A 273,733-nucleotide genomic window follows, 5' to 3' on the forward strand; every position below is an offset into this window, starting at 1 on the left:
TACGGTAAGACCCCACTCCTAGGACCAATTTCTGTCCTAAAGTAACACATTCATATAAGAGATAACCCCCCCCAATTTCATTTGCTAAACATACTATAAGTTTATTTTTCACTCGTGTAAAAGGCAAGCTAGGGAGCAAATGACCAGGGACCTCTGTTCCTTGCAGTCATTCAGTGACATAGACAGATTAAAGGTGTGCCATTCTCAACACACGGCTTCTGAGGGAGACCCGGACACCAGAACCCAGGCAGCAAATTAGAAGAGAGCAGAGCAGAGGTTGGCCTGTTTCTGTAGACGCAGTTTTATTGGAACACAGTCAGAACCATCGTCTACATAGTGCCACGACTGTTTTCATGCTACAAGGACAGAGGAGGCCCTTCTGAACCATCGCAGACGAGGCTGTGTGGCTCACAAGGCCTAAAATAGTTACTGTCTGGCCCTTTACAGAAAAAGGCTGCTGACCCCTATGGTAGGGGACCGGTGACCAGAACGGATGGGATGGGCCAGGCCTGCAAGTGGCATCATCCTTCACTCCATTGGCCAGAACCCAGCCACATGGACATGGCCACACAACTGTAAGGGAGGCTGAAAGTGTGTTCTCAGTGTGGCCCCAGAAAGCAAGGGAAAGAGACGGAGTTATCATCTGGCCTTCCTCTGCTACAAACACCCTCCAGGCCCTGGTAACCTCAGACTCAGCATTTCTACTTCTCAGTCCACCTTCTTTCCTAAACTTCAGATCCATAGTTCTAGCAATGTGCCAGACTTCTCAAATAGAACTTGATCCTTTTTTTTCCCCCCAAATCTGTTTCTCCTTCTGTGGTTCATAATTCAGTAAATAGTTCATCATTCATTCAAGTGCTTAAACTAGAAACCTCAGGATAGGCCATGACCTTCCCAGTCCCTCAGCCCCATACCCACACTCTCCACGTGCATTTGAACTTATGTCTCCCAAATCGTACCCCCCTCTTCTCTGCACCCTGCCACGGCTCTTGTATTCGCCTCCTAACTCGTTGCAAGGACCCCAACCACCCCTGAACCTTGTGTACAATTGTCTGAGTCCACTTCTTCAAAATCTAGTCGGCCTAAATTGCTCCCCTGTGTGAAATTCTTGCTGTCCCCAAAGGACACAGACAGGTCACCTGAGGTCCCCCTTCTCCGCAATGGCAGGGCTGAGAGGGCAACTGTGGTTTATGAGCCTTCAGAGACTCCATCCTCCACTCCCCATACTTTGCAGGATAAAGCTCCAGGAAGCACAAAGAAAATTCTTTGCATAGCAGAAACTCTCAAACCAGTACAGAGGGTGCAGCCCCCTTTCCAAACTCTCAGAGAAGAATCTTGCTGTGGGCTGAGCAGTTTTGCTCTGCAGGGACATAGTCATGCACCTCTCACGGGCTCTCTGTCCCTGTGCCTCTCCATTTCGACCTGTCTGTCCGTCAGAGCTTCCTAATACCCGGAGCTTGGGAATGAGGACATTTGCACAGGACAAAGCCCCTCCCGAAGACCCCCGAAGATCACTCCTCTTCTCTCCCCTCTCCACGACATGGCAGCCTCTTTGGGGGACAAAGAGAAGCCAAGTGGGGCTGCGGTCCTCCTCAGGAGTGTGAGTTCGGTGCTGGGTTGCTGCCTGGGTGACCACCCTGCCCAGGCGTGACTGCCCCAGTCCCCCTCCACCACTGTGCTGTGTTTCCTTGTAACACGCATCCTTCTCTGAAACAATCTTATCTTTTACACGTGTTTGCTTATTCATGGCCTGTCTCCCCCACTAGAAAGCAAGGTACCAAATCAGAGTGATGACATTGTCTCTCTTCTCTGTTGTTTCCCCAGCATCCAGAAAAGTGTCTGGCTTATCCTTGGTGCTCAGTAAGTTTTTGCCGAATGAACGAAGTGGCTAGTGACCCTCTAATGGCCTCTTGCTTCCCCCACACAGTAGAAGGTGGGGGACCCCTAGACCCCACACCTCCCTCGGTCGCTCTGTCCAAGTTCCAAAGACCGTCTCATCCCAGAGGACATTTGACATCTAAAGCTGAGTTCCCACCTGGAACTTCCCATCTGAGCAAACAGCAGCTCCATCTACCACTTGTTCAGACCAAAGCATCAGCCTTCCTTGACTCCGCCTCCCTTTCCTCCAGTGCATCGGCAGATCCTGCTGGGACCACCTTCAAGGCGTATCTGACCCTGACCCCCGCCATGGCCCCATCGCTATCACCAGCTCTCTCCTTGGTGACTGCTACAGCCTCCCCCACCCCACCCTCCCGGGGATCCCCACCTCCCTTGCAGGGCAGCCTTTTGGAAACGTAGTTCAGCCATCTGCTTGCCACGCTCTTACAGCTCCCTTCACACCTGGAGCAGAATCCAGGTGCTCATCAGACCACAGGGCCCCATGCACCCCGGTCATCGCCACAAGCTCAGCTCCTTCCTCCCGGTTCCAGGGTCCGGGGCCTCTCGCTGCTCTACAGGCTCACCCGGCACCTCCTGCCCCAGAGCCTCTGTGCCTGCAGCTGCCCTGCCCCGACCCTGTTTCCCCACACACCCCGTGGCTCGCTCTCTCCCCCATTAGGGCTCCGCTCAGACGTCTCATCGGCAAGCCGTCCCCTGGCTGCCTCACCTCAGGCCGGGCCCCTGCCTCTTGTTTCCTCACCTCCCAGGCCTCACGGTGCACTTCATAGCGCTTGTGTCTATTGACGGTATGTCATCGCCTACATTGTAAGCTCCCAAAGGACAGGGACCTGTCACTTTACGTGCTGCTGTGCCCCCAGTGTCCAGAACAGGGCTTACCACATCTCAAATGCTCAAGAAATATTTGTTGAATGAAAACAGAATGGTGACTGAAGGAGGTGGGTCCCTGTGTGGGGGATGGGAGTGGGGTTCCGGAGCTCAGGTCCCTGGTCTAGGTCAAGTGCACAAGGGCCCTGGTCCTCGGCCCTCCTGGCCTCCTCACGTGTCCCGTCTGCGGTCCTAGTGCCCTTCCCTCTGACTGTAGACTCAGTCCTGTGACTAGTCAGTAGGCTGTGAGCAGAAGAGACACAAGGGCAGAGCTGTGCATTTCTGCCTTTGCCCTCCAGTTCACCGTGAGAACACGCCGGGCCAGGCCTGCAGATGATGAGGGACCCACAGATATATGTGCGGAGAACATTCTGGGCTGGGCCGAAGGAACAGCCAGTGCAAAGGCCCGAAGGCAGCAGCTTGCCCGGTGTGCTCGAGAAACAGCAGGCTGGCGCTGCAGTCCAGGGAGGGAGGGACAGCATCAGGGAGGCCACAGGGGCCAGAGCACAGAGGACTTTGCAGACCCTTGTGAGACTTGGGCTTTTTCCTCTGTGAAATGAGAAGCTGAGGCAGGTGTGATGGTTTTAGTGCTGGTGAGAACAGATACAGGAATGTGGCAGAAGCACGGAGACAGGGGGCCAGAGGGTGTTGCAGTAATGAGCCCAGGCTGGCCACCGTGGAGGTGGGGAGAAGAGGTGGGATTCTGACCACTGGGAGGTTAGAACTGGAGCATTTGCATAAGGACTGCAGGTGGGGGTGAGCCCATGGGAGGAAGGGAGGAGTTCTGAGCTGAAGACAGCAGGGAGACCCTGCCGGAACGCCTTGGCATCCCTCCCAGAGGCCCCCTCTCCCCCTTCCAGCTGTACTGGCCCTTTTTGCATTCCTCAAACACGTTCAATTCTCTCCTGCCTCAGGCCTTTGGCACTTGCTCTTGCCACTTTTCCCTTGCTTTGCCTGGCGAATCCTTGTCATTGGGTCACAGCTTAAAAGCACTCCACAGAGACCTTCCCAGGACCCCCACCTATCCCTATAGATGATCAGTTCTGTTATTTTTTCTCCTCCCATCCTGCTCTTTCCCTTTCCAGTGCTCATTGTAATCATGTACATAATCCTGTGTTTACTGGTTTAATGTCTGTCTCTGCTGGATTACAGAAAGTAGAGCCCCTTCCTAGCCAAGCTCCAGAGACAGGCTGCCTGCATTCAAGTTTTCGTTCCTCCCGTTTAAACCCATGTGAATGTGGGAAAGCTACTAAACCATCCATCCTCAGTTTCCTCCTTGGAAGGATGGTGGTAACTAAGACCCAATGAGATCGTTGATGTAAAGCACTTAGCTCAGTGCCTGGGACATATTTCAATAAATGTTAGCCACTACACTAGCCATGGTAAGAAGACTGGTTTAAGAACTATCTAGAAGCACTTAGTCTGTTTACATGACTTAACCAGATTTGGCAAGCTCTCTGAGTGGTGTAAACAGCAGCACTCCAGGTATCAGACTGCCTAGATGAGGCAGGTTTGAAACTGCCCCTTGGCAAACGCACAATTGGGGAAATAAAAGAGATGTATGGCGTTTGTTGTTTTTGGTTGCTTAGCATCCAAACCTGGGGTGGGTGGGCGGATCCCTAGACAGGCAGGAGGCAGGGTTCCCCTAAGGAAGCCCGGTGGAACCAAACTCCCTCTCCCAGATCCCTGCACAGAGAGCTTGGCCACTCAACCTGAGCACATCTTCCTGTCTAGGACCTGAACACCGATTGAGGGTCACAGAGAAGCTGGGACCGTTGAGATGTTTCTCCTTTGATGTTGGGGGCCCAGCAGCCAGCACCAAGGGGTGACCGTGATGTCAGCAGGCCCATCCTCACTAGTTCTGCCTGTGGCTCTACCTCCCAGCCTTCTGGGTTCCTGCCCAATTGATATGCCTGGTTCTCCAGCCTATCTTGTGATTCTATGGGCCACCCATCATCCTTCCAGAAAATTCCTTTTAGGCTGTAGTTAACTAGAGTTGTTTTCTGTTGTTTGCAACCAGGAATTCTGGCTTGTCTGCCCTCCAAACGGGCTGAGTACCAACCCTCAGAAAACCCCGGTCAGCCCTCACCCTGGCTCCACCCTACACATCACCAAGAGCACAAAACTTCCCTGGAGTGCTGCAGCCATGTGTCAGCCTGTACTCAGAGAACCCAGAAAAGAGGGTAAAGGTGTAGCTGGCTGCTATTTGGAAATATCAACCAGGCTTCTTTCCTAGTATGTCATACCACCTTGCCCCAACGCAGATGGCAGTGAGGGTGTCCCCAGGGCAAGGCTGTTCCAGAAGAAACGGAGAGAAGCAAAAGGAGCTAAGCCTTGAATACTGAGGTCCTTGCCTCAGTAAAAAAACTAACCATGAAGGAGCATTCTCTTCCCACCCAGAGAATGGGCTGGAATGGGGAAGCACAGAGCTCAGGGAGGAAGCAGCTTGCTTCCTGGGTAAGGGTGTGAGGACACCACCCTCTCAGAATACCCAACACATATGTACATGTAAAGAGATCTGGAGGTGGGGCTTCTCTAGGCAGAGAGGGCCGGAGATAGCCCCCGCTCCAGAGTTTCCCACAGAAGTGGATGAGAGAGGGTTCTGGGGCCAGAAGAGGCTGAGGGTCAGGATGATATGATGACAAAGGAGGTTGGATGAACCACGGGCCCGCTCAGTGAATGCTGGCAGTTGTGGGAAGCAGCAGGGATGGAGACCAGCAAATGATGGTCAGTGGGGCCAGAGCCCATCTTCACTGATGCCAGCAGAGGAAATGAGAGTGACCAAGATCAGAAGCTCTCTCCCTGCTGACAGCACTAGCTGGAACCCCAGGGAGAAAGGAAGGCAGAAACAAAATTGACCTGAGGGAATCCTGAATTCTTTAAGAAAATGCTTCCACACCATGCAACGTGGAAAACTGAGATGGAAATTAAAGTCGGTTATGGAAAATAAAAATGTTCACACATCTGACTTTGTGGCCTGCGAAGTTTGTACCTACCGCAAAGGCATCCCACCCCAAGGAACCCCACCATGGCCATTGTCCAAGAGAGCAAAGGATGGCCAGCCTGGAGAGCTTTCAGGAGATCTGTGGAGAGAGACACTAGTAGGACTTTGAAGCCTTGGTAAAGTGACTTGTTTTTATTAGCGCCTGCTGTGTGTCAGGCTCCATGCTAAACACTATATGTATTACTTCTGAGAGAGGTGGGAAATTATTCCCAGGTAAGGAGAGTTCAGCACAGAGGTATTGAAATGCATTGGGCTGATTTCCCACAAGACAGCTTAAATCACGGTGGCTGCAAAGATGGGCTCTTTGGGTAACTGGGAATGCTGCTCTGGGGCTTTAAACCCGAAGGTGGTGTTGGGAGAGATGGGAGGACTGGGAGAGACGAGGTTAATTAAAATGCCAAGTTCTTGGAGGGAACTCAGGCAGGAGTGGGGCGGCCCCTGGTGGACATGAGGGGAATGGCAGCTAGGTGGCTCCGACCTGCCCCGCCAATGGCCCTGGATGGGAGGAGGGGGAGGGGGAAAGGGAAAGGGCCCGCGAGGCTCCCGGGGGGTGCTGGGAAAGGACCACGTCTTCTGTAGGGTCTGGACTTAGGCCCTCAGCCTGGTGACTGCAGTGGCTACTCCAGGGAGGCGTGGTCTGGGGAGGGGCATTATGTGAGGACAGAGAGGAGGAAGGAAGGAAGTAACCTTGGCTGAGCGCTGACCATATGCTCAGAAGAGACATGCTGAAAACAATGGTATACACTTTAGAAACAGGCAAAGATGCACAGGCACATGCAAATCAAAAGAAAACCAAGGTCATGACCTGAAGATCAAAGCTGAATTCAACTCAGAAAGAAATCTATAGGACAAAGCAGATCTCTTTATAATGCTGAAGGGGGTAAAATGTTCACCAAATAACATAACATAAAAACATAGGTACATCAAGAAAACGAAAAGACAACCCACAGAATAGGAGAAAATATTTGCAAATCATATATCTGATAAGAGACTTGTGTCCAGAATATGTAAAAAAACAAAAACAAAACAAAACAAAAAAACCCTCTTACAACTCAACAATAAAAAGACCCAATTTTAAAATGTGCAAAGGATATGAATGTACATTTTTCCAAAGAAGATGTACAAATGGCCAATAAGCACATGAAAACATGCTCAACATGATTAGTCATTAGAGAAATACAAAACCACAGGCGGGAACTCAGACAAGAGTTCCTCACACCCACTAGGATGGCTAAAATTAAAAGACAGATAATAATAAGCATGAACAAGAATATGGATAAGTTGGAACACTTTTACATTGTTAGTAGGACTGTAAAATGGTACAGCCACTTTGGAGAACAGTTTGACAGTTCTTCAAAATGTAAAATATATAGTTATCCTATAACCTGGCCATTCCACTCCTATATATGCTCAAGAGAAGTGAAAACATATGTCCACACAAACACTTGTACAAGAATGTTCATAGCAGCATAATTCATAACAGTTAGCCCAAAAGTGGAGACAACCCAAATGTCCAACTGATGAATGGATAAATACCCACTCAATGGACTGTTATTCAGCAATAAAAGGGAATGAAGTGTGATACATGTTACCACATGGATGAACCTTGAAAACATGTCAGGTGAGAGAAGCCAGACACAAAAGGCCACATATTGCATGATTCCATTAAGAAACGTCCAGAATAGGCAAATCCATAGAGAGAGAAAATAGATTAGTGGTTGCCAGGAGTTAGGCAAGGGGAAATGAGGAATGACTGCTGGTGGGTACGAGATTTCTTTTCGTAGTGATGAAAGTGTTCTGAAATAAGATAGTGGTGATGGTTGCACAACCTTGTGAGTATACTGAAAACCACTAAATTGTACACTTTAAAATGAATAAGTTTTATGGCATGTCAATTATAAATATTTTAACATTTATTTATTTATTTATCTATCTATCTTTGGCTGCGTTGGGTCTTCGTTGCTGCGCACGGACTTTCTCTAGTTGCGGCGAGCAGGGGCTACTCTTCCTTGCAGTGAGCGGACTTCTCAATGCGGTGGCTTCTCTCGTTGTGGAGCACGGGTTCTAGGTACGCGGGCTTCAGTAGTTGTGGCACGTGGGCTTAGCTGCTCCGCGGCATGTGGGATCTTCCTGGACCAGGGCTCAAACATATGTCCCGTGCATTGGCAGGCGGATTCCTAACCACTGCACCACCAGGGAAGTCCCTACATGACAATTATATTTTAATAAAGCTGTTATTTTTTTAAAAAACATATGTAAGGCAAAAACTTTAGAAAATGCATGGAAAAGTAGACAAGTGGAAACACATCTCAGCCCTTAACAGATCAGATACTTGAAAAACAAAGAAAATAATCATGTTTCTCAGAAGTTATATGTTGCAAGCAATAAGTACACCTTTCCAAGGGCCCCTCATCCACTCCTTTATTTAACAAATTTACACTGAGCACTGACCATGTGCCAGGTATTGTTCAAAGCTCTGAGGACACAGCTGGGGGAGTCTCTGCTCTGTTGTAGCTCTGGTGTAGTTCCAGTGGTAATGTAATGTTTATAAATGTTATGTAAAAATTGACTTGAGCTGCAAAGGAAATCTCAATAAATTCCAAAAGAAATAGTACATACAAGCCCTATTTTTTTGCTACAAATGAAAAAATTAGAAATAAACAATAAAAGTAGAAATGAAATCTTCCAACCACTTAGAAACTTTAACTCTCTCTCATAAGCAACCTTATGATCAAAAAGAACATTAAAACCTCAGTGCAGAGTATTTGGAAAATGAATTTATACCTACAAAATGTACACATACACGTCTAAGGGATAACAGTTTTTCTAAGCACACTGCTAAAGTCAGAGCCAGGAAGGAGTTTCTTGTGATCACTACTGTTTTTAACATGTTCCTAGAAGAAATGGCCAATACAATTCCACAAGAGAACAGAATAAGAAGTGCCATTGCTTATAAACATCATCAGATTGGCAAAGATTGAAAATTTAATTCCCATTGCCATAAAGAATGGAGTGGAGCGGGACCCAGACTGGTACACGCATGCCCTTGCTTTGGCCTGGCAATCCCGCTTCTAGGAAGTTTCCTGCAGAAGACTTTACACAAGTGCTCAGGTAGGCCCCTTACAAGGGTCTGGAAACAACGGTGCATTAATGAGGAATTAGCTAAAAAATTCCACAGTGACATTCTGGAATACTCTGAGGCACCCAAAAAAAGAGGTAGGTCTATATAAATCTGCTGTTCTTCAGCGGGGGCAATTTTGAGAAACCTTGGTATACAGTAACATGGAAAAATACCCACAATTCAATTAAGAAGGAAGTCCAGAACCACATTTATACCGTGATCCCATTTTTTTTCCTAAATATATTTATGCTGGTGTACACATAGAAAAAATATTGGAAAATTCATACCGAACTGCTCATTCACTCATAATTCTTTTATTCATTCAACAAACATTGAGTACCCTGAGGTGCCAGGCACTGGTCTATCCTATGTGCTGGGCCCCTGCCTTTGTGGGAACTCGGGGGAATTCCTGGGAGGTGCCCAGGAAAACTGAATTTTCTACTTTCCAGGCTTTTGAGGTTTTGACTTTTTTATTATTAACCAGAAGCATTATATTACTTTGTAAATAAAAAACAACAAATACCATAGAAACCAACCAGCACATAGAAACAGATTGGAAGAAACAAGTCAGGGCAGGGAGAATCCCACAATTCACAGCAGCAGGTAGGCTGGGCAGGTGATGGGACTCTCAGCTGCCCTTCTGCCTGAATCTCCTGAAGTGAGGAAGACACCCACAACCCGACAGAATCAAAAGCAGCAGCAACACACTAGGGAGAAGCCCCACAGACGGCAGCGAGGATTCTCAGCCGCTTGAACTTTGTGGTGTAGCGGCACCATAAGAGACAATCCACCACCCCAACAAGTTATCCTAAATTCAAATCTCCAACCTTGTTCAGCCTCCCTGGGACTCTGCTTATCCACCCACCCTTGCAGTTCAAGCACCATAAGGTGGTTAATAGCCAGCATGTCTGTTTATATAAGTCAGCATCTTTCTCAAGGGAGCCTTCTTGCTGATTCAAAGACCAAAGAAAAAAATTACCTGGCTACAATAGTGCCCCCCCATCCCCAGGAAGCAAACAAAACAGCTGAGGGGAAGTGGGGCTAGCAGGTGAAGGGTCTTTGGTAAACAGAACTGTCCCTGAAGAAAGGGAGGCCCCTGTCCTCTCCTGCCCCCTAGTGGTCACCCAAGGTTTTCATCTGAATTGGCTTCTCTATGGCCACCAGGATTCCATCAAGCAACGACAATAGTAACAACTGATACAGAGCTCTAATTCACAGAACATACTTTTTTATATTCTATCCTTGCAGAACAGATGGAATCATTATTATCACCCATTGTATAGATGAAGAAACTGAGGCTCAGAGAGAGTTAAGCCAATCATCGATGGCCCTGCATGCACAAGTAACCCAGTAGTACTCTTCCTCCAATGCCACCCTCCCTTCCCAAAGCTGCCATCTTTTTTATAAAGCCAAATTGAATTTTTAGCTGGGTCTCCAATCCTAGAAGCCAGTCTGAGGGTCTGCTAAGGGCCAAGTACTATTTAGTGGGTTCACAGTCTTGTTTCCCAGGAGCAAGTATTTCCTGGAGCAAGCAGCCAAGTTATTTTTGCCTGGTCCCTGTATTGTTAATCACAGAAACAGGAAAGTGTGTTGGTTTCAGTCTCACTCTTCATTGAAACCTCAGGTCTATTCAGGCTCAGTGGTGGCATTGGGCCTTCTGGGGGTACCAGGAGCTCTCAGCTGTCTTCTCCATACCACACAGGTGTGTGTAGGAGGCTCGCAAGGCTGCCTTCTGGACCACTTGCCTCAATACTTTCCTCAGTCATTAAACATGTTTTTTCCTTCTTTCAAAGTAATATGTGCAAATAGATTTTTAAAAAATAATAAAAAACTTACAGAGGAGGATCCCTAAGTTTAGGAAACCAGAATCTTTTATATCGGGCAGTAGGCCTGCCTGACCTTTGTCCCAGAGGGAGACATTATCTTTAGTATACTGGATAGTAAAGAAACCTGCCCTTTGGGAATTCCCTGGCAGTACAGTGGTTAGGACTCAGTGCTTTCACTGCCAGGGCCTTGGTTCGATCCCTGGTCAGGGAACTAAGATCCCACAAGCCACATGGCATGGCAAGAAAAAGAAAAAAGAAACCTGCTCTTTGCTCTGGAGAGAGACACTATCTCTAACTTTCAAGGTTGTTCACTATACAAATATTCTTGAACAAGTCCAGACAAAGACAGCCAATGCCTCTGCTCCACTAACTGCATGCAAGAGACGCATATAGAATTAATCTTCCAACAATTAAAAAGGCCTACTAACTGATAAAGCTAGAACAATAAAAGAATTCCACTCTGGCAGGATATAAAGCTCTCACACTGTGCCTGCCCCAGTCAACCCCCGGACCGGGTACCAGACAACTAGGGGCAGCCCTGATACCCCAGAGCCTAATGAAATGATACAAAGTAGCCAATCCTACACCTGCTTAGCCTGATTACCTACCTTTCATACTTCCCATGAAAGGCTCTTGTCTACATTTTCCCCTCATTCCTTCTGCCTCCTGGCCGACCCTGGTGCCTCTCTGTGTGGCCCTGTGTGGCATGCCATGTCCCCTTCCTCTTGGGAACTGTGAGTAACAAACCACCTTTTCAACATCAGTTGTCTCCTGATCTGCAGGCCTCACCATACCTCAATGATAATAAAACCTAGATTTTAACATTTCATCTCTTACTATCAGATTGGAAAAGTTACAAAACTTGACAACACTGCTGGTGAGGCTGTGGGGAAACAAGTGCTCCCATGTGTGGTTGGTGGGAGTGCAAAATGGTTAAACATTCATGGAGGGAAACTTACTAGTATCTCCAGATACACTGTTTAGTGGGGAAAAAAAGCACAGTAGAATGTTTACACCACCTTTTCTGTAAGAAAGGAATAATAAGGAAATATACATGTATCTGTTTGATTTTTCAAAAAGAAATACAAGAAGGATAAGTCAGAAACTGAGGAGATATTTTCCTGCAGGGGATAGAAGTCATGGAAATGTGGAGTGACTCATCTCTAAACATAAATTTTTGTATAGTTTTGACTCTTAGAATCATGCTAATGTTTTATATACTCAAAAAAATATCAGTAAGGATTGGGAAGAACCCTAAAATGCAAACACAAACAATCAACCCAACTGTATTTCAAGTAAGCAATTCTGGAACTACTTGGTCTCTGTAACTGTCAGACTGAGCGAATGAGTAAATATATTAAAGATGTTAGGAAAGCCAGATTTCCCACTCTTGGAGAAGAGAGCTACAAAATGGAACTGGAGAAAGCTAGGGAGAACCCTTTGGTTTTGAAATGGAATTGGAAGTATCATTATGAACTTGTGGTCTTAAATATATATACACAGAAATATGTACAGACAAATGTGTGTATGTGTGTTCCTAGTTCTGTCCACTAAAAGGGTCTAGAAGCATTCTTCTTGGCATCCGCATAGGAATGAGTACACCTATTCCCCACTGAAAGGAAATGTGGCTCCTTGGAGAAATGACAGAATCCAGGGCTGGGGCAGGGAAAGTACAAGCTGAGCACAGAACATCTTGATGTACCAGGAAGTAAGAAAGTGCTCATTAAATGATGGATATGTGAAAGGATTACAGGATATGGGAAACAGCTGTAAGCAGATACTGTACACAATTGGGATAATCTGAGCATCAAAATAAATAATGGTAATAATGGATTATAACTCATTGAATAAAACAAGAATCCATGAGCCCACACTGATAATAATGAATGAATGAGGGACTTCCCTGGTGGTGCAGTGGTTAAGAATCCACCTGCCAATGCAGGGAACACGGCTTCAATCCCTGGTCCGGGAAGATCCCACATGCTGCAGAGCAACTAAGCCCATGTGCCACAACTACTGAGCCTGTGCTCTAGAGCCCGTGAGCCACAACAACTGAGCCCAAGTGCCGCAACTACTGAAGCCCGCACGCCTAGAGCACATGCTCCGCAATGAGAAGCCACTTCAATGAGAAGCCCGCGCACCACAACTAAGAGTAGCCCCCACTCGCCGCAACTAGAGAAAGCCCGCGCGCAGCAGCGAAGACCCAATACAGCCAAAAATAAATAAATAAAATAAATTAAAAAAAAAAAAAGTATACCTGCACGGTTTCACAACATCTCCCCATAAGTTACATATTAATTGCAAAAGGAAAAGGACACACTTTACAATGGAAAAACCTGGTGGATACCTCCTTTCACAAGTAATTAAAGTCACCATTCCCTAAGATGGAACAAACCAAGATGTGCCTCCCATTATAATGCACTAGGAAAGACATAGCACTTCCATGCTATTCCTGCCAAAGCACATAATTTGATCCTAATCACAGTGAAACATTGGACAAACCCAAGTGAGGGACAAACAACAAAATTACTTGCTTGGACTTTTCAAAAATGTCAATGTCATGAAAAACAAAGAAAGGCTGAAGAACTTTTCTGGATTAAAGAAATTTATGAGACATGGAAATTAAGTACAATGCATAATCCGGAATGGGACCCTGAGCTAGGGAAAAAAAGCTAAAGAGGATATTGTTGGGTTAATTGATAAAATTTGATTATGGACTGTGGTTTACTAAAGGCATTATATCAATGTTACATTTCCTGATTCTGATCCTTGTATCTTGGATATATAAGAGAATACCCTTGGTATTAGGAAATACAGCCTGAAATCTTTAGTGATAAAGGAGTATGTCTACAACTTACCCTCAAACTTCCTGGGAAAAATGTGTGTGTGTATGTGTGTGTGTGTGTGTTATACACATACGCATGCATATATACCAAGGAAGAGAGAGAGAATATTAAAGCAAATATGACAAAATGTTAACCATTGGTAAACGGCATATGTTCTTGCAACTTTTACGTAAATTTGAAACTATATCAAAATTAAAAGCTATACCCCGACCCCCACACAAAAGCTAATACGTAAACAGAAGGGCCCACTAATTGCCCAGCATAATGAATGAAAAAACACCCACACCCAGGCCTATGTGGCTGCCTCCTAACAAGCATTTTGCTCTTGTTAATGGGTCCTGATTTTTAACATTAGACTTTTTACACTACAGCATGTAATACTTTTATTTAAAAAATTTAAAAATAGAGGAATTCCCTGGTGGCCTAGTGGTTAGGATTCAGGGCTTTCACTGCCGTGGCCTGGGTTCAACCCCTGGTTGGGGAACTGAGATCCTGCAAGCTGCACGGCGTGGCCAAAAAATAAATTTAAAAAAAAAAAATTAAAGAGAGGGTCCCCCAAAACAACAAGAAAAAGTGAGTATTGTGGAGAGAACACGTGCATGAGTGAACCAGTGAATGGGGAGTGGGCGAGTGAATGGACAGAGCAGGCTAGTGACGTGGGGACGGAAGAGGCTCCCCCTCAAAGCACAGGCACTTTCTTTCATCTCTGCCCTCGTGGCCCCATCCACCCAGGTGAGGGGTGCAGGGGGGCTCTGTTTATGGCTGACACACCCTGGTAGCTGGGCTGGCCAAAGTGCATTTTCTTCCCCTCCCTTAGGAGGTCAGGCCAGGTGGATCCGTGCTGCTTCCTCCTCCCTGCCTGGGCGGGGGCGGGGTCGCCTGCATTCTTGGCAGACGGGCACCAGGCATGCTGGGGAGGCTGCATCAGGCTGGCAACCAGGTGGCCCACACCTAGCCCCGGGCCTGTGCCCGGCTGCCCCTGTGACTATCAGGGAGCATCTTCCTGCCTTGGGCCTCCCCTTCCCCATTTGCACCTTAAGAAGTCTGGTCAAATCAGTGATTCTCAACTTTGACCACACAAAATCAGCTGGGGAGGACTTCCCTGGTGGCACAGTGGTTAAGAATCCACCTGCCAACGCAGGGGACACGGGTTTGAGCCCTGGTCTGGGAAGATCCCACGTGCCGTGGAGCAGCTAGGCCCATGTGCCACAACTACTGAACCTGTGCTCTAGAGCCCGCGAGCCACAACTACTGAGCCCGCGCGCGGCAACTACTGAAGCCCGCGCGCCTAGAGCCTGTGCTCCGCAACAAGAGAAGCCACCGCAATGAGAAGCCCGCACACACCGCAACGAAGAGTAGTCTCCGCACAGCAACGAAGACCCAACGCAGAAATAAATAAATAAATAAATAATCGGCTGGGGACCTTTTAAAAATTCCAGGGCCCAGATTGCACCCCAGACCAACTAAGTAGGACTCGTCAGAGGGTAGGACCCAGGCACCCGCAATTTTTAAGGCTTTGCAAGTGATTTCAATGCACAGCTAAGTTTGAGAACCTATGGGCTCTGATCTCTGAGGTTCCCTCTAGCCTTATGATGCTGAGGCCCACCTGATGCCCTGTCTTCTGACACTGGAGGGTTAAATGATATGGGAGAGCCACCCCGAACATGTGAGTTCCTACCTTCAGCCCTTTGAGACAGCAGCCCTGCCCAGGACTTTGCCCAGCCCCACCCACCCTTCACTGAACCTCCTGCCCCAGCCCCTGCCTCCTCCATTTTGATGTTTGGAATCAGGGATTCAGGATCCTTGCCAAGGCGGAGTCTCCCCAGGTATGGGCCCGGGTGTTCCTGCTTTCTTGTCACTCACAGATGCTGAGGAAAGGGCTGGGAGAAAGGGGAGTGAGAATTGGGGAGGAGGGGGAGTCTGTCCAATCCGAGATACTGTTTGCTTTTTCTTATCCCTTGAGGTAATAGCTGCTAACCTTTCCCAAGGAGGGCTGTGCCACCAAAAGCCTCCCCTCCCAGGGGCCCTTGGGTAGGTTAGCCTGCACTGCTTCCCCATAGACACAGCCCGAGGAGAGAGCAGAGAGCCTTGAATTTCAGTCCCTTCCTTCACTTGCAGCATCCTGTGCAAATTAAATCATACAACACACCTGAGCCTTCGTTTGCCTATCTGTAAAATAGGTCGACCCTGCCCTATCTCACCAGCCAATGACAAGAACATATTATTGTTTCACTGCAGATAGATGCACTAAGGATTTAGAACGTGCTTTTTATTTGATTGGGAGCTCAGCATAAATGCAAGAGGGGCTGCTGATCTGACAGACCACAGAGCTGACCCATGGCTGAACCCCAACAGGACATGAGGGAGAAGCCTGCAGGTGAGTCTTTAATTCCTGTTTCCAACATGGTCCTCAAGGAGGATAGGGGAGGGGCCTGAGGAAGGGAGGAGCAGGGTGCCCTCCCCCACTCTGCCAGTGGTGTAGTCAAGAGCAGAGCAAGTAGACCAAGGGTCCTTTCAGGGGGGGCGAGTATCAATAGCTATAATTAATAATAGCAGCCAGCAAATACTGGTGCTCACTACGTGCCAGGAGGGGTTGTACTTTCTGTTCACTTTCTCATTTCCTTCTTACAACCTGTGAGTTAGAGATTATTAATCCCATTTTCCAGATCAGAAAACAGGCTCAAAGAGATTACGTAACTTGTCTAAGGTGTCACTGCTACTAAATAGCATAGGAAAAACAGATCCAAATCTGCCTGACTTCAAAGAGCATGCCTTCTGACCTCTAAGAGACCCTGTCCATCCACAGGGCATCGTAACCTGACAGATTCATCACAGAATTAAATGCTTTTACATGTGGTAGGCCAAGCTGGGGGACATCTCATGCTCTGTGTGGGGTGAGTAGTGAAGGGGTGGGGAGGGCATCATTCCAGTTCAGGTATCTGGGGGGCTGAGGCTCAGCTGCTGCAAGGCTGTCTCCCAGCCCAGGGCAGAGCTCCCTCCACGGCCCAGAGTGGAAGGGCACGGACTAGACTGCAGATCCCTGCCCCAGGGGTAGGGACATTCTTTCTGTCCTGGGAGAGGGCTGCGCTGGGCGAGAGCATCTCATTTCTGGGGAAGCATTTAGCAGTGTGGAAAAAGCACGATTTAAGCCCTAAGCAGGACTGGCTTCATGAGCCTGAGATCAGAGCAGTTGTGCAGGGCCCTACATGAAGGCCTCACGCTTGGGATTAAGTGCTCTGTGGTCGCTGGCTCGAAAATTTTAATATTTAGTTTGTTCTGTAAGTGAAATCAGATGAGACAATGGAGCATGTGCTGGGGGACTGGGAGCTGGGAGCTGTGGCTCGAATGTATGGTCCCACTCTCAGCCCATCATGTTGTAACCTCTACCAACTCCCTCATTCTGCTGTCACCTTCGGCCCCTGGCAGCGACTCAAGCAAGAGGCGGGCAAGGCAGGGCATGCTCTGAGGTCCACTGAGCAGGGAAGAGGCAGGGGCTGGGGTCCCTCGGCCACCCCCATCCAGATACCAGAGTGTTCAGGTGGGGAGGGTGCAATTCCCTGGGTAGCCATTTTGCACTGGGCCCCACGTAATTAGTAGGTCACATCCAGGTGCTGCCATTTCCTAATGGAGCAAACTCCAGCAAGTTACTTCACCTTTCAGCACCAATTTTCTTGTCTGAAAATGGGAATAATGTCTACACCCCATAGGATTCTTGTGAGGACAATGAGGTTTCTGGTTCCCCCCCCCAAAAAAATGCAAGTCTGATTGTGACAGCCTCCTCCTGAACACTGTCTAATGGCTTGGCATTGTTCTAGAATACAGGTCTTTCACCCATACCAGTACTGTCCAATTAAAATATTACGTAAGCCACATATGTAATTAAAATTTTTCTAGTAGCCACATTAAAAAGACAGGTGAAATTAATTTTAATATATTTACTTCACCCAATATATCAAAACTATTATTTCAACACATAACCAATATTAAAAATTAATGAATTTTACATTTTTTTCTAAGTCTTTGAAATCCAGTGTGTATTTTACACTTAGAGCATATCCCATTTCACGTGCCTACTGGCTACAGACTGGGTAGGTCAGTAGATAATCCCACACGATCTGGTGCACACACGGTCCCTCCCTGCCCTCTGCCCTGCAGCCATGTTGAATTGCTTTTCTCCCTTCTAAAGAGCCACTGCCTCCCCACACAGGGCCTTCTGCTGTTCCAGGGCCCTGGAAAGCTCTTCTCCCTCTCTACCCTACAGATCTACTTAAGCCTGCTCACCCTTCAGATGTCAGATCAAACACTTGCCCCTCAGGGAGAACTTTCTTAACTCCTTTCCAGGCTTTCACACTTTGGTGTATCTTGCCCTTGCCATGCCCACAACTGTAATTTCACATTTACTTGAGGTCACTTGATCAATATCTATCTCTCCTGCTAACTTGTAAACGCCAGGACAGACACCACTTTGGGTTTTTGTTGTTGTTTGAATCATCATTTCCCCAGGGCTTAGCACAGTGCCCAGCACAGAGCAGGCTTAGAAGGATATTCTAAGTACATAAAAGGCCTGGCACCTGGAAAGTACTCTGGAATGTTTCCTCCTTTCCCTTCCCTCTGGTTGAGAAAACTTCTCCTTATAAAGGGACTCTTCTAACTGTATAACTCTGCTAAAGAACCGGAGACACAAAGCTCTCAGTGCCGAATATATTTAAGTAGAAACGAGTTAAGTGCACAGATTATAAATATTTCCTCCTCAAGATTACATACCATTCAAAAATACTGTCTCAGTTCCTTTTCATGATTTAAACGGCGATTAAGGAAAATTACTCTTCAAGTCTGAATGTAATTACTGCCCTTTTCGCGGCAGTTTTTCCTGTGAGGAGGAGGAGCCGCAGAGCAGGAAGTGGAGATGGGGCCCTACTGCCCCTCGCCTAACTGGCGGATCTGGAGCGCTAAATGCTGTGCGGCTGCTCTTTCTCAACTCTCCTTCTCCAATTCTTTCTCAGGGGAATATACACAAGAAGGCGCAAATCAACAGTTGCCAACTGACCCAGGTGATAATGCCAAACCTGATGACACCTGCCTAGGTGAGGACTCAGCCCCCAGACCATGTTGCAAAGCCAAACTCACCATTTGGCTCCCTCCACCTTCAGTCAAAACTGCTCCTTCTTACAACAGCTAAGTTTTAAGACTCACTCAACGCCACTGTCCCAGAAGAAGGTAGAATTATCCTATTTCTCGGCCTACCTCTCACCTTGAAGTCCCAGGTGGTGCGGTAGTTAACAGAATGATTTACACTCTTAAGAATACAGAGCCCCAGGGCTACACATTTCCTTGAAGCTTTACAAATAGCCAACAAGGCACAAACGCCTATGTATTGCCAAGGGTGATGCATATCACCCACTGCATATTTTAAATCCTAGCCTGGCTTCAAACTGCAAGCCTTTTGGTGGGTATAATGGGGCATACACCCCAGAGCTTGCCCAGCATTCCAATAAAAGCTTCAGATAATTAAAAGTTTATATTTGCCTATAAAAGCTCCAGATCTACTTATTACTCAGTTCTTTTGCTGTAATAATTGATAACGTTGAAAGGCTTTAAAATGAGTGTTTTGTTTCTTCTACGAATAAATTTGTGGGTGATCCAGAGCTGGTGCTTAAAGTCAGAATTCAGAGCCACAAGGAAAATGACTTCATTGAAGTTGAACTGGATAGACAAGAGCTGAGTTACCAAAATCTACTAAAAGTGAGCTGCTGTGAACTGGGGATTAAGCCAGAGCAAGTGGAAAAAATCAGAAAGCTACCAAACACACTACTCAGAAAGGTAGGGTTTACAAGTTTCTAAATAGAGACTGGGCTCTAGGTGGGTAAAATTATGTTCTGTGAAGCCAATCACTAGCTTCTGCATTACTAATATGAAAACAAAATCCAAGACACTGGAAATTCTGGCTGCAGGACAGCCAAACATAGTAACTAGGTTATTTTCAATCTGGTGCTTCTACAGATTTGCTTACCTAATTCATCAACCCTTTTAAAATTGTCTGAATTACAACTAATACCCACATTTAAGACCCTAGTTCAGTATGGCCAGCCTCCCATCTCTACAAAACTGACTGGTCCCCAGGACAGAAAATATAAACCCACTCTTTATCTGCTTAGCAACAGTCAGCCTTTGCAATCTCAGGAAACAAAATTTGGGGCATATTTTTATATATTTTCCTGATTCAAAATACAAATCTCACTTTTTAACTTCTCACTTTAAAACTTATGTTTTAAAACCTATTATGATTCTTTAATGATTTTATAATTCCTTGTAAAATGGAACTGTACACATTAAAGACTTAAAAACTCACTCTGAGTTTTTGATACTGATGGCATTATTTTGGAATATCCTTGTTTTAGCCCAGTTTACATCAACTGGCTTATTTCTAGCTTGAGAGAACAGTATTAACATTTAAGTGTATTAATTTTAAAATGTGATCTTGTATGCAAATCATTAGCTAGCCATGGCATTATACATTTATTTCAGTATTTAATTCATTTGTATTAACTTTCTCTTAAAGATTCATTGTAAAAATTTTTCTTCTGCAGTTCACAGCATTAACAAAATGGATGTGGTTTTCACCCTTAAATATTGAGTGTAAGCTATAGAGCTGTAATAACCAAAATAACTATGATAATATCAGCTTTTTTGTTTTACCTTGAGTGTCTTGAATATTTCATAAAAATTAATTACAAACCACTTTATTCTAATTGGAAATGTGAAAATTTAGACTTTGGGAGAAATAAAACCCACAAAACTGGAAAAAAAAAAAAAAAAAAACTTCAGAGGAAAATTCTCATTTCTTTGGGCATTATTTTTTTTAAAAAAAGCAACTTTCGGGCTTCCCTGGTGGCGCAGTGGTTGAGAATCTGCCTGCCAATGCAGGGGACGCGGGTTCGAGCCCTGGTCTGGGAAGATCCCACATGCCGCGGAGCAACTCGGCCCGTGAGCCACAATAACTGAGCCTGCGCGTCTGGAGCCTGTGCTCGGCAACGAGAGGCCGCGATAGTGAGAGGCCCGCGCACCGCGATGAAGAGGCCCCCACTTGCCACAACTAGAGAAAGCCCTCGCACAGAAACGAAGACCCAACAAAGCCATACATACATACATACATACATAAAAAGAATGTAAGCAGACAAGAATAGCATTAAAAAAAAAAAAAATAGAAAATTAAAACTTACAATAATCTTAAAAAAAAAAAAAAAAGCAACTTTCAAAATGCCTTTAGCAATTCTTATTGGTGCCTTGGCTAACAGTATATTCTTTGTAAACTAAAAGTGGTGGGATGATCATACTTTATAGTTTTCTTTTTAAAATGCCCTGGCCTACAGTTTTTTCTTGGGCCTAAAGTTTTTTCAAATTGGGACTTCATTCCCTTTGGAAACCTGCAACATGGACTGAGGGGAAAAAAAAAAAAGACACACACACAGAAAAAACAATTCTCAACTGCTGACTTAGTTTACCATGTATAGACAGAGAGAAAACAATGCTTGGCCAATATAATTAAGCCTTTTTATCTTAACTTCACATGTATTTATGAACCATTATATAATTTCTTTTCCATATTAAGGACAAAGACATTCTAAGACTACGGGACTTTCAAGAAGTAGAACTCATTTTAATGAAAAATGGAAGCTCTGAACTGATAGAACACATACCGTCTCTGTTAGAGAAGCCCTGCTACAACAGCAATGCTGCAAAAATGACATATTAAGAAATCCCAGAGACAAAAAAACTGGAATCAGTATTTTGTAAATAATGAAGCCTGGATCGTACGTACCAGCTTGCTAGCTTCACATGTGTACTTATTACATTTCCTTGTTTGCAACTTCTCTGGGCTGGGAGAAGAGTACGTTCAAAATGCTTTGACAGGGCTTCCCTGGTGGCACAGTGGTTGAGAATCTGCCTGCCAATGCAGGGGACACGGGTTCGAGCCCTGGCCTGGGAAGATCCCACGTGCCGCGGAGCAACTGGGCCCGTGAGCCACAACTACTGAGCCTGCGCGTCTGGAGCCTGTGCTCCGCAACAAGAGAGGCCGCGATAGTGAGAGGCCCGCGCACCGCGATGAAGAATGGCCCCCGCTCACAGCAACTGGAGAGAGCCCTCGCACAGAAACGAAGACCCAACAGAGCCATAAATAAATAAATAAATAAAATTTTTTAAAAATGCTTTGACAAACAAAAGTATAAAAAAATTGTAAGTATGATACTTATCAACGCAAGTTTAGTTTGTAAAGTTGTACCCCAATCCTGATCAGGCATAGGTATGCACTCCTGAGATTCAGTCAGGACAAATGGCCAGGGTCTGTTCACATGAACTCCATTAAGGGCAGGGTGAGCTGATGAGCTGGGAAAGCCAGGACCCCACTTGGCACACTGGTTCAAATATCCCAGTTTCTAAAACCATCATTTCCTTTTTACACACTTTTTAACTTACCTATGACTTAACACAAGTAAGTAACCATCTTTGAGGGTACTTTTAACATACAACTTGCAGAAAAGCCAAGGCACAGCATACAGCATTGAACTCTATTAAACAGGTGGAAAAAAAAAAACCAAGTTGGCGCCCTCACTAACTAGCTCCAAGATGGGTTATGATCACATCCCATGCTAGGTTCTTCCCTACCACACCACCTGGAATCCTTCTGGGTCAACTTGCTAACTTCTAGTTAACAGCTGCTTGTTACCTTGGAAGCACTCATGCCTGACTCCATTTACCAACTTCCAACAAGACACACCACACTGTCACTTCTTTACACACGCGGGTGAAATGATCTCTAATCCTCATGGAACTGAGACCTTAAGGCTAATCCTTAATTACCAGAGACCTCCTGGGCAAGTACAATGTCTTGTCTCCTCCAGTACATTCAACAGGCCACTGTTCTCTCACCTCCAAATTCTTAATAGGTCACCTTTGATGAAGGGTGAAGGGACACTGAGGCATTAACATCAACACTTATCGCAACCAATACCAAAAAGGTGGAAAATGTTCTGATTAGGGCAGGTGAAGTGTGTACCATTTCATTCATGAAATGAATGAATATGAAACCTGAATCTGCAATTTACTTAGTGTCCATGGGATTATGGTAGGAGCACCTCAGCACTGAACGTAAGCCCAGCATCTAAGTCACATTTCTAAAAAAGCATGGCCCCTAATGAAAGCCAATTCCACCCAGAGCTTAGTGTTCCATTGCCAGGACTGTGACAGGGGATGACAGGGGGTCAATCCCCATATGTCATGTCCCTAAGTTATTTTCAATTTTTTCTTAAATAAGGTAAATGTAGGGAGGGACTTAGGGTTGGTTAATGGCCCAAAATTACCGTTTGTGGAAAAGTGAGATTTTAGGTGGTTTTTAAGTGAACACGGTAGAATAAATTTATTTGAAAAAAACTACTGTTGGGAGGAAAGCTTACAATAGCAGAACCTGCAGTGTTGCCTAGTGGTTAAGTACAATAAGATCAATAGGGCAGCAACTTAATTACAAGGTTGATAAGCAAATTCAAAACACATACCCATTCCAAGTTAATACAGCCTGCACCAAAAACATATTTTCTATAACCAACATAGTTTTAAGACTGCAGATTATAAAAATCTGAAGCTTCAAGAGTAATTTTTATTTTAAATTATTTTTTTAATTTTTGGCATGCAGGATCTTAGTTCCCTGACTAGGGATCGAGTCTGCGTCCCCCCAAGTGGAAGCGCGGAGTCTTAACCACCAGACCACCAGGGAAGTCCCAAGAGTAATTTTTATTATGTATTTCATGCACTGATTGTAAAACTAATTTCTAAGGTGCACTTCCCGAGAGGTTCTTTTTCTGGTACCTGAAATAAATCAGGTACCAGAATGCTATCCTAAAGAGTTCCACAACATATTTAGGAATGGTCTAGAATTCTTAGTTGTTCATAATGTATGTTCATTTAGAATGGAGTGACCTGCGGTGCGCAGCTGGAGGTAAGAGGGCCACTGCTAACTGATACAGGGACTTTTAGCTACATGAACTTCATGCACCTGTAGGTGCCTTTAAAGTCTCAACCACTTCCCCCTTCAAGAGCAAACATTATTTAAACACTTCATGGTATTCCTATTAAGAGTAGAACAAGAACATAGAGCAGCCCCTCTGAGGTGACAATGTAACTTGAACAAAGGGAAGGATGTGCTGACAGGTCAGGAGAATGGCTCTTCTCACCTCAGCAGTTTCCCTTCCTGGATTGGCATAAATCTGACAGAAAAGCTTTCTTGGAAGCTGCTTACACAGCAGAAGCAGCACCAGCTCCCTGGCGGACATCCAAATGAAAATAACATCAAGACAAAAATAATGTATCACAAAGAAAACATACATTTAGGCCCTGTTTCTAGCTTTCAAAGACTACAATTAAGACCCTAAATCTGGCACTCGAGAAACAGTACCCTTTACATCTGCTACTCACTGAAGATTAATTTCATGAAACACATTGTTTATGTATGTTTTACTACTACCTTCACCAAGACCTTTTCCCATTTTTTAATTTAAATTTTATTAAGAAATATCATACATACAAAAGCACATACACATACAGTTTAAAAAAGAAACCACCCACCCAGCTTCAGCAATCACCACCAGTTCCTCTGAAGGCTCCTCCTTGCCCTTCATGATTTCCCTCCAACCCTCCAATGTACTGAATTGTGTTAATCATTTCCTTGCTTTCCATTTACCATATATTTAACGGCCTGGTTTTGACCTTCACAGAAACAGAACCACAGTGGATGTATTCTTCTGCAACTTGCTTTTTTGACCATTGAGACTCCTCGTTCACATGTGCAGCTGTAGTTCAGTCTGACTTCTACGTAATTCCTCTATAGGAATACATCACAGTATTTATCCAGTGGACTGCTGGACGTTTGAAGTCTTTCCAGTTTGTTTTCATTTCCTTTTCTTCCTATTACAAATGATGCGGTTATGACATCTTTACATCCATCCCCTGGCACACAGGCATAAGAGTTTCTCTAGGGTATGTATCTAGGGGTGGAATAGCCACAAGAAGTTATGGCACAGTTATGCCAAACTGTTTTCCAAAGCTGTTGTTCCTAAACATTTTTAAAGCTGTTGACAACTGATCTATTTGGGATGGCTGAGGGGAAGAAATAGATCAACTATGAAACTCTCAAACTGCATTTTTAAACTAGAAAATTAAAAAATCTAATACAACAAAGAAAAATACATTTACTTCTCTTTTACTTGAAATGTACTTTTGAAAACTACATGTTTAAACTTAAAATTCCTATCTCCTATGTCTCAAATGCCTCTAAATATACTGAGAACAGCAAGATTCAGAACGTACGCTATACTACCATATATCCTAAAAGATTCATACATAAATGCTTACATCCCTCACCCCCACCTCCCCACAAAAACCACTTGGAAAAACAATTCTTAACACTAGTAGCTCCTGTAGAGGAGGAAGAGAGGGACAGGACTAGAAGAGAGACAGATCACTAAACACTTCTGTTGTTTTTCTGAACCATATACAAGCATTACAATTGTCACACAAAATTCTTAAAAAGCAGTCACCTGGGGTTCTTTCATAAACTAAAAATCAGTCCAAACTCAAACCTGAAAACCAAACCTGAAGGAAGTCCCATCCCACAGAAAATATACACAATTCTCAAATTTTTTTGTTTCATGCACATTTAGAACGTTTAAAAACATTCGCACAGCTCACCTACATTGCATTTTTAAAAGCAAAGAATGTACAGAAGCTCAAAAAACTTTCACCCTAAATTTTTCAGTTTTAACATCTCTAGAAAGTTTTAATCAGGTAGCTGAACTCAACCTACATGCAGTCAAAGTGTTCTCAGACCTTAGAAATAGGGCTGGTTATCCTCTGTGACACTTAACTATATTGAAGAAACCAGACAGATCACCTGCAGGTGAGTAATGCTATAAGGAAAGAAGGTAAATGTCTCTAGGCTAGCAATATGATTAGCTCAGGAAGGCAAGAAAGGTGTTTTAATTTAAATTGAAAAATTACTGTATTATAATCTGTTTGAAGAAAAACTGTCTTAACAAAAAGGGCGATGATGCAGTGTCTCTACACTGCAGAAGGGAGGATGCCAGAACAGCAGACTCAATTACCAGGTACCCTTGAGAGGCACAATGGAAAGTAAGCTAGCAGACCAGCACTACAGTTGACCAACTAAAAATTCATCCAATTTATTTTAATTAATAAACTGTTCTTTATCTTTTAGTGATACATGCAGAAATATTTACAAATTAAATATGTCTGAGACTTACTTGAAAATGACACGGAACACACACAAAGAGTAAGAATGGCCATTGAGTGATGGACTTTAATAAAAGTTAACTACACTTTCCTACTTTTGTGTCTTAAATTTTCCAAAATTAAAAAAACCCTGATTGCTGATTCCAATCTTATCAAGTAATCTTCTGGTTAATAAAAATTGGCTCCCCTTAAAGGCTTTTCAAAGAGACGCATTAAGCCAACTGACAACTTTTTGGTCTACATGACAGAAATGTGTATTTCTTAGTGTAAATTAGCACATGGCCTCTATATTGGATTCTGTGAATTTGGTTAGTAATAATAATTTCCTCTTGAGCCTGATAATTTTGGGTGTTGGGTGTGACCCAACTTCTAGATCTCCACAACTAAGGCCAGACCTTAGTCATGGACACCTCAAGGGACCAGGCCTCCCCCTCAAATCCTGCATTAACTTCAACAGTGATCCATGCAGATGAAGATGAAAATGATGAAGACTTCATGAACTTGTTTAGTGTACTTCATTAAAATAAGTTACCTACTGATTCTACATGAGGCAGAACAGAACAAAGCTGGCACTTTTAATACCCTCATGATTTAATACCTTAATACTTAAGTAAATTTCTTCTGTTTTTAATACTTAGAATATGAATAGAATAGAATAAACTATCACTTTATGACCTTTATTCCTACAACCACAATCTTGTCCAACTACACAAAGCAGTGCTTTGGGAGGTGGTCGACTTTGTGTTAGACTGTTTCCCATCTTACATTAATCCTCCCATGAATCATCTCTGACAAATTCAGAGATAACCCATCCATCTACTGCTGCATCTCCAGGATTAGCTAGGTAAGCCAGGAATGCTCCGTCCCCATAGCATTATCTCATACAAAGCCTCTGAAGTGGCAGCTTCATTATTTTCCAAAGCTTGGTGGAGGGTATTTTAGTAAATTCTGTAGCCTATTATTATGCCTATTAGAATGAATACAGTGGCATAACAGTAAGGCAGTGGACCACAAGGCAGAGACCTAGATCCCATGTGCTAGTTTCTCCACCAACATGGAGCCATAAGTCACTGCGTGAGTCATTTAACGCACTAACTCAAGTTTCCCCACCTATAAACTGATGACAATATCTGAAAATTATAAAGCACAGAGAACTGCCATGGTATATGTAGCTGGAGCTAATATTTTTACACAGTCACAAGCTGGCTATAGGTAGAAACGTGCTGCCAAATTTGCTGTACACGATCCCCCCACATCCCCATTACCTTAAGCATCAGTTTTTTTTTTTTAATCCTTGTTATATGTACCATACACCCCATACATAGAAATAAATACATTTATAATCCAACAAGACCAGGTTAAAAAAATCTTGATACAGGATTTTAAGACCAAAAACTAGTTAAAAGTTCTTGAAATGCTCTTCTACATCATTATTTCATAGCTGGAGGATGATAGTGTTCGTCAGAAGGACATTTTGAATTTTCTACTACTAAAGAAATCTCTCAGGGATGTAAAAATATATTCTAGTTCATTGTATATCTTTGTTATTAAAAGCATAATTCAAATGTATTCATAACTACCCCAAATTGAAGCACCATTATTTAAAACATTTAAACTGTGGAAATTCTATAAAAATTAGTCTTAAACAGAACAAATCAGATAAAACTGTACACCAACATCTCTAGTAACAGCGTATCTCACATTTAAAACAAGGGACTAGTTCAGAGTCAATAACTTTATTAGAAAAAGATTAATACTAAAACTTTTCAATGACAGAGACAAATTTGTAACAGAAAGTCAGAGATACTTTATTTTCACTTCTAAATCCAAAGGCTAGGTATAGCAGAGTTGTAAAAATGGAATCCCACTTAGTCTGATTCACACAAATACTAACGTTTAATCTCGTTTTCAAAGTCCAAGAATGAAAACTTGCAATTAAACACTGAGCAAGCCACATATTTAGGTAATATTTCTTAAAAAGTCTTAAAGAAAAAAATATGATACAGGACCTAAGTTTTCAGTGGCATATATATGCTATTAATACATGTTCTGAAATCTGGTAGGTCACATCAGTCCTGAATTAATTTTTAATAAAAAAAAAACAAAAAAAACTAACTGAGCTTTATACTTTTTCTATGCCACTATAGTTTTCTTTCACCTCATTTTAATGTCGATCTTCACTTTATGCCGTTTTCAGTTTTCTTCCAAGAATCTTCGAACAGTATTCCTACAAGGCAAAATTTGGGGAAAAATGATAATTAGACAACATGTAAAAGGCAAATTTTTATGACTAAGTGGCCCAGTCATTAACTGCTAATTAATATATGTATATGGAATGTTTGTATTCTTTTAAATTATCAAGGCATCAGTGTGGTCTCTTAAAGCCATATGCCTGTGTATGCCTGCCTATGTTTGAATGGCTCACACAAATTTAACACTATACTGCTGTCCTAGAAAAGGATTGTCATCGACAAATCAACTAATTGGTACTTCCTTTCATTAGGAATATTTAATCCCATGCCACTAGCCCAAAGAATGAACAGTTTACAGGTTTTAAGAACTCTTATAAAGCCTGACTTTAAATAGTTCTTTAAAAACCCAAATTCATTCTATATGGTTCATCAGTTCTTTGTATTTGTTTGAAGGTGGCTGTCCTTGCTATTCACTGCTGCTTTAAATGTATCAGCCAGTGATTATTCCTATTATACCTATGGCTGACTGCAAATTCTCCTACACAGTAGGAAATATTAAACACATACCTCTTAAAGACTTGAGAATTGCATTGAATGTAACAAGGCGAATAATATGAAGTGTTTATTGTATTTAAAATTCTTTAAAGATATCTAATTCTGGGCACCACTGCATCCCTACACACAGTTGAAAAAAAATTCCATTCTGTTAACATTTGATTATAAGTTTTCACGCAATACACAAAAAACCCCTCTGTGCTTCTTGTAAAGAACAAAAAAGATACACAACAGTTAAGCGTAAAGATCACAGGCAATAGCATTCAAACATGGATGTGGGTAGAGAAAGGAGTACCTGGCATGAGTACCTGCTTAGTTTGACTGAATCCTTGATTTTTAATTTGGCTTTTCATGGGCCGCTCACAACACCAACGCTGTGTGAGGTATGGTAGTCAGCTGCAATAATTCATAAACCCTACACTTCCATCAATCCAATGCTACTGGCTCTCGAGTTACAGAACAAACTGCATTAGAATGCAAGGCAATAAAGCAAAAAACTAGAAACATCCTTGACAAAGAAATACTAGCAGTTTAATTAAAACAAAGTAGTCCAACATGTGCCTCAGAAATATTTAAGTTTTTAAAGCATATGTCTCTGCCAATGTACCAACACAAGATGGACTTAATACCAAAAAGAAAAAAAAAAACAGTTCAACCTTTTTATTAAAAAAAAAAACAAAAAAAAAAACAAAAAAAAAAAAAACAAGAAATGACAGCAAAATCCCTAAAAAAAGGATAATTAACTTTTCAATGGCGACTATATTACAAACGTTGGGTAATAATTTCCAAAGAGGCACACTAATGGGGGGCACGAGTCTGCTACAAAATAGCTGAGACAAAACAATGTACCTCAAAATGTTTTGCAGGACTACACTGTCTTTTCCTTCAGAAGATGCTTTTGTATGTCTTCTTACTCGGCTTAGTTCCATCTTCATCTGTGCATACTTACGCTGCACTGTCAAACAGTAACAAAAAGCCCTAATCAAAGTGAGAAACAATACACTTACCTCTGTCTGATCTGAGGTCTTATCAGATCAGTTTTAATTGGACTGAGTGTCACCTTCAGATTTAATGTCTTCACTGGTCCCATTGACCTCATTCTTAGTATCACCTTCCTTTGATTCAGTGTTTGTGTCTTCACTCTGTTTTTCTCGACTACTGGACTTCACACTACTTTTTTTATCATCAGATCCCCTCTTTTCTGCCATAAAAGAAGACATTGATCGTGGATTTTAAAGTAAAATACAATACATACATAACGCTTTGAAAAGTGAAAACAATTGAGAGATGAAAAGACAATCATTTCCCATAGACTGCAAGTAACAGTTTGATGAATCTATCAAAGGGGTAAAAAATTTGTAATTTACAAAGGAGGGAGAGAGCAGGACAGGGAATTAGAGAAAGCAAAAGGTAAAATAGTGGGCAAATTCTCTCAAACTGATGAGAGGTACACGTAACACCAAATCACTGCAGAATCTAAAACTTAAGGAGATTTCATTTGGGGTAAAGAACATCAAAAGGCAATGGGAAAGGTATGAACGATAGTACAAAAAAACTGTGTTCACATGAAGTAAATTAAGTTAAAAAAGTAAAAATAGTAACTGCAAAAGGTGAAAAAAGGTGAACATTTTATAGGCATGTTTCTCCAACTATATATTTTTAAATGCAAAAGATGACTTATACCTATATATATTTGAATACCCAAGAGGGACAAGCCCAACAAAAGAAAGTGGATCTTAAATCCCATTCCAAATACTGAACTTCTGTGCTTTGCTAATAAAAGTAACGTATGTGCCATCTCAGAATTGTTTTTCCAAAAGGAGGAATTAAAGTTCAACTCAGCTGCAAATAAAGGATGGAAAAAAAAAAAAAGTCAACTTTTCCTTCTGTTTTCTTTGGAATGGTGAAACGCCAGACTAGAGGCAAAAAATGGTACATGGAGCAAGTATGTTCTAGCTTTTTCAGTTCCAAGTATTGCCTAACAAAAGATTTCTACAGAAAATGTTAAAGCAAACTATCAACACAAACCTTCTGGAAAAATTATTTTTCCCTTTAAACTAAGTTAAGAATAGCTGGTCTAGCAGAGTACTTCATAAGATAGAAAGAGGTTTTAAGAGAAGCAGAACCCTCTAAGATTCTAGACAAAGTGTTAAGACACAACATTAAATAACTGGGAGAGGGATGGTAATGAAAACAAAATATGGTATGGGGGTGGGGGGCACTCATTCAAAGAACGTAAGAATTGAAGATCTTATGTGAAGGAGCATATTCAGTCCATAACACTTGCAAAATGCACGAAGCAACGTCCAAGTAGCTGACTGCAGGACTTGCTTCACGTCTGTCTGTCCACTTATGAGAACTGTGCCAGTACAGTGTGCTCTAACTGACCTTGTGGGAAAGTCCTCCCTTTGTGCCTTATGGGCTTCTCCGGTGCACAGGTAGCTTCAATGAGGAAGAGTCGTCTTGTTGCCCCGTAGAGGACTAGTAGTCAGTCCAATAATCTTATCTTCTGCCCTATATAAATATGGTAGATCTTAATAGTCCTAAGGACATCCACAAAGTGTGGTGGACTTCAGGGCTATGGATTAAAAAAGGAACCTCTCTTGACAAAGAGAGCACCCTAAATTGGTTGGTGGTTAAGAAAGATAGGTTTGTGCAAGAAACCACTTTTCGTCTGTGGAGTCAGATAAAGTGCTTTCATTACAGCACATGGAGTAGTGAGCTCCCTCTTATTCATCGCCATTATCAAATGCTTGCTACTGCTCGTATCTGACCTCAAAGTTCAGGCCTTCAGTTATTTATACGGAGTGCCTAATTGGCCACACGGTATTTTCAAAAGCCAATAAATCATGTCACTTCTAAAAGAGATCCCAACGTTTAAAATAAATCTATAATGGCATACCCAATCTTTCAAGATGGACCAGATGCAGAGTTTTCTCTGAATCAAGTCTTCACTCCTTCCTTCACATCTCACCAGGAAAATCCCTGTTTGTCCATAATCTAAACACAATGCAGCTTATTTTACTTAAACAAAAGTTTGATTATATTCCACGATGTGATCATTACAATAAGGATCATAGTTTAGCAATTCAACTCATCTTTTCTGCTCTCTCTAGAAATTACACAAACTGTTTTTAAGTCAGACCAGTGACATTTATTGCTCAACTTTGATCCCAGATAGTTATGAAGGCTAGCTAGCTTTTGTCCCTGAGAACCAATGCAACTATTTTAAGTGTCACAAATGAGGATACAGCAAAGAGCTTTAGTTCTCAGAGAGAAGTGATTAATTTCATCTCTGACATCCATATCTGGCTCTTGAGAGTTGACCCATCATCCCCAAAATACATTACACAGAAAGTCTTGCAAAAAGGTTGGGTGAAGCTTTCTTAAAACTAATATAGTCAGTTAACTCTTGGTATCAATTGCCTTTTGAATCACAAAAGTAATTTCTGAACTTAAATGGCAAATACTAAAGCTCACAAGAGCAAGTTTTCAAAATTATCCTGTTTCCTACTTTTTAACATTTGCTCCATGTTGTAGAAAAAGCGAATATATGTAAATATTTTTAAAAAGAGAAGATGCACTTATTTGAGGAAAAATAAAACACACACACAAAAAAAATCCATTGTTTGTGCTGCTAGTTTCCTAACTCAGTTAAACCCCACAAAAACTATAGACTAGTTTCATAAAAGAAAATAATGAGTATCACATACACGTCTAATATAATAAATTCAAACAGGAGCACACATATTATGTTGGTGATCAAACATGGACACAGATAGGCAGAACAGGATGGAACAAGCAGAGCCAAGAAAATCAGAAATAAGCCCTTTCTCTCATTCCTGAAAACCATGCAAAGCAGAATAGCCCAGTCAATACAAAATGACAGACGCACAAAGAATCTGAAGAAAACGCAGAAAAGGCGACCCTAATGATTAAAAGAATTATCGTTCAATGAAGGCTAAGTTGAAAGATGAGAATATCCTTGTGAAAACATGCCAAAGACAAAATGAAAAAGTCCATTAAGAGTGCACAGTGAACCAGCTACTGGAATGCCACAGAAAACCAAAGGAAAAAGTAGAGGGGACAGAGCATGTTGCTTCAATAAAAAACATGGTAAGACACATGTAAGGCATTCAACTACTACAAACTTAGAAGTACCGAGTTAAATGAATGCTGTACATGAGCACCAATGCAGTAATGTACATTTACTCTGCAAGACATATTATGGAACACTGCAGCAAGTAAAAAAAAAAAAAAAAAAGTTGCCAATAACCAAGAATTCTACACCTTAATAAGCCTAAAAGGTAATGCAATACTTGGAAGAAACTAAATGATAAGCCTTCAAGTTATGAATTGAAGGATGTGACTTTAACATGTTCTAAGAAAACACCAGGCCAACTGTCATTCTCACAAGTCAGAGCAGGAGGGGGGAGAATAATGCCTGTCTCCTACTGAATGGTATTCATCATAAGTGAAAATGAGTATAGCTTGAAGTGGAACTCTGCCTGTGTCTGAAGAAAAGTGAGTCGGTGGGGAGACAAGAAAGTGAAAACAGTCTCTTAATAAATTAAATTCTCATAAAAACTAACCTTTCTCCTTGGATTTTCTATCTTGTTCTCTGTCCCGACTTTTGCTCCTGTGCTTATATGACTTTCGATCTCGGCTTTTTGATCTTCTTCGATCCCGACTACGAGATCTATGCTTTCTTTCTGATCTATCATGGCTTCTGCTTCTTCGTCGATCTCTGCTTCTTAAATAATTTGAAACAAAAGGAAAGCAACTTCAGCTGATATTACAGTAAGAAAAAACCTTGAAGAATTACATACTGTTGAATAAATAAGAAGATTAAAAGCAAAACTTACCCTTAAAGGCAAAAGAATAGAATCTACTATTAAAACATATTTACATTAGAAATCTTAAAAACTGAAAATCCTTCTAACTTCAATTTTTCAAATAGGTAGCCCTACCCAAAATAATTTGATTTAAATGTCTTCTCAGAATCAATGAGAAGAGAAGCACTTAAAAGACCATCCAGTACACTGACTTCCTAATAAGACTGCATCAAACCTCCCTTAGACTGCCTCAGAAATAGCAATGAAGTTGCCTCAAAGATGGATTCATTCAGATTCAATTCTCATAATCCATCCTCATGCTTAATGAGACTTAAGAGAGTCAAGTACCAAGGAATATCACTAGTAATTACTACTGCTTATTGCACACTCACTATATGTCTAGCACTGTCTCATGTGTTCAATATACCTGCTTCGCCTTCTTTCTCTACTTCGTGATCTTTTGTGGTCCCGAGACCTGCTGCATCTTCGGTCAGAAGTTCGGCTTGAGTGCCGACTCCTTGATCGACTCCTCTTTCTTCTTTCTCTGTCTCGAGCCCTTTCTTTTTCTCTTTCTTCCTCTTCTCTTCGTCTTTTCCTCTCTCTTTCTTCCCTTTCTCTCTCCCTTTCTTTTTCTCTTTCTTCTCGTTCTTGTTTCTCCTTTTTTAAACGCTCATCACGATCAGGTTCTTCAGTTCTTTTTCTTAATTTTTCCTAAGGAAACAGAGTTTGATTTTTTTTTTTTAGAACTATATAAAGACACTGTCAAACAAGGGCTACCTAATGTGAAGCATTTTTAGACCAACTTATGGAATTTGATGCCCTAAAAGTGAAATGGAGAAATCTCAACACCATGTATGTACACAAGATATCTGACTAATCCTCAGAAATATTCTTTCTCCCAAATTCCTAGCACTACAGAGTAAAAAAAATAAAGCGCTTTGCTAATCCAATGAATAGCAGAACATTATAGGGATTATCGCTACCTCAAATAACACAGTCAGCAAAAATATCAACGAGAGGTTTATATCTCTATGTCATCAATTTTTAACCATACTAAAATAAAGTACTAGCTATAGCTAAAATACATGTTTATAAGAAACTTACTTTTAATTCTTCTACAGTAGCTTTAATTTTGGCATAGCCCATGTGCTGTTTTCCCATCAAATGGTCATCTACCCGGGACTGGGCATCTCCCACTATCAAAAAGGCTCCACACACTTCACAAACTTCCATTTGTTTTTCTTGGGCAGCAAAACTTTCAATTGTCTGAAATGATAAATCAGTTATTATAAGAATATCTGAGGAAGACAGAACAAACAAATCTCCCCAAAAGTACTTAACATTTAGAATAGATTTTTAATTTTGTCAACTGCTACCTTCCATTTCCCCAAAGCCATAATACTGAGCAGCAACTTTTAGAGAGAGGAAGTATGACAGCAGCAATCAACTTTCCACATCACCCAAGAAGTACTTAGACTCCATCCCTCAACTCCAACAAAGAAAAACCTACCTATACCACCTCAAAAAAGCTACCTATTTTAGTCTGAATTCATTTCTCGTTTGGTTCAACAGGTTAAAGATGTGGACTCCATATTAAAAATGTTTTTCAAAATCATTAAGGAATTGAACTCACTGAGTATAATCTGAACATATCCTTTTAATATTTGGGAACCAATGACCAATTATATTCTAGCATCAATATCCAAAACATGTATTTTGTATGTACAAATACATACACTGATACAAAATACATTGTATCAAATACATTGATACAAAAACATGTATCAATATCCAAACATTATATTCTCTAACTGAAAGTTAAGAAAGTAGAAGGCATTATTAAGAGTATACCAATTCTGTACTAAGGTAAATACAAACTGAGTAATTTGTTCTAACAAAAAATAAATAAAACCCAGGCCCAAATGAATACTTATGATCTAAGGCACAGGTTGGCAAGCCAGCGGCTAGAGGCCTGTTTTTGTAAAGTTTTACTGGAACAAAGCCACATCCAATTGTTTATATATTGTTTAAAGCTGCTTTTGTAATATAAAGGCAGAGCTTTTATATTACAAATCTTGTGACCTTCAAACCTAAAATATTTACTATGTAGCCCTTTAAAATAAAGTTTGCTGACATTAGAAAATTGTTCTCAAATCGGAATAGATCCTAGTAATTCACAGTGAACAGCCTGGGTAAATCAAAATGAGGTTGCTACTCACCGAAGTTGTGGACCTAAGTAATTCTCTCTCTTCTTTTAACTGTTCAACTAATTTCATCATTCCCTGGGCTTCTTCTACTTTTCCTTCAGATCCTAATTCTTCAATCTAAGGGGAATTTAAAAAGCAGTCAGGATATCTTTCTAACCACACTATCCAATTATTTTTCTTTTTACCCCAAGCTTCATTAGCATTTAGCGGTTGTTTTGGGTTTTTGTTTGGTTTTGTTTAGTGAAGCCCGCATTAATTATGTATACTTGACAGAACAGCAAATTTCTAAGGTGCACAATTTTGTAAGGTTTGATTCCCATGAAATCAACACCACCATCTAGATAATAAACATATCCATCACCCCAAAGGTTTCCTCCTGCCTCTTTGTTGTATCTCCTCCCAAAGCAACCACTGATCTGCTTTATGTCACTATAGACTAGTTTGCATTTTCTAGCATTTTATTTAAATGGAACCATGCACTTTTTTTTCCTTCTGTAGGGCTCTGGCCTCTTTCACTCAACCTATTATCTTAAGATTCATCCACACTGTTACATGTAGTTAATTCCTTTTTATTACTGAGTAGTGTATCACACTGTATAGATCAGGGGTCCCCAACCCCTGGACCAATAGCGGTCCGTGGTCTATTAGGAACCTGGCCACACAGCAGGAGGTGAGCGGCAGGCGAGCGAGCAAAGCTTCATCTGTATTTACAGCTGCTCCCTATCGCTGACATTACCACCTGAGCTCCACCTTCTGTCAGCATTATGGTGAGCTGTATAATTATTTCATTATATCTTACAATGTAATAGTAATAGAAATAAACTGCACGATAAACGTAATGAGCTTGAATCATCCCGAAACCAACCCCCCACCTCCATCCGTGGAAAAACCTTCTTCCATGAAACCGGTCCCTGGTGCCAAAAAGGTTGGGGACCGCTGGTATAGATACATCACATTTTTTTTTATCCATTAACCTACTGACACACACATGAGTTCTTTCCAGGCTTGTTTGGGGTGTTATTTGCCTATTATGAATAAAGCCACTATAAACATTGGTATACAACTCTTTGTGTTAACATATGCTTTCATCTCTCTAGCAGTGGAATGGCTCGTGGTGCCTCTTTTAACTTTTTAAGAGAGAAACTTTTTTCCAAAGTGGCTGCACCATTTTACATACCCCAACAGTGTAAGATAGTTTGTTTGCCCAGCTCTCCACTAACACTTGATATGGTCAGTCTTTTTAATTTTAGCAATTCTAATAGGTGTTCAAAAAGCATCTCACTGTGGATTTGTATTTCCCTAATGTCTAATGACATTGAGCAACTTTACATGTATTTATTTGCCATCCTTATACCTTCTTTGGCTAAGTGTCTACTCCAAGTATTTTCTGACATTAATGCACACAATTCTCACCTGCTGCAGGAGTACATCGATTTTATCTGTTAGAACCTGAATTTTTTCTTCATTTTTGCCTGTTGGACCAGCTGCCTAATGAAGACAACAGAATGTATTATCAACAACTAAAATACAGAGATAGACATTCAAACTCTCACATACCATACCTAATATTTGTATTTAATAACTGAAATGCTGAATCACAAGGATAGTAACTCAATTACCTCAATTTTTGTTAATCAGCTGCATATTTTGTCAGTTATTGATATTAAGATCAAAACCTTATGATTAGCAAAATCAATATTATATTTACTAATAAAGACTGAAATTTTAAAAGAATACAAAGTAATGAATGAACCTGAACACAAGTTTCAACACTAGGGAAGTCTATGGGTTTCCAGAGAACAAGGACACTTTACAAAGACTGTAAATTAATTTCATACTCACCCCAGATGACTGCTGGTTTTGAGATAATGCCAAACGAGCATGGCCTCGTCTAATTCTACGTTCTACTTCTGCAAGTAAGCTCTGTAAGTATCGCAGAAAATCTCTCTCATAGCCAACTTTCATAAAACGAGAACTCTTCTCATACCTAATAAAAATGAAAATAAACAAGCACTGTTTTCCTTCCAAATATTTATTGATTACAACTCTCATATTCTATCTTAACTAATCTCATGGACTACTGCATTTAGACTGAAGGCGTAAGGAATTCCCTGGCGGTCCAGTGGTTAGGCCTCTGTGCCTTCACTGCTGAGGGCCCGGGTTCAACCCCTGGTCGGGGAACTAAGATCCTGCAAGCCGTGAGGAGCCACCAAAAAATAATAATAAAAGAAAAAAAATAAAAAACAAATGTGATATAGAAAAAAAAAGCTTAGGCTTATTCTTGGCATACAGTATGTACTCACATGGTGATACAACATTAAGCTGCATCACTTTCTACCACCCCCAACTAATGAACAGGACCTCTGTCCAACATTCATTTTAAACGAATTTCAATTATTTCTTCAATCCTTGTCCCCTTTAAACCAAATAATGATGGGGGGTGGGGGGATGACCCCCAAAAAGGTAACTTACTGTTTTCGCAGATTTTCATCATGAATTTTTTCACAAGGCCCTGAAAGAACAAGAAATATGAAGGTATAAATTATTGAAGTTAACTTTTCTCTTGCCAAAACAAAAGGAAGTTCTTTTTTAAAAAAGGAAAGAAGATCCATTTAATCACTGAGTAGTCTGTAGACACCTAAATTAAGCCTACTGAATCATGAAGCAACATACCCAAGTAAGCACATGAAAAGTGTTCTCCTTAGTCTTCAAGGTGAGTATAACGCAGAACTACGTAAGAGCAGAAAAAAGAGGGAGTAGGAGGAATGAAAAAATTGTTCCTTACTGCCACCAAGAAGAAAACTGGGATGAGGGTAGACCACTGGTCTGAACCACCAGCGACATTTTATTAATTTTGAGTCTCTGTGAATAGTACAAGACTAGCACCCTAGTCCTACCCCTTACCATCTCCAAAAGGCAACCAATTTTGACCCTTTCAGTTGTATCTTCTGGAATTTACCTCCATATTTCTAAATTTTATGCTTATTTTGCTTTTTCTTGGTTTATCTTAGGCATCAAAAATTTAAGTTAAATAAACATTCAGTGCTTATATTTTGATTATGCAAGTCCTACATTAACTGCTGAGTCAAACAAAAGGTGCATTATAATGACACTTTTGATACACTTACTGGAATTCTTTGTTTAGTCTTTTCTATGTCTCTTATTTCCAAATTCTTCTCAAACACTTTAACTCAGCTATAAGAAACCATCTCAATACGAATCTCCTTCAAGATTCAAAATATATCAGCTAACCAGCTTTATTTCTTCCATGAGCTTTCTGTCCTGCTTCAACCTGGGCTGCTTTTTTTCTAAGCTCACTAATAGAGTTGTCATCCTTAGAAACTCCTTTTCTGGTCTGTACTGAAGTTTACTGGATCTCTCATTTCTCTCCTTCTTGGTTTATGCCCATGAGTTTCCAGAGAAAAGGTGGTAGATAAATTTGTTGAGACCGTGCATGTCTGAAAATGTCCTTTTTTTTCCACCCTCATATTATCCTGTTTGGCTATATAGCCAACCTAGGTAAAAACATTTTTTTCATTCAGAATCCTGAGGGTATTTCTCCAGTGTCTTCAAGCTTCCAGTGTCATACTGACAAATCTGAGGCCATCCTGATTGATAACCCTATGTGCCCCACCCTCACCCCTGGTGTTCTGGAATTTCACAATGGTGTGGATCTTTTTTCATTTGTTGTGCTGAGCTCTTGAAGGACTCACTCAATCTAGAGGGTAAAGTCCTTTAGTAATGCAATATTAAAATTTCCTCCCTTCTGTTTTCTCTATCTAGAACTCTTAATTAGCTATTAGAGGACTGGACTAATATAATTTTTTCAAATTTTAATTTTTTATTAACATTCCACAAATTTATTTTATCCTCAAAACTTTCCCGATTTTATTTCAGATTTCTCTAGTTCTAATTTCTAGGAACTCTTCTTAGTTTTTCAAAACTTCCCTTTTTATACAGCATCCTATTCCTCCTGATATGTTCTCTTACTTCTCTGAGGATACTAAATTTAGTTATGGCTTTAAATTTTTTTTTTCTTCTGTTTTCCCCCATTATCCACCATACTCCACTAAATTCTTTTTTTCTGTTGGTTTTGGTTAATCTTTTGTTTGAAGGTTTTCTTCAAATGTCTGACTGGTATTCCTTGGCTGGCAAAACACTTCCAAAATCTGACTCGAAGTTGGTACGCTCAGGCAGGGTTTGTCAACTAACAGGCTTTACCATAGGAAAATTGGGCAGCAAGACTTTCTTTTAGGAGATTCCCCAAGGGTCAGTACCTGTAGATCACTTCTCTGGAACTGTTCACTTTCTCTAAAGAATCCTCTTCTCTTCTGCCTGGGGAAAAAACATCTGGCTGTATCCTTCTAGGAACAGGGCAGAGGAAGGGAATGGGAAAACCTCACTATTGAGAATACAGACTCATTTAATCTCTTATAGTCTCATCTTTGTTCATTACTGCCCTGTCCTGTATCTCTACTCCCAATATCTAGATACATCCAGCCCTAATGTGCTCTTAATGTTTTAGGGCAAGCTGTTAATGTTTCTAGAATGATACTAGTTATGTACCATCCTTGGGAGAAGAAAATGATCAAATTTTTTTTTTTGCACTTTGTGGTTCAAATGAACTAGTCTCCTTACCCCAATTTCTTCAGAACATAACCCCCTGGGGTCTCCTGGGCTGGAGGGGTGGGAGACAGAATCACCAGATGCACAGGTCTGACCACAGACTAGTGGTTCTCAACAGGGGGCAGTTTTCCCCCAGGGGTATCTGGCAATGCCTGGAGGCATTTTTGGTTGTCACAATTGGGAAATGTTACTGGCATCTACTGGGTGCAGGCCAAGGATGCTACTAAACATCCTACAATTCAAAGGACAGCCCCTCCCACCCCCGCAAACACAGAATTTTCCAGGTAAAACTGTCAAATGTCAAGTTTGAGAAACCCTGAACTAGACTAATCTCTGGTTTTCAGCCCCATGATTCAACTCTGCCTTCTATGGTACCTGATGCCTCCAAATCCTGAGCCTGTCCAGGGTTCTGCTGATCAAACTCTTGCTTCTGTTTAATATCCCCTTCTGCAGGCTTTTAGGGTACAGGTTTCTCTGCTATTCTTCCATCCACTTGTCATCTTCCAAAAATGTGCTGACATCTCTAATGTTATCTCGACTCTTCCATTTACACCTTTTTTGTTTTTAAATTTTCATTTTAGTGGAGGGGTTTCAGGAGGGAGTGGAAATAGATATGTATATTCAATTAAGCCACCACGTTTAATTAGACTGACATTTATTAATACATTCAAAAAACTAAACCAGGAAAGAAATTACTTTATCAACAAACCTTTAAGAGAAAACTTCTTTTCAAAATTATAAAGTATCAGTTTCTCTTTAATCATAAATTCGATAGAAGTTACACAGAATATTTACTTACCAAGATCAGAACGAGTGTTTGTGAACAATTCCGCAGGACAAAAACCACAGAGATAATATTTACAAACCTAGTGAAGAAAAACAAAGGTAATTTAACTTTTTGAAATTGTTCGGTTTTAGAACTATACCAGAAAAGGGTGCCAAATAACTATTTTCTCATTTCATGATCTTCATCTTTCAACCAAGTAAGTTTAAGAACAATTTCATTTGTTAAGCCATTTAGTTAGGTAAATTAATGACTTTCAGACTCCTGGATTTCAGTACAAGAAATGCAGGACTGACAGTTACCAGCATTTTCTATTTCTATAATTACTTCCTATTTCTATTACAGTATTAGAAATCACTGCCCTACTCCCAAGCAACAAAAAATATTGGATAAAGACATCCAGAAAAAAGATGACTTTTTATTTTTATTTAAAAACACACAAATAAAAAACACATTGTTCTTACTGTCTAACTTTGTTAAAGACCAGAACCAATTTACAGACTAAGATTTGGAAATCACTGCCTAAATTCCAAATAACACTTATTTAAAGCAATCTGGTTCAGTATTTTCACTTAAAGAGATCCTGTAACAGGCCCTAAGATGTAGTGGATATTTTCACACATGCCAGCACTTTACTGAGTGACTTCTATGGTATGAGGAAAAATTATTAACATGAAACCGACTTTTAATTCTCTCTCATTGGTACTTTTGTAACTCCTTCAGATATATTCCAAGACTGCTCTATCCTATGTTTAATTCTATAACACTGCAAACCAAAACCTGTTAAGCAAAATTCCAAAGTATCTCCCTTCATATAACCCTTCATTGTTATTGGGTAAATTTTCAATGTAAAACTATGATAGAAAAGGTCTGCTAAATTTAAGATTGGATGAGTTTTTTCGAGACACTTAGAACTGGATGTTAAATCTCAAATAGACTGTTTTTTGCTTCAAAGGTCAATTGTTTTATACTTGTCTGAAGCAATGTGGTTCCATAAGCTGTGTCCAGAAGAACTAAGGTCTTATAAAGAAAGGTCTCATAAAGAACAATGAGATTCAAAAATCATGTCTAAACATATTTAGTTTTATATCAATATTATCCTGTTATATGTAGCCATGTGTCATAGTATCTTTATACCATTTTCTTTTCTTTAGAAGTTCTAACACTCGATTTTAAGTTATTAAAAAGGCTCTGTATGACCACAAATAACATGTTGGCGAGGATGTGGAGAAAGGGGAACCCTTGTACACTGTTGGGAGGAATGTAAATTGGTGCAGCCACTGTGGAAAAACCATATGGAAGTTCCTCAAAAAAGTAAAAATAGAACTACCATATATGATCCAACAATTCCACTCCAGGGTATATATCCAAAGAAAACGAAAACACTAATTCAAAATGATACATGCACCCCAATGTTCACAGAAGCATTATTTACAACAGCCAAGATATGGAAGCATCCTAAGTGTCCATCAACACATGAATGGATAAAGAAAATGTGGTATATATACACAACGAAACACTAATCAGCCATGAAAAAGAATGAAAATTTGCCATTTGCAACAACAAAGATGGACTTGGAGGGGATTATACTTAGTGAAATAAGCCAGACAGAGAAAGACAAATACTGTACGCATTTGTGGAATCTTAAAAAAAAAAAAGCAAGTTAGTGAATATAATAACAACAAAATAAAACAGACTCTGTGATATAGAGAACAAACAAATGGGGCAAGGGAAGAGGCAGGGGCAAAATAGAGGTAGTGTATTAAGAGGTACAGACTATGATGTATAAAATAAATAAGCTACAAAGATATATTGTACAGCACAGGGAATATAGCCAATATTTTACAGTAACTGTAAATAGAGTAAAATCTTTAAAAACTGTAAATCACTATGTTGTACACCCGAAACTTATATAATATTGTAAATCAACTATACCTGAATTTTAAAAGGGCTCTATACGTGCAAATGGTTAATGTTTTAAAATGCTATATACTTTTCTAATTATTAAAAAGTCTGATTTGTTAAATTTTGCATCCACTTTAAGTGTATCAGCAAAATACCAATGCCAACATTCAGTTTAAGAATCTCTTTCAGGGGACTTCCCTGGTGGCACAGTGGTTAAAACGCCATGCTCCCAATGCAGGGAGCCCAGGTTCGATCCCTGGTCAGGGAACTAGATCCTGCATGCATGCCGCAACTAAGAGTTTGCACGCCACAACTAAGGAGCCCGTGAGCCGCAACTAAGACCCAGCGCAACCAAATAATTAATTTTTTTTAAAAAAGAATCTCTTTCATTTAGGGGAAGAAGGACAGAGACAAAGAGGGTATGCTACTTATCTTTCAGACTATTAACCCTGGTTCCAAGGGCCCAAAAATTATTTAACAAATTCCCCACAATTTTAATAGTTATATGAAATAGGTTAATAATAGTTATTACCAGCATTTACCATTATTTATAGCTACAAATTATATGGTTTTAATTATATTATTAAATTATATTAATTATATTATTTAATTTTAAAACTAAACTTGGCGTTCAGCCCTCATAAGTATGAAAGTTTACTATTATTACTATCACTATGCATTTTACTTTCAAGTACATATGTAAATATAAGACTAGTGTTCATTAAAACAAAAGGAATAAACATCTCTGTGGTCCCTCCTGACTCTTAAATATAACCAAATACAAACTTCAAGTATTTCTAGGAAGGAAATCTTTTTGGAAGTATTTCCAAATAGTACTTATTGAATCTTAGTTTTACTAACATTTATCACCAAAATCAAACTGACCTGGATCTGAACTGGGCTTTACCACATACTGTATGACTTAAGTTTTCTGTAAAAGTGGGGATGACTACTAACTTCAAGGTTTGTCATAAAATGTGTAATAAATTCTGTTTTTTAAAACTAAAATACCTCTGATTTTCAGAGCTATTTAAAGTTTTATTCTTAGGACTTCCCTGGTGGCACAGTGGTTAAGAATCTGCCTGCCAATGCAGGGGACATGGGTTCGATCCCTGGTCCAGAAAGATCCCACATACCGCGGAGCAACTAAGCCCATGCGCCACAATGACTGAGCCTGCGCTCTAGAACCCACGAGCCACAACTACTGAGCCTGCGTGCCACAACTACTGAAGCCCGCGCAGCTAGAGCCCGTGCTCCGCAACAAGAGAAGCCACTGCAATGAGAAGCCCGTGCACCGCAACGAAGAGTAGCCCCCGCTCGCCGCAACTAGAGAAAGCCCACGCGCAGCAACGAAGACCCAACGCAGCCAAAAAAATTTTTTTAATTAAAAATAAATAAAGTTTTATTCTAAACTCTAAGCCTTATTTATATAAATAGTTTTCCAAAACACAGTACAGTCTAAGTGGTCAAAACTCTAAGTCTAAATATACTATGTCAGTTTTCCAATAAAATACATGAGTGAACACACTTAAATCTAATAAGTACTGTATGGAATTTTAATTTTAAATGGCATTTAATTTTAAAAAGTGGAAAATGGCACTTCAACAATCATTTAACGATTCTTGAAGTATCAATACAAGACTCACTCCTCAAGAAGCTTGGTCTAGTAGCGACACAAAAACTAAAATGTACATGCATCACTAGAACAGACGGGAATTTAGTCAGGAATGTCAAGTGGTGAAGCTTGAACTGATTAAGTTCAGAAGTGGAATGACAAGACATTCTAGGCATAAGGAAACATGAAAAGACAGACATAGCACAGTATGAAATAGGCAAGTTGAAATAGGTATGCTTGGAGAGGCAACATACTGCAGAGTTTGAATCGTGGCCGCCACTTTTCAACTGTGAAAAACTATAGGCTGTAACTCTGCCTCGTGTCCTCAATACAAAAAAAGGAGACAATAAGTATTTCACAGTGGGATTGTAAAACTTAAACTCTCCATTTAATGAATTGGGAGAAATGGGCAAATAAGTCTGGTTTTTTAAATACTACCCATTACTTTATAAAATATGTCTTTAGGCACTATGTAGATCAAATAAGACATGCCAGCAGGTCTACCTATAATTTAGTCCAATCACTCCATCTGAGATGAGAAACTGAGATCAACCACATGACCTGCCCTGAAGGCATCTTACAAAATACAGATTAAAACCTATTTTCCTAATTCTTTTCTGTGTGCTCTTTCTACTCTCCAATTCTCCTTAAGATACTGTCGTAAAGAAATGGAACATCAACACGTTTGTTATTCTACCCAATAAACTCTAGCTACTTAGACTGCTTCTTTTAACCCTTCCCAGGGATTGAGGATGTTTAACTAAAAATATTGTCTTTTTTTTTAAAAATAAATTTATTTTATTTATTTATATATTTTTGGCTGTATTAAGCTAACACTAAAGACCAGAAGAGTTCAATCTCAACAGCATACTTTTCACTACCACTTAAGAGAATGCAGATACAACCAATCTTAGGAATCTGACTAGAAAATTTTAATTCCAAGTTTCCATCACATTAAACAAAGTCAAACTGTCAAAAATTAAAACAATATCTGAAAATAAAATTCAAATTCAAAATTCAAAAAAATAAAAATCTGGCATTAGATACTTTGTTGGGAAAAGAAACATTCCAAACATTACTAGAGTTGTGGGACAATTTTGCAGCATCCATCAAAATGACTAAGTAAAATATGCATTTAACTTAGTCATCATCTTTCTAGGAACCTATCCTACAAATGATTCAGCTACATGTACGAGAACGTTCATTGCAGACTGGTTGGTAATGGTAAAAGAATTTGACATAATCTACATATCCACCAGGAAATAGTTAAACTAAGATAGATTTTTTTTTTTAATTTATTTTTGGCTGTGTTGGGTCTTCGTTGCTTAACGCGGGCTTTCTCTAGTTGCGGCGAGTGGGGGCTACTCTTAGTTGTGGTGCGCGGGCTTCTCATTGCAGTGGCTTCTCTTGTTGCAGAGCACGGGCTCTAGTCGCGCAGGTTTCAGTAGTTGCAACACGCGGGCTCAGTAGTTGTGGCACACGGGCTCTAGAGCACAGGCTCAGTAGTTGGGGCACGCGGGCTTAGCTGCTCCGCGGCATGTGGGATCTTCCCAGACCAGGGCTCGAACCCGTGTCCCCTGCATTGGCAGGCAGATTCTTCCATGCGCCACCAGGGAAGCCCTAAGGTAGATTTACATGTACCAACGAAGAAAGATTCCACAGTATAAGTGAAAGTTCTTAAGTATATATTATAACTTATATAACATTACATTATTATATGACAACTTTCACTTATATATCTGTGCCTGTAAATTACTAGAAAACATCTGAAAACATACATACAAATTTTTAAGCTTTTCCAGGGGAATTTGGCAACAGGAAGGGGAGACAAGGTCAGACTTTCGCTGTTTACTTCTAATTTTAATCTTTTATAGTAAAGCAAGTTTACTTTTGTAAAAAATCATTTTAACAACTCTAAATCAGAGGGAACATAATAGTAAAATCAATTCCTAACAGTAATTAGTCATGGTTCACTCTCTTTTTTATTGCCTACACAAATTTCTTGTAAAATTTTAATCAATTTTCCACAGCAGCAGAGATAGTGAACATCTCTCTCCCACTAAGAAGCCTTCAATTATTTCCCAATGTCATTTAGTCCCAACTTTTAACAAGGCTTATAAAAAACATTCAAAACAAGGTTCCTGCTCATCTATCTACACACCTCCTTCCCCAACAACAAAAACAAGGGCTTCAGCTCTAATACTATTCACAATTTCTCAGGCCTAAGATTCTCTCCAGCCCCTAGTAACATTTGTCTTCTCTCCCTCAGGCTAACTCCTACGAATCCTTTAGGTCCCAGTATTTAAAGGCCACTTTAAGAGGCCTTCCCCAAGTACACCAGTCTGGGTTAAGTGCCCCTTTCATGTGTGCTTTTCTAGACTTTCCCCCACTGTGCTACCAAAGCCCATTACTCCTTCAAAACTGCTACCAAATGACAGTTCTCTCAGGGAAAGTGCTGCATCTATACTATTCTGTTGTACATACTATAAGAATGATACATTTTTGTGTCATTCAAAATAATTTGTATTATTTGTATCATTCAAAGTAATTACAGGAATTTCCTCAATTTACAAGAAATTATCAGAAAATTAAACACATTTCATAAAACAATGAAACACTGTATACTAACTTAAGCTACTTTCTCCCTTTGTGAAGAAATCAAGTCTAATGAGATACCAGGAATTCCCTGGAAGTCCAGTGGTTAGGACTCCGCGCTTTCATTGCTTGAGGGTCCAGATTCAATCCCTGGTCAGGGAACTAAGATCCCACAAGCTGCACGGTGCATCAGTAGAAAAAAAGTCTAACGAGACACACCGAGAGAGAGAGAGAAAGAGAGAAAGAAAGAGAGAGAGAGAGAGAGAGAGAGAGACACACACGGTTTCCCAAAGGCAATCAAATATTAAGGAAATACCTTAATATTTTCAGTGTGATAATAATATTGTGGTTATTTATTTGTCGTGCCCCAAGGCATGCAGAACCTTAGTTCCCCAACCAGGGAGCGAACCTGTGCCCCCTGCACTGGGAGTGCAGTCTTAACCACAGGAACGCCAGGGAAGTCCCAGTCCTTATATTTTAGAGATAGATAATGATGTCTTTAAGGTTGAAATGATACAACTGCTTCAAAATAATGAAAGAGGTAGGACATACAGAGGAAGTAATACTGGCCATCTGCTGATAATGTGTCTTACTGGGTATGGTTACATGCAGAGTTCATTCCACTATTCACTTCTATATGTGTTTTGGAGAGAAAAAAGTAAACAGCAGTTATATACACAACATATAGGCTGCTGGCAATTCCAAGAAGCCCAACACTTACTACGCACTACAGAGTGAGGCAAGAGATGCCTATACTTCTGACAGATAAAACATTTTGGTGACTATGAATTAAAATTGTCTAGTAAAATACTTATAGATGCCATGCAGTATAATTACTCATTTTTTGCTTCCAATTTCCTTCTTAGATTCTGAATCCCTTTTTTAGATGTTAAAAGTCACAAGTAAAAATGTGGACAGTAACTTAACTGTTTTTTCTTTTCTAACCAACTTTCAGTGTCAGTGACGGTATCTGCTAACACTGTGAAGATTTTAGAAAAGAACATTTATTTCAATTCCCTTCATAAATTATTAGGCCTTCATTGAAAAGAGGGCACACTTGAATTTGATAAATTATGAACAAAGTCTCATTTTATATATTATTAGAATCAGAGTTAAGTCAACAGTTAATTTCACTTTTGGGGTGAGATCTACAATATAAAATCCTCAATTTGAACTACTAAGTTCCTTTTATATATATATAATAATAAAAGCTCCAGACCAAACTTTACAATTCCCTACAATCTCAACTCTTCAGATGACCAGAAGGCTACCAATGCTTCTCTATCAAACACTGAAATCTTTGCATGTGAACACTAACCAAAAGGTGCTCACACTAGGCAGTTTAAATCATATGCTTTCCTCATTACCCTGGTTGTTTAGGATTAACAAAGCAGAGCAAACTGCTTAATGCAAAAATACTAATAATCTCAAGGAAATGTAAAATATTAATCAATGAGGGAGGAGGGTGTGTCAATGAATCCTTGGAACAGTATTAAAGCTGATTTGACTTGAGTTGAAAACTACTTTAGTTGAACACTACTTTCTCTCAGATCCAAAGGTAACAATCTACAAAAGTTGGAAAGGCCTGTAAAGTAAAACACTTTCCCTGATAGTGGTTACATACGTACATCTTTACAAATAAATGAAAGGTCAGTAATTTGCATCACAGAAGCATCCTTCACTTAAAAATTAGTTTCCCTCAAGTGCTTCTAGCTCACAATTAAAAACCTAGTATTGGGCTTCCCTGGTGGCGCAGTGGTTAAGAATCTGTCTGCCAATGCAGGGAACACGGGTTCAATCCCTGGCCTGGTAAGATCCCACATGCCGCAGAGCAACTAAGCCCATGCACCACAACTATTGAGCCTGCGAGCCACAACTACTGAAACCTGCCCACCTAGAGCCCGTGCTCCGCAACAAGAGAAGCCACAACAATGAGAAGCCCATGCACTGCAACCAAGGGTAGCCCCCGTTCACTGCAACTAGAGAAAGCCCGCGCACAGCAACGAATACCCAACACAGCCAAAAATAAAAATAAATACATTTATTAAAACAAACAAAAAAACCTAGTATTGACACTAAGGAGGTGGGTCAGGAAGCAGTAGTTAATGAGCTTTAGTATGCGTAAAGATGCCATTTTAAAAAATGCAGATTTCTGGGGCCTTCACGTAGACCTATCAGAAGGGGGGGGGGGCGCCTGAGAAGTACAGATATCTGCATTTAAAACAAATTCCACAGATCAGTCTGATGCAGACATCTAGGAATTACTTTTAATACTAATGTAAAGCTTCCATTTCATTGTTAAACAAAAGGACCCCAACCAGCTGAAATGGCTTTCTGCATCTAGTACAAGTGTGGCCAAGAAAAATTTCCAGATAGAATAGGAATGCAAAAATATTTTGGGGAATTCCCTGGTGGTCCAGTGGTTAGGACTCCACGCTTTCACTGACTACGGCTTGCGTTTGATCCCTGGTCAGGGACTAAGATCCCACAAGCCTCGAGGCGTGGGCAAAAAAAAAAAAAAAAAAAATTGAAATATCAGGTTACAGTGATGGTGAAACCCTTACAGTACATACTGGGGTTGTCCATTCCTCCAGGACTTTAGCACTAACAGCCAACAACATACACAAATGACCTGGAAGTGATGCCACGAGCTTCCCCAGCTTTATAAAACTCTATAGTAATTCCTGCTTATTTAGAAGACGCCACATGCTGGTCTACACCAACCTTTCCTTGCAGACAAGAATCTGAAACACCAGCAATTGACTTTTTCAAATCCCTGAATCTAGAATGAAGTGTAATCTGTCATTAAAGGCATAAAATATTTTGACAACAGCACCAAAAGTTTAAATCAGTGAGAAGCACTAAAACTGAAAGGAAAACAGATTTATTGTAACTAAGATGACATAAAACTTAAGTTGCTTTTCTGACAGCCTCATTGCTTATGTTATAAACCCAGCACATGTAATGCAATGTGGCAATAAAATACCACCAGGAAAAAAAGTTTCTCCACAACACTTGTTCAAAACCAATTAGGCACAGGCACAGGCTGCTCCAGTTGATAAGCAGGCAAACAAAAGCAATTTTCCCTCTGTAATTCAAAATAGATAAATGTCCTATTTGCCCATCAAGTGAATCATGATGTTCATTTTTTTCTTTTTGCAAAGCTTAGATTACTGAGTGAAGTGGTAAAAGAAAAAGTTACTTCACTGTGACAAAGAAATGCCTAGAAAAGAAAGAATCAAGGCAAAAAACACAGTTACTCTATAAATTCTACCACAACACTTCATACTACTGTGGAATCAGGCAGCGCCTCACAGCTTTAGTCAAACGCTTATTTTTTAAGGTACTGAAAGGACTCGTCTAGCACCAACTTGTTTTCCCGCATTGCAAGAGAAATTTTATTCTGACCAAAGCCTATGTTTAAAATGAGTAAGCAACTTTAAAAAAAAGGCATATTTGTTTATTCCTTCATATTTTGATTAGTAACTGCCTGTAAATTATCTTGTTTGATTACAACCGCATGTAAAATTAAATTCTTCATCTATTCTTCAGGTAAGACCTAAAATAAACGTTACACATCGTGTTCAAAACACTAGATAAACATCAGGGTATTTGCAGAGAGCCAGTTTCATAGAACTGTGGGAAGTGAACAAGACCACAAAGATTAGGTTTAGTATCGCCATTTAACTTGCCAAAAGACCCTGGGTGAGCCTCTCAAGTCTCATCTGTGAAACTGGGTTTATAATTATTTACCCTTACAGGGTTAAGAGAATCAAATGAGTTTCATGTGAAGAAAATGCCTTGACAATTATCTACATGAATGGCTTACTAGACCGTACTGCTATCAAACAATATTTGTAAATCACGGTGAACCCTACCAAGTTATGACCTCTTTTAAAATTTTATTTCCCCATATAAGCGTCGAAACTGAACCATTACTGAAATAATATACTGTCACGATTTTTACCACTAATGCTGGCCAGAAATTTCAGTCTAAATACGTCGCTCAGCCCAAATAACGGTAGAAATTTGCCCTTTCCCTTATTTCACAATGAAGTGAAAACTACAGAGCCTCTAGATGTAAAAAAAAAAAAAAAAAAAAATTCCTTCCTTTCCCGCCTTTCCCTGCCTGATTAAGGTGCTTTTCAATTCTGCCAAGGGTCTTTTTGACTTCCTTGATACTTAAACAACAACAACAACAAATCATCCCTTATCCTAGGATCCAGGAGGATCCTCCCGGGCTATCCTCCCGGCTCCCTCCGGCCACGGGGTCAGACACTTGACCCCGGGGCGGCCCGGGCCCCAAACCGCGCCGCGGCCCCGGCGGGCCCCAGTCCGTTCCACTCCCCTCCCCCACGGCGCCCGGGCACAGGCCCAAGGCCCGCGGGACTTACGCTCTCGTGGTCCCACCGCACGTTGCTGCGCTTCTCATCCGGGGCGAGGTTTCGGTCCCGGCCCATTAACTCATCCAACAACTGCGCGGCCGAAATCATGGTGCTTTCCTCGGGCGACTGCTCCCACCAGCCCTGGCACCCACCAAAGAAAACGCCAGCGACACAGTCGCCAAGCTCTCCAGCCCGCTCCCGGCCTAAAAGCCTCCGCTAAACAGGAACCGATAAGACAAAATGGCCGCCGCGCGGACGCCTTCCCAACATGCCGTGCGCGCGCGTGCGCCCACGAGGACACGCCCAGGCCTGGGAGGCGAGGGCGGGCCGCTTCCGACGGCCCGCGGGCGGGGCCTGCCGAGGCCTGAACTCCGCCCTTGGTGGGCGGCACCGCTTCATTCCGCGCCAAGCGAAACCGTAGGCTACTGAGCGTGGTAACGCGTGCTGCTTCCTTTCGTAGGCTCCGTTAGTCCCGCGCTCTTTCACGGAAATAGAAACATACGTCCTGAAGCTTTAACACCGCTCCGAAATGGAGAAAAGGGTAGCGTATCCTTTTGTACCACGCGGTGCCATCTTGCAGTGGAGGAAACAAGATCAGCGCTCGTTCCGTGTTCTGACTCCTTTCTCCTAGTCTCTGCGCTTGCCGCCTCTTCTCCCTGACTTGGTCCTCCCACCCCGACTCCCCTGATTCACAAGGTGGAAAATCAAGGCAGGAGGAGATAAGGCGGTTTCTTTTTACGCGGAGTATGGGGAGGAGTTTGCCTCCCAGTCTGGAATTTTAAATTATTGATTCATTTACTGAACAAATATCTGAGTACTTATCATGTACCAGATACACTCTTGAAGCTAAGCTCTGAACCTTTCAGACACGGTCTTTGCTCCCACAGACCTTGAGGATTAGTGAGAGAGACAGTCACTAAATAAATAAATATATCAATATAAATTGTAATAAGTACTCTAGCACCTTTAACTGTACGGACTCTAAAGACAGATCGCCCGGGTTGGTAATTCCAGCTCTGCCATTCTGCCTTCCTTTCCCCATCTGTAAAATGGGGCTTATAGTAATATTGGTCCCCTAAACACATAAGATGTTGCTGTGAAGATAACACAGGTAAGGCATGTAGAACAGGCTCAACACATTTTAAGTTTAATCATTAGCTATTATGATAATGAGGAGGAGAAAGTAGGGTTCTGTCAAAGAGTAAGAGAGGTCTCTCCGTGGAAATGACCTAAGGCCTAAAAGATGACGGCTCTCCAGCCAAGCAAAGTGGACAGAAAAGAATTCAAAGCAGAGAGAGAGCAGCATATACCAAGGTCATTTCATTATACGAAACGATGTTCATCATTATTTTAAATAAACCTAAAACTGTCAGGATACTCATTAAGTGGCCTGAAGATGGCAAACATTTGAGAGATGCTGCTTTAAAGGGGTAGAGAAGGAACCATAGGATACTGTGAAAGGGAATCCAAAGATGTAAGAGGAAAAGTCTGAAGAGTATAGAGTCAGGGAAGATCAAACAAACAAACAAACAAACAAAGATAGAGAAACTGTTTCAACAAGGTGAAAGTGGGCTTCCCTGGTGGCGCACTGGTTAAGAATCCACCTGCCAATGCAGGGGACATGGGTTCGAGCCCTGGTCCGGGAAGATCCTACATGCTGCGGAGCAACTAAGCCTGTGTGCCACAACTACTGAGCCTGTGCTCTAGAGCCCGCGAGCAGCTACTGAAGCCCACGTGCCACAACTACTGAAGCCCACGCGCCTAGAGCCCGTGCTCCGCAACAGGAGAAGCCACCTACTCACCGCAAATGGAGGAAGCCCGCACACAGTAATGAAGACCTAATGCAGCCAAAGATAAATAAATATATTTTTAAAAAAGGTGAAAGTAACCAACATTGTAGAAAACTGCTGAAGGTCTGGCATGAGAAGACTGAAAAGGATCCACTGGATCCGCAGTTGGAAGTCAGACTGAAATGGATTGAAGAATGAAGGAAAAATGAGGGAGTAGAATGGCAGGTGGACAACTCATTTTAAGAAGTGAATTAGCGAGATAGGGGAAGAACTGAAAGGAGGTATGGGTCCAGGGAGGCTTTTTTAAGATGGGAAATTAGAATATGTTTAGTGTTGGAGAAGGTAGAAGGTAAAAGAAGAGAATAGCTAAAGTTCCAAATTCTTAAGAAGGGAAGGTGATGGTTTAGGCTCCAGGGCATATTGGCCTTTCCTAGAAAAAAGGACCTTTTCTCCACTGAAACAAGAGAAGAAAAAAGATAGAAATCAGTTTGTAGATGCAGCAGTGAGATAAGGGAGTTTTCAGCTGATGGTTGCTGTTTTCTCAATGAAGCATTTTTTGAAGGTTCACCACTGCCACGACCACCAAAAAGGAAAAAAAAAGAAGTACATATCTTGAACTACAAACAGGACTTATAAAACCTGAGTGCAAAGTTACAGTTTCTGTTCACTAAAACTTTTTTTTTTTTTTTGCATACATCACGCAGCTTGCAGGATCTTAGTTCTCTGACCAAGGATTGAACCCAGGCCACGGCAGTGAAAGCGCCGAGTCCTTACCACTGGACCACCAGGGAATTCCCTAAAACGTTTTAATCTAATTCCCTCATTCATTCCACAAACTTTAATGGCGCATGTACTTTGTGCCAGGAACTGGGTTAGTGGCCGGGAACACAGATAGATGTATACGACCTGGTTCTCAGGGAGCTCCTGAACCATGGAAGACAAAAATGTAACAATAACTTGAAATGAAATAAAAGGAAAATACTGTCCTTTGGATCTCAGAGGCAAGAGCTCCTACCCAGTCCCACACTAGGCTCTTTATGGCTCTCTTTTTCATAGATTCTGAGGCCAGCCACAGTTCAGTGTGTATTACCACTGCAGATAATGAGTTCATTCATTTATCCTTTTCATTAATTCAACCAGTGCCAGCATCATCTGCTGGGCATCAGGGATTCAGATATAAAAGTAGTCTTTTGGGGCTTCCCTGGTGGCGCAGTGGTTGAGAATCTGCCTGCTAATGCAGGGAACACGGGTTCGAGCCCTGGTCTGGGAAGATCCCACATGCCACGGAGCAGCTGGGCCCGTGAGCCACAACTACTGAGCCTGCGCGTCTGGAGCCTGTGCCCCGCAACGGGAGGGGCCGCGATAGTGAAAGGCCCGCGCACCGCGATGAAGAGCGGTCCCCGCACCGCGATGAAGAGTGGCCCCCACTTGCCGCAACTGGAGAAAGCCCTCGCACAGAAACCGAAGACCCAACACAGCCAAAAATAAATAAATAAATAAATAAATAAAGGAGCTATAAAAAAAATTAAAAAAAAAAAAAGTAGTCTTTTGTTTTTTTGGCTGTGCCCCCGGGGGTATGTGGGATCTTAGTTCCCTGACCAGGGGATCAAACCCGTGCCACCTGCGGTGGAAGCTCAGAGTCCTAACCACTGGATGGCCAGGGAATTCCCAAAAGTAGGCTTTATGAACAAATCACAGTGCCCAGTTTACAGATAACTTTTATAGATTATATGAGTTGGTTATTTTCTGATGCTGAGATGGAAAACAACCTTATCAGTCAGTGGTCTCCAGACCCCGTTCCATGTATGTTACTAATGCAAAGTGTCATGGACTGAACTGTGTGCCCCACCACGCACACACACAAATTCATATGTTCAAATTCTCAGAATCCACGGTAGGATCTCACAATGTAATTACATTTGGAAATAGAGCCTTTAAAGAGGTAATAAATTTAAAATGGGCCCCAATACAATCTGACCGGTATCCTTATAAGAAGAGGAAATTTGGAAACGCCAGGTAGGCACACAGGGGAAAGGCCATGTGAGGACACAGTGAGAAGGCAGCCATCCACAAGCCAAGGAGAGAGGCCTCAGGAGAAACCAAACCTACTGACACCTTGATCTTGGACTTTTAGCCTCCAGAACTGTGAGAGAATAAATTTCTGTTGTTTAAAGCCACAAATCTGTGGTACTTTGTATGGCAGCTCTGGTGAACAAATATAGAAATGAAGCCACAGTTACTACTGCTTCCCAGCCTTCAGCGTGGCCCCCATGACTCCATCCTCCATCTGCTTTGCTGCCTCCGTCATCTTTCTAAATGTAACTCCAGTTGTGTCTCTTCCCTGCTCAAAACCCCTCAATGGTTCCCCATCTAAAATTTAAACACCAGAAGGCCATCCATGATCGGACCTGCTTCTCCAGCTTTTTGCTACTGCTCCCCCCACACCTTGAACACCCCTTCTTCCTATGACATCACACCACGTTACACTGCTCCAGACATGGAATGCTCTTTCCTCACCCCAGAAACGTCTACCCATCTTTCTCAGCTCACAGCCCAAGCATCACCAGCTCTGTAAAGCCAACCTGGACCCTCATTCTCCTGTGCCTGCCACGCACAACTCATCATCTCCTTTGTGCCACCATTTTACCTTGTACATTTTGGGGTTTGTCACACGATACTGCAAATATCAGTCTTTTTCTTTAAAATGAAAGTTCTCCCCTTTCAGTCTGGTGGCAGCCATCAGTTTATCTCAAAGGTAAGCCAAAATAGGCACTTACGAGTACATCCAGGAGCTGTGGAGGAAGAAGCAGTCTGATGTAATGCGCTTTCTTCTCAAGGTGTGCTTTTGGCAGTACTGCCAGCTCTCTGCACTCCACAGGGCCCTCCACCCCACCCAGCCTGATAAAGCACGCAGACTGGGATACAAGGCCAAGCAAGGTTATGTCACATATCAGATTTCTGTGAGCCGTGCTGGCTGCAAATGCCCAGTTCCTAAGGGTGCCAGCTATGGCAAGCCTAATTATCATGGTGTTAAACGGCTAAAGTTTGCTTGAAACCTTCAGTCTATTGTGGAGGAGTGAGCTGGGTGCCACCATGTGGCTCTGAGAGTCCTGGATTCTCACTGGGTCGGTGAAAATTCTACACACAAATTCTTTGAGGTTATCGTCATTGATCCATTCCATAAATCTACCAGAAGAAATCCTGACACCTAGTGGATCACCAGTCCAGTCCACAAGTACAGGTAGATGTGAGGGCTGACACTGGCAGGTTGAAAGAGCTATAGCCTTGGAAAGGGCCACGAGTTACGCCACACCGCTGGTGGTTCTCACCATGCAGCTTGGAGATGGCACAGTACTCTCCAGCTCCACTGTTACTGCTAATATAAGTAATGTTTGTGGGCTTCCCTGGTGGCACAGTGGTTAAGAATCCGCCTGCCAATGCAAGGAACACGGGTTTCGAGCCCTGGTCCGGGAAGATCCCACGTGCCACGGAGCAACTAAGCCCTGCGCCACAACTACTGATCCTGTGCTCTAGAGCCCGCGAGCCACAACTACTGAGCCCACGTGCCACAACTACTGAAGCCTGCGTGCCTAGAGCCCATGCTCCACAACAAGAGAAGCCACCGCAATGAGAAGCCCGCGCACCGCAACAAAGAGTAGCCCCTGCTCGCCTCAACCAGAGAAAAGCCCGCATTCAGCAACGAAGACCCAACACAGCCAAAAATAAAATTAAAAAAAAAAAAGTAATGTTTTTGAAATTCTTACCTAATAAACTAGGATATTCATGTCTAAAAAGTGTTTTTTAATTTGTCTGTTAAAACTAGTTGTCTACAGATTGTTTCATGAATGCATTGTCAAATTATGAAAGCTAAAGTGCAATAATGTTTAAATACTATAAGTGATGGTATATCTTGTTTCTAATAAGAAAAATACTTTTGTCTTTGCTTTATCCTTTTAGGAAGTTTATACGTCAGTGTTTAAAATACTGTTATGTACAATAGGTGTAAAATACATTCTGTAGAAGAGGAGTGCAGAAACTAGCCATGCACATGTTGGTGCGTGTGATGAAACCTACAGCTTTACTGGAGTGATGCAGTGCTCTGCTGGGTTACTCTCCAGTGGCTGTTTTATGGAGTTTGGCAAGGATAGACTTTTTTTTTTTTAATTAATTAATTGATTTATTTTGGGCTGCGTTGGGTCTTCGTTGCTGCGCGTGGGCTTTCTCTAGTTGCAGCGAGCGGGGGCTACTCTTTGGTGCAGTGCGTGGGCTTCTCATTGCAGTGGCTTCTCTTGTTGCAGAGCACGGGCTCTAGCTGCGCGGGCTTCAGTAGTTGTGGCATGCCAGCTCTAGAGTGCAGGCTCAGTAGCTGTGGCACACAGGCTTAGTTGCTCGGCAGCATGTGGGATCTTCCTGGACCAGGGCTCAAACCTGTGTCCCCTGCATTGGCATGCAGATTCTTAACCACTGTGCCACCAGGAAAGCCCAAGGACAAATATTTAAAATTGGATTTTGCTTGGAAATGTGAAGGATGTCCTAATCCTCTGTCATGATCATATGCAGAAAAGTAATGAAAGTTGACTAGGGCCTACATTTTTAGATTTAATCTAATATTCCATATCTGTGACTGCTGCTTCCGAAAGGAGAAAAGTTTAAAAGAATGCCACCATTTTTAAGAGAATTGAATAAACATGTTGCAAGAGGATTCTCTTACAAAAGAAACAAATCCTGGTTAATCTAAACAAAATTGCCTTGGTCTCCACAGTACCACTGAAGTTCACTTAAAAGGCAGAGGCTCCTGACTCAATCCCATGACTCCACGGGATCTGTAGAATACTGAATTTCATGCAAAATAGTAATGGTATTTATACTGGCATATACTGAAACTGATGGAAATTGAACATCAGGTAAATGAGAAGGGAATTATAAACCTTAAGGTTTGTAAGCTAGTAACACTAGGATTGGGAAATTGATGGTCATCAGATACCTTTCAAGTGTGGGAGGATAGAAAAAGTCAGCTTTGATCAAAATTGTAAATACTTTATCTGTAGTGCTAGTTTGTGACCATTTTACCTTTGGCTAAAAAATAAGGTTGTCTTTATTTAAAAGTAACATCACTGCTCAGTCTAACAAGTGTTAAAAGTCATCTTGGGTCAACCCAATTTATCCATTCCCATAAGGCTACTGAGAAAAGTCATGTAGTTGCTGTTAATTCAAGTTCATGGTTTCCAATTTAACTACATTATTTTTTTCATTCCTGCTCAAACTACCCTCAAAATCCTTACCTTTCTACAAACTTCCAAGTCACCAATTATGCCTTCTTTAATATTCAGCATACCACCACATCTGTTTGCTTCCCATCTTCCAGTAGTCCAGGCTTTGTTTACCTGGGTGAATTTGAGTGTGTAGGAAATATGGAAGAGTAATTGCCCCAATTCTTTCCAATTCTGGTTTTGCTGACTTAAGAGGTAGTTTAATTTTGAAATCGAATTGCTGGTTTCCTTGAACCAGTTTTTCTCCTATGCTCTTCAGGTCTTTTAAAAGGCTCACTTAGGGAATTCCTTGGTGCTCCAGTGGTTAGAGCTCTGCACTTCTACTGTGGGGGGCGGGGAGTGGGGGATGGCGGGGAGGCAGGCAGGGCTCAATCCCTGGTCAGGCAACTAAGATCTTGCAAGCTGGGTCTTGAGGCAAATCAATCAATCAATCAATCAATCACTCACTTAAATGATTTCCATAAGATAGGTAACAGGCTCACAAAACCTCTTGAGACCTAAATTCCTTTCCATTCAAAAAACAAACAAACAACAACAACAACAAAAGTTAAACCATACATTTTGTGTGTAAGGGTTGTTCAACTAAAGGAATAAATGTCTGTTAATTTTCTTTTTCTTTTTTTGGCTGCGCCACTCAGCTCGTGGGATCTTATTTCCCTGACCAGGGATCAAACCTGGGGCCCAACTGGCAGTGAAGGTGCCAAGTCCTAACCACTGGACCACCAGGGAATTCCCTAAATTTTTAAAAATAAAAAATAAATAAGGGACTTCCCTGGTGGTCCAGTGCGTAAGACTCTGCAATCCCAATGCAGGGGGCCCGGGTTCGATCCCTGGTCGGGGAACTAGATCCCACATGCATGCCACAACTAAGAGTTCGCATGCCACAACTAAAGATCCCGCATGCTGCAATGAAGATCCCGTGTGCCGCAACTAAGATCCAGCGCAGCCAAATAAGTAAAAAAAATTTTTTTTAATAAATTTATTTATTTTTGGCTGCATTGGGTCTTCGTTGCTGTGTGCAGGCTTTCTCTAGTTGCGGCGAGCAGGGGCTACTCTCCGTTGCGGTGCACGGGCTTCTCACTGAGGTGGCTTCTCTTGTCACGGATCACGGGCTCTAGGCACACAGGCTTCAGTAGTTGTGGCACGTGGGCTCAGTAGTTGTGGCTCGCGGGCTCTAGAGTGCAGACTCAGTAGTTGTGGCACACGGGCTTAGTTGCTCCATGGAATGTGGGATCTTCCCGGACCAGGGATCGAACCCGTGTCCCCAGCATTGGCAGGCAGATTCTTAACTGTGCCACCAGGGAAGTCCCTAAAATCCTTTTTAAGGAAGGGAAATTTGACAAATAAATCCTTACAAAGAGAACTCACAGATTTTGATCTGCAGTAACTACCAATTTTTTGAACTGCTTTTTAAAAAAAGAGGCCACTCTACCTACTCCTCTGTCACACAAATTGTGCTAAAGGGCCCAATTCCAGTACTATGCACGTCAGCTTCAGATGGAGTATCATGCTGGATCTGAGAATTAAAGTTTAAATTGGGGGACAAATAAAAATGTAAGCTCAAGCAGAGTTCCAGTTCACCATAGGATCAATTTAAGTGTGCAGTCAGTTTATATTCAGTACCACCTGGTGTGCACTGTGTACTGTGTGAATGACTGTATCATAATAAACAGATTTGGGTTTTTCTTAAACAGTAGCAAGAAAAATGCTTGCTGTGCAAATCCTGGGCTGCCCCAAGGGAGGCAAATGAAAACCCCAGGCCTAAATTTGTCTCTTCCTATTTTATCTCCTCTCTGCCTTCAGACCTTTCTCTTTTTCACCCCAGGGTTATTCCTTAATCCTTCCGACCCCATCTGCAATCTTCCATCCTGTGCCACATTGAAAGATGTCTCTCGGGCGCCTGGGCTCAGCAAAACAATACTTTTCTTTTTCTCTGGCTGGTTAGTAAAGCAGTGCCAGCCCAGGCTCTGAGCCTCATTAGATTGATTAGGCAAAGAAGTCAGGCAGAATGCTGTTTATACTTTGTACCGTTCCTCTCCCCAGCTCCTGATATCAGAGACCCGGATAACTCCAAAGCCTCTTTGGTGTTCTCTTCTTTCTTTTTTCCTTACATGGCCTTCACGGAGAGTAATTAATTAAGATTTAAAAGCAGTAATAAATCACATTTTATAGACTCTGAGCACATTATAAATATTTTTCCTGAAAGCCAATTTAGAAGAAATCTCTAAAATGAGATGTAAAACAACAGCAATTGAAATAAATAATCGAACCGAATAGTCCCAAGCACTGTCAAAAGAAGAACCGTGTACTCTATCTCTGCAATAATAGGCATATATTAGGATCGTTTTCAGCCCATTTCCCCATCCTGCTGGGCAAGAGTTGGTTCAGATAAGGAAAAAGAGCCAAACAAACCGGGGTGGGGGTGGGGTGGGGAACACTAATTATTTTTGATGCCTGGTAAACAGCCTGCGCCAGGGGATAAGGCTTTTCTGGCTCTCTCAAATACCCGTTCTTCCCTTTCCTTGTGTCTGTCCTCCTCCCTGGAAGCTGCGGGGTAGGGAGTTCTAAAAATAGTCGGTGAATCACGGCAGATAATATTGTGCAGCTGTTACATAAACAGCCAGCCCGCGCGGGCGCCGAGGGTAGGAACGGAAAATATCTGGGTCAGGGTTGTCACTCCGAATAGGTTCCCCCGGAGCCGGCCTGCGGGAGGCGCGGCCGGGAGTAGGCCTGGGCCCACGGGCCGGGAGCAGCAGGGGAGTGGCGGGCGGCCCTCGGCGGGGTAGCAGAGGCAGCTGGCCGGGCGCGGGCGGCGGCGCGAGCTGGGCGGACGTGCTCCGCGCGGTCTCCCCATGGCGGGGAGCGGGCCGCGGCGGCGGCGGCGCTGACCGGCCGGGACTGGGCGGGCGGGCCCGGGCGGGGGCCTGGGGCTGAGGGAAGATGAGCGCTCTCCTGGAGCAGAAGGAGCAGCAGGAGAGGCTGCGGGAGGCCGCGGCCTTGGGGGACATTCGGGAGGTGCAGAAACTGGTGGAGAGCGGGGTGGATGTGAACTCCCAAAATGAGGTCAACGGCTGGTAAGTGGGGAGCGGGGGAGGCCTAGGGGCAGAGCATCCGGCCCGGGCGCGAGCTCGGCCTAGCGCTGTCCCCGACGCCCTCTAAGGCGTGGCCCGGCGCCCCGGGTCAACGAGGCTGTGCGCTCTGGAGGCCAGACCTGGCCCCCTCTGCCTCGGGTAGTCAGCGGAGCGTCGTGTCCAAATCCCGGCCCACGTGGTCCTGCCCCGGCAGCGCCCACCCGAACCCTGGCGCCCGCCGTTCCCCCCACCCCACCCCTAACGTGGCCGGAACGATGCTGGCTACGACTCTCACCCTAATTTGGAGCTCACCCCAGTTCGAGTCTGGAATTACTATGAAGAATACGTCTGTGCAGAGCAAAAAGCATAAGCAACTGAGCAAATGTGGATCTTATAAACTAGCACGATTTCTTTTCCCAAGACTAGGAAAAAAAAATCACTTGCATCCCTATTCTGCTTCTCTGTAGTCTCACTGCAGCAGTGATTTGCTACTACCTACAGCTGCCTGTTGCAGGAAGACCCATTCATTTATCCTATAGTGTTTGCTTTGTTTTCTTACAACAGTTTCAAATATGGGACTTCAGATGCCTGCATGCAGTTGAGTCCTTTCCAACTAAATAAGGAATCTCATTTTAAGATGTGCTGGTGGTCAAGTTTTAAGTTACTGAATGTGGTATTATTCTGCTCTCTTCACATTTAAATTTTAATTTTTTATTTGATCCAGGTTATGCTTAACCAGCCTATTTTGCTAGCTGAGAGTTAAAGTGAGTTTGCAAATGTTTTATTTTTTAAGGTGGAATCATACAGTTTGAAACTAAAAGGGACATTGGAGATGGGTTCAACTCCAGGGAATAACCTGCCCGAGGTCACACAACTATTAATATAAAAGCCAGGACCGGAGTCGCAGTTTCCTGACTTCCTCACAAATCTATCTACCAACTTACCCTAAGGAAAACAACCTGGGTAGCTGTCCAGAAAGCCAGGAAACAGTAGAAACTGCTTTTTTGTTTTGTTTAAAAGTGTTTGCAAACTAGCTTGCTTTTCTCTGTGTGTGCCATTTCTAGTATTGCTATGTGGTTCACAAGCTGTGAATCATTGTTTTGACACTGGGAGGCAGTGTTGTGTAGAAGAATGAGCCTGGTCTTTCCTGCAGGTTCTTCTCCATTCCTGCTTGGATATACAACCTTGCCCGAGTCACTTCAGTTTCCAGTTATTTCAGAAGAGTGTTGTGAGCATTCAAGGAGATGCAGCATTATATAAATAGCTAACATTTATTGAGCTTGCTCTGTAGTGCAAACAAGCTTCCAAGTGCTTTATGTGTATTATCTCATTCACAACTACTCAGGGACATAGCTATTGTTATTCTCTCCATTTTGTAGGTGAGGATACTGAAGCCCAGGAAGATTAAGTAATTTTCCCAAGGTCCCAGAGTTTACAGTAACTGATGGAGCTGGGAAACAAACCCAGCATCTGCCTCCAAACCATACTTCCTTTTTTTTTTTTTTGGCCGCACCCAACGGCATGTGGGATCTTAGTTCCCCAACCAGGGATCGAACCCGCACCCCCTGCAGTGGAAATATGGAGCCTTAACCACCGGACCACCAGGGAAGCCCCCAAACCATACTTTCTTAACCACATAGTAGGTGCTCAGTGAATGTAAGTTGGTTGAACTATGAAGAGGCTTTCATAGATTTAATTGGGGGAAGATGTCTAATAGGACTTCAAATTCAGCATGTCCAGGGTTGAGTTCCTGGTCTCCCTCGTACCCCTAATTGTCCCCAGCCTGCTCCTGAGTCCTCATCTCAGCATCTGAGGTGCACAGGCCAGAATCTTTGGTGCCCTCCTTGCCTCTGTCTTTCCCTCACACCCCACATCCAATCAAGCTGCTAATCCTGCCAGCTCCACTGGCAGCGGTGTAGTTAGAATCTGACCATTTCTCACGAGCTCTACCACTACACCTCTGGTGCAAAGCCACCATCATTCCATCACTTGGATTAATGCAGTAGCCTCCTAACTAGTCCTTCTACCCTACATCTTTTCTCAGCACAGCAGCCAGAGGGATCCTGACTTAAAACATAAGTCAGATAATTTCATTCTGCTCAAAACCCTTTAATGGCTCCCATCTCACATTGAGTAAAAGCCCACAGGGTCCTACAGTTTCGACTCCTTGTCCCTGTATCCTCTGTCTTTACCTCTAAGCCTCACCTCCGGCTTTACCCCCTTGCCCCCTTCATTCTGCTCTCCTGGCCTCCTTGCTTTTCCTGAAAACACCAGGCACAATGTTGATTCAAGGCCTTTGTGTTTTCTCTTCCCGTCATTTAAAATGCTTTTGTTCCCTCACCTCCTTCAGGTCTTAGCTTAGATGTCGCCTTAGTGAGTCTTTCCTTGACCCCCAATTTAAAATTGAGCCATGCCCCTTCCCTGTCTCTGGCATTTCCTAATCCCTTTTCTTTCTTTATTGTCCTTATAATACAATCTCTGTGTACCATAGTGTTTTGCATATTTGCTGACTGCCTCAGTTTTCTCATCTGTAAAGTGGGAGAATGTTGATAATAGTACGTAACTTATGGGTTGTTTAGAGGATTAAATGAATTAATATATGTAAAGCTTTTAGAACAGTGTTCAGTATGTAAAACATTATGTCTGTGTTAACTATTTTTTCTTTTTTAACTATTATTATTTTATTAAGCAGTGTGCTGGGTAATGGGATATAAAGGTTACCCTCAAAAAACATAGTCAGTAGCATAGAAAAGCAGAATGGTTACTGCTTTCAATTCTTAGCTGCTCAGTAACCACAATTTCTGCACAAATGAAATTTGTGCCTCTGGTCTGAAATACTTCCCAGCACTGAAAGGATGCCCAGTGCCTCTGGTCTGAAATACTTCCCAGCACTGATAGGCTATTCTGACTGCAAATTTAAAGCTTAAAGAGTTCAAGTTCAAAGATACAGCTCCCACATCAATTGTAATTCAAGTGTCATGCATACCCCTTTGCTTTAAGGAACAAGTATAATAGCTCATGAAGAAGTTGAAAATATTGCCTGGCTACAGTGCCTGTGAGTTCTGGCCACCCAGAGCCGCACAGGTCTGGACTATAAATGATGATCACTCAGGGTACAGGGCTGTGGGGGACGTGCTATGTTGACTTAACTCCACTTTACATGGTGATGCTTTAGCTAGTTGGTTTGTCCCCAAGTGTCTCAGATCCACTGGCAGTATATTTCTTCCTTCACTCTCAAGCTTGTCATGAACAAGTGATTTACTACTAGCAAGTGAGCACTTTACTTCCAAAAGGGAACATTTTTCTCATCATGCTCCATTCATTTTTGAGTGCTTGCTTATCATTATAATTATTCATTTTCAGACTTTCAAGACATCCACACACAAACACACTCTCAGCTGTAGTTTGCCCAGAATCAAGGATATATGGGATCCTTCTACTCCGAGTAATGCCCACCTTGTCCTTGGTTCACTCATTCAGCAAATATTAATTAAGTACCTGTATATTCAAGCAGATACTTCCTTACCTTCACACAGAGCTTATATTTTAGAAGTCCATATCAAGACTCTTACCTTATTTTCCCCAAATTGGCATTCTTTTCATCATAGAGTACCTTTTAAAGACATCTGGATAATCTAATTCTAATGAGTAATAGCTTGGAATGTCAAATATCACTCTGAAACATCAGTGGAGTTGCTCCCAGCCAGCCAGACAAGCTGGCTTTCTGTAAGTCATAAATATTAAGGTGCCCAGGGCAAATCAGCTTTTTCCTGGAACCAAATGTACTTTCTAGATAGTTATATTTCTCAGGTGGGTGACCTACTCCTCACTATTGAACATATGTTCTATTCTTTACCATATTTATATTCGTCTATAAGCTCTGAAGATATTTATCTCAGTTCAATTAGAGAGTTGGTGAATGAGGACATTTCAAAACAGAGGGGAGGGGGCTTCCCTGGTGGCGCAGTGGTTGAGAGTCTGCCTGCCAATGCAGGGGACACGGGCTCGAGCCCTGGTCTGGGAAGATCCCACATGCCGCGGAGCAACTAGGCCCGTGAGCCACAACTACTGAGCCTGCGTGTCTGGAGCTTGTGCTCCGCAACAAGAGAGGCCGCGATAGTGAGAGGCCCGCGCACCGCGATGAAGAGTGGCCCCCACTCGCCGCAACTAGAGAAAGCCCTCGCACAGAAACGAAGACCAACACAGCCATAAATAAATAAATAAATAAAAAATTTAAAAAAAAACAACAGAGGGGAGAAAAATAATTTCCTTCCATAATAACATTCAGCTTTGGCAACTGGGGATGAATTTAGTAGCTCTATTAAGTTGGAGTATTGGCTAGCATGTTAATTATATTTCTGTGCAGTGTTAAGATAATAGCTCTTTAGAGTGTGCATAATCCCTATGTGTACAATAGTAAATAATTAGTTTTACTTAAATGAGTCTAATACTTCAGAAGAGTTCTCAAAAATTTTGGCTATTGATGTACATTTTTCAAGTGCTTTAGGAATTAAAGTACGTGTGCGTGCCTTAAACACAAGACACTGCACACGTACTTTAATTCCTAAAGCACTTGAAAAATGTAGCCTTCTGGAGAGAACTAGAGAAGTTAACTCTTAAAAATGGGAATTTGGAAATCCTTTTTGTGTGTGTGTGAAGGAGAGAAAAGGAAAGAGGAAAAGAGTAACTGAGATTCAGACAGGGATCTGCTGTAGTAATAATTTTAGTGGCAGAGCAAGCTGCAGATGAGTGATGGTTAGTAGCCTGATAATATTTAATCTTCAAGTGACATTTGGTACATATGAAGCAAGTTTCCATGGTCTCTTAAAAGGAATATGGCCATGTAAAAATATATTTTAAAGAGACTGGTACAATCTAATGAGCGACACCGATAGAGTTAACACACAGGATATCAGTAGAGTTATCTAGCCAGCCAGGCAGCCAGCCTTCTGAAAGCCATTGAAATAAAGCTCCTAGGATAAATTAGCTTTTCCCAAGGGCCAGAAATGAAATTGAAAAATCAATTTTAAGCATATTAAATATTTTGATCATCTGCTTTCTGAAAAGAGAAGTTAAGATTACCAGCCTGATTTTCTGGTTCTAGCTGAACTCTAACACGCTTGTATATATTTATTTACTGGTGTGTAGAATTTGAAATCCCAAATCACCTCTCCACTTTTTAAATCACTCTTTTTTTTCTTTTCTTTGCCATAGGACCTGTTTACACTGGGCATGTAAACGCAATCATGGTCAAGTGGTTTCTTACTTGTTAAAATCAGGCGCTGACAAAGAGATTCTTACCACAAAGGGAGAAATGCCAGTCCAATTAACATCAAGGAGAGAAATTAGGAAGATTATGGGAGGTGAGTCTGTGTTTTGAGGCAACTTTTGATTTTGTCAACCTAATTTAAGACTTATGGTATTATTGTATATATTCTTGAGGCCAAACAGCCAGTCTGTTTCTAAAAACAAGATAGTCTTAACTGTGCCAAGATAATTATTCCATATTGTTTCTGGAAAGGTAGGCATTATAAAGTTTTGGTTTTTATCTGTAAACTTTAAGGTAATAAAAATGGTAACGCTAAACGTGCAGTAAACACTGATCAAAATATTTGTTGTATACCAAAGGACACTAGCTTTCACAAGATACTCTACTTTGTAATTTTTAAAGGGCTATGTAAGTGTTCTGTGTTTCCGTCTTTTTAAGTGGAAGATGATGATGATGACCGTGACGACCTCCCCCAGCTGAAGAAGGAGTCAGAGCTGCCCTTTGTTCCGAACTATTTGGCCAACCCAGCCTTCCCTTTCATCTATACCCCTGGGTCGGAGGATTCAGCCCAGCTGCAGAATGGGGGCCCCTCCACACCTCCTGCATCACCCCCTGCAGATGGCTCGCCTCCATTGCTGCCCCCTGGGGAACCTCCCCTGCTTGGGGCCTTTCCACGGGACCACACCTCTTTGGCACTGGTTCAGAATGGGGATGTGTCTGCCCCACCTGCCATACTGAGAACACCAGAAAGCACAAAACCGGGTCCTGTTTGTCAGCCACCGGTGAGTCAGAGTCGCTCCCTGTTCTCTTCTGTCCCGTCCAAGCCACCAATGTCTCTGGAGCCTCAAAATGGGACGTATGCAGGACCAGCGCCAGCATTCCAGCCATTTTTCTTCACCGGAGCATTTCCATTTAATATGCAAGGTAACCTCTCATCAGCAGACAGCCTCTGCAACAGGGCAGGTGGTGTCCAGAGGTCTAGTGCTTTACTTCCTGGTTTTCTGAGGAGTGGGGGTGGGATTTATTTATTTTGTGTATGATTACAAAGTTACAGGAAAGATGCAAGACTAGTATAAGGAACTCTTTTTACTCAAATTTACAAGTTATCTTTTGCCCTTTTACCCTGAACTACTTAAGTGTGTTTTTCCTAAGAACAAGGATAGTCTCTTACATAATCACCGTATAATGACCAGATTTAGAAAATATAACCTTGACATAATACTATTCTCTAACCCATAGTTTATATTTAAATTTTGTCAGCTGTCTCAGCAATGCCCTTTGTAGCTATCTTCACTCCTTCCATCCACTCCGCCTCCCAGGATCAACCATTGCATTTGGCTATCATGTTGTTATAGTCTCCTTTAATCTGGAGTATTTCCTCAGCCTTTAGCTATCATTTTAGACCTCAGAGTTTTGAAGAGTCCAGACCAGTTATTTTGTAGAATATGATTTCCTTTCATTTTTTTCTCTATTTATTAGGTGGTATTCTACTATAAAGAAGGGCTTTCCCTTCTCCTCCATTTATATCAGTATGAACTCACTGATTCTTATTTTATTTATTGGGTTATAATCCATTAGTATCATTATTTTGATGTTCAAATTATGCCAGATTTATCCAGAGGGAGCCCCTTGGAGCTTGTTCTTGTGTCTCTTTGACATGTCCATCATTCTTGGAGCACTTCCTTACTTTGTGGTACAGCAAGATGTTTCAGGCTCCCTAGTATAACTTTCCCCGCCCCAGCCTTGGAATCAGCTGTTTCTCCAAGGAGCCCTGGTTCTTTCTGGTGGAGAACGGTATTCAGAAGCCAGAATGTGAACACTGGGTGTGCTCGCTGCTGCTAGCATCTTTTCTTCTAGGCTCACTCAGAAAAGAAAGAAAAAAGCAAGCAAACAATAAAGAGCAATTGAATGATAAAAGGAAAGATTCACCAGGAAGATATAAACTAAACATGTATGTACCTAGTAACATAACTTCAGAGCATTCTAAGTTCTCATTTAATTGTTACAACAAACTCATAAACTGGGTATTATTATTTACATTTAATTTAATTTATTTATTTATTTTGGCCTCCCTGCACAACTTGCAGAATCTTAGTTCCCCAACCAGGGATTGAACCTGGGCCCTGGCAGTGAAAACGACGAGTCCTAACCACTGGACCGCCAGGGAATTCCCATTATGTACATTTTATTTATTTTTTTTTTAAGATTTTTCTTCTTGGCTGCCCCGCGCAGCATGTGGGATCTTAGTTCCCCGACCAGGGATTGAACCTGTGCCCCTTGCATTGGAAGCATGGAGTCTTAAGCACTGGACCGCCAGGGAAGTCCCTATGTACATTTTAGAAGTGGAGAAACTTAAATGCAAAGAGATAGGTAATTTACCCAGTATCACATATCTAGTACATGATAGAGCGGGGCTATATACCCATTTGTACCACAGTCATTCAAGGTTCAAAAGGTCACAAAAAGTAGAGTTGAAATCAGCTCCCACAATTTATGACAAAAGCAACAAACTCTCCATTGATATTTTAGATCAGCGATCCCCACCCTTTTTGGCACCAGGGACTGGTTTTGTGGAAGACAGTTTTTTCTACAGACTGGTGCGGGGAGGGGGAGAATGGTTCAGGTGGTAATTCGAGCAATGGGGAGCCCCAGACAAGCTTTGCTGGCTTGCTGCTCACCTCCTGCTGTGCAGCCCCGTTCCTACTGGTCCGCGGCCGGGGGTTGGGGACCCCTGTTTTAGATGAAAAGTAGAAAATGAACATATGCTTCCTGGATATCAAGCTGCACGCTGACCTGAGAGGATTAGTGAAGTTAAAAAAAAGAAAAAAAAGGCAAGCAAACACAAATATATGTACTTTTTTCTGTATTTCTATATCTATTTAATCTAGATCTTTTAAAAAATATTAAAAACTGTAAATTAATCCTAATACCTCCAATTCCAGTCTAACACCACAGGGTATAGTCTAGTCTTACCTTTCTTTTTCCATATCAGTAACTCCCTCACTTTCTGTTTTTGAGGACCTGTTACTATTGTTGTTGATAACAGTGGCCCATGGGTGGCATGAGGGATTCATATATAAGGAGCAAAGCAGAACCACCAAATGCACATGGGTGCATGGCTTGGGCCATCATGGCAGCCACGCTCAGAATTTAGGAGCAGACTGCTTAGATCCCAGAGCCACGAATAATGGTATTTGTTTACTCTCAAAGCCAAGGTTCCTCCCTTATTAAGGTATACTGAATTCAAATCATAGTCAGACTTTAATTTTTATTAGTAGCTTATCTTTTTGCTCTTGTACTGTCTTTATTGCAAGGATTTTCATATCTCATAAATATCTTTAGATCCACAATTGTTAAATATTTTTTGTTTTTTTATTTATTTTTTTATCTATTTATGTATTTATTTTTGGCTGTGTTGGGTCTTCGTTTCTGTGCGAGGGCCTTCTCTAGTTGCGGCGAGCGGGGGCCACTCTTCATCACGGTGCGCGGGCCTCTCACTGTCGCGGCCTCTCTTGTTGCGGAGCACAGGCTCCAGACGCGCAGGCTCAGTAGTTGTGGCTCACGGGCTTAGTTGCTCCACGGCATGTGGGATCTTCCCAGACCAGGGCTCAAACCCGTGTCTCCTGCATTGGCAGGCAGATTCTCAACCACTGCGCCACCAGGAAAGCCCCACAATTGTTAAATCTTTATAGAGTAATTCTTGTACCATTATCTTTCCCGTGCCTTCTTTTCACCTCGCTTCCCCTTACCCTGCTTATGTGTAGTTTGATACCCAACCCATTCTCAAGCCTTTACCTGCTTAGCTCCAGCGGCAGAAGTAAATTGTCCTTCTGTACAGCTGGGATGGTTGTCTGCCGTCTCCCCCTGCCGCCCCTTTACTTTGTGAACCACAGTCTTAGCTATAGGGAGGACAATGCAACTGCACCAGCAGAGCCAGAACTGGGCCTGAGCAAACCATGCTGATTGTGCTTAGTTTTCTCATTGGGTGGCACAGGCCTTCAGCACAGGGCATGATTAAGGGTAACCATCTTCTGGAAAAGATCTTAAATTACATCTGGTTACTATGCCAGAATCATTCATTAACATTTCTCCCCCCTTTTCCCTAGAGCTGGTACTCAAGGTGAGGATTCAGAACCCATCTCTTCGAGAAAATGATTTCATTGAAATTGAACTGGACCGACAGGAGCTCACCTACCAAGAATTGCTCAGAGTGAGTTGCTGTGAGCTGGGTGTTAATCCTGATCAAGTGGAGAAGATCAGAAAGTTACCCAATACTCTGGTAAGAAAGGTAAGAAAGGTCCGTTAAGTGGTTGCTTTTTCCATTTGGAAAATACCCAGCTTCCTCCTTGGGTATATGAGTCATAGTTGAAGAAACGAGAAGAGAATAGAAAAAGAGCAAAGGGTGTTTTTCCATTGAGCTTTCTTTCCTCTACTGGGCCTATAGAGACATTGGCATTTCTGCAAGTGGTAGGTTACCAGAGAGAATGTTCTGAATTACCATTCACAGGTACCTATTTTTGGTTGTTTCTCTTTAGTGATCTGTAAGGATTACCTTAGTGCACTATCAGATGTGCCTTGTGTTTTATAACATAAGAACCAGTCTAAATTATAGTGCAAATCTACATAGATACATGTGTGGTCCTCCCAACATCTCTGGGTTCCCTGAATGTCAGGCTTCTGGCTTCTCGGGGCCCCTGAGGAAAACATCCCTGCACTGCCTCTCCCTTCAAGGTGTGCTTATCTTGTAGCAACTGCTGTTAAGGCCTTCTACCACTCCAACCCAGTTCACGCTCCTGGGGAATTTCCTGCACTATCACTGGTATCAACACAGCACACCAAACACATAGAGACAAGCGGCTCCTCTTAATCTGTTTAACCTATTTTTGTTTTAGGACAAAGATGTTGCTCGACTCCAAGATTTCCAAGAGCTGGAACTGGTTCTAATGATAAGTGAAAATAATTTTCTGTTCAGAAATGCTGCATCCACACTGACTGAAAGGCCTTGCTACAACAGGAGAGCTTCAAAACTGACTTACTAATGCAGCAGGGACTTTTATCACTGAGTACTGTGACAGTGTGCATTACCTCTGGGCCAAGGACAAGCCATTGATCTAAATGCCTTGGATGCCCCGGAGGGCCCCTGGTGCCACTGCATCAGATACACTAACATCGTTCTGCCAAGGTAGGAAGCCCCTGACCCCGAGCAGCGGTGCCACTCTTCCGAGCCTCTTGGTGCACAATAAACCTATTGCTTGAAGCTGTGAACAGCTGAGAAGTGGCCTGGAGAGGCAGAAGCCGACGGGTCTATATCCAATGTGTTTTTTGTGCAGAATGTAAGAGAGTTGTCTAACAGAAGCTGAGAGAGAGCAGAGCCTATTTCTAGCTAGTCCTGTTGACAGTGCACCCGAAGGGCCGGGAAGCGCTTCTCTTGGTGTTGCATGTTCACGACTCTCCAGAAACGTGAACTGACTAGAGAGGAAAACTGGGGAAAGCACAGGTACTGGACATAGGAATTTTGGTGTGACTTGTGGCTGTGAGGTTTCACATAACATATTTATAAATGTTACTCAGGTTAAAATTATTTAAGAATACAGTTACCTAATTGTAAATATGCTGTTAACCAAAAGAGCTTCCCCTCCCCGACTTTTTCCATTGTAAACACTCTTGACTGCTTCTGTCTCTAGATTGCCATTGCCTAGACAGTCATCTCTGCATTAACGCCCCTTTGTGGTCACTAGAGGGCTCTCTGACGCCTTCTAAAAGAGCAACAGCTTTTTTTTTTTTTTTTTTTAACTGCAGCGATCCCTGTCTTCGTGTTTCTGTTTAATTGCACCGAAAGAGAAGAGCACAAACATTGCCAGTCCATGTTCTCCACTTTCATTTTCCACTACAAATGAAAAGCAATTTTCCAGACTGAATCTGTTGCTATTTTAAAGGTTATTGTGGGAAACTGAGCTAAAAGGAGTTAGCATCTTTATTTTTGTATCAAAGATAAAGATTATTTTGAAACTATTGGGATTTTTACACAGCTCTGAAATCTGTTGCTTTTGTAAACAAGTTGTTTGATCTTGGGCATCCTCCACAACCACCACCAACCCACTTAACAAAGTCAGTTGTGAGTCTACCAGGCTTTGTTCTCAAAACAAACAAATACCTGATTAAACTCTTGAGCATGGCATAAGAATTTTTCTAAAGAATGCATTTAAGGATTCTTTTCCTTCCCTTCAGTGTCATTAATGTTAAAAAGAAAAGCTACTGTCTTGTTGAAATAAACAGCTTAACTTTAGAAACAAGAATGAGCACACTTAGACAAACAGGAGAGCAGGGGTTTGAAGCCAGCTGTTGAAGAACATCCCTGCTGTCTTAAGAAGCTTTCCCCCCATAGTGCCTATAGTTTCCAAAGAAACTTAACTTCCTAACTGTGTTAATTTTATTGGAACACTACAGATTGAGAGAGAACATGCAGAAGATGTCAGTGGAAGAGAATGTTGTGCTAAGATAATGGCCTCCTGCTGCTGCTTAAATGCTGAGCTGGGGTTGAGGTGTTTTCAAGGCCAATGTGGAGTCACTCTGTTCAGTGACTTAATTGTATTACAGCAATTACCGATGGTGAGTTACTCACCCTTGTGCAGTGTTTGCCTAACAAACAGAGTAAAGGTTATTTATTACTCACTTTCTCTGAAGTACTTTAAAGAAGAAACTTCCCTTGTGTTTCAACCAGTCAGAAGATAGTCTGTCCAGACAAACTAACCCTTTTTTTTCCCTTACCTTCGAAAAAAGTTACAATTTACTGATACAGTTAAGGCTAGTTTTATCCTGGAATAAATAAATTCAGTATTAATTCATGTCTAAATCATTGGGGTTAATACTCTTCCAGCCATACAGATCAATTAGAAATTCTTGGAAGCAGTTGAAGCCCCTGGCTGGGAGGTGGCCTACAGAGGAGTAGCTTCAGGGCATTTCCGGGGCTTAGAAATGGAGGCTGAGGGAGTCTCAAGTGAGAGATGGGCCCTGCCCTGCTCTCTCTTCTCCCTTATAAAGTCCTCTGTGGTCAACTGACTCTTGCGTATGGCAGTGAATTAGACTGCACAGTTGCTGGTAGGTGAGTTTAAAGTCTTAATCTATGCATTCAGAGAAATATTTTTATATGCTTTGTGTAATTTATAACAAGGATTTTTTTTTAGCTTTGTTAACTGTGAATTCGCCCCTCCTCCTCCACTGCATATTTAAAGCATGTGCTCACACTGTGTGTAAACATTCACTGAAGATTTTTCTCTTCGTGAACTGCTGACTGTTCAAGCATAACAAGTATTATTAAAATTAAATATTAACTGACTGAACCCACATTCTGTAATTTTGGCCTCCTAAACAGCACTATACTTCTAATAATACGGGGTTCAAATTGTTGGACGGTTCCAGGGAGAAAACCCTCTGGAGGGACTGGTCCCCACCTGAGCCTCCTCCATCCTGCTTCTGTAGTGGCGTGCACGCCTGTCAGTGGCACCGGAGACAGATATTTTGTGCGGTGTCTTCCTCTCAGTTCACAGCAGTCAGCTTCATTTCCGCAGAGTAGCTGAGCCAGCTAGATGGAGGTCATCCTCTGTTAACCACATTTTTTGATTATCCTATTTACTTTACACAACTGAGCCTCTCCTTTGGGCTGTCAGCACCTGTCAGGGCCTCAATGAGCTCAGAGGCAAACTCCCAAGACAGGAGAGGAAATACAGCCTTACACCTTCAGATCTTTAGCTGAGAATGATGCCGAATGAATCTACGTTTCTGTTGGTTTGGGGCAGCTAGAGCCTCACAAGCCAGACGTCATGCCAAATCGGCCTGATAAATCAGGGAGCATAGCAGAGACCTTTTCTTAGCTCCAAGGAGAGGCAGAATAATTTGGGCATCTGTGCTTTCATACTTGCTTTATCACAAGGATGGAAGTCTTCTTCTATACACTCATAAACATCCTGGGCAGAAACAGCCTGCCAAAAAAAATGTGATTAACCTTTAACAAATAGTCCTGCAGCACAGGCTGGCCCGATGCATATAGAAAAATCAGATCAAAGGAGCCATCTCCACACCTACTGCAAACCATTTAGGGTGGAGGGAAAAAAAAAAGCCATCACCCACAACCAGTCACATTATACCAAGAGTAAAGTTTGAAGAAATGAGAGTCAGAGGAGACCAGAAAACTTAGTAAGGTAACAAAGAGAAGAGATCCCTTCCAAATAGAAGGCCATGTGCCAAGTAAGTTCTGACCTGCAGAAAAAATAAACACTTCATTGGCTTTGCTCAAAAAAAGCAAATTTAATTCACCCCCTCATCTCATTTACCAGCCTGGGACTGTCAGGATAGGGGGCAGCCTCTGGCTGCTCTGTGCTCCAACATTCAACTTCAGCCAGAGTGAGGAAGATGAATGACTTGGAGATCTCACTGGTGATGGGGACCTGTCCGGAACAGACTGTTAAAGGGGCAAGGAAATAAAGCACCATGCATTTCTCATCCCCTAGAGCAGCAGTCCCCAACCTTTTTGGCACCAGGGACTGGTTTCATGGAAGACAATTTTTCTATGGAGGGGGTGGGGGGGAGCGGGCTCGGGATGGTTCAGGCGGTAATGCAAGCGACGGGGAGCGATGGAGAGCAGCAGATGAAGCTTTGCTCGCTTGCCCGTTGCTCACCTCCTGCCGTACGGCCCGGTGCCTAACAGGCCATGGACCAGTACCGGTCCATGGCCCGGGGGTTGGGGACCCCTGCCCTAGAGAAGCAGGCGTAGTGGTCTGAGGGATGACATAAATGTGGAGGTGTTCGGGACTTCCCTGGTGGCGCAGTGGTTAAGAATCCACCTGCCAGTGCAGGGGACACGGATTCAAGCCCTGGTCTAGGAAGTTCCCACATGCCGTGGAGCAGCTAAGCCCGTGCCCCACAACTACTGAGAACCTGCGCTCTAGAGCCCGTGAGCAGCAACTACTGAGCCCATGTGCCACAACTACTGAAGCCCGTGTGCCTAGAGCCCGTGCTCCACAACAAGAGAAGCCACCGCAATGAGAAGCCTGCGCACTGCAACAAAGAGTAGCCCCCGCTCACCGCAACTAGAGAAAGGCTGCGTGCAGCAACGAAGACCCAACGCAGCCAAAAATAAATAAATTTAAAAAATAAAATGAACTTAAAAAAAAAATGTGGAGGTGTTCACAGCAGCTTTCCCAAGAAGCCTCGGGTCAGATTTCAGGGGCTTTATTTCTCACCTTTTTACAATATCTGCACAGCAGCGCAGGAACTACTGGCAATTACCCAGTGAATTTTGGCTGTGAAGACAATATCTCTAGCCAAAAGTTCTTGGGTCTGAAGTTTTCAGATAATTCCAGCCATGTAGATGTGTATAAAGGTTACCTCTGTCTCTCCCTCCTTCCTCCCTGCCTCCTCTAAAGGTCCTAGCCCCCAGACCTTGTGAACAGAGAAAGGCTACATTGGGGTGTATGTATTGTTGACACGTAGCTTTATTTCATCAGTGCTCCATTTTTAATGGATCCAGGCCAGCACCCCAGAGTACCAGACTCAGTTCCTAGGGACGGCCTGACCTGGCAGTCTTCTGTTCCAGAAGGAAAAAGCTTTATTAAAATTAAAAAAAAAAACTTCAGAGTAGAAAATATGAAAAATCATGGGGGTAGGGAGGTCATACCATGAAATGATGATTGAAAACAGTACAGTGTGGAAATAACACCACATTGGGAATCAGGAGACCTGGGGACTAGTCTGGGCTCTGCCTCAAATTAGCTATGACTTCGGGCATGTCATTTGCCTCTTGGGCTTCACCTCCTCACCTGGAGCATTTAGCATGGTTATCCTGCCAGGCACTTAACAGGGACAAAAACCTGACAAATGCCCCCAGCGTTTGCCATCCAGTCCATTCTGTAGACATATCTGGTGTCCTTTCCCTTCCTGATGAAAACCAGGAATGTCCAGGAAGAAATCCCAGGAATATATTTTAGGCAAGTCCAGCATCTCTGGCCATCCCGTAGAAGATGCCTCTGGCTGCAATGAGGTTGGTTGGAGAATCAAATTCAGCTATTGTCCCTTTGTCCAGGACCAGGACCCTAGCCAAAGAAAAGAAGTGGTCAGGTCTCCATCAGCCCAGATCTGGTTTCATGGTCCAACCCTGCCCTTCTGGGTACTGCTCAGGCCCCGCAGTGACATGCCGACCCTCCCACTTCAGTCAACCCACCCAACACAGCGCTACACCACATGTGCATGCTTGCAAGGCTGGTTATTTTAGCCACTCCGTTTGCTGTCCTGGCAGATGAGGCAATTTCTGGGATCAAACACAAGGTCCGATTCATCTTTGCTAGTCGCGGCTCTGAAAACCTTCCCTAATGAGCCCTTCCCTTCGCCAGGGTCACAGGGCCTGTGTGCTTCCATCTGCTTTGTGCCAACTCAGAAAGGCACACGGCGGGAAACTGGGCTGCAGTGAGGCCTGATGCTGGAATGTGGGACTTTGGCTGCAAATCTGGCTGCTGCTGATGGGTGGATCTCCCCCCGCCCACACACACACACAGTCAAGCCTGGGCCTGGGATTAGAATCTCTTGCCAACTAAACACAGGGTGCACCTGGTGCAGGGCCAACAGGCTGGCTCCCAGGTTGAGGCAGGAGCAGAAAGGTTCCCCCAAGTCCCAGGAGATGCTCCTCAATAAGAGGGCCTGGACTGCACCCACTCTGTTTCCCCACCTATGGGGCTCCCAGAAACGTGTCCTGGGAAGATGTGTGTCTGTGGATATCACTGCCTAGCCACTGCCCAAATGGAAGCCCAGGAGACTGCCCCCCTCGCTTCAGTGACTTCTCATTGCCCTTAGGGTAAGGACTGAATGTTTTCCCATGGTCCTCAAAATGCAGCAGAGTGAGGCCTGTCTCTTCCTCCCTCTCCTCTTGGTTCTACTGCCCCTTCACCCTTTCTACTCCAGCCTCATGTGCCCTCCTACCTCAGGGCCTTTGCATGTGATGCAGCCTTTTCCTGAAATTTTCAGCTCCCTCCCTACCCTATCTCCTCCCCTGCTCCCCAACTTTTACTCATCCTTTAGGGCTTGGCTGGTGCTTCCCTTCCTTTGGAGAGTAAGTGTCCTGGCTGCCCTGTGTGGATTGGCTTCCTCTGGCCTACACGTGTGGACCCCTGCTTCCTTCCTGAAGGCTCTAATTACACGTTCAATAGCGTGATTATTTGATTAACTTCTGCCTGCCCCACTCGAATGACTGAACTCCCAACCCCCAAGGTCAGTTCGAGTTTTTGCCCCTCAGGGCTGCTGGTGAAAACCATTTTCAGTTAGGCCTGGGAAGAGATCCTCTCAGTCCAGCCCTTTCCCTTGTCTGGACCCAGGGCCTGGGCCTTCCTGCCCACCCTCCCTTCTCCCAGTGGGATCCTGGATGGGAGTGGAGGGGGGCGGTGTGGTAGGGATGGAACAGACAGTAGCATCAGGCATTCTCAGCTTGGTTCCCAAGCCCCTGGGAGCCGTGTGGGGAACTTCTGAGAGAGGGCCAAGGTCTGCCCATTGCCCTGTCCATGTATCTCCCCACCTCCCCATGCCCTGCAGGTGTTTGTTTTGTGAATGAAGCCTTGTTGATGTACTCCCACTATACTCCTTCAGAATAGATTTGTTGCAGCCTCCTGCCTCTTCCTCACTCCGAGCTCCCGTGTCTCCAAGGGAGCCAGCCTGGCAGGCCAGCACCAGGTCGCTTCCATCAGGCTTCTGAGTCACCCAGCCCCTCCCCTGTCCTCCAGCAGCACACCTTGACATTAGGCACAGTGAGCAAACAGGTCACGTTTTTTTCCTTTTGGCTGAGTGAGCTGCCTCCCCAACGAAGCCATAAGATACCAAGAGCAAGGCTCCCTCCCTAATCCTTTGAGAAGCTGGTTCTAGGGAGAATTACAATAAAGGACAGCACTTCCTAGGATCACCTGCACTTTTTTTTTTTTTAACATCTTTATTGGAGTATAATTGCTTTACAATGGTGTGTTAGTTGCTGCTGTATAACAAAGCGAATCAGCTATACATATTCATATATCCCCATATCTCCTCCCTCTTGCGTCTCCCTCCCACCCTCCCTATCCCACCCCTCCAGTCACCTGCACTTTTTTTTTTTTTTTTTTTTTCACCTGCACTTTTAACGCTTTATTTCATTGACTCCTTACAACAACCCTGAGAGAGAGAGGTTCATGAAGGTTTTGTGAATTGCCCAACGTCGTACAGCAGGCAGCAGCAGAGCCAGGCTTGGGACTCAGCCCTCTGCTTTCCCACGACAAAGCATCTACTCCGCGTGGGACCCGAGCATCGTGCACCTTTCCTCAGTGGCTTCCTGGTCTGTGCACTTACCTCACAGGATGGGAATGAGGCTCAAATGAAGCCATGGCCATGTGGGCACTCTGGAAACAGTGCTCAGGAAGTGACGGGATTTGGCATGAAGGATCTGGTTCCCCTCACCTCATAGTATTAAGGGGTGGGGGGGGGAGGTGAGCCATGCCTAGGGAGCCCCAGTGTGCCCCTTCCCCAAAGCGTCCCTTGTGTCTCAGAAAGCATCACTGTGCCCCCGGTGCCCAGATAACCCACACTGTTCTGCAACCCCCCCCCCCCCCCCAAAACCTTAGACGATCCCACGAGGCTCCCATATCCACATATCCAGATAACCTTAATCTGCCTGCCACTTCCCCACGGCCCAGGTGACCCCACCAGGTCCCTCCCTGCTTGGGTTCCGGTGCCCCACCTGGTGTAGTCCATGATGGTGTTGAGCCGATGTGCGATGGTCAGCACCGTGCAGGCCTCAAACTGGGTGTGGATGGTGGCCTGGATGAGGTCATCAGTCTCCAGGTCGATGGCGGCTGTGGCCTCGTCTAAAACCAGGATGCGACTCTTGCGAAGCAGGGCTCTGGCCAGGCACACGAGCTGCCGCTGGCCCACGCTGAAAATGGGGAAGGCAAGGTATCTCTAGCTGGGTGCCCCCAACCTGCCCCCAGGCCTCATTCCCCAAACTGTTTCTGTCTCCACTCCTTCCCAATGGCCCAGGGCTGGCTCTCTGTCTAACCTCTCCCATTTCTGCCTTAGCCCAGTACTCCTGGAACACAGAGTTGAGGTCTGGACACCACGGGGATAATGAGGGGCCTTGCGGGTAGAGCCAGTACTTAACAACATTGTGAAATCCCCAGTCTGTCTCTGGCACCCCTGGCCTCTTCTTCCTGTGCTTTCTTCCCTATCCTCACTCCTCAACTAGTGTCACCGTGTTTTTCTGCTTCAATCTATCAGTCATTTACACCTTAGTAATAACACACTTAAATGACTCCTCCTGGATATTTGCACACATCATGTTATCTTGCTGAGCCTAATATCACACAATTTAGTCATCTTCTGCCCCCATGGGGAATATAGGTCAGGGTTCCGTTGTGGGAACAAGGAAGGGACAGGGCAGAGGAGGCTATGGGGGGCTCCCCGTGTCTGATCCCTGGGAAGGTGGGGGAGGGGTGGAACGCATACCTTCCACCTCCTGCCTTGGAAGCTAGAGCTAAGGAACAAAGAGAGGCTGTGTTCCCAACCACAGAGGCTGCAGCACCCCCCACACCCAGGGACAAATACCTCAGCCCTTCCCGCAGGGGTGAGTCACTACAGCCCGAGTGAAGGCCAGGCTCTCTCCCCGTCCTATTCCCGCAACTAATGAAGGTTTTGGCAGCAGAATGAGCCGCCAGATAGAGCTCAGGGCTGATTTATGGTGGGACTGGCACAGGATACAGGTTACACTTAAAGTGGCTACAAGCTCAATGAGGGAGGAGGGGAGTGGATTTCTGTCTCAGATCCTGGGGGATGTGGGGACGGAGGGGATGCTCTGGGGAGAGGTGCTGATGGCAAGCAAGGATAGGAGAATGGACCAAAAAACAGCTGTGGGGCACAGGGTCTGAAAGCCTAGGCTCGTCCGCCAGCCACCCCCAACATGGTTGTGTAAGTGAAATCCAAGTACTGTGCACATTCATTCTTACAGGGCTGCCTGGGGAGGCGGGGGCATCCCACGAGTGGCTATGATGCAGTTAGGAAAGTTTTGGGGCAAAAGCTCCCACTTCCCTGAGTCCTTGCCCCACCCCTTGCTAGCTGAGCAGCTTTGGGCAAATAATTTTATACTCTGGACCCTCATTTCTGGCCCACAGGACTGCAGGAAAGATTAAAGGAGACAGTAGAGGCCAAAGTGCCTTGAACACTATTAAGTGCTGAGCAAATGTACAGATTTTTGTTTTTGTTTTTTCTGGAGAGAGTCCAGTCCATAGGTATGGACCGAGTAGAATAATACGAATAGCTAAGTTTCTCAGGAGTATATCCAGTCTAAGTGCTTTCCATTTCATCACAATAACCCTAAGACTGCTCTGTCCAAATGATGGCCACTAGCCACATGTGACTGTTGACCACTTGAAATACGACAAGTCTGAATTGAGATGTGCTGTACGTGTAAAAATACACACGGGATTTTATACTTGAAAAAATGCAAACTATCCGTAATAGCTTTTGTATCAATTACATGTTGAAATGATATTTTAGATATATTAGGCTACGTAAAATACACAATTAAAATTTATTTCATCAGTTTCTTTTTCTTTTTTTTTAATGTGGCTATTAGACAAATTTTATTTACACATATGTGGCTCATAGTATATTTTTATCGGGCGGCATGGTGCTAACAGGTATGGGACTGTTATTATCCCATCAGAGTAAAGGAAAAGAAGGCACAAAGAGGTTAAGCAGCTTGCTCCAAATCACACAACTAACATGGGTACAAGTGCCTCAAGCCTTTAGACTCAGTAAGAAGTGACTCTGGCCCTCCCTGATACACGGCACAGTGACTGGTGATATAAGGTCGGGGGCTATAAGGAAGCAAAGAAAGGCCCGGAGAGCTCACTTTGCCCACTTCTAAACCACAAACAAAACTGCATCCACCTTGGAAAATATATAAGATTTCTCTAAAGCTCTGTAGGTTTCCTCTTATCTGCTCCACAGGTTCAGTCCACAGCCCCTCCTCAGGCCAAGCACAACATGGACAATCTCACGAGAGAGGACCGATTAGGGCTTTGGAATCTCCCAGGCATGTCTTCTCCCAGCTGTGTGACTTTGGCCCTGCCTCAGTTTCTCTGGAGCTTGTGTGAGGAGTCAGTGAAGTAGTGCACAGTGCCTGACACACAGAATATGCTCAATACAAGACAGTGCCCCCTGAGTTCACGCTGGCTGAGATGGGAGTGGGAGGGCAGGAGGGGGCTGGCCTGGATTTGGTGTCGTTTGATGCTAGACCCTCTATAGTGCTGCAGAGTGCTATTCCTGACCCACCCACTCCCAGCTGTTACCTGAGATTCTCCCCGCCCTCGGAGCACTGGAAGTCCAGGCCTGCCGGCTGGGAGCTCACAAACGTGTGCAGGTGGGACTGCTCCAAGGCTCGCCACATGTCTTCCTCCGAGTAATTGCCAAAGGGGTCCAGGTTCATGCGCAGGGTCCCCGAGAACAAGATGGGGTCCTGGGGACAAAGCAAGGCCTCAGAGGGAGGCAGCTCAGGCCCCATAGGAAGCCATGGGCCCCAAGGTCAGGGAACAAGAAAGGGGTTGAGGTGGCGGCATTCCCACTCTGACTCCAGCCCTCCAGGAGGGAGGCAATGGCCAAGGAGATAGAAAAACGCCTGTGGGGAAGTGATAAACCTCAGCTTTGCCAACCCAAAATCCTGCGCTAAGGCAGAAACCTGAACCGCTAATCTGACTCCAAAGTGTCCAGTCAGCAGAAAAAAATACCCCAGAGGAGTCAGAAAAAGTGAAATGTAATTCAGAGCTATGAAACCAGGAGGCCAGGATAGAAGGTCTCTGGGGTGGGCTGTGTGGAGGGGCCTGTTGTTCTGCTGGTCCAAGAGGTCAGAGGACAGGGTCTTATTGGGCAGGAGACGTCTGACCCTTCCAGACCCACGACGGGGGGCCGCTCTGTGGCTCTGCTCCAGCCTCCCAGAGAGAGGTCCCAGTCTTGAACTCCAAGCTACAGAACAGGGGTGGGACCTGCCGCCAGAGTCACTGGTCAGTGTGGCCAGCCCACGCCAGGCTGCTACCTGGGGGATGATGGTCAGCTGAGAACGCAGGTCATGGAGCCCGATGTCGGCCACATTGAGGCCGTCGATGAGGATGTCGCCCTCTGCGGCTTCCAGGATGCGGAACAGGCAGAGGGTCATGGACGATTTGCCAGCCCCAGTGCGGCCCACGATCCCCACCTGGAGGCAGTGGGGGGCCGTCAGGGGGAGGCTGGGGGTCAGCGGGGCTGTTGCCAGGACTCCCCTGGGAGGCCAAGCAGACCCTTGGGCTGGGCCCCTGCCATCCCACAGACCCACGCTTCCCAGGGAAAAACCCGCCCCACACGCACCTTCTCGCCACCTCGCACTTGTAGACTCAAGTCCTTCAGCACCAGCTCCAGGCCCGGCCGGTAGCGCACAGAGTAATTCCGGAACTCCACCTCACCCTGCAGTGGCCAGCCCGCTGGCGGGCGGCTGCCCTCCACCACCCAGGGGGCCTGGCCGCCAGGGGAAGACAGGATCCTCATCAGGGGGGCACCTCTTCCCCAGCCCAGCCATCTCCCAACTTTGGTCTGCCTCCCTCCCCAGGCCCCTGCCATCCTCACCCACCAGGGACCCTGGCGGGGAGGCCCTGGTGCTCATGTGGCCCAACCTTGTGGTTCAATGTCTCTTTATCCCTCTGACATTATTCCCCACAGAACTTTGCTCTTCCCTATCCCCCCCGTGCCCCACGGCCCTAAGCGGCCCCTTCCCACTGCCCTCACTTCCTTCACTTCACCATTCTTTATTTTGAGTGGCTACTCCGTGACAGGTATGGGTCACAGTGTAAACAAGACAAAGTCCTTGTCCCCATGAGGCTTACTACACCCGAGTCTAGGGGGCATACAGTTTGACAATAAGTAAGTCCTACATAATGTCAGATGGTGATGAGTGTGGATAAGTGTCTGGTGTTGCTATTACTGTACAGGGTGGTCAGGGAAGGCTTCCTGGAGGAGGTGATATTTAAATAAAGACCTGAAGGAAGTGAAGGAACAAGACAAGTAGATATCTGGGGGAAGGGCATGCCAGACAGAGGGAACGGCAAGTACAAATACTTCCAGGTGTGTTTCTGGATCGCAATGACAAAGGTGAGAGGTAGGAGACAAGTAGTGGATGGCCCCATCACATAGGGCTTTGCTGGCCATTTTAAGGACTGTGTTTTTTTACCCTGAGTAAGATGTAGGGCCATGCACAGAGGAATAACATGATTTGGTGTGTTTTTAAAGGATCTCCCTGCTGCTATTTAGAGGAGGGAGAGTGGAGGGTGTTTTGAAATGGGGGTTCAGACTGTCAGCAATCAAAAAGCAAAGCAGCCAGTATAGGTAGACCGCTCTCTTGAGGAGGTGTCAAGAGAATGGACAGTAGGGTTGGGGGCAGAATTTTTGAGAATGTGGAGACAGGATCATGTGTGTAGAGAGGGGATATGGGAATGTCAGGCACAAAGAGGGAGAATTGGAAGATCCCAGAGAATGGGGGATGAGGGAATGATAGGGGATGCATGGGGAAGACAGGGGTAGATGGGGGCCCCATGAGCAGGAGAGGCCAGGTTGGGAGGAACAGGTGGGGTGGGGCTCAATGGGGGCTGACAGGGCAGAGCTCAGGTCACAGAAGCCATGAAGTGCTTTCAAGTAGGAGCGAGGGGCTATTTGTCTGAATGTTGCTGAGAGGTTGAATTAGATGAGAACAGAAAAGTGTCCCTAGGTCGGGAAGCGGGAAAGTCATTGGTGAGTGGGTTCAGTGGAGTGATAGGGGCAGAAACCAGGCTACCAGGGTGATGAGGCAGTGGGGAGAGCAACCTGCAGACCATATTTTTAAAGCCAGTTTCACGACAAAGGAGAGCAGAGAAATGGGACATAGGATACAGGGGAAAGGGAGGGTTGGTTTGAGTGTCTAGAATGGAAGCTACAAGAGCTTATTTTTGCGTGTGGATGGGAATCATCCAACAGAGGGAGCAAGATGGATGATGTAGCAGATGGAGGGTGTGATTGAGGAAGTGAAGTCCTTGGGTGGCCATGCAAAGAAGTAGAGGGAGTGGACTTTGAATGAGAAAGGAAGAAGGTGGAAGGGACACAGGCAGATTGAAAGTCTGGAGGCAGGAAGGCTGAGGGAGTTTCACATCTTGTAAGCCGTTTTCTCACTGAAGCGTTAGGCAAGGTGATGACTGAGCCTATGATGGACCGATGACTGAGTGATTCGGTCGATGACTGAGCACAGGGAGAAGGGGATGTGGGGGGTTTAAGGAAAGAGAATGGTCGAAACAGAACTTTCTGAAAGTGGGAACACATGCTTCTTGGAGAAGCAAAACAGGAACACCCAGCCGTGGTGTGTGGTTATAAACTTGAAGTAAAATCAATGATTTTCTCCAGCAACGTTTTAGCAGCTGAGCACTGGCATGTTTCAGAAGGTAGACAGATGGGCTCGTCTGGGTGAGGATGACTGAGAGAGAGAAGGGCAAGGGACTTGAGAGCACTGGGCACTGGTGGAGCATAGGATCCAGGCTGGATGAGCTCATGGACAGAGGGACAGAGGCAGGGCACGGGACTGGGGGTCCCAGGGAGGACAAGGTACTGTGACCAAGGAGGGCTTGGGAACAACGGGAGCTGTCCGCTCCCCTACATCATGAACTGCTTGAGGGCAGACCTTGTCTTGGCTCTACACCTCCTCACATAGACCTCTGGTTGACACTCAAGAAGGGTTGAATGAATGAATGAATGAATGAAGAGCCACCTGAACAACTGGCCTGGGGGTGTAGGGATGGTGGGTCACCAAGCACCACTCCCTGCCCCAGGCTCATCCCGTACCCACCTCAGTCTCCGTCTTGGAGTACTCTTTGACTCTCTCCACGGCCACAATATTAGACTCCAAGTCTGATATCGTTCGTATCATCCAGTTCAGAGCCAACGTCACCTAGCCAAAGGGACTGGGTCATAAGCGGGGCAATCTCTCTTCCCCCTGAAATGGCTTTTGGGAGGAGTTCAGACTCCTTGACTATGCTCCTATCCTTCCCAGCTATGACCCAGGGGGGCCTGGGCAAACCCATAGATGTGCCACCTGGGGCTCAAGTCACAACGGTACCTCAGGCAGTGACAATGCAGACTTAACAAAAGGCCACCCAGCCCAGTGTTTTCCTAAACTTTAATATGCCAAGAAAGATTTCCCAGGGAATCTTGTTAAAATGTAGCTTCTAATTCAGTAGGTGTGTGGTGGGACGCGAGATTCTACATGGCTAAGAAGCTCACAGATGAGGTTGATGCAGCTGGTCCTTGGACCACACTTTGTGGATCAAGGAGTCCTTGATAGACAACGCTGAAGCCAGAGCCCCAGGTCTATTGTATCAGAATCTACAGTTAAGATCTCCAGGTGATTCATATACACATTAAAGTTTGAGAAGACCTGACCTGTCTGGATTGTCCTTTGTTTACAGAACATTCAAGACTGAGTCACCTGAGGCATTGCCAAATGTGATCTGCTTCACAAAATTCCATCTGCAGTTATTTAACGCTTTGACAATATAGGCTGATATCAGGGTGACCTTCCCAGGCTCCAGTTACCTGCTCCGTGTACTTTCCTGCAGGCTTGTGACATGAGGTTATTTCCAGCTCTCCACGTCCCTGCCCCCGGAACCACCTGTCAGGGTTGACCTCTAGATCTTGTGCAGGCAGGGCAAATTCTATTTGTCTCTTGGGGCCAAGCTCCAAGATAATTTCTCCAACACTCCAAGGTAGAGACCTCCTCTGGGCTCCTTCCTCCCTAAGGTCTGTGCACCCCACAGTACCAATCCCCTGCTGTGTGGGAGTGACTCTCCACACTTGACTGGGAGCTCACAGTCCCAGGGAGCAGAACCTGTGGCTGGACCCCATCTGGGGCAGAGCGAGGTGCCAGGAGATGCTTGTTGAAACCTGTGTGGCCTCTGCCCCAGTGGTGCCCTGACCCAGGACCCAGACCTCTGCGGACCTGTAGGGCATAGGGACACAGACAGGCCCACCAGCCCTGGGCTCAGATGCTGCTTCTCCCAATCACAGCAAAGAGTGCAGTGAAGAGCACAACACAGTTGCCCACGAACTCCACTCGGACCCCCCCAGCCACCTGTGGGGATTAGGCAAGGAGGAAACGGGGCAGATGCCGAAGGGGGCGGTTCAGAGGGAAGGAGGGGCTTGGACCCAGAACACCAGGGTCCTCTCCCGCAGAGACACTGGTGGAAACTCATGGGAGGAGCAGGGGCTGAGGGAGCAGCTTCTGACCTGTTGGAGGCGATGTAGGGGGTAGCAGCTCCTCTGGTTGGTGTCCACCTTAGCATCACTGATGGCCTCGAAGTCCGCTGGCGGCCATAGGCCCGGATGACGCTGGAGCCGGTCACCGTCTCCAAAAGTGGGAGTAGATGGGTGAGCGGCTGACAGATTCCAGCCGCTTCAGTGCCCGTGACGTAGCCACATAGAGGCGCTGACAGGGGATGGAGAAAGAGCTTGGAGTCAGGACCGTGGGCCCCAGCTCAGTCCAGCACACCCTCTGGACCCATGTTGAGCCCACCTCCCCGTCAGTCCCACTGCCCCATGAGACCTTGCTCCCTTCCTCCCGCTCCGCCCAGAAGAACCCAAGACTTGGGGCCTGATATGGCTCCACGAACCCATCCCACCCTTCCCCTCTGGTCAGCTCTGCTCACTCTTCCAGGCCACTGTGTCCACGAAGCCTTTCCGATTGCCTCTCAGCTCCTGACCCACCCCTCACCTCTGCGGGGGCCTAGATTATTGCACTGACTCTGCTTTGCCTCCTGTGACTATGCCTGTCTCCACTTAGGGGCCCTAGCAGTGTGTTCACACACATCAAATTTTGCAAAATTTGCAAAAATAAGATAATTTTGTATTCTTTTCGTAAAGAGCCTCTCCCCGCCCCACCCCCCAGTTGTTTAAACTTCAGCCCCACAAAAACACAGTTTCTGCCTCACCTTCCATCTTCTACCCTGTGGGCCCCAAGATGGCCAGGGCCATGTAGGATTTGCATCTGAGAGTCCCCCATCCCAGCCCAGAGCACAGTCTTCACACACAGGCCTGAGCTTCTGGCCGCCTGTGGATTACCTTCATTGACTGATTAATTAATGGCAGGATAGGGGCTCAGCAACACAAATGCCTTTATAGGTAGCTGTATCTGAATGTTATCAAACTCGTCCACGTTAAAAACATGTATGTAAGTTTAGATATATCTAAAAAAGAAGGGAAGGATAATGTGTCTCAAACCGTTGACAATATTTTATTAAAAAATAGCCAGCAGGAAGGAGTTCCAGGGCCAGTCACAATTTACAAGGATTTCATTTTATCCTATCAACAACTCTGTGAGGTAGGGTCTATGATTCTATTTTACAGGTGAGGAAAATGAGTTTCAAAGAGGTATTTACTGAACCAAATCCAGCTGTGAAGCTGTGGGGCCTGACCTCCCTACATCCCACCACTGGTGGCCCCCGGGAGAGCCCCGGCCACACAACGGCCATGCTCACAAAAAGCCACGCCCACCCACTCAGGGCACACCTGCACAAAGAGGTAGAGGACAGCCAAAGGCAGGATGACCACAGCGAAGAGTGGCGTGCTGGCCACAATGACCACGAGGGTGGAGATGGAGTTGTAGAAGGAATTCAGCAGCATGAGGATGGTGGGAGCCAGAACCTCATCGATGATGCAGATGTCCTTGGAGAAGCGGTTAAGGATGCGGCCTGAGGGCGTCGTATCGAAGAAGGACTGAGGCGAGCGCATCTTGTTGTGCAGCAGCGCCTGGTGAAGCAAGCGCGCAGCCTGGACACCTCCCACCGCCATCGTGACGGCTGACAGCATCACCAGGAGCCCTGGTGGAGGAGGAGAGGGGCGCTCGTTCACCTGGGCCAGGTGGCAGGCATGTAGGGGCGGGTTCCGAGATGGGGGAGAGCCTTGGTGAACTAGGCAGGCTCAGAGGCAGGGCATGGCTAGGATGAGCTAGGCAGGGCCAGCGGCAGGTAGACTGCTAGGGTGGGTTAGGGAGTCCCTGGGGCTGCGACAGTGGAGAAAGATTCAGAGCGAGGGCATGGTTTGGGGGACCCAGCAGCCCAGAGATGAGGAAGGGGCCACTGTAGCCCCTTCTAGGTATCTCTGCAGGCTCACCTTGCAGAATTCCCAAGGCGGCGTAGACGCCCAGCCTCTGGGAGGTGTTGTTCTGCTGGCCGTTCACCACAGCCTCACCGGTCCAGGCACTGAGCCAAACGTTGGCCCCAATGGCAGCCGCACTTTGACCCCCGTGCAGCAGACAGATGACGAGCGTGGCACAGAGCCCCACGGCCCTGGCGTAATCCCAGAACACACTCAGCTTCACCTGCATGGCCACAGCGGTTGGACAGAGGACTCCGGTGAGCCCCGGGACTGCTAGGGGCCTGCCCACCCCCTCCATCCCTCCCCGCCCACCCTACTCACAGTGCCCATCTCCACCTTCTCCTCCTGGGTCAGCACCTGGCTCGCCTTTGCCTCTGTTGCCTGCACTACCTTTTCTGCCGCACCCAGGCGCCTCCTGGACACAGGCCGACCCTGGCCCTCTCCTTCCAGGGACATGGCACTCAGCTGTCTGTGGAGGCAACTGGTCAGGCCCAGGGAGGAGGCCTCCAGCACAGCCACAGACAGAGCCCCAGAGGAGGTTCAGACTGCAGCCGGAGGCCCGGGGTGCATCAGGGAGAACGCCCACCTGCGCCTCCCGTCAGGGCTTGGGAGCCCTGGTACCGTCTCCCGGGGGCTGGGAGCTCGCGGGTGCTCACCTCATAAACTGCTTCTGGACCTCGTATGTCACTGGCTCATTATCCGTCAGATCTGTGTGATTGCTGAGCGTGTCCTCAATCAGCAGCACCTCCTCATCCTCTCTGTCCTCCAAGGCTGCAGCGGGGAGGCAGAAAGGAGAGCTTGGCTAGCTCACCCCGCAAGCCCCTGCTATCCCCCGCCCCACTCCAGTGACGAGGCCTGAATGGACAAGCGAGAGGCAAGGGGACAGGGACTGAGAGGGCAGCAAGAACAACAAGAAAATAAATGACGAATTTCGTGTTGGAAAGAAAAAGGGTGGCAAGAAAGACTTAGGTTAGACAGGAAGAAAAGCTTCCCATCAGGGACTACGTAGAAGGGCATTCAAATATAAGGGTCAGGAGCTTGGGCTCTAGAGTCAGACTGGCTGAGCTAAAATCCCACTTCCTCACCGCATGAGTTTAGGCAGGCATGTAAAATGGGGATAATAATAGTACCTACTTCATTGTGTCATTGTGAGGATTAAAGGAAAGAATGTGTGTCAAGAGCTTGCAAGGGGCATAGCCCTTAGTAAATGCTCGAGACATGTTAGCTGCATATACGGAAGTAGGCGAGAAAGCCCAGGAGAAGGTCTGTGAGCCAGCTGGGAGCCTGGGGTTGGGGAGCCAGGACTGGACAACAAGGGGGTCTCAATATGCTCCATGAAGACAGGGATTTTTCTGTTTGTTCACTGCTGTCTCAGCGTCTGGAATAGTGCCTGGACATAGTAATTGCTCCATAAATATTTGTTGATAAATAAATGACTTTTCCAAGCATTTGCATATTTACTAAACAATTCATCTGTGAAACAGTTTTGCCGTACAAGCTGGGCCTGGGCCCTTAGGCCCTTTTGACACATGAAGGAAGATGAGGCGGAAGGACTTGAATCTATCCAGTTCACTTTCCCTGTTGGTGGTGTCTGGCATCACGCAGATGGTCCAAGTTCCCCAGAACCTCCCTTGTACAACACTGGGCCTGTCCACAGACACTCAGAGGCTCCAGGACAGGGGAGAAGCTGGGAGGGCAGGGAAACACGGAGGGCCAAGAATGGCAGATACCGGTCCTGCTGTCGGCCTCCTGGTGCTCCTTGCCCTCACCAGGTGCATAGTTGCGGAGAAAGTTGGCAAAGGAGCCGTTGCGCTGCAGCAGGGCTGCGTAAGTGCCAATCTCAGACACCTGCCCGTCAGCTAGCACTATGACAAAGTCCGTCTGGGGCAGGAAGCTGATGCCGTGCGTCACTAGCACCCGTGTCTGGGGAGAAGGCAGCAGGCTATCACTCCCACTGCCCTCAGCACACACCCCTGGCACAGCGCGGGGCCACGGAGCGAGTGTGAGGTGCCTGTGTGCCGGCAGCATGAGCAGACACATCAGGGGCTCACGCTATGCTCAGTGCAGCTGGCTCAGTGCCTGAGGGGCACCGTCCCCCACCCCCGCCCCAGGTTTCCCCCACTGCCCAGCCCATGCTCCTGTTCCGCAGGCCCTCCATCCCTCCAGGTCTCACCCGAACCCCTTGGCCTCCCACCAGTCTTCTCCTGTGGCCCTAGACCTCACCTTAGCCCCCTTAGCCTCTGGGAGGCCTCACCTTTCCTGCCAGCACACCTTCTGGCCCAATGACTTGGTCAAAGATATGCTTGGCCACGTGGGAGTCCACGGCTGACAATGGGTCATCCAGCAAAAAAATGTCAGCATCACTGTAAACAGCTCGGGCCAGACTGACCCGTTGACGCTGGCCCCCAGACAGGTTAATGCCCTGGATGGGTTGGAGGAGGGAGGTGAGAGGTGTATATTGGGTAGAAGGGAGTCAGGCCATCACAAGGGGGACAGGGCTGTGTCTGTCTGTTGTCATTCAAAAAGGCAGACCTCTAAATTCACATTTCATATGCCTGGTCCTGTACCTGGGAAGCTCTAAGGCCATGGAGGAAGGGGTGGTGGCTCTTAGAGTCCTCCCAGGGCAGGTAAGGACATCCTTCTCCTGGCCCAGCTCGTTTCCCTGCCTTCCACCTTCATACTCTGGGAGGCTGGAAATCCCCAGGAGGTCCTTAATAGAACTTTTAGTCTCCCATCAACCATACGGTTCGCAGATGACTTTCATAACAATTATCCCATTTGGTCCTCTTGTCAGTCTTTCCAGGGAGGCATCATTAGCCCACTTTCTAGATGAAGAACTAGAGCTCAAGATGTTAATGACTTTGTCCAGGGTCCCAAACTATTAAGGGCAAAAGCAAGGATGGAAACCCAGCATCCACCCCAGAATTTATCAACCCTGAGATCATTCACGTACCAGAGGGGAGGTAAGTTCACTCCTTAAACCCATTATGCAGAAACTGAGGCACACAGCAGCAGGGCTGGGCCTAGAGGGCAGACCCCAGAGGTATAGCCTGCTTTCCTACCACCAGCTTTCCTCATTCCCTCTGGAACAGGCCCAGCTCTTTGGGGGGTACCCTGAGAAACTGACCCCTGGGGAGAACAAATGTGGGGTGGGAGCTGGAGCTGCTGAAAAGCAAGGGGTGGACATGGAAGCTGTAGTGACTGAGACGCGTGAACGTGCCTGCATTCAACCAACCAGCCTTTCTCCAGTGCTACTATGTTCTGGGCACTAAATCAGGCTTGTGTGTGTGAGGTCAGTGTGGGTCCCGGAGAGATGGGAAGGAGGAGTTGTATCGTAGATCAGGAGGTCTACTCTGGGTTCCTATAATCTTGGACTCCTACTTAAAAATTTCCCATCCCCACTGCCAGGCTCAGGCCCTCATTTCCCCAGGGCACCACGAGAGCCTCCTCACTGGTTCCTGTGCCTTTGGGCCCCTCCACACTGCAGCCAGGGCAGCTTTTCAAAATGCAATTCCTGTCCCTGCTTAAAACTCTTCACTGACAAGTTGAACGTCAAGATAAAAAATGATGGTAATGGATTATAACCCATTGAATCAAATAAGAATCCATGAGCCCATATTGATATAAAAAATTAATGAATAAGTAATAAGCCAACTAATAACTATAGAAGGAATGGAGTTATAAAATCAACATTTGGCCAACATCATAGTAAACACTGACTCAGGCAAAAATCATCAATGAAAGTTATAAAACGAAATCATCAGTAAACGATACCACCTCAATCAAGAGATCAAAGTTAACATTGTCAGTAACGCATGAACTGACACCATGTGCCTCCTGATATGATGCACCAAGAAGGACACAACGTTACTTCTTTGGTTTTTCCCCCAAAAAATATATTCCAGAGATAATCGTGTTCAAATTGAGAAACATTCTGCAAAATAACTGGCCTGTACTCTTCAAAAGTGTTGATGTTCTAAAAGACAAAGACTGAGGAATTATCCAGATTGATTGAGAATAAAGAGATATGACAACTAAATGCAACTCATGATCCTGGATTGAACCCTAGACCAGGAAAGAAAATAGCTAAAAAAGACATTACTGGGACAAATGATGACATTTCAAATGTCAGACAGTGAATTAGATAATAATACTGTATTAATGATAAATTTCTTGATTTTGATAACTCAACTATAGTCATGTAAGAGGATGTCTTTGTTTTGAGACACTGAAATCTTTAGTATATAAAAAAAAGAGGTGAAACTATAAAACTCAGAAGAAAACACAAGGGAAAAGTTTCATGACATTGGACTTGGCAATGATTTTTTTGGATTTTGTATAGGACACCAAAAGCACAAGCGACAAAAGTAAAAATAGAAAAATTGGATCACATTAAAATTGAAAACTTCTGTGCATCAAAGGACACAATCAGCAGAGTGAAAAGGCAACCTTCAGAATAGGAGAAAATATTTGCAACTCATATATCTGATAGGGGGTTAATATCTAGTATGTATAAAGAACTCCTACAACTCAACAACAAAAAACCAAACAACTTGAATAAAATGTGGGCAAAGGACTTGAACAGACATTTCTCCAGAGAAGATATACAAACTACCAACAGACACATGAAAAGATGCTCAACATTACTAATCACTGGGAAATGCAAATCAAAACCTAAATGAGATACCACCTCACATCCATTAGGATGACTACTACCAAAAAACAAAAACAAAAAACCAAACAACCGCCCCAGAAAACAAGTGTTGTCCAGAATGTGTAGAAGTTGGAGACCTTGTGTACTGTTGGTGGGAATGTAAAATGGTGCAGCCGTTATGGAAAACAGTATGGCAGTCCCTCAAAAAATAAAAAAAAATAGAATTATGATTTAGCAATTCCACTTCCGGGTATGTACTAAAAAGAATTGAAAGTAGGGTCTTGAAAAGATCTTTGCACACCCATGTTCATAACAGCATTAGTCACAATAGCTAAAAGGTGGAAGCAACCCAAGTGTCCATTGATGGGTGAATGGATAAGTAAAAGTTGCTGTTTAATGGGTACAGAGTTTTAGTTTTGCAAGATAAAAAGAGTTCTGGAGATTGGCTGTACAGCAATGTGAATGTACTTAACACTACTGACCTATATAAGTAAAAGGATTTCTAAAAGGATTTCTAAGTTAAAGATTTATGTTATGTATATTTTGCGACTGTTAAAAATTAACAAATTAATTAAAAAATAAAAACTTTCACTGATGTCCCATGGTTTTTAGGGTAAAGGCCAAAACCTTAATCAAAGTCTTCAAGGCTCTACCTTACCCTGTTTCTTCCACACCCCTTCTAACCTCCAGTCACACCAAATTGCACAGAAATGCCAGTCCACCCACCGTCCCTTGGCTCACACCTTCAAAGGCTTTCCGTCACTTGGTAAAAGCCACAGTTCTTACAGTGGTCTCCAAGGCCCAATGTGACCTGGTTGCCTGGACACCTCACTGACCGCATCTCCTCCTCCTCATCCCTGCTCCTTCCATCCACATTGTTCTTCTTGCTGGTCCTTAAATGCCCCAATCACACTCCTGCCTCAGGGCCTTTGCACTTACTGCTCTCTCTGCCTCAAATGTCCCAGACAGGGCTTCATGTTCGAAGATACGGACCACTCCCTCACTTTGGTCAAGTCTCCGATTCTCAGCGAGGTTTTCCCAAAGCACACTAACAATACAACCCTGCACATATTCCTATATCCCTTCCCTGTTTCATTCTTTCCCCTTAGCGTTTATCTGATATTATATATTTTACTGATTTATCTTGCTATCATCTCTTTCCCCCAGTAGAATGTAAGCTATATGAAGGCAGAGATTTTAGTCTGGTGTATTTACTACTGCATAATATTGCCTGGCATATAGTAGGTATGTAATAAAATCTGATGAATGATGAGAGCTTCTTCCTTAGCTATTAAGATTCAGCTCAAATGTGATGCTTTTCCTTATGCAGACGACCCCCGTTACTGCCTTCCAGTACCCTGCACAGGTCTTCAGCCTGGCCCCCAGGACATGCTACAGCCCCTACCTGTTTACAAGTCAGTTTCCCCCAGTAATAGCTCTGTTTCACCAGTGCCTAGCACACAGCTAGGCATGATACTACATGAATGTGTGAATGAATGAATGAATGCATATCTGGACCTGGGCTGGATTGAGGTGGGCAGCTGTATGTGCTAGCTCCCCAGAGGATGAAAGAGGAGGCTGTACCTTCTCTCCGATCTCTGTCTTGCCCCCACCAGGCAGCACCTCCAGGTCAGCTAGCAGGGCACAGGCCTCCAGAGCCTGTCGGTACCGCTTGGGGTCCAGGGCTTGGCCAAACAGCACGTTTTCCTGAAGAGTGCAGTTCTGGATCCACGCCTGCTGGGGCACGTAGGCCACGGAGCCCTGGCCCAAGGAGAAGGTTACCTCGGGGTTTGCCCAAGGCCTGGCCAAGCTTCCCTTCCCAGGAGTCCCTGCCCCTCTCACCTTCATATACACCTTGCCTTCCAGCTTCTCCATCTCTCCCAGCAGGGCAGACAACAGGGAGGACTTCCCACAACCCACAGGCCCCACCACAGCCACGAGTGCCCCTTTTGGCACCTGGATATCTAGGCTGGGGGCAAGAAGACAAGTAGCCCAGTCAGAGGAGGAATCAGGGTTTTGGTCCCCCACCTTCCACCTGGAGACCCAATCCCTCCTCCCTTTCAGACACCACCCTGGCAAGCTGAGGCTCTTCCTGCTTCTCAGGCCAAAGACTGAAGCGTGAGAGTGGGGTTGGGTTCCACTATTGATCTGACCTTTTGCTCACTTTAGGCAGCTGAGAAGGGAAGGGGAAGCTGGTACCTGTGCAGGGTGGGTGGTAGGTTCTGGGACCAGGTGAAGGTGCCATTGTGTATGGTGACAGTATAGCCTGGGAGGACAGAGGTGTACAGCGTCAGGGGGCCCAGGGCAAGGGGAGGAGGATCCCTGGGTGGGGAGGGGTGTGGGGAGCCCTAGCGGGAGGGCAGGGAATCTTGGGAGGGAGGGAGGGAGAGGAGACAGGAAGTCCTGGGGAGGAGCAGGGGGAACCCTAGGGAAGGAAGGTGGTGGGGGAGGCCTGGAGAGGGATGACGAGAGGAAAGTAAAGAGCCAGAAGAAGAAGAAGGCGGGCACAGAGTGAGAGCAGATACGAAAAGAGGATGAAGAAAAGGGGGTCACAAGAGAGAAGTTAAAAGCTTGGAACGGAGAATTTTCTGGAGCAGTGGCTGGGGCAAGGGCAGCCCAGGTAGAGGCTGTCTGGACCTGGGGTGATGGTCTTTCTTTCCACACACTGGGAGTCAAGTTCATCTTGGCTCAGGAAATGCTGGATCCGTTTCAGAGACACACTGGTCTGCATGTAGAAGGGTGCGGGTCAGCCCTGGAAGCTGTGCTTTTCCTCTACCATCTCCTCTTACCCTTGCTGGCCCCCAACTTCCTGGGTGAGGCTGGGCCCCCTGAGGGTCCAGAGGCTGGTGCTAGGGCCCCTCCCATGACTGAGTCTTGGCTGGTTTCCACGGCCAAAGACAGGGTCCAAGTTGGTAAGAGGAGGCTGTCTCCAGAACTTGGGTTTCCAAGGACCTTACCTGACTTCCACTGACTCCAAATGGCCCCTGACTCTAATGACCTCATTCAACTTGGAACAATTCTTCATAATGCCAAATGGCCCTCCCCCGATTCCAGTAACTCTCCCTGATTACCCCCTGACCCTGAGTGACCCCATCTACCTGCCCAAACTCCAGCAGAACCCCCGGCCCTATCCAGCATTACCTGGGCCAGGTTGCTGATTAACTGGGGCAGCATGTTGAGGGGAATTTTTAAGATGTTGAACAGGGACACGGACACAAAGGCCTTCTCAGCATCCAGCACGTTGTTCTTATCCACGGACACGTACATCCCGAGGGTGGTCAGGGTCACCTGGGCAGTGGTGGGGATGGGTGTCAGGGTGGCGTCTGCAGGGTCCAGAGGCCCAGGCTGGCCAGGCAGGAGGCGGGACGCCAGCCCAGGCAGGGGAGCCTCACCAGGAAGGGGGTGCAGATCCAGATGAAAGTGGACGTGGCATGGAGGTAGGCAGCCTGGCGCATCAGCCGGAGCTCATCCTGCCGGATGTCCTCCACCTGCTTCAAGAAGCTGGGCTCCCAGGCATACAGCTTCAGCACCTTGATGCCACCCAGGATCTCGCTCATCAGCTTGATGCGTGAGTCCTTGAATTTCATTTGCTCTACCTATGGAGAGTGTGGAAAGTGCGCACCCCGAGCCCCTCCCCAGACCTCTACCCACAGGGGCTCACACCTTCCCTGCACTCACACACATGGCAGCCGGACTGCTCACCGCTCCTCCCTGCCAGCCTGTGCTGCACCCCAGCCTGGAATACCCGGCCCGACCTACTCTCTTCTCTGCTGCACAAAATCCAGCTCCAACCTCAGTGCCCCATCACTGACCCTCGCAGGCAGCACCCTCTGCCCCTTCTCTGGGTTTCTAAGGCACGTTCTCATAGGGGACCCTGTGCACGTATGTTACCTCAACTCGATGTGAGCCTGAGGGAATAGATCCCTTATTCCTCTTTGTTCCCCAGTCCCTAACCCAGGGTGCAGCATGCCAAATCAATCTATTCATTCACCCCAATTTATTGAGTGCCTATTATGTGCCAGGCCATGTGCTAGATGTGGAGCAGATAATGATGAACAACTCAAGGCCCTGGCCATCATGAAGCTGACAGTCTGATAGGTGAGGTAGACAGGAAACAAACAACCGCCTGAATAAGTACTTAATAAATTATTATGCATACTCTGATGGGAGTTACAGGATTCTGGGAGAGAATAATGGGGTAGGGACTGAGAAATCAGAGTTTATGCTGGGAGGTGAAGGAAGGGAGGGAACTGGGCAAGGAAGGAAGGGTGAAGCACACTCCAGGGAACAGTATGTATGGTAGCCCAGAGGTATTCAGAGCTTGTTGATTTGGAGAAAAGAAAGGCCATACTGGTTGAAACTTGGCCATATCCCAGGGGGTGAGGGCTTGAAAGGTGAGCAGGGGCCTGGTGGGTGGTGGTAGGGAATTTGTCATTTATTCTATGTACAGTGGGAAGCTAGGGAAGACATCAATAAATGTTTGCAAATAAAGGACTGAATGACTGGCTGTTTACACTCATTACAGTGTGGTGGAGAAACTCTCATTAGACCAGAAGAGGCAAGTTTGAATCCCAGCTCTGCCTGATTCTAGATTGCTATCGTCTCTCTGGGCCTTGGTTCCTCAGTTGCAAAACGAGAATTTTTCTAAAACCCTCTCAGGGTTGGGGGCTAGAGTAAGCTAAGGTTTGTGAAAGTGGCTTGGAGCCATCCGTACTCAGTGAGCGAGGCAGTGGGTAAGGCCCAGGTTAGTGACTGCCCTCCGCCAGGTACCTGGCCAAGGCCCCAGGCAGGAGCAGCGCAGTTGCTGGCACCCACCTGGAACGCACGCATTTTCACAGCCACGGCTCCATTGAGCGGGATCAGCAAGACCATGAGAGCGACTCCAGCCAGGACAGAGGGACCCAGGTTCTGAGGAGGCACAATAGATACACTAGACAGACAGACAGAGTATATAGACAGAACCCAACAGACAGAGGCCTATTGACCTGAAATGCAGGGACGGGCAAGAAGCAAAAGATGGTGGTCAGCCAAACAGATGGACAGCAAAAAGCAGACATACAGATAAAGCCGAAATGACGAAAACATTTGCAAAAACAGCCAGCCATCAGATAATGACAAGAGATAGGGACAAACAGGCAGACATAGAAGGGTGTCCAGACACACAGGAAGGCAAATACAGATAGGCAATGACAGTCAGAGTCACACCCACCTTGCCTCCAAGCCCCTCTTCCCTCCCCTGGGTTCTGTGAGAAGGATTATCACACAGGCTAGAAAGATTTGATTGCAGACACCAGCATCCTCACAGTCCTGTCCCCCACCCCTCTGCTGACCCAGAATAACCCTCTCTTGTCCCATCTGAAGGAAGGAGAAGGTCAGAGGAAGGGGGCAGAGATCAGGGTTCAAGAGTCACCTGCCAGGGCTTCCCTGGTGGCGCAGTGGTTAGGAATCCGCCTGCCAATGCAGGGGACACGGGTTCGAGCCCTGGTCCAGGAAGATTCCCACAGGCCACAGAGCAACTAAGCTCATGAGCCACAACTACTAGGCCTGCACTCTAGAGCCTGAAAACCACAACTACTGAGTCCGTGAGCCACAACTACTGAAGCCCGTGTGCCTAGAGCGCGTGCACCTAGAGCCTGTGCTCCGCAACAAGAGAAGCCACCGCAATGAGAAGCCCACGCACCGCAAGGAAGAGTAGCTCCCGCTCGCTGCAACTAGAGAAAGCCTGCGCGCAGCAACGAAGACCAAACAGAGCCAAATAAATAAATAAATAAATATATTAAAAAAACAAAAAAAAGAAGAGTCACCTGCCAGAGGAAGTACACTGCCAGGATGATCTGCAGGGGTGCTGACCACAGCAGGTTGATGAAGGGGACAACATCCATGAAGCGCTGGGCGTCCACTGACATGAGGTTAACAATTTCTCCCACAGTGGACTCACGTTTGACTGAATTGGTGATGACCAGAGCCTGCAGGTGGACAGCGGGGTGATGGACTGGGCCCGCGAGGCTCTCCAAAGCTCCCCAGGGGCCTCCCCAGCCCCCCAATGCCCTGCTCCAGCTGACCTTCCTATAGATGACACCTATGATGCCCGTGCGAAACCTCAACCCCATCACAAAGATGCAGTGGTAATACTGGTGTAAGATCAGAGTCTGCATCACGGAGCACACGAACATCAGCCCGGCCACCAGAAAGCCCCACCAGGTGGGGGCCGTGGGGTTTGAAATAAATCTGATCAGGACGCTGCAAGGTGAGGAGAGAGGCATGAGGGTGTGCAGGGCTCCCCCAGTCTGCTCGCTCTACTGTGGCCCTCCCCTTTCCCCTCAGCCTCCACTCTGCCCTGCCTCTGAAACCTCTCAGGTGGAGGCTGCTGGCCCTCCACACCCCCGCCCAGACCAGGGGGACTTGGCGCAGATCTGCCTCAAGCCCTCCATCCTTACTCCTTTCTGCCTCCACCTCCTTTCCTACCTACCATGGCCCCCCGCCACCCACCCCTTTATCACCCTCTGGCCACCTGCCTCACCAGCCTGCCTTTCTTGCCTCCTTGGACCTTGTGGCAGGAAGCAGTGCAACATGTCCATTGATTAGACTTTCCTGCACCTTCTTCTGGGCTGCCGAGGGCTCTGAAGTCCACTGCATGACCACACAGACTCTCGCCCCTCAAATCCATCCTCTTCAATATCAGCGGTCTCCAACGCTGCCCAGTGACCTTCTCCGGGGCCCTAATCTACTTCCTCTCCCGCAGTCCTTTTCACCTCTTATCCTCTTACCTGTCCTCACTCCCCACCTCTCTCAGCAGCTGCCCACTTAAATCTTCCCATCGAGAACTCCCTGCCAACTGCAGACTTCCCTGCAAACACTTGCTCTCTTCCTTTTGTCCTGCCTCAGGACAGGAGGCGCCCTTTCAACTTTCCACGCCGGGTCCTGCCTCCCAAGCCCTGGATCCCACCTGCCTCCTCAGGAACACGTTTCTTCGTTGGCCCCCTTTCTCCCGGTCTTCAGTATCCTCCTCTCCACTGGCAGCTCTGTGCCTTGGCCGACTGACATGACCAAGTCTCTTCCATGTTAGGACAAACCTCCCCTTGACCCCATGGAGCAACCTCCATAGTCATGGCCAGGCTTCTTCTGCTGTGGGTTGGGTGTAACTCCCCAAAAGACATTTCAAGTCATAACCCCTGGTACCTGTGAACGTGACCTTATTTGGAAACAGGGTCTTTGCAGACATAATCAAGTTAAGATAAGGTCATATTGGAGTAGGGTGGCCCATAATCCAGTGACTGGAGTCTTTATAAGAGAAAAGAGAGGGAGATTTGCACACAGAGACACAGATGCAGACAGACAGACACACACACACACAGGAGGATGCCATGCAAAGATGGAGGCAGAGATTGGAGGGATGAGGCTCCAAGCCTAGGAATGCCAAGGACTGCCAGCACACCAGAACCTGGGAGGCGTGGAACAGATTCTCACTCAGAGCCTCTAGAAGGAACCTACCCACCGACACTTTGATTTCAGACCTCTGGCTTCCAGAACTGTGAAAGAATACATTTCTGTTTTCAGCCACCCAGTCTGTGGTACTCTGTTACCCTAGAAAACTAAAAACCTTTATAGGAAGTTTCTAGACCTCCACTGGCCCCGTCTCCACTGCAGAAACCCTGTTCTCAGGCCCTTCCCCTGTGTCGCAGCCTCTGTTCTTGGCAAAGTCACCAACAAACTCCACGTTGCCTTCCTCAGGCTCTATTTTACTGGTCAACTTGCTCCACTGGAGGCCACGCCTTCCCCCGGAAGGGTTCTCTGTGCCCTGCTCCACAGTCTGGGTTCTTTTCCCAACTTCGCCCCCTCCACGCTAATCTTCTGCTCACCCATACCTGTCAGAATGCCCTAGGGCTCCGTCTGGGGCCTCTGCACGGGCTCTCTGGGAGAGGTTAGCCACAGATATGGGACCCTGGGCTTCCACCCGATGGCTCTGCAAACGTGATCTCCAGCTAGCTGGGAATCTCCCCTTGGGGGCCACCAGCAACTCAGGCCCAAAATGGCCAAGATGCCCCTCACCACCTTGCCCAGGGCCCAGGTCTCTCTTCCTGCTGAGTTCACCATCTCAGCAAAAGATCCATCATCCTCCAGCTACCCAGGCCAGAACCCAGGTCACCTTTCCCCCCCACCCCTCCCCGGCACCAACACTCATTTCCAGAGAGTAGCTCCTGAATCCTGTCTCATTCCTGACCTGGACTTTCCTTGGACCTGGTTGGCCCACTTCCATGTGGCCACCCTGCCCTGCCTCCCCCACACTACTGGCAGGGGATCCTTCCAGAATGCAAACCAGACACCCCTCCCTGGCTTCAAATCTTTCAAGGATTTCCTTAGCTCTCCCTCTCTCCCGTTGTTGTTCTGCCCCTCCCTTTGGTCAACCCCCCTCTAGCATTCAGAAGTACCTGGAGTTCCTGAGTCATGCTGTTTCAGGCCTCTGTGACTCTGCACCTTCCCCTCCTTCCTCACCTAGTTAGCCAATTGCCTGTCCTTCCAAACTTGATAACCTCTCTGGCTGGCAAGTGTACCCTGCCCCTTCCCAGGCTGGCTTCCTTGCTCCTCTGGGGGTTTTTCAGACACCTAAGTACACCTCCGCCCACACTGTGCTCTAATAGATTTACACATTGGTTTCTCCCACAAGACCTTAAGACCATATCTGAGTTATCTTTGTATACCTAGTGTCTGGCACCATTCTGGGACCCTGGGGGCTCAAAATATGTTCACTGAATGAATGAATGCACAAATGCATGATTGGAGGGTCAAAGGATTGAGGGCTCAGCTGCTAGCTCCTTTCCATCCCCTCATTTGAGAGCTCTTTCTAGCCCAAGCCACTCACGTGATAGATGGCGGAGCCTATCATCTGGAAAGAGCACCGTAGATGGAGTTCAGAGCCCTGGACTCAAATCCATCTTTACCAGCTGTGTACCCTTGGCCAAGTCACTTCACCTCTCTGAGTTCCTATTTCCTCATTTTTTGGATTGTTTTTCGTTTTTCTGCTTCCTTGTTTGTAAAACGGGAAAAGGGCACCTCTCTGTAGGATTGTCAGGAGGATTTAAAGAGAGAATGGATGTTAACGTATACATCAGGGTACCTGGCAGTTGTACTTGGTCCAGATAAGTTGGATGTGAATGGGGAAATGAGGTGCAGAGGCTCTGCCACTTGCCAAAGGTCACACAGAAAGTGGGGATAGCCCCTTCGGTTCCTGGTCTGGCGCTCTTTTCTCTACACATTGTCCCCAAGGCCGGCCAGCCAGCCAGCCTCTTTTCCCGGGAAGGGGTGCGTGGGAGGGAGCATGGACAGACCTCAGCAGCTGTGGGTTGATGAAGGACAGCAGGTCCTGGATCAGCTTGAAGCACATGCTGAGGAGGAAGCTGGAGCCAAAGGTGGCCATCAGGGCCCGCAGGAAGGGGGGCTCCCGGGCCTGCGGCCGGCCCCCCAGCAGCACCTCACCCTCGCTGGACAGTCTCTTCCCAGAAGCCTCCGCAGCCTGGTGTCTGGTCCGGGGAGGAAGGAGCAGTGGGTAGGAATGGGCACATGGGCCCCGTGAAGCCAAGGGGCTGGCGAGGAGCAGGTAGGAGGGGGAGCTGCTTTCTTGGCTCTCAGAACTGGGAGGGGGAAGGACAGTGAGACTTTCCAGCTGAGAATCCCCAAGTGCCTTCAGGTGCTAGAGGATATATGAAGGGGTGCCTTAACTGCTCCTCAAGGACTATACACCCAGTAATTCCCAACCTGTGGCCCTCTCCATGCCTCCCCAGGGCTGGCTCCAGGGAGGACGCTGACAAGAAGGGAGACATGGGCGGGGCTGGCTAGTGGTCTAGTCACTGGCAAGCTGAGCAGGGAGGGAGTGGAGGTGGCATGGAGGGACAGAGAGGGGATGCAGCAGGCAGACTGGGGGCCATTAGGTCTTCCAGAGGCTCCAAGCCATGAGCCCAAGACACTGCTGACCAAGTCCATGTCCCTGGTTCCTTCACAGCCAGTCGGCCATCAGAGGCTCAGACGGAACCAGCATGGGATTTCTGGGCCCCAGGTTGTGGGTGGAAGGGGTTTCGGTCCTGGGGGGACGGGGGGTGAAGAAGGAGGACTCAGAGCCTCAGCTTTCTCGGCTGGGTAGTCGGTCAGAGAGAGTCTGCCAGTGGGCAGGCCCTTAGCCAGAGGGTCATCTCTTCCAGCCCCTGCCTCCACGCAGGAAGCAAGGTTGAGAGGGGGCGCTGGCCTCAACCTTCCTCCCCCGGCCCCTTCCCCTCCTGAGGGAAGTCCCTGGAATCTACCCTTCAAGTCAGGCAGGGCAGTGCAGTGGTGAGTGCTGTGGGCCCAGACAGCTGGGTGTGGATTCTGGCTTTGCCACCACCAACTAGGGGACCTTGGGTGCATCATCAAACCTCTGTGCCTCAGTGACCTCATCTGGAACACAAAGGCAATAGAACCTGCACAGTAGCTGTCGGAGATTAACCGAGTTAGTCTGCACGATAAGGACAATGCCTGGGACAGAGTAAGTGCTATGAAAGTGTCAGCCATTCTCCAGCATCAGTAGCGTTGGGAGAGCTGACCCAGGCCTGAGCTGCCCACCCCAGGACCACCTGCACCTGCTCTTCTCCCCACGCCCAGCCATGTGATCTCCTGGGTCTACCAGCCTCTCCTGCAGGAGACCTGGGCTGCATGAAGGGGTTGGGGTGGGGGGGCGCGGGGACGGGGGAGGAGGGGGGCCTCACCGCGCTGCCTGCTCTTGCTGCTTCTTCCTCTCCTGCAGCAGCCTCTGCACCACCACGTGGGAGCAGTCCTCCTTGTTCAGGCACCAGAGGTCCCACTCCTCCAAGGGCCGCCGGTAGCCGAGGATGGCCAACCTGGAGCAGACGGGCAGCACCACCCTGGGTCAGAGTTCAGCAGCCTGGGGACAAGGGTCTCCAGAGAGGAGGATGTCCCCAGGGAGCTGTGGCCAAGGAAAGTGTTCCTTTATTCCAACAGTGAGCAGGATGGGCGTCACTGCCTCCCACCCCAAGTTCCTACTTCCAGCCCTTTCTCACTCCTTCCCAGATGCCCCATTGACTCCTGGGCCCTGATGACAAAATCCATGCTGGCTGCGGCCCTGGGGGATGACAAGGCCTGCTGGATGGAGCCCCAGCCCGAGGACCCTCCTCAGTACAATATGGTTAATGAGCTGTCACCCAGGTCACAGACACAATCCTCCTGCTCTAGCTGCTCTGAGGGGCGCCCAAGGAAATGGCAGCTGCAAGCTTATCCCTGACCAAATAGCTGGGAACTAATTATGGTCTCCCTCTAGGACCCTAGGCCTGTCCCCAAGGCCTGCCAGACACAGGTCTGGCCTGTGCCCTGGGATCAGAACTGGGCCAGGACCGGCCTCTGTACTCAGCCCCCAGCCCAAACAGATAGGTTTCCCAACCCTCGCCTGGCCCATGCCCACTGGGGTTCACAGCTCCTCAGGCCCCTGAACTCCTGGCCTGCTCCCTTTCCTCTTTCTCATCCCCCAACTATCCATCCCCATTCCCCCTCCCCCGGGCCCCCAGGCTTGGGGAAGAGCCAACTCACTTTGTAAACCACCAGAAAGACAGGCGGGAGAGGAAGCCAGCTCCGGCCTCAGGGCAGGGGTTCTAGAAGGTGCAAGAGTGGGGCAGGGGAAATCAGGAGTGCACACCACCCTCTCAAGGCAGAGCAGAGGGAGGAGGGTGCCTCGCTCCTTCCTGCTCCTAGGAAGCACTCCTGCTCAGTGTGCAAGCCCTAGTTTGCACACTGTGGAGGTGACATGAAGACGGAATGAACTGGAAGGGACGGGGGATGCTGGTGAGGGCTGGGCTGAGGAGTGGGCTGTGGCACCCCCACTACCACCCACCTCCATTAAGACTCACGGGGTCGATATTCTTGGGGGAGAAAAACGGTGGCTTCTCCCTGAAGCAGGAGAGGATGAGGGCAGAGAGCACCAGGGCAAAGTAGATATAGAAGGTGGTGAAGCGGAAGGGGTCTGAGATCTTGCCCTGGGGGAGAAAGGAGAGCAACATCAGAGCTTGGGAAGCCCTGGGCCTGCAGTCCTTGCCCCAAGGAGTCCTTTGGGGCACCAGACCCCTCTGGGGTAGAAGTCCGCAAAAGTGGGTACCTGGGTCCCCCTGCCCAGAGGCTTCTGAGAGACGGGAAAGGTCACAGGGGGTCCACTGTTCTGTGGAGACTTGCCCTGCTCATCTACATCACCTTGTCTAACCCTCCCTAACAGGTAGGAAATCTTATGATACTCAGTTTGCAATTGAGGAAATGAGACTCTTGGTTCAGGAATTTGCCCAAGATCACAAAGAGTAAGTGGGTTGTTCCCAGCCTGTGCTCTTATGAATATCCTTGATTGCCTCCTCTTGAGATGGAGAAATAGGGAGACACTAGATTGATCCCCAGTGTTCCAACCACCCCCACCCACCACTGAAGATCAAGAGGAAGGCCAGGAACTGAGGGAGGTGGGGAAAAAGGGGGAGAACAAGACGACAGGATTCCAGGAAAGCCAGAACTGTTCATGTCTGCACACCTGCTCTCACTGAACAGACATTGCACTTGGTGGTAGCTGCTACATTCCCACGAACAGCCGACAATGGCCACATCTTGCTGCATTCCCCTGGGTTACACTGGTCCTCACCCCGCTCACCAGTCTGCTTCTCAGCAGAGATGCAACAAGTAGGGAATGACACAAAAAGGACTGAACAGCAGAGGAGGTCCTGGGAGCTGGGGAGGGGCAGAAGGGAGGAGCCTGGGACCCAGCAGTGACCTAGAGCTCTGGGGACAATCCCTAGACAGCACTGGACCTGGCAGGTTCCTCTCTTCCGCTTACCTGTGCCAAAGCTGAAAGGATCTTGGAACGGAAGGGGATGATGCCACAGACCACACACAGGAACCAGAAGATGATGAGGACCCCCGAAGACCGAACCCCCTGCAGCCGCTCATACTGGATCAGCAGGGTGGCCAGCAGCTGTGCAGGGAGGGCGGGAGAGGCTGGGCCAGAGCACACACATCTGGACCTGCCTCCATTCCTCCCCATGCCACATGGCCAGATGTTTCTGGGGTTACCCACTCCTAAGATGTCCAGCCTTCTCCTCAGAGCCCATGGTTCCCCCACCACAATCCCACAACCCACTGGAGATCCTCCCCAATCCAGATTCCCTGGTCCCACACTGACCATGGTGACTCCCACCACCAAGGGGGTGACAAAGAAGATGGGGGCAGGGGCCCAACCGTGGACCAGGCCATGGAAGGAGTAGAAGAGGTCAGTCCAGGAGACACACCACAGCAGGACGCCCAAGGCCTATGAACAGGGCATATGTTAGGGACTCCATTCCCAAAGAAAGGGATGGTCCCCACTGGGGAGGAGCCTTTGCTCCTGAAACCAACAGACCTGCCCAGGCTTGCCCCCAAGGGCTGGGCTGGGCACTGGCCAGAAGCTTCTCCAGGGTGGGGAGAGCATTGCTGGAGAACTTGACTGAACTTCCCCAAGCAGAGATTATCTCACTGGGCTGCAGACCCAGCTGGCAGGCTGCCATGGCCCTGAGCACAGGGAGGGTGAGGCTGGGGAACCCAGACCAGTCACTGAGGGTGGGGAAAGGGACCCATTAAAAGGAGAATCTCCTAGGTCCTGGTCCCACCCGCAGGAGAGCCCTGAGCCCCTGACCGTCTTGAGCCTGGAGAGGCGAGAGAGAACAATGTAGCCTTGGTGGCGGTGCTGCAGGCAGAACAGGTAGCAGGGCAGGGCGGCCCACAGGTAGATGCAGGGGACCCAGGCCAGCACGGAGTTCTGGAAGCAGGGAGTGAAGTCCGGGTTGTCTGTGTGCACAGACAGATTGGAGTCCTGGGGACAAAGAGAAGAATTCAGGGGCAGACTTGTACAGCTCTGGGCTCACGCTCCAGGGAGGGGGCTGGGCCAGAGAGCTGCCATGCGCTCTGGGGGTCAGAAGGTGTGTGAACATGAAAGTCTAAGTGTGCAAACCAGCAGGCATTGTCCCGAGTGTGAGCTCTTCCAGGAGGCTAAGGGCGCCCCATTTCCTCATATTTTCTCTCTGTCTCTCTAATTGATGTTTAATTTAAGCACAATAAACTGCACCCATTTGAAGTGCACAATCCAATGAGTGACAGTTGTACACACCTGCAAAACTGCTACCACAATAAAGATATAGAATAATCCACCATTCCACGAGTTCCTTTGTGCCCCTCTGCAGCCCATCCCTCCCAGGCAAACACTGATCTGCTTTCTGTCGTTCTAGATTTCCGCTCTTTTATTTTTAATTAATTTTTAATTTTATCAAAGCAATATATGCACATGGTTGAAGAGTCCACTTTCTCTCTAAAGCTCTCCCAGGGAAGGGATAGGGAGCCTCTCTGAGCTTTAGTTGCCTCTCCTTTAAAATGGGGGAGGCCATCCCTGCCCCACCTACCTCCTCAGTGGGTGTGAACTCAAAGGAGCAAGGGGATGTGGAGAGAGCTTTGTAAACAAAGCTGGGGTGACCAACCATCCCAGTTTGCATAGAACTGTCCTGGTTCTAGCACTGACAGTCTCGTGTCTTAGGGAACCACTGAGTCCAGACAAGACCGCTTTTTGTCTTTGCACCTAAGAACTTTTCTGGAAAGAGATGGGGGAACACATTCAAACACATATTTTACTAAGATTGTTTCCCCCAAGGCCACCGATGAACTAATCTTTTTTTCCCTTCTCGCAAAGTATTAGACTGTCTCTACAGAAAGCTCATAAAATATAAACAACTAAAAAAAAAAAGGGACTTCCCTGGTGGCGCAGTGGTTAAGAATCCACCTGCCAATGCAGGGGACACAGGTTCGATCCCTGGTCCAGGAAGATCCCACATGCTGCGGAGCAACAAAGCCCATGCGCCACAACTACTGAGCCTGCGCTCTAGAGCCCACGCGCCGCAACTACTGAGTCCACGTGCTGCAACTACTGAAGCCCGTGTGCCTAGAGCCCGTGCTCCGCAACTAGAGAAGCCACCACAATGAGAAGCCCATGCACCGCAACAAAGAGTAGCCCCTGCTCGCCGCAACTAGAGAAAGCCCGCACGCAGCTACCAAGACCCAAGGCAGCCAAAAAAACCCCCAAACCTCACCCACAATCCCATCCACCTAGAGACAACTCTTAACACCAGAAGATAGAACCCTCTACCTTCTAACTGCCAGTTTAAATAATTGTCATTTTTATTTTTGTCAAAGTTATAACATGCACATAATTCTAAAGGTAAATGAAAAGAAAATGGTACCCTGCCTCATCACTCCCCACCCCTAGTTCCACTTTCTAGGGGTAAGTATGTTCAAATATGCTAACTTGTTCTGGTAGCTACTTCTATGTTTTTAAGCAATTTGCTTTTAATATTGTTACATGATCTACCACTATTTGATAATCACTATTTTCTTTTTTTCTGGAAGTTAAAGCTGTACCTCTCTTACATTCTCTCCACTTGAACTTCCTCAACCTTCCAGTGTAGAAACATCACAGGCTTTTGTTAAATAAATATTCACAGTTCACACTTTTTGGACTATATAAATATTGTTCACTACAACTGGCTCTACCCCTTTCAATACCTGTGTGACCTTAGGCAAGACGCTTGACCTTCACCTCTCTGGGTCTTAGTTTCTTCAAGGGTAACACTGAGATGATAACATCTCCCACCAGGCCCCACCCACCTGGCCCCTCAGCCATCAGCCTAGCCCAGGCCCCCACCTCTTCCCGAGCAATTTCCACGGGGTTCTAGTCTCTTCCCTTCCATGCCCTATGGGCCCAGATCCCTGCCCACACTCTCCTGGTCTTCCCCTTCCTCCCTGGTCTTTCCTTCTATGTCTCCTTGCTGGTTCCCCTGCTTGGCACCAGAGTGCCCCGGAACTCAGTCCTTTCCTCTTCTCCATTTCCTTTTACATTTGCACTCACCCCCAGGGCAATCTCTTCCAGTCTCAACTACATGCCAATGACTCCCAAGTTTACCTCTCTACCCCACCACTCTCCAAATCCCCAACTCTAAATCCAACTGCCGACTGGACATCTCCACTTTACGCATCGTACAAGAGCCTACAAGGTCCCCCACAGCGTCCCTTCCCGCCAACCTGTGACCTCTCTCACCGCCTCTCCTACGTCACTCCAGCCAGTGGCCTCATTGCTTTTCCTGAACATAACAGGCATGTTCCTGCCTCAGGGTCTTTGTACTGGCTGCTCTGTCTGGAACGTTCCTCCCTTAGACATCCTTAAGTCTCTCTTTCTCATTGAGGCCTAGGCTGACCACCCTGTTTAATATTTCACTTGCACCCTACCCCCAGCATTCCCAATCCACTCCCTTAACCTTTCTCTGCTTTTTCTTTTCCTTATACCTACCACCTTTTAACATGCTACATAATTTAGAAATTTATTATGTTTTCTCTCATCTCTTTCTGCTGGCATGTGTGTTTCTTGAAGCAAAGAATCTTTATTTCATTTATTGATGTATCCTAAGTACCTAGAGCAGTGCCTGGCACATAGTAGGTGCTCAGCAAAAATTTGCTTAAATAACTCAAATTAAACATTTGTTGAATAAATGAATAAACAAAACGATAATTTTATACCCTGCCTCTAAACCTTCAGTGGCTTCCTACTGACTAGAAGACAAAGTCTAAGCATGGTATCCAAGTCCCATAACTGGCCTTGAACTATCTATCTACCTACCTATCTATCTATCTATGTGAACTATTAGACTATCTATGTGCCTGAGTTATCCCATCTTAAGAAAATATTTCATGGAGTGGTCTGCACACCCTGCTTCCCTTTCCTCAGCCTACCCTCAGTCTTTAATCCCATCTGAGTCAGCCCCTGCCTCCAAAGCACCTGCCCATGGCTGCAAGATTCCTGAAAGGCAGCGTTGTGCCCCTTGCCTCATGGCCCCAGACCTGCAGGGGCTCCTGCTCCTCCTGGAGCCAAGTCCAAGCACCCCTCCTTGCCTTCCCACTGCTCCCGTCCCCCACTGCCAAACTCACTTCACTCTAAATCTGCTCTGAGAGTCTCACTCCTACACCTTCGCTCAGCCTGGTCCCTATTTCTTCCACTTGTCAAGATCCCAACAACTACAGGGAAGGGTGGTGGGCCCGGCTTAGGACCCACCTCTCCCACCTTGAGCACCCTTCCTGCTCTGAAGTCAGCACCTAACGAGGGAGCCGCCTTCTGGAGTATGTCTTCCACTTGATGACGTTCTGATAAAGGCCTGCTATGAGCCAGGCGGAGGGGGAGGCAAACTCGGAACAGACCTGTCCCTGCCCCTGGGGAGCATGAGGTCCAGGGACATGCTTCTTTGGGGCGTTTCACTCAAACCCCAGAGAGCAGAGGTTGTACTGCGTACATCTTGAATTCTAGAGCTCTGTACTCAGTAGTCGCTCAAGCAATGCGAGCTAAGGACCAGAAGACTCTTGCTAAGCACTGGGCACACGGCCCTGGGCTGGGCACTGGGTCACAGAGGCGGGTTATTCTGTAGGCCTGATCAGGCTGTACCAGGGGAGGGGAGACAGACGCCCTGGCCCATATTGTTTTCCTCTTTAAAACATTTCTTAGCCAAGTATAGTATACTTACAGAAAAAGTACACACAGCTTAAGTATACACCTCAGTGAATTTTCACACACTGAACACGCCTGTGTAACTAGAACTAGAATCAAGAAACAGGACATTGCCAGCCCCCAGAAGCCCCTGTTGCGCCCCCTCCAAGCCACTCCTCATCCCAGGACAACACTGTTCTGAGTTCCAGCAACATGTGATTTGGCCCATGTGGGACCTTCCTACAAAGGAAATCACACATTTCCTGGATCTTTCATGTCTGGCTTCTTCTCTCCGCGCTGCGTTTGGGGGTGTCATCCTTGGCGTTGAGTGTGAGTGGGGATTCTCCCTCCCCATTTCTGCACATGGTCCATTGTATGAATGGACCCACGCACTTATCCATTCCACTGTCAAGGGGCAGCTGCACCCTGCTTTAACGCTTGGCAAGCCCGTTAATCCCATCCACTTAGTTGCCATCCAGATAGCTGGCCCAAGGCCACCCCCAACTCTGACCATCTGGTCTTCGGGCCTGGAGTGAACTGCCAACCTCTCTGGGCCCAAGCTGAGCTTCAACTCCTACAGAAAGCATTTCTGGGGTGCCCCAGCCTCCAGCGGGCTTTTCCTTGCTTTATTTTGTATGCTCTCAGCAGCCAGATAGGTGACTATCAGCTGAGAGTGATCAAGACCCCTTATGTTTCAGTAGCATTTTATTATAGCACTTACGTGGTCATTATTCCAAAAGAAAAGACGACGAACAATATTAGGCAGAAGGAAAAGCAGGCTCCACCTGCTCTGGCAACAGGTCCAAGGACACCTGGCAGTTGGGAGCTGGGACGGACACCCAGGCCTCATGGCACTGAGCTGGGGTCTCTCTCACCCTGTGCTGCTTGGACCTGCACCTGTGAATACATCCTCTCTCTACAGCAATGTGAACCCTTCAGGGTAGACACTGGGCCCTACTCTTATTCCTCTCCTCTCCTGCCCCACACCTTCCAGCTCCCAGCACAGGACCAGGTATGAGGAGCAGCCCAGATTGACCTTGTGAGTCAAGGTCTGTGCGTTGACAGACAAGGGAGAGTGTGTACAGGTAGACGGGAGCCTGAGTTCAAAGACACAACCAGGAATCACCACTTGCACTGGGTCTGGGTCAGAGTCAGGGTCAGGGCTCTCTGAGGCAGGCAGGGAGTGGTCCCGAGGAGAACGAAACCCTGATGCAGAGGACCCAGTGTGGGCTGCCTCTTTGGAGACTTCATCTCCCTGCACCTCAGTCTCCACACTAATGGGAGTAATGACAGCATCCCAGCCAGCTCCCCGCAGTGGGGGAGAATGAACAGCAAAGCTCCTTGACTCAAATAGGGCAACACTGGAGGAAGCAGGTGACTGAGCAGAGGCTGCCGGGACCTTGTTTTGGTTTCATAAACAAGTTCCACTGTGGCAACAATCAAGAGATCTTGGGAGGACCAGATGACTGCTTTGACCCACAGGGAGATCCAGCCTGGGCTCCTTTCCTTCAGATACGCATGTCCCAGCTGGGCAGAGCCCTCTCCAGGAGACAGTGGGTACCTGTCCTTGCCTGTGTCCTTAGGCTATTTACCTCTGACTGCTTGCTAGGACGACGACAGGACACGTCACGCACAACATGTTCAGAACGGAAATCCTGCCCGTCCCCCCTTCTCCAACCTGCCCACCTTGATGCAGGGCAATGCTTTCCTTCTCCAGGCCGGAATCCTCTGAGTCATCCTTGATTCTTTCTCTTTCTCTCACAGCCCACACCCAACCTTTTAGCAAATCCTGTCCACTCTACCTTCAAATTATTAGGCTGAACGATATGAAAGGGCTATATTCGACTCTTTTTAATCTATAAAAAGGCATCTTCATTTGGATCTCCCTGATATATCCAGGATCCAACTGCTTCTCTCCACCCCACACTCTCACATGGATTGTGGCGTCGCGCCTTCTCTGGCCTCCCTGCTTCCATGCCTGCCGCTGGCCTAGCAGTCTCCTCCAGCACAGCAGCTGGAGGCAAGTCTTCATCAAACCTAAGCCAGACGTCTTAGTGATGCACCATGTCACTTCTCTGGTTAAAACCTGCCAAGGGCCCCTCATTTCACTCATAGTGAAAGCCAAAGTCTCCAGGGGGCCCTCGAGACCCTCATTATCTGCTCCCCTGTCTCTCTGACCTCAGCTTCCCCACTCCCCTCTCTCATCCCACCTGCCTCCTGGCCTCAGTGTGGTCCCCAAATGTCAGGCCTGTGCCTGCCTCAAGGCAGCGGTGCTGTGCCTCGTGCCCTGGTCACCTGCAAGCTTGTGCTCGGACCTCACCTTCTCGTGGAGGTCCACCCTGACCTTCCTAATTAAACCTGGAACTGTAACCCCCATCGTGCTCCTGCATCCCCATCCCTGCTGGCCTGTCCTATTTTCCCCATAGCCCTTATTACTTTCTAGGATAGTATATAATTGAGTTATTTCTTATGTTTATCGTTTTTCTGTCCTCTCTCACTGGAATATGTGTTCCGTGAGGGGGGGTTTGTTAGTTCTGCTGACCAGCGTATTCCCTATTGCCTAGAACAGTTCCTAGCACAGACACAGCACTCCTATGCATTTGTTGAACAAAAGAAAGAAAGAATGAGTGAACAAATAAATGAAAGTCACCCTCCAAAGCCCACTTCTGCAGCCGTTTGCCTGGGAACTCAGGATACTCTCTCTTTGACACCAAGGCACGTGAGGGGCTCTCTGACCCAAACAAAGCTAAGTGTAAATGACATGGTTGGTGGAGGTCATTTCCTGGACCCCATGATACTCCCTGCAATCCTACAGAACCCAATGGGTGACCCCTTCTCAAACCACTGGCCCCCAATTCCCATTCCGAAGAACACCAGTTGGGCTGGGAGCTGAGCCCACAGCCCCTCCCCCACTGCCACCCACACAGTTTCCATGGCAACAACAGCTACCTTAATAATGTGATTAAACAGCTGGATGGGGCTGATAAGTTCTGGCACCCAGAATGGACCACACAGCAGGGGCCCCTTCATAGGCACCAAGACTGAAATCCCTGCAGACCCCAGAAGGGGGCAGGGTGCAGGGGGCAGTAAGGACCCCAGAGCTCTCTGCCCCAGCTGGGCCACGGCGCCTTCAGGGACTTCCCAGCCCCTGGGGCCCCAGGCTTGTTGATAGCCTCTGTCACGAGAAGAGTAATGACTTCCTTAATCCTGTGGGGTGGGGAGAAGGGATCAACTGACAAGTTCATTTATCTCAGCAGAAATGGAGGTGCAGAAAGGGCAAGGGGCTGTTCACATGTGCTGTGGCTGAAACTGCGGCTTTTGGAAGGGCCTGGGGGTGGGGGTGGGGGTGGGGGTGGGGGCCTGGCTCACAGCCTGGCCTGCGCGTCTGCTTCTGAAAGGGGCCTTGCCAGCCAGCAACAGCTTTGCTTATTTGAACACCACTGTGTTCCAAGATTATTATTTAATGTTCACACCAGCTGAGACTCGTGGCTGGAAAGTGACCGGCCCCAGTTCCCATGGGCTGACGCCAGGACTTGAACCCAGGCCCTGTAGCTCCAGAGCCCCAGTCCCCGTTAGGGCTCCAACATGACAGCCCACCTTGGGGAGAGAACACATGTGTCCAGATCACCTGAAACATTAAAAATCTTTCGGCCATACAGCCTGCCTTCAAATCACCTCTTTGCTGCAGTTCTTTTCATAGAGCTCAGGGGAAGGGTTGCCATCACGGGATAACAGACTAGCTGGCGTTCTGGGAGCCACTGGACTAGAAGCCTGAGTATCCAGTTAGAAGGAGAAATCCAAGCCAGGGTTAGGCCCCTGTTAGCACCGCCCCCCCCCCCCCCAGCCCAGCACCACCACCTGGCCCCAGCCCTGGAAACAGGAGCAGCTCCAGGCGGGGGAGGGGAGGGGCCCCGTCACACAGCAGTGGCACATCCAAGTCTCACCCCGCCTCTCTCAGGATCCTGCTGCACCTGTTGCCCCTGGGACAGCCACACCAGGGAGGGGTGGACACAACTCAGGTGCTCTGATCCTGCCTCCTGGGCGGGTCAGCGGGCAGGCCCCGCTGGGATCTCCCTCCCTGGCTGGCCCCACGCTCCAAGACCATTTCCTGGTCAGGGGACCAGCAGGAGGGCTTGGCAAAGTGCCCTCCCAAATGCCACTTCCTTGACTCACTTCCTTTCCTAAGTCTCCAGCCCTCCAGACCAGGTCCAGGGCAGTCGGGGAGCAGCAGGGCTTGGGAGAAGCCAGCCTGGGGCCACAAGGGACAAAATCTTTCTTCCAGAAGCCAGAAGCTCAGAGGCTCAAAGTGGTCTAGCACCAGCTTTGTTGCCCCAGATGGGCTGGAGAGAAGGGATTCTAGTGGTCCTGGCCTGGCAGGGAGGACTGCGTTCCTGGTGGGGGTGGGGGTTGGTGTCCAGTAGGCGGAGGGGTGTCTGCCTCCTATCCACCGGCCTAACCTCAGGGGCCCTGCCTCTGCCAGTTTTTTGGTTAGGACCTTTGGATTTCTAAGCCGCATCAGCCTCCCAGGAACTTCCTGGAGCCATCAGATGAAAGCTAATTCTGCAAACAGGTCAAGACCTCCTGAGGGCAAACAGCCCCAGGCCCTTCCTCTGTGAACTCTCTTCACCACTGGTGCTGCCCAACTCCACTGCTCAGAACGGAGTAATCCTCCAGGCAGGGGGCAATGAGGTGCAGCAAAGGGACACTTCCACCTTCTTTGTTCTAGAGGCATCTCTGGCTCCAAGATGGCTGGGCTGTTTGATCACAGTTCATTCTCTTGGAATTTATTTCCCATAAAACTCCCAAGCATGATCAGAGATGTTGGTAATCCACCCCAGAGTGGGTAGACGTAAGAGAGAGAGTCAAAGAAAGGATGAGTCACTCACTCAGTACACAGTATGTGTGAGTGCATGATGTGTGTGCGCATGTCCGGGGGTCCCCTGGGTCTCCTACCCTCACATTTAGCTGGGGCTGAGGTGGATGGATTTAGCCACAAATTCCCCAGCAAACAGCTGAAATGGGAGCCCATGGCCCAACAGCCATGCCAGCCCCTTTCTTGTAGGTCTTCCCAAATCTAACACCTCCTTCTAACCTCATATCTCTTTCTCTTTCTTCCTCTTCCCAGGAATATCATGACCTGTCACCAACAGAGAGTTTTAAGTTCTCAAATCATTTCACATTCCCTATCTTATCTGATCTCCACAACAGTCTTGTGAGGCAGTTAAGAGATGGGTTACTTCCCCATTTCACAGGTGGAAAAACTGAGGCTGTACAGATAAGCTAGCAAAAAAGGCTTGGTAGAGTAAACGAGTGGCCCAGAGGGGCCTGAATCATGTCCCCCTCCCCCACCTTTTCACCCTTGGCTCAGGTATCTCCTGGCTTCCCTGAACTACTTCCAACAAGGTGGGTCACCCACAGGCCCCTAAGATAAAAGGTTCAGGGACAAGTATACCTGAATAATATACAATGAAAATGAGATGCAAACTAGCACAGCACCAATGAATAGCCCTGAACTCCAGGTCTTTGGGGTAACTGAGCTAGAGCTAAAGTTATAGCTCCAGCCTCTGGGCTTCAGACCCTGCCTCCCTTGTCTCAGCTCTGCAAACCCTCAGAGGATGAGCTGGGAAGCTTCCTGGTTTCTTCCCACTCCACCTCCAGTCACCAGCCACACTGGGTACAGCCTGGAACAGCTTTCAGGAGCCAAGAAGATAATGTGGAAGATGGAAGGTGTTTAGACGTTGAGGTCGGGAAGAGGAGTGGTCAGTTCCCTTGTCATTTGAGGTATCCTCGTAGAGACCTCCAGGGAGTCATCCCTTGGACCTAACATAGCTGAGCCTCCCATGGACCCTGACGTTCTCAGAGGAGGTACACACAGCTCACGAGCAACAGGAAGTTCAGGGACCGGGAGTCCAGAAGCCCAAATGTTCACAGTCAGGCACTGGCAAAGTTGGAGCCATACCTCAGGGTCCTGTTTCCCAGTCCAGCACTCCATAGCTGATTGTCATGTGACCTTGACAAGTCCATTCCTTCAGTTTCCCCAGCTCTGTAATGAGGGGCAGGGCCAGCTGCTCCAAGCCCCCAAGCTCTGACACTTGATTCCACAGTATCATGGAAGGGTAGAGACAAAGGATCTCTAAGCTGAGAATAGGGAGGGAGTCCTGAGTTCCCCAACTCCTGGTCCCTTGAAGCCTGTCCCTGGACAGTCCTAAGCTCTCAGGGTTAACTGTCCACCCAGGAACAGGGGGCCCTTGCACTTGAGGCTTGGGCACATCTGCCCCCTTAATTTACAAGTCCTGCGCCTGGCCACCTCAGACACCGTGACCATGCTGTAGCCAAATCAGCCAGGCTCAAGTGGCAGTGAGAGGAAGTCTACTCTTGAGCCAAAGGGGCAAACCCTGGACGCTGGCAACACGCGACCAGGCCAGGCTGGATGACAGACAGGGTTCCTGTGGCAAGAAGGGCAGCTGCAGAGAAGCTGCACCATCTCTGATTAACCATTTAGTGACCCAGAGAATAAAACAGATCCCCAAAGATATTTTTTACAGGTGTTCCATTGCCCCACATTTCAAAAATCCATGTAACCCCCCTCAGTCCAGCCCAAACACAGCCCAAGAGTGGAGTTCCTGACTGTATACACACACTTATGTACACACATGGGCACACACATGTGCACACACATGCACACACACCCACACAAGCATCCACCCATGGGTAACACACACTGGGCACACACAACACCAAGCACATATGTACAGATACTTGAAATGGCAAAAAGATTTAGAGATTGGGATTCTGAGGCCCTGGATTTGAGACCAGCCTATGCTGGGCAGCCCCCGGATGATCGCCGACAAGCCCCTTGAATCTGAGCTCATCTGTAAAATGGAGACACACCACCACTTGCCTCCCAGAGCTGCAGTGATGATCAAGGGAGCTGCTGTGAGTAGATTTGGAAAGCTGTAAGAAGGCTCTTGGGCTGTCTACATGGACTGCACTTAACTATGCTGCGGGTCTGGAGTCAGCAGCCTGAAAAGCAGCCTGATGTCTTAGAAAGGGATTTGGTGCCTGAGTGAAAAGGCCTGCTTTTCTATCCCAGCTCTGCGTTCCTCTAACTGGCTGACATTGAGCAAGTCTCTAGGCCTCCCCTTCCCCATGTGTAAAAGGAGAGGGTGGGACCAGGAAATCCTGCTATCCTATACCTGTAAGGGCCTGCCTCCAGAGTGAGGTCTGCCTCTCCCTCCTGAGGCCGGTGCAGTGAGGATCACCTCCTCTCTGGTGGCTCTTGCCCAGAGCAAAGAAGGAAGCTTTCCCAAGAAGGCAGGAACCGTTTAAGAAGGGGAAGGGGGAAGCCCAGTGGAGCCAGGCTCCCAAAGCACCTGGTTGACCGGCTGTGGGAGTAGGCATCCAAGCCCTAGTCTATGGGGCAGGCGCTGAAGTGTCATCAGGATCTAGTAATGGGGAAATGCCACTTCTGCACCCTGAGGTCAGCCCCAGAGAGGGACTGGGGTGAGGTGGCAAGTGCGGGCACTTTCTGAATTCAGGATGCTACCCACCGAGCCCTCGAGGAGCCTAATACTTGGCTTTCCCAGGCTCTCCCATGTGTCTGGGGAGGACAGGGCAGGTCCTGAAGGCCACTAGGGACCTGGCTCTGGGCGGCGCCACCAGGCCCCCTCCTGGCATCACATCGTCCCCTCCCCGGGGCTGCCTAAGGGCTCGCCGGTGCGCGCCCTCAGTCCCGGGACACCTCCTTACCCAGAACTTGGAGCCGAGCTCCCCGGAGCCGCACAGAGCGTCCATGGGGCCGGAGCTCGGCTGCGAGGACGGCGAGCACGGTCTCTACCAGCCGGGGACAGACCTAGTGCCCGCCCAGAGCCGCCTCCAGCCCCGAGCTCCGCCCCCGCCCGCCCCTCCAAGCCCTTCCCCCAGGCCCTTTGGGTCGAATTGAGACAGCGCCTCTAAGAAACTGCGGCTCCCGGAGGGATTTTGGGACAGTGGCGGCGGGCCATTGACACAGTGACAAGCCCTTCGGGTGGCCACTGGGCCGCGCCGGAGAGATGTCCCAGAAAGATGAGGCTGATAGGGCTGGAGCAGGGTCTGTTTCCAAGGGACACACACCCCCTCCCACAACGCACGACTCTGCGGAGAGGTGGGGGGTGGGGGAGAGGTGGGCACCCAGGAGTCAAGGGACATGAAAAGGGACTTAGCGAGACTCCCTCCGTGAATAAATCCTTGTCACGTTCATCTCTGAATGTCAGTCTCCTCATCTGTGAAATGGGAAGAGCTGTGTGCCCAGACAATCCAGAGGCTACCTCTGCCCCACAAGTTGTCCAGGAACTGGCAGACACCAACACAGAAAGCGCACATGTGTGTGTGTGTGTGTGTGTACACCTAAGGAGAGAGGGATGGGAGGGGGTCCCAACATCATCCAGATGGTGGCTTCCCATGATTCTCTTAAGTTGCTGCCTGCCTGTGGTTCTGTCCCTACCTGATTTTGCACCTGCTGCTTCAGCACCACTCTCTGTCTCCACTGTCATATCTGGAAAACAAGGACGATCATAGTACCTGTGTCACAGGGTTACTCTGAGGATTAAATGGGAAAGGTACGTAAAGCATCAAGCACGTCTCCTGGCACATTTAGTAGGCAACCACCTTATGTTAGTTTCCTCCACTTCAGCCTGGTAAGGGTGGGGGATGGGCAGGTGAGGCCCCCGGGAAAGGGGCCACATTAGCACATTCCTCCTGAGACTGAGTCTCCACATTCCGCATCAGTAATATGACTTTGGGGTCAATGGCCTCCTTCTCCTGCTTGCCACAGCTTGGCCATGCTGGGACCGCTCCCTCCCTCCCTCCTTCCATTTTCCACTCCCCCAGTCATCCTCTCTTCCCTAACGGGATCCCAGAAGCCAATTCACCACCCCTGTTGGGGTTGAGAAGGAATCCGCCGTTCCCCCAGCACCTCTTCCCCTGGCCCATCTCTCCTCTGCCCTTGCCTCCCAACCTTGTTCTTGTCTGTAGGGTCTGCCCAGGTGATCCCTGCCCTGCCCTTGTTCTTAAAACAATGCGTTCTCCTGCTTGCCTGCTCAGCAGCAGGTGTGGCTGGGTGCCAGTAAGACAGCACAGAAGCAACAGGCATCTACTATCCCTATGGGCAGGCAGGAAGTCACCAGAAGGAAGTCTCTTCAGCCATGGGCTATCAGAACAGAGATCTGAGCCCGGCATGAGGTGGGGGTGGGAGCAGGGTGGACAAGCCTCTCCCTTCCCCAGGCAGCGGACCGGGGGCTTCTCCCCCACCCCTGGCAAGTCCTCTCAGCCCTTTGTCTGCCCCCCGCCCTCCACTCACCCAGTCTCCCAGCCCCCTCCGTCTCTGAGCCAGACTCTATAGAGCTTTCACACTCTTGTAGCAGTGTATCTTCGGTTATATTTAGTTGTGAAGAATCTGTCTTCTCTGCCAGTCTGTGAAGTTCCTGAGGGCAGGGATTGACTGAGTCACCTCCAACGCCCCTCCACACTTTGGGCAGAACCTTTAGTATACTGTGTGACAAGCCCCGTGATGTCCCTGGGACTCATTTTCTTGAGCAACTTGGACAAGGTGCCATTTAAGGTCTCTTCCCGCCCTGCTGATCTAGGCTTCTATGGGGAGCAGCTGGGAATCCTCCACTAACCCTTCCTCCAGTCTGGGGCTAGGACGCTTGGGTCCTGTCTTCAGCATTGTGGCTGCAGCACCATCCTCTTTGGCCCCAGCCTTCTCATCTTGCTACTGGAGAGCCATTCCCAAGCCTGCGACTTTGGGTGGGAACCTCCGAGATCGTGGTGGGAGACCTGGCAATCCTTGCCTCCTCCCGTCTCGTCTCTCTTGAGGCATTCATTGGGAGTTTGCCCTTCCTGGCCCCTTGCGGAATGTGGCCCCTTTCACACAGCGGTTGAATAACAACTACGATATTCCTAGGACATTATGGTTTTGGTCGTTCTCACCAGAGCAAGAAAAGTGAGGCCCTGAGTTGTCTTATCCTGGCAGAGGCAGGATGAGCTCCATGTCTTCTGAAGGCTGGGCTATTTTCATGCATCCTCTGGACAGGATGCATTTCCTGTATCCTTAGCTGTTGCACACACGCCCCGCCCCTCTCAAGACTGCTTGGCTACTCTCCTCCCTGTGCCTCACCTCCCTTTCTGCACCTGACAAACTCTACTCGTTCTTGAAGATTTTACTCAAACGCCCCTCCCCCAAGCCTTCCTTGAAACTCCCCCACCCCAATCCTGGGCTAGGGGCCCTTCCTCTGCACACCTCTCCCTTCCTCCCTGTACTCTGTCACTGATTGTCTTGCTTATCTCCCCCCAAAACTGCGAACATCTTAAGGATAGGGACCATCTTAAGGATAATCTTGTTTATCACTGTATCCTCAGCACCCAGGACAGTGCCTGGCAAAGTTGGTCTTTAGGAAATGTTTGTTGACTGACTAAACAAGCATCCTGTGTCCTTAGAAGAGGTCATAAGTAGCAAGGCCACTGTAGCATTAGGTACAGTCCCAGCAGTGGGCACCGTCCACTCTGCTTTTGAGTTTTCAGAACAAAGATGTTTCCAGCTTGAGGCTCCTGAGAGGAGCCATAAAGACCTGTGGGTTGGCCGGCAGCTGACATCCCCCAGCTTTAATGGCCCCAGCCCCATTCTCTCTCCTCGAATGACTGCAGCTCCGGGCAGGATGCACACAGACTCTGCTGCGTCTGCCCTGCCAGTGAGCACCCCAGGGGAACTCAGCATCGGGAGTTTCCTGGCAGAAAGATGGAAAGATAAGATAATTGCAAGGTACAGTTTCGAGCAGGAATGACAGCAGAGAGAAGAAAGCAGAGCAAGTGGGGGTCAGGGAGACCCAGGGACAGGAAATGCTGCAAATGGGGAGAGTCAGGTGGGAACTGACAGGACAGGGGGAAGGGTGTGGATCAGTGAAGGCTGCTAGTTCTCCCCTCCACTCACCTCCTGGTTCCTTTTACCCCATGGCTCCTTGAAGGTCTGGAGCACCCTCAAAGCAGCCTCCAGCTCTCAAACTCCAGCTCTCTCCTCTTATGCCGTGGGGCGGGGCCTCTTTCCTCCAGACCCCAGCCCGGTGGGGCCTACATTGGCCCCACCTGCGGCCTCTGCAAGGCTGCCCCCTGCCCCCAATCTGCGCTTTGATCTGATTTGGCAGGTGTGTGAGCACTGGCTGCTGTGCCTGCTTCAGGAGTTTTCAAAGCAAGAAGAATTAATTAGCTCCGTGGGCCACGGTCAGCATCTCCCACACCTGGAGCAGTGCTAAGACACACAGAATTCTGAAGTTCTTAGCAGAATTCCCTCATCGATGTTCGCTGGAGCAATCACCTCCTTGGCCTGTCTTGCTGTGTCCTCAGAGCAGGGTGCCAGCCCACAACTAAATTCGCTTTTGCGAGTTAATTCCTCTCCTGGCAACCGCTGTCCTGGATTAGTCCTGGGTCCACTGGCTGTGGGCTGGGATCACTGGGCACCACGGGCTCAGCACGCCAATGGCTGGGATTCCCTACACACAGACGAATCCTTCACTGGGCTCTGCAAGCCTGTTTCCTTCTATGGGGGCTGCACACAGCACCTGTCTGCAGAAGGTGTCCATCAGTGTCGGTGTCCTCTCCCTGGCTAGGTCCCTCTACAGAAGGGGCACCAGGGTGGCACCAGGTGAAGGTGCCTTGTTGCTGCCACCTGGTGTTTGATGCCCTCACTGCACTGCTGTTGCCAGCCCTCCACCCACCTCCCCCACACACACACACAGGAAAGATGAGAGGAGGCCATGGGGCACTGGGCTGTGATGGGTGGGGATTAGGGGTGACGATGGAGGTGAAAATGTTTGAAAAGTGAGAGAGGTCTGGGTGGGGCAGGGGAGAGGACAGAAAGAAACAAGGGAGGGGGTGGGAGGAGGAGGAGGAGAGCAGGTGCTTTGAGGTTCAAGGGCAGCATTTTGCCAGGGAAAGATGGTGCCTGGGAAACTTGGTAATTGCAGAGTCAGACTTGGCCAGCGCTTGGTCAAGCACCTGGAGCTGAGGGACACCTTCTCTTGTGGTCAAGCCTCTCTCCACACAATATGGGCTCCTCTAAGCCTCTGAGGACACCAAACTGGGAGCTCAGGAGTACATTTCCATGAACACAAATGTGACTGCTTTGGAAAAGTCCTCCCTGGCAAGTCATTTTGTGATCAGGACTCCTAACACCATGTCCCATTCCTTCCACAGTGGAAAAGAGGCTGGGGTAGTGTGAAGCCAATTGTCTGGAGGTTGGCCAGCTCAAGATTCAAATCTCAGCTCCACCATTTTCTGGCTGTGTGATCTTGGGCAAAGTCACTTAAGCTTTCTGAACCCATTGCGTCATGGGAAAATGATAGCAATGGTACTTCCCTTGCTAGGGTATTGTGAGAAATAAGTGAGATACTGCAGATGAGCCTCAGATTTGTTTTTAGCACCAGCTCTGCTTGCTCCGCTTCCTAGTCCCCCCGCCCCCAGATAGACCTTTTCCTGGAGCCTTGAGGTGGAGGAAGCAGAAACAGCCAAGCCCGAGGTGGGGGCCTGCAGCTGTTAACACAGTTCCCTCTGAACCCACAAGGAGGAGGCTGAGAGCAGAAGTGCCAGCGTAGATGTTCTTACCTCCAAAAGCCCCCACATCCCTGAAGCTCCTGGCCAGTCCCAACCCTGTGCTGGAGGCCCTAATCCAAGACCTGCTGCCTCCACCCCAGCCTCCTTCGGATTCCTCCACTCCCCACCTCTGATGTATCCTAGAGCAGAATCAAATAACCATCCAGACAAGCAACATCCTTGTTATTATTACTACTGTTAATAAGATTATTATTTCCACTTCAAAACCCTTTTAATGAGACACAACAGCTTCCATCATTGATAAAGATTTTACATTTTTGGTGGAGAGGCCGCAATTCTCTCCCCTCAAATATGCAAATATCCACTCTGACTCTGAGGAGTCCTCAGGGCAGAGGGTGGTTGGCAAGTCTGGGATTGAGGGGAGGGGGTAGCAGCCCAGTTCTCTGGCCTCACCTTGACCCAGAATCCTCTAACCATTAGAAGAAAAAAAGACCCCAGAGCACCCTCCCCAAATTTCCTACCCTCATTAAGGAACAGACAGCTACAGAATGCTACCAAAATATAAAAGCTTTATCTGCAGACCCAGGTGACAAAACTCTAGGAATTTTGTCTAGATTTGCTTTTCTTTTTTTTTTTTTTTTTAAAAAGAAGGCAGTTCCTACATGCACCCCCCTCTCCCCACCCAAGGAGGCCAGAGAAAAAACTTTCACGCTATTTCACACCCTAAGAGGATAAATCCAGGTGCTTGCTTCAAGGAGCGGTATCATTTCCGTCCAAAAGAGCAATTAGAAAAACTTTCACCAGCTTAGAAAATACTGGGTTGGACAAAATTTCCAGGTCCAACCATCCAGCAGCCTCCCCCAACTTCCCCGGGATCCCAGGTTCAGATGGGGGCTGTGGGTGAGGGCTTCCAAGCCCAAGCTGCCTTTGAGGTTTCAAGAGTCCTGGGGTTTGAAGGTGCTGGGTGTAAGGGAGCAAGGGTGTTCAAGGGGGTGGGGTTGGGGCGGACGTTTGGGGGTAGCTGGCAGGGACAGACTGGCTGAGCCTGTGGTTGGTGCCCTTGGCACCAGGGTTTCAGACAAAAGAATATTGCCCAAGGTAGCCCCAGAAAGGAGGTTCTGGGCTGTGCCGCTGGCCCCTCCTCCTCTCCCCCTCCTCCCCTCTGCCCGCCTGGCTGCCTTCACCTCCTCCCTCCTCTTCGAGCTCCCACTGGGCAGGCAGCAGCAGACCTGTAAACTCCTTGATGGTGCTCATTCATCACCCCCCAGGGGGCCAGCTCCCCACTCCAGCAGGCTGGCTGCCCCCCACATCAACTCCACTGGGAGGTCCTGGCCCCGCCCGGCCCCCTCCATCTCGGTAGGGAACAGCTCGCTGTTTATATAGCTTAACCCCATTGCCAGCCTTGATGGGGCAGTGCCCACAGTGCCAGCACCGGACAGTGCCCCCCGGCCCCCGCCCTCCGCAGGTCACCCGGGCTGAAGCCTGAGAAAGGGAAACCCAGAAGCATTTGCCTCCTCCCCTGCCACCTCACAAAACCCCATTGCAGCAGCTGAGGCACCTCCCCCAGCCTCAGTCGGCCCCATTAACCCAAACAGCTTCATTATGCCAATTTCCAGCTTTCACCATGGGGCTGATAGCTGTCAGCAGAAATAAGAGTTAATCTGGAATCACTCACATTCACAGAGCTGCCTGGCTAAGAGGAAGAGATAAACCTTTGATAGAAGCAGGAGTACACCCTGCTCATCCAGCCTGCCACCAGCAGAGGGGCTTCTCTCCTCCCTCAGCCCTGGGAGGCCAGGCTGCACGGTTGCAGCCCTCTGGGGAGAGGCATGTAGCATCTCTCTCTCTCTCTGGCACACACACACACACACACACACACACACACACGCACACAGAGGCAGCTCTGACCCTCCCCTCCCCACCACCCACTCCCCATCTCCAGGAATCTCTCTCCAGTGCCATCTGGAAATGCCTAACTCTGTCCCTTTTGCTTTTACTCTGGACCGTGATTAACTTTTTATTTTGGAAAATTACTTTATTATAGATATAGATATAGATATGTATGTATGTATATATAAAAAGGTTCCATTTCATTTGTAAAATCTTATTTTTTTCTTTTTTTCTCCTAGAGAAAATGATGACGAGGTTAAAGGAAAAAAATAAGTTACATTACAGTTTCCAAAATGGTTCTCACTCTCCACTGAAGATGGGCCCCCATCAGGGCTGTAATGCACTCTCGGTCCCAGCTTGTGCTTTGCAAGAAGAGGGAATATAACTAGATTAGTTATTTTAGGTTAAAATAGCCAAGAAACAGACGCCTTCGCCTCAAAAATATTCTGAGACACATAAAAGCAGGAGGAAACAAGTCTCTTCAGTCACAAAATGTCGTACATCCCGCAAATACTAGATTCAATTAATTTAATAAAATAGAATATACATAGAGATTCTGCACAAACGTATTGCTTTCTCCCAACAGCTCCTGGTGTCGGGAACCTCAGCTCCACTGGGCCTCTCTCTCTCAGCCTGGAGCAGGGTGGCCACGGCTGCTGCTTTTAACTCTGGAAATTCCGCTTGCCGGTGCCCAGTGCCACTGAGGCGAGGAGGAGCGCCTCCCCGGTGTCCATATGGAACTTTTCTGGAATATAGCCCAGGAGGAGGAGCTAGGATTTGGCACCCAGTGGAGAAAGGTGAGTGGGAGAGTAGGGCAGGACTCAGGGGTCCAGGTCTGCTGGGTCAGAGGATAAACCAGAGAGGCTCAGCACATCTTTCTTTGGGGGGGACGAGGCAGCCATGCTGTCGGGAGGGCCGGAGGCCGAGGGATCCTTGGAGTCGCTGGATGGAGCCCTCCGGCGGAGGCAGACACCAGGGCTGGGTGGGGGCCGAGGGCCCTGGCTCTGGCTCCCTGGGGGGTCTATGGAGATACTGGGCGGGCTGAGTTTCTTCTTGGGCCGGCTCCCAGGTCCCCCAAGAGGCTGACCCCGGAGGCTAGAGGGGCCAGGGCCCAGGCGGGGCTGGGAGCCTCTGTCCAGGCAGCTGACGGCGATGGAGTGCCTCCTCTGTTCATCCAGCCAGGACGCGGGCCGGCGCGGGCAGCTCCGGGCCTCCACGCTGTAGCACTTCTTCAGGTCCCGTGGGGACGGGGCTTCCGCCTGGCTGCCCACAGGCAGGAGGTCTCCTGAAATCCAGCTCAGCTCCGTGTCCAGCTCTAAGCTGCTTCTGATCTCTGATGGGCCCTTGCTCCACGTGGGTTCTGGGCCCGGGCAGGGGGCTGACGGGGGCATGTGCTTCGAGATCTTGCTCTGGCTGTGGGAATGCTGCTGCGCCTGGGTGCTGGAGCGGCCCCAGAAGGAGGAGGCCCCGGCCAGCGGCGGGGAGGGCCCGCTCACCTCTGACAGCAGGTCTTCCCTGCTGCCCAGGCCCTGAACGTCCAGGGAATCCGTCCTTATTGCTGCCTGTATGGGGTGGGGCGAGGGCTCAGCCCAGGGGCTTCCTCTCCCCTGTGAACTGTCCCACCTGGCAGGTCAGAGAGCCCCTCCTCCCCCTCCATGGAGTTGCAGGACCACCCTAGGCAGGGGTACCAGTATCTGCTCTTGTTGGGAGATGCGGGTCATACGCAGTCTGACCTCGGTTGTCCACTGTGCCCCCACCCCCCACCCCCCAGCCTGCAGGAATCGCTCTGTACAGCTCCCAACCCATGCGATCCGAGAAAGCACTGGGCCAGCTCTGCTCCCCAGCTGGCTCCTCACACCTCCCAGCCTCTGCACAGGCTACTTCTTTGGCCTTAAATACCCTTCCCAAGTGGCAAGCATCCCTTGACTTTATGGGCTCAGGTACCCTGTGATGTAATACCTGACTATCTTCACCCCAAAGTAAAACTGACCCCTTCCTCCTCTGCTCCCTGCTGCACCACACATGTGGACACCCGGTGACCTGTTGCTGCAATGACCTGATGGGGTATATGTCTCTGCTATTATACCGTGAGCTCCAGAGGGCAGGGGCTCTCTCATTTGTCCATGCCCCCAGTGCCCGGCCATGGAGGCTGCTCAGCGAATATTTGCAGAAGGGATGAAGACGGTGCCTGCTCCCCAAATGTGCTGGATTGAGCAGATCCTCATGTGGCTATCCTCACACATGAGGCACACATGGCGTGGGCAGTGGCCTTGTCACAGTCGGGGCAGACAAGCCTCACCTGGCTACACGAGCTTCTGCTCTGTGCCCCTGGAGTGTGGGCTCTGGAAGGTAGGCGCCGGGCTTGGCCAAAAGTGGAGACATCTAAAACGTGCCTTGTGCCCCTTAGCTAGGTCTAGAAGTACAGAGAATAGGGAGGCAGCTCTGCGCCATGGAAAGGGAGTCCAGAGACCAGGTTCTACCTCCAAACTGACGTGTGTCCCTGGACAACCATGGCCCCCTCTCTGGTCTCCGGGCCTCCTCGGCGAAACAAAGGAGGGGGTGCAAACTCCAAGAGGACACAGACCACTTCTGCTTTGCCTAGAATTGTGTCCCTGGTATCTAGAACTCAGTCTGGCACATCACTGGCACACAATAAATGTTTGCTGGGAGAATGAAAGTGGCAACCCTGGTCACCACCAACAGCCTAGGATTCCTAGCAGAGAGACCAGCCCCGGTCCGTGTCCACCCTCTACACCTGCTCACCTGGCGCCTGAGTGGCCTCTGAGCCAAAGGGGAGCGGCCTGGTGGAGGCAATTTGGGGATGGTGCCCCAGGTGGGAGCACCGTGGGGCTGGAGCAGCTGGGGTGCATCTTTGGGAAGCTGCAGGATGTAGCTGGTGTCTGCTGGCTGGGAGTGAACGGACAAGACAGAGCCTGTGAGGGGAGGGGGGAGGGGGAGAGAGAAGAACTGGAGAGTCAATGTGCTGGCTCCCACCCGAGTCCCTCCCGTCCACTCTCCCCACCGGGGCCTCTACCCTCACCACCCAACCCCCACCCTGGATTGAAAGCCACTCCCCTCAGGCTGGGGGCTCCCTCAGGCAGGGGCTGGCTGACCCCTTCAGGCTGGGGGCTCCTCAGAGGTAGGAGAGACCTCTTTGTCTGCCTCAGTACCCCTACTTCCCAAGGACAGGACTGGGCTTAGGCAAGGACGGATCTCCTGGTGTGAGCCGAGCTGGCCTGCCCCCAGCCTTGGTACCTGACTGAGCTTTGGGGAGCCCCCAGCCCCTGTGTCCCAGGGACCCCTCGGCAGTGCTCCCATCCCGGCACATGTAGCTGTCATTGGGCAGAGAGTGCGTTCGGCTGACCCCAGACTTCCTCACAGTCAGCAGATCTGGTCTCAGCATGACGGGCACCTCCTCAGTGCGGGACTCCATCTGCAAAAGGAACAGGGGAGGGAGATGGGAGGAAGAGGGGGTATCCAGATTGGGTCACTGAGGCAGAGCTTGGCAACAGAAACCAGAAGCCCACCCCCACCCCACCCCTGGCCAAGGCCCTGGCCCCCATCCCCTCCCTGGACAAGGTGGTGATGGGATGAGTGTGGTCGGGGAGAAGGGACAGACACATGGATGAGCCCTCCATACACAGGGAGGAAGGGGGTAGGAGGACCCCCTGCCCCCAGAAAACTATTCATACTGCATCATCTTGGAGCTTTCCACAGGGCATGGCAGAGGGGTGAGGTGTCCAAAGGAGGGAGAGCAGCCCCCGGCCCCCAGCCCTTCAAGCAGCCCAAGAGCTCATTCTCAAGGCCCCATTGAGAGTCTCTGAAGCTACACAGTGGAGAGTTAAAAGCTAACAACAGTCCCCCATCCCAGTTGCTGTGCTGGGGCTTGGGGAGTAGGGGAGGGCCTTCCTAATGAGCAGGAGACGAGGCAGCCCGGGACTGCCTGTAGAACAGAGGCTGTTTCACCATCCCATTCCTAAGGCGGCCCCAACACCCAGCACTGGACAAGGGCTGGGTTAACGTGAGCTAAATGACGGATGAACACTAAGAGGGTGTCACAGCTGGTTCACCCCCCTCCCCACCTCCCTTTAATTACACAGTGACTCTGGCAGGTGATGGGTGAGGAGCAAGCCCTGGGTACCATGGACTCAGGTCCTCCCTTAGTGGACAGACTGGGGATGGGAGTGGATGTTTTAAAATCTATTTCAAAGAAAGGCAATAATCAGCCTTTGACCCCAGCTGGAGGGAGACAAGTCTCGTTCCCAAGAGATTTCTCCATCACCCTGTCCGTTCCTGGCTCTCAGAGAGGCTGTAGGTTCCTGTCCCGATGTGGACCCAGCCAGTTAAGTAGCCCCAGAAAGCCTGAGAATGGCTGTGTCAGAAAACAGTCTGGATCCTTTACTTCCTCTCTCAGCCCCAGGCTCCACTTCTGCCAACCACTCCCAGACCCCCAGGAACCCCTAAGGTCAAGGCCCTGCCCCAACAGAGCCCTGCTGTGAGGAAGGGCCCCCTGTCCCTCCTTAAGTCCCAAGAGGAGGGGGAAGACAGGGAGGAGGGGGCTGCTCACAGTCAGATGTGGACGGGGGAGCCGGGCAAGGGTGGAGAAGCTGTCAGAACACAAAGAATCGCCCCAGGACGCGGGGACATACAGGGACAGTGACAGGGGAGATAGGAACGGCCCCCCAGGTGGAGAAGGGCATGGTGGTGGCAGCAGAGATGTGGCTCTCACCCACTACGTGGTGGTGAATGGCTCATGTTGGGGCGAGGGGGGAAGCGGAGGCGGGAAGGAGGGGTGCAGGGACGGGGAGGGCTGGCTTGCACGGGGCTCCAAATACAGAGGCCAACTCTGTGTCCAGACAGGCCCTTTGGTCAGCTGCCTGATAACACCTCTGTTTTGAGTTCTGTCACTCCTGGGTGTCTGGATTAACCCTTTCACAACTGCTGCCCCTGGGCCCTTCTGGGCAAGGCCCCAATTTAATCTTATCTAATTTCTTTGTCCACCGTGGGGGACCTGAAAGACCTAGCAAAGCCTGGAGCACTAAGTGCTGCCTCTGGGTGGGGCCCGGTGGCAGAGTGAGAGGGGGGCAGGGATCTGGAGCCCTGCAGCCAGCCCGGCCCCTGGGGAGGCTGGGGGAGCAGTGGGGGGCTGTGTGTATGTACATTGCTCTCCAGGGCACTAAGTAAGAGTGTGTGAGTGTCATCAGGCAAAGAGTCATCCGTCAGAGCTACAGAGCAGGACAGTTCAGACACAATCTCTGACGTCAGAGACAGAGCCTCCATCTCAGCTAGAGGGATCTAGACAGGGAGAGAGATGATCAGGCATAAGAAACCAAGACAGTGCACATTCTCGTGTGTGCACGCACACACACGCACACGCACACACACGCGCGCGTGCGCACACAGAGCCCCTCTTCCCCCGTTCACGAAGCGTAAGGAGAAAAGGCCTCCTTTCTCTCTCCCCACCCCTTTCCCAAGTAAACTGAGAGCGCCTCCCCTCCCCCCCTTCAAACCCCTGCTCTGATCAGAGAGGCTGCGCAGGCAGCAGAGAGCCAGAGCAAACACTGACAAAGCGAGGAGACACAGAAACACGTTCTAAAGATGCCCCAGGAAGCTTGACAGCCCCTCCCACACTACCACCACCCAGGGAGGGAGCAGGGAGCGGGAAGATACCAGAAAAAAAATGAAGAAAGGTCCGCAAAGCGCCTCTCTGCTCCCAGCACAGACAGAGCAGCATGGGGTGGGGGTGCTGGGGACAAAGCTGCCAATCTGATGACTGCTTTCTGCCTATTCTCTCTGCTTCCAAAAGCCTGGCAGAACCTGGCCTGCCCCAAGATTCTGGTGTCTCCCCTCCTGGGCCCTCCTCCGCCTGCCCTCTCCAGCTTAGGTTCTGGGAGATGCTCTCCTCCCGCCGGCCTGAACTGGGCACACTGGGTTGGGCCACCACACCATCTGGCTGGCTCACCTGGGATCTGCAGCCGGGCTTCAGTGCCTACAGGGCCCTGGGGGAGAGTGGGGCCATGCCTCCCAGACGAGCTGACTGCCCGGTCACCTCCTCAACATCCTGCTCTCCCCCAGCGCCCTTCCCCATGAGCGTCCTTCAGGATGGGAGGCCTTGGGAAGGGACTCGCTTTCCCACTGATCATTCTAGGTCATTGCCAGGTTCAGGTCCCTATAGTCTATCTGAGGCTGAATCCCAACAAGAGGTCAGGAGCCCTAGAGGCAAGGTCCCTTCCTATTTGAGGATCACCGTCCATTTCTTTGATCAGGCTACAGGTGTCCCAGGTGCTGGGAACCTGCTTGCCCGCGCCATCATCCATCATGGCCCGCGGAACACTAGGCTTTCTACCTCCAGCTGATACCTGTCTCCTTGCTTCCACCCCGGGTCTACTGGGGGCTTTCCTGCAGTCCTTGACCTAGGAGGAGGGTTGGTGGGGTGCACCTCCAAGTGGAGGGGGGTCAAAGGCGGCCAGACAGGTCCCAAGAGGAGAAGGAAGAGGACCCCAGAAAGCAGATCACAGTGAAATGGGATTGGGGGAGAAAAGCATGTGGTACTGTGGGAAGGGCCAGGGCTTGGGGAGGAAGCCAAGTCCTATTTCACACGAGGTCCCCGGAACCCACTCCCAGCTGGGGCCTTCCACCCGCTCTCAGGACCAGGTCAGAAGCCACTGGCTACGGATAGCACCCATCATGCCCAGCGGTTTCCTTAGCTTAAAAAGCCACCAAACAGAGGACTGGCGGGGGGCGGGGGGTGGGCACTGGATACGGAGAAGAAGGAGACTGTGTTCTAAGACATGTCCCTCAATGGGTCCCCTGGCCACCTGCACTCTCCCCCGAAGCACCTCTCCCCTGGATCTGGTACCTCACTCCCCCTACCCGCTAAGGTCCCACTGCCAACTTGTCTTCTGCTCCATCCATCTCTTTTCTTCCAGGTTCTTTCTTACAACTGCCCTCTCCAGACCCCTCTTCCAAGTATCCTTCTCCCTCAGAAGTGCAATCTCAGCATTCCTACCTTCCCACCATGTGTTCCAGAGGTTGATCTCAGCTTGAAGAACCCCTGGCTGCCTCCTGCCAGGCCCAAAGCTCAACTGAGGCCCTGAGGCTGTTCTTTCCCCAGACACCCAGTGGGCAGGAAACACCCCCCACCCTCCCCAGAAGCGTGGCACAGCATGGCACAGCCCAGCACAGTCAGGAGAAGGGGCACAGCACAGGGACACAGTAACCTGTGGGTCGGAGCCGCCCGGGCTGCGGGCGGGAGGGAAGGCAGAGGGCGGGCCTCCTGGGCCTGCCAGCTCGTCCATCAGCTTCAGCTCCCCTTCCAGGGAGCCCTGGATCAGCAGGGATATGGTGTCAAACAGCTGTCTGTCCTGGGGAGGACCAGCCCATAAGGGGAACCAGAGAGTCAGGGGCGTGGGGGTCAGAGGAGCAGTAACGGGTAGTGTCATGGCAGGGGATTGAGAAGAGACAGAGAGAGAGAAAGAGGAGGTCACACGCGTGCACACACACACACACACACACAACAATAACAACAAAGAGACAGAGAAAGAGGAGGGGATGTGGAAGGTGGGGAAGAGAGAGGTGTGGGAGGAGGAAGAAGAGATGGGAGATGGAACATGAGAAGAGCCCACAGGGGGAGAAGGAGAAGGAAAGAGAAGACCAGGGAAAAAGATTGAGAGATGGAATCAGGCAGGTTGAAGGGTGGGGAAGGAAAGAGGTTTGACAAAATCAGGGCGAGGGTAAGAAAGAAACAGGAAGGAAACAGAAAACAGCCTTGAACCTAAGAGCCAGGAAAGGGAGTCCAGGCCAAACGGGAGGCACCGGGACGGATGAGCCAGCACGTGTGCCAGCGACTTGCGGGGGTGGCCCCACGCCGTGAGTGCAGGCAGCCATCTCTGGGGATGACAGGGGCCTGCTCACCCCTCCACATCCAGGCAGGAGGGTCAGACGGTTCAGGAGGAGCCCCAGGGCCTGCTTGCCGCCCGCTCCCTGTACACCACCCAAGCACCGAGCCGCTGAGCACCCGTGCCACCGGTCTCCGTCCCGCACCCCCTGGAGGCGAAGGGGGTGTTTGCTCACCATGGGGTGCTCCAGGGAGAAGTGGGAGACTGTTTCAGCATGGGCTGCGGCGTGTGGGGCCCCGGGCTTGGGGCTGCCAGGGCTGTCGGGGCCCTCGACCCCAGGCCAGAGGAAGGGGCTGCCCAGTGGCGAGGGGGCCTGTGGGCTGAGTGTCTTCATCTCCAGCTCCAGCTCAGCCTCCAGCTCGGCCTCCTCCTTGGCCTCCTTGTTGCTCTCCTCCAGGTGCTTCATCAGCACGGCAATCACCACGTTGACCAGCACAAACTGGGCTGTCAGCACGAAGGACACGAAGTAGATGGGAGAGATGACGGTGTTGTAGCAGGTGGACTCCTGGTCGCAGTCCCGGAGGGTGTCCTGGGGAGGCGGGTTAGAGAGGTGCGGTTGTGAGGGCAGCGGACAGAGCCATCCTGGGAAATCAGGTCTCTGGTGTCACGGAGCTTTGCAGGGGGAGAAGGAAGGGCAGGGGGAGGAGGGAGTGACGGTGTCCTGGGGGCAGAAGAGCACTAGACACTGTCCTGGGAAGTGTGAGTCAGAGCATGTCCTGGGGAGAGGGAGCTCCAGAGTGTTCCGGCATGGGGGACAGAAGGTTACATGCTTTTATTCACATCCAGTTCATCTTGAGCCAAGAAGTGGGGCTGTCTCCTTGGGGCCCGAGCCAGCCCTGGGAGGGACCTCGCCGCGGTGGGCTCTCACCTTCATAATGCCATTCCAGTTGTCACCTGTGGAGACTCGGAAGAGGGTCAAGAAGGCCATGCCAAAGTTCCGAAAGGTGGCATGGCGGCCCAAGCCCTCACAGGGGTGTGTCTCGTCACACTCTGGAGGAGAAGGGAAGGGGAGAGAGGCCCGAGTTAGTCCAGGAGCCCCTGGGTCTCCAGCCCTGGCTCCTCTGCCCTCCCTACCCCAACTCACCCAAGTCTCCAAAGAGCTCCACGCCCAGAGCTGCAAAGATGAAAAACAACAACATGAAGAGAAGTCCCAGGTTCCCCACCTGGAAAAGAGGAAAAGAAATGGAAAAGGTGCCACTGGGTCTCCCAGCCAGCTTCCCTGAGCCCCCGCCCCTTTGGAGAGCACCCTCTCCTTCCCGAGAGGACCCTTCCCACCCACCCCCGCCTCCCAGCTACCTGGGGCAGGGCCTGCATCACTGTGTCCAGCAGCGCCCGCATGCCCACAGCCATCTTCAGCAGCTTTAGCACTGCAGGACAGGACAATGTCGTGAGCTGGCCCCTCTGGGTCCCAGGTCACACAGCTGGTGGAGCCAGGGCCAGGCTGCCATGGCTTCACCCCCACCCTCAGCCCGGCCCCCAGCTTTCCCTTTTGTCAGAGGCTGGAAGAAAGGCTCACGGAACCCACACCCACCTCATCCCTAGCCAGTCAGAGCTGACCCCTGCCATCTCCCCCTGAGCAGGTCACCCTGGGAGGGTGGCCACGGTGGGCGGGCAGCCGGGCACTGACCTCGGGCGATACGCAACACCCTCATGATGCGGATGATGGTGGGGTTGATGGGCAGTGAGGCGTTGACCTCGATCTCCTCCAGCGTGATGCCCATGATAGACAGCAGCACAATGGCCAGGTCCAGCTGGTTCCACCTGAAAGCCCAGGACACAGCTCCCTGAGGGGGGCACTGCAGAGGAGGGGGCAGCTGTGGCAACGCGAGTGGCACATTCTCAGCCACAGAAGGGAGAGTGGAGGTCAGCCTGTCCAGTCTTTCCATCCTGCAGAGAAGCGGTGGTTTGTCTACAGTCACACGGCCAGTTGGTGGCACAGGTGGGGCTGGGACTTTAGCTCAAGGGCCTCTGCTTTTCGTTTTTATTCATTTGCTTTTTTATCTAGCATTAACATGGTATTTGCTCTGTGCCAAGCACTATTTGAAAGTCTTTACAAATAGGAACTCACAGTCTTCACAACTCTATGATGTAGATACAGCTATTATATCCCATTCTACGGATGAGGAAACGGAGAGCGATTAAGTAACTTAAGTAACTTACCCAAAGTTACCCGCTTCTAAGTGATGGAGCCAGGATTCAGATCTGTCCAGGCAGTCTGGCTCCAGTCTAAGCCACACTGGTTTTCAGCTGTCAGTGTCTGCAGGCTCTGCCTTGCCAAGCTCCCTCCCTTCCCTCCCATCTCCCAGGCCCTGGATATACCCCCACCCCCAGCCCACCATCAGCCCTGGGTAGGTCCTGGAGTGGAGTCTGAACCTCCAGAGTCAAGAAAGGTCTTCAGGCACTGGATCCTCCGGGGCACCTCCCCAGGAGAACACACCCTTTTGCCCACTCCCCTACTCCCCTCCCCTCTCTGTTACCTGTCCTGGAAGAACCGTCGAAAGCCAAAGGCCACCAGTTTGAAAACTGACTCCAAGACAAAGATGACAGTGAAGACGTAGTTGCAGATCTTCAGAGCCTCGTCCAGGATCTGGCAGGGATGGAGGCAAGATGCAGGGTCTCTTAAGGCCCAGGGACGATGCCTGCCCTGACCCCTCTATCATTCCTCCCAGATCTGGGAGACAGGGTGAGTCTAAGGGGGCCTTTCATCTCTTCCCACCATGATGGCTGACCATTGGTCACCACTCTAGGATAGAGTAGGGTTCTCATTCACATGCATGATCCAAACTTGGTGTTGAAGGAGCTCTCTCCTTGAGGGTCAGTGAGGAGATCACATGAGAATGTGCTGGAAGGCACAGAATGCTAGAACTGGAAGGGGCCTTTTGCATTATCAATTCAATGTCCCTATTTTACAGATGAGAAAACTGAGACGTGGAAGGCAGCTGACGGAGGCTTATTTGAGAGGTGGCAAGATCACAGGTGAGGTTTGGAGCTGGATGTTCACGAGAATTTAAAGTCCAGAAGGGCAGGCACTGGTCTGCCTTCTTTACCCTCAAAGGTCCAGTACATTTAAGATACTCAATAAATATCTGCTGGGCGAAGAAACCAGGTCCTCTACTTCCTAGCTGTGTGACCTCGATCAACTCAACTAACCTCTCTGAGCCTCAGTGTCCTCATCTGTAAAACCAAGATGAGACCGATCTTCAGAGGGTCACTGCAAGGGGTACAAGAGGACCCCCTCTAGGGCACCCAGCACTCGCCGGAGGTGCTCTGGCTCAGGCTGGGTTAGATTCACCTGGCAGGCTCATGGCTGGAGGTGGGGTCCAGAAGGCCAGTCGCTCGCTCCTACCTGGGGCTGCTGGTAGTGCTCCATGGCCATAGTGACCACGTTCAGCCCAATGACACCCGTGATGAAGAGATCCAGGTAGTGGCTGGTACACAGGTGGTGGACGAGGAGCCGGAAGCGGGAGTAGTCCGAGTAGTAGGGTTTGCACTGGGCCTCTGGTGGGGCAGCGGGGCAGGGAGGGGGGAACAGAGCAGCCATCGGGCCCTGCCCCCTGCGTCCCCTCCACCCACAGTCCCTCACAGCCACCAGCCTCTAATGCCAGAAACATTCCAGCGTCATCAGCATCCTCATCCTCCACGCACTGCCCTTTTGGGCGGGGGCAGCTCTCTCAGGGTCACCCCTCCAAGCATTTGTTCTACTGGCTGCAGTTGGGCAAAGAAGGGGTCAGGACATGCAGAGCTCCCCACCCACATTAGACACCAGGTGAGCCCCTTTCCCGAGGCAGCCTCCAAAATCCAGCAGCCCCTTGTAACACCCTCGACTCGATGTTCTGCAGCAAGGCCAGATCAGTAGATGAAAAACAACCGGTCTTATTGCACTCAGAGGAAGCTCCATCAATGGAGAGGTGAAGGCTCTTGCTCCTTCACCAAGCTCAGCCTCTCGAGGGGAGCAGAGGAGATTACACAGAGCTGGGATTTGGAGATAAAACCGGAGATTGGAAATTGGACATCTTGTTGGCTGGCTTGAGGGCCGCCGGGGGCAGGGGCAGGGTCTGGGTCTCCTGAACCCTCATGTGGGGGAGGGAGGAGGGGCGGCCACAGGGCTCTGCTCTGTCGCACCTGAAGGGCTCACCCAGTTTCTAATGAGGCTGTGCCCAGCCTGCTCCTGGGGGCCAGGGCGGCTTCCCCTGCAGGCTGGGCTGGAAGCACTGTCTGAGATCTGTCAGAGGCATCATATTTCTCTTGTAATTAGTGAACCACTTAGTTATAAAGATCATGGTGCCAGAAGGTTGACCTACTAGGCAGGCAGAATGAATCTGGGGGCAGGAGATCACAGGGGGCCCTTCCTCCACGTGTGAGGAAAGGCCATGCCAAGTTGGGGATACATGTCATCAGAGGCAGCTGAAAGATTGGGTCCCCAGGCAGCCACAAAGAAAGAAGAGGCACCCCGTTGGGAGGCTTGGGGCAGCCTCAGGTCCCAGACAGCCCTTCCCCCTCAGGAGGTCTAGGGCGGAAGCCAGAGAGCCAGGGCTGCAGCCTCTGAGGGCTGTGCCAGGGGTGGCAGGAAGCTCTGGGCTCAGGCCAGCTTGGTTATAACTGTCCTTTCCCATGCAGGACTATTAACAGAGAGGTAAACTGAGGCAGGGAGCGGCCTGGGCGGGGCCCCACCAAAGGCCAAAGGAAGAAGAGCACCCAAGAGCTGCCCGTTCAGCCTCACCAGATGCCACGTACCAGCATCAGCCTTGAGGTGTGGATAACCAAGAGGCAGAAAGCCCCAAGTGTTCCGCTGCACCATACGGTGCGTTGGGCCATATTTTTGTTTCCAGAGATGGGCCAGCCAACTGTGGCTTTGTTGGCTCAGGCAGCCCTCCCGGCCCCCAGGAGAATGGGGGTGGAGTGGCTGGGGTCAGGGGACAACATGAGGACACACAGGTCATCCACACAGCGATGCTATCTGGAGGGTGAGTGGGCGAGCCAGCCTCTTCCTTCCTTCCTTCAGAACCCACAGAACCAGAGGGCGCTAGTCGCCCAGGGTTGCCTTAGCAGCTGGAACTCTTTCTCTGCATTAATCTCCATAAGTGCCGAAAGCACCCAATCCCATTATGCTAAAATAGGAATGGAGAATTAACTAAAATGTTTGAATACAATTAGGTTAGAAAAAGTGGCTCCTTATTAGCCCCATTATCAGCTGAGACAATGCAGAGGAGAGGTTGGGAGAGTCGTCCCCCCCCCCCCCCCCCCGTCACCCCAGTCTGACTGTGTTAGCAGCCCCAGGCCAGATGGAGCTGCTGTCACCACCTCCTGGCCTTGCTCTAGGAGACTGAGGAGCGGGTGGAGGCCCAGAGGGAAGGTGGGGGCAGGACGACTGAAGCAGGGCATCTGTTCACAGCGACCGGTCCCAGGCCCCTGAGGTCTGTACAGAGCCCTTCTACCCTCGGCCTGGACCCCAGACCGGCAGGTACCAAGGCTGCCAGAAATCCCCCCATTAGAGCACAGGTCCAAAGAGTACGAGGGCTGACCTGATAAGCATCTCCTCCGCCAACCCCTTTGTTTTACAGAGGGAGAGAAGGAGGCCCATCAAAAAGTGAGTTATCTACACATTGTGAGGCAGCAACGGAGCCAGGACCTGAACTCCCAGCCCCAGTCCTTCACCAGCTGCCAGGTGGGTTTAGACACAAAGCCTTGGGGCTTTGGCCCGGAGGGTGCCCTCGAAGAGTTTGCCCAAAGGCTCTTGTTGTTGGGCTCTGGATGATGCCACTCCCCTTTTGCTCCCGGACCTCGGTTCTACAGGCAAGCATCTGGGCTCAGAGAAGAAACTGAGAACCCCTGGGAGGAGCCTTGGGTGGGTGCGCTGCTCTGACAGCTCCAGCTGTAGCCCAGGAGGGGCCTTGACCAGTGGTCACTGGCATGTCGGCAGCCCTGGCCCCATCTCCCTGCCTCCTACCAGTATGAGCTGCCTTAGATGGAGAAAATACCAGAGTCAGACAGTGGGGAGAAGGGCACCCCTAGGACTGCCCAGCGTCCAGTCAGGGGCGGGAGCAGAGGAGAGGTGCAGTAGGGGGTGCAAGGCTGTGAGTGTGAGCCACAGGCACAGTGAGTTAGTAGGGGTCCCCGGAGCACGCGGCACAGCCAGGGCAGAGGGTTTGCAAAGGAGTGTGGTGGGACTAGGAGGAAGGCAGGGGTCACTCCCAGGGACACAGGCCCCCATGACAGAGGCCACCTTCAGCTGCTATAGCCAGGCCTGATCAGTGGGTCCTGGTGGAAGGAGAGAGGGTGAGTGGAGGTAGGCGCCACAGGAGGCCGAGGGGAGCAGAGCTGGTGCTGGAGGCTGAGTGATCACTTGGGGCTGCCTTGCTTGCGCGGCAGCCCCGGTCTCTCCCTCCACCTGGAAGCTGGGCTGGACCCAGGTGTCTGGTCAGGACCATTTTCCTGATAATCAGAGACTCTTCCCTTCTGCCTTTCCCTGGGATCTAGCTGCTCTGCTTCTGCTGGGGGCAGCACAGGGTGGGAGTGGTGCTGGCAGGGAGGTATGGTGCACGTGTTTGATTCCAGCAGCCCCAGACTAGAGGGTGTGACTTCATCCCCATCACACCGTTGGGTAGACTGATGCACTATCATCGCCACCCCCTGTGAGCTGATTGGAGATGCAGATGCTCAGGTCCTACCCTGGACCACTCTGTGAGAACCTCTAAGGTGGGGCTCAGTGGGGAATCTGTGTTTTAATATGTCCTCTGGGTGATTCTTAGGCACGGTGAAATTTGAAAAGCTCTAGTGTGGACCACACAGAACACGAGGTTTGGGAAAGAGGGATATGGGGTGATTTGAGCCCTTGTTTGGGGTCTCTGAGTCTTCATTACCAGCTGGAAGGGTAAGACACTCTTGTAACCAGTCTACATACATGCCTGTGCCAACAGGAGCATGGCAGAATATCCCCAGAAAGGGGGGGGAGGTGCAGTGTGAGAGTAAGAGAGTGTTTAGCATTAAGTGGGTGTGTCAGGAGACGGTCTTGGGGGCCATGGGAATCTGCACGTGTTGATTCTTGGGGGAGAAGCCTCTGTGGGCCAGCCCTGTGGTATTTTGGCATGAGTGTGTATGTGTAGACATGTCAGCCTACAGACCAGGTGAACCCGTAAGGGAAAAGCTGAAGGCCACGTCCCCTCACCCTCCTCTCATTCCCTAACACATCAGGAACTCACAGCCTGACTCTGAGATGTGGGGCCCGGGCAATTCAGACACAAAGCAGCTGGAGCCTCCTGAGCCCACAGATGGTCTCTCAATGCCAAACATCACAGCTCAGCACCATGGGGACAGGAGATATCAACCCACCCAGGGCCTCAGGGGTGACCTCTCAAATGGCAGCTCAGGGGGTCCCCTTTGATCAGGCAGCCCAGCACCCACAGGGCAGCGTCTGCTGGAGTCAGGCTCCTGGGAGAATGCAGAAAAGTGGACAAAGGTACAGCCCATGGTTCCCAGCCTGGAGTCCCAATCCCTCAGCAGCCTGAGGAGGCAGCCACATGGGGGTCCTTAGGTTCTTCTCAATATTTCTAAAAGCTTAAAAGAAATCATATGCCTGTGCTAAGACCCCACAAGCTAATTTAATGGCAAAATGGTCTTTCTTTGTTATCGTTCAGTGTGAAAGCTTCTGCAGCTCAGAAGCTCTGATTAGCAATTAGATGTGCCGTTGATTAATAAAAACGGTGAAACAAAGTCATTATTGAAGTGCTCTCAACTTCAAAGACAGTCTTTTAAAATGTGGAGTCTGTTGGAGGAGATGACAAGGGGGGCCCATAGGGATGAACAGGTTGGGAACCGCTGGGTGGAGACATCAGAGGGTGTAACGAGGCCCCACAACTCCGTCACAGATTCTCAAAACCCCTGAACCTCTGTCTGGGGGCTGTGTTGGGAGAGCAGGGGCCAAAGGACCAGGGGAGGGCAGGCAGAACCAGGAGGGCCTTCCCAGGGACACGGCTCTCAAAGAGAATGACCCAACTCACTCCCAAATCTTTGGCTTTTGGGGGAGAAGCTTGTGGCTAACTCAGGCCTTTGATTCCTAATTCCTGCTGTTCGTAGCGATGACGTGGCCACCGCAATTACTTGACTATTAATGAGTCTGTTCAATTACTCATCGTCACATTTTTAAAACAAATCCTCTCCCTCTCTGCTCCTCTTATCCTGCTCGCTTGGATCAAAGTATCCCCTTCAGACAGAAGGAGGCAGGAGAGATTGCCGCTCTAATAATCGAACAGTGTGACCTGGGAGGAGGAGCAGGAATGGGAGGAGGTGGCAGGGGGCTGGGAGCTCGGGCCTCGGAAGCCTGGCCAGACAAGGAGGGTCCACCAAGAGAAGCTGGAGGGAGGGGTGTGCTAAGGCCCTCACCTCCTGTCCAGCTAGCACAGGCCTACGGGGTGCCATGGAGCCTGGCACCCCAGGGACCCTTACCCCTCACCCTGAGAGGACAGAATCAGTGAGCCATGGAGAGGGAGCAAAGAGGATGCCGGCATGCATGGGGCGGGCCTGACTGCCCGGGCCACACCCTGGAACCCACAACCCCAGACGCAGTACCTGGCGCCGCGCTGGCTGAGCTGCCGGAAGCAATTACATCGTCCAGCATTAGATCTAAAAGAACGAAACACGACATCGGTCACTGGCCGGACCAGGTGGGCTGGGCAGGGCCCCCTCAGCAGCTTGCTCCCCGTGGGCTCTGACCCTCACTCTTCCTATGAATAGGGCGTGCTGAGCAAGGGTGGCTTGTCCTGAGTGCCAGCCCCAAACTCGGGCACAGGGCACTTGAGGAAGCTGAGCAATTCGGCCAGCTCATCAGGGTCACAGGGGCAGGGAGTCGGAGGCATGGGGAGGGGAGGAAGCCTGTCCTCAGAACAGATGTCCACTCCTACCCGCGCTGCGGCCTCAGCAGCACCTGAGAAGGCTGCAGACCCCGGAAGGGGAGCCAGCTGGTCAGGCAGGGCCACGGTTGCCTCCTGCCAAGAGTTCCATCTGCAGATGTCCTGCTGAGAAGGCAGACTGCAAGGAGGGGCGGAGTGGGAGCATGGCTGCTGGGGGCAGTGCGCCCGCTCGGCCTCAGCCGTCCACAGGGAGCCAAGACGGGACCCCTAGCCCAGATCTGCTGCCCAGAGGCCAGTGTCCCCTCCCCGTCTGCTGGAGCAGCCCCGCCTCTCACAGGGAGCGTGGGCTCTGTCCCACCCAACCTCCCCCACACCCCCCTACAGCCCTCCCCTCGCTCCAGGTGCCCTCACAGGTAGCAGGAGGTAGAGCCAGGGGCTGAGGGGGCACCGCAGCCCCCGACCCTCTTGGTAGTACTCACATTTCAACAAACCAAAGGGAAAACTCAGAGCACCTCATGCATCTTATCGGCATAAGAAAGACAGTTGTGAAAGGGTAGAGAGAGGAGGGGAAACCCACAGACCAAACAGAGGCAGACACACAAAGGCTTAGAGAAACCCACACATAAAGACACTTAGAGAGAGTGGGCAGTGACTGAGAGAGAGTCACACAGATTGTCGAGTACCAGACAGACAGGCAGGAGCCCTGCAGACGGGGAGGGGAGCCAAGTGCAGACACACCTGCAGACACACGGGGAGACAACAGGACCCGCACGCCTGTCACCCCTCTGTCCTCCCTGGAATCTGGGTGTCTTTCGCTTAGCCTCGGCCCGCCCATTGGCATGAGAGTGTGAGGAGGGAGGGGGTGGGGGCCTCACCCGGCCAATGGCAAGAGATGTTGGAGATCAAAGGTGAGGGGCTGAAGGATCTAAGTCCAGAGCGTCATGACCTTAGAGTTCCTGTGACCTCAGACCTTCCCTGAGCTGAGGGAGTATTTTTGTACCGCTTGGCAAAAAAAAAAAGGACAGTCAGGAAGCCAGGGAGTTTTGCTGGAGATAGGGAGGAAGGAGGGGTCTGGGGTTTGCTCACGCCACGGTCCATCTGTAGGTTCTGCTGAGGCCTTGCCCAGCAGCTACAGACACTGGGTAGCCACAGGCTGAAGATGCTTGCTCGCCAACACTGGGGCAGGCAAGGCTGGCACTTGGGCCAAGCCCGGGGTCAGTGGGCACTGGCACGGGGCAATGCAGCAGGATTTTCATCCCATGAGGCTCCTCTCAGAGTCGAGCTGGGAGGGACCGTGCATCAGCTCCCACCTGGCATCATCTGGGGAGCACAATGCTGAGACCGGGAGCCCCGCAGTGGGGTAGCTCCCCTGCCCTCACAGGGCTGAACTGGTCTGCTTCATGCAGGCTCCAGAGGCTGACATGCTCTCAAGGGGAAGGAGGAGGGGAGGGGGTGGGAGCATCTTCTCCCTGCCCCAGCCCCAGCCCCTAGCCCCTAGCCCCCTACAGTCGCAAGGCCAAGGTCAAGTACGACTCAGAGAGATGTGGAAAGACTACCGACCAGCCATCTGCTTCTCCTTACTCCTTCTCTTTTTCTCCAATCTCCGTAGACGCTTCTCCTCCCGCCGCCGGGCCTCCTCCTCCTCCTGGTGCTGCCGACACTTGTGGAAGTTCTCCACCACCACGCCCACGAACATGTTCAGGACAAAGAAGGCCACGATGAGCAGGAACGAGATGAAGTACAGCAGCATCCAGGGGTTGTGGTTCATGATGGGCTGGTGGGAAGCAGGAAGGACAAAGTGGAGACATTAGCTCAAGGGTAACTGTCACAGGTGCTGCCCTACAGCCTGCGTTCCTTAAGACAGGGCCTGCACACTCAGTTACGCAGACCCAGCAGGTGATGTAAATGAATGATGTGGGTTTGGTGTTAGGCAGTAGGGAAAGGTGGGGACTGTGGCAAAATATAGAGAGTGGATGTTCTATCCAAAAGGGGCAGCTGCTTCTTTGATTCAGCTGACTCCTGCCCTTCAGGAATTCAAGCCCAGTGTTTCCAGATCTTTGGACTTCTCCTGAGCAGGCCCAAATCCAGATTTTCATGTAAAATTTGTCAATTTTTAACTGCTTACCACTAATTCAAAAATATTTAAATATGTTGCAAGCCAATAAAGCATGACCGGATTTGCCTGCAGGCCACCAGTTACAGCCTCTGCTGTAAGAGGCGATGCCTCTTGGATGGCGTTTTGCCAACCTGCCTTGCTGTCTTTCTGTCCAAGCCTGCGCCCATCACACCTGGAGTTGGCCCATGGTGAGTGACCTGAGCGCAAAGATGGATCCTGCCCACCTCAGCCCTACCTGCTGGTCCACACCGACAGCATCCAGCCCATCATACATGATATCCACCCAGCCGTCCTTAGAGGCCAGCACGAACAGGGACATTAGGGCCTGCGGGGGGGAGGAAAGGACCACTTGAAACCTAGGATGCATGGCCAAGCCACCCACCACTTCCACCCAAAGCACCTCCTGGCAGTAGCTCGGGGGGACCCTAGGCCTTCAGAGTCACACTCCAGGCCCCGGGAGAGCTCTCTTTCCCAAGGCTCCTTGGCTGCTATGAAGGCAGAAGAGCCGTGGGAGATGACCTCAGCCAGGTAGAGCAAGGGACCCCAGAGTCCTGGAAATCCAGAAACCAAAACCAGGGTGGGGCAAGGAAATAAACCGGCAAAACTGAGCGAGCTATTTCATTTTCTACATTTCTGTTTCTGTGAACGTGGAGTGAGAAAAAGAATCATCTTGACAATATGCCTGCACCTTGTACCGTGCGAAACAAATACACACATCATCTCACTGTATCCTCACTACTCCCCTCCAAGGAGATCCCATTAGGACCCATTCACTAGCTGATGAAACAGAGGCGGGCCAGTTGCCCTGCATGCATCACTAAGCATGGACTTGTGTCCTCCCCAGACTCCTGCCACCACTCCCACCTCCACCTTGGAGCCTGGGGCTCACCTGGCCAAGGTTGTCAAAGTTGTACTTGTGCCGGACCCACCGGTAACTGGCCTCAGCACAGTCAGACTTGTTAGTGATGTTCCTGGTGTCCTCGCCCTGGCACACGAAGAACTTCCCTTTGAAGAGCTGAACACACACACGCCCGGAGACAGAGAGAAGTGAGCTGTGAGCACAGGAAGCCCAGACCAGCCCTGGGGCTTAAGAGCTCTGGGCACACCCTGGGTGAGGGCCAGGTGCTGGGGCAAGTCAGAGAAACACTGACAGGAGCCTCCCCTGCAGGCACCCCTTTCTCGGGGCTCCTTGGAGCAGAGGCCCTGGAGAGCAAGGAAAGGTCCTTGGGGAGGGCACCGGGAAAGGCTGGAAGGAGGGGAACGGTCATTCGCTTTCTACAAAGGGGGAGGCCCGTGATTCTCCAGGTGGGGTCCCTGGGCTAGCAGCATCAGCATTATCTGGGAATGTGCTCAGGACCACCACAAACCCGGTGAGTCAGACACTCTAGGGCAGGGCCGAGGGATCTGGATTAACGGTGGGGGCGGGCTAGGTATTATGGACCCCACTTAACAGATGAGGAAAACTGAGGCTCAGAGAAGTAAATTCACTCATTAAGGTCATACAACCAGTAGGTGGTGGAAAGGGGGCTCGAGCTCAGGTCTTTCTGACTGGAAAGCTCACCCTCACTCCAGAACAGACCAGGCTATGACTGTGGGGAAGGGATTTGAGGGACAGGAGGACCAGGGGGCCTAAGTAGGCCAAAAGTAAGGGAAGGGGAAGGGGCACCTGGTGTGCAGAGAGGCACCACGCAGCCCTGGCAAACGTACACCAGACTGGCCTCTAGAGCCAGAGAATTCGAGGAAACACAAGAATACCCCGTCCCCAGGGCAGAGTGGATACCCCAAGAAGCCGAAGGAAGGGATAGGGATGGGGGTAGCCACCCAGGAGCTCCCTCTGGCCCAACAGCAGCCATCTACGCTGCAGCTGAAACATCTGGAGCCTGGGGCGAGGCGGGGTGCTCCGGAAGAGCAGGACGGAGGGGCTCCCCCGGCTCCCGGAGGCGCCTGCTGAATCCTGCAGGCAGCTCCCTTTCTTTTTCCTCCAAAGCCAAGTTCCCTCCCTGGGACAGAGGCCAAGTTTCCCCAGCAGCCCCCACTTCCTGCCTCGTCTGGGGTCTGCACCCGCCTGCCTGCCAGCTCGCTGCTAACCTGGCCCAGCTGCCTGGGCCCTGGATCCCCAGGCCTGGCCTGCAGCCCACCCGCTCCAGCAGGGAAGGAAGGGAGGGGATCCCTGAGCAGACTGTGGGCCAAGGCCAGCGTCTGCGCTTGGAGTGGCGCGTGAGAGGGCAGAGCGGCAGCCTGCGTGGGCACTGGCCAGAGCCCGAGGCGCTCTCCCCTTGGTGGCCTCTTCCAGGCTCCCAGTTTTCTCCAAAACGCCCAGGAGGCAAAGGGGCCTGAGGCCTCGGGCTTCGAGGGAAGCATCCCTATTTATTCTTTTCTGGGATAAAGGTGGCGGCAGCACCTGGAGCCGCAGCATTCCCGGGGCCAAGAGGAAGGCCACTCCTCAGGTTTCTGCTGACAGCTGGCCCCGGACCCCCACAAACCTGCACCCCCAGGATGCCAAAAATGATGAAGAAGGCACAACAGATGACCACAATGTTGCCAATGGGCTTCAGCGAGGACATCAGCGTCTCCACCACCAGCTTCAGCCCCTGTGCCCGACTGATTACCCTGGGGAGGGAGGGAGGGGGGTAAGAGGGGTTCCCGGCTCAGACACTCCCTCGCCCCTTGCCCTGCTTGCCACTCCCTCCCATCTTGGCTCACTGGTCCCCATCCTGGGCTCTAGTGGAGGGAAGAGGTTGACACTCTGGGCTCACAGTGCAGACACCCCCACCCACCCCCAGGCCTCCACCTCCACTGCCAGGATGTCAAAGTATTACCTGATGGGGCTGGGGTGCTGATTCAACCCAGGGATGCAGTGTGTTGTGGGGATGGGGAGATAAAACTTGTGCGGAGCACGTAGAGGGCAGGCAGGGACGGAAGGGGTGGGGAGGTGGATCATCACAGCCAGGAAAGCCCTCGCTGGTCAGTCAGTATCCACCCCATCCACGCCCCCACCCACGGAAATTCCCGACTCTGGGTGGGGGTCGGGGTGACTGCCTTATTGGTGAGATCCCCTGCTACAAGTGTTACCTGGTGGGTAGTCCCTGGGATGGGGGGGGGGGGAAAGAGGGGGAAAGCGGGAAACAAAGTCTGTCACTTCACAGGGAGGGCCAAGTGTCACCCCTGAGGGTACCACCCAAGGGAGAGCTGCAGCTGAAGGATGTGAGGGTCCTGCCTGTGGCCACTTGTACTGTGCCCTGCAGGAGTATGTCACATGGGGGGGGGGTCACTGAGGGGGGTGCCCGTGGAGGGAGACTGCTGGGGCCGCAGTTAAACCCAGTGAGAAGCGATGACTGGAGTGGGGGACAGGGCTCCCTGTGGGGTCACAGGCAGGAGGCAGGGGCAGGTGGGGTGCTGGCCGTTGGGGTGCGCCTGCCCAGGGCACCTGAGCGGGCGCAGGGTTCGCAGCAGCCGCAGCACCCTCAGCATGCCCAGGATCTTGGTGCCGCTGTCGGAGACCATGGACACCAGGATGTCGATGATGGAGATGAGCACCAGCAGCCCATCCAGCACGTTCCAGCTGCTGCGCAGGTAGGCCTGCTCCCCGAAGCACCAGCCCAGCGCCACCACCTGAGGACGCCCGCGCGTCACCGGCACTGCCACCTCCCTGCAGTCAGTCCCCAGCCCTGCCCTCCATTTGTGACCCAGGCTCTCCACCCCCACCGAGCGCCAGATGGCTCCAAACGAACGCCGACCCCGCATCACCTTCACTGTCATCTCAGCCAGAAAGACTGCGGTGAAGATGTAATTGGAGAGGGTCAGGAAGATGCGTTCCTGTAAGAGAGAGCAGGCAGGTGTTGCCACTGGGATCCCCTCCTCGGGCCATGTCTGCTCTGCACACGGAAGCCAGGAACTGCCTCCAATGTCTGACTCAGAACAAAACCCCCCACTCTCCCCAGCAAAGCAGACAATCTCCTTCCTGCTCTCCCACCCACCCCCCACTCAGACACACACACACACACACACACACACACACACACACAGAGCCAGCGTCAAGCCCCCTGACTCACTTACAGCTCTGGCCACAGTCCCACTCTTGCCCCTGAACAGAACTGCCCCCCACTACCTCCCGGAGTGGCCTTGAGGGGAAAGTGCTTCCCACCGCAGTGCTGCCATCTGAGCCCCATATCTCAGGCCCTATTCACCAATTCCTTTCTTAAAACTGGAGCAGGGTTTAGCTTGATCTCTTGACGCCCCATCCTACTCTCCTCTGCTCCACGTACTTGCTTTCCTGCTGTGTGCCCCAGAAATGGAGCCGCAGGGCAAGCTGGGGGCCTCAGTACAGGCTGTGCATCCCCAGGCACCATATTTATGCCAGGCATAGGGTGAAGCAGGGCAGGAAAGAAGGTGACCCAATCCCCTGATATCTGTGGGCCGATTCCATCGTTGGGTGGCCAAGAGAGGGGTGTAGAGAGCTGGAGAGGCAGCAGGCAAAGTGTGAGCGTCAGAGGGAGTGAGAAGCAGCGAGAGGGGAGGGGGAGAAGCACACACGTGACGGAGCTAGAGATGGAGGGGCTGAGTGGGAAGGTGGGGGAGAGACGTGGCCACAGTGAGCTCTGAGGCAGGGCCCTGGGCAGGAGGCAGACGAGGGGGCCAGTGTGACCAGCCACCCTTGCTCCAGGGGTGGGGGTCCCCGGAGCTGTGCTGTGCTCTCTCACCTATTCCCAGGCTGGCCCTCCACTCCCCAGGCTCCCTTCACCATCACCACCACCACCTACCCCCACGCTGGCCTGGCTGGAGCCCACCCTAATGGAAAACAAGCCCCAGCAATGTCGAAAAGTGAACAGTGGTATGCGAGGCAGCAAGGAGGGGCGGAGACCACCTCCAAGCTAGTGGTGAAAGATGCCAGGAGGGGCAGCAGAGCCCCCCACCCTTCTAGGACCTGGATCACTGTGGGGCGACAGGCTGTGATGCCAGGCTGGGAAGAGACAGCTCCCAGGACCGGCTGGGCCAACCTGAAGAGGTCAGGCCCGGGGGAGTATGTCCAGATACGCCGGCCCATGGCCTCTCCTCTCCTTCCGAGGAGGACTGGCGGGTTCACAGCCAAGCAGCAGTGACCAGTGCTCCTCCAGACGCCCCTGAAGCCCTACTTGTTTGTGACCCGGCAGTACCCTGAGGAGCAAAGGGCAGCTTCCCTCCCCGACGCGGCACCGCCAATGGGGCAGATTGGGCAGGACGCCTCCCCCTCAGTCACCAGGTCCTGGAGACCCTCTGCCACTCAGCCCGGCCAGGGCCAGTCTCACTGTTGGCCTCACCATGACACTCACTGACTCACATACAGGCCTCACAAGCCCCTGGCGCATGAGAACAGGCCATCTGCAAACAGCTGGGTGCGACGAAGCTCACTTTTCCCCAGGCGAGGAGCAAGGCCCACTCCCCCAACTGGCTGCTGTGTCACAGAAGGGAAACGGAGGCTGGCGAGGGACACAGGAGGCATCCTGGGGCATCCGTTGCACGGGTCAGAGTCAGAGATTCCTGGCTCCCTGCCTCCGTGTCTCTCTGGGCCTCCCTGCCCGCCTGGCTCGCTGCATGCGTGCTAACCCGCTAATCCGGGAGGCTTGGGCACAAAGCAGGCGCTCAGCAGCCGCTGTGTCAGCCCCAGTGACTCACAGCACTGTGGGGGTCGATCTTGGGGCGCTCCATGGCGATGGTGATGCAGTTGAGGAAGATGATGACGAGGACCACGTGGTCGAACATCTTGTGGGTGATGATTCGGTGACACAGGAGGCGGAACCTGCTCCGGGACAGAGGCAAAGCCCGAGTGGGGGGGGGGGAGGGGGAGGGGGGACAGCAGTAAGGGGCACCGCCCCTACCCATCCTGGGCCCTCCCATCCCCAGGCCCCGCTCTCATCCTCCCCCACGTCAGGGGACACTTCTAGCATCCCTGGGATGGAGTCGCAGGAGAATTTCCCATGAGAAGGAGAGGTTGGGGTGCAGGTCAGGGACACTCTTGCTGACCTTGACTGAGGAGGGAAGATGTAGGCAGACCAGGAGTCTCGCTCCAGGCAGCAGGCAGGGAGCCGGGCTCGGACCCACGCTCTCATCCTTTCCCCTTTGCTCTGTAGAAGGATGGCCCGGGATGTGAGCAGGGTCAGGCCTCCAAGTTCCTGATCCCTGGTTCCTCAGCAGCCCCGTGGCCCTCACTCCTAGTCTACCCTCTCCACTCTGGCCCAGCCCTATGCCTGGCTTCTCTTCCTGTATTCTTAAAACCACCTCCGCATCTCCCCAAAACCCCCCTCAGTCCCTGAGCATGCCTCACTTCCTTCATCTCCCCAACCCTTCGCTTCCCCCAGGTTCTCCTCTCCTCCCATCTCTGCCTCCAGCCCAGCCCCCTGCCTGTGTTCCCTCCTTCCCTCCCCGCTGGGCTTGGAAGCCACATCAGTTATCAGACACTGTCCCCATCACAGCTGCCTGTTCGAAGACACACCTGGCATGAGGAGACACTGGACCTTTCTCCCATGCTAACCCTGGGGTCCCAGGTCCCTGAGCCCCATCCCCAGGGTTAAAGGTGGTGGTGAGGGGGTTGGGAAAAGGGTGAATGGGTAAAAGTGGGTGTGAAATCAAGGCTTGTGATGAGGTAGAGATGAGAGAGGGGGACAGAGGAGGGTATCAGTTTGGAGAGATGAGTGATGGGTCTTTCTGAGTCACAGGGGGAGGGCCATGAAAGATTCATACACATCTGCCCGAAGCCATTCTTATCCACCAAGGATGCAGAGCCGCAGACCCAGGCATGACAAGGATCTGGGGCTTGGTGGGATGGGCAGAGGGAGAAAGGGGCTGTTTGGAGCTTGGCTTCAGGGATGATATCCCTTGAGATCCTTTGGGCGTGATGGTAACTCCCTGAATGCCACACAACTGGGAGGGGGTTGTCCAGTCCTGCACCAGGTCAGGCACAGCTCCCCTCACTCAAGGTCAGGGGTGAGAGGTCACTGTGCCCACAGGGGCCTCACCAAGTTGCCCTCGTCATCGCCATCGTCCCCATCCAGTGGGGGATCGTCGGGCCGCAGGGCCCGGGTCAGGCGTCCTGGAGCTGACTTGCCGTTGCAATCCTGGTGCTCAGAGGCTGAGCTGCGGCCGCTGGCTGTGCGGTGCAGCCCGGGCACCTGCAGTGTGTCCGGCAGGTCAAAGGAGCTCTTAGCTTCCCGCTCCAGGGAGCCCCTGTGGCGGCGGTCACTGCCCGCTGGGCTGGTGCGCTCCTCTTCCGAGCTCTCCTCCTCATCCTGGCTCTCCTGGCCCTCGCCCGACAACAGGGACCTTCGCTCCCCACTCGGGCTCCTCCGCTTCAGGCTGGGGGCGCGGCCCAGGCTGTTCCGGCTGGAGCGCCTGCTAGCCCAGCTGCTCGCTGCACTCCAGGGACTGTGTGGGGAGCTGCGGGCGCTCGGCTGGGGGGCGAACAGAGGAGAGAGTGGTCTCAGCCAGGACCTCATGGCCCCACGCCCCTTCACATGCATCCTGGCTCCTGTAAGCCTCTCTGGCCTCACATCAGGTGTAAAGGTATGAGCAGGAGCCCTGGACCTGGATGCCTGGACCCACACCATCTGTGCGACCTTGGGCAAGTCACTAACCCTCGCTGTGCCTCATCTGTAAAAGCGACATGACCCTAGCACCTATTCCTCACTGAGGTGAGTGGCAGTGTAAAATCACAGTGAGAGCATGGGCCCTGACACCAACCTCCTGGATTAAAATGCTGGCTCTGTCGCCTGCTCACTGTGGAGCTTCCCACAGATCACTTTGGCAATCTGAGACTCAGGTCCCCGTCTGAAAAATGGGGATAATATTGGTACCTACCAGATGGTTGCTGTGAGGATCACATGCATTAAGAACACTTATAAGCAATGTCTAGAGCAGTGTCTGGCACAGAATCAGTAACTGGATGGGGTTTGCTATTATTAAGATGAGGTATTCCCTCCCATTTTACAGAGGGAAATGAGTCTCATCCAAGGACACTCGGGGAACAGAAGAAATAGAATTAGAACGCTGCTCTTTTGCCCCCAAGGCCGAGGCTCCTGCGCCTGCCTGCATTACCAGCCCTGCTGACGCCCCCTGGGCCTTGTCCCCCCCCCGCCCCGTGGCTCAGGGGCTGTCTCCTTGGGCCTGCCCGTTCCACCTCCCTTCCCTCCTGATGTCTGTACATCTCCCACCGTCGGGCCCCCACATGCACCCCCTACCGGTGACTTCGTCTCGTGGGGTGCCCCCGGTTCGGCCGACCCACTGCTGCTGGCACGGCGGGACGCAGGGCCCAGAGCCTCGGCCAGGCCAGTGCTGGAGCTCTTGGGCAGCGACATGGGTGTGGCGGCCGTGTGGATGATGAGAGGGGGCAACAGGCTGCTCCGCAGCTCCGGGTGGTCTCCCAGAGACACCACTGCGGGGGAGAGAGGGGGAGACCCTGAGTCCACTGGAGGCTGGCCTAGAGCCAGGGGCTGCCCCCGCAGAGAGGTACTCACGGGCCAAGCGCTTCTTCCTGTCCCCGTCGCCATCCAGGCTGGGCGAGAAGAAATCGGGCTCTGACTCGGACTTGGTGGCATCTCCCTAGGGTGGGAGAGCAGCGGGCCTTTAGGAACGTGGCCGGGCAGGGGTTGCTAGGGTGGATCGAGGTCTCCCTGTCTTCACACGCGCACACCACATATAGGCCACAAGGAACCAGCAACCACGGCACGAGACATGCACTGGCTCAGGCCAGACCACCCAGGCTTGGGGCCCAGGGCTCTCAAGGGCCTGTGATACCTCAGAGAAGGCCACGGCTCTCCCCAGAACCCACAGCACAACCATCAAGGCTGGGACTGGCTTCAAGAATGGCTGAGGGGAGAGGGGATAGCCTGGCAGGCAGGTGGCACAGGCCAGAGGGAGCTGGGGACCTGAGTGAAGTAGTCACTAGAGCCTCATTTCCAAAGGCCACTTGTGCCCTCTGCTTTCCCTCCGTGGCTGCCCTCCCCTGAGCCTCAGACCCAAGGCCCCAGAGAAAAATTGAAGGACCCCAGACAGAGCAGCTCAGCCCAAGGATGCCACTTCAGTCCCTCTACTTCTTCCCTCCATCTTCCCCAAGCCCCCGCCTTCTCCCCCTGGCCCCATTTTTACCTCTCTCCCTGTCTCTGGGACAGTTTTTTCTTCCTCCTTAGCAGGTCAGTAGGTTCCCCAGTAATTACACACTTCTCCTTAAGAAGTTATTAAGAAATACTTGATTGCTGCTTTTGATAAGGACATAAATATTGCGTAATTGGCATCTCAGGGGATCATTTTCATTAACTCAGTTTACATCCCTAACGAGGCCTTTAATTATCAAGTGGGATCTCCAGGGGGCTGCTTGGGATGTGCAGCACCATGGGGTCCCATGGCAACCCTGGCTTTGCCCGAATTCTGGTGCCAGTGCAGGAAACAGCAGGGCACAGGCTCAGTGTGGGGGCCAGGGGAGGAGCATGGCCCTGAGTACCTGCTGGACCTCCTGGGTGGTCAAGGGGCCAAAGACACAGAAGTAGATTTTAAATTCTGGTACATTCTGGCAAGAGGCACACCCACCCCCACATCCTCCAAAGCCTTGCCCTGAGCTGAGACAGCTTGTGGGGTCTCCAACAGGGGCTCAAGGCAAGGAGGAGAGGAGAGAGATGCGGGAGCACGGTCTGCGGCCACAGATCCCGACTTCACTGAGGCCCAACGACCCAGACTCCTCGGGGACCGCAGTGGAGGTACACACACGCGGTGTACCACACACGTGCACACAGAGGATTCTAAGTCCCTTCCTTCTCCGGCCCATCCACTGGTCTGGTGGGACGGATTGGCGCCCTTTGCGGGTGAACAGGGCAGAGGCAAGGAGGCCCTCCCCTCAAATGTCCTCAAGGGGGAAGGGACTTAAAATCAAAGCAAACCTCACGACACCAAGGACCACCATGGCCACCACAGGTTGCACAGCAGCTGAGCGTGGACACAAGCACAGACACGGAGGCAGAATGGGGGCATGGGGCACGGGGGGCATGCCGACTCAGGATCGCATACCTACCCCCTGGGAGTCGACAGGCAGCTGAATACAGCTTAACTGTCCACTCGCATCTTCCCGTTTGCTGATTTCCTACAGGGAGAGGGGGAGGCAGGGGACGGGCGCTGGTTACAGGCGCCGGGCTTTCAAACAGCAGCAATGTCAAAAGAGGAGGAAGAAAAGGAGGGGTGCAAACCCAGCAGTGGGGGAAATGAGACATGGGGTGGGGGAGGAGAAGAAAGGGAACAGTATGGCCTTCCAGAATTCAACCACAGGCCCTGGAGCCAGAATGAATCTGAAGGGTGAGGGCAGAGGCCACAGAGATGGGAACAAGGGCAGGAAAGGAGACCGAGCCCCCCATTAATCCTAATAATACCGGCTACCATTCACTGGGGGCGTGGCAGGCATCACACAGCTGGTTCATTAACACTAGCTTACCTCCTCTCCAGGTGGGAAGGAGGTGCAGCTAGCACCATCTTAGAGGAAGCACCTGAGGTTTGGAGAAGTTAAGAAAACTGCCCCAAGTCACACAGAGACTAAGAGATGCATCTGGGCCTCGTACCTGAGTCTGCAGCTCACCTCTCACTGGCTCTGAAGCAGCCGGCCGGGAGGGTGGGAAGGAGGGCTGGATGGAAGTCAGAGGTGGGGGAGGAGACAAAAGGCCGGGACCAAGAACAGGCCTCTTCACTCCTAACTCCAGATCAGAATGCTCCTACCAGGACAGGATGTGACAAGTAACACCGGGATGATGGCTGCGATGTTGTCTGATATCAGTGAATGGCCTCACACAGGGCCTGCTGCCTGTTCATTTAATTAAGTGTGCAGATGATAAATATACAGGGACTCAGGGCGCCGCCCCCTGCAAGTCAGAGTATAAACAGCCCAGCTGGCCTGGTCCGCTAGGCGACCCCCTCCTACCTCTTGGCAGGGTGGCAAGGCCAGCAGGGGGCCACCCTTGAGGCCTCCTGCTGGTGACGCCCAGCAAAATGGGGGCGGTCACTGCTTCCACTGAGGTAGGTTGCCTCGTTTGTAAAAAAGCAGGTCATCACAACAGCAAAAGCCAGCCTCTTCTGCCAGATGGTGGGGCTCCCTCAGAGCCACATGTGTGCCCCCTGAAACTCCATACAGCTGAGGGCAGGTGCCTCTGGAGGCGTCCAGGCCACTGGCACTGAGTGACCAACCTACCCCCCGACCCAGGGGTTGGCAGGACAGCGAGCAGCTGGTCCAGCTCCTCACACGGGCCCTTCAGGGCCACGCCACTGCCCACCCCCTTGAAGAGGGGATGATCCTGAAATCCTTTCTCCGTCCCACCCCAGACCCAAAGCATCATGCCCCGAGTGAGACTCTCTCCCAGGCACTTGTCGAGGAGGGTATGGCCCCAGGCCCTGGCCAATCCCTCATGCTGGGGCAGCCACAAGCCCCCAGCAGGGCCAGAGTGACCAGGCCAGGCCCAAAGGCCAGGCTGCTCTCCATTCCCACACGCAGCCTTTGCCGCTGCCTAGCAACCAGGCCGGCTCAGCGGCTCTCGGTTTAACAAGGTGTCTGCTGGAAGGACCAGTGATGGGGGGTTGCCGCCTGTGCTGGGCATTTCCAAGACTGCCGAGCTGGCTGAACGGCCACTTGAGGGCGGGAGATAGGCTTGGGGTGTTTTCCATTTCCACAGAGTTCCATAGGAATTTTTCTGCGAGAATGTTAGCTGTCAGGAGCTGTGGTTTGGAAGGGGCTGAAGGACCCCTGTTCCCACTCAGCTCCTCTTCCCACAGGCCAAGAGCAGTGGCCAAGTGGTGGGTCTCCATACAGACCTTGATTCTTGTGGGAGCACGTTGGCACCCTTAACCCTTCAGGCCCCAGGGAAACCCCAAATAAATGTCCCATCCCAGGGAGAGTACCAATGTCCCTCCCTCCCATCAAGAGGCCCAGCCATCACCCAAGGCAGGGCCTGCCTTCCCGACCTGCTGCCCTCCCTGCCACCCAGCGGGGAGGAAATGCGATAATGGGTAACTACGGAATTACAACGGGAGGAGGCCAGTGTGGGAGAGATACACCCGCACCCACCAGCCCAGCCCAGCCCACGGGGGAACAGCCTTCCCTCGCAAGGCTGGGAAAGAGTCAGAAAATAGATTTTTGTTTTTCCACCGTGTGCTGGGTATTTATAGACCAGGCCGCAGCGGGAGTTTCCATCCGGGTCACCCGGAGAGAACTGGACCGAGAGCTTCTCCTCACCCAACCTGGAGCATTTCTAGGTTGAGTCGACCTGCCCTGTGCTAGGCGCTGCGATGCTGGGCTGGGCCTGGGGCTTGGGTGGGAAGAGGGGCTGAGCTAAGGGAGCGGAGTGGGGTGCAGCCCTTCAGGCAGAGGCTGTGTCCTGGCAGGGCAAGGGCGGGGTCAATGTAAATCAATATTAATTGATGACGCTGCCTGTGACGAAGGTGATGGAGACTGGGCTGGAAATAGGATGCTCATCTCTGCCATGCCGGCAGCTAATTGGGCTCATTTCTCACCCTGGGCAGCTCAGCCCTGCCCGGGCGCTGGTGGCATCTTCACCAGCTCAGCCAAAGCTCAGATGACTTGCTTGCTTCCCCCACCCCTCGGCTCAGATGGGTTCCCTCCAGATGTCCCCGAGCGCACCTGCGCTCAGGGATCCAGCTGCACCGTGTGTCAACACTCATCCCGTCCAGCTCTCTAGGGAAGCACCTAGCTGGCTTTGTGGGGGAAGCCCACTCGGCAGCTAACCTTGGATCCAGAGACGCTCTGCCGCAACAACCCACCGGGTCTCTCGAGCGCCGAGGGGCTGCCTGAAACCCAGAACTCCCACTCCTAGTTTCCCAGCCTAGACTGAAGGGCACATCCTGCAGAACCTCCCAGGGCACCACAGCTCCAGCGGGGCCGCCGATTCCTCCTGGAAGTGGACTGCTGAGGGCAGGGGGTTACCTCCGCCTGGAAGCCCTCCACCAGAATGGCAACGAGCAGGTTGAAGAGCACGTAGTTGCCAAAGGTCATGAGGGCAATGAAGTAAAGGGCAGCCCAGGATGACGTGGAGGCCATTCCGTTGTAGAGCACCTTGTTCCAGTCCTCCTGGGTCAGGATCTGCCGGCCGAGGATGGGAGTCAGGGCCTTCACCGGGGGCACCCCACCACCCTGCCCACCCTGCCCTGTTACCCTGGCACCTGAAAGACAGTGACGATGGCCCAGAGCAGGGAGTCAAAATTCTTCCGGTCTGGCAGCGTGTCCCCATCCCTCTCAGATGCAAATTTGCAGCCAAAAAGGTGCATACCCAGGATGCTGAAGACACAGGAGCCACAGGATGGGGATCAGGGCCCCGGCAAACCCTGCCCCGCAGGCCCTCATCCCGCTGGCACGGGTGCCACACCTGCCTCACCTGAAGATGAAGATGAAGAGCATGAGCAGCATGCAGAAGGTGGCCACGTTGTCCATGGTCTTCATGAGCACCACGAGCTGCCGCTGCAGCGCCGGCAGGAAGCGCACCAGCTTCAGCACCCGCATCAGGCGGAAGGTCCGCAGCACCGACAGGCCGCCCCCCTGCTGGCCCACGATCTCCCACACGCTGCGAGGGGCGGGTGGCCAGAGCCTGAGCCTGAGCCTGAGCCCGCTGCATACTCACCCTCCTCCTGCCCCGTCCTTTAGGAGGGCCCAGCAGCACCTGAGGGTCTGGACTGCCCAGCACTGAGAAAGTGGGCAGCAAGGGGCCCTTGGGCCTCCAGGCAAGAGCTCCAAGATCTGGGCGACAGCTCCAGCCCTCCCCACCCTCCCCTCTAGGCCAGTCCTCTCCCTCAATCGGCCAATGCAGCAGCCTCAAGTTATGGAATGTTTGCTTTGTTCTCTTCTAATGAAATCTAAAGCCAATTCCAAAAAAGCAATAAAGCAGTTCTTCTGGCCCAGGGCCTGGGGGGTGTGGGGGGCAGTGGAGCACTTTCCCAAGGTCTTGGAAACCCTAAAGCAAGTTGCCAGCGTCTGCGACAGTCTCCAAGCACTTTGTAAGCAGGGACAGCTGGCTGGGCCTTACACCTCCTCCAACTCCCCTCCAAAGCCAAGCCCACCCCAGGTCTGCATGGGGTCAAAGACAAGGAGTGGAAACGAGAGCAAAGACTTCAGAGGGGCCCAGCCAAAGCAGATAGGAGGCCACGTTCCGCGTGAGCAAGCTAAGGCCTAGGGAGAGGGTGGAGCGCAGCGTTGGGGGCATGGAGAATCCTCAGCTGGGGGAGAGTAGAGCCTGTGGGTCAGTGGGGCCTGATTCCAGATCCCTCCACCCCAGAGGAACAGGCTGTGTGGTCCCTCGCCCCAAGCTACCCCGAGGGCATTCCTCAGGCAAGAGGCAGCAGAGGGGCAGTCATACCTGATGACAACAATGACACCGTCAAAGATGTTGTAGGGGTTCTTGATGTAGCCAAAGGGACCATACACGAGCAGCTTCAGTAGCATCTCCAGGGCAAAGAGGCTGGTGAAGACGATGTTGCTGATTTCCAGGGCGTTGGTGAGCTCCTCAGGCTGGAGGACAGGGTGGGCATGAAGCAGCCAAGGCTTGTCCCTGAGCCCCTCATCCCAGTCCTCCCAAACACCTGGCCACGTGGAGAGGGGGAGCGGGAACAGCAAGCCAGTGGGTGGGAGTGGGGGTGCTGGGAGAGGGGAGTAGTGGTGCTGAATGCTCAGGCTAACGGGGAGGACCCTCCCCCAAAGGGTCCATGAGAAAATGCACTCAGGGGTGGCCACTGCACAAAGCCCCCAGCCCCTGGCCATTTCCAGCTCTGAGTCTCAGACCCTGGGGCCACAGGTTCACAGGAGGCCTACGCTGTGGGTTCTGCCCACTCCTACTGGGTGCTCCGAGACCCATCCTGTCCTGTGCTACCATGTCAGCTCAGCAGGCCCAGGCCAGCAGTGCACTGATGCTGACCGATACCAGAGGGTGATTGCCAGGACCTCACACACGTACCCAGTCACAGAGCCACATGCAAATCACACGTGCTCTACGATGACTCTGTGGACTTGGCAGCATTCTCTTGGACAACTGTTGACGACGTTGCTTTCTTCCAGACACGCACACACTGCATACAGGTACACACAAACACACACAAATGCGTGCATGCACACACACGTATACACAAACACACGAACACGTATACACACGCGATACCTGCGTGCATGCACACAGAAGCACGTACACACAAACACACTGATGAGCTGAAGGGAGACCCCAGGAAGGGTTGTCACAGATGAGGTGGCACCTGGAGCTGCTTGCTACCTGAGTCTAGGACACCCAGGTTAATCCTCCGCCTATCCTGTCAACTCACTGTGTGACTGACCTTCAGCAAGATCCTTAACCTCTCTGGTAATCACTTTTATGCTCCTACCCAGGGTCTGGGATTGGGACTGAGGATACAACCTAGAGAGGTCATCAGAACTCATGACAAACTTTGCTTCATCTGCTATTCCAGTGCAGAATATTAAGTACCTCCTCCCTCTTAATAGTAAGTACCTACTGTATAATCCACCAGGTACTGTAAAATCCACCAGGTATGCAAAAACATGCCAGCTGTGCTCCCTGCCTCCTAGGAGCTCAGAGTCTAGCTGGAAACAAGTTGTACACACACAAAACAGCTGAATAACCACAAGAGACCTTAGATGCTTTGGTGCCAAAATAAATTATCCAGACAGTAAATCCAGGAGTTCAGGGGAGAGAAGGTGAGGGAGGAACACACTGGGAAAGCCTTAGTCGGGAGGCAGCACTTGAAATGAACTCTGAGGGTGAGTGGGGTCTCTCCAGGCAGAGGGAAGGGGAAGGCATCACAGGGTCGAGTCAGGGAGTGAGCCATGTCTGGGGAGAAAGGGAGGGGCCTGGCCAGGCTGCAAGCTGCAGCTGCAGAGTGAGATATGATTGGCCCAGTGGAGCCCACTGCCCACCTGATGAGGTGTCTTGACCACCCAAAAGCCCAAGATCCGTAGTAGCTACTCAAGAAGTTTGAATTAAATAACCAAGTGAAGCCCTTAGTCCATCAGACACCTCCCCCTGTTTACCCAGCTGCCTCATCTGGCCGGCTGCCCAGGTAGGTCACCCAAGCATGGAGCCAGGCCCTGGGCACCGCCAAATGTATCCTAATGGCCCCAATATGTGCGGCCAGCCTGGGTGGGAGGGGGTAGAGCTGGAAGGCAGGGTCTTCTGATTGACTGGCAGGTGAGGGGCATTTGGGGGCTCAACAGCTACTTAGAAGGAGAGAAGCTCTCAGCCCACGGATGGATTCTCTCCAAAGACAGGTCTGGGGAGCAGGGCCGGGGTCAGCAGGCGGGGCCGAGAGCCAGCTGTCCAGAGAGCGAGTGGCTGTCGTGGGGGCCAGTGTGGCGTGGAGCCCGTTGCTCCAGCAGATCTTGAGTGAGATTTTGCTCTCAGACTGTGAGTGGGGGCATGCCACCTGACCTAGCAAATGGGGTCACAGGGAGACAGGACCTTTGGTCCCTCCAGCGGGAGCACAGTGCAGGTGGTACGGAAGGGGCCATGGTTAGGACAATTAAATCCCAGAGCTCAGGGACTTCCCTGGGGGTCCAGTGGTAAAGAATCCGCCTTCCAATGCAGGGGATGCAGGTTCGATCCCTGGTCGGGGAACTAAGATCCCACATGCCGCGGGGCAACTAAGCCCGCCCGCCACAACTACTGAGCTCAACAAGAGAGCCTGCGTGCCGCAAACTACACAGCCCATGCACTCTGGAGCCCATATGCCACAACTAGAGAGAGAAAACCCGCACGTCACAGCTAGAGAGAAGCCCGTGCGCCACAAAGAAGACCCCGCGTGCTGCAACTAAGACCTGACGCAGCCAAAAAAAAAAAAAAAAAAAAAAAGCCCAGGGCTCAGACCCTCCTCCTGACTAAGTGGATCTCCCACTTTCTGCTCCCAAGTCCAGTCTGTTTCAGAAAGCCATGGTCAGTGAACCTGCCTCCCTGTCACTCTGCAGTCTGCGCAGTTGTCCATCCTTGGATTGGATAAAGATGGTAAGCACAGGCCACACTGGTGCGATGCTCTGTGGGTTCCCAGGCCCAACGTGTGTCCCACCTTGTACCATCCACACAACAGCCCCCCCACCCTCGTTTTGCAGATGAGCAAAAGTGGTCAAAAGATGATTAATGACCAGCACAAAGTCATAGGGCAGGGAGAGCCAGGGAGTGGGACCCAATCCCCCCTTACTCTGAGTCCAGTAATACTAGGCTGTCAGGATCCAAGAGTGCAGTGAGGGGCCTGTGAACCCAGACACGGGGATGGACTGAATATGTAATGTGTCTTCTTACATATATAAAATTATATTTCACATGAACGTAGATGTATGAATAAAGAATGAGTTTGAAAGCATAACTGAGGTGCATGTATAACGGGTGAATTTTACGGCATATAAATTATACATCAAAAAAAAGCTGCCAGAAACAAAAATTAATAAAATAGTGAAAGCACTATAGCTTTTGCTATCATGTATTTACTTAATTAGTGAATGCTTAAAGTACAACTACTACCAGGCGTGTGGAGGAGGGGTGTTCTCACCGTTTCCTGGTGTTGTCTACAGGGCTTACGACAGTCTGCACCTGAGGGCTCACAGATACACACAGACACACACAGACACACACACTCACCCCCCAGCGCACCAACCAAGAGCCTCATCAGAAGGATGGTGCGGGCTCCCCCCAGGCCTGTGTCACTGCCCTCGTAAAGGGGTGGCGGCAAAGCCTGGAGCTGCAGCGCGCCCAGCCAGCCTCCAGGAGGCAGTGGGACCCAAGAAGCAGGTAGAAAGGAGGGCCTGGCACTCTCCGCCCTTCCCCCACCCCCGCCTTCCCTCTCTGTCCTCACTGCACACACTTAGGGGCAATGCCTGTTCCCTTCCAAGGCTCCGGTATCCCCCATGATCCATGGGAAAAAAGTCCTCCCCCAGACAGCCAGGCCTGTCCAAGTTACTAAATTGGAAGCTGGGAATGTTCTGCAAACGCAGGACGAGGACACAGAGACTCAATCTTAGCAACACCGTTGCCCCAGGGACCAGAGCCGTGATCACAGCCACTGCAGCTGCAAAGGGACAGGGTGGGAGCCAACTTCTGCTAGTGCCCTCCACGGGCCCTGCACTGCTACTACCTTCCTCCCAGGAGTTCATTTCCTCCCTGCTCACACCAAACAAGGGAGGGATGTGGGCTTCCTTGACGGCAGGGAAACTGAGGCTCTGAGGTGTGGCGACTTGATGGAGGTCACACCGCTCACTTGGAAAGGTGCTGAGCAAGGTGCATCTGCACGTCCCTCCACACCTCTCCATGCTGCTGCCCCCGCCACACACCCAGACAGCCCACACAGACTCACACAAGCCCATCAGGCTGCCAGGTAGTCCCTTCTCTGGTCTAGACTGCATCCTCCCTCCTGTTCACGAAGGTCAAGGCCCAGTGGGGGCTTCTGCGAGTGGAGACCAGGCAGCCTGAGCTTCTCCCACCCAGAGGCCCCAGGCTCTTCTCTGTGCTGACGCTAACTGTAAATCTCCCATCTCCCATCTCCCAACGCTTTCCCTCCCCTTAGCCCGTCAGCTTGGAGTAACTGGGCCCCAGGTAAGCTGCTCAATACTTCCCAGCCCCAGGACCCCCCTGAAACCCAGAGCACCTCCATCCACTAACCCTTAAAGTGCTCATGGTGTGCACAACACTGCTAAGAGGTGGGGTCGAACCTGAACGCAGGAGGCCGGCCAGCTCGGAGACTTTGCACCTGGGTGACCTCAGACAAGTACTTTAACCTTGCTGGTTCCCAGTGGCCTCTTCTGTTAAACAGGGTAACACCTCCTTGTGACGACGCTGCCCTGCCAGATATAGGAGTTAAAGCCTGTGAAAACACCCAGGCCAGAGTCCTGCTCAGGTGGCAGCAGTCCTCACATGTGGCAGGACAGAGTGCCTGCAAGGTCGAAGCTAAGCACCACGTGTGGGCAGACACCAGAAGGGCCCCAGGAGCTCAAACCAGCTGAGGTCAGTGGGCCAGTGGGGAGGAGGCAGTGGGAGGAGAACTCCCGTGGAAGGCATCTCCGGCCAGGGCGGCGTGAGCAAAGGAGCAGAGGAAGGCACGTGCAGGGCACACTCCAGGACCAAGGATCAAGTGTCTGCCCTGGTCGGAGGGTGGGAGGGACCACTGGCGAGCAAGGCTGCCAGGTAGGCGGGGCCCAGCCAGAATGGCCTTGACTCCGCTCCACGACTTGACTCAGGCTGGACTTGCCTCTGCCCATGATGCTGCCATTGAGGCTTCTGGGGGCAGCGAGGAGATGTGCGAAGCAGTATATTAGGAAGATGAATCTGCTGCAGTAGTGGCAGTGTGCAGATGGCTTGGGGAGACAAAGAGATGGAGACCAATCAGGGGATACTGCAGCGGTCCAGGCGCGAGGCCTGAGAGCCGGCTCTGGCAGAAGGGGATGTGCCTTTTGCAGGGAATGTGCAAGGCGGGGACAAGCCAGACCAGACCTGAGGGGAGGCCTATACGAGTCACCCCAACCCTGCCAAGCTCCACCTTTGCCCCCCATCTCCTCAGCTGCCACCTGTTCCACGGACCCTGAAATCTCTGCTCCCCAATTCTAACTCCTCAGCTCACCTCACCTCTGCCTTTGACAGTCCTGCCTGCTGATCCCACAGCCAAAAGAGGTGGTCCAGGGCTTCCCTGGTGGCACAGTGGTTGAGAATCTGCCTGCTAATGCAGGGGACACGGGTTCGAGCCCTGGTCTGGGAAGATCCCATATGCCGTGGAGCAGCTGGGCCCGTGAGCCACAATTACTGAGCTTGTGCATCTGGAGCCTGTGCTCCGCAACAGGAGAGGCCGCGACAGTGAGAGGCCTGCACATTGCGATGAAGAGTGGCCCCCGCTTGCCACAACTGGAGAAAGCCCTCGCACAGAAACGAAGACCCAACACAGCCATAAATAAATAAATAAATAAATAAATAAATAAATAAATAAATAAATAAATAAAAGAGGTGGTCCAGGTGGGCCACAGTGATGGGGTGAGGGTCACTGGGTCAGTGGGACCTCCCCCCTCCTCCTCCTCCTCCAAGGAGGTGTGGGAAATCAGGGGACGCCTGGGCGGCAGGAGGTTTCTAGGAGACCTCACAGGCCTCATCATACAGATCGTGGCCTTGTTCTTCGCCGTCCCACTGGAAGCACTCTAGCTTGGAACGTTGCCTCTCAGCACGTCCTTCTAGCCCCTCATGCCCGCTGGGCCCATTGTCAGGTGTCACTGTGCTCCAGTGCCTCGTAACCAGTGGTACTTTAGCCCCTCACCATGGTCTCCTGCCAGCTCCCCAGAGCTACCCCAAGGGAACACACAAGCCAAGTAAGTGCAAGGCACCCACAGTGCTCGCTCGGCTTGCAGACAGTCAACCCAAAGCTTCTGTGACTTAAAATTTTGGATCTGTGGCCCTTGCCCCTCACTCGCCTGCACAGTCTCTCGGCCCAGTTGTGGTGGACCATCTAAAGGCTGCCCTCAGGCCACAGACCTCAGAGGGCTCCTGTCTTGCCAGCTCCAGCCCAGGTAAGTCGCCACCCCCTCTGCCTCTCTGCTGCAGCTGTCGAATTGCTGAGCTTCGCTAGTCACGAACCTGTGCTGACTGGACAGGGGAATAACCTGCTGGGGGACCAAGGGCTGCTCCGTGCCGGTATTCATCTTCCTCTATTGTTGGATCTCCATCTTTCACCCCCAAGAGCTGCCTCAGACCCTTTCCCTCTCCACGGCCCCCATCCCCACTCCCAACCTGGCCTCCTGCTTCATGGGGCTCCACTTCCCTCCCCCAGACAGCCCTGTGTCCTGCAACCTACTCATCTCTCTTCCCTCCTGGAAGGGAGCCAGCCCCTCCTCCACCCGCACCTCCACCCCACACCCGCCCGCCATGCTCCCCTGGACTCCATTTCATTCCATCAATTGTCCCTGTTTCCCTCACTTCTCCAATATCCCTTCCCCTACCTAAAAGCAGAAACCTTCGCATGGATCCAGGCCTATTCACGCCTGAACTCCAGGCCCCACCACTCCAGCTCTCTCCAAGAACCCTCTTCCCAGCCCTCCTCTTCTGGATGCCTGGGCAGTACCTGAGCCTGCTTCAGGCCCCTCCTGCCTGATGACTACCTCCCTCTACTTCCCTGACCCTGTGCCGGCCACCTCCTGCCCTCTTAGGGCTCTTCTCCCTCTCCCGCTGCCTTTCTTCCCTCAGGCCAACATTCCTGAGTTCAGCAGAACCCACTTCCTCCCTGGGCTGCCCCCCTCCTCCATCTCCCACCTCTCCAGATGTCACTGAGGTGTGGACGACGCAAAACAATCTCCTTCCGAGCCTTGGCTCCTCACCCAGAGAGCCAACCTGCCTGATAGCGTTCCCAGGATGGCCCACGGCCAGCTCAAGGGCGGCAAGTCCAAAACAAACCCTCTCACCTCCTCTCCCAAACCTGCTCCTTTCCCGACTTCCCAGCTCCATCCCTCTCCAGGATTCAGTTTTGAATAACCTAGGAGTTATCTAGGATTTATGCCTGACCTTCATCCCTCTAGTAGCAGGTGCCCCGGGCCCACAGACCTTGGCAATGGAATGGCTGTGCCCCCACCCACTCATTCTATTCCCCCTCTGCCGTACTGGGGGCCCTCATTGCCTCTGATCTGAACGATAGAAATAGCCTCCGGGTCCCTCCCCCAAACCAGCCCACACCTAACTGGAAGCTCCAGCTTCAACAGCACTGCTGGACTCACTTCACTGCCGCTCAGACAGCTCGGGGTGGGGCGGGGGAGGCAACACAACCGTCCTTCAGAGCATCCTGTGCCTCCCTGGGCATTCCCAGCCCAGGCTGCCAGAATCCCCTCCGGTCCCTCCGCCGGAACCCTCTGCTCCTGGCCTCAGCTACCAATCCCACTTATCTTTCAAGGCCACCCTCAAAAGCCACCTCCTTCAGGAAGCCCTCCGAAATCCCCCATCTGGGTGTAAGCATCTGTCCTCTGTCCCCAGAAGTCTCCCTTATGGCATTTGGCGTAATCATCCATGAAGCAGAATGACTTTTCTGCTGGAACCTAAGTTTCTTGGGTGCTCCTGGCACTGCCCCCACCCCCATTCTATTATTCTATTCTAACGTGCTGTGCACAGGAGGTGCTCCCCATGTTTGCTGAATTGGGGGAGTCTTAGAGCCAGATGACACCTGGAGGAATGTGAGCACCCCTTTTGCTGGCCATCTCCAAAACAGCACCCTTCTCCCTCCCACATCTGGAGAAACTTTGAAAGTCTGGGGCCAGGGCAACTGTAAAAGATCATCCCCCCAAGTCTTGCTTGGCCCCCAGCCCCAGCTCCTCTGCCTGGAGGCCAAGGACTCCTGGGAGGCCCAAGGAATAGGACAGGTGTCTGTAAACCCCTGTCCTCGAAGGCCACACTGGGGTATCCATGCCTGTGTCTATCTTCTGGGAAAAGGGTCCCAGCTTTCAGCAGAATCCAAAAGGAGCCTGTGAATCCCCTCAGAGTTAAGACCTACCACATCTGGACTCTCCCCCACTCTCCCCCACCCCCAGCTTCCCTTGCCTTGAACAGCTGACTTCACTCACTTATAAATAGAAACCCTCCCTGGACATGTATCTAGAGTGACAGGATGGGGAAACAAGCAGAATCATCACCTGCCCTGTCCTCTCCTGGCCTGACAGGCTGTGTATTTTGGACCCTCCCTCTCTCTTCTCTGCAGGCCAGGAGACCAATGGGCTGTGTGCCCTACCCACCTCCCCACATGCTGTTGTCCCTCTTCTAGAATATGAGGTTGGCCCCTGCCCTCAGCAGCCCCAGACCAGGAAGGGGGTGATTAGGAAGCTCCTGTGTCCTTAAGACCCCATTCTCCTGGAGGGGCCTTGCCCCCGCGCATACTCAGCCAGAGACAGGTTCCAGGAGACAACCTCTCTTCCGTGCTCCAACGGCACGCTGGATGTCCCACAGGCACCTTGTACGCAATGTCCTGCAGCCCAACTCTGCACAAGCCGCAGTGCTCCCCCCTGAAGCAGAAACCTGGGTGTCATCCTCGCCGCCTCCTCCCCACAGATATCCAACTGGTATTGAGTTCTACAGATTCAGCCACCTGCCAGCTCTCCCCAGCTCTCTTCTCTCTGTCTCCCGGGACAGAGATGTATGAACTGGCCAGACCACTGCAGTAGTCCTCTGGTGGGCCTCCCTGCCTCCTGTCTCCCTCTCCCTTCTACTCCCCACGTGGCTTCCGGAGGCCTTTTCATAAAACACAAACACATATCATCCACCTGCTTAAAACCTTTTTTGGGAACCTGTCACCTTCAGGATAAAATAAATCCAAACTCCTTCCTATGCCTCTCAGGATCTAGCTCTGAGTTTTTTCCAAACTCGTCTCTTGTTACTTGCCCATCCCAGCCCCCACCCAGTGCCCTATTCATTCTGAACTCCTTACAAATCTCTTCGTTTTTGTGTCTGGTGCCTCTGGCCCTCCCCCATGCTGTGCCCTACCCTCTACCCTTCACTAGCTACTTCCCACTCTCCATTCAAACTCAGCTCTTAGGCCATGTCCTACTGAAGCCCTCCTTGAATCCTTTCCCCAGTCTGGGTCATGGGCTACTCCTCTGCGCATCCTTTCCAAGCACGTATTACATCAAGTTAGTGTGACTGTTTACTTGTCGCTGAGGTCTTTGAGAGGAAGGACAGAGTGCCCCGGCCCAGTGTTGTACTGGAGCGTCTGGCTGTGCACCTCTCTTCCCAACTCCACATGCAGTGACATCACATTGGTAGCTTGAAATCAGCCATAGTGGAAGCATTTACACCATGGAAATTGGCAAATACTGTAAACACCACAAATCAGGACATTTTTTTCTTTTTAAAGGGCTGGTTATTAAACATTTATCAGCATGCCACTGCTTAGGCCCAACTCTGATGCACAGAAAATGTGTGTGGAATGTATGTATGGATGGATGGATGGACGGGTGGATAGTTCACAAGTTCCCTGTTCCAGGCACTGCCCCCTAGTGGATGGGGCACACACAACCCCCCCCCTCCATCAGATCACATTTCCGATCTGAAGTTATATTCTTGCTCCCTCCTCAGAGTCCTGTGCCTTTGTCCTCCTCACCAGCCTCTCTGCACAAACTAGCCCTGCCACTTCTCCGCCAGCTGGTGGGTTAAGGGGTGGGGAAAGCAGGAGAGTGTGGACAGCATGGGGCCCACCTCGGGTAGGGTGGGGTATGACAAAACGGATGCCACCTTGGTCAAGAGGTTGGCAGAGAGCAGCAGGAGGATCACTGCTCTAGACAGGAAAACCGAATGATGGGTAAGATAGGTGACGGTGGGAGAGGACAGGTCTGGAAAGGGCACCAGCAACGGGCTGGGCTCCTCCCCCAGGGAAGCACCAGCAACACCCTCTCCAGTGTCCAACTGTCTGATCAACACCAAGATCGATGGATACAACTGCCTCACTAAGAGCACTGCAGGGAAACCATGAGCCTCTGGCCCTCGCCTCTGAGCATCTGCAGACGCTCTTCCTTGCTGTGTCTCTCAGCTCTCTTGCTCAACTGGCTCCTCCTCTCCTTCATCTGAGGCTCCATTGGAGCCTCTGTCTCCTGGTCCCTGCCCCATCTATCCTTGTTTGCATCAGGGTCTTGGTCTGTCTTTGGCTCCCTCTCCATATCTGTCTCTGTCACCCCTACATCTCTGTGCCTCCACCTGTCTCTGTCTCCTCCCCCTGAGTCTCCATCTCCCTCTCTATATCTCTGACCTTCTTGTCTCTGTGTCTCTGCCTTCTTATCTTTTTATCTCTCTGCCCCTGGGTCTCCATCTTGCTCTCTGTGCCCCCATCTCCCTATCTCTGTCTCTCTCTCCCTTTCTCTTTCGGTCTCCCTCTGTGTCTCCACATCCCCCTCTGTGTCTCTGTCTTTCAGCCTCCACGTCTCCTTGCACCCTTCCCTGCCCCCCTCAGCCTGCTCAGGCTCAGGGACCCAGATGGCGGGACATTCACGCCGCAGTGCCTGCAAGCACAGGGCCACGGCTGCTTCTGGGATTTTCTACCGCTCGCAGCCCCTGCCTGCCGGTGCCGCAGTCAGTCCTCTGCCTGGCCTGCTGGTGACTCTCACTCACCCCTATGGGGCCCTCGGCAACCAGGTATTGGGACAAACTCCTCCCTGGAGCAGACATTGTGCCACCACTGAGTGGGGACTCCCTGCTGCTGAGGACTTGGGAGGCTGTGTCCCCCCCTTTCCTCAGGAACTTGCATAAGGAGATGTTGCAGGCACCGTGACTGATTGCTATTACTTCTTCCCCAAGGGGGTGTCCTTCTTGATGTCTAACTGAAAGCCTTCTTGCTGCAGCTTCATCTGCCCTCAGTCTCTGTGACTCAGCTTCTTTCCAGCACAGTCAAAGCCTCCACCAGCAGCCGAGGAGGTGTCCCCGGGGGGAGGGGCATCTGACCACGGCCAGAACTGGGGTAAGGGAGAGGAGGCTGAGATTCAGGCTCGGGAGCTGGCGTGATGGGAGCTTAGGAGCTGCCGCCACCTGGATCGCGGCAGCAGAAAATGCCGCCACAACCAGCCCGACAGAGCAGAGCACCTCTCCCCAGGAGGCTGGCTGAGCAGGCGTGAGCCACACACACCCACGCCCCATGCGCCCAGACACAACACGCCCACCAAAGTGCCATACTCCCCACCTGCTGACCCTGCAGCCGGTGTCCTGCCCCGCTTCCACCTCACCTCCATAGGAAAGGAACAGGGTATAGCCGGCAGGGTGGGGGTCATAGAGGCAAAAGGAAGGGGCGTCAACATGGTTGATGGCGATGGAGGAGGGGCTGGGGTGCACCCGGCTGGACAGGGCAATTGGGGTAGGAGCTGAGTGGGGTGGACGGTAAGGGAATTCAGAACCCCCTGAAAAGTGAACATCTCACGTTTGCTCCAGCCGGGCTTGGACCTAGGATACCCAGCCTCGACCCAGACCCACTCCCCGCACTGCCCCGTGGCCACGCCCAGCGGAGCCCAGGCCCCGCCCCATGGTTGCCCCACCCCTGCCACAGCCGTGCGTGCGTGCGTGCGTGCGTGCGTGCGTGCGTGCGCGCCCACTCCACACCTCTGGCTCCACGTGCCTGTACCTGTTGGGTTGGGGCAGTACCTGGCTTCGGTCGGCACCAGGGAAGGTCTGGCAGCCCTGACCCTCCCTGAGCCCCAGGACAGTGAGAACACCCAGGGGAGAAGAGCACAGAAGGGCCTGTGAACCGCAGCACCTGCCTGCTGGCCTCCCTCCTTTCCCAAGAATCCGACAAGGGGGTGACCTGGAAGGCCAAACTGGGGGGAAGGGCTGCCTTCTGAAAGGATTCCTGTGGAGGATGAAGCCATGGCCGGTTGTGAGGCCCCATGGTACCTGCTCCCACCTCCAGTGTGGGAGTGGGGTCAGTGGGGTTCGCCAGGCCACCCCTCCCGTTCTTGCACCGCTCTGCGAGAGAAGACAGCCTCCTCCCCCTCAGCCCAGATCCCACTGCCTGCAGCCGTCAGCCCCGCAAAACAAGCCTGCTTCCTCTTCCACATGACAGCCCTTCAAATATTTGAAGACAGCTCGCCTGTCCCTGCTGAGCCTCCTCTTCTCCTGACTAAACATCCAGGTTCTTAGAACGATTCCTCAAGCGCAATGGTTTCAAGTCCCCTCACCATGCTGGGAGCTCTCTTCCACCCAGAGCCGCCCTCCCGGTTCACAGCACGGCTCCCAGAACAGAGGCCAAGAGCAGATGGCCTCCCTCCCTACTCCGCCCGGGGGCAGGCTCCAGCCCTCCACGCCTCACCTCTACCTGCACAGCCCCCTGCTGCCTCCAGTCAATCACACCCCTAATTACTGAGTCAGGTGAATGCCCGGGGGCCCAGCCCACCCCCTGTATGTGACCTGTCCCTCCAAAAAGGCCTTGCCCACGTCTGATGCTCATCACTCATTTAAATCCTTTAAAGCCCACCTCCTCTCAGAAGCCTTCCCAGATCAAACACACCCAGCGCAGACCCTGCCCCTGCCCTGGGCAACCTCCACACTCAGAGACTGTATGACATTCACTGGCTTTCACGCTCCAAAGAGTCCCCACGCATTGGTGCCTCTCCCTCCTGTCCTCCTCCCTGCCGTGCAAGCTAGCAGCATGGAGAGGAAACTGAACACGGGGAGGGAGGGGAGGAAGGTAGAGGGTCCCCAGCCCCAGGGACCATGCCCTTGCCCGTGTCCCTACCTGCTCGTGGTATTCGACGCCCATGCTGAGCGTGTTGACCAGGATAGCGATCATGATTCCCCGACCAAAGTACTTGCTGTCCACAATCTTGCGAAAGGTGTCACAGATCAGCCTCCAGAAGGCTAGCACAGAGTTGGGCTCCACGTCCAGCCCCAGGCTCCGTCGACGCCAACTGTGGGGATTCCGGCGGTCGCCGTGCTGGGCGTCCTGGGTGAACTCATAAACTGCCTCGCTGTCTGAGTCAGGCATCTCGTGGCCGGCGAGCTCCACCTCCCCTGCCCCAGTCCGGACACAGTAGGGACAGCTGTCTGGGCCACAGGCTCCGCTGTCTGCCTTCAAGCAAGGGCTGGAGATCTTGCAAGAGCTTTGGCAGGTGCCTGGGACAGGAGAGTAGAGGTTAGAGACTCCAGGGTTTCCAACTTGGGGTCACCCTTCCCTCAGAGTGTGTATAAAATGAGTGGGGGAGTTTGGGATTCTTTCAATGATGTGGGTGCTAGGCACTTGGTGGGCAGGGGTGCTGAATGACTTGCAATGTGAGCAATCCTGAGCAATAGAATGCCCCCAAACGCCAATAGCATCCCACTGACAGTCACTGCTGGTTGTCCTAGGGTTTGTGCAGTTGACCTAGGAGCCTTCAGGAAGGAGCCTAGACCATCTTTCCTTCCCAGGGAAGCCAGCCCTGCATTAACACTGCTTTAAGTAGCATTTTCCAAGGGATCCTTAAGACACACACCCATACATGTGTATTCATGTATGTTCTCACACCAGACACACACACATGTGCACTAGACACATACTCGCATACACACATGTACTGTGTATATACGCATACAATTTATGAGTCATATATACATGCACAGCCAAACACAAGTGTGCACAGACCCATACATATCACAGGTGCACGTGTGCCAGGCATGTGCATACATGGGCGTGCATACACACCAGGCAAGAGCACCACCCCGTGTGCACGGACACGCACCTATACACATCAGACACGTGTGGACACATGCACACATGAACACCAGACATGTGCATGCAGACGGGCACATACACACACCAGACACCTTCATGCACACACACACACACACACACACACACCCCAGACTGCGCATGTGCACGTACACAGTGACCTATCCCAAGATGCCAACGTCCATTTAAATCCAGCTTTGACCATAGATTGTGAGAGCTGAAAGGAACCTCAGAGACCACCCAGAGAAAGCATGGATGTGAAGACGCCTGGCTCGGGGCCCAGCCCTTCCGCCTGCATGCAGGAGGACATCAGTAAACACCACTGACAGCTATGATGGTCCCAGCCCTGCCTTCTACACAGAAGGAAATAGAACCATGCGTGTGTGCGGCTGGCTGGCGCCCCTTGGCAGGGTAGTAGAAGAGCTGGCACAAGAACCCTTCCCACTGCATTCTGTGATGGCACCTTCCTATCCCAGCCCACATTCCCACATAACAGCCCACAAATATCCCACTTCTCCCACGTGCCACATCCTTCCTGAAACACAGGCCCTGGGCTTCGGCTACAGTGAGTCTGTCTGTGGAGGAGGGTGTGCCACCCATGCCTGACTGGGGGATGCCCCCAGGTGCAAGCATCTCCCTTCCCCACGACACTGGGTGTTCCACCCATCAGCCTAGCAGCCCCTGAGGACTTGCTGCGCCAAGCCCCAGGTCTCCCTATGGGGACGGAGTGACACTCGCGTTTACAAGAGTGCCCTTAGCATGGGGCATGGTGCTTACCACAGTCACACACCATTTCCCCTCTGAACCTGCAGCAAGGACTACAGAGCGTGGGCCTCAGAGTCAGAGGGCCCTGACTCCACCCCTCACCAATGGCACCGCCTCGGGCAAGTCACACAACCTCTGCAAGCCTCCTTTGTCTCATCAGTAAAATGGGGATGATAAGAAAGTTTATCACTTAAACTGATGAGAGGCTCCAGTGGGGTTTTGCCTGAGAAGCATGTGACAGGCACACAGCAAGCCGGCAACAACTGCAAACAGCATAGAGCAGAGCACATAGCCGGTGCTCCTTACATGACAGCTGTTGTTATTATTACAATGTAGGAATTATGATTCCCATTTTAACAGATGAGAAAATTAGGGCTCAAAGAAGCGATGTGACTAGCTGAAGGTCCCAACGCCAGGAGTGGCAGAATGGGAATCCAAGCCCTGTCCTTCTGACTCCAGACGCCCCAGTCCTGGCTAGGATGGGACATCACCCGGTCCCTGGGTGAGGGGCACCAACATGCCCCCACCCAGAGTTCTCACCTGTACTCTGTGTCTCCAGCAGCTTGTGCATAGAGCTGTAGGGCCTGGGTGGGATGTTGAGGCTGGTGAGGGTGGGGGGTCCAGAGGTGGGGGCCACCTCCATTAGCGCCTTCTCTTTCAGCATCTCTGGTGGAGGGCTGGTGTGCATGGTGGGGTACACCTTCCCACTGCCCACAGTCCTGCCCGATGCTTCCGATGGCGACCTGGGAGGGGGTGCCTGGCAGCGGACTGGTTCCAAGTGGCAGTCAGCATGGTAGAAGCTGTGCACAGACTCTGCACCCCCTGGAGGGCCCCCGGAGAGGGAGAGTGTCGAGGGTGGTGGCAGCATGAGCCGGCGAGATCCATTAGGATCCTTGTCCTGGATCTGTGGGCTGGCCCGGGGGACCCGTAGCGTCCCGTTGCCCAGGTGGTAGTGGTGGTGATGGTGGTGGTGATGGTGCACCAGGTGGTGGACGGACGGACGGCGGTGGGAGCGGGAGCAGCTGCCGCTGGGCTGGGGTTCCTGGCTCCCGCGGGGAGCTGGGCTGCTCAGCAGCCCGGCCCGCACGCCCACTGCCCGGGAGACCTGGGCCAGCCTTCGGGCTGCTTTCCGGAGGATGTACACGAGGTACTTGAGCAGCTCCTCATAGCAGCTGCCCGGCTCGGAGAAGCTGGCCAGGGTGCTGGCGTTGGAGAGGAACCGCACGCGCTGCTCCCGCATCAGCTGGCTTTCCCGCTGCTTGGTCTCTGAGAACTGCGTGGCAATCACCACCAGGCACAGGTTGATCATGAAGAAGGAGCCCACCTATTGGGTGGGGACAACAAGAGGGGACAGCCTGAAGGAAAGGGAACCACAGTGCCAGCCACCGCGTACCGAGTGCTCCCTGTGTGCCAGGCGCTGGGCTCAATAATTGTCCAAGCATCATCCTGTTTTGTTCTCATAACAATCTCAAGAGGTGACACCTTTATTGTCTCCATCTGACAAGTGAGGAAACTGGGGCTCAGAGAGCTTGAGGAATTTGCCCATGATCATTCAGCTAATGCACAGCAAAGCTTAGACTTGAACCAGCCTCTATGGAATTCCAAGGCATTGCTATTGATCATGAGGTTATCTGGCAAGGATATCTCCCAAACTCCCTGCCCCTAAACATGCCCATCCTCCGAGATTCTGAGCACCCCCTCCCCAATTCCCATTAGTAGTTACAGAAGGCTGTGGAATGAATGCTATCTCGGGGACATGGGGTTTTCACATTGGGTTGAGCTTTTGAGATCTTGGCAAAAACATTGTTCACAAAACTCCTGCTTCTAGTCCCAAGTCTAGCCGCGTAAGCTGGAGCGAGACCCTTAATCATGGGACCTCAGTATCCTCATGACCATTGGCCTTGGCCTTTCCCCTCCCCCAGCTGGGTAGTGGGCTGAACCCTGAACCCTGCAGACTAGCCAGGTTGCCACTCTGACTTGGCCACACTCCCCCATCTCCACCTCCATGCCTCAGTTTCCCCCGGGGTTCTGGGATGGCAATTGCTTGGATAACAATCCAGAATGAAGGTAATGAATATTTATGGTGACAAAGCAGATTTTTTTTTTCTAGCTTGTGTCCTAGTAATTATGATAATTAGCTTCACTAGTGTGATTCCAGAGAGCTGTTTGGAAAGATTTTTCATGGGGTGTGTGGGAGGGTGGAAACAAGGCCCCTTACCTCTCTGTCTGCTTCCTTCCCACTCCCCAAGCCCAGGGAGAGCTGAATGGTGAAAAGATCCCGTGAAAAGTTCACGAGACCACTTCCCAGAGGTGCTGGCCTTGCCACCCAGGTGATGGTGGGGGGAAGGGAACAGGCCCCCACCCTTCCATACCAGGGATGGTTGGGGGTGGGGCGCTGTTCTTTCTCAGGGACACCTCTCACTCACCGAGAGGTCTTTATTCTGACCCTCTGGAGCCTGCCTAAGTCCTGAGTAGATCTTAGTCTCTTTCTCTCAATATCTGTCCCTCTGTCTGGCTCTGTCATTGGCCTCTTGGTGACATGGAAAAAGGGCTGGATTTGGAGTCGGCAGCCTGGGGTTGAATTCTCAGCTCCAGCGACCGAGCCTTCTGAAGCTCAGAGTTCTTATTTAGGAGATGAGGCCACAGTCCCTGAACCTGCCACCTCACAGGGGGCTCTGAGGATTAAGCAGGCATCAGATGTGACAGCGCACTTCAGCAGCGACGCTCAGCCCAGCAAGACTAAGCCACAGCACATGCAAAGCACCTGACGGGGTCAGACAAATGAGGAAATGTCAGCTTCCTCATTTGTAAAATGGAGACAACAACAGGATCTTGGTGAGGATTAAATGCACCAGCACATAAAAAAGTGCTCAGAGCAGGGACTGGCACATAGTAAGTGCTCAATAAATATTAGCTATTAAGTTGTAGCAATTAAATGATTAATCATGAATGATAGTGATTAAATATTGCTACTTTTTGCCTCTGTCTTCTGTCCTCATAAAGTCTTGGAACTTCTGAGCTGGAACAAGAGATCACGCAGTGTTTCTCAACACCGAATGATGGGAATTTGGGTGGAACAATTCTTTGTTTGCAGGACTGTCATTTCAGGGTGTCTATTATCTACACCCTACCCCCCCAGCAAAATGCCGATAGTGCTCCCCTAGTTCTTGTAAAAAACAGGACCACCCTTTGCCGTTGCCAAATGCCCCCTGGGAGAGGCGGCATCACCCTGGGTTGAGGACCACCCATTTTAATGATGAAGAAACAGATGCCCAGGGTGGGGCTGGGGGGCCTCATAGGGAATGACTTGCCCAAGATTTTAAGTGGTAGTAAGTGATAGGCCTTGACCTTGGATTTCCTCCTGACTCCTCATGACAGGTGCCTTCTGCCTGTGTCTCTATGGGACTTTTCCTGAGAGCTAGAGCTTCAGACCAAGCAAGTCCCCTCTCTGGACCCCCCCCCACATGTTTCCCCAGGATCCCCCATCCCCACAGGGGCCTGAGGAATCACTCACGATGATGAGGAGGATGAAGTAGATGAAGTTGTAGAAGGAGTGAGCATCCATCACAAAGTACATGATGTCGACCCAGCCCTCCAGCGTGATGACCTGGGGAGGTTGCAGAGGGGCAGGCTGTTTCTGGGCCCCCTAAAGCCTCCTGCAGTCTCCTCTAGAGGCCCTGACCCCATCCCAACCCTGAGGATGGCCACTCCAAGCCGGGACTGTGTCCCGACACTTGTGTTCTGGGGACTCTCCCAGGGCCCAGGCTGCCCCACCTGGAAGATGGCAATCCAGGCATAGCCGATGTTGTCGAAGTTGATGGCGCCCTTGAAGGGGTTGTGCTCCCCTGCGGAGCAGTTGGTGTAGTACTGGTTCCAGTTGACACAGGTAGTGTTGCTGGAGCTGTTGTAGGCCTCGTAGTCCAGGCCACAGGGCGGGCCGCCACCCCCGTCCCCGCGCAGCGTGGGCACACTCCTGCAGGAGCGCATGCCGTTCTCACGAGGCTGGGAGCAGATGAAGGGGTTCTCATCCTCGTTCTCGGTCTGGTAGTAGCGCTCCAGGTCCACGCTCAGGGGGCTGCGAAAAGGAAACAGGGATGAGGCTGAGAGCAGGGTTCTCGGGGGACAGGGCCCAGGAAGGGAGAGCTGTGTGGAGGCACTGAGGCACACAGGGCGAGCACTGGGAAGGGGCAGGGATTCATGGGTGCGGAAGGGGTGCGCCAGGAGCATGCAGATTGAGGGTGAAACTCCAGAGTCGGGATGTGGGAAGTCTCCATCCTAGAGCAGAGGTTCCCAACGTGGCTGCACTTTAGGCTCACGGAGGAGCTTTTAAAAATCCCCACGCCCAGGCTGAACCCCACACCCATGAAATTAGAATGGGCAGCCGGGAGAATGAGGCCTTGCCGTTGTTTAAACTCCCCAGGTGACTCCAGTGTGTAGCCAAGATTGACAACCAGACATGTCACTAATAAGAGAACGGATATGTCACCAGCAGCAGGAACTGAGGGAGGTCCCAGCCCCACAGCCACTCCCAGGTCACCTCCCGGCCCATGTGCCACTCACAGGCTGAAATTCTCGGGCAGGAAGCATCGGTTACGAAGCAGCCCTGCCCACAGCTGGACGCCAACGATGCCAAAGATGAAGAAGACGAAGAAGCACAGCAGCAGGACGTTGCCCAGCATGGGCAGCGTGTCCAGCAGCAGCGTGACGAGGATGCGCATGCCTGTGGGGGCAGAAGCCACGCTGGGGGCGCCAGGCTAGCCGCGCTAGGCTGGCTGCCACGGGCCTGGCAGCACTCCCAGAGGGGGCCCACCGGGGCCTCTGAGGCTGAGACAGCCCGGCTCAAGCTGGAGGGAGACCAACAGACACTGCTAACTCTGCAGGCAGCCCTCGCAGCCCCTAACCCCTACCCACTATCCCTCTTGGCCCGCCCACACCAGTCAGAGCACAGTACCACCAAGGATGAGCAGAGTGGCCGCAGTTTCCAAAGCATTCTCCAGCACTGCATCCCACTTAACTCTCCCAACATCATCACAGAGCTGATATCACCCCAATTTGCAGATGAGGGTTGAGGCTCAGAGAACTAACATGACTTGTCCAGTACCACAGAGCTGCTAAGTGTAGGTGCCAGGACTTAACCAGGCTCTCTGCTTCCACATCCCACTCCCCAACACACACACACACACACACACACACACACTCCCACCCTACTTCCTTCTCTCACCAGATATAATCACCTGACCTTTCTAAGTTATAGACGCCAAAGTCATTGGGGAAACCAAGGCAGAGAACCCCAGCAGGGACGTTAGCAGGCAGGAATTTCCCTTTGAGAGCCAAGCACTCACCAGGGGCCAAGATGCCCTGCACTTCACCATGGTTCTGAGCCCCCTCCCTGAGTCTAGTCTCTGCTTGGTCCAGATCCTCACATCAGGACCTGAGGAGACACAAGGCTGTTTCCTCAGGTGGCCTCCAGTTAACAACCCCTTCCACAGGGAAAGCCACCACAAACCTGCCCCTAAGATGCTGTTAGGGATACTGCCCTCCCTCCCCACTCCAGATCTAGGACATCTAAACTAGCCCCCAGGCCACCAAACCCTTGTCAAGCACACAGACCTCTGGTGGCTAGTTTCGACCCCCAAAGTGACACTCGTGGCCCCCTGACCCCTCCAGGGAAAAAGCTTCTAAGCAGCTGCTAATTACTCCTCCTGGTGACTGAAGTGGCCCTGCCCCGCCCCTGCCACTCAGTCCCTCTCCCCTCTCCCCTCTCCCAGCCCCCTTCAGCTCCTCTGTGCTCCAACTGAGATCAATTCCTCAGGGTTTGCATTAAGGGAATTACACCAGTAGTTAGAGGCCTATAAATCTGCCAGCGATCACCTGGGGCGCGAGAGGAGGGAAGACGTGCCCCTCATCTGGGGTTCCTGTTAACACCAACATACACCAATGCCTGGAGGACACACTGAGCAGCTCTGCCCACCCAGACACACACACACACACCACAGGCACACACACAGGCACGCATGCACACGCAGCAAAGGGGGCTACTGCTACATCAGACACTGAGCCCCAGAAACATGCCCCCACCCACCCCACTCCTGGGATGGCAGCAGAGACCATCTGCAGCTTGTGTAGGTTGGGGAGTTGCAAAGGGGGCCTGAGAAAGGGTGGGGGGCGGGATGCAAGGGGAGCTGGAGCTGCCAAAGCCTGGCTGGCTCAGAAACTAATGCGGTTTAATTTAGATAATTGTCCCAGCATTCAGTTGCTGCAGAGGCTTGGAAGGGGGTGGGAAGAGGAAGGGGACACAAGCGTGAGGATGAGGCATGGAGCGGCCGTCTTGAGAGAAGTCATGCTCGGTGTGGCCAGTGCTGTCTCACCAACGAGAACCAGACCGCATGAGAGGCGGTTCTGGCTAGAAAAGGCCATCCCACTTTGCACCCACTCCTCCTGGCCTGCCAGCCTCTCCACCCTGCTCCCACCCGCCCCTATTCCACTGGAGGGAGGGTGGTCTAGCTGAAGGGAAGGGGTCATCTGGGACATTCCTGAGACTCTGACCTAAAATCAGGCTGAAATGAGGGGGAAGGGGCCGCAGCCCGGGTGGGGGCTCCCTTGGGCTCCAGCGACCCAGCTCCCCACTGAGCCCTTCTCTCAGGGGGCTTGCCTCAGTGTTCCAGGCCCCCATGAGGCCTGTGAGTGGCCAGGAGGTAGGGGTGGGGTCTGAGATTCCCATATCTCCTCTTGGGGTTCTCCGCCCGGGGGCCGAGGAACGAGGGGTCACTCACTGGGCACCCGGTTAATGGCCCTGAGCGGTCGCAGCACACGGACTGTCCTGACAGCTGAGAAGCTGACGTTCTGCAGGTCCAGCGAATACTCCAGCATCCTGCAGGGAGGGGCCCAAAGGGAGGCCCTTTGAGTCTGAGGCCGCCGTGGGGGTCAAAAGAGGTCAATGAGGAATCCTGCTGTGGTGGGGCAGGAGTCCTCCCCCTCCACCAAGGGACCCTGAAAAGCCAGCTCTCTCCCTGGGGGCAAGGCCACCCCTAAGCCAAGGACAGACTCCTTATCAGAGAATGAACAGAGGAGGGTGTGGATGGAGGGGCCTTGGAATTCAGAGAAGTACTGGCTCAAGCACTATAGGACAGCCCCGGACCCTTGGTGGACAGCCAGGGAGAAAGCAGCACTGTAGCTGGGCTGGGGGAGGGGGCCGGGCCTAGAACTGGCCCTGGGGAAGGGACCAATCTGATCCTTCGCTCTCCTGCTCCAAGCCCAGGCCCTCACCCTGCAATGACGATGAAAAAGTCAAGCCGGTTCCAAGTGTCTCCCAGGTAACACTTTTTCCCAAAGATGCCCAAGGCCACCATCTTCACTACCATCTCCACAGCGAAGAAGGCAAAGATGAAGTCATCAAAGGCCTGATGTGGGGACAAGAGGCTGCTGAAACTGAGAAAAGGGGGGGGGGGAACACCCCCCTACCCCACCCCCACCCCCTCCTCTGGGCTCAGGGCCTCTTGCAGAGAAGGTGTCAGGGTTATAAAGATCAGGAGCTACCCCTCCCGCCACCACACACATGCTTACCTGCAGAATCCGGCAGCGCTGGGAGTCACAGGCGATGTCTTCACACGGCCGGAACATGCCCAGGGTCACACAGTTGAGAAGGATGACCAACATGCTGATGCGCTCAAACCAGGTACCAGGCGGTCAAGGAAACAGCTGGCCAGGGTGGAGCTGAGCCCGGGCCCCCACGCCCTGCCCAGGCACCTCCCACTGCCTGACCTGCCAACCCCATCTGAGGGGCAGCCAGGTGTAACCAGCTGGTCCCACCTCGGCTCATCTCACCTCTCTGGACCCAGCTTCCTCTTCTGTAAAGTAGGAAAAGCCACAAATACCCTGACTATTTGCACAAGCCATTTGGGGGATAAAATCGATCGTGCTTGTGGAAATGCCAGGCACCAAGAGTTTGCTGCTGAATCTGAATCTTATTCTCCCTACCTCACAGGGAAAATGTGAGAAGCAAATGAGATAATGTATGTGAATGTGTGACACAAACCTAAAGTCGGATTATGCTTGCCTTACAGTTTACCAAGCACTTTCACAGCATGCCACATTGGATGCTCACAACAGCCCCGAGAAATATCCGGGCTAGATCACCTTCTTCCCCAGAACCCAAGGAAACTGAGGCCCAGAAGTCATGTGCTGAAGGTCACAGGAGAGACCCAGATGAGACCGAGCTTTCCAAGCTTCTGATCTGGGATAGCAGCTTCCATAGCTGCTTAGGCTGCAGGGAAGGGGTTGTCACGACCGCACTGGCCCCAGACAGACAGGCCGAGGCAGACAAGCACCACAGAACTGGAGCCTCAGGCTGCCTCTCCCCCAGCCAGCCCCTGGCCTCTCAAAGCCCTCAGATGGCCTCCAGACACATTCACACAGTTAAATAATGAGGACCCACTACACACCAGGCCCTGCGCTGGACATAAGCCCCCAGCCTGTGCAGAGCAGACGGTACCCTGTATACAGACTACGCCACCATCACACCTTCTCATGGCTTCCAGCAAAGCCCCACCCTGGACCAACAGACTCTGTTTTGCAACAAGGGGGAGAGAGGGGTCTTTCTAAAACCTGAGTCTTTCCACAGAGTGGATTTCATTAAGGGGCTCACTTCCAGCCCATCTACAGGAGGATGTAGAAAATGGCCTCCGGACCTTAGAGAGTTCTGGGCACCAGACTCACAGATAAGTGACCAAGCATCCTGTTTTCTCAAGGAAAACATGAGAGGGGTGGGGAAGAGTAAAGAGGTTAGAAACAAGCAGAGAGTGGGGGGCCAGGGGAAGGAGAAGGCCTTGAGGATGGAGGTGGGGAGGGTGTCATGGCAGCCCACAGCACAACCCACCAAGCCAGACTCAGTGAGACAGAGAGCGCCCAGAGCAGATGGAATCTTCCTGTCATAACTCCACTTCTAGAGTGAGAAGGCTTTGGCCACGGACCCAAGGACTTACCTTGAAGCTGATCCCAGCCATACCCCATCTCTGTCCTGAACCTCAGACCACACCCCCTCTCCGGGAGCCCACACTCAATCACCTCAAAGCCCTCCTGCCCCCTCCTGTCACCCAGGCCCTTTTCCCTCAGACTCACATCCCTTCCCACCAGCAGGTACCCTAAATGCCCAAGGCACTACAATTTCCCTAATCTTACATCCTCACAGGAATAAGAGTTAAAAAAAAAATGCTAGGCTTTTGGGGTAAGTTGATGGAAGGGGGAAATAAAAAGAGTGCTCTGTTTCCATGGAGCTGTTTTCCTGAGTGGAGCCGGAGCCCAGTGGATCTATCCCCAGAATAAGGGTCAGCCAGGGGTCAGCCTGGAAAAAAGGGGACAGGGAGGGAGCTCCTTTGGGACCATCATCTGAAAAGGGAAGGACACGATTACCTTCAAGAACTGGCCTGCTTTCCCCAACCTAGCCCCCTCCTCTCCTCTGTAGGGAAGAGGGTTCTGGAAGGGACCCATATGAGCAGATGTCTCTACATAGGGACAGGTGGGTAGTTCTCCTGGGAAGAGGGGCTCCCGGGACACCTGTTTGGACCCCTCTAATGGCAGTGAGTCCACCATGTCATCTGTGCCCTTGTCTCGTCTCCCTCGCTGAGGCACGGGCACTCTGTTACACCCAAGCCCCTACAGAGCTTAGAGTAGTGCCTGGCATGTAGCAGATGCTCAATACATGGGAAGAGTGAATGAATGAATGAATGAGTCAATCAGTCAATCAACCTCCCTGCCTAGAAGCCAGATGTATCTCCCCATTCATGTTTTCCTACCTTGTTTGCTTCAATAGTGATGAACTGATGATGAGTGGGGGTGGGGGGAGAAGTGACACCATAAAGGAGCTGTCCCTCTTTCTGTCCCCACCTTACACATGCTCACACTGAGGCTTCTTATAGCCAGAGTCTGCCTCCAAATAACCCCACCTCCAGCTCTTAACCACAGAAGCCCCTTCTCAAGAGCCTTCTTGGCAATTCACCTTACTCCCGGGTACATCCTGCCACTCTCACCTCTCCCCTTTCCCTATAGGTAAACATACATGGACAGGGAAAACACCAAGGCACAGGCAAATTTGGGACAATCTGAATTAAGGAATAATTAATGAGGGTGGGGGGTCTTTTACCCTTCTCAGGGTAGGGCTCATTTCCTTGGGAATATGGCCGTATGTCACTGTGCCATGTTCCTCTGTTGCCATAACAACAGGAGGATGTGTCACCAGGTGGTGTGGATTTGTTGCCATGGTAATTAAAGGGACCCCCCCCTCACATATGAACTCCCCTTACCCAGGCTGCTGTCTTGTCCTCACGCAGGGAAGGGTAAGTGGGGAGACCCACAGGTTATCAGGTTGGGGGGAACCATGTGACAAATCCCCATGGCAACCAAGGGAATGGGGGACATTGGTTGCCATAGTGACTATGAGACCTGTGCAGTCACATGTCTACTGTTGCTATGGTGACTGTCCGGGCTGGAGTGGATCCCAAAGGGGGAGGTGGGTAGGAGAAGTGAGGATCTTTCGTCTCCCCACAACCCACCATCAAAAGCAGAGAAAAAAGGAAATGGCAGGGTGAGGAACCCCACTTCCATCCCTCCTCCTCTTCTCCCTCCAGGAGAGAGAACTAGAGCATGTTATCTGACAACTTAGTCCTCTCTGTGGGGCTTTATCTAGAGCCCTTGCCTAGTTGGGCAGCTATAAGGGAGAGGAAGGTAGAATGAGGAGGGAGGAGGGCTGGACCACCTCCAGGGGCACGGGGGCTCAGGGCAGAGCATGACTGAGAAGGGAAGCAGGCCCCCCAGCTGTCCCATTCTCTGCTAGGAGCCTGCTAATCTGAGACCTAGGAGCACTGAAGAGGTAAAGGGCCTGGACCCAGGAATCCTGGCCTCCTACTACTCGTTGGGAAGGTGGGGTGCTTGCCTCATTCACCCCCGGAGAGGCTGGTGTCTATGGGATTCAGCATTCCCCAGAGTGGGGTGAGATCTAGGGGCTCAGGAGGGGGCTCCTGCTAGGGAGGCTGAAAAGGGGATTCCCCCAGCCGAGCCCCCCCTGACTCCCACAAGCCTGTTTCCCGGTGGTCTGCCCGCCGACCGCTCCAGAGTGTGGGTGTGTGGGGAGGGAGGTTTCCAGCTGAACTGAAAACTGCAGCCCGAAGAAAGGCAGCCAGCCCCACCCAGAGACAGAGACGAGAGACACAGAGACACAAGAGAGCTGGCCCGCTGGAATCTTTGGGAGGGGAAATAGGCCAGAAAGCTGATTCAAACGTCTGTGACTCTCTGTGTGTATGTGTGTGTGTATGTCTGCGTGTGTGAGTGTGTGTGTGTGTATGTCTGCGTGTGTGAGCAGTTGTGTCTGTCGCCATCCTGGCTGAGGCAGGCAGGGCGGGGTGAGAGCTGGGGCGGGAGCAGGCAAGGGGTGAAGGGGGGCTGTGTGGTGGGGGTAATCCCAGGAATGGCTCCAACTGGCACTCTCCATGATGGGGAGTCCCCTGACAGTTCCGTGGAGCAGAGTGTGTATGTGGCCAAGAAGGAAGGTGGGCCTGGACAGAAAGAGTGCCAGGAGGTGTTCTGGCCCCCTCAGCCCAGTTCAGTGCTGCAGCCCCAGCCCTTCTCCCCAGAACTCCCTCTGGAGAGCCTTGGGTTTGAAAATGAGAGGAGGGAATTGGTGAGGAGACAGGAAGAACACCCCCCTTCCATTTCCTCTGAGGACCAAAATGGAGATTTCTCCCTAGGTAAGAGAGACAGGGGAACTTGGGACACTGGGACAGTGGCGAGGAAAGCTCCAGAGATGCCTGGTGCCCCCTCCCCTCCAGACGCACACACTCTCAGACACACACAGTGATCACACACTCACACTCACTTCTGGAAGCCATTAGGGCTCCTGCTGTTCAGGCCTCCCCCTTCTCCTCCCCCCACTCCTGGCAGGCTCCCTTCTCCCCCTCTGGCCCCCTTCCCACTCCCCCTCTCGGCATCCCAAATGCCAGCCTGTGATTTCCAAATGAGAAAAAGCTGTGCTGGGCTCTGAGCTTGGAGAAACTCCTACACAAACTTCCAGATGTGACACAACAGCCGGGGAGGGAATGGTCAGGATCTCCTTCCCGGGAGGGGAAACGCACTCCCTCCCACTTGAAGAAACACATACTGGAAAGTCCAACACACTCTCTCCCCTATAGCCGGGGAGGAGGGGGGCCTTTCTGACTCTGACCGTGAACCCCCAGTCTCCCCAGTACCACTTCCGAGACCCTCCTTCCTTTTGCTGCCATCCCTCCCTCCCCAACACACACACACACTCACACACTCACTTACACACCACTTCCCACCTGGGTCTAGATCTCCTCTCTAGGAAACCTGGTTTCTTAAAGAGGCTAAGAGAGGAAGGGGCTGAGAAGCATGCCAAGAAGAGCCTAACTAGCTTCAGTTAGTTGAGAGGAGGTGTCCTTATGTCCCTCAGGCCCAGAGGTGCAGCCAAGGGAAGCCTCGCAGATACCAAAAAGAGAGAGGGAAAGACTGAGGCCCAAAAGTCAGTCCAGAACCCCTCCAGCAGTGAAAAACATAGGTTTCCCTTGATACATGGGTGTGATGAGAGTGGTGAGGGCACATCTCAGGCAGCCCCGTTACCAAGAAATTGTTCTCCACCCATCCTCAGCCAATCCAGGCTTAGCGGGCTGTCCAGACCGAGCGATGCTAATGCCCCTCACCCCAGACTCCCACCACCCTAGCGGGAAGCCTGCTCCCCCCTCCCAAGATGAGCACTGGGCCTCCACCTCTCTTCCGTCATTCCAGCCCTCTCCAACTGCCCCCTCCCAGAACACCTCAAGGAAGGAATCTGACCCCAGACCATCCACTAGCACCTGAAGATAGGGCAGGTGGGGATATGCTAGCCAAGAGGTCTGTGTTGTTTTGGAGGGAAAAGGGAGAGAAGATTTCTCTACACACAGTCCCCCACCACCACACACACACACCCCCGGGGGGCTCCTGAGAAGGAGGGGACAGGTCTGGTGCTTTTTTACATTCATGGAGAAGGTGGGTGATTAGCTGCAGAGAGGAGGGATGCCCTGAGCCTGTTCTTTTCAGAGACATTTGTTCCCCATCTCTACCCCTGAGAAAGTGGCCTGGGGTTGCCGGGGGGGTGGGGAGGGGCGGAGTGGGCAAGATGTGCCAGCTCAGCAGGTCCACACACCTTGGAGGCAGCCCTCTATTTCTGCAGCTCAGAGAGAAAGGAAGGGCGGGGGATGGAGAGAGCGTGCGACGAGGGGAGCTTCCTAAAGACCCACAGGGTGTAGAGGATGGGGGTTGGGGGGGACCCAAGCTCACATCCCTGCTTTGCGCACTAGAGGCAGCAGAGCTGCAGAGAGTGAGGGCGGTGCCAAGCTCCCCCCCTTCCCCAAAGCAGAGTCCCGGTTGGGCTCTTAGGGGTTACAAGGGAGACCCGACGTCTCCCACCCTGAGTCCAAAAGAGCCTCTGAGCTGGGAGGAAAGTGCCAGGAGAAGCTGTCAAGACCAGGGATGGCAGCGTACCCCCCCTTCCCTTCCGGCAGTGGCGGGACCTAACGCAGCCTGGAGCTAGGCATTAGTCAAGCAGTGCTTTGTGCTAGGGGCTAAGGGGGAGAGGCCGTGGGGATTAGGGGGCTGGGGTCTCCCATGCAATTCATGACGGGGAAGAGGATAGAGGGCAGTGCTAAATCTATCCCCCTGGGATGTGGGGCTTGCATTCCACAAACCTATCCAAGGAGTACACATGGGGTGGTGGACCCGAGTCTTCCCCAGTGAACCAGCTCAGAGTCTCACTGTCCCCCCAGTAGTTTCTTGGAAGGCTGCGGTCTCCCATACCTGCTCTGCAATCAGGCGGGAGCACTCCCATAGAAAAGGGATGGATAACTTGGACCGGTTTAATCCCATCCCCCGCTTGCCAAAGCTCTTACCACAGTCTTTCCCTCCACAAGAAAAAATCTGGCACAAAACTCCCCAACCCAACCTTAAGCACCCCGCATTGAATAAAGAACTGGGGAAAAGGGAGGCACTCTGAGCATTGGGCTCCTACTGAAAGGGTCTCTACCCCGGCTCTGGGGGCAGACGGCTTTCCTCCATCACATCTTTTTCTCATTCTGCACTCCTGACATCAGCCGCCGCCGGAATCTCCTTATTGTGCCTCCAACCCGCGGGGTGAGGGTGGGGGGGTTAGGACCTGGTCCCCGCCCCCCAACATCTCCCTCAGGGGCAGTAAAAACGTCAGCCTCAAGGACCAGGTCGGGGCGGGTGCCGGTGGGGTGGGGTGGGGGAATCAGACCCTAAAATCCACCGCAAACTTTGGAGCTGGGGCAGGAGGGAAACCCAGGAGATTGCGGTCCCCCCCCTCCCCCGTCCCCGCAGCTTCCTCCCCACCCCACCCCCCAAACTCGGAAACCAAACCCAGCTCGCTAACCGGCGGCGGGCGGAATAGAGCTCCCAGGCTCCCGAAGCTCCCCACATCTGGAGGATGACGACCCTCCCCTGCCCACATCTGGAGAGCATCCAGCTGCACACCAGTAGGGCACGTCTCCTCTCTTTTCCTGGCCTGGATCCCAACCCCCCAAGGAGGACTAAGGTGTGGGTACCGAGGTGGGGCTCGCCTGGGGTGTCAGCCAAACCTACTCCCGTCTCCGCTCCTACTCTGAAGCCCCCTTCCCTCCTTTGCAGCCCCCCTCTCATCTGCCCACCTTCCGGGCTCACTTCTCCGACTCACCTGGCTTTTGGTCCCCTCAGGCGGCGCGGCCCGCCCCCCTGCGGCCCCCCAGCCCGGCGGTCGTGCCCCGGAGGATATGGGTTACAGACCGTGCGGAGACACCAGCTCCGCGGGCGGCTGTCCTGGCTCAAGTAGAAGAAAACCACCGGGGCCAGTGCAGGGTATGGCAGCCCCTCCGCCTCGGAGTCCGCGCTGCCCGGATCCTTTTCCGCCGACCCCGGCCCCGGCCGGCCCCCGGCCCCCGACAGGTCGTTGAGCCGCATGAAGCTCCGGGGCTGTCCTGACTCCTCGGCGCCCGCTCCATCCTCCTCCTCGTCCATCCTCTGGCCAGCTGGGGCCCCGGGTGGTTTCGAGAGGGGCAAGGGGCGCCCCTCAGAGAAGGTGTCCTCACGCAACCGGGGGGCCCCGGCGGGGGCGCATCTGGGGAGCTCTAGGGCGCAGGCTGAGCCCCCGGGGGGGCCAGTTCAGCCCAGCTCCCCCTGCCCGCAGGGGCATGCTGCCCGCGGGGCGCCGGGTCGCAGGGAAGCCCCGCCCGGCGCGAGTCCCGCTTCCCCAGGGCTTCTGGGCCCCCCCGGGCCAGCCGGCCGGCTCCCCCTCACTTTGTTCCGGCTTCTTCGCTTCGCGCCCAGGCTCCGGTCGCCAGATTCGGCACTACCTTCGGCGAAGCGGCCCCAAAAGGGGGAGAGAGAAGGGGGGTGGAGGGTGGGGGGGGGCCGGAGAGGGGCGCCCCCTCTTCCCGCGGCGCAGCTGGAGCAGGATCTAAGGGGTCAGCATCGTCCCGGCTCCGCGCCAGCGGCGGCGGGGGAGGGGAGGAGGAATCTCTTTGGGGGTGGGTTTGGAGGGGGTTGGGGGAGGCTCCTTTCTCCACCCGGCGGCGGGCTCACGGTCCAGGAGGGGCGGGGAGGTGGTAGGGGGCCGTCCCGGGCGGGGGTGGAGGCGGAGATGCCGCCGCCGCAGCCGCCGCGGTGGGTGCCGCTGCCGTAGCTGTCGCCGGCACCACTGCCTCCTCCTCCGGCCGAGACGCGGAGCGAGCAAGCGAAAGCGGCGGCGAGGAGCCCGGCGCACACCACAGCTGGATCCCTCACTCCAACTTCAAGCCTCGGCCCCGCCTCTCCCCAGCCAGCCTCGCAGCCAATCGCCGCGCGCCGCCGGCCCCGAGCCGCACTCCCATTGGCCGGCTGCCGTGGCAGTGCGGGCGGGGGCGCCGGGGAGAGAGCCACAGCTGGAATCCGGTTCCCACCCCAAAGCCCGGGACCGCCCCTCTCCCCTCCCCTTGGCACTGGTGTCCGCTCCCGAAGACTGGAGCCAATTAGACGGCTACCCAGACCGAACCCACTTTCTTATTGGCCAGTGGGGGCTCTGGGACTCCTCTGGAGGGAGCCCCAGGGAATCAGAGTATTTGGCGCGGGGTCCCGGGATAGCGCCGCCGGCCCCCGGGCATCCTTTGTCCAAGACCCCAGAATTGGACCGCAGCCGGAGGGCGGGGCTCAGCTCTGGGCGGGCCTGGTGCAGAAGGAAGGCAGACAGCCCGGTGTGAGGGGTGTGACCAGGGTCCCAGAGCGAAATCCTGGGTCTCTACCGGATTAATATCCCACCCTGGAGTTGAGCCTGGGAGCGGGACTGAGGAAGGGGCGAGCGGAGCGGGAACTCCCGGGGGTAGGGCTTCAGGCTGGAGGAGGCTGGTCTTAGGAAAACGGGCGGAGCCCAGGGAAGGCTGAGGCAGTCAAGGTCTGGGCGTGGCCTCCACCAACCTCTTGAGCTTGCTGTTCCTCCTCCCAGGTCCATTTCTGCGACTTTGACCCTAATCTCCTAACCCTAACCCTCTGACCCTGATCTCATGTTGACACTCCTGAGCTTCAGGAGAGGGCTTCGTGCTTGAACACATGGCCCCAGGCAGGTCACGCGGGACCCAGACCCCGGATCTCCAAGAGCAGCTGCGGAGCAGAGGGATGTTCCTGCGAAGGGACCTGCCAGGGTCTCGAGTGTGTGGGAGGAGGTAGAAGCATAGATCTGGGCTTTACCGACTCTTAACCTGCAAAGTTTCACCAAGCCCCCACTCCGTGCCTCAGTTTCTCATTCCCGAGTTCCAAAATGGCTTATGCGGAGGCTGTCCGCAGGACAGGAGATTGGCGGGGCTACTCTCCTTGCACATCTCCACCCTACCAGGAGCTGGTCCTCGATGGTCTGCTGCTACCCACGCGCGCGCGCGCACGTGTACCCCGGCCCTCCTCCCGCCTCTCTTTCCTGAGTCCCCCGGCTCTCTCTGCCCCAGCTCCCTCTTGCCGCCAGCTCTACCCCTAGAGGCTGTGGGTACCCGGGAGCGGAGTTCTGGGCGCTGGGGTGAAGTGGGGCGGGGAGGGTATCGAGGATTAAGACGTCGGGAAGCGCTTCCCCACCTCTGCGGGAGGTAGACACAGCGGAACCAAGCAAGTCAGTTAGTTCCCTCTCCTGAGACTTCGCGGCCGCTTACGCCACTGAGGAGAGGCAGAGGGATGGACCGGATGACCTCCTACACCCGCCATCCCCCCACCCCCACCCCCGACTCCCTGGCGTTTTTCGCTCTCCTAGGGCTGCGCCACCCACGGCTCCCGCCGAGTGGGGTGCGTGTCTCAGCTCCCTCCCGGGCGGGTTGCGGGGAGTGCAGTAGGGAGGGCAGAGCGGCTGCTGCCTCCCAGGTTGCCCTTTCGCCGAATCCGGCGCCGAGTTGTGCAAATGAGGCCGGGCTCATCTGCATTTCATGCTAATGAGCAGTTCCCTTAAGTGCCTTTCTCTCCTGGCGGGAGTCTCTGCCCTCATTCCGCGTGTGCCCGCGCCAGTCTTGAACTCTCAGTGGTCTTCTGGGAGAGGGGCCTATTTATGGTTTGCCCTCGTGTCTGACACCTTCCCTCTCGCTGGTCCGCAGTCTGCCTAGTGGCCTGCCCTTCCCAGATAGGATCAAGAGGCCCCCACGGCTGGCACCATAGGTAGTGACTCTAATCATTCCCTCTTAACAGAGGGGAAAATGAGGCCAGAGAGGCTTGCCCAGCCCAATGGTCAGGTTTCCTGATGGTCAGCAGGCCCCACACCTTCATCCACCATCCAGACCACCCCCTAACCCCCATCTCTGGGCTGAACTCAGTTCTAGAACATATGCAAAAAGGGGGGCAGATACATGCACCATCTGGGCAAATCATCCCAGTGATCGGGGCCACCTAAGGCCTGTGCAGGACACCAGGAGATTCTGATATCCCTGTCAGAGATGCTCACTGTTGGCCTGAGTGGAGGAGGTTAGGAGGGAGACAGGACCCAGGAAGAAGGCAAAGGAAGCCATGAAACCATCTTTAACTCCCACCCTCCAAGCCTCAGCTCTGACATCACCTCCTCAGGGCAGCCTTCTTTGAGCAAGTATCACAGTGCCTACTAAGCGCCAAGGTTCTGAGGACACAGTTCTGGATCAGACCAGAGTCCATAACCTCAGAGCACTTGGCCCAGCCCGGGCTTATGTCTGTATTTGTAAGAAATGGCTCTCTTCCCCTCTAGGCCCTACGTTCCCTGAGGGCAGGGGCTATTTCCATTTTGCTCACCAGTTTGGCACATAGTAGGTGCTTAATAAATCTCTGTTAGATGAATAAATAACCTCAGGCAGACAGGGGGAATGGGAGGGATAAGAAATTCCTTTCTTTGGGTCGCAGCTGGTCTAAGAGTTGTCTAAGATCTCTGATTTTAAGGGAGAACACCCATATAGGTCCTGCTCCACCAGCCCCTCCAGCCCGCTCCCATTTACACATCCCTCACAGCCAGTATGGCTCCCTCAGGAACTAAGAGAATCTTCCCATAGGTGATGCTCTCTGCTCAGCAATGATACACTGTCCTATTTAGTCAACTCACAGCCTTGGGAGTTGGTGGCTGGGTGGGAGCTGGGAGTTGGGTGGTATTTTTTAGATAAGGAAACTGAGGCTCCAGGAGGTGATGAAATTACTTAAGTGACTGCCCAAACTATGAGGCCCTGTCTTCAACGGCCCTGGCCCACAGCTCCTCCAGGACAGTCCTACCAGCAGAACAAGGAGCATACCAGCAGAACAAGAGGGACCAGCAAAGGAGAGGAGAAGCTGAAGACTTAAAACCCCACATCTGAGCAAGACTTATGCTCAGCCCTGCCCTCTTTAGAAAATGCAAGCACTCCCAAGAGAACTAACCCTTTAAGGCCCTAACTCCTTCCCCTGAACCCGTTTACTAAATCCCATTGTCAGGCACATGCCTGATACCAGGGGATGGAAAAGAGGAGACACAGAGCAGAAGGAAGATGGGATGGAGGGGCAGAAAACACCAAATGCACCCTCCTTCACAGCTGGACCTCCTGGGGGAAGAGGAAGCCTTAGTGGTCTTTACTGCACGCTGAAGACCCCAGAAAGAATGAGATATGTTGAACGGTTTCAGGCCAGGCTCTTACCCTCTCTGAGCCTTGAACATCTATCCATATGAGGCCAAAGGTACCTGCCTTGCCACCTCATTCATGAGGGTCAATGGGACGACTGAGGCAAGAGGACTCTGCAAACTGCCTAGACCTTTCCAAAGCCAGGGCTGGGCTGCCAAAAAGGCTACCTGTGCTTCACCATGCTCCACCCTCCCTCCTTACTGCCCCCCAGATCAGACTCTGCTTGCCCAGCCCCCAGACTTCCTGGCCAGGCTGAGCAGGGTCCAGCCAGAAAGGGGACAGTTTACCTTATTGGTTGGAGCCCTAATCCTCCCCAGATGGGCCGGTGGCTTGCACCAAGGGCCCAGCTGCCCAGACCTGGGTCCCGTTGACCACATGTGGCTATGATTGACAGTGTGCAGGGGGTGGCTGTGGTCCTGAGCAGACCTTGGAGTGATTCAGTCCAGTCTCCCAGCTCCTTCCAGCCCCGCTCCTCCCCACTGCTGCTGTCCCCACAAGCAGTTGTCCCATTCAGATCTCATCTCTAGCGGCCTCTTCTGGCTCTCTCTACTGCTTGGCTCTGGGGCTACAAGGGTGCCTAGGCTCATCAGACCCCCAAAGGGCCCAGGGTTGGGGGGCAGCCCCATTATCCTACACTTGCCCTTCCCAAAGCATGCTTCCCAGTCCCCTCCCCCTGGTGAAAACTAGATGGGGTTTCCAGGGCCTATGAAGATGTTGGGTGCCAAGGATGGGGCTTGTGAGCATCTCCCAACACTGAGGGAACAGGAGGAGATCACAGGAAGGCAGAGGCTTTCCCTACGGCAGGAAGGACTCAGGTTTGGAGAAGGACTTCCAACCCAACAGATGCTCCAAATGAAAGAAACCTCTTTCCCTGGACTTAAGTGAGGGCAGGGGGATGGACCATATGACCTCCTGCAGGAAGGCTGGGAGCTGGACAGATACCCTAAAAGAAATGTCCTTGGTCCTGATAAGAGCAGCTCCCATAATGGACCAGAACACATGCAAATTCCATGAAAAATAAAAGCTTATATGAAGCATCCCCCTGCCCCTTCCCCAGCTTAAAATTGGAGGAGACCATAGGAAGGGAGGGCAGGCCCCTTTCTTAACCCTTCCTGAGGGCAAGGATTGGCCTTTCCCCTCCCGTGCAAGTACACACCCCCACCACTGGTGGTCATTACTGGTCCCCTGACCTCAGCTTCACTCAGGTTGCCATGTCCATAGAGCGGGGCAGAGTCAGCCTGGTGACCTTTGAAGGTGAAAGAGGAATCCAAGGAGGCAGAGGGGGCAGCTAGGGGCTCCCAGAAAAGGGGCTCTGGGCTGCTGACTCCCATGCTGGAGCCCGAGGCCCCTCTCTTATAAGCAAGGCTGAGGCCCTGAGGTTCCCGCAGGACGCTGTTAGGTTTATTCCAGGGTAAGTGGGTGCCCATGGTGGGTCAGCGAGGATGGCCAAGGTCACCTGGTGACAGTGTGCTCAAGGGTGGCCGCAGGTTCTGCAGGGCCCTGCAGGGCCTGAGTCTCTGGCCGGCTGGGAAGCTCCACCTTCTGCCCCAGCCCGAGGTGGGGGAGGCAGTCACTGACGTAGCAGTTTCCGTAGTTCACAGGGCTCGGTGATGGGCATCGAGCAGGCCTGGTTCTCACACACGTAGGCAGTGGCCTGGTCTTCTAGCCGTCGCAGGGTACTCAGGAAAGGCAGCTGGCGGGATAGGAAGCTCGAGGGGTCCCCATCAGCCAGAATCAGCACCTGGGAGAGTGGCAGAGAGGGTCACCTGGGGGCACTGGGACACCGGCAGGGCCCACTAGTGGGTGTCTTCTCCCCAGGCTTTCAAAGGAGCCGGAGATACTGGGGAGCTGAGGAGGGGAGGGGGCCCTGGCAGGGGAGGCAGAGGGTGGGGCCAGGCTCACAGACCAAACCTTGTTAGGGATGTAGATGGAGTGGACACACTGCAACAGAGCCTTGGTGTCCTTGGCCTGGGGGTCTCCACAGATCACGATCTGGCCAGAACAGAAAGGTAACTCCAGTGACAGGTGCAGAGGGGCTGGACCCAGACCTACCAGGGCTTCCCCATCCTCCTGCCAGCCACCCTATATGCCTAAGAAGAAATGGGGACTCAGCTCAGCATCCCCCAGACCAGCTGCCAGGAGGCCGCATCGGATTCACTGCTCAGCAGGTGAGAACACGTACATACACACACACACACACACACACACAGAGGCAGAGATATATAGGCAAACATGCAAATATAAGCAGGCAAACATGCAAATATAAGCAGGCAAACCTGAACACGGGGCATACACACAGAGACCAGTAATCACGTACTAGTGAACACTCACACCAGCACACACTCAGAAAGGCAGGCACAGTCACATACCTCCCTCCAGAGTCATACACATCCAGAGGCACACGCACAGCAACAACACACAGGGACTTACACACAGACAAGCATATACCTGCACACACTATACCGCTGACCCAACTATACCGACACACAGAGGCACACAGAGAAGCACAGAAGCACACAGAAGCCTCAGAGAAACACTTCAGCAACCACAGGGACCCATATTTAACCCCTTCCTCTGAGAGCCCCAGTCACAGGTGCTCATATAGGCACCTGCCGGAGGCCTGCTTCAGACACACACTCACACAGACCCCTCCACCTGCACAGAGCAGCCTTACAGACATTCCCTCAGAGATACCTCTACACACACTCACACAAGGCCACACATTCATGGACCTGAGCTCTGGGGACAGCCCCAGGAACTCCACTCCATGTCTCTATTGCAGCCGCGGCTCCCCTCCCACCCAGAGTCCCTGCCCAAGTGCCCCACCTGCTTGAGGGTCTGCTGGTGGGCTGAGAGGGCGCGGACCATCTCAGGCAACGCCACGGGGACACGGCGCATGCGCTCAGAGAAGGCGGTCAACAGGAAAACACACTTGTCCATCCAGTCCTTGTGGCCTGTGAAGCCGTGCAGCCGAAGCAGGTTATGGGCCGACATGGAGTTGGCGCTGGGCTCTGCACCATCCTGGTCTGCAGGGTGCATGGGGGGCAAGGGCTGAGACGGGGGGTCATTGGGTCCCAGGACCCTGCTCCAGGACTGTGGCCAGGGCAGCTGGAGGGATGGCGTGGAGGAGTCCCTGCCCACCGGCTCCTGCCCCAGGTCTGAGAGTGTAATGCTGACCCCAGCAGTTACTGACCCTTTGCGCACTCACACGCATCCTCAACTCCACCTGCCCCAGGCTGAGCTGTTGGTCCCCAGGCTCCCCAATCTCCCTGCTGATACCTCCATCCAGCGACCCAGCTACCCCTCCCTCCGTCTCCCTCACCTCCCACTTCTAATCCATCGTGAATCTGCAGGGTCTGTGGCCAGAATAGATCCAACCTGACCACTTGTCCCATCTCGTACTTCTACCTTGTCTGGGCCTTTGCTGACGCTTTCCTGGACTAACGCCACTCACGGCTTCCTACCTGGCCGCCCTGTTTCCCCTGCCCCCATTCCCTTCTCCACCGTCGGTCGGAGTAACATTCTTAAACCTAAACCACAGCAAATCACAACCCACTCAAAACTCACCAGAGCCTTCCACTCCTTGCCACACCTACAAGACCCTGCAGGGATCCAGCCCCATCTGGGCATCCTCCCCTCACACGCTGACCTCTGCCTGCCCTGTCCTCCAGGGCACAGGCTGCCCACTCAGAGCCTCTCACAGGCTGTTCCCTCCACCTGAAATCCCTCTCCTGCTCCTCCAGGGTCACATGGCCCCATCTTGCCCTCCAGTCCTTGGTTGAATGACTCCCCGGCTGAGTTGGGCCCCACCGTTGTTCTCTCAGAGCCCTTTCAGTCATTCAGCTAACGTTTATTGAGCACCTAATTCTGTACCAGGCCTGCGCTAGATCCTGGGGATAAAGCAGTGACAACATCCTGCCTCCAAGACGCTTACATCTGAGTTGGGGGAGAGACCATTAACAGACCAGAGGCATCAAGTGATGCTAAATGCCACTGAGAAAAGTCAGGAACAGGGTACATGGTGGGCAGCTCCTACTTCTCCATGGCACTCACAATTTTAACTATGTATTTGTGTGTGCGTGTTTGCTTTAAATATTACTGTCTGTTAGTTGTCTCCCTTACTGAACAGTAAGCTTTATGAGGGTAGGGATGAAGCTGGCCTTGTTCAATCTATCTAGGCATGCCACTTACTGCCACTAAGCATGCTCACAGAAGAGCTACATTAATCTTCATGTCAACCATGTAAGGGAATGCCAACATTAGCTCCATTTTGCATATTAAGAATCTGAGGGGACTTCCCTGGTGGCGCAGTGTTTAAGAATCCGCCTGCCAATGCAGGAGACACAGGTTTGAGCCCTGGTCCGGGGAGATGCCACATGCCGCGAAGCAACGAAGCCCATGTGCCACAACTACTGAGCCTGCGCTCTAGAGCCCGTGAGCCACAACTACTGAAACTCGCGCGCCTAGAGCCCGTGCTCCGCAGCAAGAGAAGCCACCGCAATGAGAAGCCCGCGCGCCACAACAAAGAGTAGCCCCTGCTCGCCCCAACTAGAGAAAGCCCGCATGCAGCAACGAAGACCCAACGCAACCAAAACTAAATTAATTAATTAATTTAATTGATTCGTTAAAAAAAAAAAAGAATCTGAGGCTCTGAAATGCAACAAGACCAGCCCAACGTCACTCGGTTAATGAGTGGTAAAGATGTGAGCCCAGGAGGGCCTGGCCCCTGCCCATGCTGGCGCTTCACCACCACACTGCACTTACGCCTCCCCCAGGGAAAACCAAGCAGGACCCCAGGCCGGCTCCACATCCTCACTGACCGTCCTTCAGACGCAGGGGCAGGCCAGCCCCCAGCTCAGCCTCACTGCAGAAGTAGCCGCCACCCCGGGAGTCCCAGAAGAGCCTGTCCTGCGTGTCCTGCAGCCGCAGAGCCCACTCGAGCCACGCGCTCTCCTGTGAAGCCTCGTACAAGTCCAGCAGGCCCCGCACCACGAAGGCGTAGTCCTCCAGGAAGCCCCAGCAGGGCGGGTTGCTGGGGGGACAGGCATTGGGGAGGAGACAGGACAGGGAGAGAGGGGCTTTCACAGAGGAGGCCCTTTTCATGTGCTTTTGTTTAACCCTCAAAATCTAGCTCTTGGGTAGGTCCCATTAGCCCATTTCCCAGATGAGCAAATGGTCCCAGGGAAGTTAAGAGCTCATAGTGGGCAGAAAGCAGAGCCAGGACTAGTTGCCCACCCAGAGAGGAGAAGAGGGGCAGAGAGAAGCATGGGATGCCCAAGGAGGCAAGCCTTCCCGGACTGCCCGGCCCCCCACCTGTGCTCCACGGTCCCCCCAGAGCCTGCATAGCAGGTCCGCATTAGGCGGCCACTGGCCACGTCAAACATGTGCCGCTTCAGGAACTTGGCACCACTGATGGCGTAGTTGATCAGCCTCTCCTGGCCCAGGACAGCCCCGGTCACGGCAAAGCCAGATACCATCAGTCCTGGAGGTAGGAGACACGGGTGGTTGTGACGCCGGTCGGGGCCCTCCCGGTATGTCCATCCCAGCCCCCCAAGCTCTGACACCTCCCTGGAGCAATAGGGTAAGCGGGTAAGAGTTTGAGCTCCAGTGCCAGGCAGAGCTGGGCTCCTTTCCCTGTGTGTGACCTCGGGTGGATTACCGTAACTCTCTAGGCCTCAGTTTGCTCATTTGTAAATTAAGGACAATGAACCTGATAAAGGAAGAATTACTATTTAGCAGGTGCCTATCATACATAAGGGCCCTTATGAAGGGTAATTCTATAAACGGATCAGGCCTCAGAAACAGTCACCCCACCGTTCCAGGCCGCCAACATCTTGCTGTCCAGGTGCGGCTTCGGCCGATGTTTCCGGGCCTGGAAAAGCTTCTCGAGGCCTGAGTTGAGTAAGGTCCGTACGGCCTCCACTTCCAGGCCAAAGCGGGCAGCAGTCAGCTCCAGTGAATACCGGACGGTCAGCACGTTCTGGCCCTGCAGCTCCCCCTTTGGGTCCTGAAGAAAACAGCCCTTGTCCGAGGGAGTCCACTTGCCTGTCCGGCTTCAGGACCCCTCCCGGGACCCAGCAGTCCTCACCTGACTGGGGCTGATGCTGCCGGCCTCCGTGAGCCCATAGTGCTTCATGAGGAGCTGGCCCGAGGTCAGAGGCTCGGTGGCGCCCAGCACGGGCTCGGGGAGGAGCTGCTGGACCTCTTTGACTGTCCACACGTAGAAGGCACCCTCTTTGGGCCGCATGCCCCGCTCCGGGGGCGAGTCCGCATCCTCTGCACTGTAGAAACCTCCAGACTGTGGGGAGGGGAGAGTTGGCTGGCCCCAGCCTTCAGGGCAGCCAGTGGAGGCCCCGAGCCCTCCCGCAGCCAGACCCGCCTGCCTTAGTGGACACACACCCGGTGACTCAGGTTCCGAGCCACGTACTGCAGGATGCCTTTGGCAACTTCGGAGTAGAACTCGTCACCAGAGATCTGAGTGGGAAGGAAGGAGGCTGTAAGCAGAGAAAGCTAGGTACAAGGGGGCACTCAGCGTTCTCCCAGGAAGGTAGGGAGGGAAGCTGGGTAGTGGACATATGAGAGAGAATTAGGGGTGAGGTTAAGGGAGAGCCACAAGTCACCAGGAAAGCCCTGCAAAGGGGCAGCCAGGTGTAGGTGGACAGACTGGGTCTCTGCTCTGGGCTGGGATCAGGGGTCACCTGGAAGGCCTGTGAATAGGCCACCGTGAGCTGTGCCTGGTCATACAGCATCTTCTCAAAGTGGGGGACGTGCCACTGGCGGTCCGTGGAGTAGCGGTGGAAGCCCTGTGCCAGGAGGAACGTGGGGCTGGAGGCCGATCCCAGATGCTGCCCACACCCCACTGCCCTCTCCAGGGAATGCCTATCCCCCCCTCACCTGCCCCACATGGTCTCGGATGCCCCCGTTGGCCATCATCTTCAGGGTGTGCAAGGCCATCTGCTGGGCCCGAGAGCCATCCTGAGTTAGCCGATGGCTGAGCCAGTAGGAGAACAGGAAGCTCAAGATCACTGCAGACACCGAGAGCACGCGGGTGAGAGACCGGGGAGGACAAACGGGCCGAGATCTGGGTGATCAGGACTTTGGCCAGGCTGGGGTTAGGGGTTCACTCAACAGGCAGTCTCTCTGGACAGGCTGAGGGTCAGGAGGTCAACCCACAGGACAGGTGATCATTACCTAGGTCAGCGTTGGAGGGTCCCTGCTAAGACCAGAAGTCAGGGCTTCACTAGATAGCTACTGACAGACAGGCTGGGGCTCAGATGGTCACTGGCCAGACAGGAGAGTGGGAAGTTAATAAGCAAGACGAGAGTCAGGAGATCACTTACTAGGGTAGGCTTCAGAAGGCCAGGCCGGGGCTGGAGCGGTCACGGGGCGGGGGGCACTGACCTGGCGTGGGGAACTTGGGGGCCTCGGCGAAGCCGCCATACTCCTCATCATAGCCCTCGTCCAGTTGCTGGAAGCAGCGGCTGTTCATGGTGGCAGCAGAGGGTGGCAGCTGGCGGTCACCCATGCTGATCTCCGACCGGGCCAGCAGAGCTGCGGTGACACGCTGGCTGTTTTCCAGCAGGGTACTCTTGTTCTGTTTCCACTATGGGTGGCAGGGGCAGACCTGGAGGTCAGCACAGGGTGGGGGCCCTTGTTCCCTCACCCTTGACCCCCCGGCCCCCCACTCCCCAGCGCACACCCACCTGCTCCCGAATCCTCATCAACACTGTGCGGAAGCCAACTCGGGTCAAGCCATCCTCAGGGGGGAAATAGGTGCCCCCCACAAAGGGCTGTAGGTTGGGAGTCAACCACACACTCATGGGCCAGCCCCCGCCACTGCTGGTGGCCTGGCGGAGAGAGGGCCAAGGTGAGGGGAGCGGCCCCACGTGCACGGGCAACCACTCCTCCCCGGGAAGACCACTCACCTGCACAAAGGTCATATACACTTTGTCCACATCGGGCCGCTCTTCCCGGTCAACCTTCACGCTGACAAAGTCCTCATTGAGCAGGCGGCCAATCTCCTCGTTCTGGAAGGACTCCTCCTCCATCATGTGGCACCAGTGGCAGGTGGAATACCCCACTGGAATGGGGTCACGGGGCCAGGGGGGACCAGTGACTGGTCAGAGGGGGGCCAGCCAAAGGGTCGCAGCTGAGCCAGAGAGGCCCTGGCCTGTAGTTTCCTGGGAGGCCCCCAGGCCCAGGGAACCCTTCCCTTACCCACCACCACTCCCCTCGCCCAGCCCAGGGAAGGTGGGTGCAGTACCTGAAAGGAAAATTGGCTTGTCTTCTTTCCTGGCCTTGTCGAAGGCTTCCTGCCCCCAGGGGTACCTAGGCCCGGCAGGGTGGGGCATCACTCACTAGCCCGGGCGGGGGTGGGCAGTGGGGGGTAGGAGGGGTGAGGGTCCAGCTGCCCCGAGAGGGCATCAGGAGAGGGACTCACCAGTCCACAGGGTTGTAGGCATGTTGCAGGAGGTGCGGTGACTTCTCACTGATCAGGCGGTTGGGGACTTTCTGGGGTGTGGGCTGAGAGCAGTTAGTCCGGCTCCCCTTCCCTCCAGCCGGCATGGGCACTGAACTACTGACCGTCACGCTTCGGTCCTTGTCCCGGGAGGAGCTACCCCTGTCGTGGGCAGGCGGGTCAGGCGAGGAGTGTCCACCGCCTCCCCCTACACCGACCCCAGAGGCTCACCTGACCCCACCCTGCCCTCTGGCACCCCTTCTGGAACCCCCCCGTTCCCAGCCCAACCCACCTTTCTGAACCACGGGGGAGACCGTGGCCTTTGCGCTCCCCCTTGTGTTTTTGGGGGGGTGAAGAAAGGTGGCTCATTGGGGGCCCCCTGCCAGGTTAGTCTCCCCCAACTTCTCAGACCTGGCGGTGGGAAGGGTGATGACTGTGAGGTCAGGGCGAGTCACAGTGGGTGGAATGGTCCTTCAGGCTCCATTCTTTTCCCCTCACCGGGCCCCACCCCAGGGTGGCTGGGCTGGAGGTATCCCTCTGGCATGCCTGCCTGGGTGTGATCTGGGCAGGGAGGCTGCCGGCTGCTGGGTGTGGGACTGGGCCAGGTGAGGGGCAATGAGAAGAAACTCGGCATCAGGGACTCCCTCATTCAACATCCACCCACTGGGCACTTCTGGGGGGCGAGGTCCTGTGCCAGACACCCCATGACCCCCAAAGAATCAGAAACTGGCCCTCATCTCAGGGGGCTCCGTCTGGGACAGTGGCACCGTAAGGCAGGCCTAAGTAATGACAGGCCCCTGCAGCATTAAGGACTGTGACAGGCCAGCCCAGGGTGCTTCTGGACAAGGACCCTTGGCCCAGCATTGGGGTTCAAGGAAGGCTTCCAGGAGGTGGTGTCAGAACAGAATCCCTGGGGCAAGCTAGCCCTGCAGCTGGAGGGGAGGAAGGGAGGAGGGGGTTACTGTCTGGGCCAGGTCTAGGGAGCGGACTCGGGGAGGTAGGCACGGGGTCGGGCGTGGGGAGGTGGCCGGGCAGGCACAGGGGACCAGCGCCGGGAAGACTGGCCCCGGGGCCCCGCTGGCGCAGGGCGCCAGAGCGGCCCCCTTGCCCGCGCGTACCTGCGGCTCGCGGCGAGGCCCGGCGCGGCGCGGGTCAGCAAGAGGCCGCGGCACCGCCAGGCCCGCGCGCCCTGCATGGCTGCTGGCGGCCGACGGCCCGGACGCCGCGGACAGGAAGGGAGGGCGGGAGGGAGGCTGCGAGGGGCGGGCCCGGGCACCCGACAAGCCGCGGTGCATCTTCGCGGGGACCGCAGGCCACGCGGCTGGTCTCCGAGCGCCGCCCGGTGGTCGACCGAGGGACTGCAGACCGGATAGCCCGGACTTGGGAGGACACGGGTCTGTGCACAAAACTGGGCCGACTAGGCTGGATCTAGACCAGCTGTGGGGGTTAACCCTCTTGAGAAGAAGATGGAGGGCTGTGAGGATGCCAGGGCCGTGGAAAGCTCTGAGCCTCCTGTCATTTTATCCAACCCTTGCCCGTTTTACAAATGAGAAATGAGGCGAGAGGCAAAGGTGTGGCTTGTCCAGACCCTCCAAGCCAGGAGCTTTGCCTTTGCTCTGCCCACCCCCCACTCCCCAGGGCCTCAAGGTCCTGCTCAAACCCCACCCCCTCCAGGAAGCCTTCCCTGAATAATAATAATGAGCCAACTTTATGTCCTATCAGGTACTTTACACACGTCTCATTTGCTACATTCAGTCAACATTTATTGAGTGCCCGTCGCCTAGCAGGCACTCTGTTAAGTACAACGGTGGGCAGAGGGGGACCAGGCTCCTGCTCTTGTGTTGCTCTCAGTCTGATGAGGGAGGCAGAAGTCAATCAGACAACCAGACAAATGAATGTACAACCACCCACTGTGAGAAGTGCCATGACTAGGTATCACAAGGAAACTGGTCTGGTGGGAGAGACGAGGGGGGAAGGCCTCCCTAAGGAAATCACATTTGTGTAGCAGCCTTCGAAGAACGAGAGGATGGATTCTGGAGAGAGCATGGGGGAAATGCTGGGGAAGCAAGAGGAACAGACGTGCAAAGGCCCTGTGGCATAGCAGTGAGTCAGGGCTGAGGAACTGCAGAAGCCAGCATGGCTGCAGGGCAGAGAGCACAGGGAAGAGAGATGGTAGGTGAGGTTGTGAGGCTGCGGAGGAGGAAGGCAGGGGCCAGGTCTTGAACTGTGAGCGGGAGTTTGGTTACTGATGAAAGCAGAAGAAAGCTGTGGAAGGGCTTTAGTCAGGGGAGTGACCCTGCATTTTGGAAAGGTCCCTCCAGTTTCCTGGTGGAGAATGGACTGGAAAGAGACAAGAGTGAAGCAGAGGGGTTCGGAGGCCATAGCAGGACCCAGGGGAGAGCTCTGGGAGGTCTGCACCAGGCAGAGGTGGAGATGGAGAGAGGGGGTGGACTTGAGGTCAGCGGAAGAGGAAACATCCTCAGGATTGTCTATAAGGGAGAGGGGGGTGTCAAGAGTGAAGTTCAGAGTGGGGCTGGTGCTGAATGGGGGGGGCATTTGCTGAGGAGGGGGCACAGGGAGAGACTCAGATCATGGGTTCATGAGGTCCGTTTGGACGGTTGGTTTGAGATGTCCTTGAGATGTACGTGTGGAGATGACAAGGCTCTGGAATGCAGAGGAGGGGTTGGTGGGAGAGAGGAATCAGAGTGGCTGCTCAGTGCAGACAGTGTGGGATCACCCAGGCTGACTGCAGCGAGAGGAGAGGCATAGGCTCGGGCCCGGGCTTGAGGAACTCAGAAGTGCACCTGTGAAAGACACAGAGGGTCACGGGAAAACCAGGAGAGGGTGTTGTCCCAGAGGCAAAGGGACAGAGAGTTGCAAGGAGGGAGGGTCAGACTCTAGAGAAGCCAACTGGGATGGGACAGAAAAAGGTCCACTAGCTTCAGCAACGTGGAGGCCATTGGTGGACTTGGCAGATGAGTTCCAGGAGGTAATACTGACAGTAGAAGCTGATTGGAGTGGCGGGGGGGGGAAGAAAGGGGACATAGAGAGGAGGGGCACTTGATGCGAGGGGAAAGATGGAAAGACACTCTCAGGCTGGATGAGATTAATTATGGCAAATATCACAGGGAAGGATTCAGTGAGAGAAGGCATCCGATGATGTGGAGGAGAGAGACCTCTGAGAAGCTGGGATAGTGGAGTGATGGAAGGGTTGGCAGGCGGGAGAGGCTGGTGTGTGTGCTCCCTGGACGGAATGAGGTTAAGATCAGAGAACAGGAAGCCTGGCTTTAATGTGGAGGAATTTAGGATGATGACGAGCCCCAGAGTGTGACCAGGGGTGAGAGCAGCTGAGACGTCAAGGGGTGGCGAGGTCATCTTCTTGGATAATGAAATCACATAAGATTGAGCAACATCTGGGTGAGAAGACCATGAGCCACGGCACGGGAAGAATGAGGTAGAGCGCAGCCCCAGGCGTGAGGAGGCAGGACTCCAGGTGGCTCCAGTCTCCAAGGAGGGAGGGGTCTTCCAGGAGAAAGATGGTCCAGAGCAAAATGGGGAGCCAGACTACCAACCTCCTCTTGGTGGGAAGCAAAACAGCACCCCTTGGGAGTCCTTAGGGAAGCGGTGTCCACAGGGAGAGCCAGTTTAGAAGAGGAGGACCCAGGCTGAGGAGGGGCGAAAGGTGGGTCAGTGACCAAGAAGGATGGAGATCTCCCGGGTTTGTGCAGAAGATGGATGGGTCTGGGTACTGCCTGGCAAAACCAGGAATGAGGGGTATTGCAGGTTCATTCCTCATGGTTAGTCTCTGAACAGGGTGGATCCTGTGCTGAATGGACACTGGCCTGGGAGGAGCCACACAGCAACCTCATAAGGAAGGAACTCTTGTTCCCATTTGACAAGTAAGGAAATGGAGGCACAGTCATAGAGAGGTTAAGTAATTTACTCAAGGTCAGGGAGCATAACCACTTATTACCAAGTGATTATTAAGTGCAAACCTTAGAGCAGTTTTGAATGCTGTCAGTCTGACTCCTAAGTAGATGCTCTTGTCCACTCTGCCTGTAACAGGTACAGTAGGACTGACTCCCTCCAAAAAAACAAAGCAGCTTCTTTCCCCACCCCCACCTTAGGAAGGAGACCAGCACTGTGTTCTGCCCCACCAACTTTCGTGTTTCTGGCCCATGGAAGGCCATTTTACCCCAGGCCTTTGGCCTGCTGCCTGCAGAGCCAGACCCTGAGCACAGAAGACACATCAGTGCCCAGTGGTTGGAGAGCATTGAGTAGAAGAGAAGTGAGGGTCACCATGGTGGCCCTCAGAATGAGGTACCAGGCCCTGCTCCTCCCCTTGGTTTCTCAGACCCCACACAAGCCCCCCCAGGAGGGATCATGGCTGAAATTGAGTTTCTTGCCAGTCCCGGTGAAAAGACGAGAGGAGTAAGAGCCAGATGTAAGTGATTCAGTAAAACAAAGGATCGTGGGGGCTCTTGGATCTGGCTTGCCTGCCCCAGTGAGTTCTGAGCTCCTGGAGGCTGCGGGCTTAGCAATTCTTGAATCCCTCCCAGACGAGCCTAGCACTCTGTCCACAGCAGCCAGTCAGTACTTGTGAATTAAATCTGGGGCCCAGGGTGGGAGCTCAGAGCTGTGGAGCCAGATCCCCTGACTCTGAATCGCAGCCCCACTCTGCTAGCTTTGTGACTTTGAGCATGCCACTTAACCTCTCTGAGCCTCACCTATAAAGAGGGAGCAGGGCCAAGGGCTTTGCACTTGATCTAATGCTCTGCTGCTCCCGTTTTGATAATCTTAACCCAATTTTGAACAAGGGGCCCCACGTTTTCATTTTGCACAAATTATGTAGCCATTCCTCAGTGGGAGTAATATTATCTACCTCAGAACATTGATGCAAGGATTAAATGAAATAATCTGTCTAAAGTGCTTAGCACATAACGAGTGCGCAAGGGAACAACTGTCTATTGTCCCTTGCTATTAGATCATCCCCCGCGCCGATGTGTGATAAAGGGTTGAATGAATGAGAGTCTGGGGAGCATGTGGAAGCGAAGGTGCCAGGCTGAGGGTGCTGTACAGGAAGTGGGAGCATTTTTGTGCCCCACATTGTGGAGCAGTCGTTCCCACGGCAGCCGGTGATTCGTGCTGGGGTCCGGGCCTGGCCGCCACGCCCGGCAAAAAGTCCACTTGGTGAGACCTAAGGACGCGGGCTCCATTCTTTATTACGAGGCGTGGTCTTGGCCCCACTGAAGTCGTCAGTCTCCATTTCCAGTAGCTGCAAACAGTCTGCGGAGGCCGACGAGCAGCACCTGCGCGGGCCTCGGGGCGGAGTCTCAACCTTCCTTCCTTCCCGGGGTGGGTCCTGGCGTGGCAGCCCCACCCCGCTTACGTCAGGGGGCGAGGCCCAGCGCCGTCAACGCGGGGCGGGGCGCACGCGCCGGCCCGCCCGAGGCGGGGGTGTTGCTCAGAGAAAAGGGTTGGTGCTGGCCTGCGGGGGTTGGTTGAGCAGCCCGGCGGAGCCTGAGGTGGGCAGCAGTGGCTGCGGCAGGCTCCCGGGGGACGGCGGCGTGAAGGGGCGGGCTTGGGGGAAGACGCTGACCGAGGCGGGGAGGGTCACGCCGGCCGGCACGCTGCTAAGCGGGAGGGGCAGGGAGGCGCTGTAGGTCATGGAGCCGCCGACCGGCCCACCGGCCGCCAGGCCCAGCGCCGGCGACCCGGTGCGCATCTGGTTCAGGGTCGGCCTGCCCTGGTCGCCCCCGCCGAACGGGTTGGTGGGGGATGGAGTGCTGAAACCTGCGGAACGAGATTGGGTTGGGGGACTTGGAGCGGGCCAGGGGCACAGAGCCCTAAGTGGGGAAGGGGCAAGGTGGCAAGATCTGGGGTCTTAGAAATACGGAAGAGCTAAGATTTTAGGGCAGGGTCTGGGCTCTGAAGGAAGAGACGGAGAGAGAGCAGGGGACTCCAGTGTTGAGACCCAGCAGGGACGAGGTGGTGTCCTACCTGTTAGGAAGGGGTTCCGGGTCTTTGCCGCCTGGGGCGCCTTGACTAATGAGTCAAGGTTGACCAAGGAGGAGGCCGAGGGGCCCAGGAAGGACTCAGGGGTCCGGCGCGCTGGGGTGTCCTTGCTGGGCTGGGTTAGTGCTTCCCCCAGCACATCCAGGTCAAAGGCATCTGGCTCCTTTGTGCCATTTTGCTTAGAACTGGGGTCGAGGTCTCCAAACAGGTCCAGCTCTGGAATAGAAATGATAGAGCTCACTGGTAGGGAGAGTGAGTGGTCTCTCTGTGAGGGGAAGAAGGCAGAGGCCAGCTCTGGGTGGGCCCCTCTTTCCCCAGAGCTGCACATTCCCTGACTCCTGCTTACCCACAGGACTGCTGGGCTTCCCAGAGGGCAGGGCCTGGGCACACTCTAGCCCCTCCTTGGTCTCTGTGGATACTGGAGGCTTGGCGAATGGGTCAAAGGTCGAGGTACCATCTAGCACTAGCCAAGGAGGAAAAGGGAGATGAGATGGGTTGGCAAAAGGGCAGGCACTGGGCTGATCCCTTTCCAGACAAGCTGCCCTCTTAACACAGGATCTCTTGCCCCTTGGCACTGGAGGGAAGGGGACCGAGCAGTCCTCCAGCCCCTCACCCACACCCCCTGGCCCTCCACTTACCAGGTGTGTTGGAGGTCTCCACCGAGGCCCCCCAGGGCTCGGCCCCAGTGTTGGGGAGTTTGTGGTGGGGGGAGGTCTGTGCCCAGGAGTCTGTGGGGGGTGGTCCAGCAGGTGGCGCTGGGGTCCGGCCCCAGGGCTCAGAGGAGGAGAACATAGGGGGCAAGTTCCAGGGTTGGCTTTGGGACAGGATGCTTCCTGAGCGGACTGGAGACCAGGGGTCTGCCGAAGGCCCCCAGGACGAGCCACTGGGCTCTGTGTTGGGCCTGAGACCTGAAATGGGGACAGCACAGATGTGACCCCAGGCCCACTCAAACCCCCAGTCCAGGGCCTTCCCAGTTACCCAGACCAATTTGGGAGGCCAAGGGACCCATTTCACAGATGGGATGCTGACTCAGGACTACCCAGCAAGCTGGAGCCCATATTCAGCAAGTTATTCCAGGATTCTGGACCCCCCAGGCATAGGCAGCTCAGGCCACATTCCCAGTCAGGGACAGGCTGGGCCAGGAAACCCAGGGTGACCAGAAGCAACAAGAGAACGTTTCTGAGTTTCCCATGAGCTGAGTTCCTCAGATATGCCCCCTCCCTCACTACAACCCCAAGACACAGAGGAAACTGAGGCTCAGAGAGGTGCAGTGCTTGCCCAGTGGCCCTCAGCTGCGGGGAGGCGATGCCAGCAAGTGGCTGGGAAGGAAGGGGCTCTCTGGGGCCAGCCTGGGAGCCCCTTGCAGCCCTGCATGCCCACCTGGGATGTCCCATGGGTCCGCAGAACAGTGTGTGGAGGGCAGGGCCGGGGCTGGTGCGAAGATGTCCACCAAGTCCAGGATGGAGGACTGTTGGGGGCAGAGGCAACCATGCTCAGGAGAGGGTGGGACCTGGAGGAAGGGCGGGCCCTGACCTGTCATCCTCGCTCCAGCTCATTCTCTCCTTTATTCATTCCACAAACATCTATTAATGGTTCCTCGCCTCTGCACAGTGCTTTCCAGTTTATAAAATGTTTCCTCATCTGTTTAGTGTCTGATCTTCATAACAACCTGTGCTGTGGGTAGGGAAGATGGTGGAGTGCCCATTTTACAGATGTGCCAGCTGTAGCCCAGAGAGGGGAATCAAATTGCATAAAGCCACATAGCCAGGGAGAGGCAGAGCTGGGATAGAAGGCAGGCCTGCCCGACCCTTTCCTCAGCTGTCCTGCCCCTCAGCCCATCAGTGGTAAGACACATTTTATGATGAGCCTACTTCTGTAAGTCAGTGTCCAAGAAAAATTGGCCACAGTGAACATTGGCGGAAAGGGTACAGAGACAACCCAGGGATAGCATGGACGGCTTTGGAAGGTCGCCTTGCTACCAACAGCTACCCACTCCTGCCTCTTGGAAAGTGTGTGTATGAGCCCAAGATGTTTTCAGCACCATATGCCTGAGGCCACCCCCAGTCTTGATCCATAGTATCATATGATCCTAGAATGTCAGAGCCAGAACTGTCCAACAAGCCCACTGTACGGAGGAGGAAACTGAGGCCAAGACAATGACAATGAGGCCAAGTCATAAAGTAAGTGGCAGCAAATCCAGAATCCCAATCCAGGAATCTCAGGTCAGGATTCTTTGCATCCCACTTTGCCACCAGTTCAGTCATCAGCCCATGCATGACGGGACTTGGGTCTGCTAAACCCCCTCCACTCCTATTTTCATTGAATTAACACTACTTAGTGCTTACTAGATACCAAGCACTGTTCTACACTGTTTACAGATATTTAACGCGACTCATTTCCCAGGCTCTGCCAGCCCACAGCCCCCAGTCCCCTCTACCTGGCTGGTTTTCAGCTTCTCATCCTCTGTCTCTTCTCTTTCGGGCTCTCTGTCCCGACGGCGGTGGGGTCCGGCCCCAGCACCATTGGCCACAGGGGAGTCATCTCCCCGCCAGGACCTCACCTCCTGCAGAAGGCACAGGAGTGAGGAGAGCATGAGCAGCCCAGGCTGGACTTGAGGGGACCTTGGCTGGAGTCAAGAAGAGTGTAGGGTGGGGGGGCGCCGAGAGGTCAGGGGCAGCAGGACCACCACGGGGAGGGGGAAGAGCCTGGTTAGTGCCCGCGTAGCACCTCCACCAGCACCAGCACCAGCACCAGCACAGGAGGCTTGGCCACTACCTTCTCCTGCTCCTGCCGGCTCAGGTGCAGGGCCAGCTGCAGCTGCAGGTCCTCGTCCCTGTGGGAGGCTGGGGGGACCGGCTGCGAGGGAGGAAGAGAGGGGTGAACTTGGCCCAGCGCGCCCACTCCTGGGCCGAGGGGCAGCATCGCCCTGTGCCGGTAAGGGCAGTGGAGAGAGAAATGCCCGCCCTGAGTGGGTGTGGGCAGCCTGCCCCCAGACAGCAGTATGGGTGTGGTCTTCTCCCTGCCCGGATCTGGATCTGAGATGCAGTTTAAAAATCAAGAAGATTCATGCTTCTCTTCTGGGTCCCCTGAGTGCTCTCCAAGCCCTGCTGTGCGAGGCCAGCTGTGTCCTGCCAGGTCTGCCTGGATCCACAGAGGCGATGGCAGAGAGGAGGCTATCGGGGAGGCTGTGGCAGGGGCCCCCCATAAGGACAGCTGATGGGGGGGCAGCATATTTCTGTGTCTCCAAGGAAGGTGTCTGTCAGCACACTCACCCCTTCCCCTCCATGAGGCGATAGCAGCCCCGTGAGACAAACAGTACTGCCCACCTACCACACACACACTACCCCTTCCAGGCCCAGCTAGAGAGGACTGGGGGTGGGGAGTCAGACCCCAATCCCAGTAACCCAACCCAAGGCACACAGGCGCTGTGCTGTCCTTGGGAGCAGGACTAGGGCTTTGGGGACCAGAGTAGGGGAGCCTGAGAATCAGAGGTGCGGGGCATGCAGGCACCCATCCCTCCTCCCGTCCCCTCCGCCCCCCAGCTGCCCCAGGAGGGGCCTTACCTTCTCAGCCTCCTCGCGGCTCATGGCCAGGGCCAGCTGCAGCTGCAGCTCCTCTTCTCCTGACGTCTGGGGCCGGGCCTGCTCTAGGTCGGAGGTGTAGCGGGGGGATGAGGAGGAGGCTGCAACGACCAACCATCCGTCGTGGCTTCCGTAACCGCACAGGTACCCACAGGCTCCCCCGCCCCCCTCTTGCCAGGAAGCTAAGGCTCAGAGAGGGAAACTGAGGGGGAAGGGAACAACTGGCAGTCGTGGGCCCCGGAGGACCAGGCAGTGTGCTTGGCACTTTCTGTAAGGTCTCCATTCCACCCCGATAAAAGAGTCCAATCCCTCCTTTACAGACTCGCAACAGCTCTGAGGGGTGCCTGGCTAGGGTCCTGCAGCAAGACTTGAACCCAGGTCCCCTGACTCAAGTTCCTGGACTCTTACAGCTGCGCCCCATCCAGCTTGGGGTCAAGTGCAGTGGGAGGGTGAGAGGTTCCAGTCAGTCAAGGTCACAGCTCTCCAAGCTCTCAGCATACTGTCAAGGAGGGCCATCCTGAGTGCCCCTCAGATCAGGAAAGTGCCTCCCTTCGAGAGTAGGAGAGTTGAGAATGCTCTGCAGCCGCCCCCATTTTCAAGGGCAGTGCCCTCGAGTTGGGGGGATCAAGGAGAATGCCGCTGAGCAGCACCACGTGCTGTGTGTCTGTGCACAGGGCCGAGGTCTCATTTAATTCTCAAATTGGACAACTGAGGCAAATAAGATTATGCCTACTTTACAGACGAGGAAACTGAGGTCCAGAGAGCTGGTTGTCTAGATCACATGGCTTGGAAGGGGCAGAATAAGGACTGCTACTCCAGAGCCTATGCTTCCGCCACCACGCCCCTACCAGACAGCGAATTAACAATAACAAACCTATAATAACATCATTGTTCGCACCTACTTGTCGGGCACCTACTATGTGCGGGCCTTGGGCCTCGCATGTCGCCCTCTTTATCTCACGGAATCCTCAGACATCCCTCTAAGGTGGGGATTCTTATCCACAGCTGGGGTCACAGAGCCAGGGTCAGAACTCGGGCTGCCTCCCTGTCCCCAGCCACGCCCTGGGCTCACTCACAGTTGTAGGAGGACGGGGAACCGCGGGCACGGCTGAAGCCCAGCTGCCCGCTGCCGATGCCCGTGCCCTCCAACGCCATGCGCTCCTTGGTCTTGAGGGCGTGGGTCCGCTCCTGCCGGAGGCGCTCCTCATCCTTGAGCAGGGCCATCACCTGCTTGACCTTCTCGCGCACGTTGACACCCTGGTCCTTGCCATCGCGGTCGATGTACTGGAAGTCCTTGAGCGTCTGGATGGTGTAGAGGTTCTCCCGGCACTGGTGGGCCACCCGCTCGGAACCTGTCTTGAGCAGGTAGTCCAGCAGCGTCAGCGCCTTGTACACGTGCCGCCAGTTCTTGCCACTGTCATTGAGCCGCCGCCACAGCATGCCCATGACCTCGGCAAAGGCCACCGTGTTGAAGGTCAGATCGGCAATCTCCGACATGAGCGAGCTGGGCGGGCCCCACGGGTCATTGCTAGTGGCCTCGCGCACCTTGATCTCCGCTTCCGAGTAGTTGTGCACGATGTTCTTCACCTGGCGCCGCAGCGCTGATGTCGTCATGGCTGGGGACTTGGAGATGGGCGGCCCCCGCCCTAGCCGAAGGTGGAGGGCCGAGGAGGGCCACCGTCGAGAGGTCACGGTCTCCAAGGGTGGGCCGCCGTGCTCTCAGCAGGGCGGCTGTGTCCTTGGCTTCCACATGGGTCTGAGGAAGAGAGGGCCTGGAACTTAGGGGCAATGGGCCACCTTGCTGGCCACTCAGCCAGCGACTAAAGCCCTGGCCAGGGTGTCCCTGCTGCCAGGAACAGCCTTCGGCAGGCACTTATTTTTATTTTTCTTATTTTACTTATTATTCAGCAGGTACTTCTAACTTTGCATGCTCATTAATCTTTACAATCACACCTACAAAGACATTATTATTATTACCTCCGTTCGAAGATGGGGAGAGTTTGAGAGAAAGATTAAACGACTTGTCCAAGATCACAGAGCTGGTGAATGCGGAACCAGGATTAACCCAGGCAGACATGCTCCACAGTCTTTGCTCTTAGTTAGGGACACGAAAGTGACCCCCCAGGAATGCCTACTTGTCTTGCTCCTACTTCACTACCTCTGTTTCTGCCTTAAGACCTATCCTTTCCAGCTTCTCCATCCTCACTTTGCTCTCTTCTTATACTGTTAATTTTTGTAGCTTGATTCATTCAACACCAGTTTCCTGGGGACTTCTCTGAGCCAGACACTGTGGCAAGCATGGAGTACAAGCCTTGGCCCCCTTGTACAAGCCACACATCCCCTTGAGAGGGTACAGGCACTCACAGGCCAGCATGGGGGTGTAGAGGAGCACAGGAGTACCCAAGCTAGGGAAATCAGGAGCGCCTTCCCAGAGGAGGTGATGGCTGAGCTGATCCGAGATTCGAAGCCAAGAGTGAGGAGGAGTGAGGCAGCAAGACAAGGAAGGAGCATCTGGGGGAGGCTGCCTCCCAAAGAGGACCCATTGTACACACCAGAGCACTGAGGCCAGAGAGGGGTATGGCGTGCCCACAGTCACACAGCATGTAGGTGGCAGAGCTGGGACTAACCCCTAGGTGTCCAGAATACAAATCCAATTCATTCATCTGATTGCTTTATTGCCTCAGTCCCACCTTCTCAGCCAGAATGAAAACTCCCTGAGGGCAAGGCCAGCCTGGGCTCCCCAAACCCCCAAGGCCCTGGGCACGTGGTAGACCTCTGATCTCCCAGCTGAGGGAAGATTAGGGCCAGCCCACTGCCCTCCCCACAGCCTCAAGACCAGGCCATCCGCTAAAAGCAAACCCAGGCCCAAGACAGAGAAAGGTTCTCCCAGGGCCCTACCAGAAACCAAAACCCAAATCCCCCTGCCACCACCATTCCTCTGGTGTGGAGACACACACACACACACACACACTCACTAGCTGGACCTGGCCTCCACCCAAACCACCCCCGCAACACCAATGATGGAGCTCTGCCCTAGGACTCAGCAGGAGTCAGAAGGAGCCTGTCGACCCCTGCCCGCCATCTCAACTCCCCCTCCAGCCAGCCCTGCTAACCTGGGCTCAGTTCAAAGCCTTGGCAGTTTTCATCAGGGCCCTCGTGCCTGGGAGAGCTTGGACCCAGAGGGTAGGACCTTGTGGGGGCACAGACGAGATGGAGAGTGCTGGCTGAAAGCGGGCTTACCTTCCCTCTGCTGCCTTTCTGTCCCAGCAGTGGTGGGCCTTCTGTGGGATGCCACAGCCAACACTTGTTTAACGCCTGCCCTCCCCATCACTAGTGACTCAGACCTGTCTTTACCTCCCCAGCCTGTGGGCTGGCGGGTGGCAAGAGTCAAGGTGAGAAATAATGGTGCCCTAGAGCCCACCGAGCGCAAGCCCTTCCCAGGACTGGCCACTGAAACCAGCAGAACCAGTCAGGCATCCTGACTCCAGCAGGAGCCCTACCAGGGCCGCCCTGGCCCTCCTGACAGGCCTGGCATAGTGGAAGGGGGCCCTCAGTGTGGGCCCTGAGGCTCTGCTTGAACTTTCTCCTAGAAGCTGGAAATGGAGGAGGTTTCTCCACACACCTCTGACTGAGCTGAGGGAAGGGAGGGGTCAGAGACACCGGGAGGCCCCGCCCCCACTGAAGTGTAAGGGGACAAGGTGGGGAGGAAGAGAGGGCAGGGTAAGGCCAAGGGAGCACCGAGGGGAGGGAGAAGGAGAGGAAGGAACACGGGAGGGGGTGGCCGGGAGAGCTGCCAGCGGTGTTACAAGCAAAGGGTTTTATCGAACACAATATGCCCAGAAATAAAAGGGAGTGAAACAGAAACCCAGCAGCCGATAAGGTGGCAGTGGCAGCAGCGGCAGCTGGGCAGCCGGGTATGGAATTACTGCAGTGACCTTGAGCCAGACCCTGTCAGCTGGAGGGAAGGACACTGAGAAGGCCAGGCCGAGAGGCCAATTCAGAGATGGGGAGAGGGTGGGGGAGGCGGGAGGCAGGAGGGTACGGGCTGGGGGATGGGGCGGGGCAGGCCCCGGGGGCAAGAGCATCAGCTCTCTCCTGTGTACGGGGTACCAAGAAGAACTTCACAAGGCACGGGAGCCTGCTATTCTCAGGGCCCACAGCACTGGCGGATCTGTCAGGACTAAGGAAGCAGATGGTGTTCCCAGAGTGCGGATTCAGGGAGATGGGAGGAGCCCAGACATGCTGAGTCATGTGCATGAGTTTACCCCCCACGGGCCCGCACCCCTCTTACCCAGAGACTGTGTGCGCCCCGACGGGCCCGCACCCCTCTTACCCAGAGACTGTGTGTGCCCCCACGGGCCTGCACCCCTCTTACCCAGAGACTGTGTGTGCCCCATGGGCCCGCACCCCTCTTACCCAGAGACTGTGTGCGCCCCCATAGGCCCGCACCCCTCTTACCCAGAGACTGTGTGTGCCCCATGGGCCCGCACCCCTCTTACCCAGAGACTGTGTGCGCCCCCATAGGCCCGCACCCCTCTTACCCAGAGACTGTGTGCGGCCCCATGGGCCCGCACCCCTCTTACCCAGAGACTGTGTGCGCCCCCATGGGCCCGCACCCCTCTTACCCAGAGACTGTGTGCGCCCCCACGGGCCCGCACCCCTCTTACCCAGAGACTGGGTGTCCCCCACGGGCCCGCACCCCTCTTACCCAGAGACTGTGTGCGCCCCCATGGGCCCGCACCCCTCTTACCCAGAGACTGGGTGTCCCCCACGGGCCCGCACCCCTCTTACCCAGAGACTGTGTGCGCCCCCACGGGCCCGCACCCCTCTTACCCAGAGACTGTGTGCGCCCCCACGGGCCCGCACCCCTCTTACCCAGAGACTGGGTGTCCCCCACGGGCCCGCACCCCTCTTACCCAGAGACTGTGTGTGCCCCCATGGGCCCGCCCCCCTCTTACCCAGAGACTGTGTGTGCCCCCATGGGCCCGCACTCCTCTTACCCAGAGACTGTGTGTGCCCCCATGGGCCCGCACCCCTCCCATCCTCTGCTAAGGCGGCTCTAGTGCCAGGCCCTTCCCCCCAATCAGGTCCAGCTCGGGCAGTGGGGGGAGTGGCAGTGCCCTAACTCTTGCTGCAGGAGGGACAAGAGGAGTGAGCCCTAGCTCTAAGCTTAAGTCAGCCCAAAGGTAGATGTGTCTTGGGGGCACTGGAGTTGGGTGGGGGCTGTCCTGAGGCTAGAGGTGCAACAGGGGCTGAGGAGGAGTGGGCAGGAGTCTGTGCGGAATGCCACCAAAGATGCTAGTCCCAAGGATGGGGAGCGAGCCCCAGGAGGCCCCGTTCTTGGGGGCTGTAGGGAAGGAGGGGCGGCAGGCAAGATGCCTCCAGGTTCCTCTGTGACCCTGCCCTCCTCGTCCTTCTCCCGGGGACCTGGAAGGGAGACTAAGCCCCAAGCCTTTCATGCCAGGCACCACCGCTGATGATGGGAGCTTACCTCTGGTGCAGGCTCCCTTGGCCCCAGCCCTGGGACCACGAGCAGCCTCTGCAGTGACCCTCCAACCTGCGCAGCAGGGGGATGGCACAGCCTCGGGAGTACCCCCAGAGCCATCCACCACGGACGCTCGTCCTGGAGACCCACCCTCTCCCAGGAGGCACAGACCCCTCGGAAGGGTGGCTCAGGGTCCCCAGAATGGGCGGCTGCTCTGCCTCCTGCCTGCTTGTCTTCTGGACGCCAGGCAGCACTCAGGAGGAAAGTTGCTCAGCTGGCCAGGCAGGTCTGCCTCAGCAGTAACAGGACACAGGAGGAAGTGCAGGGCATGTTAACCCCTTCCTACTGGCCAGGCAGGCAGCACCTTCGGAGGTGGGAGGCCTGCCTGCTGGCTGTCCCCGGGAGGTGCAGATCTGGAGCCAGTGCTGGTGACTCACTCCCACTCTGCGGTGAGTTAACCCTTCCTCTGCCTCCTCAGGGGAAATGAAGGGTGGGGAGGGGAGGCTCCAACACCCACCCCACCCCTATATTCCTCCTCTGGGCCAAGACCACCATTCCCTGGGGTTGGTCCTTTGGTGGAGTACTGCCTTGTGTGGGTTTCCATCTGGTCCCCTTGGCAACTCTGAAGGGGGCATCAGGACTTCAGGCACAGCGCCCTCTCTGAGTCTCTGACACGGGATCGGATCGGAGTGCCCTGCTCTCTCCAAACCTCCTCCCGTGTCTCAACTGGAGGATGCTTGAGGCCCATGAGGTCCTTATCAGAAGCACCAAATGCAAAACCAAGTGGATAGGAGACTGTAGCCACTCTTCAGGTCTCCCCCTCTCCCTTCTGCTGCATCAGCATTTAAGGCCAATAAGCCCACCGTTAGCAAAGTTGTTCTTCAAACTCTGGGAGCCTGGGGCCCACTCTGCACAGGAAGCCTGGCCCAGAATGATTATTACTGACAGAGAAGAATTTATGGTGCTGAGCCTGAGCTGACAGCATGTTTCTTTGCAAGAGTCATCTCTCATCCACTTCATATTTCTCTGAGCAAGGGAGGGAGCAGAAAGTCCAGAGGCTGTTTTTAAGGTAGAAAAAATGGCTCAAAGAGGCCAGGTGGCTTGGCATGGGGAGGGGGATAAGCAGGCTAGAATCCAGAATAATCTCTGGCTGATGACAAAGGGATCTGGCCTTTAGGGTTTAAGGGTGTGGGAGCATGGTCCTCAGGGACTGGGACGAGGCCCTTGGGCCCAGTGGCAGTGTGAGGACCTCAGGGACCCAGGTCCCATGGTGTCTAGTTCTCCTCCTAGTCACATACTTTGTCATTCTTGGTGATGACACTTTGGGAAGACCTGGCTCCAGGAAGATGACCCCAAAAGTGTGGGTCAACAAAGGCCAGAGGCAGGGCCTACGAGGGGTGATGCTCTCCATCCTGTCACCTGATTCATTCCTTGTCCTGCTACCAATTTGCTCTTCCACTCCTCATCCCACACATCACCTCCCCAGCTGTGTTTCTCTCTCCTCCTGTTGGATGGCTCCAGGAATGGGGAGGAGGGGAATCCAAGGGCAGGTGGGACATGGGATGACCAGGAGCTGACTTCATCAAGATCTGACATTCAAGACATGGAGGCATAAGGGAAGTGGTAGGAACCTAAAGGTTCTTTATTGATTTGTTTGTTAAGCAGTTTCCCAGAAGGCAGCTCAGGCATGCAAGTCAGGTGCAGAGACGCAAAGGCTCCTTGACATTCTCTTTGGGGCTGAGCTCATCAGCCAGGACCAGCAGGTCGGTCACCAGGGCATCCAGCAGCCCATAGACCTGGAAGGATGGGATGAACATCACAGGCAAAGGTTCACTCTCTGGAAAGCACCTGCACAAGGGAGCAACCCCCATGCTGCGAGATGGATGGACACATCTACACAAGAGGGACAGCTGGAGCGGGGAGACAACTAAAGTTGTGTAGATAAAACTAAACTTTCTGTAGGACTTCGGTTTTTGCAAATAGATTTTTTTTTTTTTTTTTTTTTTTTTGCTGCATTGGGTCTTCGTTGCTGCACGTGGGCTTTCCCTAGTTGCGGCAAGCAGGGGCTACTCTTCGTTGCAGTGCATGGGCTTCTCGTTGTGGTGGCTTCTCTTGTTGCAGAGCACGGGCTCTAGGCACACAGGCTTCAGTAGGTGCAGCACACGGGCTCAGTAGTTGCAGCATGCGGGCCCTAGAGCGTGCGGGCTTCAGTAGTTGCGGCACGTGGGCTCAGTAGTTGTGGCTCGCGGGCTGCAGAGTGCAGGCTCAGTAGTGTGGCACACGGGCTTAGTTGCTTCGCGGCATGTGGGATCTTCCCAGACCAGGGATCGAACCTGTGTCCCCTGCATTAGCAGGTGGATTCTTAACCACTGTGCCACCAGGGAAGTCCCAGTTTTATTTTTTGAACCAGTCTGGGGTGGTAATCCTGCACTGCCCCTTGGACATATGGGGACATCAGAGCCTACAGTGGTTAAAGGGGCAATTCCAGGGAGGCCCAGGGAGCAGTGCCCATTTAGTCCCTTGGGGTGACCCAATTCTACCCTGGTCTCCTGGAGACCAACTTTCCTTCCAGTAAGATCACAGATCCACGTACTGAAATGTCTCCAAGACTGTACCCTGTGGTGGAGCTGGACCACACAAGCCTCAGCAAGTTGATTCTTAATTTCAAAGAGCCAAGCAAGAGACTACCCCACGGGTCCTCAGAGCCCTATGATTACTTTCTAGACCCCATGGAAATCCACAAATCTCAGTCATGTCACCAACAGCAAATGGAGCTTCTGATTAAATGTGATCTGAATGTTAGCGCAATGCACAATACAATCTCGGCTACCCAGCTGTCCACACCAGAGGAAGACAAAGCATTGCCATTAGACTCCTTGACACATCAAACATGGCTTTGTGGATCTCCCCTCCAAAACCAACAACAATGACAAAGAACAGAACACAACACAAAGGTGAATCCCTAAGGACCTACTGCTTAAGAACACATTTTATAAAGTCTCTCCAGCGTTTCAAAACCCTTACACTTGCTGGAAATTCACTCTACATGGTGCTCACCCAAGGAACACATCTGCCAAGACACACCTAACACAGAGAAGAAGTGGGAGCAGCAGAAAGGAAAAGGCTTCTGCTCTGTCCCCTCTAGAATCTATTTCAAAATGGCAGCCAGAGTGATCTTCTAAAGCATGAGTCGGACCATATCACTCCTCAATTCAAAACACTGTGTCCTCACAATGGCCTACAAAGCCCCACATGACCCGCTCCCTCTTGGTGGACCCTCTGCCCTTCTGTCCTCCTGGCCCACTCCCTCTTCTGCCCACAGCACTCTTCCTAGATGTCAACGTGGCCACACTTCACTTCCCTTCAACTCTTTGTTTGATGTCACCTTCCAATGAGGCCCACCTACCCCCACCCGGGGCTTCCCCATCCCCCAGCCCTGGTCTCTCTCTTTTTCCCATAGTGCTCATCACCTAACATACCAGAGGTGTTACTTATTCATGAGGTCTGTCTTGAACACTAGGATGCCCTTCACAAGGGCAGCTCTGCTTCCATCACAGTGCAGTAGGCACTTATGGTTTGTGGGATAAACAGAATGAATGAGGGAGCCAGGGAGTGGAGGAAGGTATGCAGGGCAGGTGTGAGTGAGGGGAGGGCTGAGTGCCAGGCTCTTGCCCTCACCTCAGTATGCAGCCTCTGGGTGTATTTCTCCATGACCAGGGGATCTATGGGTTCCTGAGACAGGATGATGCTGTCAGGGGCAGGGTCTTCCAAGGAAAGCCTGTCCCGACTTGTAGATTTCATCGGTTTCTTGTCATCCTTTGCTTTGTGCTTCTTGCTGTTTAAACGGTCCTGCTTGGAGAGACAGAGACATGCCCAGCCTTCAGTAGCTCCTGAGGGAGGTCCAGGACTTTCTCAAGAGCAGCTTAGCGGGGAGCAGGGGCATCACGCTGGAGTGACTGCCCACCTTCCGCAGCCCCTCCTATCCCTTCCCCAGCCCATGCCCCCAGGCCCAGACGACGTGCTACCTGCCTCTTTCCCAGGTGGCAGCTTGGCTCCTTTTTTATCATCTTTGTCTTTGATTCCCAACTGCTTCTTTTCTTGAGATGGCCCTTTCCGGTCCTCCTTCCCCACTCTCCCGGAAGTCACCTTCACTTCTGTGACAGGCGGTGATTTTCGATCTGAGGGAGGTGAACGGAAGACAAATGGCCTGTGGCCTAGCTGCCCCCACAGGCAGGAACTGGGAGAGCAATGGGCCCTGGGCCAGCAGTGCTCTAGCTATTTGAGAGAATCCCCACAGACTGGGAGCAAGGCCCTGTTTCAGGTGCATGACCTGTGGAACAGGACTGTAGGGCAGGGGTGAGAGGCCCAGGCTCTAGTCCCAGCTCCACCATTTCCCCACATATGGGATGGCAAGTCATCTTGCCTCTCTGGGACTCCACCTGTAAAACGTGGGGACTGAACTAAGGTGATTGTTAAGGTTGTTTCTAGGTCCCAAATTCTGGCAGCAGATAAAAAGGTAGCAAGAGGCCTACCCCATGGACCAACCTAACAGAGGTTCCACCAGAAGCGTACAAATGGCTGAGGCGCCACTGCCGCCCGGGCAGAGGGATGAGAAAGACTACGCGGAGGTGTGGCTGCACAGTGTCTGACCTTGCTCTTCTGGCGTGTGCAAGTAGACGGCCTCCTTCTCAGGCAGGCCCAGCAGAGCCCTCAGCCACAGGGAATGGCTCACCAGGCTGTCAATCACATCTCGCCACAGTTGCAAACTAGAGAGCAAGATATATTGGAGAAAAGCCATCGTCCCTCATTTGCCCTTGAACCTGTAGAGGCTTGGTCCTTCCCTTTCAAGACACTGGTGCCAGGAACTGCCACAGAAGCACCATGCCTCTGTCCAGCCAGCACCCTCACTGGCACCCATGCAAGTGCTGGGTTGGGGATCTGGCTTCCCTCGGGTGGTAGCCAAGAAAAAGTGGCCCAAGGATAAGGTTAGATCAGTCTTGAACTAACTCCATCTTGAAACCATGGCTAGAACTGGATCCAGTCCCACTGGAGGGGCTAGACTTGCAAAAGATTTCCAGGACAAGGCTCCTGGGGATGTGTTCTGAGGGCCTTGCAAAAGACCCCCCAAGCCTATCCAAGCGAGTTGCAAGCAGGCGATGGGAAGACTGGCAACCAAGTGAGGCTTTTCATGGAATAGGTCCTCTTCTCACTGCCTTCTGCTATCTCCTCTGCTCTCAATGAGCATTCCTCCGCTCAGTGAGAAGGAACAAGGAAAGAAGGGGGAAAAGGTCTAGGCGCTTACTCTGCTGTGACTCCTCCCCAGAGGGCAGCTGGCATAGGGAGAGCAGCTGTAGGGGCTGCTGCGGCAGCTGCCAGGCCATAGAGTGTGTGCAGCACCTTTCAGCAACCTGATCTCAAAGAGAGCTCAGCCCCCTTGAGTCCTGGGACTGCTTGCCCAGAACCCCTGGCCACACGCCGCAAAGGGGAAGGGATGGGAGCAGCTCTCCTGGTGGCGGTACCTACCACATCTGGTACAGGAAGTCGGACTGCAACGGCCGCGGTTCCTGGCACAGCTCCAGGGCCGCTTTGTTGAGCCTGATTAGGGCATCTTCTCTCTGGTTCTCCTCAGGGAGTGCCATCACTACCTGGCCGGTCAGAGGAACCATGGGCAACCGTTCTGCCCAGGACACCAGGGGCTCCTGTGTCCTCTACTAACAGGTGTGGTAAGGGCAGGTGGCCAGGAGGGGATACAACCATGGAGAGTCTGTCTGGGTGCCTTCTGTGGGAGCCTGGGCCCTCCCTCAGAAATCTGTACCCATGAACCCCTTTCCAAGGTTTGCCAGGGTCAGAGAAGGAGCCCCTCCTGCACCACAGTGGCCTAGGCACCCAAGATAAAGAGAGATGACCAAGAGATTGCTTTCTCCGGGCCCTCAGAAAGTTGTTTCTCTGGCCCTGGGGGTGGGAGGGGCTGCTGGGGCAGCTCAGGTCAGAAGCACTGGCACCTGTCTATGCCTGGGCCCTTCTCCACCAACACCCCCAGGGCTGGGGAGGCACCTTTCTGAAGTCCTCCAGGCAGAGGTTCCACTCTGGTGGGGGAAGGCCGTCCAGCTCCTGGGAGCTCCTGACACTCTCCAGGTCTGGGCTCCCCTCCACCAGGATCTCCTCCATGATGCTCCTCCGCTGAGAGCCCGGACCACTCTTCTGGGACCCAACAGGATCTCGGGAGTCCCTGAGGGCCTCACTCTCCTGCCGGGGCGGTCGGGGGTCCAACGCTGGGCTCTTAAGGTGCGCAGAAGACTCGACCTTCATCGAGGCCTCCTCCCAGTAGGCTGACGGGGCCGCAGCAGCCTGGGCCCTGGGACTGAGGTGCTCCTCCTCGCCCGGCCTGGCCTCCTCAGCCTTGGGGGGCAGGATGGTGTACTGGCACCACAGTCTGTGCAGGTTTTGCACCACTTGGTGCTGGTAATGCAGCTGCAGCAGAGGCAAGGGAAGACACGTGATGGGGAGGCTGCAACATGGGGGACCCAGAGCCCGAGCCAGCCTGCTCCAGCTCCCCGTTCCCTCGAGAGCGCCGATGGCGGAGGCAAGAGGAGGCTGGCAGGAGCTGCTGGGCCCAGAGGGGCTCCCCACTCCCCTTTCCACCTAAGCATCTCCAACGTAAAGCTGTTTATACATTTGGGCTTCCGAGGAAGATTGAGTTTGAATTAAGACGTTTTTGAAGCTCTGTTATCACCAAGCATCCACTTACACTAGCTAAGTTATCTTGGGCAAATGACTTAAGCTCCCTGGACCTCAGTTTCTCCCATATAAAATGAGGATATAAATAGTATCCATCTCACAGGACTGCTGCGGAGAAACTGAGTTACTCATGGGAGATGCTAGGAACAGGTCCTGGCACATCAAAGGGTTTGCGATTACTTTCTCCCAGGGCACGCACTGGGCCTGTACCCGAGGATTCCCATGGTGGAACAAGTCCTCCTCGGTGAGATAGGCGTCCACAGGTGACTGTGCACGCTCCGGGGTCAGGATCCCCCTCAGCAGCTCCTGTAGCATGCTCTCCACGACGGTGACTGCCTCGTGGGAAGCCAGCTTGTTCTGAGGAAGGGAAGGTGGCATAAGCGGCAGCTCAGGCTTCCAAAACCCATGTTACATCCTTGGGGCCGCACGGTTTGGGCCCTGTTGAGAATGTGGCTTGGCCACATGGTCAGTGTCACAGAAATAGTAGAGGGGCATCTTGTGAGAAAGGCTGGTCCTATAGTCAGCAAGTAAAGCAGACATTACATTTGTCAAAATCACCTTTGTTCACCAAGGGCTGAGCCCCAGCTGAAGTAGCTGGCTTGTGTCTGGGGGCCACGATGAATAAAAAAGCACAGCTTTCTCCAGAATCCCACAAAGCACAGCACCAGATGGCCAGGCTATGAGATGGACTGGGGCCGGCAGATTCCCAGTTCCCACCTCATACTCACTCCTGGGTGCCGGCCCCACTAGTTAAATTGTTCTCTCTGGTTTTGCCTGGTTTTGAAGTCATGCCAGCTAAATGCAATTCCACTGGATAGTACCAGACAACAGTGAACAGATACAGTACCGCTGCAGAGGGTCATTCGTTGTGTTTGTACTCAGATAAGTACTTCCATGCAGTCTGCATCTTAAGGCCCAGTCTCATTTCTTTCTAATGCAGTGGGGCCGAGCATGGTGAAGCTCAAAGCCACCCCTTCTCTTGCCTGCCTGCCCATCTTTTATATCACAAAGCCCCGAGCAGCGTGTTTTGAGCAAGAGTGTGTTTTTGAAAAATTCACCTCTCGGGCTGGGAGAGACAAGATCCCTGCAGGCAGTGCCAGGTTAACCTATCTAGTGTCCACAGGGGCCAAGATCCTGGGTCCCTTACCTCCAATAACTTCCTCTCATCCCTAAAAATGTCCTGGGTCAGGGAGACTGCATGGAGATTGACCTGCAGGAGAGCACCTCCTAATAGGGTGGGGTGGGTTCCAAACTCCCAACACTCCCTGAAGATCCCAGCATTCAAAGACTTAAAGAAGAAGGTAAAGTTTCTGGTTTCTCCAGGCAGAATCACACCTGAGAGGGACAGAGAAAGAGGTTTTCACCAAGTAGAAGCCACTGAGCCCCAAGCCTGCATGTATAAAGCTAACTAAGCCCTGGTTAGGGTGACCAACTGTCCCAGCTTGCGCAGGACTGAGGGCTTTCTTGGGATGTGGGACTTTCAGTGCTAAAACCGGGAATGTCCCGGGCAAGAGGGGCAGGTGGTCGTCCCAGCCTCAGGCCTGTGCGTATGGGTAACTGAACATCTAGAATGCTTCTGCTCCCCGCTGTGTTCTGCTTCCCCCAGGTGGCTCACTCCCCTGTGTTCTCAAGCGTTCCACCGTTCCCCCAGCTGCCAGGAACAGTTAGGAGACAACACACTTCCCAGGATGGGCGGGACAGGCGGGAAGAGGGGCTCACACTTGCAGGGGCTGGGCATTAGCTAGACTTTGGCTGCAGGAGGGGTGAGTGGGGCAGCTTCTCCCAGGTACCTTCCCGATTGTTGAAGTAAAACCGCTGCATCCTATTCCTCTTCAGGTCTTGGAAAGAGTCCAGCTGGGACCTCCGCCGCCAGTCATACCAAATGGCCACTGTGCCATTATTGACCACGGTCAGTTCTGAAGATGCTTTCTCCCCTTCTAGAGTTTCAAAGGTCAAGCGGACAGCAATTCCAACGTGTCTCTGGGGAGAGAAGAGGCGTGAGAGATATCTCTGTGGGAGGTCCTGGCCTAGGGTGACCAACTCAGCCTGGTTTGCCGGGACTTTTCCGGGTTTGGCACTGGAAGTCTCCTGGGCCTGGCCACTCTCAAACAGATAGGTATCATACCCCAAAAGTGGCTGTCCCTGCCGTCAGCAGTAAGGAGAGGAGATAAAACAGATTTTTAAAAACATTTCTGCTCCTTAGCATCTGAAGAATATTTTAGAACCTTCTTAAAGCCATACCTGTTGGAGAAGGTCTGCTTATTTACATGTTTGGGACTAGGTACAAACTGGGTGGCTTGTGACACTCTCTTTTCGGCCTTGTGACACTCTCTTTTCAGCCTTGTGACTTTATTCTGGCTCAAGTTAGCATTGCTGTTACCATTTTCAGACATATACTGAAAGCATGACCAGATAAAAAGTCAAATAGGAGACCGTGCAGGCTCCTTGTGACTGCCACAGTCACCCTGGGACTGCCCCACGAGGGAGGCCCTTCCAGCAGGTGGGTGAGGGTGAAGGCAGTTTTACCTTGTCCTCTGGGTTACTGCCTCGGATCCAGCAAGCTGGCTTCCCACAGAACAGCAGAGAAGGGCCAAGAATAGGCATAGGGACCACATCAGGGTAATTGGCCAATAAGTCTCTGTAAGAAAAAGCAATGACTTATTTTCCCAGAGTCTGCCACAGTCTTGCCACATGGAGCCCACGGAAATGGCTGCCAGAAAATCTGGAGATGTGCCCGGCTCTGCCCTCCAGTGGAGCATCATCGGCTCCATCCTGCTCCGGTCCTGTAGTGGGAGGTTCTTGGACATAAAGAGGCTCTTCACGCAGAGCCACTCAGCCCTGGGAGAGTCTGGAGGGGCCCCATTTATGAGCAAAGGAATGTCTAGGAAATCTCCACTAGGAGTTGGTTGCTGGAAGAGAACAGATGGCAATAGTAAAGCGAGCACAGGTGTTCCTTCGAATGGGCTAGAGGAGGGGGTGACAGCCACTAGCGAGAGGCTGGGATGGAGGCACCCTGATTTCAGGGAGGGAGGCTTGCCCTACAATACTTGAAGGTGCTGGGGAAGCCACACTCCCCAACCGCTCTCCCTAGGGCCCCGGCCCAACTCACAAGTGCACTGTGTCTTCAGAGGAGCTTTCCTGGCTCCTTTCAAACACTGAATAGTCTTCCACCGTAACAGTGGAGAAAGGCCGCCCTTTGCCCACCACCTCCAGGCCATCAATATCCTCAGAGAGACAGAGAAAGGAAAGGTTAGCTAACTGAAGACAGGCACCACCCTGAGGGGCCTCAGACTAGGCACAGACTACCAACCTGCTGGCTAAAATCCAGCTCTGCCATGATGCTCTGCAGTTCCTTGCGTCGGTAGGTCAGAAACAGACTCCGATCCCAGGTGTAGCGGTACCAAGCATCCTTCTGGGCTGGCAATCCTAGAGCAGGGTCCAAGGACCCTCAGCACAGGCTGCTGCCACGCCCCCTTCCCCAACCGCTTTCAAGGGCTCTGAGAGTGCCCATCCCAACACCGTTTCTGAAAGAGCTGAAAACACAGCTTCCCTGTGAGCTGGGCTCCCCTCCTCCTGGTCCCACACCTACTGCCTGAGCAGCCCTGCACAGGACTCCTGCAAAATTAGCCTCCAAACCGTCAAACCTTTGGATTATAATAAAAGTAACAATAGCAGCTACCTTGTATTGAGTGTTTAAACCAGAACCTCTTAATACACATCATGTCTCATTTAACCCTCTCACAACCCCATGAGTATTTTACAGATAGGGAAACTGAGGACCAGAGAGGTTAAATAACTCGCTGGTGTTCACAATCTCAACACAGCTGGGATCTGAACCCAGACAGTCTGGCAGCCTTTAAAGCAGTGCTGCCCATTAGAAATATGATGCACACCACAAATGCAAGCCATGTATATGTAATTTAAAATTTTCCAGATGCCACGTCTAAAAAGGTAAAAAAAACCAGATGGAATTAATTTTAATAATATAGTTTAACCCAATATATTAAAAATCTTATCTCAACACGTAATCAATACAAAAATTATTAATAAAATCTATTTTTTCGAACTGATCTTCGAAACCCGGTGCAATGCTTACACTTACAGCACATCTCAGTTCAGACCAGCCACTTTCCAGGTGCTCAGCAGCCACGGTGGCTCTGCTGCAGTAAGGACAGCACCGCCCTAGAGCCCAGGCTTCTGCCTGCTCCTCCCACCACGGCTACCGCGGTCTTACTGAAGAGAGGACTGAACCTCCACACCAGAGCCCTGATCTTTCACCCCTAGCCAGTCACATTTACAGCCCGCTCCTTACCCATCTCCACCTGGATGGAGCGGGGCTTCCCGATGTGAGTGATGGGTTCCACGAGGCCACGCTGAGTTTTTGTCTTCGTCATTACCAGACCCATCATTTCATCTCCCAAGTATTCCAGTCGACTCCAGAACCCAGTGGTCAATTCACAGCCCTGGTGATGGAGGCCAGATGAGTCAGACCACCTGAGCACCTTGGAGAGAGGCTGGTGGGGAGCCTGGGAAGACAAGAGCTCCACAGACTACAGATGCTCCCTCTGGGGGATTCGCACTGCCCTGCCTGAGAGCAGGAGAGAAGCACCCACTTTCTTATTTTCAGGCTGCCCTGTTGTACATTTACCTGGCTCCAGCCAGGGCGGGTTGTTCCAGGTACTGACATACCAGAATACAACATGGCACCCTGGGGCGACTGAAAGCTGGAGCCTCAGCTTTTAGGAGACAACACTAAGACGAAGACTATTCTAATAACTTAGTGCCTGTGGTATCTTTCTCCTCAAACTGACTAACAGTGACCACCACAGGCCGAATTACTTACCTGGCCAGTCCCTGAACGATCAGTAATACGACCAATAATAGAATTTAGTAAAGACCTTGAGGGCTTACCAATGCTCTGAACTGGATAGATTTTTTTTTGTCCCCAGCTGTCCAGAGCCCTCCCACAGGGTACCTGGGAATGCTGTCCTTACCTTCCCATCAGGCCGTGTTGGCAGTGTTCGGTCAAGGAGCTCCCGTTCCTCCTGGATCTTTCTGTAGGTCTCCCCCGTGTGCATCAGCAGCTCGCCGACTGGCTTCTTCAGCCGTTCTAGCAAGAGAGCCAAGAATGCAGTCCTGCCACCAAATCAGAACAGGGGCCCGAGCTCTCTGCACTGATCAGCTCCAGTCACTGGGCTGATTTCACGACCCACTAAGAGCAAGAAGCACTTGGGAGTACTCAGCACAAACGTGATCAGCCTGAATCCAGGTTCTGGAGGTGGAGGGAGAGAAAAAACACAGCAGCAGAGCCTTGATGCCATATGAGGCCAGGCAGGAGCCCTGTCCGCTCTGCTCACCACTGAGGGTTTCCTGCTGCTTCTTCCGAAGGGCTATGTTGCGCTGCCAGTTTTTCAGAAAGTTGTGCTGAAGAGGTGGGGCCCAGGGAGGATGTGCCTTCTCTTCTTTTGGGGCTTCCTGCTTCGGCTCTTCTTTAGCTGAGATGAGGGTCATCAGACAGGGTGGGGTGTGTATCAGCTCAGCCAGCTGGAAAGAGCAACGTGAGTGTGGAGGGCAGGGGAAGGCGTTGAACCGGGGCAGAGCAGACTTCTCCAGGCCTAAATCCCTGCTGTCCTCCCGCTCTGCTGAGTCCCTCCTTTCCAGGACCCCAAGGTAGCAAGTGACAGAAAGCAAATCGCAGAACAAGGGGGGCTTGGAAGCTGCTGTCAGTCCCCTCTCGCCTAGAATGGGAACGCTTGTTCTAAGATTGTGGTCAACGTCCTTTAATGTGTCTGTCCTCCTTACAGCTGGTGTTGACACCCTCACCTGCTGCATGACTGAGCCATTTTTATTGGACCCCAGGCCTCTTAGCACCTGACCAATCAGAGATTCTTTGCCTGGAACCAGAGAATTAAAGAAACTGAAAGACAGACAGACTCTCCATGTGGCCCTCGGAGCTGTGGGGAGCCACCTTCCTCCACCATGTGGACTGAGGAGGAGAGCAGGCCAGTCTTTCGAGAAGGGGAGATAAAGCTGGGGCGCAGAGGAGCAGAGGGCAGTGAGGGAGCGTGGGCTCAGTCTGACGGGAGCCAGACGCACTCTCGCCTTTGGGTTCCTCAAGGCACTTCTGTCTCCTTATAGTGAATTCCTGACTTCAGCTGAAGCTAGCCTATGTTGGCTGCATTATTTGGGGGGAAGGGTCACTTATCACCTCAGATTCTGGGGCCCAGAGCCTGGACTCTCTCTGTAACTCCAGTCCTGCTGGACTCTGCCAGGTGGTTAAGACCGCAATGACATCAGTGACTTCTCTCCCCCAGGCAGCTCTGTACAAACGAACCTGGGTGTTCCCTCGAGCAACTGCAATTCTCTTAAAGTCCTGGAGACTCCCCAAGATGTGGTGGGGCAGGATCTGGTCACTGCCATGGAGGATGTCACCCGGCCCTGGGGGTAAAAAGAAGAGGGGGGAAGGTAAGCTATAGCCAGCTGGTATAAACGATTCAAGAGGCTACTCTCTGATGAGGACCCGGCATTCTCTCCAGGATGACCCATGAATTCAGATGCCAGGGCCAAGGCTGGGCATACCAGAGTAGTCCAGGGGCTTCGTGGCTGCATCTGGAGTAGCAGGATGTGCTACTAAGTGGCAGACCTTCTTCCTATGATCCTTGGGTTTGAGTTTACGGATGATAAGTTTCTGGGTAATTACAGGTTTATCTTCTGTTTCAATAAGGTGAGGAATATGTTGCTAAAAAGAAATAAAACGAGGAGATTCCACATGAGATCAGGAGGAGGAAAAACACCACCCTTCTCCTCTGTCCTAATTCTTGGTGGAATTCCTGAAGGCGGACAAATCTGTTTCTCTAGATCTCTAGATCTGTCCATATGTTCTGTCGAGGAAATGCCTGTGTAACAGCTATGAGGCTTAGTAACATCCTGGAAAAAAAAAATAACATCTCATGCCTCCAGATAGTTCAGGTGAGAAGTGGCTGACTCTCCCGGGGAAAGCAGGGGGTTATCCACATCTGTAACTTTGCTTCTTAAACTCATTTTCCCTTATGTGAAATGGGGATGGCAGCACTTGCCTCTATGGGAAGCAAATTACTTCATTCTCTCTTCCCTGTGGTTCTATATGAATCTTAGAAATATTAAACAAACAACATGGTAAATTCCTTTAGATGCAAAAGTGAACAGATTTATGTTTGATGGATTTTTCCATGGAATTAGACACTCTCTCTGAGTAGGGAGGCAGTGGACATGGTTGAAGTTCTAGACAGCCCAGGTGGCAAGGAGAAGTTCCTGCAGGAAGGGATCCCTGGACTTCATCCTTACCTTCCTCAAGTCTTCCTTCTTAATGGCTAAGGCAAGAATGTCATCTCCTTGTAGGACATTGCTAACAGGTTCAGGTTCTTCCTGAATGGGGGGTGTGTGCTGTTCAGGTACCTTTGCCCGCTTCTTTTCTGAAGAGGAGCAGAAAGTTCAAGTGCTTAAAAATAGATATATATTAGACTTCATGGTGGGGGTGTAAAGCTAGCCACCTGGATGGACAGCAGAGGCTGCCAAGGTGGCCTGGGCAGTACTTTGCTGGGGTGACAGGAGTTCTCTCTTGTAGGTCCCCCCCGCCACCACAGTGACCGAGGCTTCTGTAGCTGGAACTGAGAACCGAAAACGTTCCATTCCAGGCTGTGCTATTTATAAGCTGGACAACCTTGGGCACGTCACTTAACCTCTCTTGGTCTCAGTCCTCTCTTTTGTAAAAAGAGGAAGCTGGACTAAACCAGTGGTTCCCAAATATTAGTCAGGTGTCTGTCTCAGAATCTCCTGGGGGTTTTACAAATACAGCTTCCTGGCTCCTGTGCTTTTAAACTCCCTAGGTGGCTCTGATGCACAGTGCTTTGGGACAACTGGATGAGATGCTTTCTTAGCCTCTGATCCATTCTTCTGGGTGAAGGCATTGAGTTTCCTAAGACACTGATGAAAATTCATATGCTCTGGGGAAAGCAGAACGTTTACCACTGACCATTTACTTCACATTCTTCATTTAACAAATACTGTTTAAGCATCTTCTACATGTCAGGCACCGTGCTAGGTTTTGAGGATACAAGGCAAAGTCTTAGGCTTCAAAGAGCACATGCCCATGGGAGACAAGACTGTCAAACAGACTGAAGTAGGGTGACTATGGGAGCATCCAGGGGACCCCAGTCTGGTGTGTGGGGTGGTCAGGGAGGGCTTCCTAAGGAGGTAATTAGACTGAGAGCTGAAGGATGAAGAGAGACAACGGAAAGAGAATGGAGAACAGGAATTCCAAAGGGCATAGCATGAAGAGGCCTAGAGGCAAGAGAGAATGGAGCACCTGCCTGGAACTCAAAGCATGTGTTTTTAAATAGCTGGAGGGCAGCGAGGTGGGAGGTAGGAAGCAGCGTCTGGAGAGAAAAGTAGGAGCCGTATCACTAAGAGCTTAGTGAGCCGTGTAAAGGACTTCAGTTTTTAGCCTGTGGACCATGACATGGCAAAGAACGGATTAGGGGGTGCAAGACTGAGCACAAGATTATTTAGGAGTCTACTGCGGTGGTGAGGTGGCTGGCGGAAGCAGCTCATGGGCCTGGAGGAAAGTGGAGCCATCTGAGCCTGTATCTTCCATGCGCCATGCCAGAGCACGGTACGGAGAGCGCATGGGGCGGAAGCAAGCTTCTCCCCAACGAGGACACATTCCCTGCCTTCCTTCCACAGAGGTGGGTTAACAGTTTCAAATGCATCTCGTTTCTCTGGCTGGTATCCTCCTGTCTGCTGCCCTCTGGTTCAGAAAGCTTAGATATAAGGCCCTACACAAAATAATCAAGAGAAAACCTAAGCACTGTCTTTAATGACTTTAAAACACAACTTGGTTTTGTCCACTGTTTCTCACAGTATTCTAATTTTTAAGAAGCAATATCATTAAAACATCAACGCAGGTGTTTCAGTTACCAAAATCAAACTATTTTTTAGAAAATGCCCACATACTCAGTGGCAAAAAAAAACCCCAAGCCAGAATCATTCTAAACATAACTCTAGGGACTTCCCTGGTGGCGCAGTGGTTAAGAATCTGCCTGCCAATGCACGGGACACAGGTTCGAGCCCTGGTCTGGGAAGATCCTACATGCGGCGGAGCAACTAAGCCCGTGAGCCACAACTACTGAGCCTGCACGCCTAGAGCCCGCGAGCCACAGCTAGAGCCCGTGTGCCACAACTACTGAAGCGTGCGCACCTAGAGCCCGTGCTCCGCAACAAGAGAAGCCACCGCAATGAGAAGCCCACGCACCACAACGAAGAGTAGCCCCCGCTCGCCGCAACTAGAAAAAGCCCGCACGCAGCAACAAAGACCCAACGCAGCCATAAATAAATAAATAAATAAAATTTAAAAATAAAATAAAATAAACATAACTCTAAATTTCGCTATCGGCCAGAGTCTACCTCCTCAGCAGTGGGGTCAGCGGAAACTCAGGAGCATCTACCAGTCAAGCCACATGGCTCTGTGCACACAAACACACATGGGGCCGAATGGCTTGACGGCGAGTTCTGGTCCCATCCCCACCATGTGTGGAGATGCAGACTTAGGTTTTGATCTCTACTTCCCCTCTCCCTTCTACACAGTCACCAAAGTTGGTGGTAGCCCAAGAGAGAATTGGTACTAGTTGAAGGTTCCCTTTTATAGATATTTTGGTATTATTTATATTCTCCAGGAGATTTGCTTCCTCTGTCCATCACCCTGGCTGGTTCTACATCTTCTCAAGGGATTAAACATCTCCAGATATATGCTTTTTACTGATGGGTGTAATACACATAATTACCATGTGTAAATTTATAAACCTTCAACATTGCTGAAGACTTCTGAAATAGTCAGTGAAACTCTGGTCTGAGGTTTTTCTAAGATGGTTACCTTCAATGTAGTGCAATACATGCTCTGCTACTGTATAGTCAGGGAATGGTGTGTTCTAGTTAATATTCATAGAAAGGATATATACATTTTAAACTTCAATGCACCCTAGAGAATGTGAATATTTACCAAGTACCTTCTATGTACTATAAATTACAGAGAAAATGGTATAAAAGGTTAAGATGTGGCTCCTTTTCTTGAGGAACTGAAAGATGCAGCAGACACTAACACACACCAATCATAACCTAAGAGCCTAAATTAGTGGCACAGACAATAGCTTTGGTTACACATCAAAGAAGGAACAGATGGATGCAGATTATAAAGTTAGGGCTCTAAGGAAAGTTTCAGAAGAGCAGCTGCAGTGGTCAGAGGCAGCTTCACCAGTTAAGTTAGACCTTGAAGGACCAGAAGGCCTCGCATAGGCAGAATAGCAAACAGAGGTGTTCCAGGTGAGATCACAATCAGAGCAAAGGTGGAGGCAGGGCTGAGCATGGCATATGTGAGGCATGGTGACACAGAAGGCCTGTAGAGGAGGTGGGGGTGATAGTGGGGATGAGAGGAAAACCAGGGCATCATGGCTTTGTAAACTAAGTCTGAAGCATCTGATCTTCCTCCGTCGGCAAGAAGGAGGTTTGGTTCAGAAGAGTGAGTTGATGAAAGCAGCATTTCAGAGTGACTCATCCTATGAGTGTAAGCCAGGTGGACAGGAGGGGCAGGGACAAGTTGGGGAGGCCAGGCAGGAAGGATGATCCTGTGGGGGTCATTTCAGGGCCTGTGGGAGGTTTCCACAGGTCAAAGTATGTCTCACTACTGAACCTGTAGAGGGCCAGCTATTTCCAGTTCTTTGGTCTGGAAACCCAAGCTGAGTGGGGTTCCTGATAAGCCACACAGCTGGCACTTCGCCCTTGTCCTGACAGCTGTGAGGGGGTCAGAGACCAGCCCCCTTGCATGGGGCAGTCAGATGACACCTCTGCTGGAGCTAGCCCAGGCAGCTGGAAGCAAGGTGCTCAGGTAGGGTGGGAGGGACAGAGTTGGGAGACAGGGAGGGGTGAGCTACGCAGGGAGAAGAAACCTGGACTCTATTTTTTCTGCTTCTCGTTTCATCTAAATGTTATTATTAGTGTTGATTAAGGTCTTCAGGAAATTCTGACCTCACAGTTGCACTGGGGGAACCAAGGGAGGAGCTGTCCCTACCAGGGCTGAGCTTTAATTGATGGTGGAGAAGGATCTGGTACTGCTGGGAGTCTTCCCAGTTTCTTAGCAACAACAGCAGGGAGAAACCTAGGAGTCAAAGGGCTCAGGTCCCTAAACAGGTTTAAAGTCACAATATTTGCTTGCCTTTTTGCTATAATTCAGAGTTCTTGGAGAAACACAGCGAAAGATTACAGTTGTTGATTAACTTTATTATATTGGGGGGGGGAGGAAGTATTGCCTACTACATTAGAGGCTTCCCCCAAGACATTTAGGAGGAAAAAGGTACCTTGCATGCTTCTTTCTTTCCTCACCTTAATGCATGTTCTTATATTTATTTATTTATTTTTAAATTATTATGTTTCTGATTTTATTTTTTTTAATTTTTAAAAAATTTTTACTGAAGTATAGTTGATTTACAATGTTGTGTTAGTTTCAGGTGTACAACACTGATTCAGTTATACACACATATATATATAATTTATTCTTTTTCAGATTCTTTTTCTTTATAGTTTATTACAAAATACTGAGTATAGTTCCCAGTGCTATACAGTACATTCAAGGGCTATTTAACAAACTAAATTTCCTCTTATTAAAAATAAATATGCAATGAAAAAAATCTTTCCTTTATTTGTTTACAGCAGAAAGTTCAAATCTGATAAGATCCCCAGAAACTAGGTAAGCAGGAGGCAGTACCTAGGAAAGCCCTTGACTGCCCTTGGGAAAGAAGACCAGCTATTTTTCTCTCTTTCTTTCTTAACTGTTAAAAATTATATCATGAAAGAGCATCTCAATGTTGCCTACATTGGACTTTTATACTATGAAGAAGCATTAAATAAAGGCATTCTTTCCAGGCCTCCCAGGGAACCCTACTGTCTCCAGGCCTGCCCCCTCCTCACACTGAGCTCGCACCACAATCTGAGGCTGGGTCTCCCCAAGGCCTGCAACGGCATGCCGACTTTCTGACCTAGCATGTAAAGCCAGTTTGTGGTCTGGTCCCTGATCACCTGTGCAGTCCCCTCTGGCTCCTTTCCCCCTTCTCCACACTCACCACCTCTGCCCTGGCCATCAATGTCACAGTTCCATGCCTCAGCTGATGCTGCTCCCTAGGCCTGGAGAAGCAAATCGCTTTTTTTTTTTTTTTTTGACTAGCCATAAATGTCATCTTTTTCAGAAAACTATCCCCTCTAACTCTACCATCCAAGGCTTGGATCAGGTGCTCTGATCCCCCTTAATACCTATGGGCTCCTATATCACAGCCTTTATACTTGATCGGTTTCTCCTCCTCCGTTTCCTGAGGTCTGGGGTCCCACAGTTACCACCGATAGCGTTGTTGCCCAGCACAGTGCCCACACACAGGTATCGGGCACGCCTTGTCCCGTACCCCATTCCCGCGTGATCTTTACCTCCATCCTGGTGTCACCCCCATCCTCCAGGCCCCGTGTCGTGAATCCCAAGAACCCCTGCCCCTGTCTGGCTTTCCTGAGCTCCCAAGGCAGCCAGCGCCAACCTTTCACGCTCTCTGGGGCCTCCAAGAATCTGTTTGTAGGTATTCTAAGGCGGGACTCCTTCTTTAGAGACTTCATGGTGCCGCCCCGGCTGTGAGCGTGGCCCTGCGCCGCCGGGACCCGGAAAAACCGGGCTGTGCGGCAGCTCCCGCGACCCTGCGCGCGCCCGCCCGCCAGAGGCCGCCCGGGCGTCCATAGCAACCAGCGCCCCGAGCGGGGGCGCACACCCACCGAACAACTTGGGCGGAGACTGCTTGGAAACCACCTTTTTCATCTTGCCGCGCCCACCCGCCAGCCGCCAGCCGCTCTTCTGGCGCTGACCCTGCGAACGCCCCAGACACGGGTGACGTCACAGGAGGCGCCGGCGGGCGCCGACACGTCAGTAGCCAGGCGGGCGGGGCGGAGCCAGGCGGGGGAGAGGCGACTGGGGGGTGGGGGAGAGAAACGGAGGAAGCAAGTAGGGGCTCCGTGACCCTCTCGGCCGTTTCCCGGTGCCCCCGACTCCCACCACGGCCTGCAGCCCGGCTCCCGCTGTCTCTCGGCCCCTCCGCACAGCCACCACGGGATCGAGCCTTTCACGCGGTGCGGAAAACCCCTGATTCCTCCCATGGACTTCAGTTGCCCGGTGGCCCCTGCTTGTCCCCTACACGGGCCGGGTGACCTCCCTGCCCACCAGTTCCCAGACGAGCCAAGCTTTTACCCCGACTTGGGGACTTGGGGCCTTCTCACACTGTTTCAGTCCTTGGAGATGCCGCCCTTGACCCCCAATTTAAAGTAGCCTTCTTGGGCTTCCCTGGTGGTGCAGTGGTTAAGAAGACGCCTGCCAATGCAGGGCACACGGGTTCGAGCCCTGGTCCGGGAAGATCCCACATGCTGCGGAGCAACTAAGACCGTGAGCCACAACTACTGAGCCCATGTGCCACAGCTAGTGAAGCCCACGCGCTTAGAGCCTGTGCTCTGCAGTAAGAGAAGCCACTGCAATGACAAGCCTACGCACCGCAACGAAGAGTAGCCCCCGCTCGCTGCAACTAGAGAAAGCCCACGCCTGGCAACAAAGACCCAATGCAGCCAAAAATAAATAATAATAAATAAAATAAATATAAAAAAATCTTAAAACAAATAAAGTAGCCCTCTCTGTTATCTCAACTTTATAAATGCACCCAGTATATTTTTTTCCAGAGTCCTACCTAACGCATTCTGGAATTATTATGTTTGTTTAAGTGGTTGGCTGCTGTCAAGCTCTCTGAGAGAATATAAACGCTGTGAGAGCAGGGCTGGCTTGTCCTTTGTCCCCATCCCAACTCAAAGTTTATCACATAGCAGTGGCTCAGAAACTGTGTGGAATAATGAAGGGGCTCTAGAGCAGGACAGAACTGGATTCCAATGTCAGCTTTCCCTGTTTCCTAGCTGTGTGTTCTTGGGCCAGTCCCTTGACCTCTCTGAGCTACAGTTTTCTCACGTAAAATGGAGGTCATAATGCCTCCCACACAGGGCCACTGTAGGGGTTAACTGAGAGTATGCGTTTAAACTACCCAACACAGTACCCTCCATAAACTGTAGGGACGTCTCAGTCAATTCTCAAAATCATGCCAGGTTGGGGAGATGCACTGTGTACCCATTTTACAGATGGAAAAACTGAGCTCCACCAAGGAAGAGGATATAAGTCGACTTACCAGAAGCACAATTTGAACCTGGTTCTCCCAAGTCCAAGGCCAGGGCTCTTTGGACCCTGTCTCCTGGGACATTTCTGAGCTTTGCTGCAGTATACCCCAGACAGAGAAGGAGCTAGGGAGGATGCCAGTAGGGCTGTTCACTCCCTGGGCTCCCTATGTGTTCTCCACTACTGGGCCTCTCCCAGGGGCATAGCCCCTTCTCCATGCCCCTCTAGACCTTCCCTCCTCTTATGACTGACACATCCTCCATGACCAGCCCCTCCTCTCCTGCTCTCAGTGGCCTAGGCACCAACCTCCTTCCACCCTCCAGGGAGTCCCCAGTTCAGTTCACTTCATGAACGTTTACTGAACGTTTATGATACTCCAGGCTGGGGACTGTGTCATCTGGGCCCTCCAGGAAGCAGACAACAGATGGAGATAGGAGTGCAAGAGGTTTATTGTGAGAAGTGTGGGGGAGGAAGCAGGACCAGGCTGGGAGAGCCTCAGACTGTGTTGCAGATCTGACAAAGTCTTGGCCAACCCAGTGTGGACCTCCGGGGAAAGAATGTTCATTCAGAGGTTGTCAGCTAACTGCCCTCCTGGCAGGAGAACAGCAAGCTCTTTCTTGAAGGGAGATAGGACCAGTTCACATCCATGGCTGCCACTGGAACTCTGAGATATGGAGGAAAGTAAACATCTCCTCTTGTTCTTAGGAGCTTAGGGTCCACTCTAGCGCACAAGACAAACACTCATGAAACTCTTATCCATGCAGTCAGCTTCCGGAAGGTCTTGGAACTTTGGGAAGTTACACAGCTGGTGGGTAGCCTGGCTGGGAGTGGGAGAGAGGCCTGAGGGCTGTTCAGGGAGGGTACAGTGTAGGTTAAAGGACAAGGGAAGAAGGGAGCAGGAGAGGGGCGTGGTCAGGCAGGTACACAACCTGGCAGGGCTCTGCCACCAGCCCCTGAGTGACCTTGGGCAGGTGCCTTGCCTTTCTGTGTCTCCATATCACCATCCTCATCATGAAGTTATTGGACCAGATCTGAGCTGGTTAACCTTTTGAGAATCTGATGAAAGCTAGGAAACTTCTCCCCAGAAATGTACATTTGATTTTTAATTTTAACAATATACTTTGTCCTGCTTCAGTTTTTTTTCTAAAGCAATCAGTCTTTTTTTTTTTTTTTTAATTAATAGCTACTTTATTTATTTATTTTTAGCTGTGTTGGGTCTTCGTTTCGTGCGAGGGCTTTCTCCAGTTGTGGCAAGCGGGGGCCACTCTTCATCGCGGTGCGCGGGCCTCTCACTGTCGCGGCCCCTCCCGTTGCAGGGCACAGGCTCCAGACGCGCAGGCTCAGCAGTTGTGGCTCACGGGCCCAGTTGCTCCGCAGCACGGGGTATCTTCCCAGACCAGGGCTCGAACCCGTGTGCCCTGCGTTAGCAGGCAGATTCTCAACCACTGCGCCACCAGGGAAGCCCTTGATTTTTTTTTAATTGTGGTAAAATACATGTAACATAAAATTCACCATTTTAATGAACACAATTCAGTGGCACTTAGTACATTCACGATGTCGTGTAACTATCACCATTTTCTAGTTCCAGAACTTTTTCCTCATCCCAAAAGAAACCCTGTATCCAGTCACTCCCCATTCCTCCCCACCCCTCAGCCCCTGGCAACCACTTAGTTACTTTTCTGTCTTTTTTGATTTGCCTATTCTGGATATTTCCTATAAATGGAATGGTACAATATTTGGCCTTTTGTGTCTGACTACTTTTACTAGGTATAATGTAAAGGTTCATCAATGTTGGGGCACATGTCAGTACTTCATTCCCTTTTATGGTTGGACAATATTTCATTGTATAGATGGTATACCATATTTTGTTTATTCATTCATCTGCGCATTTGTTTTTGCATATGATTTTGCACTCAGTTCCAGGGATTCCCTGAAGTTCACTTGCGTGGCCCTGGCGTGGGGTGGGCTGAGTTCAGGGTGCCTTAGAAAAAGAGTTGGGCCATCTGAAAGTGGGTTTCCAACTCTAATGTATGTGCTCATGGGCTAGGGATTAATCACAACTTGGGAAAGGCAGGATGTAAATGCTAGGCGAATCTTCTTAGGGGAGTAGCATTTGAGGTGGGCCGCTAAAGACAAGAGTTCAACAGGCAGGTCGGGTGGCAGGCACTCCACATGAGGACACAGCAGGAACCGATCCCAGAGGGGATAAAGCACAAGTTCAGGGGACAGTGTCATTTAGCCACTGCAGTCTCCTCCTAGCACGGCAGCTCTGAGCAATCTCCTCAAGCCCGGAGAGGATGAGGTGGCTGGTTTGATAGAAGACATGACATCAATTATTGCTTCATGTCTTTGTTTATTTCCACGCAGCCAGGTGCCAGGCCTGTGGGCAGCTACTCTTTGCCGAGGCTAAACAGCCTCCCTAAATAGAAAGTGTGTTTCTTCCACAGGCTGCATCACCCCTTTCCAGGGACAGCCACCCTCCCAAAGCCTGAGGCTGCAGCAGTCTGTCTGAAGACCCTCGCATCTAGCTCACCCCCTTCAGGTCTGGCTCCCTCCTCCTAGTCCATCCTAAAGCTTGTCTTACCTCCACATACACGCCTGTCCCTGTCCCCTATCATCTGCATCGCCCCCCTCCTTACATCTGGCCTTTCCCCCACACAACTGGCTCACTCTCCACATCTGTCTCATTCCCCTTAAAATCTGGCTGCCCCCTTAAATGACTCATCACACCACTCCCCTTCTTACTAGAAACCTGCTCAGCTAACATGCAGCAGGAGTTTCACATACTTCTTGGCCCTGAAGTCAGGCCACAGCTGGACACTTCCCAGGATGAACTGACTTCAGCTTCAGGAATGATGCTCAGACTCCGGGCACCACCTCCAGGCTCAAACTGCTCTTCCACCCTTCTGGGGAAGGACGCAGGGGAAACGTTTTTGAGGCCACATAGAATAGGGGTTAGAAGCAAGGGGTCTTTAGAGTAAAACATGGGTTTGCATCTCAACGTTGCCCCGTCCTAGGCCATCCGTCTCCTCTTTAGGGTGGGACAGTGCTGGTCTCACAGGGTTGCCGTCACCCTCTAATGTCTCATCCTGTTCTGCTATCCTTAGAATCCTTATCCCAATTTCTGTATGGTCTGTCTGTCTGCCCCCACTAAAGCGTAAGGTCCAAGGGAGCAGCAGCCTTGCCTGGCAGATTCAGGGATGTATCCCAGTTCCTGGAGTGGTGTCTGGTACATGCAGGCCATCAGTAGAGGATAGGGATGGGGGAAACCTAGAGAAACGTCAATGGGTTCATGGTAGCTGCCTCCCAGTACCTGTGGGACAGGAAGAGAGCCTAGCTCCTCCAGAGCAGCAGCGCTCAAAGGCAAAACCGTAAACCACAGTGACACATCCCTGGGAGGTTTGCAGCACGACTTGCCTAAGAATCAGAGCTCCCTCCTCGTGCGGGAGTCTCATCGCAGGCCCTGGGACCATCTGCTTGGGCTGCTGGTAAGGACGTGTCTGAGATGGATGGACATCGAGTTCTGGGGCTCTGGGCTGAGGCTCTCCGCCAAAAGGAAGGTTCTCTGCCCGAGCCCCCATCCTTTCTCCTTGTCCTGATCAGGAGAAGGCTGCTTGCTAGGGACAGGATCCGGGCCCAGGGAATGGCTCACCTTGGGGCCTTCATCCTCTAGATTGTGGGGGTACCTGCAGAATGGCCCCATTCCACCAGTGAGGACACTGTTCTAGCGGCCCATGGCCTAGAACTGGGGCTGCTGGAGGATGAGGTGGGAGGAGGCCGAATTAAAAGCCCTGGGCCCGAGTTTCTTTCAAGCTGTGCAACCCAGGCCCTATGCCTCCCCCTCTGAGTCTCATCTACTCCCTTGCAGAAGGGGCTCAACACTGTCTTCATTGACTTCCCAGGATCAATGCGAGAAAAAAAGAAAAAAAAGTGTATAAGTACTCTGAAAACTGTACAGATGAAAGGGATTCTAGTTAAGGCCCAGAACCCTCAAACCCACTAGATAATTTCTCTCTTAGTGCAGTAAGCAGAATAATGGCTCCCCAAAGATGTCCACATCCTTATCGCCAGAAGCTGTGAATTTGTTACCTTGCAAGGCAAAAAGGACTTTGCAGATGTGATTAAGGATTTTGAGATGGGGAGATTATCGTGAATTATCCAGATGGTCCCAATGGAATCACAAGGGTCCTTCTAAGAGGGAGGCAGGAGGGTCAGAGTCAGAGAAGGAGATGCGATGATGGAAGCAGAGGTCGAAGTGACACGGCCATGAGCCAAGAAAGGCCGCAGCCTTTAGGAGCTGGAAAAGACAAGGAACAGATTCTGTCCTAGAGCCCCCAGAGGAACACAGCTCTGCTCACACCTGATTTTAGCCATTTCAGACTTCTGACCTCCAGAACTGTAAGATAATAAATTTGTGTTGTTTTAAGTCACGAAGTTTGTGGTAATTTGTTATGGCAACAATAGGAAATTAATATAGATAGAGTCATATAAACACTTTCAAATCTGATACTCCAACTCTTTTTCAATATTCCTTCTCAGTCAATGAAAGCTTCTGTGGTTACCAAGTTAGCTCAGGACTCCCATGTTATCATTAACTAGAGCACTGCTTATGCTGAGTTCCATTTTAGCAGAGCATGCCAAACTTGACACACCCAAGTTAGAACCCCTGCTCAATAATTTTCCAGCTGGGTGACCTTGGGCCAGGTCACTTAACTTCTGGAGTTGTGAGAATTAAAGATGATTCCACTCAAAAACTCTTTCCTTTCACAGAAGTTAAGGGTTGTATCTAGGGTTGCCAGATAAAATACAAAATGCCCGATTACATTTGAATTTCAGATAAAACAAATAGTTTTTTAGTATAACTATGTTCCATGAAATATTTCGTTGTTATGAACTTATTCATTCAAAACTTATTCATTGTTTTATCTGAAATTCAAATATAACTGGGTATATTTTTATTTGCTAAATCTGTCAACCTTAGTCTTGTTCCAGGTCACATAGCTTGTAAGCAACAGAGCTAAGCCTCAGTCTCAGAACTTTCAACCCCAAGGTCAATAAGCACCCTGCTCCATCACAGGCCTGGCTTTGAGCAGATTAGCTTAGCCACATAGTAGCCTGGATTTACAACCCAATTAAGGCTTCAAAAACAAATGAAGTTTGAGCTTTGAAAATTCATTTCATATCTTAAAAATATATAAAGTGATTATGAAATAAAAATTTAAAACAACAAATAAATGCTTATATTTATTATATATGTACATACGTATAAAGTGTGTAAAATCAACACTGAGTATGAAAAATGAAAGAAGAAACTGCATGCCAAAATGCTTTAACGTATATTAAGAATGTGAATGTATCTCTAACGTGCCTTGCAGGACTTTTTTCCTTTTGCCTATGTGGACCAACCCATAAGGCCAGCGGAGTTTAAATGGCAACTAACCTTACTGGGGGTTTATCATGGACTGGGCAGCCTTCTAAGCACTTTATATGTACTGACTTCTGTTTTTTAAAATTGAGATATAATTCACACAACATAAAATTTTATATAACATAAAATTTACCCTTTAAAGTGTACAATTCAGTGGTTTTTACTATATTCACAAGGTTGTGCCACCACCACCACTGTCTAGTTCCAGAACATTTCCGTCACCCCAAAAAGGAACTGTATCTCTCAACAGTCACTCCCCACTCCCTTCTGTCTTCAGCCCCTGGCAAATACCACTCTATTTTCTGTCTCTATGGATTTGCCTGTCCTGGACACTTCACAAACAGGAAATCATACAATATGTGGCCTTTCGTGGCTGCTTTCTTTCACGTAGCATAATGTTTTCAAGGTTAAATCCACATAGCACATATTGGTACTTCGTCTCTTTTTATTGCTGTATTGTAATATTTCACTATATTAATATACCATGCTTTATTTATCCATTTATCAGTTGATGAGCATTTGAGTTCTTTCCACATTGTGACTATTGTGAATAATGCTATGAACATTTATTTGTATATAAGTTTTTGTGTGGACATATGTTTTTTAACTCTCTTGGGTACATATCTAGGAGTAGGATTGTCGGGTCACATAGTAATTCTATATTTAACTCTTTGAGGAACTGCCAGACTGTTTTCCACAGCAGCTGCATCATTTTGCATTCCCACCAGCAGCGTGTGAGGGTTCCAATTTTTCCATGTACTTGCCAACACTTATTTTCCTTTTTTAAAATTATAACTACCTTAGTGGGTGTGAAGTGGTATCTCATTGCGGTTTTGATTTGCAGTTCCTTAATGGCTAATAATGTTGAGCAGCTTTTCATGTGCTTTTTGTCCATTTGTATATCTCCTTTGGAGAAATGTCTATTCAAATCCTTTGCCCATTTTTTAATTGGGTTGTTTGTCTTTTGGTTGTTGAGTTGTAGGAGTTCTTTATATATTCTGGATATTAGACCCTTTTGAGATATACGATTTGCAAATATTTTCTCCCATTCTGTGGTTTTCTTTTCACTTTCTTGATAGTGTCCTTTGACACACAAGATTTTTTAATTTTGATGAAATCTAATTTATATATTTTCTCTGGTTGTTTTAGCTATGTGTCCTAAGTTCTTGAAAGTTTACAACAACCATGTGAGGTAGAGCACTCCCATTTTACAGTTGAGGAAATTGGGGTATAGAAGGTGAAGCACCTTGTTCAAGATTAAGCAGCTAACAAGCGGCAGGGCTGAACACAAGCACTCCCACTCCGGGACCCGGGCGGGAATCATTCACCGCTCCTGCGCTCAAACTCAATTTAAGGAGTAGGATCCTTAAATTGTCCCTGGACCTTCAGACCTTATTCAAGATTAGGACAGCCTGCCTGACAGTTTTCATAGCTCACCTTTTATTGTTCATGAATTAATCTGAAGGGTCAGTACAGGGTTGGGGGGGATGGGATACTGAGGGCAGCGGGGAACAATGGCAGCTTCCCCAGTGATGTAAAGCAGCCTCCGTGAGCCAAGGCCCTGCCCACCTTGTCTCCCATCATGGCTGCCAAGGCCTCAGACAGGGGATCTGGCCTCTCACTTCGGTCCTAATCAAAATAAGAAAGGTCAGCCAAGAAAGTGAGGCCTGTGTAAGCTGGGTCAGGTTCAAGGGCAAGGGGAAGCCCCAAGCTGAGTCAGGGATAGCAGGAATGGAGGTAAGGAGGCCCAAGGTCTTGGAGAGGATGAGGAGCAATGGGCACCAGGAGAGACCTGATCCAGAGGTAGGGGCAAAGGAAAGGCGCACTCTGGTGGGAGTGTCTCCCGGGTGTCAGAGTCCTGGAGGCAGGTAGGGGCAGCCCCACCTGCATAGGTCAGCCACCTGAGGAATGGGGCCATTCCAGTCTGACCTGCTGGGGGAGGGCAAGGAGCACTGGTCTGAGGAGTCACCTAGTGAGGGACATTCCTCCTACTATGGGCGCCACTGCCTGGAGGCTGTCCTGTGGCCCACACCCACCTGAAAGGCAGCAAGTTCTACACTGGGCCAGGGGGGTAATTTTCCAGAAGCCCAGGGCTACCTACTGACAAGTTTCAGCATCGCAAAGAAATGACAGGTCTCTTTCTGTCTTGTCGGGAACCAGGAATTCTTGCTTGGAGCCTCCTTCCTTAGGGCTAGCATGCCCAGGAAACTGTAAATCACGATGAAGACCCTAATAGGAATAACCACCACTTTGTCAAATGCGCACTTTGTGCCAGGAACTGCACTCGGCTCTTTCCATCCATTCATCCATCCATCATCTCCAACCCTACAAAAACCCTGAGGAAGGCATGGTCCCTGCTTTCAGAGGTGAGGAAATGGAGACACACAGGGTGAGTGACTTAAATAAGGCTACCAGCTAGTAATGCTACTGGCCCCTCACGGAGGCATTGCTGTAGCAGTCCCTCGGGCCACACCCCAGGAGCCTGACCGCCACCTAACCTCACCGCCCACCCCCGAGGAAGTAGGAAGAAGGGGCTACTGCTCAGGCTGGTTGTGAAATGGAGGCTGTGACCCAAAAGGAAGAGGCAGGGCCAAGTGGTTTCGACAGACACAGTGGCCAAGGGCTGCTGCCTTCTCTCATTCACTTCTCAGAGAGCCCAGCACAGGAAGCAACTCTGACACTGGCTGGTCCAGAGTTTCTGAAATACGTCTGAGCATCAGGCTCACTGGAGAGCATTTCAAAATACAGATCCCTGGATACAGAGATTTGGATTCTATAGATCTTAGCGGGGCCCAGGAATGCACATTTCATGGAACCTCTGGTACTTCTGATGCAGAGCCAGGTTTGAGAACCTGGGGCTGGTCTAACCCCTTCACTAAACAGTAGAGAAAACCCGATCTCAGTTCAGGGAAGTCCTACAGGTGGGAAGCAGCAGAGTAGAGATTTGGTCCCAGGTGGACACAGCCGTCAACATTAGACTGCCTCTCCTGGGAGGAGAAAGCCAACTTGAAAGTTGACCATATTTCTGGAGCCCGGAACTGACAGAAAAAGTCACAGGGCAAAACATGGACTCAAAATATAAATATTTGAAATTTCTAGAAAACTCACTTCCAAAAAAGTAAATATCTGTGAAAGATAAAAAGGACAGCATACTGGAAGCAATACTTGCAATGAATAAGACAAAGAGTTAATATACTTGTAATTATTTATCTATGTAAACAATTCATTCAACTTGATCAGGAAATCATTAAGGCTAAATAAGCAAATGGCTAAATGAAAATAAGCAAAGAGCTTAAATGTGCACAGAACACAATAGTTAGTAAACAAATATTTAATGGAGAACATTTGATTTGGTTGATAAACTTTAAAATGTAAATTGAAACAAGGTACCATTAACACATTAGATTATTTTTTAAACTATATTTTTATATATGTACTTATATGTGTAAATTCATAGGAATGGATTGGGGGGACTTCCCTGGCGGTCCAGTGGTTATAACTCCGCACTCCCAGTGAAGGGGGCTCGGGTTTGATCCCTGGTCGGGGAACTAAGATCCCGAATGCTGCACAGCGTGGCCAAAAAACAAAACAAAAAAGAAAGAAAAAAAAAAAGAAAAGGATTGGGAAGTTGTTTTCTGATTGCCTCAATATCTAGTCTCACCCTTTTTTATTAACCAAGTCCTTCTTTTATGAGGAATGGTGAGGAAGCAGCAACATGCTAATTACCTGGAACACAGACATGATGGCTGGAGCTCCAGGGACTATATTAGACCATGTGGAGATCTTAGGGATGGATGCTATGAAATGAGGATACAGAGCACAGAGCCTGTGTTCTTCATGACCAATGACCATGGGTCCACTATGCTAGCCCTGAAATGCTTTGTCTAGACTTCTTTTATGTGGAAGAAAAATACATTTATTTGCTTAAGCTTATGTTACTTTGATTTTCTGTCATGTGCAGTTGAACCTAAACTTAACTGATACACACATCAAACCTATGTGGAGGTGTAAAAGGGACTATGCTATGGTATTACTTACATTTATTATTATTATTTTTTACATTAAGAATGTATTGATGTATTATTTATATAAGCATCTGTTTTGGAGCCTCAGTGAACTCAGCTTGAGTATGAGCCCCATCACCTCCTATCTATGTGACCTGGGGCAGTTAATTTCTCTGAGCCTGTTTGCCCCTCTGTAAAGTGGGCATGATAATAACAGAACTTATTGAGTTGTTGTGGTGCTTAAATGAATTAATGCAGATAAAATGCTTGGCACCATGCCTGGCTGACAGCTATTACCGTACTACATTATGCTATCACATAGGCACTAGTGGTGGCAGAACCAATTAGAAAAACCCAGGACATGTTTTTGAGTTAAAAAAAAAAACAAAAAACAGGTTGCAAAACTGGCACATGAGTATGATCCCTTTTGTGAAAAATTATTTTTATTTCTACATAGATATGTATATCTATGCATCAAGAGATGTCTGGAGGGATGGTTGACCAAATGTTGTAGTGGTAATTCCTGGATAGTAGAAGCTTTGCTTTCTTCTATATGGTTGAAAAAGAGCATTATTATTTTTTGAGCAGGAAAATTAAAAAAAAAAAAAAGGGAAAAGCCCCTTGGAAAACAATATAACAACTCTCACCATGAATCATTAAAGCATCCATACCCTTTGACCCAACCATCTCACTCTTGGGAATTGACCTGAGGAAATAATTCAAATGAAGGAAGAAGCTACATCCATAAAAACATGCACTGCAGCATGATTTATAATAGAAAAAATGGGGAACCACTTAAGTGCCTTATATTAGGGTAATACTTATTATTCACCCATTGGAATATTGTGCAACAATTAAAATGAGAAAGATGATGACCATGTAAAAACATGGAAAAATGCATATGACAGACTGAGAAGAAAAAGGAGCAGAACGCAAAATCAGATGTGTCAGGAGAACAACTGGGCAAAAGTCCTGCATGCATTTGGATGAGGACTGGAAGGGAACACAAACAGTTGAATTTGTTGGGGTCACTAATTGTAGATTTTTTTTTTCTTTTTCACTTAGAATTCTGTCTAATGTTTCTATAATGTTCTTCGTATAATTTTAAAAATTGGCTTTAAAAATCCCCTCAGGGAAAAGAAGAGAAAGCAGGAGGAGGAAAAGAGGAGGGAGAAGATGTGGATTCTCCCAGAAGCAGGGTCTGGATGAGAAGAGTACAGAGGCAATCTGAACACATGGGCACAGTCCCAGCTGGATCTTCTACCTGGGTGGCCCCAGAGGCTGCATCCCCTCTGTTCTCTGACTCAAGAGTAATCAGGTGGACCAAAATCGTTGCCTAAGTTAGGGAGACAGTACGTTAGCTGATAATAAAGTGAGGGTTAAAAGTGTTCTCCAGATTGGAATCATTTAGAAAAATTGATCATGCTTGCTATTGACGACCAGCGGGCTGGCAAGGGCATGAACTGCCAGGCCTCCTGGAGGGCGGTTTGGCACAGTGTATCCAAACAAAGGAGGTGTGTCTCCTCAGAGTCAGCAACCCCACTCCTTGGGATTTAGCCTAAACCTAAGAAAATGATCAAGCCAGTGCATAAAAATATTTACATAAGATGTTCGTTACAGCGTTTATAAAAATAAAAAATTAAACCTTCTGTTTCACCAAAAAGGAATTGGTAAACTAAATTTCGGGATCACAATGCAGTGGTACACTAGGAAGCTACACTAAAAAAATAGGATGTAGATACAAATTTGACATGAAAAAATGCCCACCACATCTGGGGTAGAATAAGAAGGCTCCAAAGCAAGATGTGTATTTTCCCCTTTTTGTAAGAGTGTCTATCTAAAGATGTTCATTTGCATGTAAGAACTTCTGCTAAGATACAGACCAAGATCTAAAAGAAGTTAATCTTTGAATGGTGGGATTACAAACTGGATCAAGGAGTTTAGCCTCAATTATATTGTTGCAGTAACAAACAACCCCAAATCTACTGGTTTACAGCAGTGAGTGTTGCCATCCCACTCCTGCTCCTGTCTCTGGTGGTCGGCCGCTCCTCTGCCCAAAGACTTCTTCACTCTAGGACCCAGGTGGACAGAACAGCCTCTATTTGAACCCTGCAGGTCTCTGTGGTGGAGGAAGGAGATGGTGGACCACCACTGACTCTTACAATCTGTGCTGGGCAAGTCTTATGGCCCTTCCCAGGTTCAATGGGGCAGGGATATATAATGGTAAACATTTTGAACAATAAAACAAGCTACGACATAAGTTATTTCATCCTTGTCTTAGTCCATTCAGGCTGCTGTAACAAAAATACGACAGCCTGCGTAGCTTAAATAACAAACATTTACTTCTCACAGTTCTGAAGGCTGGAAGTCCAACATCAAGGTGCCAGGAGATTTGGTGTCTGGTGAGGGCCTGATTCCTGGTTCATAGCTGTCTGTCTTCCCTCTGTGTCCTCACACGGTAGATGGGGCCAGGGAGTTCTCTGAGGTCTCTTTCATAAGCACACTAATCCCATTCATGAGGGCTCCATCTTCATGACCTAATCACCTCCCAAAGGCCCCACCTCTGAATACCATCCCCCTAGGGATGAAGTTTCCACATATGAATTCTGGGAACACAAACATTCAGTTTATAGCAATCCTATTACTTAAAGTCCTTTCTTTGCAGAATGCAGTTCTTTCCCAGGAAGTGGATGGTCTCATGGAGATGGAACATGTGGGTTCTCCAGGAGGGAAAATACAGACACCGAGACCAAGCACCAGGCAGAGATGGCAGCTTCAAGCCTGAGGCAGAGCGGCCAGAGAGAGGTCAGGATTTTGCTTACTTTAAGAGACAGGTCAATCAACCTGACCCCACGGTAAGAATAAAACAACAATGTGACAGAAAGTTCTAGATGTCCAGAAGTGTTATGCCAGTTCTCTTACTTACTACTTATATGACTTGAGTCAAGTTAGAGGGCCTCTTTGAATGTCCCCATACGTAAAATGCAAATTAAAATAGCTGTCCTGCTTACTTTACTCTACTTGGTTGGGCATGGAGGTGGGGGTGGCTCAGTCGTCAGCCGTAAAATTGTCAGCACTCTAGGTGGGGAGGGTTTGGGCCTTCAAGCTGTAACCACACACTCACATACACTACATTTCCCCAAATCCTCTCATCACCTCATCATCAGCGTAGCTTGTTCACCGCTCTTATTTGTGTCCGTATGCTTTTCAACAGGACAGGTGAAAAGATGACAACAGAAGTCTCCATATGGAGGAGGAGAACCCCTTTGATGGATGAGCCCAGGATGGTCTGGACGCAGAGGGAAGGACCTCACTCCACTTGGTCAGGTCTGGAATTAGCCTTGTTCCCCTTTTTTCTCCTGATCCCAGCCTCTCAGGACGGAAGGTGACAGGGCTTCTCAAACTGGCCTGACCACTACAGTCACTTAGGAAACATTTAAACACTAGATTCCTGGGCTCCACCTTCCAGAGACTCTGATTCACCTGGTGAGGGTGGGAGGCTGAGTCACAGAAGGTGACCTGTGCCATCCCCACCTGGCTCCCATCCAGCCCCTCTGCACAGGCCTCGTGTGGTGCCCCAGCAGGGAGGGCCCAGGCATCTCAGGTGGCACGAGCCCTGACAGCTGGGAGAAACCTGAGTGGGCCCAGGTTACCTGATGGCGCACCTGCTCCGGCCCCGTGCTCACATCTTGAATATCAAGATCAGGGGAAGGCTCAAGAAGAGGCTCCCCAGGCAGCACAGGTCACCCTGCAAGCTGCGTCGGGGCCAAAGGAGGTAGTAAGAAAAAAGCATTTCCCCTTTCCTGCTCCCAGTCCCTCAGAACCAAATGCACTGCAGGCTTCCACAGCCCATCTACACACCTTTACTGATAACCCTGGAGTTTTATCTCTTCACACATCTATCAACATGGTGGTGAGTTCCTCGAGGGCTGGGACAGGTCTTACTCTTCTCTGCATGCCGCTCAGAGCCTGGCACACTATTAGTGCTTGCTGAATATTTCATAAATAAACGAGAGGGAGTTAACACTTACCGTGTTACCACAGGTCAAAGAAGGACTGATATTCACACCCACCAGGCACATGCGAAATGCACGTGCTCACCTCTGAGGGGTGGGGGGAACCCTATCCTTAGTCACCCAGCTAGAGACTGAGCTTAGCACGCCCTGATTTGCAAGGGTACTAAATTACCTTTGACATCAGGGCACCCTTTGATACGATAAGTTATGGAGCGTCTTCACAGGAAAATGCCTCCCTCCCCACCGCCCCCCAAACCCTGCACAGAATTTATAGGTTAAGGGTATCAGACCTTAAAAAAAAGGGGGAAGCTCTTTTCTTAATGGATGCATGCCAGATAATGAACATAGATGGAAGGACAGAGTCAGAAATTAACATTTTGCAACCCCCAATCTAATCACTGATTTAGGCAAGGATCACTGATGAATGCTAAGATCACTGGGAAAATGACTGTCAGGAAGGAATCTCAGCCCTAGACTAAGGCTCAAGCCCCCAAATCAGGATCCCACACTCCAGGAAAAAGCCCAGACAAAGGATTAGACCACAGTCAAGGCAGGCTCCAGATGGGTTTATTAAGGCCAGGGGAGAATTACCAGGCTCTGATCTTTCCTGAATTCTCCCCTCCCCTTTCCCTCTTGGCTCCCCCCACCTTCACTCTCTCAGGGGAAAAGGCTGCAGTGGGGAGGGGACTGGGGGCCACTCTGGAAGTACCGTGAGGCTCCTGACACCCAAACATATCCTGGCTGCCGAAAGAGAAGAGGCAAGGCTTGCTGTGATCTCTCCCACTGTTCTCAGAGTCCAGCAGGCTGCCGTGCTGGACATACATGTCCCCTCCTGTACCTGCAGGAGCAGGAAGCCCGAGAACTCTATTTCTCATCCCGTCCTGTACTGCAGGAGCAGGAAGCCCGAGAGCTCTATTTCCCAGAATCTCTTGCCAGCCAGGATTTGTTCAGAGTCTACTGATGAGAGGTACCCACAGAGACCATTACTCCTTCTCTGGCAGTGGTGGGTACACTTGATGCCAGTTCCCAGACCAGAAATGTCCTCCCATCTGCCTCACTGTAGCCATTCCCCTGGGGATGCCAGGGCCGGGCAGTGACCAGAGCCGGGACAGCACCTGCCAGTGGAGATGGCAGTGTCACTGGGACACAGGAACATGTGGTTATCCTCCCGGCACAGGGGAGGGAGTTCTCTGCTGCCAGGCCTCTTGGAGCCGAGATAGAAGGGTCGGCAACATAGAGTCCAGCACGGCCAGCCCCTCCCAGGAACACCGAAGACCCCTGGAAAAACAAAGAGGCCAGGCTGTGACTGTGCCCTCTTACCAGTTTCAATCATCACCCTCCACCAGTGCCAAGGCCCTGGCACCCACAGGCCCCTCCTTGTCAGTCTTTCTCACCTCACTCTGGTCTGTGGATGTGTAGTCAGGGTTCCCTGGGTCCCCAAACCACCTCCCCCCACTCAACACACCTGTGATCCAGCAGCAAGAGGCCCTGCTCCAGCAGCTCCTGCACCTCCTTGTCGGCTACAAACAGGTCCCACAGGGTCAGCTGGGGCTCAAACTGCTGCCAGTGCTGGGGAGACCAGAAGGGGCAGAGATGCAGGGACCACAAGGTGGGGAGCTGGCGGGGCTATTCTAGGCCACCTGTCTGGGGGTGCAGTGAGGGATGAGAGGTGGGTCCAATCCCACACAGGGATCTCAAAACTGACTGTCATGCACACCAGGACCAGGCCAATGGACCAGCAGGGAGGTGGGCACCTTCAGTCCTATTCCATGTTCAGGCCAAACCCAGCTCCCAGCCAAGCCAGGTCTCCCTTTGCTCCTCCCCTCTCCCTGTTCTGGTCAGAGTATGGTCAGCCCCAGCCAGAGCTCTATGGCTCTGACTTCATCCAGAGCACTTCTGAGCTTGACTGATCTTTATCTACTGCACTTCCTATCTGAGCTTTCAGCTCTGCTTTAAAAATATTTGAAAACTCTTAATCTAGTCTATTCCCTTAGATGACTGAGAAAGTTGAAATTCAGAGGTGAAAGGACGTATGCCTAAGGTTGCAGTAGATGGGGACTAGAGCCCGGGTCTCTGCAGCCCTAGTCTAGGGTTCTCACCATTGCCCTACGCTGCTCATTGCTCCTGCCCATCAGGCCTCTGCTGGACCAAGGCCCTCCCTCTAGCTGCCAGTCCCAGAGGAATGGGAGGATGTGTGTGTGTGTGTGTGTGTGTGTGTGTGCGCGTGCGCGCGCGCGTGTGTGTGTGTGTGTGTGCGCGCGCGCGTAGAAGAGAGAGTGAGACAGAGTGATTCTGCGAGGCCTAGGAGGAGAAAGCAGCGTGCCAGACCCCTTGACCTCTTACCTGGTGAGTGATCCCCACGTCTGTGCGTAGTCCCATGGCCAAGACTTCCTCCAGACTGAAAGAAACACCAGTAAGGGGTCTTGGAGAGGAGACTTGTGCTTCTCCCATTCTTCACACCCTATGCTGGGATGTGCGTATGGGGGGTTTATGGGGATCACGCAGTATGGGGCGGGGAGGGGGCAGGGCAAGTCGGGAAACAAAGATGTGCAGGTAGGTGGTTCTTGGGATAGAGGGGAAGCCTGAGGGAAGAGCCCTCGGGTGCTCACAGCGCCAGCTCGCCCAGGGGGACGCGCCTCCGAGTGCCGTGACCAAACAGCGTCACCTCCTTCATCCAGCTGTCCGGCTCCAGGGTCTGGATCCGAGCCTCTCGGGTGTGGCCCCCAGCCCCCTGGGGTATAAATCGCCCATGGGCTCCTGACAACATCAACAACCACCCCCGCTTTAATAGCAGCTAACACTGTGTGCTTGCCAGATGTTCAATCAGTGGTTCTCAGAGTGTGGCCCCTGGACCAACAGCATCTCAGATGCCAGAAATGTAAATTCTCAGGCCCTGTCCAATTCCAGAAATTCTAGAATTTGGTTGGGGCCCAGTTGGGTTTTAACAAGCAGTCCAGATAACTCTGATGCACACTAAAGATCAAGAACCACAGTGCCAGGCACTATACCAAGTGCCTCAAAATACATACATAACAGCTCTACAAAATAGATAGTATTTTTTGCCACACTTTACTTATGAGGAAACAGAGGCTTGGAGGGCTTAATAAGTGGCCCAAGAGTACACAGCCATGACACTGCTCTCCTGAGTCATCCCACCTAAGGTTCACAGGGGACTCACCAGGTCCAACGCCAAGGTACTGACCGCACTGCCAGTAAGTCCAGTTGTGGGTACTAAGCGCCCCCTGTGGGAAGGGAGGGAACAGTCGGTGCAGAGAGAAGCGGGTGGGTCTGTCTCTGCTCAGGTAAGGGCACCTGGTTAGAATGTCCCACCATCTCAGGCTTCGGAAGCACCCTTCTCCCCAAAGAGCTACAGCTGCCTGGTCACGCCTCAGCCTGCCCATGCCCCACCTTCAGCCACAGGACTTACATTCCGGGCGAAGTTGGAGACCTCATACTGGCGGAAGCCAGCCTCCCGAAGGACTGCCCGTCCCTCCTGGTACATCTCAGCGGCAAGTTCGGGGTCAGGGGCAGGAAGGGCGCCCTGCTGCACCTGGGTGAAGAGGGCGGTGCCCCGCTCCAGGGACAGCTGGTAGAGGGACACATGGTCATCACAGAGGCGCAGCAGTTTCCGCAGCTGCCCAAGCCACGGCCCCACGTGCTGTGCCGGCAGCCCCAGCATCAGGTCCACAGAAACACGCCCCGGGAAGTGGCACCGGGCCTCCGCCAGCATCTGCAGAGCCTCACTGGCCGAGTGTGTCCTCCCCAGCAGCTGGAGCTCAGTGTCATCTAGGGACTGGAGAGAGAGGGTCAGGTGTAAGCACGCAGGCTAGCTCAGAGGGAGACAGAAACACCTGACTGACCTTACTGCAGACACAGATACAGGGGAAAACACAGGACATTGCAGGGGGCTGGAGGGTGGAAGGTCAAGCCAGTAGCAGAGGTACCATTCACTGAAGAGTCACTATGTGCAAAGCATTTCTACGCAGTGTCTAATTTATCCTTATAACCCTCCAACATTAGCTCCATTTTACAGATGACAAAACAAGTTCAGAGATGGTAGGCAGCTTGCCCAAAGTCATACAATGGCGAAGTCAGACCTGGAATTTAGGACTGTCTGACGCCAAAGCCAACCATCCTTTTTTGATTTTACTTTTTATTTTGAAATATTTCGAACCTATAGAAAAGTTGCAAGAAAAGCTCAACAAACACCCTCATCCAGATTCACCAATTAACGTTTTGCCACATTTGCTTTGTCTCTCTCTCTCTAAATATACACATATATTATGTTGAATCATTTGAGGGTAAGTTATAGACCAGGGCTGTCTAAAACAACTATCTGCGATGATGGAAACGTTCTGTATCTGCATTGTCCAATACAGTAGATACTAATCACGTGTGGCTATTTAAATTTTAAGTTAATTAAATTTAAATAATCACATTCTAGGTGCTTCCTAGCATGTGGTCAGTGGCTACTATATTGGTCAGTGCAGATATAGAACATTTTAGTATAATACGGTAGCCATTGGCCACAGGCTAGTGAGCACTTGCAATGTGGTTATTTAAATGTAAAAAACTTAAATATTGTACTCCTGTACCCCTAAATAATTAAATGTGTATTTCCTAAGAACAAGGACATTCTCTTACACAACCACAATCTAATTATAGAGTTCAGGAAATGTAACACTGATACAATCCCGTTATCTAAGACACAGTCTTATTCAAAGTTGGCCAATTGTCCCTAAATGTCTGCTGTAGTAATTTCCTCTTCCCACCCCAATCCAGGATCCAATCAGGGGTCACACATTGCATTCAGCTATCATTGTCTCTTTAGTTTCCTTTAGTTGAGATCCTCATCCTGCCTTTGTCTTTTATGACATTGACATTTTTGAAGAGTACAGGCTAGTTGTTTTAATTGTCTATTTTATTATTTTTTTTTAAATTATTTATTTATTTTGGCTGCGCTGGTTCTTAGTTGCGGCACATGGGATCTTTAGTTGTGGCATACGAACTCTTAGTTGCATGCGCAATCTAGTTCCCCAACCAGGGACTGAACCCAGGACCCCTGCACTGGGAGTGTGGAGTCTTACCCACTGGACCATCAGGGAAGTCCCCAGGCTAGTTCTTTTTAAAAATGTCTCTTAGGGAAGGAAGCTGCATGGCGCGGCCTAAATAAATAAATTAATTAAAATGTCTCTTAGTAAGTCCTAGAGCTCTCCTGTACATCATTGTGTTTATAGTTAGCAATACTGTACTGTACACTAAAAAACTGTTAAGATGGTACTTCGATCTCATGTTACCTGTTCTTACGATACACACACAAAGTCTCTTAATTTAGGTGTTTCCTCACAATTAGAGTCAAGATATGTATGTAAGCATTTGGGGCCAGAGTATCTCAGAAATGGTGTGTCCCTCTCAATGTGTCTCATCAGGACAAAGCCCTGACCCCAAACTCTATGGTAAATGGTACATATATTTGAAGGAGGGAGACAATACTGGCTATGGAAATATCACGGGCCAACCTGCGAGGAACATGTTTCTCCCCCCACTTAAAAACCTTCAGTGACTCCCTTGTCACCACTAAGCAAAACCCCAAACTTCCTAGTATGGTGCTGAAGACTTCTGGGCCCTAGCTTGCAGCCTTGTCCCCAGCCTCTCCAGTCACAAGGAATGGCTCACAGGTCCCCCAAAACATGCAAGCTCTTCCAAATCCTGTGTCTTTTCCTCCCACACCCTCATCTCTGGTGGACTCCTCTTCCTCATTCAAACATCATGTCCTTCAGGAAGGTTTCTATGATCTTGTCAGACTGAGATGGCCTTCAGGCTGTACTCTGAGAGCATTTTGTAGAGACCCCATTTATAAGCAGACTTTATCATGCTGCAGTGATCTGACCACCTGTCGGCCTCCTCCTGGGTCTCCAATCATGTAACAAATCTTTTTCAAGCATCTACTATGTGCCAGGCACATAGTGCTTGGAACACTGTGATGAACACAAAGGCATACATGATCCCTGCCTCACAGGGCTTGTGGTCTACCACAGAAACAGACAATTAAGTACTTACAAAAGCGTCACCATACACTTTTTAGTGCCTACAGGTTCCTGGCACCCAGATAGAGCTCAATAAATGTTTGCCCAATGAATGAACGTGATCACCCAGGACAGACATCCTGGGTGCCCTAGGATGAGGTGGGTGAGATGGGTTACCTGGAGGCCAATGGACAACCTGTTGACTCCTGCTGCCCGGAATGCTGCCAGCCTGGAGCTTGGGGCCGAAGTGGGGTTGGCCTCCAGTGTGACTTCAGAGTCTGCAGGCAAGTGAGTTGCCTGGGCCACTGCCTCCAGGACAGCTGCCACAGTATGGGGGCTGGCCAGACTGGGGGTACCCCCACCAAAGAACACAGACTCCACTCTAGGGAAAGAGGATGGAGAAGATGAGATGTGGGGGAGCCCTACGGGATGCCTACACCTGTCCTATGCACCGGCCACATAATTCCCAAGACCCCGCCTACAGCCCCCAGTACCCACCGCCGCACCCCACTGAGTTGCAGCAGCGTCTGAGCCTCGGTCACCAGACAGCGTCTCATAGCAGCCTCGTCCACGCCGCGGGGGATGTACTTGTTGAAGTTGCAGTAACTGCAGCGCTTCTCGCAGTAGGGCCACTGGGGGCAGGGGGCGTGTGAACAGGACGAGAGATGACCCCGGGGCTGCCCTGGCCACTTCCAGGGTTCAGTCGCACACATCCCCATCCCCATTCCGAGGTCAGTCAACAGTGGCTACCGCATCTAAGCCACGCAACTCCCCAAGGGGATTATTAGTAAGCCCACTTCCATAGGAGGACATTGAGGTTCAGAAGGGAAATCACTTGGTCAAGGTCAACGAGATGGTGAGCACCACAGACTTCAGGTCTCCGGACCAAGACACTTCCCTGCCAGAGAAAGGGTCACAGACCTCGTCTGGGAGCGGGGAAAGACGGCAGGTGGGCTCGCAGCGCGACAAGCGCCTCCTCGTCTCCGGCCCTCCGCGCCCGAATCTCCGCCTCCCCTCCCCACTCACGTGGACGTAAAGTGCTGCGCGCTGGCTCCCGGGCGTAGGACCCCGGGGTCCTCCCGCGTCCTCCGCGAGGCGGCGCCTCTGGGCCATCTTGGCGGCCTTCACCCAGCCGCGGGCCCGAACCACGGGGAGCGCCGTGCCGCCCGCTGTGGCGGGGCGGCCCGGTGCGCGGGCCAGGACCCGAGATCGAGACGAACCCAGGGCAAAGCGTCCTGTGTGCGCAGAGCCGGGCCGGGTGGGCCGCCCGGGCGGAAGGAAAGGGGCTGCGTGGCCGCGCCCTGTGTCGGAGCGCCGCCGGGAGGGCTCCGGGCCGCAGCGCCACCTGCTGGGCACCGGTGCGCTCACCGCAGCCGCCCGGCCGTCCTTTCTCTGGCGGCGGGAGGGGTGCGGGGAGCTCCGCAGCTTTTGGCACCCCGTCGAGGGCGAGTTCCTGGATCAATCCAGGAACTCTTAGTTCGTTCAATGGGTTCCTGCACATTTTATGTGCCTGGTTCAGAGCTGGGCGCTGGGGACATCCAGATGCATAAGACCAGGGCACAGTACAGGTGCATGAGACAGGACGTAAACCAACAAGAGACAACAGGCAACAGATTTTAATTCAGCACTTGCTGGATACCAGGCCGGTGCGCTCCGTGCAGCGAGGCGGGTCTGTTACAAGGGACGTGGAATCAGTGGGGTAGGACAGGGCACTTGGAGTGAATGTTGCAAGAGCAGAAAATCCCAGGGAGAATGGGCTTGGCCAGGAGAGTAGGCTGTCATCTCCGGGGTCAGGCCAACCCCAGGCACCTGCTGTGAGGAGAGTCAGAGATGCTGTGTGTGGGACAGACAGGGTTCAGGTGAAGGGCTGGACAAGCAGGCACCTGAAGAACTGTCCCAGAAAGTGGAAGGATCATGGGCTTTGGAATCAGTCAGCTGGGTTCCCTAATTCCAGTTGTGTGACCTTGGGCAAGTCATTGAACTTCTTGAGTTTCAGTTTCATAGTTTGTGAAATGGGGCTAATGCCTACTTGACTGTGTCACTGGGAAAATTTCAACAGGAAATGTATATGGATGCACCTGTATGTGTATAGTGCCTGGCACTCAGAATACCCTAAATTTATGTTCATTTTCTAAAAAGTAAACAGGAGGCTGCTGCTGCTGGGGGCAGACACACTGGGAGGTAAGGCTTGCAAGCAGAAGGAACTTTTCTTTCTGTCTCTGTGAACTGGAAATCGCTGTGCTCAGCTGTTTTTCTTTCTTGGGTCAAGCTACAGCCTGCTTTCTCCTGCTTTATCTGCCCATCAAGGAAGCCCCAGGTTCACTGAAAATTGGGTTGGTTGGGAGGGATGGGGGAGTAGGGGGATGTAGGATGATAGCTAAAGAGTATGGAGTTTCTTTTTAAAAGGTGATGAACATTTTTTAAATTGAGTTTGGTGATGGGTGCACATATCTGTGAATATACTAAAAACCACTGATGTAACACTTTAAATGGGTGAATCGGGTGGTGTGTGAATTATAACTCAATAAAGCTGTTTTTTGTTTTTTGTTTTTTTAAAGAATACTTCTTGCTGTACTAATCTAGCAACAATGTGAAAAAGAAATGAGTATAGCCCTAAAAAATATTGTGTTGGTATCTCAAAGAAATCGAGTGAGGATTAAATGAAGTAGATAATGCACGCCAAAGTGCTTAGTACCATCGTTGACAAGGAATAGGAGGTCTGAAAGTGCTTTGGTCTCTTCCCTTCTCCATCCTGTAGCAGCTGCCAAGAGAGCACGCCAGCAAGAGACCAGCCAAAGTAAACAGAGAAGCTCTTTATGCCAAATCACAGAGCTGGCAAGGGGAATGTGGGGGAAGGGCAGGGAGGAAGGATCCTCCCCACTCCTTTATTCACAGGTTTAGATGTTGTTCCATCTGCTCTCGAAGTTTGAATTTCTGGACCTAGAGGAAAGGGAAAGGAGTGAGAACCAGGCGTGGGCCTCTGCCAGCTAGGGTGACCAAGCCCAGCTGGTTTGCCTAGGACTGAGGAGTTTCTCAGGTTAAAGCCAGGAAAGTTTGGGGCAAACCAGGATGAGCTGACTAGTTGGTTACCCTACTGCCAGCCTCTCAACAGAATCTGGCCCACCACTCAGGGAGGTATAGGCAGGCCGCCTGACCTTCTGCACCTGGGCCCCGGGCTCCCCTACCCCTCCCTGGTCTCCTTACACACCTTTCCTGAGACGGTGAGGGGGTAGTTTGTGACAAACACGATGTATCGGGGAATCTTGAAGTGGGAGATCTGCAGACCAGAGGGAGATAAAGCATGAGGCTGGGCGGGGTCCCACAGTTGGGTGTAGGGGACAGTGGGCTGACAGGTTGGCAGGCAGAGGGTGTTGGAGAACTGAGCAACATCGTGATGCTTGGGGCGGGTTGAGGGTCCCACCTTCCCTTTGCAGAAAGCCTTGATCTCCTCCGCTGTGGTCTTCTCCCCTTTCTTGAGCTGAATGCAGGCACAGATTTCCTCCCCCATCCGGTCATCCTTCACTCCCACCACCTTCCAGAGTCAGAGATAGATATCAGGCATCCCCATCCCCATCCGTGTCCCCTGCTCTTGGGGTCTCACCTGGGCTCACCTGGGCTGGGCGCCTCACCTGCACTTCCTGCACCTGTGGGTGTGTGTGAAAGAAGTTCTCGAGCTCAGCGGGGTAGATGTTCTCACCGCCGCGGATGATCATATCCTTGGAGCGGCCCAGGATCTTGCAGAAGCCCTGCTCATCCATCATGGCAATGTCTCTGCAAGGAAAACCCAGGAGCCGCCTCTCATCTCTGCCTCATCTGGCTGGCTCGCTCACTCATTCAGCAAACATTTATCAAGCACCTACTATATGTCTTGCACTATTCTAGACTCTGGGGCATATGGCATGAACAAGACATTACTTGGATAGTATAGTCTAATGTAGGAGGCAGATAAAACCAAGTAAACCCATACCTATGGCATATTTTCTCTCTCTCTCTAAACATATCTATACATATGATTTTCATGGCTGGCTTCTTCTTATCATTCAGGTTTCAGCTCAAACGTTTCCACCTTAGAGAAGCCTTCTCTGATCACCCCATAAAGGGAAGCTCCCCTCCCCACCACAGCCACTCTCTCTCTTATGACCCTATTTTATTTTCTTCGTGATGTTTATAAATGTCTGAAATGATCTTGTTTGTATCTGTCTCCCTCCACCAGATATGTGGGAAGTAAGAGCAGGATCCTTCCCATTGTGCCTTCCACTGGACCACCGGTGTTTAGAATAGTGCTGGCACATGGCAGGTGCATAATTGGAATTTGTTGAATTAAATGAGTGACTGAATCTTGGCTCAGATTTTGCAGGCACTGTCCCGGGTGCTCTCATCTGTGCTGCATTTGGTCCTTCTGGGAGCCCTATTTGGAGACTATGGTCATCCCCATTTTATACATTTTGGAAACTAAGTCTCAGAGATGTGAAGGGGCCATCTTGACACACATGTTCTCCCTGTTCTAGCTCAATGTTGCCAGCTCAGCCTCAGGACCCCCAGCCTCCCCTCGGCAGCCCAACTCTCCACACTGCCCTGCCTTCTCACCCTGTCTGGTACCACTTGTCCTGTCCAGTTGCTTCCTCGGTCTTCCAGGGCTCACCCCAGTAGCCCAGCATGACGCAGTACCCTCGGATGCACAGCTCTCCAGGTGTGTTCAGCTCTGCCAGTGTCCCCGTCCCCACGTTCACGATCTGGGCCTGGGACCAGGCAGCTTCAGGCTGGGGCCTCCCACCCACTCACTTCAGGATGGGGGGCCCTCAGGATGGGGGGAGCTTTGCCTTCCTTCCCCCTAGTAATGAAGCCCCCTGGCTCTGCCCATCCCCAGGGAAGGGAGACAAAGGCTGGAGTAGATCCATCACCAGTCCGACACTGGAGCTGGGCATGAAAGAATAGTTGAGGCCCAGGCCAGGAGCTGCTCAGAGGAGGCCGCCTGCGGGGAAGCCAGACCAGCTGAAGAATTATAAACAATGCACAAGAAAGGGGAGTCTCCTCTTACTTCCCATTAAGCAGTAAATAAAGAAGCCAAAGAGGGTGGCACAGCAGGGCCATGTGAACAGAAGAGGTGGCAAACAGGCAGAATCTGAAAGCCTAGTTGAGAAATGAGCCACAGCCAACGTGCAAGGAAAGCTTAGCCTGTGTGCCTCGTGTCTGCATCTGTGAAATGGGGAGAACTACACTTGCCCTGTCTACCTCACAGGTGGGCATCCCAGCGAGTGGCAGTGAGGCTGTCAGACACATGGGAGGGGGCTGATGTCACTGCACACTCACTTCAGGGAGAAGGGCAGGGGAAGCACTCTGGCAGTGACCCCAGAGGGGCAAGGGCACAAGGGGGGAGGGGAAACCAGGTACGGGCTGGCATAAAGCACCAGTGTTAGAGGCTGGGAATTTGAGAGCGAAAGGTGCTATGGGTCAGCCTTCAAGGTGCAAGGGACCCCCAGAGGAAGAAGCTGCTTGGGAAACCGTTTATGCCAAGCGAAAAGAGGACCTCTGCCGAAGTGAGTGGGGGCGGGGGGGGGGGGAGGGCAGGGCTACGGGAGAGAAAGAGCCGTGTAGGAAAAATCTCTGTGCCCTGGATCCTCTTTGAGGCTGTTCTGGCTGCCCCAAAACAGACAGTGGGCTTGGCAAAAACACACCTCAGACAGGAAGGGAGGCAGAGAAGTTCAGCTGCGGCTGGCCACTGTTCCAGCTCTTCCCCGCTCAGGCCTCAGCCCACAGAGAAAGCCCCAGGCCCGGGAAGACCTTGCTGTCTTGAGTGAGCTGTTTGGATCTCTAATTGAAAGCAATAAACATCCCAGGGGGTGAACCCCCGGCGAGTGGTGGGAGGTGGGGTCTGGGGCCCACCTCTGTGTGAGGCATGACCCTGCCCACACTTTCTGCCTTCTGCGCCACTGCGTCCTCGGTGAAGTTCATGAAGGTCACGGGACTGTTCTCTGTGGATCCATAAACCACCTAGAGGGTCCAGAAAGGGTGTTTGGAACAGAGCCCAGGACTGCAGCAGGATGGGGAAGTTACCCTGAGGGAAGGAACCGGGTGGGGGGGTGGGGCGGGGAATGGGGAGAGTGGAAGGCAGTTGAATGGGGGGAAAAGAGGCATATTCGGCAGAAGTCAGGAGGCAGAGGCACTGGATGTATTGCAGACTAGCTCAACTAGCAGGGGCCCCAGGTCTGAAATAAAATTGAGAGCAGGGAAGCCATTCTCTTCCGGCCGGGCTCTCAGTCTTTGTTCTTTCCTGGAGCAGCCACATGCTTTAGCCTGTGGCTCGCAGCGTTACCAATGTCCCAGCCTTCTCCACCTCCTCCCCCGGCTGTCTTAGCACACCCTTCCTGATTTCGGGCCACAACATCCCCTGTCCCACCCTTCCAAGCTGAAGGACCCATAAACTTGATGAGAAAGCCACCCTGCCTTGGCCAACTGGGAGCTACACAGGCACAACCCACCCGAAACCCGGGACAAGTGCCTAGCCTTGGGGTAGGTGCCCCCCAAGTTCTGGAGAGTTTCCTGTAAATTTATTTTCCTCAAACTAAAAATACAGCCAAAGCAAGGATTTAAAAAGCCAGTGGCACACCACCCCCGCACCCCCCCTTCTAGTGGTCAGAACATCCTAAGCAAGAGAAAACCAGCAGCCAGCCTTGGAGGAACATCACCAGGCAGTGTTCTCGGCCAACTATGACCCCCATCCAGAGGCGACAGGTGAAAGGGGCTTAGGAGAGGGCAGGCCTCCACACCTGAGTGCTGGGTGAAGGGAGAGGGGCTGGCTACCCTCTGTTCTAGGTTCCTTCCAGCCAGCAAAGACACCAGACCTTTTTTCATCCTTCAACCCCACCCTACCCCCCATTTCCTCTGTGTTAGTGGAAATGACTCAGGCATAGCTGGGGTTTGGAGAGACCTGGGGTCTGGTTCCTCCCCTCACCCCCCAACACAGACAAGAACCCCTACCATCAGCCCAGAGCTCGCTTTGGGGCCAGAGCTGAGACTCTGCCTGCCCACTCTCCCCTTTCCACAAAAATCTGGACACCGTGGCTGGCACGTGGACACACAGAGACCTGGTCGGCTGGGGCAGGGCTGCCCACAGGACCTAGGGTCGAGAAGCCCAAGCTGTCCAGGGCTGGTCCCTTGTGGCCAGGACCCAGCCCCGTCACCCGCCCTCACAGTCCTGGGCCACTGCCCAGGTGTGGCTTCTGTCAAGTACACCTTGACACCTCTCTGGCCGCCACCCTGGGAGAACACCCCCAACCAAGGGGTCCTGACCGCTGGGGGTGGGGATGAGGAGGTGGGAACATTTCAGGGAGATTAAGGAGGGGGGAGATGGTGTGACTGTGCCTGTGGTCTTCAGGTGTTTGCCGAGCCCTGTGGGTCATTCCCCTTGCCCCCCAGTTCCCACTTTTCTGGTTACCTTCAGTCGTGGCAAAGGGGCATAGGCGGTGCAGGGGACAGAAACTCAAGCCTGGGGCTGGCAGAGAGGGGCCAGAGGCCAGTCCAGGGCAGGGAAGAGCTCCCACCTCCTGAGGGCTGGCTGCGGGTGCAGCTGGAAGGGGAGCCCGACGCCAGAGAGCCCCATTAAAGCGCCGCCGGCCGGCGACTGCGGCGAGACTCGCGTCCGGCTGTCCGTCCCCACTTCCTCCCTCGCTGGGTCCAGGGCACACAGCCGAGCGCAGAAGGGGGGAGGCGTGGAGGCTCAGACTTGAGCAAACAAATAAGTTCAGGGAACGCCTCCCTCTCTTTGGTGTAAACTCCGGGCCCTGGACACACCCATACCCTCCCCTGCGGGGGTGGGGGTGGGGAAGGGAGTGGGGTGGGGAGGGAGCAGAATCCGAGGGCAGGGAGATAGGGGACCACAGGGTCCCCAGGGTGGGAGGGCCCCTCCCCTTCGAGGGCGGGGGCGCAGCTCCGGACGGGAGGGAGTTAACCCGGTGGCCTCGCGGCTCCACGTAGGAGCTGGCTCCGGCTGCCGGCTGCGGTCAGGGCCATCGTATAAATAGGGCGGGAGACCGAGCACCGAGGACTTGCCGCTGCCCCCAGCCCCGGCCCCAGGCGTCCCGGCCATGGCCCGCCCGATGCTCTTGCTCAGCCTCGGCCTCCTGGCCGGCCTGCTGCCGGCGCTGGCCGCCTGCCCCCAGAACTGCCACTGCCACGGTGACCTGCAGCACGTCATCTGCGACAAGGTGGGGCTGCAGAAGATCCCCAAGGTGTCAGAGAAGACCAAGCTGCTCAACCTACAGCGCAACAACTTCCCAGTGCTGGCTGCCAACTCGTTTCGGGCCATGCCGAACCTCGTGTCGCTGCACCTGCAGCACTGCCAGATCCGCGAGGTGGCCGCGGGCGCCTTCCGCGGCCTCAAGCAGCTCATCTACCTGTACCTGTCCCACAATGACATCCGCGTGCTGCGCACCGGCGCCTTCGACGACCTGAGCGAGCTCACCTACCTCTACCTGGACCACAACAAGGTGACCGAGCTGCCCCGGGGGCTGCTCTCTCCGCTGGTCAACCTCTTCATCCTGCAGCTCAACAACAACAAGATCCGCGAGCTGCGCTCCGGCGCCTTCCACGGCGCCAAGGACCTGCGCTGGCTCTACCTGTCGGAAAACTCACTCAGTTCCCTGCAGCCCGGCACTCTGGATGACGTGGAGAACCTCGCCAAGTTCTACCTGGATAGGAACCAGCTGTCCAGCTACCCCTTGGCTGCTCTGAGCAAGCTGCGGGTGGTGGAGGATCTGAAGCTGTCCCACAATCCCCTGAAAAGCATTCCCGACAACGCGTTCCAGTCTTTCGGCAGATATCTGGAGACACTCTGGCTGGACAACACCAACCTGGAGAAGGTGAGCTCCTGGCTGCAGGGCTCTGCCCCGGCTCCGCCTTCACTGCCAGGAGGTCCAGGGATCCCGGGCCACAGCTGGGCACCATCCCCTCTCCCCTAAAATTGCCTCTTCCTGGGGCTGTCTCCAAGGTGAGGAGCTCTGCTACCTCTGTCCTCATCTTGTCATATTCTCACCCAGAATCCTGCCCTGCTGCCCCTGTCCCTAGTCTCGGCCACTGCCCTCCTAGGATTCCTACTTATAAACAGAGCTGGGGCTGCCCTGGCCCCACCAATGGCCCCCAGGAGGCATGTCCAGGGCTCCCGAACCCCCTGCTGTGTACAGCAGCCACCCCTTCCTGTTGGGCCTTCCACCCCTCCTATGCTGTTTTTTTCCCCGTCTCCAGTAAAACTACCACCCCATAAAGGGAGGTTTGTTTACTGAGGAGCCTTCCAGAGGAGCTGGGCAAATCAGGCCCACAAAGACACCCTGTTCCTGGTGGGGAGTGTGCTAAGGTGGGGTGGGGGGCTGGGGAGTGAGGGGGAGGACATACCTGAGGAAGACCTCCTCCCTGCCTCCCAGAGGCCCTGATGGATCCCTCATCCCCACCCCCAGTCCACACACCTACATTCCACTGCATTCTCAGGTCCATTTCAGCTGAGTGGGGACAGGGGGCCTGACCCAGGTTGCAGACATGCACCCATGGGTTCCGTGAAGGGGCAAAGGCAAGAACCACTCACCACTGTTAACCTTTGGCACAAGGACCCTAGGTGTCTCCCCATAGGAAAGACTGGCCATGCCTCACTGTGTCCCAGAAAACTCACTGCCCTTTGCCCACCCCGGTCACCAGACCCATCTCCTGGCTGCGTCCTCGCTCAGTCCTTCCTCCTCTGTGATGCCCAGCACCTGGCCAGGTGGGGCTGCCTTGGGTCGGAGTGGAATCCTTCCTTGGGACTAGAAAATCGCTCTGGTGTAGGGGCTCCGGCCAGGAGGTTTGGGCAGGGACCAGGGCAAGGTGGGGGAGATGGTCATCAGAGCAGTCTGATTACCAGGGAACTTCACACCCTTCCCTGGGCCACAGGCACAGAGATGAGGGCAGAATAATACCTGGATGGCGACCAGCCTTCATCTGGGTGGACAGAGTCTGCCTGAGCCTGCCCTTCTTCAGCCCCAGCCACTCCCCAGCAGAAGTCAGAGTCCCCTGTGGCCCACCACTGCCAGCGTGGCCTTTCAGTGGGAAGCAGAGCAGGGCAGCAGGGGCTCATTTGGGGCAGGGGAGGCCAGGCAGGAACTGTGACGTCTGGGCCAAGATATGGGCACCAATAGAATGTTTCCTCTGGAGCCAGCCAACCTGGCCCAAGACTCCACCGAGGTGGCTCCACAAATAGAGTCTGGCAGGCAGTGAGGGAGCAGTGAGGATAGAGCTGGGGGACATCCCAGGACCCTGGGGGCTGTGGGGAACCTGGGCCCACTGCCCATCCCACCAAACACTGACCAGCTTCACTGTGTGCCAGCTTGGGCCACTGGGGCCAACTCTGGCTGCCTCCCCAGCCCCAGTGTTTGTGCAGGAAGCATGGTGCCAGGGGAGGAGGAGCTGGATGTGGTCCTGCAGCTACTGTTGACTCCCTGGGCAAGGGACTTAACCCTGCCCCCTCCCCGCCCCCCCCGCCAGTTTACATATTGCAAATAACACTACCTATCTCAAAAGGTGGTTGTATGGATTAGGTCATCTGAGACAACTTAGTCATACTGTGAAACTCCTCAAGGTGCCACTGCTTATGTCCAAGGAAGGACCCTGCCCCTCTGGGGCCATAGAGATGGGAGAGGCCGGACACGGGCTGGGGTGCTCACTCGTGCCCACCTCCCTCCCTAGTTCTCTGATGGTGCCTTCCTGGGTGTGACCACGCTGAAACATGTCCATCTGGAGAACAATCGCCTGAACCAGCTGCCTTCCAGCTTCCCCTTTGACAGCCTGGAGACCCTCACCCTCACCAACAACCCCTGGAAATGTACCTGCCAGCTCCGGGGACTGCGGAGGTGAGAGGACCCCCGTGGTACCCCCAGAACACGCTCATGTGATGAAGTAGAGACACACTGGCCCTGCACTAAGACATCCTGGGCATACGTCCTAGATCTGCTACCTAATAGGTGTGGAACCCTGGGCATCTCCCGATTTGCATGAAGATGACAGTTCCAGACTACCCTAAAGCCAAGTCACCCTGGCCCCATGGCTCACTGACCCTTCCTCCAGTACTCTTACATCTCTTCCCCTACCCCAGCAACTCTCTGTCTCTCCAGGTGGCTGGAAGCCAAGACCTCCCGCCCTGATGCCACTTGCGTGTCGCCCGCCAAGTTCAGGGGCCAGCACATTCGTGACACGGACGCCTTCCGCGGCTGCAAGTTCCCCACTAAGAGGTCCAAGAAAGCCGGCCGCCATTAAACAGGTGGGGCCCGGTGGGCAGCTCCCCCATTCCCTCTCTGGAGATTCTGGACGTGAGAAGGGTGTCCCAGGATACTTCCCCACCATGGAAGGGCATGCAGACCCTCCATTTTTGCAGGGAGAGGAGGGGAGGACTGGGGCTCCCCCTCTAAGGGGGAAAATGATACTGCCCAGGACCACCACCATTCTCTCCAAACACTGTCTAGGTTGTTGGAGTCCTGACACCAATCCTTGCCTCACCTCAGGTCCTGACCCAGCCGGTCCTGGTGACTGGTCTCTGCCTTCTGCCGGAAAAACTACTGATCCTCCCACCTCCGACCCCCACCTTCTCCCCACAGCCTTTGCTGATGCACAAGCTGTCCACACCTAGACATGTCCTGGCAGGGGACTCGGGCACTGCAGCACAAACCCAGCTCCGCCTGACGGTGAGAGCTTCATGATGCCTGGCCCCGCGGCTATGGCTCCTCTCAGAGAAGCTGTTGCTGAGACCCCCAAGTCCTTTAGAACCGGAACACGGTGGCCATCAGGATGGCCACTCTTCCGGAATCCTCGTCTCTGCTCCCCTTTGCCTGCCATTTGGAAACAAACATCAGATCCTTGCCCCACCCCTTGCCTCCAGGAAGGGTCTCAAGCCCCTACCCCCAACTTTGCCAGCCCCCGCCTGCCAGGACACTCTAGCCGGACACTGGTGCTTTGCCACACATCCTCCCATGCTGCATTTCTTCCCCAGATTTCTATAAATATAAATTTATGTATGTGTAATATTTACTCCCCTGTCACCTATCTCTGTGACTTGAGAGCTGCTGATTAGGTAAGATTGCTTTTTCTCACATCTGCTTTCTGGAATGAGGGCCAGCCGGAGGGTCTTCCTTGGAGACCCAGGCTGGGCTCCTCCCCACTCCCAGCAATCTCTTCTCGCCCAGCCCCGTCCTCCACTCACCACCAGTTCCTTCATGTTCAGCTTGTTGATGATGGCTCGGATCAGCTCTGGGGATGCAGGGGACCCACCAATCACACCTGAATCAGAGAGAGGGCTGACACAGCTCCCACCTTCTCCAGGCCCAGTGGACCCCCCCCTTCACCTACGGCCCTTTTTAGGAAATAACATTCCCTTCTCTCCCCAACCCTGGACCTATTCCTAGACCAGGCAGCTGGCCTTGGGCTGGAGTCTAGGGACACTGGGGATTTGCCTCCCTCCCACCCATGTTTCTACAGTGGCCTTCTTGCCCCTAAATGAAAGCTTGGGCACATATGTAGCTCACTGGGCCAATCCTGGCCTGCCACCCTTGGCCCCATCCCACCTCCACACATGGCTGAGATGTCATAACTTGAGAAGTCTGGTTGGTTCAGAATGTCCACGAACATTGTGGGAGTTCCATATAGCAAGGAGCCTCTGTATGAGGGAGGTACATCTCAGAATCAGGCTTGGAAGTAGAAGGGAACTTCCTCTTCTCACCACCCCACCCTGACCCTACAGTAAGGGCCAAGGCTGCAACTGTGGGGAACAGGCAGGAGAAGCTCCTTGGAGGGAGGAACTGGTCCTCTCCTGGGGGTCTCCCACTACCCCGCCTCCATTTCTCCTGGTTGGAGGGAAGAGACATCTTGGAAAGGGATCAGGGCCCAGGAGTGAGGAATAGGAGGGTCTTATCAGCCCGCAGATGGCTTTCCACTGATGCCCACCTCTCTCTGCTGATGGCCTCCAGCGCTTTCTTGCCATCAAAGACCGGAGAGGACAGGATGAGGGTGACCCCGTGCATCAAGCTCACCATTGTGCCTCCCACGGAACCCAGGCAGTGGTACAGGGGGTTGGGCAGGACCACCCGTGACTTGTCTGGTGGCTGGAGATGGAAGCAGGAGGCTGGGTCTATTGTGGGGCCCCCGGAAGCCAGTTCCTCTAGCCAGCGGGGGAGCCCAGCAAGCCCCCCACCCCGCCAGCACGGTGCCAGGGAAGCCCTTGCTGGGGGCCAGCACCCCCTCACCTTCTGGTGCAGTCTCAGGCGCTCTCCTATCATGTTGGAGTTGTTGACAATGTTGTAGTGGGAGAGCGTGGCCCCCTTGGGGCTGCCGGTTGTCCCCTGACAAGACAAGCAGGTGATGGCTTGGCCTCTTTCATCCCATCTCCTTCCCACCCTGGGCCAGTGCATGGAAGAGCACTGGACTGGGAGTCAGGAGACCGAGACGGCTGCCCCAGATCCATTCATTCACTCGATACGTATTCACAAGGATTTGCCACATGCCTACACGGTGCCAGGTGTTAGGATCCTCAAAGGTGGCAAATAAGGTCTGTCCTTATGCCGCTCATGAGGTGGCTCAGAGAACTCTGTGGCTCACCAGCAGATGCCCTCTCTGGGCCTCAGTTTCCCCATCTGCTAAATGAGGGGCTCTGACCTGTGGTGGCTCAGTGCATCTGCCCCTGTGCTGGGGACAAGAGGGCCAGGGGAGGTGGGCATGTGACAAGGATACCAGTTGCTGGTGTTTTCCAGGGCAGAGCAGACAGCTAGGGCCGGCCCCACTAGAAGAGTGTTTGCTCTCCCCTGACTTCCTCTGCTGCCTCCTCCTTCTCAGGGGAGGGTCACATGGCGGGCAAGGGTTAGTGTGCCAGCCTGGGCTCGGGACAGGAGACCTCTGCCCTACCGAGGTGAACTGGATGTTGATGGGGTCATGGCAGGACAGGAGCTGCTGGGTGAGCCGGAGCCGGGCCAGATTCTGCTCTTGACTGCCAGCTGCCACCACCTCATCCAGGAGCAGCGTCCCTGGCAGAGGGGCGTCCACCGAGATGACTGTGGTCAGATCTGGGAGCCTGGGGGTAAGGGAGCATGGTGAGAGTCGGGGGCTGAGGCGGGGCCCACAGAGATGGGTAAGGGATGAGGGGGCCAGGAGGCTGCATGAGGCACCCCTCCCAATCTGGGACACCCCCACCTCTGACTCTTCAAGTCCCCTGGCTGGGCCTTCTCCACCTCTGGACAGATCTGCTTCAGGATGTTGTAGTAATGCTGGGTCTTGAATTGCCTGGGGAACACGAGGGCTTTGCAGCCCACCTGTAGAAGGGGAGCGCACCACCACGGTCAGCAGGAAGCCCCAGCCTGGGGATGTGGCGGCGTCCTAACTGTTGCTCTCTTGCCCACACACACCACCACCACGACACACACATGCACCACCCCCAACACGCACACTAGCCTGTCTGACCAACAACCTGCTCTTCCCACCCACCGGCTGAGGAAGGACAGACTCTGGGGGTCACTCACGTGTGCATGGCCCCCCAGCCCAGTCAGCCCTCTGTGACAACTGGAAGCCCCCTGTGCCAGGCACCAGCTGGCTCCCCCGCCCCCACCAAGGCAAGGGATGGGCCTACCTTCCTGAGGGCATACTCCACCTCCATAGCCTGGTAGGCTGGGTTCACAGACACCTGGTGGAGACAGCGAGGGTACATCATGTGTTCTGGGCAGACTCTGTCCCTCTCACTGCCCCTCCACCCTCAGAGGCAGCACCCTGTACCTTCAGGCTTCCTTGGTGGGCTTCAGGAGAAAGCACTAGCTGGTGTGAAACCAGCCAGGCACTGGTATGATTCTGGGGCCAAGGATCCAGGGGGTTCCCCTGAATGATGCCCCACCCCCCTCACAGCCAGCTGTGCCAGGCAAGCCCCTCCTCACCAGAATGATGCCTGCCTGGGCCGTGGCCAGCTGCATGAGTACCCATGCGTAGGAGTTGGGTCCCCACATGCCCAGACGGTCACCCTTGCAGAGGCCAATACTCAGGAGCCCAGAAGCAGCTTTGTCCACCTGGTATAAACAGACAGGGCACAAAAGGGTGAGATGCAGGTGAACAGAAAGGGGCCCATGACTCGCCCCTTAACCTTTGGCCCAGGGGTTCACATCAGACCCACCTGGGAACAAGGGACAGGCAGATACCTAGGCCTCAGCAGATCTGGAGGGGGCTTGGGAACATGCATAGTAAACCAGTGTCCCAAGAATGACTGATGCAGGAGGCACCTGGGCCACCTCTGCCTCAGCCCTGCCCTCCTCTCCTGACATCCCTTGGGGCTCTCAGGCAGTCCCAGCACCCTGCCCCACGGCTAGGCACCACCCTTCCTGCTCCACCCAGCCAGGGCAGCCTGGGGGCCAGCACCTGCCCACTTTGAGGGTTCAAAGTCAGGACCCACCTCCTCCTTGAGCTGGGCAAAGGTCAACCTGATGTTTTCGTGGTGGACGACCAAGGCCTCTCGGTCCGGGACCCTCTGTGCTGTGGCATCCAGGCACTGCCCCACAGTCTTGTTAATAAGGTGCAATGTGGTATGGCCCTGGACATAGCTGAGGCCTCCGACGGGCAGGGTGGCGGTGCGATCCATCTCTCCAGAACTGTGGGGAGAGGGGCTATGGGCTCAACTGCACCAACCCCTGCGTCCCTGGCAACAAAGGCTGGCACACCCCGCTGGGAGGTAGGCTGCTTACAACGTGGGCGGGATACTCCAGAAACTGTCTGATCCGCCCCATCCCCAGGGACCATCATCATTTAACTTAGGACCTGCTTTGCCCTTGGGAGGTCAAACCTGGAGGCTGACTTCCTGTCTTTAATCAGAGAAAAGGTTCTTTTCCCCAACCTACTCCCCAGTTTCCATTCAGTGCCAGGGGCCTGAAGCCTTGGTGCCAAAACCCTGGAAAGGGAAACTAAAGTCAATCACGCTGATTTGACTAAGCAGGGAGGTAGCCTGTGTGGGATAGGAATGGCCTCATCCTAGACACTGCTTCCTTCTAGTAAAAAGGCCCCTGGGTATTTGTCAAAACCCACAGAATAGTCTAACACAAGGACTAAACCTTAATGTACTATGGACTATAGTCAATAATAATGTACCATACTAGTTCCCTAATTTTAACAAATGTACCACACTAATGCAGATGTTAATATCAGGGAAACTGTGCCGGGGTGGGGTGGGGGGTGGGTATAAGGAACTCTATGTTCAATCTGCTCAGTTATTCTGTAACTCTAAAACTGTCTAGGGGGACTTCTCTGGTGGCGCAGTGGTTAAGACTCCGTGCTCCCAATGCAGGGGGCCCAGGTTTGATCCCTGGTCAGGGAACTAGATCCCACATGCACGTCGCAACTAAGAATTCACATGCCACAACTAAGGAGCATGCCAGCCGCAACTAAGGAGCACACATGCTACAACTAAGGAGCCGGCGACCCACAGCTAAGGAGCCCGCGAGCTGCAACTAAGGAGCACGCCTGCTGCAACTGAGACCCAGTGCAACCAAATAAATAAATTAAATAAATCTACATTAAAAAAAAATTAAAAACTAAAACTGTCTATTAATTATTAAAACTAAAGTCTATCAATTATTTAAAAACAAAAACGAAAAAAGGTCCCCAGCAGTCCAAGTATCACAGGCCTAGGCCTGCTAGTGCCCACTTCGCTGCCCTGGGTGGCAGCTGCTGGGCTCCCACCCAGGCCCAGGTGGGGGTGTGGTAGCTCTCAGACCCTGTTCTCATCAGAGAGGGCATGCTCCAGGACCCTTCCAGGCCTCCTCTGGGCCACCGCTGGGTGGTGTGGGCCCCAGGGACCCTTCCTGATGATTCAGTCCTGCAGCTGCTGAGCTGAAAAGACCGAGCCTAGCTTTCACTGATTGGCCGCTTATGGCTTATGGGGGAGAATTTCTGGGAAGAAC

General features: G+C 51.5%; 11 protein-coding genes, 1 long non-coding RNA gene and 1 pseudogene across 39 annotated transcripts in view; 5 read left to right on the top strand and 8 right to left on the bottom strand.

Moving 5' to 3' along the window:
• Positions 1-15,897: 15,897 nt before the first annotated feature.
• Positions 15,898-21,313, top strand: ANKRD40CL (ANKRD40 C-terminal like). Its single transcript, XM_036837738.1, has 3 exons — positions 15,898-15,937; positions 19,220-19,380; positions 21,170-21,313. The coding sequence occupies exons 1-3, from the start codon at positions 15,898-15,900 to the stop codon at positions 21,311-21,313; spliced, it is 345 nt and encodes a 114-aa protein (XP_036693633.1).
• Positions 21,314-29,285: 7,972 nt separating this feature from the next.
• Positions 29,286-51,836, bottom strand: LUC7L3 (LUC7 like 3 pre-mRNA splicing factor). Its single transcript, XM_036836453.1, is given in 12 exon segments — positions 29,286-29,415; positions 29,417-29,562; positions 29,668-29,808; positions 33,200-33,360; positions 33,870-34,153; positions 34,547-34,708; positions 35,662-35,766; positions 37,063-37,137; positions 37,492-37,636; positions 38,122-38,161; positions 41,075-41,141; positions 51,569-51,836. Coding segments are annotated over 12 exon segments (1,476 nt in total). The 5' UTR covers positions 51,668-51,836; the 3' UTR covers positions 29,286-29,364.
• On the top strand, positions 51,828-56,729 carry LOC118886687 (annotated as a pseudogene).
• A 4,528-nt stretch (positions 56,730-61,257) lies between these two features.
• ANKRD40 (ankyrin repeat domain 40) lies at positions 61,258-74,296 on the top strand. Of its 2 annotated transcripts, none has more exons than XM_036837421.1 (5): positions 61,258-61,693; positions 66,905-67,053; positions 67,398-67,883; positions 71,066-71,247; positions 71,852-74,296. In XM_036837421.1, exons 1-5 carry the CDS (start codon positions 61,560-61,562, stop codon positions 71,996-71,998), a joined length of 1,098 nt encoding a protein of 365 aa, XP_036693316.1. In that variant the 5' UTR covers positions 61,258-61,559; the 3' UTR covers positions 71,999-74,296. The 2 variants fall into 2 exon arrangements, with proteins under 2 accessions (XP_036693316.1, XP_036693317.1); XM_036837422.1 differs by having other exon boundaries at positions 61,317-61,693; positions 71,066-71,238; positions 71,852-74,291.
• Positions 74,297-76,364: 2,068 nt separating this feature from the next.
• ABCC3 (ATP binding cassette subfamily C member 3) lies at positions 76,365-119,196 on the bottom strand. The gene is given in 37 exon segments (XM_036838340.1): positions 76,365-77,047; positions 79,702-79,896; positions 82,310-82,476; positions 83,050-83,208; positions 83,358-83,504; positions 85,852-85,953; positions 87,001-87,012; positions 87,014-87,046; positions 87,049-87,123; positions 87,126-87,132; positions 87,288-87,307; positions 87,309-87,364; positions 87,367-87,411; positions 87,414-87,486; positions 88,566-88,876; positions 89,169-89,376; positions 89,475-89,622; positions 89,810-89,924; positions 90,884-91,076; positions 91,408-91,575; positions 95,392-95,568; positions 95,650-95,776; positions 96,007-96,073; positions 96,445-96,532; positions 96,949-97,095; positions 97,200-97,403; positions 98,623-98,715; positions 99,612-99,773; positions 99,870-100,047; positions 103,134-103,325; positions 104,541-104,672; positions 105,376-105,437; positions 105,693-105,818; positions 106,652-106,789; positions 106,997-107,122; positions 107,486-107,662; positions 119,114-119,196. Coding segments are annotated over 37 exon segments (4,584 nt in total). The 5' UTR covers positions 119,159-119,196; the 3' UTR covers positions 76,365-76,938.
• A 6,770-nt stretch (positions 119,197-125,966) lies between these two features.
• Positions 125,967-188,975, bottom strand: CACNA1G (calcium voltage-gated channel subunit alpha1 G). Of its 14 annotated transcripts, none has more exons than XM_036837223.1 (38): positions 188,450-188,975; positions 181,207-181,318; positions 180,910-181,043; positions 180,417-180,514; positions 178,204-178,363; positions 177,418-177,718; positions 177,158-177,250; positions 174,184-174,967; positions 171,910-172,286; positions 159,060-159,211; positions 158,085-158,270; positions 157,873-157,987; positions 157,637-157,792; positions 154,730-154,798; positions 153,183-153,267; positions 152,907-153,100; positions 151,689-152,120; positions 150,697-150,797; positions 150,349-150,472; positions 148,444-148,512; positions 148,124-148,308; positions 147,180-147,306; positions 145,586-145,711; positions 144,932-145,021; positions 144,162-144,354; positions 142,300-142,353; positions 137,081-137,232; positions 136,212-136,321; positions 135,362-135,495; positions 135,031-135,101; positions 134,819-134,897; positions 134,603-134,724; positions 133,910-134,263; positions 133,057-133,200; positions 130,997-131,131; positions 129,092-129,269; positions 128,600-128,769; positions 125,967-127,398 (listed from the first exon to the last, which is right to left on the bottom strand). In XM_036837223.1, the coding sequence occupies exons 1-38, from the start codon at positions 188,689-188,691 to the stop codon at positions 126,658-126,660; spliced, it is 7,149 nt and encodes a 2,382-aa protein (XP_036693118.1). In that variant the 5' UTR covers positions 188,692-188,975; the 3' UTR covers positions 125,967-126,657. The 14 variants fall into 14 exon arrangements, with proteins under 14 accessions (XP_036693118.1, XP_036693121.1, XP_036693120.1 ...); XM_036837235.1 differs by having other exon boundaries at positions 127,259-127,398; positions 129,201-129,269; positions 188,450-188,691; XM_036837226.1 differs by lacking the exon at positions 154,730-154,798 and having other exon boundaries at positions 126,047-127,398; positions 188,450-188,691.
• A 2,770-nt stretch (positions 188,976-191,745) lies between these two features.
• Positions 191,746-202,464, bottom strand: SPATA20 (spermatogenesis associated 20). 3 transcript variants are annotated; one of them, XM_036837889.1, is made up of 17 exons: positions 202,362-202,460; positions 201,655-201,839; positions 201,226-201,405; positions 201,049-201,113; positions 200,711-200,865; positions 200,489-200,632; positions 200,187-200,388; positions 199,680-199,810; positions 199,484-199,588; positions 199,185-199,259; positions 198,874-199,083; positions 198,600-198,792; positions 198,099-198,267; positions 197,606-197,817; positions 195,612-195,811; positions 194,697-194,777; positions 191,746-194,526 (listed from the first exon to the last, which is right to left on the bottom strand). In XM_036837889.1, the coding sequence occupies exons 3-17, from the start codon at positions 201,348-201,350 to the stop codon at positions 194,356-194,358; spliced, it is 2,238 nt and encodes a 745-aa protein (XP_036693784.1). In that variant the 5' UTR covers positions 201,351-201,405; positions 201,655-201,839; positions 202,362-202,460; the 3' UTR covers positions 191,746-194,355. The 3 variants fall into 3 exon arrangements, with proteins under 3 accessions (XP_036693784.1, XP_036693782.1, XP_036693783.1); XM_036837887.1 differs by lacking the exon at positions 201,655-201,839 and having other exon boundaries at positions 194,165-194,526; positions 202,362-202,464; XM_036837888.1 differs by lacking the exon at positions 202,362-202,460 and having other exon boundaries at positions 194,168-194,526; positions 201,536-201,656.
• Positions 202,465-205,185: 2,721 nt separating this feature from the next.
• Positions 205,186-216,567, bottom strand: EPN3 (epsin 3). Of its 3 annotated transcripts, none has more exons than XM_036838016.1 (10): positions 216,331-216,567; positions 211,916-212,595; positions 210,822-210,940; positions 210,034-210,114; positions 209,696-209,821; positions 208,639-208,726; positions 207,897-208,166; positions 207,605-207,721; positions 207,244-207,474; positions 205,186-207,036 (listed from the first exon to the last, which is right to left on the bottom strand). In XM_036838016.1, the coding sequence occupies exons 2-10, from the start codon at positions 212,451-212,453 to the stop codon at positions 206,708-206,710; spliced, it is 1,899 nt and encodes a 632-aa protein (XP_036693911.1). In that variant the 5' UTR covers positions 212,454-212,595; positions 216,331-216,567; the 3' UTR covers positions 205,186-206,707. The 3 variants fall into 3 exon arrangements, with proteins under 3 accessions (XP_036693911.1, XP_036693910.1, XP_036693912.1); XM_036838015.1 differs by having other exon boundaries at positions 208,639-208,768; XM_036838017.1 differs by lacking the exon at positions 210,034-210,114 and having other exon boundaries at positions 206,455-207,036.
• Positions 215,965-218,276, top strand: LOC118887282. Its single transcript, XR_005017951.1, has 3 exons — positions 215,965-216,025; positions 216,682-216,773; positions 217,987-218,276. It is a non-coding gene; the product is annotated as an uncharacterized LOC118887282 (long non-coding RNA).
• LOC118887279 (MYCBP associated protein) lies at positions 217,985-235,959 on the bottom strand. 4 transcript variants are annotated; one of them, XM_036838013.1, is made up of 19 exons: positions 235,897-235,959; positions 230,386-230,513; positions 229,642-229,801; positions 229,397-229,500; positions 228,420-228,606; positions 228,057-228,172; positions 227,375-227,525; positions 226,373-226,488; positions 226,172-226,287; positions 225,589-225,700; positions 224,853-225,042; positions 224,210-224,397; positions 223,273-223,419; positions 222,379-222,795; positions 221,848-221,969; positions 220,975-221,090; positions 220,354-220,502; positions 220,003-220,173; positions 217,985-218,120 (listed from the first exon to the last, which is right to left on the bottom strand). In XM_036838013.1, exons 1-19 carry the CDS (start codon positions 235,937-235,939, stop codon positions 218,019-218,021), a joined length of 2,835 nt encoding a protein of 944 aa, XP_036693908.1. In that variant the 5' UTR covers positions 235,940-235,959; the 3' UTR covers positions 217,985-218,018. The 4 variants fall into 4 exon arrangements, with proteins under 4 accessions (XP_036693908.1, XP_036693907.1, XP_036693906.1 ...); XM_036838012.1 differs by lacking the exon at positions 235,897-235,959 and adding an exon at positions 235,668-235,774 and having other exon boundaries at positions 220,354-220,478; XM_036838011.1 differs by lacking the exon at positions 235,897-235,959 and adding an exon at positions 235,668-235,774.
• A 15,365-nt stretch (positions 235,960-251,324) lies between these two features.
• Positions 251,325-258,801, bottom strand: RSAD1 (radical S-adenosyl methionine domain containing 1). The gene is made up of 10 exons (XM_036836757.1): positions 258,763-258,801; positions 257,826-258,191; positions 257,298-257,431; positions 256,977-257,181; positions 254,201-254,566; positions 253,952-254,015; positions 253,383-253,530; positions 253,117-253,171; positions 252,239-252,342; positions 251,325-252,051 (listed from the first exon to the last, which is right to left on the bottom strand). Exons 1-10 carry the CDS (start codon positions 258,799-258,801, stop codon positions 251,934-251,936), a joined length of 1,599 nt encoding a protein of 532 aa, XP_036692652.1. The 3' UTR covers positions 251,325-251,933.
• A 791-nt stretch (positions 258,802-259,592) lies between these two features.
• Positions 259,593-273,733, bottom strand: part of ACSF2 (acyl-CoA synthetase family member 2) — a 29,959-nt gene continuing 15,818 nt past the window's right edge. For 2 of the 6 annotated variants that reach the window (XM_036837514.1, XM_036837516.1), the window contains 16 exons: positions 272,233-272,428; positions 271,724-271,852; positions 271,569-271,607; positions 271,426-271,479; positions 270,993-271,111; positions 270,708-270,873; positions 270,053-270,148; positions 269,754-269,911; positions 269,375-269,466; positions 269,014-269,090; positions 262,683-262,790; positions 261,387-261,538; positions 260,429-260,570; positions 260,221-260,331; positions 260,008-260,076; positions 259,593-259,739 (listed from right to left, as the gene is read on the bottom strand). In XM_036837514.1, the coding sequence (XP_036693409.1) occupies positions 259,689-259,739; positions 260,008-260,076; positions 260,221-260,331; positions 260,429-260,570; positions 261,387-261,538; positions 262,683-262,790; positions 269,014-269,090; positions 269,375-269,466; positions 269,754-269,911; positions 270,053-270,148; positions 270,708-270,873; positions 270,993-271,111; positions 271,426-271,479; positions 271,569-271,607; positions 271,724-271,852; positions 272,233-272,428 (1,759 nt within the window). In that variant the 3' untranslated portion in view covers positions 259,593-259,688. Of the gene's footprint in view, positions 259,740-260,007; positions 260,077-260,220; positions 260,332-260,428; positions 260,571-261,386; positions 261,539-262,682; positions 262,791-269,013; positions 269,091-269,374; positions 269,467-269,753; positions 269,912-270,052; positions 270,149-270,707; positions 270,874-270,992; positions 271,112-271,425; positions 271,480-271,568; positions 271,608-271,723; positions 271,853-272,232; positions 272,429-272,619; positions 272,725-273,733 lie in introns of all 6 variants that reach the window. The other 4 variants (XM_036837511.1, XM_036837513.1, XM_036837512.1 and 1 more) reach the window with 4 other exon arrangements.
• On the top strand, positions 264,719-268,956 carry CHAD (chondroadherin). 2 transcript variants are annotated; one of them, XM_036837521.1, is made up of 4 exons: positions 264,719-265,657; positions 267,507-267,670; positions 267,932-268,077; positions 268,280-268,956. In XM_036837521.1, the coding sequence occupies exons 1-3, from the start codon at positions 264,884-264,886 to the stop codon at positions 268,071-268,073; spliced, it is 1,080 nt and encodes a 359-aa protein (XP_036693416.1). In that variant the 5' UTR covers positions 264,719-264,883; the 3' UTR covers positions 268,074-268,077; positions 268,280-268,956. The 2 variants fall into 2 exon arrangements, with proteins under 2 accessions (XP_036693416.1, XP_036693415.1); XM_036837520.1 differs by having other exon boundaries at positions 264,720-265,657; positions 268,319-268,951.

This window comes from Balaenoptera musculus, chromosome 20, assembly GCF_009873245.2.
Source record: "Balaenoptera musculus isolate JJ_BM4_2016_0621 chromosome 20, mBalMus1.pri.v3, whole genome shotgun sequence".
Lineage (NCBI taxonomy): Eukaryota > Metazoa > Chordata > Mammalia > Artiodactyla > Balaenopteridae > Balaenoptera > Balaenoptera musculus.

What these genes read in the sequence shown, in the direction of transcription:
- ANKRD40CL (XM_036837738.1), top strand. Translation starts at nt 15,898, where the DNA reads ATGGCTGAACCCCAACAGGACATGAGGGAGAAGCCTGCAG. An exon ending in CATGAGGGAGAAGCCTGCAG is followed by an intron (nt 15,938 to 19,219) that starts GTGAGTCTTTAA and finishes TGGTGCTTAAAG; the next exon opens with TCAGAATTCAGAGCCACAAG. An exon ending in CAAACACACTACTCAGAAAG is followed by an intron (nt 19,381 to 21,169) that starts GTAGGGTTTACA and finishes TTCCATATTAAG; the next exon opens with GACAAAGACATTCTAAGACT.
- ANKRD40 (XM_036837421.1), top strand. Translation starts at nt 61,560, where the DNA reads ATGAGCGCTCTCCTGGAGCAGAAGGAGCAGCAGGAGAGGCTGCGGGAG. An exon ending in CAAAATGAGGTCAACGGCTG is followed by an intron (nt 61,694 to 66,904) that starts GTAAGTGGGGAG and finishes TCTTTGCCATAG; the next exon opens with GACCTGTTTACACTGGGCAT. An exon ending in ATTTCCATTTAATATGCAAG is followed by an intron (nt 67,884 to 71,065) that starts GTAACCTCTCAT and finishes CCTTTTCCCTAG; the next exon opens with AGCTGGTACTCAAGGTGAGG.
- CACNA1G (XM_036837223.1), bottom strand. Translation starts at nt 188,691, where the DNA reads ATGGACGAGGAGGAGGATGGAGCGGGCGCCGAGGAGTCAGGACAGCCC. An exon ending in CGGGCGGCTCCGACCCACAG is followed by an intron (nt 131,132 to 133,056) that starts GTTACTGTGTCC and finishes CTCCCTGTCTAG; the next exon opens with ATCCCTCTAGCTGAGATGGA. An exon ending in TTAGTGCCCTGGAGAGCAAT is followed by an intron (nt 129,270 to 130,996) that starts GTACATACACAC and finishes TTCCTTTTGCAG; the next exon opens with ATGGAGTCCCGCACTGAGGA.
- SPATA20 (XM_036837887.1), bottom strand. Translation starts at nt 202,438, where the DNA reads ATGCAGGGCGCGCGGGCCTGGCGGTGCCGCGGCCTCTTGCTGACCCGC. An exon ending in GGGGGGACCGTGGAGCACAG is followed by an intron (nt 197,818 to 198,098) that starts GTGGGGGGCCGG and finishes CTGTCCCCCCAG; the next exon opens with CAACCCGCCCTGCTGGGGCT. An exon ending in CCATCTACATCCCTAACAAG is followed by an intron (nt 194,527 to 194,696) that starts GTTTGGTCTGTG and finishes CCACTCTCCCAG; the next exon opens with GTGCTGATTCTGGCTGATGG.
- EPN3 (XM_036838015.1), bottom strand. Translation starts at nt 212,453, where the DNA reads ATGACGACATCAGCGCTGCGGCGCCAGGTGAAGAACATCGTGCACAAC. An exon ending in GCCGCGAGGAGGCTGAGAAG is followed by an intron (nt 210,115 to 210,821) that starts GTAAGGCCCCTC and finishes CCTCCCTCGCAG; the next exon opens with CCGGTCCCCCCAGCCTCCCA. An exon ending in GCCGGCAGGAGCAGGAGAAG is followed by an intron (nt 209,822 to 210,033) that starts GTAGTGGCCAAG and finishes TGCCTTCTGCAG; the next exon opens with GAGGTGAGGTCCTGGCGGGG.
- LOC118887279 (XM_036838011.1), bottom strand. Translation starts at nt 235,743, where the DNA reads ATGAAGTCTCTAAAGAAGGAGTCCCGCCTTAGAATACCTACAAACAGA. An exon ending in CAACACGGCCTGATGGGAAG is followed by an intron (nt 227,526 to 228,056) that starts GTAAGGACAGCA and finishes CTCCATCACCAG; the next exon opens with GGCTGTGAATTGACCACTGG. An exon ending in TCCACCATGGGAATCCTCGG is followed by an intron (nt 222,796 to 223,272) that starts GTACAGGCCCAG and finishes CCTCTGCTGCAG; the next exon opens with CTGCATTACCAGCACCAAGT.
- RSAD1 (XM_036836757.1), bottom strand. Translation starts at nt 258,801, where the DNA reads ATGAAACTGAAACTCAAGAAGTTCAATGACTTGCCCAAG. An exon ending in GTACCTTGGCGTTGGACCTG is followed by an intron (nt 253,531 to 253,951) that starts GTGAGTCCCCTG and finishes TGATGTTGTCAG; the next exon opens with GAGCCCATGGGCGATTTATA. An exon ending in CCCCTGGGCGAGCTGGCGCT is followed by an intron (nt 253,172 to 253,382) that starts GTGAGCACCCGA and finishes TGTTTCTTTCAG; the next exon opens with TCTGGAGGAAGTCTTGGCCA.
- CHAD (XM_036837521.1), top strand. Translation starts at nt 264,884, where the DNA reads ATGGCCCGCCCGATGCTCTTGCTCAGCCTCGGCCTCCTGGCCGGCCTG. An exon ending in ACAACACCAACCTGGAGAAG is followed by an intron (nt 265,658 to 267,506) that starts GTGAGCTCCTGG and finishes CTCCCTCCCTAG; the next exon opens with TTCTCTGATGGTGCCTTCCT. An exon ending in CAGCTCCGGGGACTGCGGAG is followed by an intron (nt 267,671 to 267,931) that starts GTGAGAGGACCC and finishes CTGTCTCTCCAG; the next exon opens with GTGGCTGGAAGCCAAGACCT.